This window comes from Ammospiza nelsoni, chromosome 4 (genome assembly GCF_027579445.1).
Source record: "Ammospiza nelsoni isolate bAmmNel1 chromosome 4, bAmmNel1.pri, whole genome shotgun sequence".
NCBI classification, from domain to species: Eukaryota; Metazoa; Chordata; class Aves; order Passeriformes; family Passerellidae; genus Ammospiza; species Ammospiza nelsoni.
This window is the reverse complement of record NC_080636.1, coordinates 49,953,960-50,191,779: the sequence shown is the minus strand read 5'-3', so window position 1 is coordinate 50,191,779 and position 237,820 is coordinate 49,953,960. Positions and strand designations below refer to the sequence as shown.

Here is a 237,820-nt window from a genome sequence, read left to right as displayed (position 1 = left end):
ATTTTGATTTTCCCAAAGACACTTCATAGCCTTGCTGAAAGGCATGCACACTGCTTCAGAGATGGTGCTTTTGGATTAAAGAGGGTACTCATCCCCTTCCAGAGGACTGCAAGCCCAGGACAGAAAACTAAGCCAAGAGTTTGCCTGAAAATGGAGGTTCTTTAACTGGCAAAGAAATTGTTATTCCTTCATCTTCACATCTGTTCTGTTAGATGCAAGACTGACTTCTGAGGAAGAGCTTCTAGAGCTGGAAATGAAGTTGAAATCCAGTGCAGAGTCTTCTTTGGTAGCACAGTGCTGTGCTGCAGTGGAAGCTTTCCTTTGTGTGCTGAGATCCAAAATTGTAATCACTGGTGCTGGGCTGCCAGAGCAGGGGAGCAGGGAGTGCAGTTGTGGTCAGTGACCTAGAGCATTGGCATGACACAATTTAGTTTGATTCTTCATGATTTTCACTGGAGAAGGAAAATGTCACCATCAGTGGAGCCACTGGTGATGACACATGATACGGGTATCTTTCCTGGGTACAAAAAAATTTCTGACATTAAATTTTGCCTAGATAAGAGAAGATGGTGCACACTGCATGAAGCAGTGCCAGAGTTATTTATGGGCTTAAATTGTAGGGAACTGGAAGTTGTGGTTTTCCCTGTGATGGTGGGTGAGGTACTTGCTTCCTCTGTGTAGAGGGCAAAGCATGCAGGCGCATGTGTGAACAAGCAGGTAAAATAGCCTCAAAATTACCTATTCAGTAATTTCTTTGCATATTAAATATCTTAAAATCTATATTTGACCTTTTGGGTTTTGTTTTTTTTTTTTTTTTTTGTTAGCAGGGTTCTTAATATTTGCATGTTCATAGGGGGAAGGCTTGTCCTGATGTGTGCTGTCTCAGCCAGAACAGAGGGAAGTTTGTCACCCAGATTTTCCCCTAGCATGGGGAGCAAATTCACATTTCCCAGGGAGCTCTCTAGGGCTACATAAGGTGTTTATGATCAGCCTGTTACATCTTCCTTTAGCATTAGGGTTTGCAAGGTTTGGAGGTGCTGCAGCCATAAGAGTGGACTCGGGAAGTTGGTGTAGAAACTCAGAGATTGAATTATATTTTCCCTGAAAGAAAACACCCATGAGGGCAGGGGGAGATGAGGCCTGAGGAGCCAGAGGTGCAACCACCAGTATCATGTGAGCAAGATAAACAAGAAGAATTAAGGTGTCTGTCTAAAGTGATGCCTTTGGGGGTTGGAGCAATGGTGCCATCATTCCTGCAGCATTCCCATGTTGTTGCCACAGTTCTGTTTTAGACATGTACCACTAATGCCAACAAAACCACTTGATACCATCACCCAGCTCGATAGACCTGGATAAAAATTGTATTTTCCCCTTTTTGTGATTGCTTTAACTGTTTTTCTAAGTGTTCTGTACAGAGTATGTAGCTAGCTTTGACATCTTTTCCCCTAAGGAATTTTGCTTTACAAATGCCATTTTTACTGAAGTGTAATGTAAAACAGCTTGAACTGTGTGGAAGTCAGAGTTACACTCGTGTGGTCACGCAGTGCTTTGGGGTCCTGTGAAGGAAAATGGTGCAAATGTAGTGCAGTTAGAGATGGTTGTGTGAGTAATTGATTCAAGCCATCTATAAGCTCATGAATGAAAGGTCAGGTTCCAGTTGGAGGAAGGTGGTTGCTGAGCCTGAGGAAATGCTTTTGCTTCCAGGAGCCTTCCAGTAATCAGCTGTCCTGGGATGAAGCGAGGCACAAAGGGTGTATGATTTTACAAAACTTCTGGCCATGCCATCATGATTCTGTTTCCTGGAAATGAAAGCTCCAATCTACAAACACTAATTTTAATGGCTGTGTTGGGCAGAGACTTTCCCAGAGCATGCAGCCAGCAGTGGGAATGGCAAGGAGCAACTGATAGAGCAGCTCGCCAAAAGAAGACTGAAGTGAGTTGTAAGGAGCTGGCATAATCGAAATTTCATTTTAGATTAAATATAAAATGGCTTTTTTATTGGTAGGAAGATGACTGGAGCTGTAAATACTATAAATGCAGTCTTCCCATGCCAAGGAAGCTGTGAATGTGTATTCTGGAGTGGTACAAGCAAAAGCAGTAGTATGTTCACAAATACCAGTTTTGTGTGTTAGTCTCCATGCAAACTGTGGCAGAAAACTGGAAGGACAAAAATTGTCCACTTTACAAGAGACACTATCAAAGAGTTTGTAATATTGCAAGAGAAATATTGCTACAAAGTCCAAAGCATCTTAGAATAGCTTCCCTAAGATGTTTTAATTAAAAGTGTTAAACCTGCTAACTGTTCATAATGAAAGACAAAGAAGTACCTTGACAAAATATTTCTGCCTGGCACTGCCCATTCAATATCTACCTCTACTAGTCCTAGTCTAGTCTGGCTACTGCATAATTTTAGCCATTTAGCATCAAACATATGAAAAAGTGTCATTTACCTGGTTGGTGAATGTATGATGAGGGACAACATTTAGTTTTAAACTGTAATGCAATAAACACAAGGTTAGTGATTAAATCCTGTTGTTGGTTCAGTGCAGCAGCATATTTATTGCTTCATTGCTGATCCGTTCAAAACAATCTTAATTCTGAACTCCACCAAGTTACTTGCAATTGTACTGGGATTTGCTCTCCCTTCCAGCCTTCCTAACTGGTTCACAATATTGTACTGTGTTTTTACGCTCTTCTCTGGTGGTAGCAAATATCAAAACTAGCAGGAAGTCAATGAAAGAATAAAAATGCTGAGTTCTGTTTGTAAATGAGTGCCAGTGTTTCCTTGTAGGGTTCAGCGTCCTCCTTGGCTGCCCCACCAGCTTTGTGATAAAGGATCCCTCTGCCGGTGCCCTTCATTCCCCTTGTCTTCCTCCGGGCTGATGAGCTGTTAATGGGGGTGCAGCTCTCCAAAAGGAAAAACTGGTCTGTAGGAAAAGGCTGTGACTCCCTTCGGAGCCAGGCTGGGAAAGAACCACCTTGGTAAGGAACTGTCTGTCCTAGCCCAGAAACAAACTGTATGTACAACAAAAAACCATCCTTTGATCCTTGAGGCTGCTGAGAGCCAATGTGGGATTTGAATAAATGGGTGTTCAGAAGCAGGCTGAAGGAAGAAGCATTTGCTGTTTTCCTCAGATATAATTTTGGGGGATTAAATAAAATAAGGCTTCTCTTCCCCACCCATAAGCCCTCCTGCTCCCACAGTTTTCCTGATTCAGTGTGTCCCAGAGTATCTTGTGATTTTAACCAATTACCATGCAAAATAATATGATAATGCTGCCAAATTGTAGTAAAAGTAGCTAAGCAGTCTGCTGATACTGCAATACAGGAACCTACAGCGTGTTGTGCACCTGGCATTTCAGATTACCTAGAGAAAAAAGTTTGTTAATTACTGTGTGTAATGAATGTCAGCTCTGATGAACGCTGCCTGCAGGGAAGGGGGGTGTGATACTGAAGTAAGGGCAGCAATATCCTCACATTGACCCCTCTGGATGGGAAAGGGGGGCTTGCTGCAGGAAGGGCTCCTTTTGTGCCCTCCTGAAAACCACCACCCTTAAAAACAGCATCCCTTCCTTATCCATGCCCTCATAACTTCATTGTTCTTCTGTGGGAGGGAAAGGGCATTTGTGCTGGGAAACTGTGCCTTGAACTTGTCAGAATTGGAAACTGCCCCCTTCCATTCCTTTTCCTCACTGGAATCATCAAACATTCACAGTTCTGCATCTCACTTCACTTGCAGTATTAGTCAAATATCTCAGTGAAATGTAACTGTTTGAGCTGGGGAAAAAACCCCAATCTTTGCTTTATTGAAGAGTGAAATTGTTTGTCCTTTTGAATTCTTGTTTTGTCCCTTGATGAGCACCTTTTCACCATGTCCTTGATGTTCTGTTTAGGTACTGCAGGACCCTGCTGGCACCAAAACCATCCCGTCTTTTCTAAATTATTGACAGGTACACAAATTGCATAGAAGCTATGTGAAAAACCTATGGTGACCTAAATTTACCTAAATGGAGGGAAATCCTTGTGCTGCAGCTAAGCTGAAGCTGAGGAGGCACACTGAGCTCAGAGCCAGGCTGCAGGCACTGGCTGTTGCCAAGTGTTAAGAAGAGAGAAAAGACTGAGGCCGCTGGAATAAGTAATAAACAAGCAGTATTTATCCTTATTTATAAGGATTATATTCTGAATAGAGTAAAAAAGTGTATAAATCTCATATCTGAAAGGACATCTTAGCAAACCACCAGGAAAATAAGCTTGTGTCTCATACTTATGCTTACTCCCAGATGCATGGGCCCCATCTGTTTTGGAGATTTTTTTTTCTTTTTCTACATACATTATAAATTGTTCTTCCTGGTGAGATCACAGCATCTTCAATAGCACAAACACATCCCAGTATTTACTTTTGAATATCCCCCCATCTGGGATCTCTGGGAGCAGCTGTCTGGGACTTGGGGGCTGCCTGGGTGAAACTGTGAGGCTCAAATGTATTTTTATTCAATGTTTTAGTTGAAATCACAGTAGGACTATGCCCTGCATTACAAGAGTGAGCCTGGGAAAAGAAGGAAAGCTTATTCTTGCAGAAATGAGTAACAAAACCACACCCTGAATAAGGCCGTGGAAGTGAGTACAAAAGGCACATTCTGGCAGCTGCAGTAAAGCAGCTGTGTCAAAACTTCATTTCGGGTGAGACATTGGTGATTTCAACAGGGTGTGTTAACACTTGCTTTTTCAGTCTGACATACAGGGTCAGAACCCCATCTTCCCAAAAAGCTGTTCTGTGCTGCTCCAACATTTCTGCCATCCGTATTTTGTCATAAAGGAACGTGTTAGGGGGGGTAAAACTCTCCTTAAAACTTGCAGAGTCAGGTCTTGCAATAGCAGAACTTTTCCTTGCAAAAGCACAGGACTTTTTCTGGCAAAGATGGAGCATGTGAAGCCTCACACCAAATCCCCACAAGACGTCTGAAGTCAGAGATACAATATCTCTGCAAAACTTTAAACAAAGCTATAAAGAGACTCTAAAACCACTTTTAAACTACTTGTCATTAAATCACCTGGAAACTTTTTGATCAGAAAAAAACCAAGTGAATGAGACAGCCTTAGACTTACCTTTCCCCCCCTAATTTGTTCCTTAACTTAGGACCTAGTACAGGCAATTTTTAGATATTAAACACTCTGCATTTTCATGGGACCAACAGGTTAAAATATTCCTTCAGGAGAAAACAGAAATAACTATTCTTGAAATGCTAAGCAAGTCCAGAGACTCGCAACTATTTTCAGAATCCCCTTTCTTGGAAAGCTCTACATCTGCTAAATAAAAACAGCCGTGAATTTAGGCTCTTATATGTTCATTCACTGAGCACATCTGAAGAGCACATTAAAAGTACCTGTCCTTGCAAAAGAAGAAAACCAAAAGATTTTTCAAGAGCTTTTATAGCAAGAAGCATTTTTACTTTATTCTGTGACGAAAATTAAATTCAATTATATTTTCTGGTTTCCAAATACATTAGAAAGGAAAAGGAATATCAGAAGAGGACTACAGGGTGGAGGAACATCTCGACAGTCTCGGGGATTGGTCCAAGAGAGGGGGAAAGGGAGGGACAAAATGTAAGACGGGCACTGTAAGTGAAGTTGTTTTGAACTCAAGATGTTTTAATGTTTTTCTAATTTAGTGTAGCCTCTTGTTTTTATATGAGTAATAATGGGTTGCTCAAAGCACTGTGCTCCAACCACATGACAGCCGATCTCTGGGAGGTCAGGATAATTTATTATTGTGCAGGCAGAAACCCCAAGTGGTCAGGGGCAAGTGCAGCAGTGTAAAGAGAAGGACTCCCAAAGGCTATTTATTATTAGGTATCAGACCTAAGCCTTAGGAATTCTGGCTCAGCTGTCAGTTTGCAAAGCCTCTGTTAGGGCATCAGTTCTCCCAACTACTGTAATCTACATTTGCTTTTCAGTGTAGTGTACATTTGCTTTTTCAGTGTAGTCTGCTTTTCAGACCATTTCCCAGTGACAACAGCATGGGTTTTATTTGATAGTAAATATCGGAGAAAGACATAGAAAATAGGTGGGGGGGACGGAAAGAGAGTAACAGGGACAAAATAAAGAAAATATCACTCACCACTCCATGGATCCCAACGACGCTCCATTGATCCTCTCCAGCTGGTCTTCTTTGTGGTGAAGGTCCCTCCAAAAGCACAGAATATCTGCTCAGGCCAGGTAGGAAAACCCAGGCCCCTCCCTGGGGGGAGTTTGCCCTTGTCCCTTACACAGACTCTGGGTTTGTGGCATCCCTGCAGTCCCGTGGTGCCTCAGGAATGACTCCAGGGGCACTGATGGATTCAGACACCCCTCAGCTCCTCTCACAGCAATGTCCCGTGGTGCCAAGCTTCAGGAATGACTCCATGGGCACTTTGGGGGCACTGATGAATTCAGACACCCCATAGCTCCTCTCACAGCAATGTCCCGTGGTGCCTCAGGAATGACTCCAGGGGCACTCCGTTCCCGCTGCTCGGAGATTCCCGAGCGGATCCCGTTCCCGCTCCCGTTCCCGCTGCTCGGAGACTCCCGAGCGGATCCCGCTCCTGTCCCCTCAGCGCCGCTCCCTCAGCGCCCCCTGCCGGCGGCAGCGCCCACGTGCGCACCGTTCCCGCCCGCGGGGCTCGGCGGCCGCGCTCTCGCGAGACCGGCGCGCGCGGGCCCGTGGCGGCGGCGGCTCCGCCCCGGGGCTGCTCCGCGGCGCTGGCGGGGCCGCCATGGCGGCGGGGGACGTGGAGTCCTCGCTGGAGCTGAGCCTGACGGGCTCCGGGGCGCTGCCCGGCGTGCTGCCCCCCGCCCGCTCCCGCATCTTCAAGATCATCGTCATCGGGGACTCCAACGTGGGCAAGACGTGCCTCACCTACCGCTTCTGCGCCGGCCGCTTCCCGCAGCGCACCGAGGCCACCATCGGCGTGGACTTCCGCGAGAGGGCCGTCACCATCGACGGCGAGCGCATCAAGGTACCCGGGGCCCGCCCGGGCCGGGCTGGGAGGCAGCGCTGGCACGGGGCTGCAGAGGCCGGGAGAGCGGGGCGGGAGAGCGGCCGGGCCGGGCCGCAGCCCTGGCGGGGCTCTGCCGGCCGTAGCCCGGAGGCTCGGCTCGGCTCGGCTCGGCGCCAGCAGCCGCGGCTGTGCCTGCCCTGACACTGTTCCGCTGCTGGCCGTGCTCCTGCTGGAAAGGCAGTCACGGTGTAGGTGTCTGGGATGGTGAACCGATTCCGGCCGTAAGCCAGACCTTCTCGCCTCTTTGGTCAGATGCTGATCGGTAATTTATCTTTACAGTGGGCTTGTATATCGATCTCTTTAGGATTCTGTTAAGTTTGCCGTGTGATGATTGTAAGCATCATTTGCAGAATACTCTGTTACAGCTTACAGATGCAGTTTGTTGACTAACATGGTTTTAGATGGAATCCCCATCTGCTTCTGTATTACAGCTTGTTTCTATGAGGAAAGCTCAGTTGTGCAAAAATAAAGGAAGCTAACAGTAGTCTTGAGCTTGTACTTGGGCATTTGTCATCATCAGGCCTTATAATTACAGCTCATAGTTATGTAGCCAAAAGCCATGGTTTTTCCTTGCTCATTTACTGATTAAAGAGATTATGGAGGATATATAAGAATAGGAGAACCACTTTGCTTTCCTACTCCTGTGGGATTTTTATCTCATATCCTTTTTCAACTGAAAAAGGAAGGTGAATAGGAGTTTTTGTTGGTGGTTTGGGGTTTTTTTTTGGTTTGGTTTTTTTTAGTAAAACCACTGACTAGAATTTCTCTGACAGCTGAAATTTTGTACTCCTTTGTACAGAATTTGTATCCCTTTGTATCCCTCCTCCTGAGGGACATTGCCTTGTCAGCACCATCTTACTCACTGGCATTTTCATCACGTCTGAATGATGCCTGACCTTTGTTGGAGAAAAGTAAAGAACGTAGCATAATCCACAGCTCTTAGATGCTTCACATGGGTTATTGTGCCATTCTGAGATACGTGTTTCTGTAGATTGTTTTGCTGCATTTTTTCTGTAAAAGAAGCCAGTTCTGGTTGAGGAAAGCAGAGAAGTGAAGGAGGCTCTTCTGAGACACATTGTTTAGTGTGAGTTCTGTTTCAGCATTAAAGGAATAGATATTATCCTTGTGGCCAGGACCCTAGTTCTCAGTGGGAGTGTTCGAACTGATTTTGGGTGGTTTTGGCAGCTTCTCTCACTGCTCTGCACCTTTCTCACGTGTAGCAGTTAGCTCCAGCAGCAGCACGAGTTGAACCGGGAGAGAGCAGCTCCGATGAACTCAATTACTGTAGTCCTTGTGTGCCCAGAAGGGAATTTTTCCTCTCGCATCAAATAGGTTACAAAGTGGTGTCTTGTCCCTTCCCCCAGCCAGCTGGGTGGTTCTGTCCTGTGCTGCCACAGCAGGAACTGTTTCCTTCACAGCTGGAAAAGTGCTGTGTCATGGGCAGGAACACAGGCACCGTTCTTCTCCGGATGGGCTCCCACAAGCCATTGTGTGCGTTCCCAGGCACAGGAACAAGCATATTCGTTCCTTGTACAGCAGGCTGACAGCTCCATATCTAACGCTGATGCCTAAATGTGATCAGTAAATTAAAACTTTCAACAAATGGATCTGCTGCCTTCTACATTTTCTTCTTCCTCAATTGATCCAAGTGTTGAAAATTGAAGAAAACAATGATGTCAGTCTTCACTGACCTACATTCAAGAGCAAAACACAAGTGAAATTCAAATAAGAAAGTCTGAACATCATGTTCTGTACCTTGAGCTATTCCAAATTTTCTCCCTTTTTAAAGGAGACGTAGCATCAAGGTCAGTTATATTTTTATCACTGTGTTATAAACCACACATACAGAGTGAGTCCTTGTTTAGAAAAGAGCCTTTCTGGATCCACAAAACAGAATCAGAAGGTGGGCTGTGATAGCTGAGTCAGTGTATTTAATATTTTTATGCCATTTATCTTTCCTAGGGAATGTGACCAAGTGATTCTGTCCAGTTTTATTAGATGAATTATGCTATTAAACCAAATATTCAAACTGTATTCAAACTTCAATACTGTAATGTATTTTAAAGGGCTGTTATAAAACTGTGGTCCCTTGAAGATGGGTGTTACTGGACTAACAATGAAATAGTAATCCTAATGTTACTTCATTAGTGCACTCCCATTAACATGAACATTTTCAGTGTTGTTTTTCAGAAGAGAAAATATTTGGGGTGAAAGGCAGAAATAGAACCATTTCCTCAAGTTCCCCTTGAACAAGACAAAAAAGAAACTTCTGAAATGTGTAGATTTCAACATTGGGAAAGGATTTACTTCCCAGTGCAAATGACTCAGTTGATGATGCCCTTCAAGCTTGAATGCTGCATGTAAATGAAATTTTGGAGGAGCTGTAGTTTAAGCTTCACTTGCAAGTTATGTAAACCTTTAATTTAATTTCCCCATCTTTACCCAAGGCTGGCAGTACACTTGCAGAACTCTGCTTGACTGAAGCACAACCAATTCCTGCTCTGTGAATAAGCTGGGGATAGAATTGTAAGCTCACAGCTGCCTGTGAAAACGAACTCCCTCATTAAATTAATTTGATAGCATTTCCAAGATTATCCATATGATTCCATTGTCTACACAGATGTGCTGCAGAAAAATTCACACCATGTGAAACATCTTTTACTCTTTTTGTTTCAGTCTGTCACATGACTGATTCATGACATCCTGTGATTGACTCGTGGATGTGGACTGTCATCCTTTTAATAATTTCCAGCCTGATGAATGCTGTGCTTAAAGAAAAACTCCTTATTGTCAGTCACTGGTATCAAGACTTTGCATCCGCTTCTGTTCAGTTTCACTGCATTTCCATTGTTGTAGCTTTCAAAACAATTTTATGTGATACTCTATCACTGATGCATCTTCTTGCTCTTGGCAGATTTCCCGTGCAGTTGGGCTTCCTTTTTTTAATATAAAAAGTCACTGGTTAAAGTGGTAGACAAGACAACTTGCAAGATGTTTGCAGTTTCTAAGGAAGTTTTACTGAAACATTTGGATCAAAGGAATGCAGAGCTATGGTAATGGGAGAACTGTTTCAACAATTACATAGTGCTTGTGACTTTGATGAGAACAGATTAAATTTCAAATTTATCTTCATTGTTTGCAGAACACTTAGTATTCCTTGAGTTCTGAGTCTCAAGGAAAACTCCTTTCATTCAACCCTAGCCTTTTTTTTTTTAATTTCCTTCTTTTATGCTGCCTTGATAGTACAAACCACAGTGTGGTCCCAGTTAAAGCACTCAATAAGCAAGTTAGATGTTCATTGCAGGAGGGTTTGATTCCAACACACTGCAGAGAAAGATTTCTTTGTCCTGTTTTTGTTGGTGATGTTGAAATCAAGCATGGTTTGATTTCTTCCTGCTTTTACATGGCAGTTAACATCATGCTAACAACAAAATTTTGGGGAAGATGAGATTATTTTTGGAAATAACAAAAATTGTGTCAGCTGATGGTTGTATTGGGAAGTAACGCTTATTTAATTTTCAAATGAAAGTGCTATTGCTGAGACTTCAGGATTTATTTTTCTAAAAATCTTTAAAAATACAGGCTCCAAGACACTTTCAGAAATTTGTAGTTTCTCTCAACTGTCATCATTCCTCCTGGCCTCACTTGTAAGCAGCTTTGAAAGTTAAAGCTTCTGAAATTGTGTGAATACAACAGTCGCCTTCAGCACCAACTTGTCAGTATCATTAATTCAGAAGAGTAGATTTCTGTGATCATGCAACTCTTCTCACTGCAGGTAATTTGTGTTATTTTCCAAGATGAGCAATAAAGCATATTTTCCTCTCCTTGTCTTTGTGTTTTCAGATCCAGCTATGGGACACTGCAGGCCAGGAGCGCTTCAGGAAGAGCATGGTGCAGCATTACTACAGGAACGTCCACGCTGTGGTGTTTGTGTATGACATGACAAACATTGCCAGTTTCCACAGCCTGCCCTCCTGGATAGAGGAGTGCAAACAGCACCTTCTTGCCAGTGATATACCACGGATTCTGGTTGGCAACAAATGTGACCTGAGAAGTGCAATTCAGGTGCCCACGGACCTGGCCCAGAAGTTTGCTGACACTCACAGCATGCCATTGTTTGAGACCTCTGCCAAGAACCCCAATGACAATGACCATGTGGAGGCCATATTCATGACACTGGCTCACAAGCTTAAAAGTCACAAGCCATTAATGCTTAGTCAACCCCCAGATCATGATGAAATTCATATAAAGCCTGAACCAAAACCTATCACATCCTGCTGGTGTTAGGTCACATTGTCGCTGGTTATCACCTTGTCTTGTTTGCAAGTGCTTCAAAATTATGACCTTTGGCAAAGTTACAGGTTTTGGTAGCAACTATAGCAAATCTCTTTGGCACTTTAATGTGTTTTTTATTTTAATTTTTCTTGGCGTAGATGTGCCCATCTTATGCTCTTGCACTTTGTAATTGTACTTTCTGAATTACTAAAGTTTCACTATAAATATATGGGAACATACTTTGTCAGGTTTTGACAAAGCAGTCCTAGTTGAGCTCTTGCTGCCTGAGGTTGTTCTCATCACTTGTGGTAAAATTATAACTAGTGTGCCAGTTTACTAATACTTTTGGTTGCTACTTGTGTTGGAATCATGTAGGAGACAGAGCCTTTTGTGACAACCAGGGAACTTGGGTTTTAGGTCAGCAGTGGGGAGATTTTTGGCATATGAAGGAATATGAGGTGGCTACTAGGGAATTAGAAAGCAGGTACCTTTTTTATTATAAAAGCAAAACAAAACAGGTGTGTGAAAGTTTGGGCTGCCAGTGTTGGTGCATATTGCTAGGTTTGGCCTGTCCTTCCACTATGAACTTGGTCTGTTTCTTCATGGCAGTGGTAATGGAATTAACCAACTTCTCCCTACCTCTAGGCAGTTTTTTGATACTTAAAACTTCATTAATTTTTCATAATTAGCATGTGATACCAAGCTATGTTCTGTTAACCCATATTATGGAAAGTACTGTAGCGCAGGATTTGGGGTAAAATTGGGACTTCACCTGTCCACAAGTTCTCTGATCTTACTAAAATTAAGTTATATATTTCTGAAGGTGCTGTATTTGAGTTGAGTGTCTCAGGGTAAGTAAAAACAGTTGAGTAAGCAAAAGATTGGGTGAATTTGGCAGAGGCATACTGCTTTTCAAAGATGGGGTTTGCAGGGCTTTAAGATATCAGGAGTGCTTCTCAGATATCTTGAAATGCCAACTTGATAATATATTTCAGGAATGGGAATGCTTAGGAATATGGTACATTCTTAAAATATTTCCAAACACAAACTAAATTTGTTCTTGAAATATGGAATAAATCTACCAACTACATCATCTGTTACAGATTTTTGAGGGAAAACCTGCATATATAATGTTGTGACTATGTATGGCATCCTTGGCATTACTAATGTGAGCTAGTAGGGATTAGATGAGGGAAAAAATTCCTCTTGGATCACCTTTTTCTGTGTTCTCATAGTTGCAACTGCTTTTTTCCAGTCCTCCCTGCAGATCAAGTTTCATAATAAAAATGGTGCTAAGTTGCACAGAGCTGCATAAAGTGAAATGTCAGCCATAGAATGCAATCTATGACTTCATTCACGTGCCATGTCAAACAATGTTTTGTGACTTAGTTTTTGAAGAATAAATTAAGATTTTTTTTTTTTTTTAATTGGCAATGTGTAGCATATGTTGCTTACTGGAAACTCAATGGAAGGGCTAGTTCTGAAGCTGCCACCCTAATGATCACATTATAAACAAATTACTGAAACAAGATACCTGTTATTATGTAAACTATTACAGTTCCTAAGATGTAATTTCATTGCAACCTATACAGAAAAAATGCATTGACTTTTTTCCAGATTTCGGAAGACCATTTAATATGGCCTTATATGATTAAGATGTTTAAAAAGAATCTAAACAAAAGGTAGTAGTTTTTCCTGTACAAAGCTGCTTCAGTTGTGACAGTATTTTTGCTTAGGAAACATTTGTAAAAGGAAGCTTTTGTATTCCTCTGAACCTTATATGACTAAAATTTACAGTTGTTTCAGAAACAATCACCTTTTTAACACTAGTGTCCTTAATGATTTCTTTAAGAAAATTATTGATTTTAAATGGATGTTTATACTATGGTATAAATATGGTTTACAGTCCTGTTGGACAAATTGTTTTTCACTCATGTCCTTAATCCTTTTTCTGAGGATCCTTCTTAATTATTTGTATACTAAATATGTCAGCAAGTTTTGTGGGTTTTTTGTTTGTTTTTGTTTTGTTTTTGTTTGTTTGCTTTGTTTGTTTTAATAAAATATCCCAGAATTAAGAATTTTAAAGTCAGGTTGGGGGTTGGGGTAAGAAAATCATGTAGCTGCAGTGTTACTGTTAAATTTGATCTGAAACACCTGCACATCTGTTAAGTTTTATTTGAGTTACCACAACTTGTAAATAAGGGCCCTCATGTCATGGAAATTGTGTGCAAATGGTGTTGAAGTGTGTAATTCCATGTTCAGCACAAAGCATGTTTTAATGGTTCTGCCGTGGAGGCAGCGTGGTCAGTAATGCAGGATTCAGTGTTGCTCCCTGGCTTTCAGTGGTGATGTTCTGCCCACAGGATGGATATCAGAGTACTGAATACTTTGTATGTGTATTTTCACTTTACCAGACTGTAAAGTTGTGTTCTTTTGTATGTGCTGGGGGCAGGCAAGGCACAGTCCCAGAAAACTAATAAACGGGCTTTGCCACAAACTGTTACCACTTGTTTTCAATGATTATAATAGAAATAATAATATAATTCCATATGGTTAAAAATACTGTGAGGGAGTTGAAGGAGTTTCTAGTTTCTGTCTGTGTGGGTGACAGTTTTTACAAAAAAGACTGTCACAATACTTGGACTACTGTCACTGCTTTCTTGCAATGACTCTGGGTGATTTTGGGGCATCTGAAGCACCCACCTGATGGTTCAGAGCTGTGTTCAGTATTTATTTCAGATTCCAGAAGAATAGGAAGTGAAACAACAGTTACAAAAATAGCAATTACTGACCCTTGGATGTAAATCAAGACCCTAAAGGAATCTTCTCCATTACTCTTCTTCTCATCTCATCTTGTTCAGAAATAAAACCTCTTTAACTTCTATAAATTTGTTGAAAGTCATATTTCTTGTCCCCTCTGAGTATTTTCACTTCACCAGAATGTATAATTCTAATACTTTTTTTTCCCCCAGAGTCCTATTTTTGAGGTCATTGACTGGTGTTGCTTAACATTGCAATTCCCAGATAAATGTAGAGCCATATGTTATTTAAAAGTAATAATAATATTACTTTTAAATGGCAGTCTGGTTTTTCTGGGGAAATCAACACAACACCAACATGTAATCTTAACTCTAAAGTCATAAATAACATTAGAAGTTGTCATTATTCTAGGGCTCACAAAAAAATACCACTTGGTATTCATTTGGAATTAATGGAAAACAAATTTCCCAGCAATACCAGTGATCATTAACAAACCCCAAAATAGACCACAATCCTGTCCCTGGTCTGCATTTAACAAATAGGCTGCTCTGATTAGGAGGAAGTTCTTCCCTCTGAGGGTGGTGAGGCTCTGGCACAGGTTGCCCTGAGCACCTGTGGATGCCCCAGAAGTATTCCAGGCCAGGCTGGGTGAAGCTCTTAGCATATGAAAACTAAGGGTCATAAGACCCTGATCTTAGCTCAGTACTTCCTTTTCTATTATTACTTTTTACTGTTTGCACTGCCCCTTTGGAAAGGTCACAGGCAGAAAAAAGACTGGTGTGAGGCAATACGCTGAACTCCCTCTTTCTGAAAATACTTTGTGATTTACTGCTGATAACATCAGGCTTGGCCTCTAAATCAGGAGTCATAAAGCAGAAGCTGCATTTGCAAACCATTTATCCTCTCCAAAGCCTGGTCATCCCCACATCCTTCACACCCACTCCTCTACAGGAAAACACTTTAAATGCTCAGGGGCCTTTGAGGTGCTCCTTGCCCTTCATAGTCCTCTGTCCCTCAGACCTTTCTTCAGTTAAGGAAGGGCAGGCAAAGAGGAAAAGACTAAACTGACCCTAAAATACATGAAACAGCTTTTCTATTTACTTCAAGTTATTTTTAACACACTCAAAATAGAGAAAATTAAGAGCTTCTGGCTTCAGCAAGCAAAGATTCAGCTGTAGATTAAGAAAAGCATGTGCTAATCAGAGAGGGTGTTCAAGTTCCTGTGGATCCTCATGACTGCATTGGAGTGCTTAGCTTCAGTTCTGAGCTAATACCTGAGTCACTGTGGTGCTGCTGTTAAAAAGCACAAATGCTGGCAGCCCTTGTCCTTTGCTTCAAGGCTCACAGTGCTTTTGTCAAATTGCATCTGACCTGAAAGAGCTGATTTCAGTACTTTGATCTTTCATTTCAATACTTTCATCTGTCATTAAATAGGTACATTTCATTCATATGCATGATGAGAGCAGAGGGTAAATAAAGACAAATAAGATATATAGTCTCTATATATGTAAAATGATGGCCAGAAAACATGTATATTCACATCACCATAGCATGCTTCCTTCTGCATCATAATGCAACACTTGGGGGAGGGCTGTGTGGAATTCCAACTCTTTGATGTGTGGTACATGACACTGGTGGGATTCCAGCTCTAGCAGCTGCCTTGAGGCTCCAGCTCTCAGGCTTTATGGGTGAAGAACCATTGAATGAAGCAAAAACTTGGGTCACTTGGGGCTGGGAGGCTGCCTGCATCAGACAAAATTAGAAACACAGAAGCAACTGCTGCAAGATATGCTTAGAGCAAAGAATTTGGAAGCTGAAAACACCATCTGTTATCCTGAATCAGTCCTATGGTTATTGGGTGGGGATAAAGGGCTTAGCAATATTGGCATGTACTGTTCCACCATAAACATAAATTATAATAACAACTAATATTGACTAAAGAAGAAAGCGATGAGTGTAGTTAAAAACATGTAGTGGACAGAAGCCAAAGGATGAAAGATGAACCATGAAACCAAGTAATTTTAAATTAAGATGACATAAATGTCAAGTCAATGAAACAGAACACACATTTCTGTAAAAGGAAAGGAAAGGAAAGGAAAGGAAAGGAAAGGAAAGGAAAGGAAAGGAAAGGAAAGGAAAGGAAAGGAAAGGAAAGGAAAGGAAAGGAAAGGAAAGGAAAGGAAAGGAAAGGAAAGGAAAGGAAAGGAAAGGAAAGGAAAGGAAAGGAAAGGAAAGGAAAGGAAAGGAAAGGAAAGGAAAGGAAAGGAAAGGAAAGGAAAGGAAAGGAAAGGAAAGGAAAGGGGAAAAAGGAAAGGGGAAAAAGGAAAAAGGAAAGGAAGAGACATTGCAGCAGCCTAGAAAGTGCAAGTGAAACTGCAGTTTGTTAATGTGCTTGGGTCAGATGTACCTGAAGAGATGCAGGACAAAGCAGTTCCTGTTTTTATGGAGAAGCACCTAGGGAAGGCTGGGAAATGCTGTTTGCTTTAATGGGCATCCCTCCTCAAGCTAGAGGTAAATTCAACAACTTTTCCCCATACTTACACACTGTTGGTGCTGGAGAATCAAGGAATCATATCTCAGTTTGGAAGGGACCGATAAGGATCAGTGGTTGGACTCAATGATATTAAACATCCTTTCCAACATAAAGAAGTCTGTGGTTCTGTGATCCTAGGAAACAAGAAATCACATAGTCTGACTCCAAAAAATGCATGTTGTCTGTCTTATATTAGGTGGGCTTTCTACTGAGTATAAAAAACAAAAATCAAACCAAAAAAGGAGAGAAAAGGGAATATTCCTCCTCTCAGCTGCAGGCAAATACCACTTCCTGTTTTCAGGACATATCTGTATTTTGATTAATTAGTAGTACTAATTTCCCAGCTCTTTTAAGGCTCTCTTCTGTAGACCGCCTTGCATGTTTAATGAGCAAGACCTATTGTGTTCCCCACTCAAAATATTTTAGGCCAGTTCATCTACCTGTAGTGAAGATTTACTTCAATTTCCAACTGCTTGCTGCAAAACCAGGGTGGGCTATGGGGACACACAATTGTGACTTGGTATCCCGTTTTCTCACTGCCTTTTGCCAGCAAAGGGGAAACACGGTTGTGCCCAGCAAAGGCTGCCCTGACCCTGAGCACCAGGGAGGAACTGCACCAAACATGGATCTATGAAAAATAAAAATTCAGACACAAATAAATAAATAAAAATAAATATGTATATTTATAAAAATCCCAAATGAGCTCGTTGTCAAAGAAGTGCCTGAAAATGTTCCCTGATCCTCACCATGATGAAGATCCATCCCTCCTCTTTCCCTCCTCCTCTGCACCTCCTGCCCCTTCTGTTGGGGAAATGATTTGAAAAAAATTCTTTGCCCTTAGTTGAACATTAACTTCCAGAATCAGCTTCCCTGATTGCCTTCTGATTACACTGGGTGATTAACTCTGGCCCCTGCTAATGGCAGGCTGGCAGGCTTTGCCTTTATCCACCCATGGATATTGTGTGCCTTGTTCTGTGCGTCAGGGAACAGGGTCATGTTTGTCTCAGCCTACCCAGGTAAGGAAGCTTTTTCTGATGTAAATGCCTTGTCTTTGTCTTAACACAGCAATGCTGACACAAGGTGAGCACAAAATGCTTGGGTCCATAACGGGGCTCCATAACTCCACCTGACTCCCACCAGTGGAAGCTGGGCGTGACACAAGACATGGAATATCCCTGGAGATGCAGGCAGGCTCTGGGAAGGTGCTCGCATGTGGAACGGGCTGCTAAATATAGCACTGGAAACTGCAGTCAGGAATTTATTTTCTGCAACACTAACCAAAGAGGAGTAACATTAAACTGATAATCAGTTTCCAGCAGTTTCCATTCTGCAGCTGTCGCTTTTCTGGAAACCCCCACTTTTGTAGAAAGAACTGTTGAAATCATCTGTCAATGAGTGACCTGCAATAGTTGCACAACTGGAAGGACTGTGTAAGAAATAAACCATCTTATAGCTGCTGCTAAATCAATTGCAGACGTTTTTATTCAGAAGCAGCATGGAGCATACTTCTCTTTTACACCCTCAGAGTTCAGTATGTGCTGCTCAGGCTGTTTCACAGCCAAACCAGTACCTGCCACACCTGTCACTTAATGCCACATCAAAGGCTTTCAGAGCTGGGCTGGGTACTTGGATTGTGTCCCAGGAGGACCTGACCTGCAGCAGCCATGGGGGCACTGCCACCCTCATCCCAGGAGTTATCTGCCTGTGCTGATGGAAACAGCACAGCATTTGAGACAGGACTGGTGACCTGCTGCTCTGCACTCTCACAGTAAAAGCAAATTGCCCTGTTCAACCAGCAGTCAAATGCTCAGTACATCACACTGCAATGACTGCTTATGGAACAGCACTTCTGGGTGGGACCATAACTCCCAGAAATGATGCACAGGCTGAGCAGTGCATTGTAGGAATGTAAAATCTGTTTTAGACTGACCAGAGCCACTGCTTTCAGCTACCTGAAATACCCTGTGAAGATATCTGACTTTCTTTTCACGTACAAGAAGCGCAGTTTGTGTTAAACAAGAAGAAACTGCCCAGCATTTCATTGCAGATGGTGTGGAGCTGTGCCAGAAGCATCTGAGGACAGGGAGAGCAGTCACACTGGGTGCTTTGATGCCTGTTAACAGGCACTATTTCAGAGGAAAAAGCACAGCACCCCATTTCGAATCACAACGTTTGGATTAATATATTAAAGCAATTCAAACATTAACACCTTCAAATGAACAAGACACCAGCAGTGTTTTGGTTGGCACAGGAGGGGATTGGACCATGTGATCCCCAGACATCCCTTCCAAGCTCAACCCTTCTGTGGCTCTGCAGGCAAGGTAATGAAGGTATTTAGAGCCAAAGTCAGGAAGAATGTGGCTACTGTGGCACATAATTAATCCTCCAGCTGCCAGAGTAGAACCTGCAGGCCCAAGTTAAGCTGCTGGCCCAAGCACCCAAAGCTGGGGACAGCTTCCCTGGCTGAAGAAGCAATTTGTGACCTGAGAAGGGCTGTGGAGGGAGCCTGGTGGTTAGGGCTGCTCTCTCAATCTGAGATATTCCCAGACATCAATAATTGTAATGGTTGAAGTTAGCAACAGATACACTTGGCAAGCACCTTACACACACAGAGGGGTGTCTCTGTTCACTGGGACTTCCTCAGTATGTGGCTAAGAGTGTTTCTCTGTTCCAGATTACTAAAAAAAGCTGAGTAACATCTTTTCAGAATCCTCACAGAATCATAGAATCATTTTGAAGTGACTTAAAGATCACCTCATCCTGACCCCTCTACCACAGGCAGGGACACCTTCTACTAGAGCAGGCTGCTCAGAGCCCCATCCAGCCTGGCCTTGAGCTTTCAGGGATAGGGCAGACACAGCTTCTCTGCACAATGTGTGCCAGCGTGTCACCACCCTCACAGAAAATAAAATCTTCCCAATATCTAATCTAAACCCACACTCTTTAGTTTAAAGCCATTTAGGTATTGGAGTCCCTTTACCAGCATTATGAAAAGGACTTCACTCTTTAGAGAAAATAATCAATAACAACTCTTCTCTTGGAACCACAAAAGGCACCTTACTTACTGCAATTAGAGAAGTTTTATATGAGATCATTCCTGGAGTTCCATGCCTCATGGTGGGTTATCACTTATCCTACTGTGCACTTTCTCAAGATGGGAACTTATTTTCCAGGCCCTGTTCAAATGCTGAGCTAATCTGTACCAAGGGTTAAGTCATCTACCACTCCCTGCTCAAGGCCTGCAGGCAGGATCAACACTTGGCATTCACCTAAAAGTGAAACAGAAAGTACTTCTGGGAATTCTGTGCACTTCAGAATATGACGGAACCTGACTGGAAGCTGTAGTTCCTTGGTCTAGAGGAACTACAAGAGGTGCCCTCAAGAAAATACACAAAACACTTTTGTCTAGATCTGTAATACATTTTAGCAGAATAGGCCCTAAAATAAGGATTTCTTTTAGACTTTCAATCTACAAAGTCAAAATAGGAAAACTTGAACTGAATTTAGAGTATTCAAGTTACTTTATAAGAGGAGCTACAGCAGCTCCAGTTCCTGCCACATTCTATAGTTACACCTCAGTGCTAAAACTAATCATGTACACCCCACAGAAGCCACATTTTGACAGAGGTATCTGAATGGCACTATTAAGGTTTCATATCAAAAGCTTTACTTGCCCCCATTCCTACCAAGAGTAAAAGGAAAACACTCTGAAGGTCAAGGATGAAGGGTGTCCTTCATTATCATCCAAATAATTCATGCAGTAAGAGGGAGAAATTGAGATAGCATTTGAAGAAAAAGGAATTGTATTTAATATTTAAATGCCTAAGGCTAGCACTGCTACACAAATTACATGATGAATTCTAGTGAAATAAGACATGATTTAAATACAAAAGCCGGACTAAAAAATGCTCTCACTTCCCAGAAGCAATGAGGTATTTTCACTGTACAAATTCTGAAAGTTCAAAATCACCTGCAGATGTTTCTCTCTGCACTGTGATCTCTGCTCAGTGCTGGACAATCACTAGTTCACTCTGTGTGCGTTTTTCAAATGGCCAAGGAGAAGTGCATAACCACCTCTAAAGATTAAGAACTGATTGCATCTGTCTTGCCACATTTGAACAGAATATTCAGCCACTTTTTCAAGTCATTCTGATATATGGTGGAGGTTTGGATGTGTCTTCTTCTGCATCTGCATCCTGGGCTGTAAACCGATCTGTGAAGGTAAAAATTCCCCGTCCAGGGCCTGTGTGAGAAAAGAAAGTGAAAAACATTAAACATGGTATAGATGTTTGCACAAAATCCTCAGTGCCTTTTGCTTATCAGGATTTTGGCCTGGGATGTAAACCTTATTCAGAATGTTCCTTCCTCATCCCTGGTGAACACCCAGATATGTGGAGGCAAAGGAGTTACTCACTTTGTACAGCACAAATCATTTCCACGGCCTGATTTTGGTCCTCACTGGGCTGCAACCATTCCTATGGAAAAAACAGCATCATCAGATACCTCACCTGGAAATTTGTTCAACAAGATACACCTGAACTTATTTTAAAAGTCTGTGCAGTCCACAGCTCCTAACATGTTTAAGTTTGAAAGTTTAAAGCAACCTCACATTACCCCCTCGGCGCCTTTAGTGAGGAACAGCTGCCTTGTGGCCTGCACCCTTTAATTCCTTACCAAACCAAATGGTTGGATGCACATGTTTAATAACACAGCACCAGAACTGCTCTAGAAGAGAAGCAGTTGGTATTTATTTATTTACTGAGCTCACTTAGCAGAGATGCCGTGGGCCCCATCACTTGAGGCAGAGTCCTTAAGAATGAGGAGTGAATTACACATGTCAGCCTCCCAACACTGCACACACAGCACTGGAGATACTTTTATTACTGGATTTGAAGTTCCAGCATGTAAGTACCAGCAAGTCTTTGTAATGCTGCACCAGAAGCAACTGGTGGCTTAAAGATGAGAGGAACAGTTTTTGAGGATAGCAGAATTCCTGGGAAACGGGGCCACAGTAGCTTCAGCACCAACGGTATGGAAAATAGAAATAACTTATATTTGATGTTACATGAGACTGTAATAAGAGGGAGATAGTAAAAGGAAAAAATGTAAGAAATAAAAAACCCTTCTAATATCCCACTTAATTTCTTAGAATTAGCCCTGCACGACTGTGTCACTATAGGACACGAAAGAACACAAGTGCACAGCGCTGCTCTCAAGGTGAAGAAAAAGGGGAAGTTTATTTTCTGACTCCAACATTTGTAGCTTTCCAAGAGTGACAGTGGATTGGAAGGTGACAGTGCCACCTCTCCAATGACACTGGACAAACTAACAGTCTATCAACTTTCCCTTCCTCCATAAAGGAATGCAAAACAATGAGTTATTTACAGGAAGCGTGTCAGAAAGCTCGCTACAAGAATGTCAACATCAGAAGGCTTAGAAAATCTTAAATAAACAGGGTGACACGACTGAGGTAGGAGCTGAGACCAGGTTCATAGAGGAAAAACACACCTTCCCCTGGGTTTCTTGCCCTCCCACCAACACTGTGCAGAAACCAGGAGGCTGGGCTCCTCACTCCCTCACTCACCATGCCAGTGACGCTGTCGTAGCAGGAGCAGCGCGGAAGGCTCCGGCAGCCCAGGTAAGCCACGGCCAGCACACAACAGGCACTGCAGATGGACACGGCCAGCATGGCGATGTTGGCACCCTGGACAACCCTACTGAGCACAAACCTCTGCAAACACAAACGGACACGGTAAAGCCATACTCAAAAAGTGACACTCTCCACCAAAGACACTCTCCACCAAAAAATAACCTAATGACTGCAAGAATGCTGTCATTGCATGATAGGAGATTGATTCATAGCCAGTGTTATTTGAGATTTTCCTGTGCTCTGAAAAGCAAGCCAAGTATGAACCTCAAACTGAGCAAGCAGGGAAATAAGGCTGCTGATTAAATGTGAGATGCTATGCAATGGCAATTGGGTTTGGAAATAGCTTTGACAATGAGTAAAAACCCAAGGAATGGCTGCTCTACTTCACACTGAGTATGAGAAACATTGTTTTGCTGCACTGCACCTTATAGCAGCCTGCAATAAACTAATGATCAGCCTCACCTCTCTGGAATGCCTTTATCCCTGCAGCAAGCAATTGCTTGTAGACCGGAGATACAAAAAGGCTTCATTCCTTCTCTACAGCTTTACTGTGGAGGATACACTTGAAATAACACCAGGTTTACCCAGCTGACCTGTAACTTCATCACCTGAAAGATTCCAGCCTTGGAAGCACTGTCTCAAACCAGGCCAGGGATACTCTCAGCACCTTTCCCTGAGCAGCACCAGTATTTTTTCACGGCTCAGCCCACACCTCCCCTTTGCACTAAGAAGCAACAGCAGCCAACCTGACCTAGTGTCACCCTCCTAGAAGTCTGGTTCTGTTTGTAAGCCACATCTGGCACTGCCTGCAGATTAAGGGTGGCGTGTTCCCCAGTAATAATTGTGATATCAATACTTACAGTATGGATAACATGGACTGGGGCAGAACTCAGCTCCTCCTCTTCACCATAGCTCAGTGTGAAGGAGCTATAAACTATTACAATGAAGATGGCAACACAAGAGATTATGGAAGCAACAATCAGTACATTCACCTAGACAGACAGAGAATTTTGGTGAGAAAAAGAAGGGCAGCAGGAATCAAAGCTGTCCTTGGCCAATACAAGCATTACAGCTTGTATGGTAGCCTCTGACCTACCACAACACCGCAACATCCCCAGGAACAACAGCCAAACACAGAGAAATAGAGGTTTTCATAACATTGAGTTTCTGAGTTACAGCTGAGTCCTAAATATTAATCAGAGGTGTCACTTAAAGACCTCTAATTTGCATACAGTATCCTCCCTTGGAGTTTACATGGCTGGAGAAACCCACCTAGGAAATGCGAACCTCTTAACTCATTTCAAATTTTAGTGTACACAGTGCTCAACAACATGAAGGACCACCAAAAGAAAAGCATTGAAATGAAGTGTTTTTACAGAGAATTGCTTTTTATTAGGCCCAGTGCCTGTCTGCTGCAGCAGAAAGCAAGGTAATACTGCATCCTCCTCTTGGTTACAAAGACAGCAGCTTTTGTGAAGGTAACTCAAAGAAATAAGCTCGCAATTCTGCAGGAGGACCAGTCAGCTCATTCACTCCTCAGACTGTTTTTGATTGCCCCAGTATTTTTCCCCTGCCCCATGCACACAAACACCCATCTGCCCCTCCAGCTTACAAGAACTGGGTTCTTCCTCTGCGAGGAGAACAAAGCCAGGACGCCTGGGACTCCCATCACCTGCAGAGCACAAAAGGAGATGGCAGCTTGGGAGACTAGCAGCAGATTCAGAAGATAAACTGCTACAGAGTAATGAAAAGTAATGAAAGGTGTTTTCAAGGCTTGGATCAGAGTAACTGCTGCATCAGAAATGGGAAGAGAATTGCTCATTTCTTCTGTTTTCCTCTGCAGCGTCTCTTGGATGCAGGACATGGTTGACATGCACCTTGCCCACTTGCTACCCACACAGCACAGCCTTGCTACTGCTGACCAGAGCTTTGTGGGTCGGGCAAAATAATGAACCTGATTGAATAACTCTGATTTAAGGTCCTGAAAATGCACGATGCTTTGCCAAGTCCATATGCATCTTGGAAAGGAAAGGAAGATGCTAATGAAAGGAGTCAGGCAGCCTCTGCCCTGGAGACAGCTCTTCAGTGTGATTTCCTTGCAGCATGGCTCAGCAGGGTGAATCAGGGTGCTGAATGCCAGGGAGCAGGGACACCTCTTGCCCACACCTCACTGCAGTACCAAAATTAGGGGCACTGTGCTGTGGGACACAGGTTCATCTACCTGAGCAGAGGACAAGGTGTTCCCCTCCTCAACTTTGGTGGCCTCTCTGTGGTCACTATGCTTCTGCAGAAAACCCCAGTCAACTGTCACTGTGTCCCATTTTCTACATTATCCAGCACAAATGTATTTAATTTAGTTCCTTCAGAGGAAAGTCTGCTTGCACTCTTCTGGCTATACCATTATAAGGAAATTTTTATTAATTGAGTTCAAAGCATAAAACAAGGGAAGAGCTGGCAAGAAATCCTGGCTTCCCTCCCATCCCCAATATGAGTACTAGTAGGTAGCAGCGGGGAAAAAAACACTGCAAAACAAAGCATAGAAAATATAGTAAAAGTTTACCATGCCAGCCCAAATTGGAGCTCTGGTTTTGCCCAGCTGGGACTCTGTTCTGAAAATGCCATCTATGAACCCACAGGTGACACAGATGGTGCTGAAGGCAAGCTGGAACATCCCCAGCACGACCATGTTCCTCTGGTTAAAGATGAAATACCGATATCGATCCATTCTGCTCTGATTCCCACATAAATCCTTGAACATGGAGACTGGCGAGCTGCACCAGGGCCTTCCAGGCTCGGAGAAAGGCTCTTCCTAACAGGAGAGAGAGAAGGGCCGGGATCATCGGCTGGGGCTGCTGCTCTGTGCCAGGAGCTTGGGACACCATTCCCGACCACGCTGGAGCGGAATGCGCGACTGTCACCTCAGACCCCATGGCTGACCTTCCCCCTCCGGGGTTTGTGCTGCCCTCAGAGCGCAGGGGTGCCCAGGCCCTCTCCCATCCTTCTCCCACAGAGTGCAGGACGTGCCCAGGCTCTCTCCTATCCTTCTCCTTTTGGGGTTTCTGCTGCCCTCAGAGCGCAAGGGTGCCCAGGCTCTCTCCCATCCTGGTTTGTGCTGCCCTCAGAGCGCAGGCTCTCTCCCATGTGGAACTAAAGCTCCGCACCTCTCCAGGAAGGCGCCGCGGCTCCCTTGGGGCGGCGAGCACCGAGCCCCGACACTCCCCGTGGCTGCTGCCGCTCACCGCACGCCCTCTCCAGGGGCGGCTCCGGCTCCAGCTCCGTCTCGCGTGTGCCCCCGTGTCCCCTTGCTCCGTTCCGGTCCGCCGCGCCCTCACCTCACGGACAGCTCCTGCTCCGCGGCCGGGGAACGGAATTCCCGGCCTGTGTCCAAAGAATTCCCCGATCCGTGCCGTGACCCAGCAGGGCCGCGGCTCCTGCGCCCGCCCCGTCCCGCCTCGCCGGGAGCGGCCGCCCCGCCCCGGGCACCCTCAGGCTGCCGAGACCGGGCCTTCCACGCATCCCTGCCCCACAGCAACTGGGCCGTGTTTATCTCTCTATTTCCCCCCTGCCGCTGTAAGCGCTGCTTCACACCATACACATTTGCAACCTGTGAATTGGGGAAGGCGGCACAGGTGGCTCACAGGTCCTGTTGGATGCAACATCCCTGAAAATGCTGAAGGCCAGGCTGGATGGGGCTTTGGGTAACCTGCTCTAGTAGAAGATCGGGGAGCGGAACTAGATGATCTCTAAGCGTCGCAGACATCTTTTATGAAAAATTATTTCCTTAGGATTTTTCCCCCTGAGAAGCTGAGAGGCCTCAGGAACAAAATGTAAACAATGGTTATCTGCTGCTGTGGAATGCAACAGGTGCATCTGTGACTGGCCCATGTTGGATGTTTGTAATTAATGGCCAATCACAGTCAGCTGGCTCGGACAGAGAGCCGAGCCACAAGCCTTTGTTATCATTCTTTGCTATTCTATTCTTAGCCAGCCTTCTGATGAAATCCTTTCTTCTATTCTTTTAGTATAGTTTTAATGTAATATATATCATAAAATAGTAAAGCAAGCCTTCTGAAACATGGAGTCAGATCCTCGTCTCTTCCCTCAACCTGAGACCTCTGTGACCATGGTCACATCTAAGATCTCTTGCAGTCTAAGCCACGTTGTGCTTGTAAGATTCCATGAAACTCCACACATATTGTTAATGACTTGTATGATTGGTTCTTTAGGATGACAGGGAAAGGCTCCCCTGGCAAAGAGGAGTAAGAAAAGCAGCAGAGGTGACAGAAAAAACCAACAAGCGGTGTCAGGTGTTCATTCATTACTTACATAATGTGGCCTAGATGTGTGTAACTGTGTGAAATCCTGCTCCTGTGCATCAGCAAAAACTGTGGTCACACAGGACACAAGGAAGGGGGAGAGGTCAGAGGATGCCCAAAACAGTGACACACAAATGACAAGGAGAGACAATAGTTTTCTGTTGAATAGTTTATTTTTGCATTGCCTTCATAGCGCAATTAAAGCAATCTTTAAAATTCACTTATTACAAATGTTTGTCAAGTCTGTTTTTCCCCAGAAACACCTCTCTTGCTTCCTTGCACATACGCCCAAACACACTATAAAAACCCCATTCATAACATGAAAGGAAGGGCAAACATCATTCATGTAAACATCTTTCTTGTAGTTATCCATTTTTAAAAGTCATGAATAAACTTACAGATGTTCAGTAAGGCTCATAGTTCGAGTACAAATGTCATAAAACACCTGTCAAGTACTGTACACAAGTTGAATACTCTGGGGTTAACTGTTAACACATGTACAAGCTTACCCCAGAGATTATTCTTTAGCACTTAGTTCTTCAGAACAGAGACACCCAGTAATTATGGGCTAGAGAGTATTAAAATAGCAGAAGGCCCAGCAGAAACTGTTAAGTAATACACAATTTTAGTCTGGTTCTTAGCTCAGAGTTAAACTTGTTACAGCTGCAGTAGGAAAAGTTTTCTAGAAGGGAATCTACAGGAAGGAGGGATGGGTTGTTTGTAGGGTATCATGAAGAGACAAGCTGAGAGGTATGTCCTGGAAACGTGACTAGCCTTGCTACTGCAATTATTTATGGCGGCTGCATGTAATGCTGCATAAATACCTCCCCAAAGAGCAGAAACGACCATTTGTAATTTTAAGGATCATTTGTTGCATCTCCCCTAAAAAAAAAAAAAAATTATCTACTTACTGGTATTCAATTACACTTGCATCTTACAAAAAGACATCCCTTTAAATCTGGTTTAGATCTTAGTGGAACTTTTTTGTTTAAATAGTCTTTCTACCATGAAAATATTTCATACAAACATCATTTTACATACAAATGTTAAAACCTGTGAAGCGGGTCTTCCCACACTCATGATTTTATGGCTTGAACTTTTAATTGCTTATAATTTTTGTACAGATATTTCTCCTAGGGGAAAAAAAGAATTACAGTAAAATGGTAAAGAGAAAAAAGGGCGGGAAGTTCTACTGCCCGAAGACAGAGGAGGGTCCACTCAAGACAGAGTGACCTTAGTGTTCAAAACCTTTGATCCGGGACAAGTAAACATGCACTTAATCTTGCACCTCTTTTTTTTCCTTAAAAAAAAAAATCCCTTATAAGACTGCTTAGAAATACTTTGTCCAACAATACAGTTCTCGTGATTCCATTACATGAAGCATAAGGAACAAGTTCACTGCAGGTGAAGCTCATTTGCACTTGCAGATAAAGCTGCTCCCACCTGCTTTCCTTGCTTGGCACACAGCAGTGCAGTGGAAGTGAGGAACAGGCAGCACCCCAGCATAAAAGAAGATACTTCAGTACCACTGTGTCCAAAGCAATTTGGTTTTTTTAAGTGCTTGGAGGTGAAGCCCTCAGGCACCCACAGCTCCAGCAATTCTGCTGGGCCACAGGAGAACAAAGCAGCAGATACTTGGCTCTGTGTAATGTTACCTCACCACAGCAGCAGCATTTTCCTAAAGACCATCAAACTGAGTGAAAGGACACAGATCATAGAGGTCTCTGGGACAGAAGCAACCCCGCTGCACCCCTGGCACAACCCTAGTGGTGAGCGCTGGTTTGACTGGAGGACAAGGGCAGACAGCTGGGAAGGAAACAAAACAGTGTCAATTTCCATAATTTAGGAGTTTCTCTTAGCAGATGGGATATGTTGGCTACTCTGCTCCTCCAGTGCCTGACAGAGGCTGAGAAATCCCTGACACAGCTCTTGCTTCGTGTAGCATGTTGCTTCCAGCTCCTAGCAACATGCTACAAGACCCCTGGGAAAAAACTCACTGCCATCTGTGTGCCAAGGAGAAGCCTGCCTAGTCACTCCCAAAACATGCAGCCTCACCCCATGGCCTCCCAAAGCTCCCAAAACCTCCCCAGGAGCTTCACCTGACTAAAAGCATGGGCCATCCTAGGAGATACTAGGAGGTACCATGGCAACTGCAGAAAAAGTCAAAAAACTCTCACAGTTGGAAAGCCATTTCCATGTATCTCCTTTGACTTTTTCAGCAGTCAAAATTTACAGGTATTTACAGAGGGTAAGTTTTTTATAATTATTATTTTTTAAAAAAGGGAATTAAAAGCCTTTTCAGGTTTGTTAAAAGAAAATCAGGATCCCCAAAAGTAAAATTATAGCACAAGACTCAACTTCAGACATCCCCTCCACGGCCTAAGCCCTTTTCCTTCCTTCTTATCCAGTGGTGACCCCAGGAGCAGGCAGCTCTGAGCTGCAACTTTTCTGGCTCTCATCTCCAACAGCAGTCACTTCCAGAAAACAAAGCCTCTTTATTCTTGGTGACAAAACCCTGTGCTGCCATCACAGGAAGATCCACTTCAGATTTTAGTTTTTAAGAGACAATCAGCAGCCTCCAATACAGCATGACACAGGCTTCTCATAAAGGAGCTCAAGTAACCCTCCCATCACAGAGAAGCCATGTTCAGCACTGCAGATCACAGGCAGATTTTGGGAACTGATCTGTACCTGAAAAATGCATCAATTCCAGGTTTTCCTATGCTGTTCTTTATTCCCAGTGGGTATCCCAAGAGCCAGATGCTCACTCAGGCTCAGCTGACAGCCCCCAGCTCTCCTCCCAGTTCAGTACCAACAGGAAAGGTCTTTGGCCAGACTCTAAAAAGTGGAGCTTCTTTATTTATTGCATATTCACCAGTAGTCAGCTGCATCCTACAGACCCAAGAAGATTGCTGTGCAAGGTGATACTTCCTCTGCCCCAGACAAAAACCATGGCTGGGTGTGGGTCTTTGTCTATGGATGTCACCACACTACCAATGAGGAGCCTGGTGAAGCTGGTCTTGCTCTCTAGTGAGCCCCAGAGAATGAGCTGCAACACACTGACCAAGTTAAGGCATTATTTGGAGTTCTGTAACTAACCTGTGTTTGAACCAGGGGATGCCAGCTCGCCCCTTGGAAGGACACACTGAGCTCTTTCACCACCCAGTGGCAAAAGCCATCTCCACGCTAACAGACCAGGAAGAGAGAGAAAACAAAGAAGAGTTAAAAGGCTTGGTCCTGAATCAAGCCAAAGCAGCTCTGCAATCACAACTTTTACGGAAGGTTGGTCTCTGAAGAAGGGAGTTATAGAAGGACCAACAGATATTACAGAGCTGAGAAGGACAGCAGAGATAACAGAGACAACAGCCACAGCTGTGGCGTGCTACCTACCAGGCTACACACATGTACAAAAGAATCTGCTTGACTCTCACCAATTTTTTTGAGAAGACACAGGACACCTCAGTGCCTTTTTTTTCCCTAGAATTCCCTATTTTAGGATACAATCTTCAAGCCTGATGCACAAAGAGCACCTATATTCTATTTATCTCAAAATCAGGCAATATGAAGACTGACAAATCTATTAAAACATAAGCAACTCCACACAGGAGATTAGCAGAGGAATCAGAGACTGATCAGAAAGGAAGGCAAAGGAGCTCTAGAGATCAGAACATTTTAGACACAATTCCCCAGTGAGCACAGAGAGGCCAGCAGTTCAAAGCAGGTTATCGAGATTGTGGAAGAGTTACCATCCTGTCCCAGCAGGGTTCAGTCACATCTTCCCTCTGCTCTTTCCTGCACCTAAACTCAAGCCTCAGCTTTGCAAACTTCACGGCCCTGGTGCAATAACTCCCAAGATACACCTAAGAGCTCCCTACCAGAGGCTGATGACCTAAAGTGATGATCCATGGGCAGGAAGGGACAGATGAAGTGATGCGTATTTCTCTTTGAGAATCACTTAGTGAAGCTGAGCAGCTGACTGACCTCTGCCAACTCTCCATCACCTGTGAGGTTGGCTGTGTCTCTGCACACTCAGGTGAGTCCCTGACCTGTCACCTCTGCCATGGGTGGGACGTGGAGCTGTGACCTGAGTGTCCAGCACGAGGAGACGGGAGGTGTCACAGCTCATGTGCAGATCACTGCTGAAAGAGTGCCACAATACCCTGAGCCTGCCTGTGCCCCGCCTCAGCACACGCACAGAGCGACTTCTGTGCAAACCGAAATGATCAGGGGATGGAAAATGTTTGAGAGAAGCCGCAGGGACTGAACAGAGCCCAGGCTGTTATGAGTAATTCCGAACTTTCCTCAGGTACCAAAGCACGGATTCTCAGACTGCACTTGACAGCAGCCTCATCCTTCTACCTGCAGGTACCCAACAACTCTCCCTGCCCAACTCCCCAGACAGCCAGATGCCTCCAACAGCTCAAGCAAGAACCAAAATGTGTTGCAATAGAAAGGTAGGTCCGATTCTCAAATCGTTTATGTTACATATATACAAACTTTTTAAAACTACAAACATTTAAAGAAAATGTTGCAAATGCATTTGAGTTTGTCCTAAGCTGCTAAACCCAAAAGAGAACATCAGAGTCCCAGAAAGACTCCAGTATCCAGATCAAGACAATGCATGATTTCTCTCTTATACAGCATTAGGCAAGACCAGTACAGTATCTGAAAAAAGAGACAATTTCCCTAGCCCTGAAAAACCCCAGAACATAGCCCTGCAGATGAATATTCACAAGCCCCCACTGCTGGCTGCAACAAAGCTATGGATTGACTGCTGTTTATAAATATGAGCATTGAGTGATGTTTTTACATTCATTGTTTGTCTTTCAAAAACAATCTTTTAATATCTTTTCTTAAAAAAAATAATCTTCTTTTGATACCTCATATTATGTTAATTCACTGCGTCATACACCAGAACTACTAAAAGATGGCTATAAGGCTATGTTGTTCCATCAAGTGAACATCAAGTGAAAAGATACAGCTCTCCTTCACCAAGGACTACAGCCTGCCCCCAGACACATGCACCTCCTTTCAGAGAATCCATGGAGATCCAAGCATCTTTTGCCTTGAGAACTGGCCACTTGAACAGGTGAAAATACACAAACCAACTCATGAACACGGATGCAAGTCATGTGCTTGCTGTCCAGAACATGTACTTCTGGAAGTCTTTCAACAGCAAGTCTGTTTTCTCCTTTTCACAAAATCTTCATGCAAAGAACAGCTTCGTTTGCATGTCATAATAATAAATTAAATAAAATAAGCCAGCCGTACAGGCTAGATAAATATTAGGTTTAGACATGTTGCTATACTATTTAGAGAGCCACAGAGACCAACACACAGCACTCTCACATACACACACAAGCCTTTCCACTAGTTAGAAAGGATTTGCTCCTGCAAAAGAGGATTTGTAGAAAGAACAATGTTCAGACAAGAGGAAAGGGGAGTTAAAACCCAGCCTCCTATATGCTAATAAATAAACTGCTCTATTGCAAGATTCAGATCAAAGATTTAAAAAGGCAAAATTATGCTACTATTAGAGAATATCAAAATATTACTGTTATCATCACAAGTGGCATATATGCAAAATGCAGTTGCACAATAATGCCTAGGCAGGTAGAGAGCAACACTATAAGTCTGCCGACTAAAAGTGAACGATACACCCATTTTAGTTTCTTCCTAGTCTTTTGGCATCTTTGCATATGGTGCAAAAGCAGAAGCTACCAAAGAATACCACATCTTGTATAGAATATTAAATAATTTCTTCAGATAAGACTGGTGCAATGCTAGCTAATTTTTAAATCTGCTATGAGTAACACAGTCAAACCTAGTTAGTATCCAAGGAACTTATCTCTTAACACAGAATGCAAGGTTATGATGCAACAGCATGAACAATCCCTGGTTGTCCAGTTTTCAGTATAAAGGTAGTGCATAGATCCAAGTTTCTGTTTCAGTTTGCTGAACGGAGAAGGTGCTCCCATGTCACTTTTGCTGGGCAGCCTGGAAAGCTTTCAGTTCCAGCTGGTACCACTCTGGTGCTTCAGGCCCATTCCGCCCCACAGGGTTGTGCTCATACCCATAAGCCACTGTCAGCTCCTCATCCTTCTCCACAGCCCTGATGGTACGGATACACTTGATGGGCCCAAAACGAGGATGAACAAACCTAGGGAAAAAACATCTTTGCTAGGCTGTCAATTCCCATACTCTGCCAGCCCCTTGAACAGCTCCAGAATTCACTCACTTCAGAGCATAATCTGATGTTGAATTAGCAGACTCGAGTCAACCTCATAAATATTTAAAAATATGAGTAAAAATATTGATTTATCAAAGCATTGGTAGTTCAGCAAATACAGCGTGGCTCTAGCCAAGCTAGGATTTATAGAGCTGTGATGATGCATTTTACAATACAGAAGCAACTCAAAGTTTGTGACAAAACAAACAAGTTGCAAACTTCAAGATTCTCCATGGCAAGTCCCAACAGACATCAAGGACCATAAGGTAGCCCATTTCCAACTCAGGTGAGCAGGAACTCCTTCAGTGCCTCAACTGTTACTCCCAGCCCAGCCCTGCTGCTCACCCAGCTGCCCAGGGACCCCTGTGAGCCCAGCCAGCCAGGTGCAGCTCCCACCCTCAAACTCAGGGCTGTACTTACGGCTCATAGGTGCAGTTGGGAGTGAAGGAATGGTTGGCCTTGTGCCCCAGCGAGGCACAGTACTTGGCAGCGTGGTTGTAGGGCTCTGGCACGTCTATGACTGTTTCATCATCCAGGGATATTGTATTTCCATTGAGGGCCCAGTCTCTGCTGTCTACCTAGTTTGCAAGGCAAAAATCCAATGTCTATGTGTAGGAGGGATCAACTTTGTCAGCAGTTTGAAAGCCAACATTCAAAATATATGCAAATAAAGCTTTTCATGGGTGTACGTCATTGGAAAGAACAACACACACTTTTAAAATCTATACATAGGTGAGCATGCACTTTCTTTCAAATAAACTCCACCATGTTAAATCTAGGGTGGGAAGGCAGTAGGTGTTAGATCCTACTATGAAAAGAAAATCTCAGGAGGAGCAATGAAAATTCAGACTGACTTTTTTCTTTTCTTTACCTCCTGGTGTGTAATTCGCACTCCGTTATAGAAGGACATCACTGTACTGGCTTCTGCTGCTACTTTTGAAAACAATCCTTCTCCAGCACTGGAAATGAGGGAGACATCCACATACACCCTACAAGAGGAACAGGGCATGGAATCTGTGACTGGCTGCAGTTTTAATTTTCAAGAAGCACAACACTACTAGGATAAAGCTAATACTTCAGTATAACTATAAAGCTAATAATAACAACAACAACAAAACAAAATTATTATTATTATCATGATCAACATCATAATAAACCTCTTTATGGAACTCCTTTCTTTCCTCTCTTCCCTGTGTTCTTTCTTCCATACGTTCTCTCTATTTTGTCAAAACTGAGATTTCATGGAAAGTTTTGGCTGACTTGGAAAACTTATATATTTTTTTTTAAAGTGCCAATCCACTATTACTCCACAATGATGGTTTCAATTCAGGAATGCCCTCAATAACATACCAGAACCCCAGAAGTCCTCACCAAGCTGGGGTTGCTGGTATGTACCTGCACTGGGAAGCAGGAGTTCTCAAGGTGATGCACCACATCTTCAAGTACTCAATGCAAATCAAAGCAAGAATTTTACTAATCCCTTATTTAGATATTTCAGAGTATCAGAAAGCACATACAGTTGAGGTACACACAGGGCTTCCATTTTACAAACCTTTACACATCCTTTAAGTTTTAGATGAGAAAAGGCTTGCAAAATTAGACTCTAAATAGGTAACAGTAAAGAAATATGGGGAGAAGAAAAAGCATTTACCTCTCTGATTCATAAGGATCAGGAAGAAGGGCATTTGTAGAAATGCAGGATGAAGTGGATTTGTCAAAACTGTACACTGGGCCTAAAAAAAAAAATCAGACATCAATGAAGGAAATCAACTAATTGGCAGTACTGAGAGTATACAATCCTTAACTTAATTAAGACCTTGAAAAACTAAATTTTAAAGGCTGCAAAAAATGCTAAACTTCCAAAAAAAGGTATTGAACAGAACTGCACCTGCAAAAGGCCTTAAATGAGATACTGCTTCTTGATTATGTTTTTCCGCTCAACATTCTAGAGTAATACAAAAAGATGATAAATATGTTCTTCAAATTACCAACTTGCAGAGGAGGACTGGATACTCCTCCAAAACTGACCCTCCTAGTGTCTCTCAACATAATTTTAAAGTAAAACAAAACTTAAAAGGATATATTGAACAGCTCATTTAAAAATCCCCAAAAAACCCACAAAAACTTGATTACTTCAAATATGAAATATTTTTTAGCCCAGATCCTGCAGAGACTTCAGCCAGAAGAAAACATTTAGTAATCAGAAAGCACGCTTGCTACAGTCCTCTATTTTTTGTCATTAATAAGGAACTTAGTGGTACGGCTGTAATTATACTCTTATATCCCTATCCTCAATGCCAGAGGACTATCTTGGACATAGATTAAGAAGAATGTGAAAATAAGATGGGGGAAAAACCCCACAGAACAGAACAGTACAAAGTCTGATATAAGGCCTTTGCCCCTGGTGCCCAGGATCTGTTCTGTCTGAAGGCAGCTTCCTCCTGAGTGTAACTTCATCCCCTCTACAAAGCACAATCATATCCTCCTACAAAGTAAGTTTTAAGTTAAATTCTGACTTGCTATCATAACTGAGAGAAAATAAACTCCCATGCATTTGCCTGTCAATACCTTTTCACTGAGCTTGATGTGCCTATTTCATGTCAAATGAGACACTTTTTGCTAGAAGAGCAGTAAATGCATTAGCAGTCCCCGCTTGTTACTGCAGCTTAACCCACACTCCTCCAAACATCACAAACACCTCAGAACAACAAACCCACCCCACAACTACAGGTTCAAGCAGGTGGAGAAGGCCCCACCCTACCCTGTGCACTTCACAGCCACTTTTTGCCAGCAGGACCAGACACACAGAAAGGTGCTGGTGAATCACACCATTACACAATGACTGAATCTGGTTCACTAATTCCAGTCTCAACCCAGCAGCGCAGGTGCCAGAACATTCACAGTGCAAACACTGACTTGCACAAACCCAGCTGACAGCTACAGCCAAACCAGGGCCTCACTCTCCTCCTGCAGTTATTTCATTGCAAGAAATGCTGCAGCACCATCACCAGGGTGAATGGAGCAGGTTTTCCACCTGGTACAGAGGGCACTGGGATGTGTGACAAGCAGGACTGTGCCCATGAGCACAGCAGTGAGAGAAGGGCCATGAAATGCACTTGGGCAGGACCACACAGGGGGCATTTCCCATCTGTTTCTAGGACAAACACCATCCTCCTCTGTGACTTGGAGAAAGGGCCCCTCACTAACAGCCTGTGTCAGCACAGCCAGTGCCCAGTGAGGAACATCACAGGAACCAAGCTGTCTGCAGCAAAGGGCTGGCAGCAGGAGTACAAGTTTGTGTTAGCTGAACTTACTGCCTGGAACTACTTCAAATTGAGGTTTGCCATCCTCAACAGCTGTCAGAGTTGCCAGTTTTGCTTCTATCATTTCTCCATCTATGAACCTTCCAGAATATGCAGTCTTTCCATCAGGATACAAATAGGCTATTTTCTCTCCAGTCATCTCCCCATCTTCATTCACTTCTCCCACAAGGCTGCCTCCATCCTGAGAGCACAGGCAAGAAAGAAAAGGCAAAGCATTTAATTATACTTTACTATCCTTGATGCCTAAGATTTTTAGCTTTTCATATTTTTCATGCATTTGTAGCTTCTATTACTTTTCCTATCCTGTTCCCCTACATTTAGGAACAATATGCTAGCCTTATAAACACATTCCTGAGATGTTCTTTAGTCTTACTCCAAGAAGAGTACCAACTATGAGGATGTTCTGTTTTCCAACAAGATTCTGGACCTGACATCACAAAAGCGGGGCAAAAGAAGCCTGGGGACTGCTTCCAGTGGGGCAGAACCCAAGCACTTATTACCTAATCAATTAACCTTTTAATTGGACAATACATGATAGTTACACTAATCAACAAACCTTAGAAAATCGTGAATTTACTGTACCATGTACAGTTTTTGCCATATTGAGTCCCTGACAGCTTTCCAGTAAAGGTCTGCTTTTATATTACTAATGCTGCTGGGAATTCTATTTTCTAGGCAGCATTCAGAAAATGCAAAGGGCGGTCAGGCTTACCGGGTAATAAATCCAGCAGACGCCGTGCCGGATGTTGTCCTTGTACTGCCCTTTGAAGATGAGCCGCCCGTCGCTGTCGTACTCCTGTGCCGGGCCGTTCAGCTCTCCGTCCATGTAGGTGCCATGAAGGACCACGCCATCCTCGTAGGTGTAGATTCCCTGCCCTTGCAGGGCATCATCAACATAGTATCCCTCCAGGGTGCTGGTGAAGGGAGAAAGAGAACAGCACTGGAAAACTGTTCGCCTCTCAGGGGCGAACCCAAAGCCCCAACGCACTGGAACACCGAGGTGAAAACCAGACACTTGTTTCTATGGAGCTCCAAAGGCAGAAAACAACTTACAGCACCCTTTCATCAGGGTGTGCTGCACAGACACTGAATCACTCATCTCCATCACATGCCTGGTGTTTTCTGTAGGCTGGAATAGTCAGCAAATGGACACTCCTGGTCAAAGAAGGAACTCTTGCTCAAGCAGGCCACTCTCACATTAGGATTTTCTACCTGCTGCGTGTGGACCTTTACTGACATGTCTCTGGAGAGAAGAAACTGAGCTGCTGGACACAGGGAATGAACTGCAACCTGCCACAGCTCAGCATCAGCTCCCCAGCAATACGTACAGGCCCTGCTAAAACCAGCCCTTTTTCATGCATTTATCTTAAAATCAAACACAGCCTGTCAAACAGAACTAGTGCTGCACTTGGATTTAAACAAAGCAACATTGCATTTTGGTTTTGTCTTGCAAACCCTTTACTACCACCATAAAAGAGGATCTATTCAGATATTTCTTTCTCATGTTAGGATTAACATAAGGGAACACAACCTGTTTAGCTTTTACTTCAGCACACTCAGCTAACAGCCAGCTGCCAGCATACACATATTTTCACGGCAGAATTCTTTTTCAGAGGCAGACATCTCAGGTATAAGCTGACACAGTGTCAGTGAGCACATGACTCTACATGTTTTACCACACAGATTTGCAAGAGTTGTGGAAGAAATGTTTTTTCAGAATTCACTTTCTTGCTTCTAAAGCCTCGTGCTCTGTTTTTATGTAACTTGGCAAACTGGGTGAGGTTTCCATGGGAAAACATATTACAGTAAAAGCCTCAGTGCGCACCAGATGCAAAACAACAAGGGGCAGGAAAATAACTTTACTTTTCAGTCAAATGGATTTCTTGATCCATGTTGCTACAGAGCTGCACAGATAGCTATGGCACTACAGCACAGGGAACAATGAGAGAACCACCAGACACCAGTGCCCTTACTTAACTATAAATGATGCCACTTTCCCCTCTAATTTATCACAGATCACTAGATTTTAATTCCATTGTAGTGACAACAGACACAGCGTGCACATGTAGGATTACTCTTTAAAAGAAGCAACCACCCTCAGTTTTGTAGTCAAAAATTCTGTCTTGTTACCTTTAATTGCACTAGTTGAAGTTAAAACATTGCTAAATTGCAACAGTGCTTCAGCCCTGGAAAGAATATATTTTATTTTAGTGTAACCCAAACTTTTATGTTTTCTCTCTTTGTATTAAGCTCCAAGCAGTGACCAAAAGATCCATCTCATCGAAGGAAATCAAAAGGATGATACCTTAAGAAAGAAGTTTATGTCCATCAAGCTCACCTAAACAGTCAGGTTCAGAAACCTTTATGATATTCAGAGTTTCTGAGCTATTTCCACCCTGCTCCTCACTTCACTCTAAGTTCCCGGTGTCTGCAGCCGGACACAATAATTACAACTAAGACTTGACCAGCACAAAGATGAATAAATAGCTTCTGTGCCTTCCATAAGCAAAACCTTTTTAATACAAACCCTGAACTAGCCTGTATTTCTCTGGTTTGCTTCTCAGATGATCATACTTCTGACAATATAAATTCTACCACAGTCAAGACTGATCAAATGTACCATCTTCCCATTATCCACTATGCCCTGAAGGGATGGAAGATACTTCTTATCTAACAATTAAACCAATTATATGGACTGGGGGAGGAAATACTTACTCCAATTTCCTTCCAGGGATTAAGTTAATATCTATAGAGACTGATCCATTTATCTCTCGCTCCCTCTATATGGGAACAGAGAAAACTTTTTCCCTAATAAGAATAGTTTTCTACTGAGTTCTGGGAGATGTCAGTTTACAGGAGTTTCCAATTAGGGAGGAAGGGCAGCTGCAGCTCTGTGCCAAGCACGGCTCTCATGCCTGCCTTTATAGTGCAAAGAGTTCTGCAAAATACACTCCAGAACCACTGGCACCAAGGAAAGTTCAAGTCCACAATCCAAAACAGGGAGTATACCAGAGGGCAAACTTCTCTCTCTTAATGAATATGCTGTGATTTGTTGCATTTTCTTGAAGGGGAAGGCAAAAAACAACTGATATTTCATAACAGATTTCCATTCCCTTAAAGGAAGGGGGCAGTAATTCCAGTAAAGGGAAGTTTCCTTTACCAAACAAGGCAGCCAGGCAGCCAGTGCTATTCCCCAAAACTCAGAAATGAGGATGCTGACAGTGCAGCCAGTCCTGTGCTTGACAGGACCCAGCTGCTCCCCAGCAGCAGAGGAACAGCAGGACAGCTGTCAGCCTTTACTGAGCAGCCTGCCAGGGAAACACACCCACGAGTGCTGAGCAGCCAGCTTACTGCACAGCATCCTGCAAAGGGAGAGCTGTTCAGAGACATTCCTGATATTTATTGCTCATCCTCATGAGCACTCAGCCCTGCCCATGGCACACTTAATGGAAACAGCATGTCCTGTTTTATGCCAGGTCATTCTTACGACATGTCATGATTCCTGAACCAGCCATTTCAGAAAGCAACTTAGTCTTGCAAGCTGGACATAGACAGATAAATGACATCCTCAATAATTAGCTCGGTTAAGGGTGCTTTAGCTAACTTAAAATATGTAAAAGTTAATGAAAACATCCCATTTTCCAAAACCACATTGCAGACTATTTTTGCATATTTTCATTCTGCTAGTTTCTGAAGACATCAGTGGTCAGCTATTCTAGTTTTCTAAGGAAAACTGAAAGGAAAAAAAAAGAAAGAAAAAAGAGTTGGCAACACTCAAACCGCACAACTGACTCTTCCCAGGAAATGCTGCCTGTACCCTGGATTACATGGAGGAGCAGCCCTACAAACACAACAGTGGGTCAGATCCTGTGACTGTGCAATCAGCAGCCACTTTGCTGAGATCATCCTCCAGCACAGTAACATGATGTACATGTGTCCATAGAGATGCTGCAGAACAACTTACACCAAAACTGTTTTAGAGAACTCAGCTGCTGGGCAGTGCTGATTTTCAGTTACTCAGAGAAGATTTAATAAGGCCACAACCAACAACAGTGAGGAATTTTCTTCATCCAAGCTTGGAGGCCTGATCCCTTTCTACATAACTGAATAAATATATTATGCTTCTCATGAGAAAACCCCACAATGCCCAGTATGAAGCAAGTGCAAAGGCAAGTACAGACAAGGAGCTGACTCACTGAGACAGCACAATACCTCTGCTCCTGCTCAGGATTTTGCTGAGCAGGAAGAGCGCAGACCCAGCACGACTGTCAGTTTAACAGGCACTATTCAGAGCCTCACCAACAGCTGCAAAACCATGAAGAATCGTGTCATTTTATACATTTGCTGCTCCCTCAGAGGAAGTTCTGAGCAACGGCACACAGGAGTGCTGCAGTGGTGGTGGGGGAAGGCTTACAAGGTGGTCATAATGAGGATCAGAGAACAAAACACATGCACGGGCATGGACTAGCCCAATTTCACAGTCACAATTCCCAGTGAAGAGAAGGGAAATGATAGGGCGCTTTCTTACTTTCAGAAAATCATGCCACAAGCAACTTGCAGAGGATTAACTAGAGTTGCTAACAAACCTGTATTGAACTCAGTCCTTTAAGTGATAAACAATTTGACAAAGCAGAAGGCAAACCTCACTGTCAAGGTCCTGTATCTGTGTGTGAGGGCTGGCACAGGGAGCTCCTGGTCCAGCTGCACTTTCTAGCAGGCAAACAAGTCCACCTGAAGTAACAACCTTTGATGTCCAAGTCATTGTCAGCATGGTTTCAGTAGTTCTGACCATCTCCCATTCCTTATGATTTCTAATCAGCTCATAACTTGTCAGTGCTAAAAGAGCTCACACCACTGCATTCTCCCTCCAAGGAACAACTATAGGCACCTCATCACACACAAAGCCACCACAGGAATGGCTGCAGCAGCAGCAAACTTTCCAGCTACAATTTTTAATGAGAACTCTTATCCAGGAACTCAGCAGTATAAAATCAATGTAGATTAGTTTTGCATCACTACAAGCAGAAGGAAGAATACAGAGGAAAAATCAGAGTGTACCTTCCATCAAAAAAGAAGAATTTGCCACGGCCATTCTTTTCTCCATGCACAAAATTTCCTTCAAATCTGTCTGTTGATGAGTAGGTTACTGTACAGAATCCATGTGGCAGCCCATCGTCATCTAGATGCCCTGAAATCAAACCCAAACAAAGAGCAACAAAACACATGAATTATTATGCAAGATTTTGTATCTGCTCTCATTATGTAGCTACTAGAAATGCAGTAGCTCCCTAGTACAAAACAGTAATTCAGATCATTGCTGTTAGGAGCAGTGATCAGACATTCTGTACAACTGACGTTTGTACTTGTGTAACACATAGCTTTAAATAAAAATAACATATAAGGATAAAAGAAAAGGGATGAGAGACAGGATAGAGAAGAGAATAAGCAAAACTGGTTTCTGAAAGAAACAAGGTTTATAGTATTCTAACTTGTGTGAATATACATCTTCAAAAGTATTAGAATTCTTTATCTAAAACATGTATAGGTGAGAAAAGGATAAGAAAATGTTTGTTTTTTTTCTTTTGATAAACACGTGCCTTATGATAATATGGGTGTGCCACTATACAGCTGTATTCACAGGAATTTAAAGAAATAAAAGTATGTAATATCCATAATGTTCCACCCTTGCTGTATGTCAGTCAACGTGGTATTTAATATTTTAAATGCTGCTCTCCAGTGCCCTTCCTATGTGTTCACTTTATATCCTGTTCCTACCCCCAGCCGTATCAGTTTTCCCTATTACCACTGTTGCACAGAGGGAGAGCAGAGACAACACACTTGGATGCTCACCTGCATGGTTTGTGTTTTATTGAATATAAATGGCCAACTCTACTAAGTTAAAGCATAATAAGGCTCCTATGGCATCTCTAACTGCCTCTTCAAAGCCAAAGGAAAACAACAGAGAAGTGTTTCAAAGGATGGTTACTGCCTGGTTTAGCTGAGTGGGCTCTGGCTGCAGAGCTCAGCAGGGCTGCCCTCAGCACAGGGACACACTGAGCGGGGGCTGCAGCTCCCACAGTGACATTTTATCAGGTATAAATTTTGCATGGAAACTGTAAAATAAATAACAGCAAGCCTATACTTCTGTTCTCCTATGCTTCTAACCAAACTGATTGTCCCAGTCCCCTGGAGATGCACACACAGCCTGTTAGAGATGAGAGACAGTGCATGCATCCACTTCTGCAGGCTTTGGGGCAAGCTCTTCCCTGACCAACTCTGCCCTAACCTGGAAAGGTCCATCACCGATACGGAAAGGCAGAAACAAACATCAGTGTGAGGGGACTGATTTACAGCCCAGGCTAACGCAGGCAAAAACTGGCACCTCAGTACTGCCAGGCCTGGGCTCTGGTGCCCAGAGAGGGAACAGGACGGGCACACTTTACTGAGCATGGAAAAGCGTACAGGAGAAATAGCAGGGAGGAATCTGCGCTCATCCAGGAGCCAGGGTTCCCTCCCTCACCCTTCCCCTGCACGCTCCACCAAGCTCCTCTCGCACCTGCACATGACTGTGCTCTCACTTCAGGTCCCTAGACCAAACCACATTGAAAACAGTTAAAAGTTTGGGAAGCCAGTAAATCCAATCAGGCACTGATTATCAGTTCACAGTGAGAGAAATAACAGAGTAAAAAGAGGGTGCAAAAGGTGGAAGGGAAAAAGCTTTATCACTAAAGGCTTTTAATTCCTTTCAAGAGGAACTCTTTAAACAGAAACTGCTCTTTCCAAAGAGAAAAAAGGCTTTTTTCCCCTCCCATTCTGTCAGGACACCCATTTTTGTAGAAAGGACAAATTTTAGCTAAATTTAACCAATTATTATTAATGGTGAAACATTTAATAACCAATAAATTAACGACCAATTTAACTAAAAGGTCAGTAACATTTCTGATACGGACACCTCTTTTAGACCAAAAACTATGTCAACATGTATAGTTTTAATTAAAAGCCTTTTAAAATAAGTTTTATTAATATAGAAACGTACAGTGGTGTAAGTTAACGAACCCTAAACAATACAATTCCAATTTCCCCATCACTACAGGGGAAAAACTTTTATAAAACACTTGGATTAAAAAAAGTACACTGATAATTCTGGCACATCATACCATTTAAAAAAACACCCAAGGCAACAACAAAAACAAACTCTTGCAACTTTGCTCTCTGTGACTATTCTGCCTTGTCAGGATTTTGCTGGAATGCAAAGCCCAACACAAAAGCTGCCATGTCTCTACAGAGAGCACACGTCAGGCCTTTTGCACAGCAGGATACAGACTACCTCGGGGATTTAAAATGGTCAGCTTTGATCCAGTGCCCTCTATACAGGGTCTTAATCTCAGCCACAATACAAAGAATCCAATTATTCTAATGTGCTAGAAGCTTCCCCTATTAAAAAAAAATAAAACCATGCCCCCACCACTGCAACAAAACAAGAAACACGGTCCCTTTTAGTCAACAACATGGGGAAAACACAATTTCAAGTTTCATAACATAAATACAACTTTTTTTTTTGTATGGCTGAGGCCTTCGCCTCTGTTTCAAATTAAGTCAAATGGAAAAAATCCTCATTATTTCATGGGGAGCAGTGCGTGCTACTTTCCTTCCTCACCACTCTCCTCCATTTGCAAAAAATAAACCCAAAACGTCTAAACATATTTTTAAATTATTGTAAAATCTCACTTTTGTTGCTTCATTAAGGGTCTCCCAAGACTTCCTCTTAAACTCAGATAATGAACTTTCCAAGAAAAGCAGTTACCCTAATAGGGGCTAGTTCACAATGAAGTCACTTTCTGAAACCACTGATGTATACAAACCAAAGATAAAAGCCCTTTACTGTCAGTATCCCTCTTACTTAACAGATGACATATAATGTGCATCATCACTAAAAGATTCTGGCCACAGAGATGCCAGATGGACGTTTGGGGGATCACAACCATAAACCAAACTGCCCCCAACCAAAGTGGAAGTGCTGATTTCTGTATTTCTAACTTCCTTTGGGTAAGTGCAAAATCCTGTTCATCCCCAAAGAGCATCCTGCTTCTGTCTCACTCAGAGAAACACAAAAATTCATATACACTGCTGAAAAAAAGATGCTTTAAAAATGTGTTTCCTTAGCTCACAGAGATGCCAAACAGATCCAGGATACAGCAGAAGACTTTATCTGGGATCTAAGGATGAAAACACTATGAGTCCTTGCCCCAGAGAGCTGCAAGGCACAGATCTGAGGAGCTGGGAGGAAAGGCAGTGGCAAACCACATCTGTAAGGACACAGGGCGCAGCACAGGAAGGAGATGGTTGGGCAAGGTGTGACTGTTCTCCACGGTGCCCTCTGCGAGGGACCTTTGGGGAGCCTTTGGTGCTTTCCCTCAGAGGGAGATGCCATGCTTTGTTTCCCTGCTCCCAGAAGCCTGATGAAGCGTGCTGGGGAGCTGCGTCCCTGCCTGCTAAGGTTTCCACCAGTAATTCACTTCCAGAGGACAGGTGCCTCTGTGTTTAGAGCTCTTCAAGGGTTAGTCATCCACACGTGAGAGTGAACTGCACAGAGAGGGTGTATATCAGCTATAGGGCGGCCAACCCCGCTCCCATACGGACTGCTCCAGCCCTGCTGTCCATGGATATGGCAACAGCGTCTTCTCGGAGTCGCTCTTTCTTTTCCCTTCTCCATTTGCACGTACGCGACTGCATCCCTGGGCTCTCCCCGAGGATGGGCATCGCCGCGTCCCTTAGCCGCCGGGGGCAGGACCGGGCACCGGCCGCGCGGCCCAGGGCTGTAGGCCACCGCCCGCACGGGGGCACAGCAGCGGCACAAACCACGGCCGTGAATCCGTGACAATGGCAGCGGAGCAGCCGCCATCCCCGCGGCCGGGGTGCGGAGCCTCCCGCTGTGGCGGAGCGATCGGCGGCGGGAGGCGCCCGGAGCGCCCGCCCGGTACCGGCGCCAGCGCGCCCCCGGCTGCCCCCGGCCGAGCCCCGCCACGTGCGGGGCCCCGGCCCGTCCGTTGCATAAGCCCACTGATGTCATGCGCTGCGCCCGACCCCGGTCGCCCAGCTCCGGCCGCCTCCTCCGCTGCCCCCGCCCCGCGCCCCCGCAGCTCCTGCAGCAGCGCCCGGCAGCGGCGGGCCCGCTGCCCGAGCCGCGGCACACGCACCTTCCACGATCTCCTCCAGCGTCTCCTCGTCGCTGTCCATGGCGGCGGCGGGCGCGGGCAAGGCGCAGCCGCGGTACCGGGGACGGGCGCGCGCCCCACGCCCCGCCTCCGGCACCGTCCCGGGGAGGGCCCGAGCGCCGCCCTGAGGGCGGGCCCGAGCACCGCCCGGGGCTGAGGGGGATGGCTGGAGCTGCCTATCCCGGCCCTCGCGATAATGGCGACTTCTCTCTGGGTGAAAAACCTATTCCTGACATCCAGCCTAAACCTCCCCTGACACAGCTTCAGGCTGTTTCCTCAAGTCCTGCCACTGCTCACTTGAGAGAAGAGATCAGTGCCTGCCGTGCTGCTTCCCCTCCTGATGAAGTTATAACCGCACTGAGGTCTCCCCTCAGTCTCCTCCTCTCCGGGCTGAACAGACCAACACAACTTCCCCTCCAGGCCCTTCACCATCCTCGTGGCTTCCTTTGGACCCTCTCTAATGGCTCCATGTCTGTTTTATATTGGGGCAGCCCAAAGTGCCCCTAGCCCTCAGGGTGAGGCCGCCCCAGTGCAGAGCAGAGCAGAGCAGAGCAGGACAATCCATCCCTTGCTCAGCTGGCCATGCTGTGCCGATGCCCCCCAGGACACAGTGCCCTCCTGGCTGCCAGGGCACTGCTGACTCACCTTCAACTTTCCATGGGCCAGGAGCGCAGGGCCCTTTGCACAGCGCTGCTCTCCAGCCTCTCATTGCCCAGTCTGTCCCTACACCCAGGGTTGGCCCATCCCAGGGGCAGAATCTGGCCCTTCACCTGCTGAACAGTCTACAACTGATGATTGCTCATCTCTCTGATTTGTTGAGGCCTCTGGAGGGCTTCTCTGACCTCAAGGGAGCTGACAGCTCCTCCCAGTTTACTATCATCAGCAAACTTACTTAGGATTCCTTTGAGTCCTGCATCCAGGTCATTAACAAAGATGTTGAAGAGCACAGGGCCAAGGACAGAGCCAGCAGAACCCCACTAGTGACTGGACACCATTCCTGTGTCACCCCATTCCCTGTAATCCTTTGTTCCTGCCCCGTAAGCCAGCTGCTCGCCCATCCCATAATACGGTTATCCAGCTGTGTGCTGGACATTTTGTCCAGAAGTATGTGACAGGCTGTATCAAAAGCTTTGCTGAAGTCCAAAAGAGTTACATCTACTGGCTTTCCTAGAACAGCTAGGTGGGTTACCCCATTGTGGAAGGAAATCCTGTTGGACAAGCAGCAGTTCTCCCTCATGGTGCTGAAGGATTTAATTCACAAAACACACACTCTTGGATCTCAGGGCTGCAGGAAGGGCGACAGCCCCAAGCAGAGGGTGCAGTTTTGGAGCTCTTCACCACCATGTCTCAGTCTACTGCAGGGGCCTTCCTCTGCACCACAGCTTGATAATATGCAGGCATACCTTAAAGGAAGGGCAGAGTGTTTCTAGGTCTTCCAGACAGCTGTCTTGGGAGCACAGGAAGGGTCTCCATCCTACTGGAGGTGACCTAGACAGTCAGGGCTCTCTGATGGAATGAGGCTCCTTCAGCCTGGAGAAGAAACGGCGTCAGGGGACCCAGCAGCAGCCCACCAGCACTTACAGCAGGGCTGCCATGCAAACAGGCTTGTCACAGTGCTCCACAAGAAGGACAAAAGACAATGGGCTTTCAGTGACTGAAAACATGACCTCTGACATGGCATACAGGGAAATCTGCTCGCTGTGAGAGCAGCCAAGCAGTGCAGCAGATTGTCCAGAGAGGTTCTGCAGTCTCCATCCATTTTAAGACCAACCCATTAAAACCCCAGGGAGCCTGAGCTGCCCTCAGAGCTGCCCCTCTGTAAGCAGCAGGCTGCAGTGGGGAACTCCAGAGGTCCTTTCCCACCTGAAGGTCTCACTAAGTCTGGGCTGAGTCAGCCACACGCTGCCAGGCAGTACTGCTGAAGGCAGGGAATGCATCCCACCGGGAAAACGGGACAGCTATGACTTAACAAAGCAAAATAATTAGATATGTCTGCAGAAAGAGAGTCTGGAAATCTTTGAACTAGAATAATGAGGTTAGTATTTAACCTAATGGATATGAGAACTTATTAATCTTGAGAGCTTTGGGGAGGATTTGATTTTTACAGAAAGCTTGAGCAGAACAGAAGGTCTTGCCTCTGTATCATAGGTGGTTATTCCACTGAAGAACAGTCCGTTTTGCTGTTTAGGAGAGAAGATTTGTGGTTTAAAGCCCACATACTTGAAACAATTCTGACCTCAACCCTCTGAAAAGGAAAGAGTAAATATTGAGCACAATAGGAACCCCTCTGCAAAGTACCTGTTTTGTTTCAGAAACTGTGAGTCCCTGAAGAGACTAATTCATAATCAGCACATACACAGTGTTTGAATTATCAAAGGTGATGTGCTTAAGCTATGAACATTCCTAGTGGTCAGAAAAGAGATGAGGCTGTGGGGCTGGAGCTGAAGTGGGTATCCCTTTTACTGGAAGATAACAGGAGTTCAGGGAATACAGCAGAAAGCAAGGAAGAGGACATGCTGTGACTTACACAAAGTGCAGACCAACAGACCTTTAAACACAGTAATGTGGTGAGTACTCATGGGAATATGAGCCAGCAGCACTCAGACTAAAAGCAGACCTTTTGGCCAAAATTGGAGAGTAAAAATGCTGAAGTTACAGGTTCTCCAAATACAGGAAATCCCCTCCAGGTGCAAGGTGCCCAGCTCTGTGCACAAGTTCTTCTCCTGCCTTTAGCTGCATGACCACATACTCTTTCTTCAGAGGCTCCATGCCTTGCTCTGTGATTACAGTGCTGCCTTCTGTGCTGACCATTCCACATACAACCTCAGGCCTTGCTTATTTTATTTCCTACTCTCCACCGCATACAAGGGTGACAGTGGTGAGAGCTTCTGAGCTTCCCTCTCCATGGCACCCAGCTTCCTCCCACATTAAATAACATGTTTTTGCAGCAGTGATGGCACTAGGCATGTTGTCCTGCTGCAGCAGGAGAACTAACAGGCTTGGGCTGAAGCTACTAAAGTGTCCCGCAAATATCCACTGCTGGTTGTCAAGAGTTCTTAGCATTACACAGCATCTCAAAGAGTAATTTGCATTAACTTCAAATGCAGCTCTAAGAACAGAAGAGCAAAGAGCAACCTCAAAAGAAAATGATAGTAAACACACTGTTTTAGCATTTCATGTTGGATATTAAGAAATGGGGGAAAGTTTAACATCAAACTAAGAAAAGCCCACCCACCCAATGCCCAGAGCCAGGCTGCTGCAGGAGAGTGCACTATTGTGGAGTGGAAAACAATCATGTTGGCCATCATCTGCCACCAGTTTTGTTGAACCAATGTGCCCACCTTGGGAGCCATCCCTAGCAAACTCTTAGCAGGCTGCAGTGTTTAGGGGTCACATCACTTTAGACTTGGCAGACTGCAGAGGCACCTCTAGGCTGGTGTTCAGATTTACAGCAAATTGTATCACATCTTGTCGGTTTCTCAGCTGTTTCAATGACCTGGAAAGGCCCAGGGTGGCCTTGGACAGCCCGCGCTTCAAAGGACGAGAAGAGGCTTCAGGTTTTTTTTCTCAGTCTCGGTGTTTATTAATTGTTTATCTAAAAGATTTTCTCTCAGCCCGACAGAGGTCTGCACAGCAAGCCAGCCATGAGCACACTGCGAGCCCCCGGGGCGGTCACTTATCTTTATACTCAAAATTACGTATACAATATTTATCAATTTTCCCCAATACCTTTTACCCTTATTAACCAGTTATTACTTTTAGTAATAACCAATCCCAAAGTGCCAACATCACCACAGAAGATGGAGGCCAAGAAGAAGAAGAAGAAGAAGAGGACACGCCCCAATTCCTCCATCTTACTTCTTTAGACCCCCCTGTACAGAAATCCTAAACCCTGTGTCTTACACTCTAATTAACTTATCCCTTCACCATTTACCCCAGTGAAATCCTCCTATCCTCATACAGGTGTCGTCTCCTGTGTAGGATCAGAGTCCAGCCACCAGACACTTCTGTCAATATTCCAGGACTCCCGAGCCCCCCAAGGGTGGTCTTGGTCACTCTGCACATCAGTCCTGAGGTGCTGAGATCCCACAACATCTAGGCTTCTGAGAGAAGTAAAGCAAAAGCCTGTGGGGTAGCACAGGCACCTGAAATTCAAGTGACAACTAGTTTGAATCCAGTTTTCTCATCTGCCAAATAATTAGTGGCTGGCTCCACATAGTGGTTTCTCATGTAATTTCTCTGAGTAGGGGTTTGATATTTGGTATTTTCTCTCTCAGAATAACATTGCATTACTTTTCCAGTGATGTGCCATTTGCAAGCCTGAGCAGTCTTGCAGCCTTTGCAAGCCTCTGGACAGTGGTGCAGTGAAAGCTGGCAGGAGTCCTTCAGGTCACTGCCAGTCCCACTTGTGGCTGGAGAGGCTAAGGCCTGAGTTGCTTAGAGGGCTGCAGCACAGCTCCAGACCCAGTGTGCTGGAGTTTAATCCCAGCATTTCAGGGAATAATCTCTGAAGAATTCAGAAGAATTTCCTGGTAAAGGAAAAAGGCCAAAGAGGCTCTTGGACCTTGGTGTTTGTTTGTTTCTACAACGCCCTTGCCAATATTTATTTGCCCATCTGAAAGTGAAGATTAATTTTCAGCACTGACTGAAGACTTAAAGGTAAAAGTCTGCTACATCTGTCTGCTGGAAGGATCTCATTTCAGAAGCTGTGATAAATGAGAAGTTTTCCTGTAAAGCCTTTGTTAGCATGTGTGTGCTGCACAGAGCTGTGTGGGTTTTTTATCACCTCATTCATCTATGACCCCCCTGTGCTACTTGGAGGTTTTGATTTCAATTGTGTAAGCATTGAAAGGAAGCCAAGCTGATCCACACAAATAATGCTGGACTGACCTACTGTAAAAAGCATGACTAAATTTCAATTAGAAACTTTAACACTTGTTAACAGCAAGATGAGTTCCTGTCTGCTTGCAGTTTTGCAATCTGGTCTCTCTGAGGGATGTGCAGAGTTAATTGTAGCTTTCCATTAAAACATGATTCAGTAACTGGTACCAGTTATCATTTCTGGGAACGATTTGTACTTCTGGGACCAGGCAATGAGAATGGAGAGACAGGCTGATGCTCCTTTGAAGGTGCCAGCACATGTGATTGGCCTGCAGCCCCAACAAAATCTCTCCTTGCCCTGAATGTCCTGCTGTTTCTCAGAAGATGTGTCACAATGCAGAGGCCATGAGGATACAGGTGCAGGGAGCTTTTCTCATCCTTGGCGTGCCACTGCATAGACCAGTTGTAAAAATAAACAAGGCAATGCACAGGTGTTTGAGAGGGCAGTGGAGAAAAAGAGAGAGGAGAGAGAAATAAGATTTCTCCTTCCTGAGGATGTATGTGTAATGCATAAAGGCAAACTCAGTCAAGATCTGATGGGGGCGACAGAATCTTGTCTGACTAGATTGTGTTAATCTGTACATGTTCACAAGCATCCGAATACTACACCTTTAAGCTCTTATCTCTACCACAGAGATTTTTAATAATTTGTTTCAGCTGAGAAGCAGATGGGGACACTTAGTAGTTGCATCTCTTATTGATGTAAGTAATGTGACATAAGTGTGTGCATGAAACATCCCAAACATCTATTCCTACAGAAAATCAAATTTTCATAGCCCTATCCTTTTAAGGACAGCTAATGATAGATAAAAGTTGTATACTCAGTTGTGCCACTACCTAATTTTAAGTTTCACAGCATCCAAGTGTGCAGTCTTAGGCTATTTATCTCTACTTATTTCCCTTCCTTTTCACTGATCTTCAAAATGATTAGTCAGCTCACCCAATCCATCTTGGGTAGAATTTTCCCTGCCAAGTTTCTCCTTCAATATTCCCACCTTGTTTTGACACTGTTGGGGCTGTCCTGACCCTGTGCAAACCCACAGTTAATGTTAGGTCAGCTGTGCCCTGCCACAGCAGAGAATTGAAGGCACTGCTGTGAAGCAGCTGTGCATGCTTCCTGCTGAGAGCACTCCTGCTTTGTTCCTAACAAGCATGCTCCCAGATGCTGCTGCCAGCATGGCACTGTTTTATATGTACACATCTAGTGCTGACAGAAGGGCTGCATTCCGAGCAGTCTGCACACAGAGTCTTGCAAAGAAAAGACATTAAAATAAGTCCTCTGCTTAGAGTACCCCTATCTTGTTAGCTAGGACATCCACACATCCACCTGCACAGAGACAGTGCTCAAAATAACTCAAAATTTGGGTTAACTCTAATTAAAAATGTAGATGGCAAATCCTGTCTTCCTCTGAAATGCCAGGTTGGTGCTATCACTGGACCTGAGGGCAGACAAAATGCTCCTTTGATGAAGGATATATTCTAGGCTGTGTGACAGAGCCCTGGAGAGCCAGCTACAGGGCATTTCAGGCAATGCTTTCCATAACATTTTGCCCTGATTCAGGTCTGCTTAACTGCCATTGATGCCTACTTGTGCAGAAGTAAATCACTTTTAGTGTTTCTGTTAAGCCTGAGCTTAACCCTCCTGCAAGCCTGAACAAAGTCTTGAGCTTGACATGTTTCTCACTGACTGGAAAACTATTATTCTCTCTCTCTCCATGCCTCATATGTGCTGTAGATGTGAAAATGTGGGATCTCATTCACATACCTACTTTGAAGATAAATTAATATCTGTAAAGAATTGAGCTTCTCAGTCATGTAATTTGAAGTATTGCTAGAATATTAGGAGCTCACAGCTTTTTCTGCTACCAAAAGAGAACAGAAGGATGGCATAGAGGGAGATGCCCACTGAGGGAGATCCAACCTCTGTGAGCTTTCCCATGCTGCCAGTTTCACCTTGGTCTGCCCCAACACATTAATTGCCTGCCACCATGAGCTCACCCAAATGCTGCCCTAATACCCTCCTGTTCTGAGAGTTTAGTAATTCTGCTGGGCCAGTGCATCAGGTAAAACCAGCAGTGCACCTCATCAAATGATCTGAGTCATTCTCCATGTATATCCTAAAAGGATTATGACCATTGCTTGTAATTACTTCTAATCAACAGGCACCCGTCTTTTCCAGAAGATTGACTTTCATTGCTCAGGGGTGAGGTAATCTGCACAGGTTTATATCATGCTCCTTATTTATGCCCAACTCAATTTTAAGGTGGATCTCCTTCCTCCTAAAAGCTCATAAAATGCCTAACTCTTGTCTTTATTTCTGAAGTTCCAGTGCTAGACAGATGCATGGCTACAGGAAAAGGCTATTTAATGCACAAAATGCAAGGCAATGGCTTGATAACCCCTGGAGCAGGAGGAGAGCTCTCTTGGCATGGAAGGAGCTGTTCTGGGACATGGAGGTAAGAGCTGTGCTAGAAAGGCCATTGCACAAATATGGGATATTGCAAACCCTGGCTGAGAGGAATGGCAGATTTGTCTTTACAAACCAGCTGTGGGTCTGCTGGTAGATAAAACCAGCACTGGGAGATAAAGGAAACAATGGGAAGGATTCCACTGATTGACGAATGGAAAAAGATATTTGCTTTTACAAATAAACTTTAGGTTTGCTGGCTGCTGGAGACAGTAACTAAGGGTTGCAGATCTGCATGCCCAAGGACCTTATTAAATTATATCAGAACCCACGTCCCCCTCAGTAATCAAGGCCCTGCTGGTAGTTTTAATTACAAACTCTCTTTATCATAGGTTAGTAACTAAGCTGTAGGCTTTCAGTCCATGGCAGCATTCTTGGAGCATTTTGTTTTTAAAGCATGTGCTATTCCTATGGGGTTTGTTTTTGAAGAACAGAGACTGCAAATAATAGAAGAAACATTTAAAAAGATACACTCAGAAGGTCACCAGGCTCATAAAATGAAAATCTGACCTGCTTATTTTCAATATTTTTTCACCAACCAGTTACTGTGCATTTCAGTGTTGTTACCTGCTTCCTTAATATCACAATGGTGCAGCAGTAAAGTCAGGCTACAGGAAAAAACAGGACTAGAATATTTAAGGGCTCAGCCTAATAAGCTTTGGAGATTCCCTAAGTTATGCTGTGTCTGGAGGGTGCTTGTTTTTCAACTCCTAGGAAGAGACATAGCAATTACAAGAGGAGGGTTTTATTCAAACTAGTGGTTTTGGTTTGTGCTAAATCTCAGTATTTGCCTGAAATATTTCATAGGAATAAAATTACCTAAGTGTTTTGCAGCTGGAGTCAGTAAAAGCAGCAGCATCTAATTAGTTCCTGTCACCAGAGGGCATTGGAGGACAAGCTGATTTTTAGAAAGCACGAGCCCTGTCCCTTCAGTTGAACCAGTGAATATCAATGATGCCAGTGAACCTGAGACCTCCCTCTGGACGCAATAAAAAGGAGCAGCTCTGGCAGAAGCACTCAGGATTTGCTTGGACTGCCTCACTTGACTCAAGAGTAGTTCTTCAGATTAGCAAGGAAATAAAACATGTGCCTGGAAAGAGCAATGGGAAGTACTTACTCTGGTGCCAAAATGGATATTTCAGTTAGCAGAAAGAGATGCTGTCTATTAGCATCAAACAAGGAGCCTCTCTGTGCATTATAAACACTTTTAAATGGGAGGCAGCAGGCCCAGTGGCCGTCTTCTCTTATCACTGTATAATAATGATGCTAATATATAAACTACAACTGTGGCAATTTATGCCCCACATCAGAGCCCTGAGGGGATGAGATTGTTGGTTTCAGGTGGAGAGTGGTGCTGCTGTGTGGGCATCAAAGGCCTTACAACCAAAGGCAGGGATTCTGGTGCTCTCCTAGCAGGGTCAGCTCCACACCCTAATGATAACATTCCAGGTTGTATCGGGTAATGGTTTCATTTGGATTATAGTTGACTACCTTGTTTTTCCTTTAGACGTGTATTTTTTTTAACTCCAATTTTTGCCTCGCTTCATTGTTGAAATGTGCAACCACAGGCAAGAGAAAGAAGGAAAGCAATGGGGTGTATTCATTTATTTGCTGTCTCAGATTCAATGCCTTGCCAACTATGCAAAATACAATAATCAATGTATGGATTTTTCCAGTACATCACATATTCAACAGCACATCTGCTGTCCAAAAATGCTAACTTGTCCATTTCTGTTTAAAAGGCAGGTGGTCTCAAAAGAATGAGTATTGAACATTGTCACATTGACATTGTTGAGGAAAAGAAAGGAACAGAATTAAACCTTTACAGAGAAGTTGTTCATGAAGTTTAAAAGAAAATGGATCTGACATGAATTCGTGACTTGTGTTGATACCATGACATTTTGGTTGATAAACCAAAATTTATCCAGTTACCTTACTCAAAGTTTATAATCTGGAAAGACATACTTTTTCATAAATACTACATCCTTGATATTTTTATATAATTAATAGAACAAAGTCAAAAATACAAAAAGCATAGATTTGACTAAGAAATATGATTAATACCTGTTTTTAGCACTGTTGTTAATACTTTCACTAGTGTGCTTTTAGCAGTAAAACTATTTCAAGAATGCCCATTTTTAAATTTATTTTTAAACTAAATTTTTGCATTTTAAAGTCCATTAAAATATTTTTCTCCATGCAGAATTATTGGTTTAATTTCAAAATAGACAAATGTTTGTAATATTAACCTTTTGGTTTATATTAATTGCCCATTAAAGAATTGTGCCCTCCCTGCTCTCCTTCAGGGAAATGTGGGATTTAAAGTGACAGGTAAAATCTGAACTAAAATCTTCAAATAATGCTGAGCTAGCTGTCCTTGTTTTAAAAGACAGCTGTCTGCCAAGGAGAGTGGGAACCTTCCTGTAATGGAAAAGATGACCCCCTCCTTCCAAATTATTATAACCTTGAAACTACAGGGTTTTCAGGCAAAGATAATGGGGAGAGGAATGACAGTTCTTCACTAGAATATATATACACATATATATACACACACATACATATGTGTGTATATATGAAGAGTGAGTAGTTATAGCTATAGTGAGTGGTTACTGATGTTTCCAGGGCTGAGGGCTTGGGGGTTGACCAAGGGGAGAGAGTTCATGGGATGCTAACAAACACCTCAACCATCGCCTCTCCAAGCCAGGCAAGGACTGGAGCACCTCCAGCTAAGAATCTGCCAAAACCACACTGCTTTCCCCAAGCCAATCTGAAGAGTGTGCCAAGGTGTTGTCTCTTAATCGACATCCATTTGCCGTTTCCATGACAACAAATGGGAAGAAAATTCCTTGAAGAAACCTAACCGCCAGCACTAGCAAATGCCAAAAAAATTAAATTTTAATTAAGAAGTAACATCACAGCAATGACCATAAGAAATTTAAAATGGACACATTTCTAAAATGATCTGAAATGCTTTTGTTTCCTTTTGAACATTCCTAAATCATGTATAATGCTGAAACTGTACAACCTGAAGTACATTCTGATATTCTCTGATATTCATGGTCACACTGTGCTAATTTCAGGTTACACATGTTTTATAACACTGCTTATTCAGTCATGCCCATGGATTGCAATGCACCCATGCTCTATCCACCAGGGCAACTAAGCACAATTTAGATGTTGATGCACTTGAAAGTTAAGATAGTTAATAGGAAGTGCTACTTCCCTATCTGCATCTCCCGATTCTGTCAGATAAGCATTCCCTCACCAATTTATGTATTTATTATTGCTCTATTTATTTTCTCCAGTCATTTTTCTTTTAGATTACCTCAGCAAGGCTTCCTAAAGGAACAGTACCTATCAGAGAAAATGGACCAAAAGGTGAGCCTTGGTCCTTCCCTGGGGGAACAATGGGTTACAAATCTTTATGGGGTCTGTCACGTATTTGGAGAGCAGCATGTAAATTTGCCATTGACACACTTTTGGTTCTTTTTTGCTTGGTCCTTCCTGAAAGAGACATTGACAAATGAAGTGTTGTCATGTCTGAAGTGCCATGGGCAAGGACTCCTCCATGTGGAAGCAGCAATAAGCAGAGGGGAGCAAGGACAGGAGTTTACACATGTTACTGATTGCACAGACAAGAACCAGGCCACTGAGGTCCAGGACTGTGAAACGTGTAAGTCTGGCTAGGCACAGGCAGAAATGGGACACTCTGTTTCATATTGATACAACACATAATAATAATAATAATAATAATAATAATAATAATAATAATAATAATAATAATAATAATAATAATAATAATAATAATAATAATAATAATGCAGTTTTCCACATGCATCCTCTTACTCCTCAGGAAAATACCTAATGAATTTTGCAAGATGAGGGGCTTTTTTCTGTCAGGAGAGAGAGTGGAATGGAAGGAAATATGATTGCTGTGTACAGCAGGGAAAAGTGCTGCACCCTCATCTCAGAGGCCCCAGAGCTCAGTGGAAGATACTTACAACTCTGCCTCTGAAGAAGATGAAAGTAGTTCTTATGCTGAGAAACGGAACAAAAAGCATTACCTAAAAATAAATATCTCAACTCAATGCCACCTATTTCTGCATTCCCTGTTTCAGAGCTGGCTAAATTAACTATATCAAGAAACATTTGGCTTGTTCAAAGAGTAATAAGGCCTTTCTGCAACTGGAATGGCTTTTACCCTAAAATCTGATGATTTATCAGCAGTTTTCTGTACTCTGCAATATCATGCCTCTTTGAGTTGAGAAAGGCAAGTCAGTCAGCACAATATGTTGGCTGATTCAGACAGGGACCGAGGTGAGGACAGGGAAATTGAGCTCCCTTGTTACCTGGTTTATTTCTTGAGAGCATCCACATGAGACTTACCAGGTTATGAGTTGAACTGACACTGCTCCAATTCTGTTTCCACCAGAAAACACAGAGGGATTTTCAAGATGAATAGGACTGAAAACTACCCCTGGCCAGGCTGTGCTCATTCAAGGATTTCAAAGCACTCTTGAAATCTCTTTTCAGAGTTTCACAAAACTCCTGATTTGCAAAACTCCTGAAATGCAAGATGTCCCTTCCTTGTAGGCATGTAGTGCCTCAGAACTGAGCTTTAATTTCTGTAAAGGACTTAATTTCAAGGCCTTTCAAAGGTCTTAATTCCATAAAGCCATTTCAAAAAGGCTGTCCTCAATAAGGCTGGTTGTGGGAAGATTGGATCTTTAAATGAATTCAGGATCACCCCCTAACTGCTTTAGGCTGTGATTTGCAGCTGTCTCTACTCAGTATGAAGACAAGTAGGTGGATGTTGTACAGGCAATATGCTGCAGAGCTGTGGTCAGAAAGCATCTCTGCATTCCAATTGTTTATAAATATACAAACAATAACTAAATATACTGTCTAAGTGGTGTAGCAGAGGGCAATGGCAGATGTGCATCTGAGGCTGGCCCTGCAAAGCATCCCTAAAACAGAAAATGAACTTTTCCCTTGCCTTCCAGGCCTTGTCACAAGCTCGGCAGTCACAAAGGGAATAAATCCTATCTAGGGCTGAAAACCGGGCAGTGTGTAACTGACCAGAGCAGGCGTGAAGCTCTCCAGGTCTGTCCTGAGTGACTACCGTTTGTTAAGTAAAGAAAGGCCTCAGCAGCATTTTCACTGCAAGCTCAGAAAACACTTGGAGTCTGGCTTTCTTCTCGTTCGGAGAAAAGGGACAAGGGAATCTGTGTGTCTTCTTTGGTGCACCCACAAATGCAAACCAGAGAGACTGAGCTGGAAGTGGTGAGTGTGGAGGAGGAAATGGCAAACAGAAACACCCTGGTAGCTTTATCTCTGCTCATGGAAGCGTTTTTGTTCTGCAGTCTCAGTGTTAGACTCCTGAAGAGGACAGAAAGTCATTCAGAGCAGCCTTTTTTAGGGCATATGTGCACCTAGACATGAGAACCACAAATTGAGGTGATTAAGGCAGACTTGCTTACACTGGGTTTTTTCACTTCTGAATGTAAAACCTTGTATGTCTCAATTTGGGGCTGAAAAATAGAAGCACTCAGAGCCAGGAACCACTTTAAAAAACCACCAATAAAACTGTATGTGGCATACTCTGGAACACAGTGACCATCCATTAATTACGTAGGCATGCTACAGAAGCACAAAATGATATCTGCCTTGACCGAGGAAGGAAGTGCAGAAATGTTTACAAATCCTTTCATGACAATAACCATAAATAACAAGCAAACAGCGACAGGAACAACTGCTTCAGTGACATTGCTGCCTTTTGTTGTGCCTGCACCAGCAGACAGTGCGAGGGAAAACCGTGTTGGAGGAGAGGGAAAGAGGTTGCCAAGCAACACGAGACCCCATCCAGGGCATCCCTCCCCTGCTCAGGAGCAGGCAAAGCTTCCTGTACAAGTGCTCTGGAAGCTGAGCTGGCATCCATCGGGGAGAGTGCATGTGAGTGGGGCTTTCCTGGCTGGAGAGAGAGATGGAGGAGCATGGTGGAAGGGCTCTGGAGAGGTTTTATTATTTTTAAAATGTGTCCATGTAAATATGGCACTCACAACATCAGCTGCTAGGGTTATTTTTCTCAAGGAGATGACATCCATGCCTTGCACACCTGCCTGAGAGCAGCATGACAGTACTGGATGGAACATAATGAACCAATTCTTTCCTGTCTCATACACAATATTGATAGAGGTGACACAAGGCTGCAGTTCAGGGAAAAATCCAAACCTCTGTCTACTAGTGTATTTAATCCTTCTGAATTTGCTCTGCTGCTGCCATCATGCAGGAGTTCATCCCCAGAGGATGGGGATGACAAATGAGATCAGTTTGGTAACACTGCCACAAAGCAGGGACTCTGGACAGCCAGACCTTAAACTGAACTGGATGAAATGGGCTATTTGTCCTTCCTCTGAAACCCCACACAAAGTACATATGAAAAGACACCAGACATGTGTTACAAATGGTATTTAGGGGGCAGAAAGAGGGAACAATTGAAGGAATAAGCATATTTTCTTCCACTTTTACTTGTCTTATAGTTCTGATAAATTTAAAGCTGAGTATGACCCAGTGCCACACAGGCCCATGTTCTTTGTAATGTATTGCTGAAAAGCAAAGTAAAACAGGACAAACAGGACAGACTTACATCTGCTCAGACACCACCAGTGTGCTGAATTATATGAGATTTCACTCCTCAGAACCTCTGTTCCTGCCTCTTTTTATGTCAATCTTTGCTGGATTTTATGTGTGTCACCATCTTGAAATTTGCATCTTCTGAATAAAGTCAGAAAAAAAAAAATACATCTTCAATGTCACCTGGCCTTAAATTGTTTAGCCCTTGTGTTTTTAACTTTTCAAATGACCAGCTCTTTTAGAGTTTTCCTTCACATTTATCTATCAGTAAGGTGACAATGATTGGTTTTTTACAGGTTGTTAGGCCAGGCCATGCAAATTAATATGCATTATCATACAATGTTACACAGGTAGCAGCTTCTCAACAGGCTTTTTAAACATATAAAATATTTGAGAGTAATGTTCTTTGAAAGCCTCCTTTGTCCCATGTTTTCAGAGTAAAGGTATTGGCTCAGTAACCATAAATGCTACCTGAAGATGAAAACAAAAAAAGGCATACAAAGGCAAGTCAAGCATGCTTTGTAACTACCTCAGTCATATTTAATTTAGCCTGTTAGAATTGAACTACTTGATACAGGGGGAAGAAAAGCTATGAAAATCTTTACTAATCATTACCCTGTGCAAAATTACTTATATTTATTTCAAACAATCTCATCTGCTGTAACTGTAGTTGTAGTGTATAACAATAACGAGATATACCATGCATTAGACAACTTGTTAGATAAGGTGACTCATTAGACACAGAAGTTTGCCTAATTCCTTAAAAAGAAATTAATTCAGAACCACTGAAAAGAGATACACAAACAATGTATTGGTGGGAAAACTGATAAATGTGTTATGGTCCTTGCCATAAGAAAATCTATGATGTGCTGTCTGCACCTCAGCAGAGTAATCCAAATTCCTCTGGCAGCCCCAGTAATGCTGACACCAAAACTTGCATACCAGCAAGTGTGGAGATAAGTGATTAACATCACATCAATGAACTGGAATTCCTGCCTGTGCTGCACAGCCACTTGATTGAGGATTATTTGTCCTGTTTATTTCCATGTAGTTGGGATCCAGATCCATGCCTAAGTTTAAAGGCCAGGAAAATATTTTAAACAGCTTGTATCAGAGATTTCAAAAATGAGAAATTTTAAGAGTACCTAGTGCTGGCTTGACAGTACTCCCACTGGATATGACTTTAGCATTAACTTTGGTGGCACCAAACAAGGCCAAAGATGACTCTCCTTGAAAATCCCACCCACAGCTCTTTTCCTTTCCAGACTAATGTTCTTTGAAATTTATTCTGCAGACAAAACTGTGTGGAGTTTTACCCAATATTCCTGACTGGCTCTGGACTGCAGGATGTTTTTCAATCAAGGTAAATACTTTCTGTTTTTATCTTGGACTGACAAGTTTTACATAACTTTTTAAAATGTTGGGATTATCAGGAAGTAATTGACTGTAGACATCTTTTCCCCTGCTTTTAATTAACACAGCCTTCCTAGAAGAACACTCAGTGACACTGAAATCCCCATGGCATTTCACAGAGCCCCACCAGCTTTCCCTTCTCTCTCCAAACCAGGGAGCTCTCATAGAGTAAAACTTGGGACAGTTATTATTAACCCTTTCCCAACTAATGTTTTAAAAGCATGAAATCTGTGGGCTGGGGAAAGGATAACCAGCTCATGTCTATATTCCTCTCCTTCCTAAACAACTTCTCCATTTCTCTCTGCTCCAAACCATTCATTTTTTGTTTGGGGCTTTCTTACAGTCCCATCTCCACTGCAAATCCAAAGAAGCACCACTTAAGTCAACAAAATGATATGAAATAATACATGTGCTCATGGACAGATACTTGAATCAGGGAAGATCACAACTGCTAGCCAGCAACACAGGTGCTGTCACATGTGAGAAATGAAAGATCATGATAACTTTCCCTTGAAGTAATGTTTCAGCTGTGTCCCACAGGTATATTTACAGGAGTTAATCCAGCACACAGTGAAAGCTCTAAAATACACACACAGAGGTTCAAACCACAAAATTAACAAGCACTGCTTCGTCCTGGATAACACAACTGACCTCCATACCCTGCCATCAATCAAGTGGAGGTGACTTTATTCTCTTCCCTCAGGGAGGTCAGAAAGCTGACTTCACTACAGCTTCCTTCCCAGTCCTTGGATAAAAGCTGCTATATAAATGCAAAGCAGGTTATTAACAACATAAACAGGATTCTCTTCCCAAAACAAACACCCCCCTTAGCACAAACTGCCATAATAATACAAAATGACAGAGCTGGGTCAAGCCACAGTGCTTCCACCCACTGTCCTGTTCCTGGGATAATGACCAAACTGGGCGGATTAGGATTCCTGTCCGTTCTTGAGATGTCCCTTTGAAGGAATGCTTTTGGATATTTTGGGCAGTCCTACATCCACCCCTATCTGTAAACCCATATAAAGAGCCTCTTGCAGTGACTGTGTAAGAATACTTGTATCTCTTTTGAATTATTCTTTCCCAAGGTAACTTCCCAAGTTATGGGTAGCTGTAAAAATTTCCAAAGCAATATAACTAGAAAACATAACTAGAGTGGTTAACTGTCTACAATCCTCTTTTTTTTTTTTTTTTTGGTTTTTTTTTTTTTTTGGTTTTTTTTTTTTTTTTTTTTTTGTTTTCCCCCACCATATTAATCTTTTCTTTCTTAGAATTAGCTTCCTTTTGGGGTATGCTGTACAAGTACTTCCATGGTTCTGTCCAGTCTGTGAAAGGAAGGTAAGAGGTTCCCAACTGGATGCAGGTTAACAGCTCCAGGCTGTGGTCTGCAGCTGGGCTGAGAGCCAAGGGCTGGCAGTGAAAAGTGATTATAATTGAATGCAATGGGTCTGGCAGCCCTCAGGGCAGAGGGCTGGGTGTTAGAGCAGAAGCCCAAGTTGGAATGTGCATGTGCTGCGGGCCAGGAGAGAGAAGAGTTTTGATGCTCACCTTGTGGGCACGTGCTTTGCTCCAAACTATGTAACGGAGCCAAAATACAGACTAGAGGAGGTCCAAAGCCCATCTACTGATTCAAATGGGTCTTTCTTTGCCTCTGAAATTATTCCAAGCTTACCTGTTATAGTGCTTTGATGTTTTTTACCTTCTCTTCTCTTCTCTTCTCTTCTCTTCTCTTCTCTTCTCTTCTCTTCTCTTCTCTTCTCTTCTCTTCTCTTCTCTTCTCTTCTCTTCTCTTCTCTTCTCTTCTCTTCTCTTCTCTTCTCTTCTCTTCTCTTCTCTTCTTTTCTCTTCCTCGCCTTACCTCCTCTCCCCATGTATGGACAGGCAATACACGTCCAACATGTCCAACAGATCTACGTGCACGTTCCTAAAGGCTTCTGACAACACAATTCTCACACTGTTGCAGTGGTAGGTGATAGGGAATTACCCTAAGCCTGTGTCTTTATCCTTCTCCAGTTTTCCTGTTTTCTCCAACTTTTCTGTCCAGCTACGCATTTCCCTTCTCCCTCCCCACCTCGTCACCACCTTGTTTCCCTCCTGGAAGCACCTCCCCACTCCCTATTTTTGCTGATTCAGACCCACCTCCATGCAGCTTCCCTCCCCTCCATGCAAGATTGCTCACTGAGGCGCAAGACATGATCCATATACACCAGGTATATGACTCATATAACCATCTTTTATTTGTTTGGTTGGTTTTTTGTTTTGTTTCTTTTGTTTTTTGTTTTGTTTCTTTTTCTTTAAAAGCAACATCAGGTGTTTTTCTATGTTTTCAGACTCTGTACAGGTCTCAAAAGGAAATAAGCAATGCTTAATGTACAAAGTAAAACCAGAAAACTAGAAAAGTCTGAATAAAATGGAGCAAGTTGCTGTCAGGGATACAGTACAAATTAGTAATTAGATGTCATCTGAAGTGCAATACCACTGCAGTAAGGATGAGTCAAGGAATGAAATAAAAATACTCTATTTTAAACAAACAGTATATATATATATTTATATATATATTTATATGTATATATTTTACAGATAGTAGACCCAGTGATATCTGTAGAATTGTAAAAACATATTTACAAGTGACTTCTTTTAAAACATTACATGTACATCAGCACCATAGTAAGAAAGGAAAAAAAAAAAAACCAATCAACCCGAATCTAATAAAATCTGTTCTCTAGTACTTGATGCCAATGTGGAGTATTTGGAGGAAGCTTTACAAAGACAACAGAGACTCGCCTTGACCACCATTCATCACCAGGGCCTGTATCTCCCCGGTGCACACGGGCTTGCATTGGCGGCTGTGTGGTGGGTGTGTGTTTCTGTTCCCCTTTCCCCCTCTGTGCTGGGAGGTGAGCCCTGGTGGGCTCCTCCCAGGGTCTGCCTGTCCCTTCCAGTCTGCCCAGGAGATGCTGACCCACAGGATGAACCAAAAACTCTCCTGGTGCTCCCTTCCACTGAATCAGGGCCCAACCTGGCTCCTACTGAAGCAGCAGGCATGCTAATCATGCTCATCATCCTCAGCAGGAGCTGGGATTGGCCCTTGTGCTGTATTTTATAAAGGGGTCAGCTAAAAGAGATGAGATTAAAGCCATTTTAAAAAATGTAGCAGCCAGGGCAGGTTGGATTGGTGGCTCACCTTTAGCACATTAAAAATGCAGCTTGTCCTGCTGCGTCGCAGCACTCAGAACAGGTGATTCCCCCCACTAGGCAAGCCCAGCAAGGGAAATTGCTCAAAAGGGAGCCTCAAGGGGGCACAGAGATCAGACTCATCTGCTCTCCCTCTTTAATGTGATGCCTGTCTGTGCTCCACGGGGAAAGGCAGGACATGAAAGTGCCCAGTGCCAAGGCCCTCAGCCTCCCTGGAACTCAGGGGCTCAACTCTTGGCACTGCTGTGGCCAGGGAGAACAGCACAAAGGGAGGTGACCAGGAGCTGGGGAATTGGGACTGGCACTGGCACACTGCTGCAGAGCACAGCTCATGGCTCTCAGAGGCCAGCACTGGGCCACAGGGTGCTACAGCTCTGGACTGTGTGTCATGTTAACATTTTTTATATGCACAACTACATAATCTGATACGCAGCCCTCAGCTGAAAACACTACAGAGGTAATAGGTTCCAGAAAACAGCCTCCAACTGCAGTTTGGGAACCTGCTGTACACACTCAGAATGGCTGGTGACTTCAGTGTTGTGTGAGATCTATAACAACTTCATCACAGGTCCAAACAGTGGAGACAGTGATACATCCTTATTATCTAAAACCTTATTGGGGCAGATCCCATGCTTGCAATATCAATTATTTTACCCACTCATGAATGTTCTTTACAGTAGTCCCTCACTGACTCCTGTTCTTCAAATACAGCAGTGAATTTTATTCCAGCAAACCAGAGAGATTAGACCAAACATCTGTTTAAAACTGAATGTATCACATCGAGAGCCCAGACACCATGGGGTAGTGCTACCTGCCAAACCTGGGCTTTTCAAGAGGGGAGGAGAAGGTCTTCCTGTGTGCCAAACCCTCCCTGTGTGTTTTCTCATGCCTGTTTTATCCTCCCCTGCCTGGCCTCTGTGGCTTGCCTGATAACAAAGCGCAGCCAGCTCAGCTGGCTTCACACTGCAGGAGCAGGAGGGGAAGGGAGGGAACTGAGAGCACCTTGGGGAGGAAGCAGAGGGAGACACCAGTGAGGAGCTCTTCTAATGCCCCTTGGTACCTCTCAGCCCTTCAGCAGCCCAGACAGCTGGGCCATGCCAAGTGCTCTGGCTTGGGAAACATTATTTCAAGTCCCAAGGGGACTAAGCAGTTAATTAAGTTAACCCAGCACTGGGCTGTCCCCAGCAGCAGTCACATAATCAATCTGCCCTCACAACACTGCCAGATTTATGTTCTTCTGCACTTGCAGTGGGGTTTATCACTGTGCAGTGAAAACGGTGACCTCCCTGTGACTGTTTAGGTTTGCCATGTGAGTGTTGTGCATTTCCTCAGGACAGCCCAGCCAGCCCCATTGGCCTGGCCATGGCTGCCCCAGACCTGCTTGCCCCATTTCTGACCAGGGCTGTGCAATCACCCCTGAGTGTCTGCAGGCTTTGCTCCCAGCTCTTCCCTCTGCTTCCCTGGAAGCTGCAATGTGCACAGTCAGAAGAGATGGGACATACCAGGACCCCCCTCACTACTGTGCAATGAAGCCTTGTTTTGAGTGGGGGGAGAAGGAATCTTCCCAGCCACACACATCAGCTGGCTTTTCCAGTTTCTCCATTCTGACACACACACACACACACACACACACACACATACACACAGAGAGTGGGCACTGCCACGCAACAAGGATTGCTTGGTGACAGTTTTGGGATGTTGATGTTTTCATCGTCCCCTGAATCTTCCAAAGTTGGCTACAGATCAGCTCGGTTTGCACAGTTAAAAACAAAAACACCCCAAAATAACCCCAAACCAACAGAAAAACCAACAATGCAGGGATGGGAAGAACATCTGACTTCCTCTTTGCTTGTTCAAACATAACAAAACATAACCAAAGCTCCAGACTATACAATCCCATTCACTGGGGGTTTCCAAACAACTCATCAAGTTCTTGAATCCACTCATCCCCTGGTCCGCTTTTGATAATGGAGTCCACAAGGTCTGTGCCCTCTGCTAAACTGGAGAATGACCCCCCTGCTCCTCCATTACTGTAGTTGTAAGATATGTCCTGAGTGGGATTCCTCTCATAGGCCGGGCCTTGGCTGCTCTGAGCAAAGGTTCCAGCTGGCATTTGCTGCGTTGGGGGCTGGCTGAAGCCCGGCATGGCAGGCACCCCTTGGCTCATTGCTGGCATCCCCATGGGCCTGGCCTGGCTGCCTGCCTGCTGCCCGGGCAGGGGCTGCAGCAGTGGCCTCCCCAGGGCTGGGTTCACGGCCCTCACGGTGCCGCTCGAGTCCATGACAGTCTGGCTGAGGCCCTGAGGGAAGTGCTGCTTGGGCACCCGCGGCTGCCCCGCTGGCACGGTGTACGCGGGGCCGTTGCTGAAGGGCCCCATGTCGCCACTAGTCCTGCCAGGTACGCCGTGCAGGCCTCGCTGCTGCCAGCTCTGTGCTCCCTGAGGGACAGGCCCCATCAGGTTCTGAAGTCGTGGCGCTTGCGGCCTCGGCAAGCCCTGGCCCACAGGTCCTTTCATCTGCTGCTGATGCTGGGGAAGAGCAGAGTTCACCAGCATGTTCTGACCAAAACTTCCAACCATTCCCACTGCTTGTCCAGAGGCAGCCTGCCGTGCTCCCTGGCCCGTGCTCTGCGCCAGGTTCATGCCGCTTTGGTTTGGGTGCTGCAACACTTGGCTCATGCCCGTGCTGATGCTGTACATTCCTGGCTGGCTGGCAGAGGCGTTGCTGTAAGGAGTCACTCCCATATCCGACTGGCCTGCTGTGGTGAGCAGCGTGCTGGAGCTCTGGGAGGCACCCATGGCCATCATGCTCGCGTTCTGGGCCATCATTCGGGATGTTCTCATGCTCTGCAGGGCTACCTGGTTCCTCACAGCCACCATATCCTGGGGTGAACCTGCACCAAAAAGGGAGGAAGGTAAGGAAAAGCCCACAGACCTACAAATCTTAATTAACGCACTTTTGCATAAGAGACAATCTGTAGGAGCATCCTCAGCAGCACTTATCTTCTTCAGCTACACCTAATTCAGCTTCTAGTAAGCAAACGGAAAAACTTCCACTGGTCTTCTTTGAAGCAGCTGAACTTCACTTTACCATTTGAAGCTTTCCTTTAAATATCTCCATTGTCGTTCAAAACTAAGCCTTGAAAATGGAAATGTCAGTCTCAGAAGGCCAATCAATTCTTTTAATAGCTCAGGAGGCATTAATGAATGGATTTTCTATAGCATAGCTACTGATTAATTCTATGGAAAGAAGAAAAATCGGGTTTTTGTGGACATTTAAAGCAGGGAGAGTGTATTAGTGAATCAATACTATAAGCACATTTTACTTCACCTTAGGCCAGTGATGGGAAACCAGAAGATCCTAGCCTTGTTAAATTCCACACCATGACAGATAACTTAACCATGCTTGTGTCTTACTTTCAGGGGTAGGGGAGAGCTATTGATTTCTGGGAAGCCAATATGCTTCTATATTTACTATCTTTAAATAAAGACAGTTACCTGGAGCTCAGATTACACCATGGGTCCATTGTGGATTTGAGTCACTACCAAATACACCAGTCAGAGTCACTAACTAAATAGTCAGATTCTGCAGATTTGAGTCACTGACTAAATACAACACTCGGCAGGTGAAGCTCAGAGTGTCTGAGGCACACAACTTCTGCAGGCCCAAATTATTAAATGCCAGGTGTAAATATGAAATCATTGCTTAAGGGTTCAGAACTGTACAACAGAATCTGAATGTTCTTAAATCAGCTCCTATTGGTTGTCCCTCAGTGGCAGACAACAGAACACTGGCCCCTGTTATTGATGTTGGCTTGGTTTCCATGAGAAACAGGTGGATAAAGGAAGCACCATTTCTATACATGTAATTCTATTATATAACAGAGGGTGGCTACAACTCCATTTTCTGCAGCACCACAAGCTTCTGGTGGATGCTTTTAGCTCCAGCACACAGCTGGAAATGAAACATTTTGTAGCGTGAAGTGAGACCATCTGGATCTCACTGGAACAGGCCATGTGTAGTGGCAGCTTTTACTTTATTCAGGCTATCAAACTGCTTTCTTAATGATTGGCACTGGGGTTCCCATTTTTCTTAACTTAGATCAGCTCCTTTCATGATTAGAAAAAGTCTTTTTATGATGACTCGAGCAAGTGCTTAAGATACAGATAATGTAAAAATCTTAATGCATCTTTAGCTATTTTTTAATTGAGAATGACAGTTGAAAAGCTCCAAAAGAGTCACTAACAGCAAGAGGCTCATATACTACTTTTGTTAACTACTGTACGTGGCATAAGTGACAGGAGATCAGACAAGGAGTAGTTAAATGAGAGTTGCAACAGATGCCAAGGTTTTAGGCCACCTTCTGGTCTCATTTACACATAACCTACTGCACTGGATTACATTCATGTGACTAAAAAGGAAGAAATGGTGAACTATTTAAATTAGTTCATTTATGAAAATGAACTCATTGCTCTGTCAGATTAGCCTAAACTCTTCTCTCTTTATTTTAAATAATACATGCAAAGGCAGTGTTTCAAAGAAGCATGAGTGCAGAGAGATTGTATGTATGCATCTCAGTGGATGGCTGTGCACTCACACTTCTTGATTTTGGAAATGAATTGTTGGGGAAAAAAGTAATTCCATACAGAACTTATGGTGCCAAAGATAAAAATGAGGATGTGATTAGAAGAGGCAACCCTGATATATGCCAGCAGAAGATGTGGCTGCCTGTTCACATCCTGGGAACCAGAATGGCAATGTGGAATGTCCAGAACTGCCTCCCTTGTTTTCTGTTGCATCTACATGGTATTACCATGAATATACTGCACAAGTGTGTGTTCATTTCATGTCTATATAGAAATCATGGTTAGTGAAGACTTCAGCTGATGCTTTTCACCTAAAAAGCTCAGAATTAACTTCTTTTCCTAAGCCAAAATGAGTGCACTTACATCCTTCAGTTACCTAGGAGCACATCAAAATAATACTTGTGCTTCTTTTGAGATCATTTAAAAAACCTTCTATTTACATCTCATATATTTTACTGTGTTTCCCACACCTGACATTTATCAGTCCCTTCTCTGGATAAGGATGACCTCTCTTAAATTCTCTGCTCGTTGAATTAGATAAAGTGGGGAATGAAGGAGGGGCAAAACCAAGATACACTCAGAAATGCTACCAGGAAAAAACTCCTAAGAGTAGAGGTCAACAAGATAAATCTATGAATGTATCCATGACATCTGGATGTTAAAGAGGCAAAACAAATGTCATTAAAAAAAAGGGGGGGAAAAAAGGGGGAAAAAAAAGAAAAAGCAAGCAGTTTTCACTGAAGAGAGCGGAAAGGAAAATACAAACTTAACTGAATATGCAGACTTGGGCATTTGTCTTTGGTAAAATACGTGGTGTGTGCAACAGCCTGTATTCCTCTTCTGGCACACTGCTTTAAACCTGGTAGTCACAAACTGCACAAGCCTTCACACATTTGCTACCTTTAGGGCATTGACTCTAAAACAGGAAAAACAGCTGGACTTTTACCTTGGAATTGGTTGACCTGTTGCACTGGATATGGGCTTCGCTGCTGATGCAGATGCTGCCGAGGCAAATGTGACTGCTGCTGCATCTGCTGAAAATGAAGGACAGAAACAAAGCAGAAGAGGAAGAGATGATTAATTAATTAACAGGCTGGTGGCAAAACTGCAGAACCTGCAGTGGTTCTTATTTGGTGAGGTGTTCTGGAGAGACAGGCAGTCATCTGGAGTCCTCCTCAAAGCACCTGGGCTCCTCAGCACTCAGACTCTTTTTGGCTCAAAAAGGAACATGCACTGAGGCCAACATCATCATCACTCCTTGCTTACAGCCATTTCACCCTGACCTCTACAGCACGAGCTGAACTGTCTTCAGGCAGAAAGGAGAGGGAGGGATATAAATTAACTTTGCCCATCTAGGTCTAAGGGCAGCTATAGCCACACACACACACCTTCTTTCCCTCAGCCCTGCCAAGGTCTAGAGGCTTGTGCTCCTGGTGCAAGGCTTTGCTCCATGTCTGCACTTTTAACACTCAGCTGCAAGCATTATTGCATCCTGACCCAAGCACTGCGGCCTTGGAGCATTCCTGAGCCAAAACAGAAAGGGATTACTAAGGCACATTCCCTCTTGTGCTTCAGTGAATGATATTTGGGGAGTGGTGACTGCCAAATGCAGGAGAGAGGACCTGTGACTGTAACTGCAGCTGAGTCTGCCTCTGCTGGACTAAGTGCACCACTAGATGCCAGGTTAAGAGCTAACTTTTCCAGTGCCTAAAATCCAACGTGACTATTGGAAAAACGGGTAATATTTGCCAAGCTAATGGTAGGGCTGATTGTTGCCTCTTCTTTGACAAGCATTGCTGAAATACCCTGATAGGACCCACAGAGATAATTCCCAAATCTAGAAGGAAGAGCTGGTGCCAGATGCACTGGAGTCAGATGGATACCGTACCTGCTCCGCCAGGATCTGCTGCTGCTGCTGCTGTCTCTGCTCCCGGAGAAACTGCTGCTTCTGCTGCTCCATCACGTGGAGCTGCGCCCTCTGCTCCATCAGCATCTGCTTCATGAGGGCTGCCTGGGGCTGGCTGCCCAGGAAGTGTCCCCCGGGTCTGGAGCCTGTGCCCATGCTGCTGGAGCCCGCCGGCTGCAGGGGCCGCGGCACTCCCGCCTGGTGCTCCTGTGCACAGAGACAGAGACAGGGAATGCATTGTTACTGTACTGCCCGGTGCTCCTGTGCACAGAGACAGAGACAGGGAATGCCTCATTACTGGCTGCTGCACAGGCAGGGAATGCAGCTCTCCAGGCTGAGGTGGCACACAGGCTGTGTGTGAAGCCTGGAGCTTGGAGAACAAACCATGGATTGCTCCCCACAGGGAATAGGTTCCCCTTTTCTCCTGGAATTCAAAGCCCCTCAAGTAAAGCAGGAGCATTTTATAATTAATTGCTAGTGAAACAATGAAGTTGTGAGCTAAGTTTTTTTCCTGCTTCAGAGCAATGTTTTTCTAAACTTTTTCTCCTTTCTCAAGTAGAATGTTATATTTTCTCTTCCTTTCCATTTCCCTCTCTTCATTTAACATAGCAATTTACCATGGCCTCCTGGATTGAGGAGCCAAGGTGTTGGGCACACACAAATGAACAGTGGGAGCTGGCAGCACTAATTCCTCTCCAGAACCTCAGGATTTAACTCCTTTATGTCTTTATTCAAGATTTCCATCCTGCAGCACTGCACCAGTGTGTGTGGCTGGGAGGAATCAGGGCAAGCGCCTTCCCTGCACACACCCCACTCTCTCTTCGTGTTCTGAATCCAATTTGCTGCCTTTTAGTGCTGGGAAAAGCACTGAGGAAAGGTCAGGAGGGAGGGAAATCCCATGCACGTCCCGAAGGGAGGGAGGGAGGGAGGGAGGGAGGGAGGGAGGGAGGGAAGGAAGGAAGGAAGGAAGGAAGGAAGGAAGGAAGGAAGGAAGGAAGGAAGGAAGGAAGGAAGGAAGGAAGGAAGGAAGGAAGGAAGGAAGGAAGGAAGGAAGGAAGGAAGGAAGGAAGGAAGGAAGGAAGGAAGGAAGGAAGGAAGGAAGGAAGGAAGGAAGGAAGGAAGGAAGGAAGGAAGGAAGGAAGGAAGGAAGGAAGGAAGGAAGGAAGGAAGGAAGGAAGGAAGGAAGGAAGGAAGGAAGGAAGGAAGGAAGGAAGGAAGGAAGGAAGGAAGGAAGGAAGGAAGGAAGGAAGGAAGGAAGGAAGGAAGGAAGGAAGGAAGGAAGGAAGGAAGGAAGGAAGGAAGGAAGGAAGGAAAGGAAGGAAAGGAAGGAAAAGGAAGGAAAACGGAGCGGTGTCCCGGCGCTGCCGGCAGGTGGCGCTGCTGACCCGCGGCCCGGCCCGAGTGGAGCCGAGCGGTGCCGCCGCTTCCCGGGGCCTCGGGAGCGTTCCCGGGACTCGCTGCCGGCCTCCGGAGCATTCCCGGGGCTCTCCGGACCCCCCTGCCCCAGGCCGGCTGTCCCGGGCAAACCGGCCTCACCGCCAGCGCTCGCTGGGGGCCCGGCTCGCACCGCGCCGCTCTCGATGCCGTGTTTGCAAACTGCGGGCCCGGTCCCTATCTCGGGTGATAAGAGCCCGTAGAACCTCTTTAACCGATGAATAGAGACGGCAGGTACTTATTCAAAGCCACCAACTCGATGGAAAGGACCTGTATCGCTTTAGCATCCTCTGTGCAAGGCCTGCCAGGGTGAGGTCCGGATTCACCTGCCTCGCTGGCTTTTGAGTTCTGCCATCACTGTGTGATCTGGGTGTACAGAAAGGGCATCTTGCAGCACCCACGCCACCCACTCAGGGAAAGGGTTAAGTTCAATGCTGGAGTGTACCTTGGGAAATGAGGGTCAGCCTTTCTGCATGAGGGTCAGGTTTTCAAGGACTCTCCCACGGAAATAACAAATACAATTTGTCCACATCTCTACTTTTCACAGATACTCCCTGAAGGGCTCTACTGAAAGGCAGCTCTCCAACATTTAGGTTCTTTCCCTTTTAACATCTATATTGGCTTGAAAGTTCTCTCCCTGTTCCTCTTTCTACTTCTCCCCCCGTCACATCACCCACTTTGCATTTTACAGCCTGGTCCAGCACGGTCCCTGCAGCACCCTAAGCCCAGGGCTGCAGCAGTGGCTGGGTCTGCCCCAAGCTGGGGTCCAGGAATCACTAAGGATCCCTCGGCTGCTCCTGCACCAAACCCTTCATCAAACCCACCCCTGTCGCTGAGCTCCTGCTTGCTTTGCTTTGGAGGAACACACACATTTATTGGCTGTCTCCAGCAGAGCTGATGGCAAAAGCCTTTTCCTACCACCCCTGGCCCTCCCCCAGCTTCTGATGAAGTCATCAAGCTCCCAGTTGCATAACTGGTGCACAGGACTATCCTGTGTTATACTGGGATCATGGCCAACTGCTTCCATTTATAGACAAAAGCAAGGCCATGCTGCCAAATAATGGAGCCTTTGCTGCAGCCACCACAAGGTGAAGAAAAAGGAGGGGGAGGCCCCCGGAGCCGAGGGGCATGCTGTGACATCCCTTGGAGCTTCCTCTGCGAGCTTCAGTGCTCAGCTGCCTTTGGGGCTGCAGCCCAAGTCCTCTCTGAATTGCCTAAAAACAAACCTTCCTACAGAGCTCCTGTCCTGGCTCCCAATGCACACACAGGTACAGCTGAGGGACAGCTCACTCCACACAGAAAGCACTCCATTCTCTGATGAATTATGTTATAAATTAATGCTGGAGGTTAAAAGGAAGACAGTTTTGAAAGGAGCCCCACCAGCTGACGTGGGCCCGGTGAACTGTGCAGCAGCTGAAGGAAATAGAAGATTAGCACACAGGTGTCACTTCCAGTGTTGTGTGTTCAGTCATTTCAAGGTACATCATGAAAACTTCCTGTTGCTCTTAAAGCCAGTACTTCATCTAGACCACCCTCCTGCCTAGAACATTTCTTCTCCTTTCCTTTTTGTTCTTGGCAAAAACTCTTCCCAACTGATGCTGAAGGGCCCTTCTGAGATCACTGGGAGCAGCTCTGCGTTGTGTGTCCTGTAAGTAAGAGCACAGCCCAGGCAAAGAGTGTCTGCAGGAAAATGCTCCCCAGCCCCTGGAGCAGAGCTCTGTCCCCAGAGCTGTAGCCCTGCAGCTGGCACTGCTGCTGTTGTGCTCCAAGGGGAGATGGCACCTGGCAGTGTGGCAGGAGCTGGGCACGGAGGGAGCAGCACTGGGCTGCCTCCTGCGAGCCACGGCAGCTCCAGACCCAGACGCAGCCTCACACAGGGCCTGAACACCGAGTCAAACAACTCAGGCTGAGTGCAGCACCTTCACACTTACAGAGCTTAAAACCCAAACTAATGCAAGCTTCACTGACAGCCCTCTTTGCTCCTGCTCTGCCTGACTGTTCCCTCATCCTCCTACTGCACCCTGAGCCTTCCTGCTCCTCCTCCTCATTCCTCACTATCCCTTTCTCCTTCCTACACCCTCTGCCTTTTCCTCTCTCCACCAACCAGCACTGCTGCCTCTTGCTGCACTCCAGACACCCCCATCAGCCCCCAGCCTGTGGCTGCATCTCACCCCTCTGGTGTGCCCATGCACACAGCTTGGCTCACCCTGCAACTCCAGGGATCTGCAGCAGCAAGGGCACTGCCCAGCTCCTGCCCTGTGCCCAGGCTGCTCTGTGAGCAGGTGGTCCCTGAGGACAGTGACAAGATGCCCTGGAAGGGGAAACACAGATTGTGTTCTCAGCTCATGCTGTCTGGGAAAGTGGTACAATGTGATTTCTCACTTGTCGCTCTGGTTCTGTTTAACGCCACGCAAAGCCGCTGTGTGCTGCTCTCAGGCTGCAGACAGCTCTCTCCTGCTCGCCGTGGCTCAGCAGAGGCACAGGCATTCCAGCGGGGAGCAGCGGTGCTGCAGCTCACTGCAGGGCCCTCGCCCAGGCACAGGTGAGGCCAAGGGCTGCTAACATAAAGGAACAATGGTGCCAAGGGCCTCAGCCGTGACACAGAGCAGGTTCAGGCCCTGCATCAGCCTCTGGCAGCCCTCCTGCCCCTGCAGCCTCAGCTGCCCACTTTTAAGGCAGCCCAGGACAGAATTAAGAGCTTGGCCCCTAGGAACAAAAGCAGGGATTGAAGGAGCCAAACAGCTGCCTGTTCTCAGAGCTGGAATGTGACCAAATGGCCAGCATTTCCAAATGGTCAGCATTTCCAAATGGTCAGCGCAGCACACCTGGACAGGCCTGTAGGTTTGGACAGGTGCAGGGCAAGATGAACTTGTGCAGGGATCTGACTGCTCACTTAATGCCTCCACAGGAGTTGCCCCCTGTGGATAAGCCAATCCTTAGTTAAGCAGCAGGAAGATAAATCCTGTGTCCTCCCAGTGAATTTCCAGGGCTCTGCTGGAGTGATGGAATACTCTGCAGGAGCTCAGAGTAACATATGTGTGATATGTACAGTTATGCACAGTAAAATGATAACAAAGGGAAGTGGAAACGAGATTTTCCTCTTTGTCTCAAATCTTTCGTGTCTCTTCCTTATCATGCAGTGATTTATTCCTTGCACATGTCATTCAATCCCCCAACTGCAGCCAAAAGCAACCACGCAATTTCCTTGCAGAACAAGCAGAACGACACCAGCTGAAGCCCCAGGAGCCAGGTGGGGACACCCAGGCCTGCCCATTGTCCATCCCTCTGTGCACAGACTGGTGTATTTGGAAGAGCCAGCTCTGCTCCTGCTGAAGGCCAGGGGGCCAAAGTGGCACCTCAGGGAAAAGGGGGCTGTTCCAGGCAGCTACTGGCAGGAATCAACAGAGGATGGGCTTTCCACATCTCTGAGCAAAGCGCTGCCCAACAAGCTGCAAGAGACATAGACTGGAGAGCAGGGTTGGGAATGTGTAAAACAGACAAACAAACATAATTTTCTGTGCTGTTCTGTGTCATCTGAGCAAATGGATATTGAATATAAAAAGCAAATAGAAGCCAGGAGGTAGCTTATCCTGCACACTGCATCAGAAGAACGACACTTGAAAAATGTATGCAATCAAACATCTACATTTTAGAGTCAGAGCAGAAAAAATAGACAAAAAAATGATTTGTGGCAGAAAATGCCTGCCAGCGAGTGACTTAAAGAGCTCAATCCATTTAGCTTACCACAAAAAGAACGGACAGATGCTTTTGACCATGGTGGATAAAAACACCTTCATGAAGGAAGAAATTCCTTAAAGAGCTCTTTTATCCAGCGAAGAAGGCAAAACCAGATACAAGGGCTGGAAGCTGAATACAGATTCAAATCAGAAAGAAGAATCACATTTTTACCCTCTGATTCTGTTACCTATCAGAAATGGCAGATCTCCACCATTTGAAGAGTGCACGCCCTTGTGGATAAACACAGCACCAGTGCAGTGGGATGGGTGTGATGCTCAAGGTGATGTGCAGAGCTGATGAACAGCCCTGCTCTGCACAGCCCTGGGCTGCTGCTGGGAACACAGGCACTGCCTGCATATCTCTGTGTCTGTGCGTGGCTCTCTGTTAACCAGGGGAATCTCCAGCCTATTACTGGGATCAAAAATATGACTCCATTTCCATACACTGGGTCACAGTGAAACATCATCTCTGGCCAGTGTTTTCAGAGCAGCCTGAAAGCACATTCCTGCACTCCCTCAGAATTATTTCTATTGGATTCTTTGTAATGTAATGTTGTGACTTATTGCGTCTCACAGGGATCTTAATCCTCTCTCTAAATCAGACTGCCCACAGCAAAGCCACCTTTCTCAGAATGGCACCATCTGACAGACTAAGGAAATTACAAATCCATGAATTTCAGACTTCTGGGGGTGCTTTTTGCCTCAGAAAAAGCAGTGATTAGGAGGAAGGGATGGAATCCGCTGGCTCACAGCTCCAGCTCCAGCAGCAGGCTCAGCAGAGCGGATTGCTTCACCCATTTCCTCTGTCACCCAGCCTCAGGGAGGGGCTGCAGACCTCTCCTCCCCCCAGGCCCCCGGTTGCCATGGTCTTTCATGCAGTATCTGAGCAAACAAGATCCCTCTGTTTGACACCAGACCTCTGCGTGCAGTTGATTTGTTTTCCTTTCACCTCTCTTCACCTGCATCTCTCCTCCCTGTGTTTTCCATACAGTTTGTTCTGCCCACAGAACACACAGGATCTGTCAGACTTTGGTGTATTTTTGTTTTCTTACAGGAATTTTCCAGTGTCTCCATTTCTGGTGATGAAGTAGGAAACAAAGAGCTCTAAAAGGGGCAGCTGTTTTTGTAATACTTTTTAAGAGCTGAAGGCCAGCAGAAGTTCTTCTCAAAGCCTGTGAGGAGAAGGGGCTTTGCTGGCACCTCCCCACACACCCCCTTCTGCTCCAGCCCAGGGGTTCCACTCCACAAACCCCTGAGGGATTCGGGAATGACGGATTCAGGAATGTGGCATTTCAACAGAACGCCACTAAACTTCAACCAGCTCAATAAAACCAGCTTCATTTTCTCTTTTGCAAATAACAGCTCTGGTGATCTCTCCCTTCTTCCCCTTTGCAGGGGAAATCAGTTTTGTTTACCCCCAGTTTCACCAGCACACCATAAGACCATGGTATGGAGTGTAAGGATATAATGGGTGGGTTTGTGCACTGAAAAGTATTAATTTATCTCAAATAACTATTTTCCTTGCAATTGCAGTTTTAATTGGTATTATTATTTTTAAGAGGAAAGAAGAAAAAGTGGATCAGCCCAAATTCAAACCAAAACACCCTCTTTACATCCATATCTTTAAAAAAAGGAAAATAAAAAAGAAAGGAGCACTGGCTTTCAGGCAAGGCTGGTGGCAGGGAAGAGGATGAGGATTTGAAGAAACACTGAAGTGCCCAACCTTACATTTTAGGCATATTGTGAAGGCTGTAATTACTCCACTCAAGGAGTGCTGTGTGAAGCTGTGCCACCATGGCATTCCACAGTGTGGTCTAGCACTCAGAAAGCAAGAGGGAACCTTCAGGGAGCAAAAGGTAGGGGAAGGGAGGTGAAAACCTGGCCCGTGCCAAAGCTTTTCCATGCCACATCCCTGCTGCCTTCTCCCAGGGCCGAGGGCTTCCAAGGATACAGTTCAGCCCTCAAGAGGAGCTGTGGCTTGCCATTTCAGTGCCAGCTCAGCCCTGTCCTTGTAGATTTCCTGAGACTTTGAAACTGATCCTGGAGAAAAACTAAAAGTGAGAGCTGAGCTCATGGAAGCCACTGGACCCTGAAGCTGGTGCCTGATAGAAATTTTCCTGCTGCAGGTTTTAGCTTTAATCAATGCCTCCTTCAAGCCCATCCTGGAGCAGGAGGGAGGAAAGCTAATGTGAATTGTAAGGATAATCACAGCTAGAGAGCTCCTGGAAAGAGGGAGAGAAGAAAAATGGAAGATGAAAGCAGGCAAATGGTTTAAACAAACACACAGGGCCAATGAAAAGGGGGAAGAGAGGGAAAATGGCACAATAAAAATAAATGACGTAAGAGAAAGAAAAGCTTCTAAGCACACACAGGGAAAAATAAGGGGCTTGGAAAAAGCAAAAGTGTAAGAAAAAGATGCTCTCTAATGGAGCTCTCTAGAAGTTAACATTCTGCATTATCAGGCAGCCCCTTTCCTTCTAATGGCCTGAGCTGTACCACATTATCCCCTTGGACCCGTGGAGCTCCCTGCTTGTTGAGGTATTTTGAGGAGCCTGGCTCTAGCTCATGCCTAGCAGAAGCTGCCTCAAGTCTCCTGTGGATGACTGCAGAGATTTTTTTTTACTCTAGCTGAAATTTTTTTAAACTTCGTCTTAGTTGTTTTGTTTGAGCATAAACAAAAGGTATTTTTTCACACTTACAGGTGTTTTTCAGATCATTTTCTCTGTGCTGCGATGAATTAAATCTTTCATTTTTAGAAATTTGAACTTGGCTCTTGTGTTGCTCCTCAGCAAGCAGTGTGTAATTTGCCAAGCCTGAAAGAATCCTGGCTGAGAAATAAACACGCTGTGGGCCATATGCTCTCCTTCCCCTGTGCAGAAGGCACCTTACCTCAGAAATCGGGTAGAAGCTGCACTCACCCCCATGGCGTTGCTTCTGCCAAGGCAAAAAAAGAAATATCCACAGAAAAATGGCAAAAGGCAAAAAGAAAGGCAAATGGGTACACAGTGACTCAGACCCCTGGTGGCCTTCAGCAGATTATGATAAAGGCATTGGTGCTTATGAAGAATGTTCATCTATACCTATTCATGCATAAATTCCATCATCTTCCTTGGGGCTGACAGTGACTGCAAAGAGCTGGAATAACTCCCTTGCCTTGTTTGCATGTGCTTGTCTGTGCAGCCCCTCTGGAGGTGGGACTTCCATCTCAAATCCAGAGCCAAATATTCCCATAAGGGAGCTGGCAGGCCCAAGGGAAACGGTCCAGCTGCCTGGCAAAGCAACAGGACCTTTGCTGTGGTTTTACTTAGCTAACTGCTGATAAACCAGGCTGGTTGGGATGGCACAACCAGGTGTAGGTTTCATTAGCTAGTTCTTTTAACACCCTTGAATCCAAGCAGCCCAGACCACCTGGTTCCAGCACTTGAAACTCTTTTGATTTTTCCTCCCTCTTGGATGTTGTTTTTGTGTTTCCATTAGCCACTTGGCCTTTACTTTGGCACAGTCATCTTAGCCTTACTTAAAACTGAATAAGGCATTCTGATTTGGGCTATGCCTAGCTTGTCTTTAAGGTCTTTAACCTCAATATGTATGGCTCCCTCTATTTATACAAGTAAGGAAAATCTCACCATTGAATTAATTTCCTTTGCAAGGCCTAACTCAGTTCAAGTTTTAGAAGAACTGACTTTATCCCTAGACTTCCAGGTCTCTAAGGCACAGCTTGTTTTGCTGACCAAGCCCTTATTAATGCTGTCTGAGTCTTTCTAGATGGCCTTAATATCTCTTAAACCTTACATTTCCTCTTTATTTTTCCTCCCTCCACAACATGAATGCTTTTTTCGCCTCCTTCTATACTGCCATCTTCCTAATGCCCACTTATCTTTGCCAACTTAACTAGTCCTCCCAGCACAACCCTGCCTTTTTGCAGCCTTGGACTCACTTCTGAAGCCCTGCCTTCACTGGACTTTGCACAGGTTTGTGCTGATCTCTCCCATAAGAGACTTAAAGCAAGACATGATCTCCCTCTACCCCCATGTCCAATCCTGCCCAGCTCCCTGCTCCTGCCCACACAAGAGGTGACCTCATCAGTGGTCCCCAGCCCTTATTCTTGTCCTGGCAACCTCACTGGGTCCTCTCTTCTCATTTCTCTTGCCCCCATCTGCCTTCTCCTTTTGTATATCTCTCTCTCCTCTTGCTCTTTCCCATTGCAACACAAACAGGCTTTATCTTCATGTGTAAAAAAAAGTCCAAACAACCTTTGACTCCGAGTGACTCTCCAGCTCTCTATTTCTTCTCACTGTCAGCTCTAAGCTTATTGAGTCTGCTGCTGCTGATTTATATGATTTAGACTGAATTCAGGCTCCATCTCCAACAGATTCTTTCTCAAACGGGCTTTCACCTCTCTCCTGTCACAGAAGCAGAATCAGAGAGTTTCTAATTTTCTTTGTCTGGCTGCAGCTCTGCACTACACCAGGCTCTCTGTCATAGCCTGCCAGCTCCTTCTGGAAGCCTGGTCCTCCTCTCCCAGTGCTCCTGCTTGACTCCAGCACCTTCCTTTGCTTGCTCAGGGTTACTCAGACTAGTTTGTCACTGCTCACCCTCCCACCTGCTGCTGTTCTTTGCCTCTGTGTCCTCCTTCCTTGTCTCCTTTCCTTGTCCCTCGTGTCTCAGACTGAGTTCTCCCTGTGCACATTCAGGAACCTTCTCTGCACCAGTGACTCACCCACCTGCCTCTCTGTCCCTGGCCACTTCCCGTCTGTTCCAGCTAAATTCATGCCCTGCCTCTGGGATTATCTTGTGGATATCTGTCAGTTCAAGCTCAAAGTAGGCTCTCATTTACTCCCTAGGCCTGCTGTCATTCCTGTCCTTCAGTCCCCATGGCCTGGCTGTCACTCAGTGCCTGGCCTGGCTGTTACCTGTGCCCCCATGCTCTGTGCAGTGCCACAGCCAGGCCCCTGCTGTCTCACACCCTGGCACTTGCAATCCTACCCTACTTGGTGACTGCCCAGGTTCTGCTGTTCTGCTATGCTATCATAGCCTGTCATCCTGCCGGTGCTATCTCTCTCCTTGTGGCCCTCTCTGTGATTCCCTTTACTCTGGATTTCCACACCCTCCCTTGCTCTCAAACCCAGCTGCAGCATATGCTGTCTCACACATCATCTCTCTCTCACTGCTGAGACTTTCTGTCACCCCATCACAACCCACTCTTTTCCACAAGTTACATTTTAGCTACAAGTGCCTTCGTGCTTTCCTCCCTGCTGGATGTCATTCTGGGGAAGAGAGTCTCCAAACCATCCAAATCTGACCCTGAACCGTGCCCCACTATAGTTACATTTGTAGAAGTTTCTGTCTCCATGATGTCCAGAAGCCTTCTGTTTCCTTGTACTCCCTGGTGTGTTTGTCTGCCTGCATTATCTCTTATCTTGCTCTTAGGTTAGAAGTATTTGTGGGGAAGGAAACATATTTACATCCTGCATCTGCAGAGGGCCCAGAACAATGAGACTCCTGCAGCTTAGACGTGCAATAAATAGTGTAACAAATCCAACTTCAATCTGCATACAGCTAAATACACTATTTTACATTCTGTAGGTGTGAAAATACCATTATTTCACTGTGCCCTTGCTTCACTACTTCTTCTCTTAAAGAACACAATATAAGGATGAGCTATCATGTGCTGGAAAAGCCAGGAAATGTTAAGTTACAGTTCCCATGGCAATTGCAGCTCAGCCCCCTCCAGTGCTGTACAAAGGTTATCACCACGTACAATAACAGGGGATGCTGAACACATGCAAAGTGACCAAATTACTGTTGTGGCAGATGACCAGGTCTTGAACTTCTGTGCAGGTAAAATCTTAGGCATTTACTGGGCTTTTAGCATTTAAGTCTGAGAATGTGAAGTCCAATAGGCTATAAATAAAAGTCAGAATGATGTTGTATAGCAAGTAGCTGGTTCTGGCTTGGAGTCCTCCCTGAAAAGAACCAGCTAATGGCAATAAGAAATATTTTCATTACTTTATGAGCTCTGGTAGCTGTCAGCTGAGAGAGGGATCTGCCGATCAGAGAAATCTGGGGAGACATCAGTGTGTCAGAACAAGTGAAAAGACTTGACACAGAAGGCACATTTTTGTTGGGCAATTTGCATTAGCACTTCTGGACAAATTCTACATTTCACATGCAATTCACAAACCAACAGCAGCATTGCTAATTGGTGCAGTTGCCAGTCAACTCTGGTGCCTTGTTTGAGCTATCACTAACGGAATGAAGACTACAGTCTTTCTTTAGAAAAAAATGCAGCAATTATTTTCCAGACTTTGAGTTGCGTTCCCCCTGCCCCCACTTTCATCCTTGTAATTTCATTATCTCAGTAACTTAAAAAGGAAGTGGAATAGAAAAATGCAAATCCCAGAAAAGTCCTGCTGGAGTTATTAATTAAAAACACCACTGTTTGCAAAGAATGATGCCCTTCATTAATACAACCTGCCATCACTGTGAATTTGACCGTGTCTCAGGGTCCCAATGCAAAGCTGTTTGTGTATCTGAAAAAAACCCCAGTAAGTGGCAGAGCACTGGTGACTCAAATCCCAGTCACCAAACCAAGGCCAGGCTCTGCAAAAATCTAAAATGCTGATGGAAGGACAGAATCTCTCTGCTCCCTCTTACGTGATACTGGAAATTATTTAACTGAAAACAGGGCAGATCTCCCATGCATCATTCTTTATCTTTTGTAAAGTTGAGTCTCCTGAAAAAAGGAAAAAGCATCCATAATGCAGCTATTACCACTGCTCAGAATGCTCAGGCAGCTGCAGCTCAGCTGAAGGAAGGTTTGGCTGACTCATTTTTGTAAGTTAGGTGGCTATTTTTAGGGAACATTTCCTTTAGGTCCCTACAGTGTAAAATCCAAAGGAGCTAATGACATTGGCAGGTGCCTAGGTTGTCAGTGACCTCCTCTAGCTGAGCATTCACATTTCCTTACTACATTTTTTCATGATACCTCAAACCTTCCATGAAGCAAAGCCAAAGTGGCTTTGTGAAACCACGGGCTGTACTTCCCAATCATAGAGCAGGGCTCCAATTTACCAACACATGGTGTGGCTGTCAGCTGAGAGTCTACAAAAACTGCACAAGATAGCTTTGGACCTCTTAATACCTTATTTCTGATATGTGGATGGACTGGGGAGTCTGCAGCTTCCCACCTGCTTAAATATAATTCACCACAAAATATCAAACAGATGCATTCAGCCCTTTGTAGACATATCATTACCTTATGTGTTGATGTAACACACATCTGTAGCATATTGGCAGTACATCTAGCTGATGTGTGGGAGACTCCTAGGTTCAAAGTCTCCAGTGTTTCTTTTGTTCTCTAATGAATCCTTCTTTTGTTTAGCTCCACCTCCCCTTAGGTTTTAGCTGTAACTCTGTCATTAGCATCTGAAATTTTTTTTTCCTCCAAAACTACCTACAACACTGCAACAGACTGGGTACCTAGTAGGAAACACCTAAATGAATCACAATTCTTACTTCAGACAGGTTTAACAGGTCTGGGTCACTTTTTAGCAGTACTGTTGCTCCATTAGCAAACTTGTTAACCAAATACTCCCCCTAACACCATGTGATGTGAGATTCCTGTGCTATATTCTAGCTGATAAGCTGAGTTCATAATGTTTCAAATAAAAGATGCAGTCATCACTACTAGGAGTGTCACAATTTTTGTGAGTTTCTGAAGACTCTCATCTGCTTCTTAGTGTCCAAAAATCAAAGCACTCAGATATCTCACAGTAGCTCCTGAAAATGTTGACCTGTATCCTTTGGGAGCAAACATTTTGTCGAATTTTCACTGGATTTCAACCTCCCACAGCTGATTTTCTAGATACTATGTATGAAAACACATGTAAGACTGAGATATCTCTGGCACCCAGACTGGCAGCTGTGGTGTCCATCAGAATCACCATCCATCCTGGTGCTGGCATCTTTCTTGGCTTCACCAAAATCTACCAACAAGCTCTGGGAAATAAGCAGCTGAAGACGCTGCTATGGATTTGCTACAGAAAGGATTGGGATTTTAGCATGATCTAACTTTGCCAGACATCTCCAAATTGTAACAGAGTCACCAGACTTCAGTGTTCAGTTTGTCACTGCAAAAACATCAGCTCTTTAACAAGCACAACACATCAGCAATGTGCATTGTTGCCCTATACTCATCAACCAGAAGTATTATTTTTGTTTAACTGTAAGTGGCATGTTTTGTTTGCTGGCTTCCTCCCAAATGATTCTGTTACTCTGAGCTGAGGTAGTAGTGCGTGTTTTCACTGCTTACAATGAGACATTTCTCTTTTAAGGGATATAAACACACCATTGCCAGAAAAAGGCATGGTGACAATGCTCAGGAAAAAACCCCCAAGCATAAGTAAACCTCATTCTTCCTCTCCCTAACATTTCAGAAACAATCCTGCAGCAAACTCCAGCTGCTTTGGCTAGGCACTAAAATCAGCAGAGATGCAAGTCAGGGCAGAACCACAAGCCTTCAAAAGCTGCTGGGGAAGTGGTGCAGGAAGCTCGTGGAGTGGCTCTGTGTTGTCTGTCTCATTTCCAGATTTTTACTGTTATTATCCCTCACTAAACTTGGACTGCTTCAAAATGTATTTTCTCAACTTTCTTAAAGGCTGTGGCCTTATACAAGTGAAAACCTACAACACTGTTTTGCAGCCAAAGTCTGCCTGGAGGGTGCAAACCTTCCTCTGCAATGGTCACACAGCATTTTCCAGAGGTGTACAAACAAGAGAAACACAGAGAGGTCCAAAGATTGTAAAATACCAAAACAAACTTAATTGCCTAATTAATTGAACTAGGCCTCACCTCCTCCTGAATGATTCACCCCTTTCAGCACTGGAAAAGGCTGGTGTTGACACTGCCTGCCCCTGTTTGTCTGGCTGCATATCAGCTCAGGAAAGTATATTTAGCTTTCAGGATTGCATCTTGCCGCTCCACAGGAAATCTCTGGGGTCAGAGCTAAAGATACCACTGCACGCTTGGAAATTCATGGCCAGCTGTAAAAGTGGGGCTTCAGTGGTGGTCAGAGTGCTCAACAGCCTCCTTTCAAACGAGCGAGGAGGCTGAATAAAACACTTCAGTGTGCTGGGTGCACCCTGGAACCCAGAATAGCCACAGCTATCTCCTGCTGGGATAAGGCTGAATTGATGCATCCTGTTCCCAATACCATGCCCATGAGTACATGGCAGGGGGAGAAGCCTGAGGAGAGAGAGCTAGAGACTAGTGCTGAACAAGCACACAGAGATCTCTTCCTCCTCCTCGAAGCTTTCAGAAATTTTAAGAGTTGTCAGATCCATTTCAAGAGACAGAAATCATAAAAGAGAACACACATCTAACATAGGCTTTCTTTTCCTTAAAGAATATCTACACGTGGGTTGTGGTACCAATTCCAGAACAGACAGAGAATCCCATCAAATCCTTGTCCCTGATGTTTTTAAGTGGCATTTTGCCCGATGCTCCCATGGCTCCTGAGCCACCACTCCAGGTCTGGGCAAGCACAGGTCACCTTGGCCACAACCTCACCTGCTGCCTCAGTCTTGGAGAAGGATCAGGACCCTCCACTTCACTACAGCTAAGGCATGAATACAACACAGAACCTTTTCCTACTGAGATAAGGAAAAAGCAGGATGCAAAAACAGCTCCTGTTTTCTGTTAATAAGTGCTTTCTTACTCCTTCTTATAATTTTTTCTCAAGTGATGGCTAGCTGACTGCATTTGATCTCAGCTTTGGGAATACTCTGTACTGTCCAAGTAATTCCAGTCAGCCAGAGCACACCTCTCCTTGCTCAGGGACAGGACAGCTCTGTGTGTGCTTATGAAGCAAGATCAAAAAGGAGTAAATGTAAACAAGCTGTCCCTCTTTGAAGAGCTCCTTGGGATCCAGAGCATTCTGTCAATAGCAATGTAAGGAAGTACTGTGGCCTTAGGGTCCTGTGTGCTGTTGTTATGGGGGGGAAAAAGGAACTTATTTCAGAATCTTATTTAGATCAACCCATTTTCTTTCAGGCCAAAAGCCCGGGGTGCCACCTTGCCTACAGCTACCTGGTCTCCCAAGAACAGACACATTTCTTTGCTTCCAGGCAGGTCATTAGCTGGTGGAAAGGGGGCAGGTGGTGTATGCAGCTCTAAGGAAGTGTGCAGGATATGTTTTTATTAACCCTACACAGGAGAGGATGTTGTAAGACTGGTTTGGTTTTTGGCAGCCTGATATATTCACAATGCAGATTTTGGACAAATCACTACTGTGTCTGATGCCTTGGCATCTCCACCCGTACACAACAGTGACAGTTCCTCTGCCCCAGCCCCAGCAAGGCAACAGGATCCAGGGAGCTACAGTGCCTGCATGCTTTAGTTACATTCTCAGATAAAACATTTTCTCCAAATTAAAGCCCAGAATTGTATTTCTTTTCTGCATGCACCTAAACAAATCAACTGACAAAAAAGCCTTCCTCAATACTCAGGGAAAAATATAAATTTTTCTATGCTATGTGATTTCCACTTCCTTTGAGCAATGTCACTAAGAACATAGGTTAAGGAGCAGGCAGGAGAAGGACACCAGGAATCTTGGCTAAAACTGAGGGATTTTCTGTGGTCCAGGCAGTGCCACAAGCATCTCCTTGTGCCTGCCAGGGTGAGATGGAGCAGCAGAGCGCCACGAATCCATTGTGGTTGTAGGGAGCTGACAGCTGTGTGTTCCCCCTTCAGCAAACTGCTTTTCCCCTTTGTCAGGTGTCACCTGAGTGCTGCACACTGCCAGGCACACACCTGGCCCCTCCTTATGGGCACCTCTGCCACGGCACAGCCAGGCTCAGTGCTGGCAGGAGCCACATGCTTAAACTGCAAAACCCCTGCTTTGGTTAAGCTGTCTGCACCTTCTATTATGTGATTTGCTTTGAGCTAGAAAGGCTCTCCTTGCACAATCCCAGCGTTTCAGCCCTGTATTGCCAGCAGGGCTCTCTGAGGGCAGTGTTTAGAGGAGTGTCACATACAAACGACAGAATCACAGAAGGCAGTGATGGATAAGATCAGCTAGCTCATCTCCCAGTTCCCATGAGGACTTTTTAGTCCAGCACACTGGAATTACTGTAACAAGACAATCTTGCAGCACATCAATGCTCCTTAACAAACAATAAAAAGCCTGGGAGGAGGAGGTGATCAAGAAGTTTGTGATATGTGCCCATTAGCAGACAGGTTCTTCTAGAGAAGGCCTGGAGAGTGCTCTTCTTAAAAGCCAATTGGATGAGTGACATTTAAAAAAAAAAAGGACACGTGTCACTTTTCCACAGCTTCCCCCTGGATCAGTTCAGACAATTATGGCATAACTACCAGGGCTAAGCTGAAGCCTTCCACTGTGACAGAGCATAAGATAGAGAGGGACACTGTCAACTTCTTTAGGTATTGAAATCTCATTTGCAGGAAGGGAAGGCATCCTCTGCCAGCTCTATCTTTCACATCTGAAAGAAGAAAGGCAAAGTCTGTACAAAGGAAAAACGTGGTGGGTGTTTTTTCCCAAGCAGCCTTTTCCTGTGGTCTTTCATTCACATGACTTCTGGGAGAGGAGCACCATCCCATTGTGAGATGTTCCACCCAGGGGGAGGAACCAGACATCCCTACCTGGATATAGCCTGAGATTCGGAGCTCCACAAACAGCCTTATCTATTGGATTCCCAGAGGACAAGAGCTACAGAACCACCACTGGACATTCAGAGGAACACCAGGCCTTTCTACAGGATCCCCGCTCCAACAGAGGCACATCCATCAATCACTTCTTGAGGGCTGCAGCCACCATTTAATGGGACTGCTGCCAACACCCTCACCCACAGGGTGAGTCTTTAAGTCTTTAAGCTGACAGGTCAGGTCACTCTGTCAGCTTAAGTCTTTTGCATTTATTTTCATTTTCCTATTAAATTGTAGTTCTGACTTGGAGTGTCCCACTGGTTTGCTTTCAATTAGGTACAATTAGGAAGGCTGACAAGAGCAGTTTTACTGGTGAGTTGTGGTTTTTTTACCATGACAGTAGTTTGGAATCAAGTTGCCCTCTGAAGTTGGCAAATACAGACAATGAAAATACATGTTCTGCTGCCCCTTGCTCTCTCACAGGTGCTTTTCTCTGTAGACTCACAGACGCGTTTAAAAATCAGGCAAGAAAAATTGTCCTACATTTGAATTTTATAATCATCAAGCTAGGGGACTTGTGCAAGGGCATTGTGTTTATCAGAACTAGATTGTTGACAGGAAAATGCTGTAGCTGATTGGTTTCTTTTAAAAAAAGGAAAGGAAAGGAAAGGAAAGGAAAGGAAAGGAAAGGAAAGGAAAGGAAAGGAAAGGAAAGGAAAGGAAAGGAAAGGAAAGGAAAGGAAAGGAAAGGAAAGGAAAGGAAAGGAAAGGAAAGGAAAGGAAAGGAAAGGAAAGGAAAGGAAAGGAAAGGAAAGGAAAGGAAAGGAAAGGAAAGGAAAGGAAAAAGGAAAATAAAAAGGAAAATAAAAAGGAAAAGCTGTAAGAACCACTCTGCCTCCTCATTTGCAGTCAGGCTCTGCTTTCCCCTGCGGAACACCTCCGTCCCTGCCTCCCAGCTCTCCCTGATGGGACAGCCCAGACTGACAGGTTGCTCTGCAAACAGCACAGAGGGGACAGCTCTCAGCTGCCACTTGCTGCAACTGCCAGGCAGTGTTTGTTGGGGCGGCTGGTGGCAGACCTCCGCGTAACTGGGAGTGAATGCGCCTTTCATGCCTTTGTGTACAACTGAAGTGCGGGACAATGAGAATGGAAACATTTTTCCTGTTCTTGACATGCAACTGCCTCCTGGAGGATACAGTCTCCACCAGACAGATGGCTAATTTCTTTACCCTAACCTCCTCCTCCAGCACTCCAGTGTTAGTATGATGTTCTGCCCTGGAGTGAAGCCCTAATTGCTGTCAAACGTTCAGAGACAAAAGTGGCTGTCTATATATCATTCATGCAAGTGTTGTTACCAGGGTGTGAATTAAACAGCAGAAGCCACTTGTCAATTGACTCCAACCTGAGCCATTTTGCTCAAAACCTGGCCTGCATTTTAAAGGATCAAGGCTGACAATTTTTATTTCGGTGCAGGCAGGGACCAGAAGATGCTGCATCATTCACTGAAGGACCCTCAGCTGCTCTGCCTTCATTAGGCTTACAAAGGACACGGGGTGCTCTTTCCTCTGATCATTCAGAAATCCTCCCATGGCAGAAAAACGTTAATTTTTCTTTGTGCTCACCAGCTAAACCCAAGGGGTTGTTCAGCATGAAATGCACACTGAGCACAAAGCCAGGACACAGAGTTCCTCGTTTGTCTCGCTCTCATAGAAGACGTATTTTTGGGACCAACAAAGTTCTTGCTTCCCAAAAATGCGGCTACCATTGAACAGACAGGTAATACTAATGACCAGACAGTGACAGTCAGCTATTGGGAGGCTGATTAGATGCACATTTATTGTCTAATTATGTTGTGTGACAGCACAGGCTGCTGAACACCATTTTAACATGCAGAGTAACACCTCAGGAGGCTCTTCATTATGCATTCAGTGGGCTATTTTCAGACTAAACAGCATGTCAGTGGCTGTGTTTATCCTTTTCCACCTGGGCAGAGGAAACAGTTCAATGTTCCTCCAGGGAATTAATACATATTACAACCCACACGTTCATTTTCCTCAACAGACAGAAATGGCCAGGCATATTACATGTTTCCAGAAAATACTGAGGTCCTGACAAAGAGGGATTGCTGGGGGAAAAAAATGAGTTTGAGCAGAGATCCTGAATTTAAAGGAAGCCAAATTCCCCAGGATCAGCATGAAACCCTGCCTACTTTCCCCCCGTGCTGAGGCACACATGCACAAGTGGAACCGGGACATGCAGAGCCTCTCGTGTAACAGCTTCTGACAGCGCTGTGAGAGGGGAATGCTGTTCCTGGGTCTGAAAGGGGTGGTGGGAGTCCTGCGAGCCAAATCACATCAGTGTCTGCCCTGGAATGCTGCTGGGCTGAGAAGGCAGCGTCTGCAATGGGGCTCATGGGGGCCTTCCCCCTCTGCCTGTCTCCTTCCCACCATGATTTACTTCCACTTGCTGAGAATACTTCATCTCATACCCTTTAACAAATTCTGCCAGTGGCTTCCTGGGAATGGATTCATTCCCATGCCTGTAATTCCACAGCAGTGACTGAAAAATGAACAAATCAGTATTCTTCCTCTTCTTTTTCTTCCCTTAACCCACACAGCTTTGATAAAAAATGGTACCTGCAAGAAGCTACTCTCCCCAAACCTTGGATAACACCTGGTAGTTTTCCTAGACATAGCAAGGCCCACAAAGAGCAATAAAAATGTCACAGGATGCCTTGTAGAGGGGAGGGGACAGGATGGACAAGGTCTGTTTAGAGATAGTGAGGGTGGGCAATGATGGCAGGGAGAAGAGACAAGGGAAGGCTGGTAGGCAGTCGAAGCCTTATGGCAAGAGAGTGGCACCAAGGGCAGGTCTTCTTGGAGAGATCATGGCCTGGCACAGACTGGGAGGTGCAAAGAGGAATGTGAGCCCTGAAAGCATGACCCAGGTCTCAGCCCACCATGACAAGCTTGGGATTCAAGCCAAGGTGCTGACTCTGCCATTTTTTTATTCCCAGATTTTTAAGTGGCTGCTCTCAGTACACACCGAGTTTGGCACAGTCTGGGCTCAAAGCAGCATGAGATCCAAATGGAGCCACTGCTAATTATACCCCTCTAATTAAACACAGAGACGTGGTGGGTGGTTCTTGAAGTCCATGAGATGAAGAACACTGAAAGCTCAGAGAGTGTCTTGGGGAAAGCTCCATTGCCCTCTCATGCCCTCAGTTCCTTCCAAGGCATTGGCTTCCACCACTGCCCAGGATGGGATGCTGGGTTGGGAGGCCAGGTCCCTTGTCAGGTGTGTAATGTCATTCCCTCCTGTCCCCCCCAAACTCCATTTTCAGGACACAGGAGGGCAGCAAAGGAGGAAGCAACATGTATTCTGTGAGCAGCTCTGACATGGGAGACTGCAAGGTCAGCCACCCCTCCTCTGCACCAGTAAAACCTAACCCCAACTTGAAATGAAGGAGTGTTTATTGAAATTGACATTTCTATGGTGTCTGCCCAGCTGATTAGAAGTAACAGCTGTGAAGCCAGCAGTGAGGAGGCCCAGTATCCCAGAAGCTTCAAAACCACTTTATATCCTGCTTTATTACTGATTTAACAGCCACCTGAAGAGATTTAGAGTCAGGTTTCTGCAGGCTGAGAGGAGCGCACAGCTCTACCTCTCTGGGGCTGGGACAGGCACCAGGAGCGGTCATGAGAGCATCCATGGCACCCAGGAGGGGCTGCTGGCACCTGCAGAGGGTGGAGGTGACTCCCAGCTGCTCCAGGCTGGGCAGTGAAGGATGGAGGTGCTGCTGGCAGTGCCCCAGAGGCAGGCATGCTCCTCCTCAAAGTGATGGCAAGGCACATTTGGGAAGGTTTTCTGTGGCAGAGGAATATTGAATTCATTATGCTTCAGGGAAAAACTCAGAGGTTAAAATGGCAGCAGGTGCATCTAATAAGATTACAAGGTTCCCCTGGGATGCACTGGGAGAGCAGTTTCACTGTGTATTTCAAACAAAGCTACACTGTTGAAATCAACAGGATTTCAGTTGCAAAAGGCAAGCTAATTGGGAATTCAGTTCCTAATTATTCAGGTAAAAGGCATAACACAGCCAGGGATGTGCTCAAATAAAATCTGCTTGATCCAAGTTAGGAAGAACAAAGTGGATGTACCTCCTGAGTACAAATGTATGAGACCTGAGTATGGAGATACAGGTGGAAAGTACACCTTGCAGAGATTTCTGTACTGTCATTAAAAAGACATTACAGTGAAAACAGAATGAAATATATCATGCTAAAACACCATTTAGATTCTGAGGCTCTCTGCTTTAATACCTTGCACAGCCTCAGAGGAGGGGCTAGATATGCCAGCATATCACCCTGAACTAACCAAGCAGTTCCCAGATCTGCAGCTTACAGAAAACCTTATGCAATGAACTAAAATAAACCTAGACATTATTCTACTATATCTGTAAAAAAATTAGAACAAACTGTAATTCTGCCATGTTGCATCTAAGCAGAACCTGAGCAGCCACCTTTCAGATGTGCTTATAAGGCAGAACTGACAGCCTGAATGGAGGAGATGCTCTGAAGATCCTATACAGCCCTCAAATAAATCTCTGAATTTCTATTTGTGTCAATCAATCTGGCTTTCCGAGTGTCAGCTGCTAACACATCTGTCAGCATCCAAGGGCTGCAGTTACAGGGTAAGCTGTAGTCACAGCTGGAAACTGAGTTTAGTGATTGCTTACACTTAAGTGAAAGATAACCCTGGATTATGCATTTCACACAGTAGAGGTTACAAACAGGACTGGGGTTTGTGTTGATGTCAGTACAAAGTTTCTCTCTGACCCCAAGCACATACAAGGTTGCCTGTAGTCATGTTTTCCCTCAGTTCCAGCCTCTGTGCTGTCCAGGAAAAATAAGGGAGAGCTCTCACTGCAACAAAGGGACTCATCTGCCCAGCTTGCAGATCCAAAAGGAGATAGCTCAAACTGTAAAAAATCCTATCCTATTCTCTGTGGGAAGCTTCCAGCTTTGCTTACCTTTATATCACACACTGACTTGCATGCTGACAGCTGTTGTTAATACCAACACAAGGTGTCCAAGCACCCCTGGGATCCTTCCAGGCCTCATGAGCCCATAGAGCTCAGGTTTAGGGAGCATCTCTGAATGTTCTACCTGACAAGAGGGCACTGAAGGAGACATTTCAGCTAGCTAAGTAGAAATCTGTTCTTCAAGGCAGCTCCAGCGGAATCCTGTGCAAACCAGAGCCCTAGTAGAGTCTACAGGAAGAGACAAAGATTGTTTTAAAATCCAGCAAGTAAGGAAACAACTGTGACTCAGAAGCACTTCAAGGGGTCACAATCCATCAGCTAACAGGAATGATCACACATTATACTGTAAAAGAGATGTAGATTCTTGTACACTTTCAGTGAAGGTTTCCCAGAGTTTTATTCACAAAGGAGCTCGTGTTTGGCTCTCTGGGAGGTTCCTGGGAGGTAACTTCAGCAGCCTGGGTCTCTTGGGGGAATCCAGCCCAGTTTTCTGGACAGCCATCCTGTGAAGCAGCATCCCTGCATTCAGCAGTGTAACAAATGAAACACCTGGCAGCTGGCTGGCCCTGGGATAGCTTCTGGAACTGCTAGGAGAGAGAGGGACAGGCCTTCTCTCCAGGCAATCCTCCTTTTCCCTTTGACTGGGAGCTCCTGTAATGCCTCTGACTCAGTGTAGCTCCCAGTGAGGCTGTCCACAGGCTGTAGCAGGGAGCAGGGACAGTTCACCCCCTCTCCCATGCCAGCCCCCAAGATCACTGAGCCCATCTGCAAGGGTGGGATGGTGGCTCTCGAGGTGACAGTCCTCACCAAGTGACACAAGGGGTTTATCATGTCTGTCCTAAGGGCTGCAGGGTAGGAATCAGCCCTTCCCATCACACCACATGGGAACTGCCAGTTTTTCCACCCAGTCAGCAGCTTCCTTAGAACTGCGGCCCACCATGAAGGCAAGGTGCTTTTTAATTCTGGTTCATTTTTAAAGAGCGGGAAGTGTAGTTTAATACATTTTACAAAAGTGGTAAGAACAGAAAAGAGAAATGTAGGCAATTGGGAGAATAAATGGAACAGGAAACTGAATGCTGTACCTGCAAGACAGTAGGTACTTTTCATGGAGAACTGATTAGAATGAACCAGAGGGTTTAAGAAAGCAAGAAGTGTGTACTAGAGAAATAGTAGGATGCCACTGCTGACACAGAGATCTTTATCCCAAACTACTTCACTCTTGTCTCTTTACCTCTTTGTGTCCCAGTTTTCCTAAAAGGGAAATCAACTGCTTCCTTTCTGATAATTGGGAGGATAACCCCATCACTAACTGGGGCTGTTGGCATATCTGCTGGTGATGACAGAGGGGGGCTGGCCCAGGAGGGCTCCCCAGGCTCAGCCCAGCATGTGTTAAAGCAGGCTGAGATCCCTGCACTCTCCTGCAGCATGCAGGCTCCCTCCCCTTCCCCCTGTCAGTGAGCTTTCCAGCACTGACAGATGGGGCTGGGCAGTGTCCATCCCCTGCACTCCCCACCTGTGTGACAGGGAGAGCTCCATGGCTGCAAAAGCCTCTCCTGCTCGGCTGCAGCCCATTAAGGAAACTGCAGTCTGTGCCAGCTCACCCTAATGTGCTGGGCTGTGAGCTGTGGCTGCTCAGGAGCTGATTCCAAAATGATTGAGTGGCTCTTGCTCCAAGGGCAGCCGCTTTGGGATCAGGGATGGATGAGAGCCGGGCACAGCAGCTTCCTCTGCTGCTGCACGCTAACTCATACACGTTTCCAGGCCAAGGCCCCCAGAAGGAGGGAGGGTGACTGAGGTTCTCACCACAGTCTGTTCAACACAGACGCTGTCAGGTACGTACATGTGTGTAACACACACATGTGTGAGGCCGTGTGCCATACCTTTGCAGTTGTTATCCCACACACCTAACTCATTCCCACCCACAAACAACTTTCCCACCCATAAACTATTTCTTTTCTCCCTGTTGCAAGTGCCTGTGTGTTTTTAAAGAGAGAGAGGAGTGCCTGAAGGGCATGGAAGTGGCAACCCAAAAAGCAGGGGATGCTACGGTCTCTGAGGGCCATTCCCAGAGCTTGGCACTTGAGGAACCTGGGAGTGAGCAGCAGGGGAATGTACAGTGAGCACATCTTTGTCCCCCCCCTCTCAGCCTAGAGACCGCGCTGGAAACAGTACAAGCAGTTTGTCTGGGGGACTGACCCCAGCTGCCAGTGAGCCATGCTGGCTGCACTCCTTTGTTCCTCAGCCTTTCTCTCAGGGCCCTGCTCAGAGAGACACTGCAGCATGTGCTCAGCAGCTGGGCTCCGTGCCCGCACAAAAGGGAGGGAATGAGATGTCTGACACACTGGCAGAGCCGCTTGTTTGTGGCAAGGAAAAGAGGCCATCTCAGCTCTGGCTCTGCACTAGGAATGGCACTGGAGACCAGCAGAATAAGCGGGTGCCACAGAACCAGTTGGTGCAGGTTGTATTTCAAAGCTAAATTGCTGAACGGCAATGCTCACCTGCAAGGCAGCAGGCAGGGCTCACACAGAGAAGCAGCAGCACACTTAAGAGATGCTGAAAGCCAGCATGTCACTGCTCCCACAGCAGTGGCTCTTGTGCCACCATGCAGCTCTGCTGCCCAGCTCACATGTCCCTGCCATAACCCAGAGGCTGCTCCAGGTGGGCTCCAAGGGGTGGTGGGCTCAGGGGAGAGGAGTCTGGTCCAGGGGCAGAACAGGAACACAAGCCAGACCTCCAGGCTCCCACTCTCCTCACGCCTTGTTCATATGAACTGACTCTATGTTATATATCATTTCCTTTTTTATTCTTAGCCACAGCTATGCCTCCAAAACTACTCAGACCACTGGGGTTTGACAAACGCTTAAGAAACACTCATTTTGCAGCAGCAGTTGCAGATTTATACTAAATATGATAACAACTACACCCTGCTGCTTCTACCCTGAAAGCGAAGGATTGCATCGAGCAATGCCCTTTTCGTGGAGTTTGTAGCCACTCCTGTAGTGCTGCTTCAGACCCCTGTTATTTTATTATCCCCATCTTTACGAGTTCCCAGGGAAAGTGCAATCACAGCTCTGCGGCTTCCTGGAGCAGCTGTCCCCCTGCACTGCTGCAGCCAGAAAAGCTGACACCAGAGCCTGGCACTCCGCTTTTTATTGCCGCTCTACTCCTAATTGGAGCTACAAGGAGCATGCAGAGTCATGTACCAACCCAAGGAGATATTAGCTAATTGAAATTGTGCCCCACCGCACTGAACGCTAGTCACTTAAATCAATCTCTTCCTTCTTCCTCTCACCTCCATCTCATTCTCTTCACCTTCCCTCCCCCTCTCCTTCTCAGCCCCTCCCTCCCCAAATCCTCCCCCACCTCTGACTTCTAATCCCTCCAGGGCAATTAGAAGCAGGACCAACAACAAAGGAAAGGAAGGCAACAGGAAACCCTGTTATTCATCCTGCAGTGCACTGTCCCCTGGGGTTTGCAGCACCCATCCTGCTGCAGGGTCCCCAGCACCAGCCGGGGTATCCGGGTGCTGTGCCGGGCTCTGGGTGCATTCCCCCTCCCTGCACCTGAGAGAAGAGGCACTCATCTTTATCAGAGCAATTACCACAAATGATTTATGTGGCCAGTCAAGAGGGCCTGCCAGGGTTCTTATTTCATCTCTGAGAAAAGGAACTCTGCTGGAATTTTATCAGGGAGCTTGGATTAAATTGACAGCTGCCTTTTGTTTTGTTTTTAAAGACCTTCCCTTCAGAGTGCAGCGTTCTGCCTGGATTTTGGCGGGGGGAGGAAATCCAACACCATGCAAGGGTACAAGCCCCTCCTTTAAGAGAAAAATCCATTTACTTCACTCCATATATATTTTAAGTGAGGCCATTTTTAAGGAGCTGACATCTGCAAAGCGATCCCCACTCCCACTGACTTGAAGCAGCATTTATTTCCCTTTGCTGAAGCCACAAAGGCAGCAGCTTTTCCTCCCCGGTGTGAGTGTCAGTGAGGCTGACAGAGGGAAACGATGGAGTCCTCAGATCACCACCAGCATAGTCATCTTCAAACGCCACACACAGAGCATCCTGCATCCCCTTCCACGGCCAGGCATGCCAGGCACGGGGAGAGGGGTGCACAGGCAGCCAGGGCATCCTCAGGAGCACGGGGACATCCTCAGGAGCACAGGGACATCCACAGGAGCACAGGGACACCCTCGGGAGCACGGGGACATCCTCAGGAGCACAGGGACACCCACAGGAGCACAGGGACACCCTCAGGAGCACAGGGACGTCCTCAGGAGCACAGGGACATCCTCAGGAGCACAGGGCATCCTCAGGAGCACAGGGACACCCACAGGAGCACAGGGACACCCACAGGAGCACAGGGACATTTCTCAGGAGCAGAGGGAGGCAGATCCTGGCAGGTTGCAGAGCCCATGCAGGCAGACATGCTGGGACACTGTGACAGTGTTCACAGGGGTCTGAGGATGAGGGAAGAGATGAGGATCTGACTCCATGTTTCAGAAGGCTTGCTTTACTATTTTATGATATATATTACATTAAAACTATGCTAAAAGAATAGAAGAAAGGATTTCATCAGAAGGCTGGCTAAGAATAGAATAGCAAAGAATGATAACAAAGGCTTGTGGCTCGGCTCTCTGTCCAAGCCAGCTGACTGTGATTGGCCATTAATTACAAACATCCAGCATGGGCCAATCCCAGATGCACCTGTTGCATTCCACAGCAGCAGATAACCATTGTTTACATTTTGTTCCTGAGGCCTTTCAGCTTCCCAGGAGGAAAAATCCTAAGGAAAGGATTTTCCATAGAAGATATCCGTGACAGGACACACGGAGCAGAGCCCGTGGCGAGCAGGCAGGCACACAGCACACGTGGGACATGTGCCAGCAGCCATGCAGCTACACACAAACCATCCCAACCTTTGCGTGCCCAAAAAGGCACATGCATGGGCAGAAGGCATAGAGAGACACACAGACAGAGCTGATTGCAACTTCAGGCACTGCCAACAGCAAGAGGCATTAACAAATATTTAACCAAGTCAGCTGCCTCTTGCCTTCCTTTGCTTTAGTGGCTGGTTCTTACACACCCTTTGAACAGATTTGAAAGCATTTGTTCTCTAGATAACACATTTTGGGCTTTGTATATATTTGGGAGGCAAAGTCTAACACAAGGATATAAAATTGTTGAGGATGCCAGCAGAGATTACAGCATCACTGGTAAGAAGTCGAGATATATATTTATTGCCTTAAAAACAATTCTGGGTTTGATACAAAGCAGCAGTCTTTCTCTGTACTGCAGGGTGGTATGGAGGAGGAGAAGAGTATGTTAATTCTGTATTAAAGGAATACAAAATAGAGATGGTAGTCTAATAACAATGCTAAAAAGGTGCAGAAAGAGGATACAGGGTGGTAAGGTTCACACAAAGGAGAGGCATGTCTCATGGCAAAGGACTCTGTCAACCTGAAATCCAGGCATTTCACAGGCATAAGTTACAGTATTTTCAATAAATTTACCTACCCAGATGCCTGCTCTCACTTCTGTTTTTTTTTCTATTGATGTTTTCATACTTTCAGATGATTCTCTGCCTGCCATCCCTTTGCAGAAGAGCTAAAAAGCATTTGGGGGATGGAAAAAGCTCGGACACCAATGACACGTGTGCTGTTCAGTGCACCAAGACATTTGATAAGGAAAAAAATAAAACAGTTGTTTGCCTCATACTTTTTCCTCTTGGCACTTTAGACTTTACCAACATCAATAGTAACCCTAACTGATTTCAGAAGAAGAAACGTTTAAAAGACCGCTGGCATCCTTTAAAAACCTCTAAGCTACATGTGTTTTTTGCTACTCCCTCCACAGGAACTGCATTCAAAAAATGCTATTTCATTTATTACAAAACAGCCACATTTTCTTACTCCTTCCTGCCTCCCATCACTCCTTTTTCTCTAAGTGGGCATGTTTACAGAGACTTGAGAACTTCCAGCTTCTACATCCCAGGAATATGTTGCCCTTGCTACAGGCTATAGCTGGCGGGCTGTAGCTGCTCTCCTTAAGGCAGGGCAGAACGCTTTGGTGTTCAAAGGCCAAGCTGGCAGCATCTTCACCCCCAATCTCTCATAAAGATTGCACCAGGACCAGCCACTGCTCCCTGCCTCTGGTCACATCACTTGGATAAAAGAGGAGAGCTGAGTACTCTGTTAAACAAAGGGGGTTATGCTAATTTTATGCTAATCAGGTATATCAATGCAGCCCTGCTATAGAATTGCTTCCCCCTGCCCAGGCCTTCTTCAGCTGCAGAAAGGATGACAAGGGCAGCTGACAAGGCACAGCAAGGATGAATGCAATGCAGAGAGTCCAGCTGCACCCAGAAAAAGAAAAAAAAAACAAAAAACTCTGTTACTTCTGGTGGGTTTACTCTCTTTGTGGCTCCATTCCCTTCCAATGCAACCCTTGGCAAGGCTGCCAAGCTCTCAGCCCCAGAAATAGCATGTCAAGTAGCAGAAAAACCAGAGGGGAGGGGGAGATGCAGATAAAAATAGAGAGAAATGTTGATTGCATTGTTACTGCTTCAATTAAGCTCAGACACTTCAGCCTGATGAGTCAACAGCAATGACAAGAGGGCACAAACAACAGGAGCAACTGCAGTGCAAACCAGTTTATCAGTGCAGCTAATGTGGAAAGCTCTGAACTCCCAAACCAGTCCCTGTGGTGGGGAAAGGAGGAAGTGCTCTAACAGTGCCCTTCCTGCACCAGTGTGACCACAGCAGCAGAAGCCACAAAAAGTTAATAATGGCCAGGCAGGAGAGCTGACGGCTTGGGCCAGAGCGGCCCTCCCAGCCCAGCATGCAGCACCAGAGGTGGGGCTCTCTGTAGTTGTCTCTATGTAAAGTCACCTCTGAAAAGAAAGGAAGAGATGCAGTTGGTCATAACTTCAAACAGTCCGTCTCTCAGCCCGGCCACACCAATCCCTGGGAAATGTTCACCTCTCCCTGTGAAGTAGTTTACAGCACATGTAACATCAGCATTTATTGCACCATCTGCCAGCACTCCTCTTTTTACCAACCCCATCAAAGGAGTGCTGAGGAAGTCATGGATGGAACCACTTGTGACCAGCAGCAGTGCCATAAAGCTCTGCTCTGCAGCCTGGGTTATCCCACTATGTCCCAGTTCGTTCCATTCTTGTCCTGTCAGTGCAACGTAATGTTCTTACACTCAGAGGTTTTGTTAGCCCAGTGTCCCATCTCTGACAGTAGCCAGCCACAAATTCTTAGGGAAAGCATAAAGGGAGCAAGGAGGGATGCACAGTAAGCTGGCCCCTGGGATCCCTCCCAGTGTTCAGCAATTAGCATTAAGAGCACCCTGTGCTCTTAATATACATACAACACCCTTGTTCTTACCTGCAAAGCTCTCCTTGGTGCATTTAAACAATTTCTTTTACATACAATCTCTGCAGCAGCGTGCAGCAAGGAATTCTGCACGTTGTTGTGTTGTGCAGAAAAACAAACAAAACAACCCCAAAACATTCTTCTGCTTTAAACCTCCTACCCACTCCTGTGCTGCTGAAATGCTCCAGAGACATTACATTATCATGCTCTTTTTCCTTGACAGTGGGGAGATCTCACATTTGGGGCAGTTCCCTGGGCACCCAGCTGTCTCCTGAAGTTCCACCCGTGTCTCCCTTAAGGAACAGCTTTTCAAGTGATTCCCACCTGTTTGTCACTGACTGGCCGGCCACAATCATGGCAGGGATATACCATTTTAGGATGATGCTATGCCTAGGTTGAAAAAGTCCCTTTTGAACCTAGAGGCCCATCAATCTGCATGGTTTGGGCTTGCTGTGCCTGCTGCTATTTGAGAAGGAAATGGTGCCAAGCCTCTGTCTCCTCTGTCCAGGGAGGAGGAGCCCAGTGACATGGGGTGCTTCACTGGGGCGGCACTGGCAGGAGTATGGAAACAGGCTCTGGCACAGCCTGGCACTCCCAGACCAAAACTCACAGACAATACAGTGGAACACCAGGGTTTGCTGAGCAGGGCTAACTAACACCACTGCAGGAGAGAGGAAATGCCATGGTGAGCAAGGGTGCTCTCCATGGGAATAGTGAGTGCACCTAGGAATTGCTCTTTACCTTCCCAGCTGGGGCGGCATGACAGGGAAATAAGCACACGTGGAAATACTCAGTAGCACCTGAGGTGAAACCTGCACACCCCAGTGCACAGGGAAAACACAGCTATGTGCTCCCGAGACATGGATCAGTCAGAGAGGAAAGGGGCTGGCACAGGATGAGAGAGAGCAGCATTTGAAAGTCCTCAGATCCTGTGTTTGCACACAGGCGGGGCCACATCCAAGGTTCACAGTCTTGCTGGTAGCTATTCATCAAAACATGTGCACTGCCAATTTGGACAACACTTGTTAAAAATCTGTGTTCGGTTCACAAGGCTTGCACCATACTGTCCAAATAAATGCCTGAGTAATCTCTTTTGTTAATGTTATGTCCCAGTATTTAGTATTACTTCATGCCAGATACAGCACTGAAGGAGGGAGGGGAGAGGGGCTGCTCAGGGGAAGCGCCCAGCCGATATTCATTCTGTTTCTGCTCCGTTCCCCTGTGAGATCCTTTCCACTACACTACTGAGCAAAACACAATTAGTGGAAAGGGCCCATTTTTCCTCCAGGAGCCAAGGTCCCAAAAAGGTACAGCTTCAACATCATTAGCAGTTCATCTTCTTAAACCTGCGGGCAGCCCCTAGGCAGATCCCCTCATGCAAGCCCCACACCCTCCCCCTTTTTGGTGTCTGCTTATCAAACTAATGAAGCACATCTACACGGGAAGGTCTTGGGGTAGAAGGCAGCAGCTTAACCATGATTCAGTGCATGTCCTTTCCCCTCCTCCCCTTTATCAAATAAAGCAAGCAGAATTTTCTACACTTAAATGGAAGGGAGGAGGAAGGAAGGAGGGTAAGGGGAGGTAGACATTTGTCTAATAATTCCCAGCAGAAGGAGATGTCCGTTTACTTTCTTTGCCTAAGCACTTGCATATTAAAAAGGCTCAGCTCCTTAGTGGACAGGATTTATCAGTGCCACATTTTCTGTTTAATAGGCCAGGGCTGGCAACGCCTGCTCCAGGTACTGGAGACAGAAACATCTTTGTGTGACCTCCCCTTGCCCTTCTCCGAGTCCCTGTGCACAGGGGAGCCAGCAGAGGATGCAGAGGGAGCTGAGAGCCCAGGGCCATGGGGAGGGGAAAGGATGCTTCGTGTGCCTTAGTGCTTAAGCAAGAAGACCACTGCAAAAACAGTGAAAGCACAACAGGGCTCCATTAGCTTTTTTCCATTCCGTGATATCCGGAAAGGCAATTTCCAGCTTTAGATAAAAACACATAAACATCTTTCATCATGTCACTGACCTAAATATAGATGATTACTTCAAGGCAAGAGAAATAAAAATAAAATTAAAAAAAAGGAAAGAAAGCCCTATTCTTATAACTTCAAAAGCTATGAAGCTCTACAAGCAGACTGCAGTAAAGAGGAGCAATAGATAACCAGTCAGGTGTAAAGAGAGAGAGAAAGGAATACATGTTCTGGAATGATTGTCCTGATGGAGCATTACCCTGGGCCCAGCTTCCACCTGCCCTGTGACACAGGCTTTTTCCTCGTGGACACCTGGCTGTCTCCTCTGGCACCCAGAGCCTTTCCCTGCAGCATAGCACAGCAAGCAGGACCTTTGCTTTGTTCAGATTCACATTAACCCCACCTTAACCAGGCCATTATGCTGCCCTAAAGGGCCAGGCCATGTTTTTCAAAGGGAATAAGGCTGTCCATGGGCCTAGGGACATACTTTGGAACATGTCAGATCTACACAGGAACCAAAGTAGTGTCAGACCCCAGCAGCACTTGAGCATGAGCCTAGCACTGCTTGATTGTGTTTCCTCCAGGGTCACCCTCACATCACAGCAAGGTTGCACTGCTCTTGTGGAGGATAAGTGCTTTTGCTCTCAGTGCCTGTGCTGGTTTGCAGCAGCAATCCCCAAAATTACAGTGCCAGGGACTCAGCATTTACAAGCTAGAGGGTGCCTGCTGGAGGGTTCCAGTAACACACACCCTGGAAGCACAGGGATTTGCAGGAAAGCTCTTTCCGCTAATACAACCCAGCATTGAACATCAGTGACAAGTCAAGATTCTCCATATTTAATGCATGTCCCACCATTCAGAACCACAGAGTCCCATTTTATGATTCTCACTGGTATGTGCTGGGGACAGAATTGGGTACTTAATTGCTCCCTGCCTCAGTTTACCCCATCTGTAAATGGTACATTGTCAGAGTATGCAGAAAAACTACCACCTCAGGATGCTGTGTAAACTGTCACAGGTAATTGCAAAGACAGATGTGCATCTGGTGATCAGCTGCTGTTTGTTTAAAATCAAGTAGCATGCACTTAAATCCTACATGCAGCCTTCCAGTACATTATAGCACCTTGCAGTCAATTCAGTCTTCCTTCTGCTGGGTCAGGGGGACCTTTGCCTGAGAAAGGGCTTTGGGAGCATGAAAGCTATTGTTTAGACAATAAAAAAAAAGCCATGTTTGTCAAATAAACTGTATACTATTTTTAAAAGAGTTCAGTAGGGATAGTTCATTGTCATAAGCACTTGCTGTTGTACAGTGTCTCTTCTGAAGTGCTGTGCAATTGTCACCACCAGGGACCAACAAACCACTTTGAGTTTAAGCTGCCAGGAACTGCCTATGTTTAGACCCAAACAGAAACTCCCTCTTTCTCCCTAACGAGACCATCCTGCACTTGCAGCAATAGGTTTGGTTCTTCTGAGACAAGGCAAATGAAAAGCTCAACCAATCCATTGTACCTGCTTTGCAATTTTACTGTATTGCAAAGACATAACAAACCTCAAGTTTTGCCTCTTGAAAGGCAGGGACCAGATGAAACCAGCCACAAATACCATGCAAGTACCAACTTCATTGCAGACCAACCATGCAGAGTACAACGTTGACTGAAACCCAAGGAACCCACAGGACCTTTTTTATTAAATAAGCTTGAAAAATCACAACCAATGACTATTTTTTTCTCTCCCAATAACGTGGGTTAAGAGTGCTTTCCATTAATGCAGGTGAGACTGGTGTCAAAAGGAAAAAAAAAAACAAACACAAAGGAAGGAGCTGGAAGCAGATAGCTCAGGAAAGTCCTCCTAGGGGGACATGACGTTTGCAGAGAACCAGCACTGACAGAAGTCCATGGAAGAGTTTCTGCTGATGTGAATGTCTCTGCCAGACCTGCAGGCCCACCCCAAGTGGCAGATCTTTGGGTCAGTGGGTTTAGTGAGGCCATGGGCCTGGGCTACACCCCTGTGCCTTGCTCCCTTCACTAAATGCTAGGCAGAAACAAGCCTTGGCCAGGAATAGCTGCACAGCAAAACTGTGACAAAGCTCTGTACTTCTTGTCTCATAAAATACCTACTACTTAAACTGTCAGAGGAAACTAAAAGCTACACTCTCAACTCCAGAGCATAATTTGCTTTGTTTTTTTCTTCCTGTGGAAATGCACACTCTTGCACTAAAAGCTACTTCTCATGTCTCATTATATGGTCTTTGACTTAAAGGAATCTGCACTACAGTATTTGTAAAATTTGCGGCTGGTCTGATAAGACTCAGAAGACTTTTCTAGCACTGCACATACCCAGATGACCTGAAAGACTCCTGGAAAAGCTCTGGTGCCCTCCATGATGGATACTTACAGGGCTGGTAAGTTCTGTGTTTCCCGACAATGGGGATTGCTCAGTGCACGTGTCTACACAAGTGAAAAGAGCTTTGTGGTAGGGCAGAGAAACCCACTGCAAGATGATTTGCTTTCAAGGGCAGGCTCCAACTGGGTTATTATATCTCTCTTGTGTTTCACTATGGCTATGCTGAGAGGTACCCATGAAGTGCAGCCCAGTCCCAATTTTTTGTGTCCTTTAAAATCTTTAATCAACCACTCTATGGGTTGAAGATGGCAGCAGGCCAATGCCTTATCCACAAATCAGCAGAGGATTATTTTGGGTTATGATGCTGTTCTCTGGTTTTCCACACATCCAATGTATTTACACACATCATGGTGCTAGTTTGCCTCTTTATCATTTTAGCTCGAGGTAAAAAACTTATCCTACCTACACAAAAAACCTGTTTTTTGCCATCATCACTGAATGCATCTCAGCACCATTAACACTCAGGAGATGTGCAATTCGAAGTTAAGCTTGCTGAGTGGAAGCGAGGGGAAATAATGGGACACTTCTCATCAAAACTGCCCTGGGGAAAACACGTGTCTCTTCAGGAAATTTGTGTGAAAGTAAACCATAAATGCATGCAAACACACAGAGGCAGGGGGACTACCTGCATGATTTGACTGTGAGTGTTCTGACACACAAACACTGACAATACCCAGAAGCTGCAAAAACACACACACAAAAGTGTTTGCTCTAAATCTGCTTCCTGTATGTATCAGTAATATTAAGGGAGAAAATTATTTGAACTGTAGAATCATAGAATGGTTTTGGGTTGGAAGAGACCTTAACTGTCATCTCATTCCAACCCTCCACGCACAGGGACACCTTCCACTAGATAAATTAAATGTATCCATTTTCTGTACTTGACAGAGACAAGAATGCTCTACAAAATGAGCAGGTTCTGGTTTTGCTCCTTTTAAGTTTGTACTGGTGGTTGGATTGCAGTTCCTGTCTGAGTCAGATGGGCACCTTTCTGAGAGTGGTTGTGTTTGTTGTCAGCTTCTGTGCATTATCCCATTGTAACCAATCCAACAGTCTATCTCTTATGTAAAATATAAATACTAATTTGAGGGCTCAGGGAGAACAGCTATTTTAGTTTCAGTTAAAGAAAGAAGAAAAAAGAAAGGAGGAGGCTGGGCATCATAACAGTAATTTATGATTTTACTGGTGTATTATCATCGGGTAATAAGAGCAACTTGAAACTGCCAATTATCTCATAAGAGGGGTATCACCTTTTCTGTTTTGAGTGGCTCCATCGATAAATGCAGGCTCTGCTTGCTAACAATCCATCACACAATCAGAGGCCTTGCAGCAGGAGAGACCACATGAGGGAGGGAGACAAACAGACACACAAACAGACAAACAGACCTGCAAACACACACACAGACCTGCAAACACACAAACAGACCTGCAAACACACACAGAGACCTGCAAACACACAAACAGACCTGCAAACACACACAGAGACCTGCAAACACACACAGACCTGCAAACACACAAACACACCTGCAAGCACACAAACACACCTGCAAACAGACCTGGAAACACACAAACAAACCTGCAAACACACACACAGACCTGCAAACACACAAACCTGCAAACACACAAACAGATCTGCCAACACACAAACCTGCAAACACACAAGTAAACCTGCAAACACACAAACACTGGATGGGAGCTGAGCCCTGGGCTCGGCAGCAGAGCCAGGGGAGGGGGTGAGTGGGCTGGGGTTGGAATTGCCTGCAGCAGTCGGCAGGTCACACACACACAGTGTGCAACAGCAAACTCGGTTTACAAAGAGACATCTGTTCCATTACTTGGATGCATTGTGGCTAATTACATCCTGGCCCATCTGTGAAATGACAGCCACTTATTCTCCAGTGAACCATAAAATCTGTACATGTTCAGTGTGGGCAGTGGGGACTACGAGGAGCGCAGGGGAGGGGGAGGATGGAGAACAGGAGAATGGCACCAGGGAAACACCACATCTCTCATTCCTGCCTGGTGTCAGCCAGGAAAGAAGGAACTCTGGAAGAAAGGCCCTAACAAAGCACTGCCATTTTGATGCAGAGCTGCAAAACTTGCTCTAACCCACGCTCCTCACTCCCCACTTTTGCACAGGTAGGAGAATGAGATATGCCAGCAGCAGAAATTATTCCAGGCCTCCATCCCTGTGCTTTACGTGAGGATTTCTACAGTGTTTCTGCCATCACTGCTTGTATCATCTCTACCTGCTGGTCACACTATTACAGGGCAATTTAAAACTGATTGTGGGGTTAAGGGTGGGACACAGACCAGAAACAGAGCTGGGTTACCCAGTGCCGGCTTGGTAACTGGGGACACTGCTTTTGGTCCAGGGTTTCTGGTGTAAAAGCATCACTTCCTCAATAACTGTGTGGGTTTGGGCAGGATTTGCTCAGTCTGCTCAGTCCCAAAATAGCAAAACTAAGCATAAAAGGAGGGAGGGTAAGGAGGATTGCTCATGTCATCTGCAAGCCAAAGCTGTGGAAATCTGATGGGGTCTGAAACTAGTATTGCAAAAGCCAAACTAAAGAAAGCTGGGATGCTTTGGGATGGGATTTCTTGCATTTGGCCATGGGCTAAAGGAAGATATTAATCCATGTGAATCCCTGACTGAACCATATCCTGCAGGTGTTACAGCTACTCAAGATAGCCAGGTCTAGAGAGGAAGGAAAATACAATTAATCTAGGTTCACTCAATGATACACAAACAGATGAAAAAAAAAAGGGAAGCACTACAGGAGGCTGGCTTGTGTTCACAGCCTAAAGCAAATCCATCTGAGGCTGAAACGTCAGGATAAATAGTGAGAACTTGGTTGTTTTGCTCCAGCTTTAAAACTGGCCTCAGTAGCTGTTGACAAACCCTAACCCTAACCCTTGAGCCCTGGTGGTGGTTAGCATATACCACAGTTTGTGAATCTTAAAGGTGAAGCACAGCTCCTCTGGAGCACCGGCTTTGCCTGATAGATTTGAAGCAAGTGGCTCAGTCTTACTGTACTTGACAAAACCTGCAAAACTATTGAAAGGCAAAAACTATTGAGTGGTGTCAGTCTAGTTTAGAATGGATTCTACATCCATGTTACCAATTTCACTCCACAACAGGCAGTCGGCGAAGGCAAACCAAGGGGAAGGAGAGGGCTGACTGAGCTGAATTCAATCTTGCAGTGGGTTCTGCTGCTGGAACAGCTGGTGCTCAGTCTATGGATAAATAAAGGATTTAATTTTCCATGGACATCAGGCTGCCTTTCCTCACCAGCGCTAAACTCAGCCCCACAAAAGAAAAGATTAACAGAAAAAGAGGCTCACAGTGTGAAACTCTACAAAGAGCTTACAGGAAGGATTTGTAGTAAATTAATATCACTAGCAACCACACAGTTCAGGAGCTCACAAGCTTTTGGTGTAAACTGTGGTTTAGTTGGCTCACATGTTAGGTGCAGGACCCAGCAACTCCAGTTGCACACAGGGACCTCCTTTCACACTGCCTTAACAACGAGCTTGGTCTCAGCCAAGGTTTTGTTGGATGTATTGACCTGTCACTTCTGATCATTCATCTGGGAGTGATGGCCAGCACAGCGTCTCAGTCTGCTCTCAGACCTGAAGCCTTACTGTTTTACAGTAGGTTACCACAAAAGCAACTTAATGAGCATCAAGAAAATGTATAGGTGTGGATCCTGATCATTCTGATCTGGAAAGATTAAAAGAGATATCTCCTCTCCTCCATTTTCTTTTTCCCTTACCTTTGACATTGGTTATGGACACCCAAGGTGAGTTTCTCCTCTCTTCTCCAGCAAAAGCTATGACAACTAGAGAAGAGAAAATGGGTGACATCACAGGAGTAACAAGTGAAAAATGAAGGCAAGGTTTTTAATCATCTCATTTAAAATGCTGCTTCCCCCTGAGTTTGTGTGGTATGAATTCTTCCTCATATCTATTTCAATAAGAACTGAAAAATTTGTAACAAAGGACATCTGTTCTGTAAATGTAAAACTCCCAGCTTTTCAATAAAGATGAAAAAAAAATGTCTTTGAGACTTTCAGGAGTTTCTCTGTCAAAAAGCAGAGATATCCTTGAGGCCTGTGCAGCAAAGTGAAACTGCCTGCTCTCTTTCAGAATCCACCCCTTCTCCCCCCAACTGTTGCCTGTTGTGAAATTCTTTTCAAGTCATTTTCTCCACCTGTAAAACAAAGGTGACCAGTTGCAGTGTTTCAAAGATATGGATCTATGCTTCCTCTTTACCCTCTGAAGGGTAAATTCTTTTAAGGCAAGGGATGTATGACTTTGCAAAAGCTGAAAGCATTCCCAACCAGCAGCTGGAAAGAATAAAGTGCTAAATTCCTCCCCTGAGAACTCTGCCTGTTCACAGAGAGATGCCACCTTTCTGAGCCTTCCTGGTTATGAGCACCCCCCACACTTCATGAGCTGATGATGCTGATCTCTAAGGTAGGACAGATGCAGGCACTGATTTTTCTTATGGAAGAAGACAGCAAGCAATCTGCTAATTATTCCCCCATTACCTAGTTACAGTCCTGCTGCCAAGGTGATTAGAAAGCAATGCATGAAGAAACCAGCTGAAAATAACTAAACAATCATCTTGCCTTTATAGGAAGGACTGGAGGGGCATTTTTGTGTCTACATTTGAAGCAACACGAGAACTGGCTTTAAAATATTAGTTGCTAACCTCTTATCCTTATGCTGGCAGAAAGCTGGTTAGCTTGAGCCTTTGAAAGTTCAGTATAAAAGGGATAGAGGACGAAAGAAAACTTTGGGAATATGTATTAATTAACAAGTCAGCAGGGGAAGAGTTTTTGGTAAATGAATGCCATGCTTACTAAGGAAACAAAAATCTGGAAGAGGCATTAAGGGTGTTTGTGCACATTCACAAAATATACAACAGGGCTGCTATGTGCATCACTGCTTGGAGCCCTGCAGTCAGATGCTGTGTGTTCTGTTCACAAATGTCACCTGTCAGTAAATCTGGCTAGGAGCTGCTTCTGAAAACGTAGAGCAAGGCAAATTACACGTACTTTACAGCTGCACACAAAAATCACAAGTTCCAGATGCTTCAGAAAAGCCATCCCAGGGAACACATGAAACACAGACACAACAGAAAAATAATAGAAAAACCACTTCACATGTGAGCTTGCAGGAGAGGGGAAGAGGGAAGGAGAGGGGCTATATTTTGGCAGAGGACAGGCTCAGCTTTCCTTTCTGTAAGGACACATAAACCCAAACTTCAAATAAAACACCTGTCACACAGAGCTGACTCGTGCTTGCAGCCACGAAGCATGAAGTGATGCCATATACTCAGATTTATTTCCCCAGCAGCAAGGGTGCCAAGTGGTCTAACAGGAAGAGCTTACCCATTTGGAAAGCCAATCCTTAGAAAGCACAATTTCAAGGAATACAGAGCATTTAATGTTATTCAGAAACTGCACTCAGTCCTCCACATTCCTGCTCCTGGACTGTCTGTGGACGGATGGACAGGCAGCAGGACAGATCTCTCCTTTGCTTTTAGCTAGTTTTTAGCTGGCTGAGACAGAGGGGTTCCCTGGACTGCAGTTTTTCTTTTCCTTGGACCTGTTTAACCTGCTCTGGACTGAACACCCAGCAGAGCACCGGCAGCTCCATCTGTGGCCACCAGGCTGGGCCTAGGCCGCGGCAAGGAGCTTTATTGTTTAATATTGTTTATTTTCTTGTGCTGGTGAATGCTTTGCCTGTTAAATAAACAGGGGTTTTTTCCACCTTTCTCCAAGGAAATCTTTTCCTGAACCAGCTGGGGGAGAGGCTGCTTGAATCTGCATTTTAGAGGAACCCCTTTGGAGGTTCTCTCCCAAATTTGCCCTAAACCAGGACACCATAGTACATTATTTGTTGAAATAAATATGGAGATAAGTCTGAGCAAGACAGCCAAGACAGCCAGACTGAAATAAATTCATCACTCACGGGCTCTCAAGGGAAGAAAACCATGCATTTTTTCTAAATGATTATTTCTGAAGCGCTGAAGGAATGGCTATATCACTAATGAGGCCAGTGCTCCATGACTGCTGATTATAAATGACCTAAAAAGAGACAAGGGGATGGTGTGTGTGTGTATGTACAGGGGGATGGGAAAAGGGATGGATTGTTCTTCCTTGGAGTGTGGAATTGACTCCCTGGGCTTCTCAAAGGAGAGCATGTGTAGTTCACCACAGAGGCAGGCCTGGCATGTTTACAGCCACACAAGGAAGCTTGGACTGCAGTGCTGGGCTATTCTAACAAGTAGACACACAATTCCTCTCCTCCCATGATAGGTCACCATCTATTCACTGCAATAATAATTAAAAAGGAAAATGAGCTTTCTCAGTCCCCCACAGGTCTAAATTATAGGGCCTGCAGGTTGATGCAGGCAGACTTGAGGCTAAAGCAAGGGATAAGATTGACTTATGTCTTCTCTCACTCACTAATTCCCATGGAAACAAGAAACTCTTGAAAAATGACTCAAACATGCTTGCAAAAATCTTACTCATATGTTTGGCTGGCTATCTTCCCCCATGCTTTGAGGCTGAAGGATTACAGGTGCATTACACATGCAGCAATCCCAGGGCAGCTGATGGTGGAACAGAGCAGGGTGGTTGCATGTGAAGGAGGGCTGGATGCCAGCCACAAGCAGGAAAATTATAATGTGGATTCAGAGAATAATACCACAGTTTGGCCATAAAAATCTGCAGCTTTCAGATTCCTAGCAGTATTATTTATATCACATGGTATGTAGAAGTGAGAGCACTTAGAAATAAAAGATATCTAAGGAACAGCCCCGATGTAAAATCTCACTTGAGGGTACTGAGAAGATGGGGATTACTTATTTATTTAACGGCTTGGTTTATACACAGAAATTACTCAGGACACCATGGAGAGAAGAGATGTGAAAATGAGCTTCTGCAGGAGCTCAGACAAAGGAGCCCTGACAAATATGAAATGGATTCTAGTCACATGCCACTGCCAGAGGTTTCCTAGCTCTCTGTGAAGACTGTCCCTTTTCTGCAGGCAGCAACATTTCTTGCCTGACCTGACAGAATTTGGTAGACGCAGCTTTGTTTTCACCAAAACTGTTCCAACTTGTGTGTGGATTTAGGGCAGTAAATGGGAACATTCTCAGTGCAGATGCTCAGATCAGGGCCCTGACAATTGCTAGAATCTCTATTTTAGGTGACTCAGGCAGCTGCTCACTAATAATTTCTGTAGTCTCAGTGGGGAGCTCCAGAAGGTTTTCTGCCCCTCTTGGGAGATGCCCTTTCCTTGGAGCTCAGGATCACTCACTGATCTCCTCACAGGTGCCCATCTTTACAAAGATGGAAAGCCTGCACAGACTTAGCACAGCTGCTAAATCTGGGGGTGGAGGCAGGGAAGAAAAGTTTAACTAAGTTTCCCTCCTTCACACAGGTCTTTTGTCACAACCCTTTATAGCTAATAACCCTTCTGTAAAATTTATAAGCCAATTACAGAACAGGGAAATAATTCACTAATAGCCTATATAGGATGGTTTAGAAATCTTGCAGGAAAAAACTCCAATATATTAAATGCCACAGGTTTTGTAAGCAAATGCTGTAGGTGACACTCTTTTCAAGACTTTTCAGTTCAGGAGTCCTAAATGAATGCAAGATCTGTTTGAGCCTAGCCACTGCCACAGCTCTTTCCTCAGAAGCATCACTGCTGGGAGCTGGGGCCACCAGCCAGCTGCACACAACCTGTGCAGCAGCCTGCTTCCTTTTCATCTCTCAGGGCTTGCAGACAGAGTTACCTTCCCTATCCTCATGTAAGTCATCCTACACATAAATGAAGCACCTCATTTGCTTTTCCACAAGTCACTGTTTCACCACAGAAAGTAAATCTGACAAGCAAGTGAAGATCATCCACTGGGCTACACTGTCTCTCTCCCTCTTGCTTGGAGCAGAGAGCATGAGAAAATCAGCCCAGATGCTGTATCACTATAATTTCAGATGTTCTCTAATGAATCTGAGCCCAGGTTGGAGCTTTAAAAGGCTGCAGTGGTTGTCAGCATAAACAGCCAAAAGTACTGTCATATCAAGCGCTAACAAGGCCACTTTTGTTTCTACAAGCATCATGCACTCAGCAGATAAAAATTAGCATCCTTTCCAAGCCACCACAAGTCACCCTTATCACTGGCAAGGAGAAGCAATGCCCCTGCATGATTGCTGGTACTTGGGGACACTGATAGCAAGTGCAATTTCTTACAGGCTGTCCCTTATGATGAAGGGATTAATAGCCACCAAACAGGGGGTTTTATCTCTTCTTTTTCCTCTTCTTGTTCCCCTGGACATGGACCTGCTAATAGCTTTCTGGGTCTCCTTTAAATAAACACAACTAATTACCCTGCACAGTGATACTGTGGCTACAGATAACTCATTACATCACGGAGGGCTTTCTGAACAGGTATGTCTCTTTGCAGAGGGCCACATCAAGCAAATGAATTCAGCCTTTATGCTATCAGCTGGTACAGAAATGACACTGAGTGCACGGCAGATCCAGATCCCACAGCTTCAGCAGGCAAGCTCTCCCAGGAGGCTGCAGAACACCACATGGAGCGCCCATATTCCAGAGCATGTGTAGCTGCGAGCCTCCTGTGCACTGACTGGCTGGGGTGCACGGCACAGACTGGCACTGTTGTGTAAATAAAGATCTGCTTCTCTTCACTCATGGCTCTCTATGTTGCACAGACAATCACCACTTGCTCTGCCTTATGCCCTGACTGCACGCCTTGCTGGAGCAATAATGGAAATCCCAGGCCAAAAAAAAAAAAAAAAACAAACCCAGCACAGAACTGAACAGATGGGCAACGTGAAAGAAAAGATACATTGGGAAACTGTTCAACTAGTTAGAGATGAGGAAAAAGAGAAGTGACTCACTGTATGTTATGTGGACAGCTGTGTTAGAGACTGGAAACAAACTTAGGATTTCCTGACACCCACTCCCTGCTTAGACAGGGATAGCACCAAACCAAAACAAATTTTTAAAAAATAGACTTTGCAGACAGATATCTAACTAACAATACAGGTTCATGTCAAATTATTCAAAGTGGATGTGACTGAATGCCTTTTTGTGCTCCTGCAAACCTAAAAGGACTTTGCTCTTTAAAGCCAGATGCTGGGTGAGAGGATTTTTAAGGTGTGCAGCCCCCTTCCTTCCCATTCCCTGCACAAACAGCAAATGAAAGCATTTGATTTGCAAGCCTTTCTGGACAGCCATACTGTACAAAGCACTAACTCCTTCTCTTCAGGGACAATATCCTGAAAGGATGAAGCAAGGACACCTCTCAAACCACACTCATAATGATCCTTAGCATTACCAAGAGTTATATACATAAAAAGCAGCATATATCTTACTAAGCAGGTGACAGTGGCAGATGAACTGATAGAAGAGGGCAGAATACCTTATTCACAGCTATTAGCTGACTGGTCAAAATACCTGAGTAGAAATGTATGTTCAATTATACAGGTATTCAACTCTTGGACATGTATCATGACCACTTACTCCTCTACAAAGAACATGGCCCTTAACTTGCTGCTTGAGGCATTTGAGCCAATGGCCTTCATAAGAAAATGATAGCCTTGACAAAGGGGCTTCAAAAACCTCATGAAAGATGTTTCCTGCCATTCTCTAAGGCTCTGCCTCTCCCTTCACACCAGGGGATGATTTTTACAGGGAGCAAACTGAACAATGAACAACAAGCTTGCCATAGAACTGCAGCAGAAACAGGAGACACAGAGATTTCTCAGGGACCAGGCTGACCTTGATGAGCAGCTCCAGGTAAAAGCTGCAATGCTTGGTCTCCCACTGTGAGTTCCAGAGGTGGGTCACTTCAGCTGTATCTCTCCCTGCAGCAGCAGACAGCTCTAGCAGAGATGACACACTCTCAGAGGGCTCCCCTTTACAAAGGAAACCATTAGAAGATGACAGGACAGGCACAGAGAATTCTGACGTGAAACTCAGAAAAAAAAGGCATGAATGAGACAAAGAACAAGGGTGCACCACGCCCTGGGCTCCTCAGCATGCCCCTGCAGCACGATGCCATGGAGGTGGGATCTCCTGCTGTGGGCCAGAGGACTTTAGGTAGAAAGTGGCCAAACCAGCCTGTTGAGAACTGAGAAATGACAGGCACAAGGAGGTCCTCATTACAGTTATCATCGCTCACCTCCATTCTGTGCTGCCCAACTCTGATAACTCAAGTGACAACAAAAAAAGAATGGAATCTGGACAAGTTGATTAAAGGATGGAAAAACATGCCAGTCCTGAAATAGAACTTCTGCTCAGAGCCATCTTATCTTCCTTTAAGCCCCTGATTTTCAGAACAATTTAAAGGAAACTTCATGTACCTCCACAGCAGCAATACCCATGACCTAGTTAGTGACTCCCAAAGGAAATGCTGAAGTTTCTTATAGCATTTTTGTTACTCTCATGCAAGGGAGATTAAAAGACCATCACAGAACAGCCAACCCTGAACTTTTTAAAAATCAGGAATCACATCCCCAAAATCATAGAATATCCTGAGTTGGAAGGGACCCACAAGGATCATAAAGTCCAACTGCTGGCCCTGCACAGGATATCCCAGGACTCACACCCTGTGCCTGGGAGCACACTCCATGGACTCTGTAGCAAGTCATGTAACACATTGATTTTTAGCTATTTCAAGTGAATATAGGATTCATATGTGCATTTTTCCTCCAAAGAATGAAGTTGTGGAGGGCACAGCAAGACGCATTTTGTTCTGTGCTAGCAGTCTGTAAGTGGTGAGGAAAACCTTTGCTTTCTGATATTACAGAGAGAGGCATGAAAAGAGAGCAGGCTGCTGGTGCCTCCACACGAGGTGCCCCTGAGTGAGCGCAGAGATCCATGCTCTGATCACAGACAGCACTGAAGGATGTCACAACTGCCAGAGAGCCCCACGCCTGCAGGCAAGCAGGGATTTCCTTCTGCCTCTAGGACTCATGTCTTCAAATGGATAGTCCAAACAGGAGTCCAAAAATGGGCAACGCACTGAAACTTTCTTCCACAAAGGGGAAGGCATCTGTTCCGATGGCTTGACTGTGTCTGAACCACAGGTCACCTCCTGTGTGCAGTGCACAGGGAAACCAGATTCCCCAGAGGATGCAGTTCCACATGGGTGATTGGCATATGTGGTGCTACTGACAGGCAGCCTGAAAATTTGGCATTTTTTCCACGTTTTAATTCCTCAAGCTTTAGCACTGTGGGATTCATATTTCAGAAGCCATGATTCTTGGCATACAATTTGCAGAGGGGCCCTGCACCTTTCCTTTCCTTCTCCCTTTCTCTTCTGGATTTTTATACAGGATTTTAATTCTTTTCCTTCCCTTCCCCTCCCACCCCCAGCTGCTTTAAGTTGATACAGGAGAAAGTAGAGGTCACAGGAAGAGTGAAGACACATAATCTAATTTTCATTTTGTCCATTAATCATGCATGATTTCAGCCAGCCATTTAACAAGGTGGAACTCTAAAGTGATCACTCTCCAGAGTGATGGGGGAAAATTCACTCTAATTCCCATTGCTGCTCCCCACTCCTGTTCGTGCTGCACAGAACCGCCTCTCCCTCTTACAGAGAAAAATGGATCTACATGTCCCAAAAAAACGTATGCTGTCCTGGAAGCCTTCTCAAGAGCTTTTTACTATATTTAAAAGTGTCAAGCTGAAGCTGTTGGTGCTTCATTTGTGGGTGGCTGGATTTTGTGGAGGTGTGGCTCAAAGAAAATCAAATAGGAAGCTTTCTATTTTAGTACATTTTGCTATGGAGTTGTAACTATTGTTACACATTATTCTAGCTCACAAATCAGAGAGCCTGGAAGCAGTTCTGTGTCTGCACCCCTTATATGCTCTCTGCTGTTTCTCAGACTCCCAGCTAGCCAGGATCAAACCTCCTAAAGTGAGACAATTCTGGATATTACAGAGATGTGCATTAGGGATGTATCGGGCCCTGCATGTGCACAGGTGAGGCAGGAAAAGGAAAAGGCACCTCCTTTCCCTCCTTTCTCTGCTGGAGTTTGATGAGTACTGCAACATTTGCCATCTTGCAAGATGGGTGAACTCTGGACATCCCAGCTACTCCACAGTCAAGGAAGCTTCTGTATTTCACAAGGTTTCTGTGCCAGCTGTGAATGCCCCAGTCTCCTTTCACTCACTGTGATTTTGTCAGAGAAAGAGAGCTTATCCTGAACTTGGAGGTAAGAGGCCCAAGGACACTCCATCGGAGGGAAAAAACGGGTTTTCCATACCAAAGAGGTGATAAGCCTGGGAAGTGTTATCTCTCTCAGAGGCCACTCCAGGGCATCATTCAAGAGAAAGTGAGAATCAGCAGTACATTCCTTTGCCCTTTCAAGGTTTCAGAGAAACAGTGGGATGTTTAAAGGAAGAGGAGTGCAAGTACACAGAAGCAGGATAAGATTTGAGTATGTCCAAGGCTGAGTTGCTGACAAGCCCTGTTTTGGGGGGACCCTGAGCAGTTCAGTCTGCAATGGAAAAGGCATTTGCCAAGACAGCATTGCCACTCTGGAGTCTTCTGCTCTGCTCTAGTGACAAAGAGGTGCTCATTGGCTCTAGGAAAAACCTGTGTCCTGCAGCTGGCTGTCCATCTCTCTCCAAAAAACTGCAACCCTGTTTCTAGGAGGTTTCTCTAATAAGATCAGTGACTCAAGTAAAGAGGCTGTGATTCCTAAGCCAAATTGTTAAGTCCCCAGAACTACAGGGATTTCCCAAAATGCCAATGCTATATCATCCCTGACACAGGCTATGGAGAGGTGTCATGGGGACCAAAAGCCCCTTTAGGGCTACTCTGATAGAAAAATGGTGACAAAGAGGTGAAATGGAAGATTTATTACATTTTGTTTCCCAGTTCTTAAGGGCTAACAGCTAATGCCTGTGTAAGCAGGAACATGGGAAGGGTAGCAGGGATTATATTTATCTGTCAGTGTTTCTAATCAAATGTACCAACTGTGGAAGATGTTTGGGCATTCTTGTCTAGTGAAACCAAAATGACAAAGATACAGAGAGAAATTTTGAAAAGAAGAAATGAGATTTAGAGACTCAATCACATAACTGCACTCAGTTTCTGTGGGATTTGGGAGCATCGCTGCCTTTGTGAAAACTTCCCTTTGCATGTGAAGAACACAGCTGGGTGAACTGAAACACTGCACCTGCTGTCAAGGGGATGGAACAAGAACAGGCAGACTGGCTCGGTGCTCATGATTCTACTAACTCAAGTTTTAGTACTCCAAAATAGAATTACCATGAAGTTCAGGAGCAATTATGTGTAACAATTAAAAGAATTTTCATAATAACATTACTGAGCAAGCCCTTTGTATTACAAGCAACTTTATTAGCTGTTGAGCCAAGCCATATTTCACACGCCAAAACCCTGATCAGGCCACGTTTGCCAGGTGAGTATTATGTCGTGTTTCCTTTTCAGGGGCTTGATCTGAGAGCAGCAGCACAGAGCTGAAATTTTGTTTGCTTGGTTTGATTTTTCCTAAGTATATTTTCAGTTTTTTACTGAAATTGTACATTGCAAGCAACTCCTAGATACACAACCCCACCTCTCCTAAGAGATTTTTCTACTCTGGCAGGGACACTCAACAGCATGAAATAATCCCCTTCCATTTACAAAAGAAGTTCCCAGTCTCTGAGTTTTGAACTATTAGTGATCCATCACTTGCAACAAAACCCAACATGGATACTCTGCAAACAGCCTGGATTTAAAATATTTGCTATTGACTGTGTGCAGGAATGACTGACTGTGCTCTGGCTTCCAGGGACACCAGCAAAAACAAGAGGGGATTGTGTAAGTGGACTGTTTCCTGGTTCAAGTATTTAAATCAGTTTCCTCTTTTCCCCCATCACACATTATTCTAAGCAAGAGGATATAACTCTGCTTGCAGGAGGAAAACAAGAAGCAGATGATGCAACAGAAAAGCAGAGACAGATATGCACAGAGGCCAATTAATTTTTTTTAATTACACCACCATTTGAATGGAAAATGCAAAGAGAAATGACACTAAACACCCAAGCTTCCTTCTAAAGTAATGAATAAGCCCAAAAATCTTTCAGAAAGATTGTATTAAAAAAATCTTACATGTGCCTTTTAATTAGATAAAGGAGTTCAACTTTGGAGTGACTGAAATACAGCTTAACATAACATAGATTTTGTACTTGGATCCAGATACTATGACAGAAAATATTTGATAGCAAATAGAAAAAAATACAACAGGTCCCCATTCCTGAACAATAATGATAGAAAATATGTGCATAGGATTTGAAGAACAACATCAACAAATTCTATAAATCCTTGCCTATTTTCTGCAACTGAATCAGGACACTTTCCAAAATAAGCCTGAAAAAAGTTTTTAACTTTTTAATCATGTGTTGCCTTTAGACATTTTAAATTTGTGTTTTTCTCCTATACCCAAATACCTCGTTTGAGGGAAAGCAAAAGTAAACATAAAAAAGAAATTGAATGAGCATGGTAAAAAGTCAGTGCTATAATCTTTTTTGTTGATACTGGGAACATTTTGCTACTTTAAAAATAAAGCCTAACTGAATGCTGCTAAGGCATCCAAAACTGCACCAAAAAATTTATGATCCTACCCTATTAATTTCTGTTTTCCAATGACTGCTGCTGATATAATGTATTGGAAGACATGACCTACTTCCTGTATTTTCAGAGAATACAAATAAGGAAGACCTCATTGCTAAATATATTTTAAAACCAGAAGAAAGAGAGGGGAGTCACAAGAAGTAGGGCAGAGAGGTGGGCTTGAGGGAGACAGAGGTATTTTGCCAGAGAACACAGAACATTCCTGGTTTTCCCTACTGATCATGACTTTGTTTTTAACATGTAAATGTAAATGCCAAGCCACTGGCAAATAAAACAATGGCATCATGTGTAGTCCCCTCTCTGGAAGAAGAAGAACATGTCTTTGCACAGTGCTCGGCCACCTGAAGCTGCTCCAAACTCTGCTGGCCAGGGGCTCAAGGGGGCCACGGCTGCACCCCAAGCTGTGGATTCTCTTCTGTCATTAAAGGATATCAAACTTGTGTCAGCACAGGTGGCTCTTGAGCACACCTGAGGCTTGGTATGCTGTAGGTTAGCTCCTGGGGTCCCCATGGGAATAGGCTCCAAAACATCCCTTGGGTACCCCTGCTGCTGCCTCTGCTCTGAAAGTCAGCACTTATTCCCCAGTTTAAAAGCCCCACAGCTCTGAAGCAGTGTATGAGCTGTTTCTGCAGTAAGAGACATGAACTTCTCAGAACTAATTATCAGAGGGAGTACACACCTTCTCCACCAATCCATCTAAACACTCAAGCTTTACTAAATACACTCTGTTCCCTGGCCAAACTACGTGGGTCTGATTTTCCTGCACAGGATGAGGTAGGATCTTGCTGCTACCAAAGCTGAAAGCCCCAAATGCAACATGGCTAAGAACTGAATTGCCCTGCTTCCAGAGCTCCACATGCTAATTCTCTGCTAAGCCAAAGCATGGGGCTTTGATTTCCTAACCTCAGAATGTTATCTGGCTCTGGTGTAGGATTACCATTAGCTCTGTACATCTGTCCTTACAGTAGGGTCACTGTCACACCATATGTCACTTGAACAACCTTTATTTTTTCTAGATTTTTGTCTCTTTTAAATCAGTGTTCATCTGGAAGAGCCTGGATTCCCTTGGCTTTCAAAATCTGCTTTGCATTGCTAATGCATGAAGCTGTAGGCAAAGTTGCATTAGTGAGACAGAGAAAGACACAGAGAGAGATAGTAAAAACCTGCTAAGACAAAATGTTTTAAGGTTGCTCTTCTCTTTAATACTCACAAAACAAAACTCCAGCCACCCAAACAAAACATCAGAGCAGCTTTATTCCATTTCCATTTACCAAACTAATGACCACATTTTTTTTCCTAAAGTGCTTCTGCATAAGTTCATTATCCAGTGAATATTCCTGACTTGCAGCAGTGTAACAAGAGAGAGTCTGACCTGGAAAGAGCAGGTCAGGCTCCACATGGAAGCCATCAGAGGGTGGCAAGTCACAGCCTCAGTACATGCAAGGTATGCCAGTCTTTTGATACAGGAGGAAAAAACTCCTGCAAAATTCATGGACAATTAATTCTCCCTCTCCCCTCTCTAGTTCTGTGGTAAGAGAAAGGGTCATCAGATTGTCAGTCTCTCAGAGGAACAACAAAAGGAAAGAATCAGGGGATCTGGAGGGAGAAATTAAAGGGGTCTTCCAAGAGCCAGCCTTGTGGGACATGATGAGGATTTTGTACTTCCAGAGGCCCTTTGATCCCGAAGGAACTCAAACACCTCTCTAAATGACATCCTGATCTCACATCAGTGAAAGGGAGCAGAGAAAACCATGTCCATGCAGGTGGCCATAGGATAGCTCCTGTGCTGGAAGGAGCACAGGAACGCCTACAGGGCTTTAATAAACCTGGACCCAGCCATGTACCACAGACCTGTGCAAGGCAGTGCAGGGGAAAAGGAGATTACCAGAACACAGGGAGAGCAGTAGGAAAGAGAAGAGCCATCCATAGCTTGCTTCAAAGGGGAAAGACATCAACTCAAACCACATCTATAAGAAGCAAAGGGAAACACTCCTCAGCTACTCAGAAACAAAAGCAAGACCTGAAGAATTGTACTGAAGCTGAGAGGGAGATCCAGGGCACACTCCTGTTGTAGACAAAGACATCAGGGCTTCTCCTACCAGCTTAGGAATGAGCAAGTCACAGCAGAGCTCAGACTCAAGATGAAGACACTGAAGAGCCTGTCTCTGAAAACCACAAAGGTTCCCTGCCTCACTTCTATGCCTCATTGTTGACTGCTTTTCCAATGGAAAAGTTCACCATGGTGTGCAGACAAAAGAGCAGCATTAGCTACATCCCTCCCAGGGTACCCAGTGGATTAAAGGTGCTCCTGCAGCCCAGGCTCAAGCTGGTCAGATCAAAAGCTTCATTGGAGAGCTCATGCAAAGAGTTTTCAAACAAATTCAGCTACACTCGGATGCAAGGATACATCAAGTATAATCTGTTATTGTTCCACCAACAGTAAATCCTCACCTAAGCCTCAATTGTTAAAACTTAGTCTAAACTGTTCATCCTCCTGTGCCCCTTGTATTTCCTATCTCCTTGCAGTCTGGGGCTTCCAGGTGTGACTGTGATCTTCCTCATGATGGGATGGTAAGACTCAAATGACAGAGGAAGAGACTACAGGTTGACCTCATTGTCAGATAAAATCCATTATGTGTGATTAAAACTTTGCAAAATGCAGTCACATTAAAAATTACTATCATGAAGTGCACCATGATTTACTGACTAAATGAATGAGAAACTTATCTGAATAAAATAGTCTTAGCCCTCCTGCATTGGCAATGCATGATAAATTGCTGATTGTGAGAAGATCATTGCTTGCTTTTGGATGACTTACACACATTGATTTTTCCTAACAACGCTAATTATCATAATAGTTTCTCCACATATATTACATAAAGTTTCCTCTCAGCAAGCAAAAATTATTTCAGGTCTTCGAGTCCCAAATTGCAAAGAATAAAGATGGAGAAAGGAAGGATTTACAAACTACCTCCTTGCCTTTTATTATGCAGATCAAAGGTCCAACCCACTGGATCTTACTTCATCTTGAAGAGATGGGAACAACATTCAAGAATGCACAGGCATTGTGCAATGAAGCTGTGATCACAGTGGGTTGTTTTCTGCAAAGTTGTGATCTAATTTTGTGAGGCCAAAAAAAGTCTTTGAGAAAGGAGAATGCAATTCCAAAGAACAAGGGGAAAAACCCCCACAATTTCTCCAATTTCATTAAGATGCACAGGGGCAGACAGCGCAGTCCTTATGTAAGTGCTCCCATTGACTAAGGTTGTGTAGGTGAGAAATCTCTCACTAAGCTGAAAAGGAAAAGCACAGTCTATTAATAGGAAATTAAAAGTGGTGGAATAGATAAGAAAAATGGAGGAGAGAGAAAGAGAGACCAGGTATTGTATTCTCAATTAACTGAAAATCAATCACACTGACACCCAGAGCTTCACCCACTGCAGACACACAAGCTTTTTGGTACATACAGTTTCCCCATTGTGTTCCTTTTACCTGGGGGATGCGAGCAGGTGCTTGGGGAACCACAGAAATTATTCTCCTTGATTCTGGACTAGCAACCCCCATGGAGTCAGATGGATAAAGTGAATGCATCATCAGACTGACCACATACACTAAATTTTACAATACCCATGTGCACACCCATGTGCACTGTGTAGTTTGTGATACACATAGTAATTATGCCAGAAATGTCTTAAAAGGCTTTAAATATTTCTGTTCTATGCACGTCTGTGAGAACAGTGAAGTTGTCTTCAAGTGATGGGACCAGTTTCACATGATATGAGGGGTTTGAAAGTTACTCTCCCAAAAAATTCACTTAAAATTGCTTTTCCATCTGCAAGGCTGCAAGGGTTTGTAACCCTAATTTACTGCATTCTTCTGCCATAGACAAATCCCCTAGGGTGTGCATGTCCTATGCCACTTGTTTTGTTTTAGCCATCTGTGATAAGGGCACACTGCAAATAATCTCGATCCAGTGAAGCTGTTCCATAGTCTGGAACGCTGCAATTCTGGTTGAGATGGATTAGCAGTCAGACTGCAGGTGTAGAGGCCAAATTCATCTAATGGATGTTGCTGCAACATTAGTGAGATTATAGCTGAGATTCCCCAGTTCTTCACCTGTCCCATGACTGGTTAAAAAACCATTTACTATGACAACAAATATTTCATACTATTTCCATCTGCCAGAGGTATACAGACCACAGAAAGCCATGGTGTCTGCAGTAATTTCCTGTGAGCTGTGACAACACCAAAGAAAGGTCCTGTGCTATTAAAGGGGTAAGGAGGGGAAGCAGAGAGATAAAAGCTGGATGAGGGGAAACAGGAGGTAAACTTCAGCAGGGAACTTAGAGAGAAAGAAAAATGCCTTATGGAGTAGTGGGAGAGAGAAAAGAAGCAGACAAATAATATAGGACAGATTGAAACAAAAAAAACCCAACAAAAACAAAAAATCTCCCCAACCTGCTGGATTCAGAGGGAAATAAATACACACTGGAAAAATAATTCCCTGGAAAGTGCATGCTGGGCAGTCTTAGGAATCTTGCTTTCTCTAGGCAATACCACGTACAAAAATGATTTTAAAAGTCAGATTCTTTTGAGGATGTTTACTCTTCAAGGAATGTCATGTCACAAAAGGAGGAGTCATCTCAGGACAGACCTTACACTCTCTCTAGGTAGACACTTTCAAATTTTTTTCTTTCTGTTTTTCAAAGACACAGACTTTTCTCCAGTTTCTCCAAACAAAAGGCATTTTACATGTTTACCTGTTTCTCAAACCAGATTTTAACCAGAAGTGAGAGATCTGACAGAACAGATTCAACAGAAGGGTGCTGGCATGAGCTAAAGACAAAGCCTCTGGAGTGAGTAATCAGCTTTAACACTGCCCAAGTGTGAAACAGAAGCGAAAAGGAGACAGAGGAAACGCGATTTTGTGACAGTGCTGCTAAAGTTGGGCTTGCTTTCTCATGAGGTACTTGGTCCTCTCCAGGCAGCTCCTCTCTTACTGTACAGGAAGAGCTGCTAACAAAAGCTCCCACCAGGTGTAAATGAGGACTAAGCCCCTGTCTGGGAGATGTGCTGCCACAGAATGGGTGGCTTTGTCCCAGTGTGTAAGATATGCTTGCAGGCTAAGGCACACAAAATGTTCCTCTCACACATGAAAAAGGGGCTGAGTGTGAGTGGGAGGACTCCAGAATGCAACAAGAGAACAAAGAACACAGGGAGCAGCAGATCTGTTCCCCTCCTTATTAACAAATTCGGCTGTGGCAGACAACACTGAGCTGGTGAGCATTAACATAGAGAGGGCAAGCTTCCCATTGCCCATGAGGAATGAAATCTTTGCTGAGAGAGCAGAAGCCACATTCTTCAGCAAATTAGATGCATCAGCTGGGGTTTGGCAGAACCTCCTGAGCAAAGAACTCCAAATCTGCACTTAACCACTCACTTGGACAGTCTTTCAAGAAATCTCAAGTGTTCCTACTATGGATACTCACATGTTGCAACGTTAGGAAATCTTTCTGCAGGGAACACACATACCGATAACTTAATGCTTCTATGTGGCATAAGGCTTGACTATTTAGAAATGTTTTGGAAAGCATCAGAAATAGGACCCACATAGATAAAATGAGACACAAAATAGGAAGTCAGAGGTGTGAGGTACACCTTGGTGGTGATGTGGAACATCCTAGCCATGCAGGGAGTACAGACTGACCATCAGAGAGCACTCCTTCACACAGACACAGGTCAGGTGCATGCTGAGCTCAGAGCAGCTGGAATGGGCTATAAGATTGGAAAGCTAAAACTGATGATGCTAACTTGCACTTTCAGGAAAAAAATGGCACAAAAAACCAGCAGGAAAGGGTAGCACTCTATGTAAAAATATGCTGCTACTGGCTATAGACATTTCAAAACCACAGTGCTTCACAACTGCAGTTGTAATGAATAAAACTGAAGGAGAGTTGATTGGCACACATTGAATCATTAAACTATTGGATCTTACTAAATAACAGGACAAACTGCTCTTTATGTAGCAACCTAGATCATGTAGGAAGGAAAAGTGTAAGGAAAAGAAGTAAAATAGAGGACATTTAATATACATTTTGTGCAGTCAGTAATACAAAATATCTGCTTCTAAAAATAACACAGGACATTTTCTTTACAGATGTGAATAATACACACTATAAGTCTTCATGAAACTTGACAAGGAGAAAATCACACAACGCTGTATTTTTATAAATCTTAAACAAATGGAGAAGTTTCTATGAATCAAAGAGTTACCACTACAACTGTGTTCTATAAAGTGGAAAAGACCAGTTATTCTGACACATTCTCTAGCCAAGCAATGGAACAACTGGTTTCAGCTCTCTACCAGCAGTAACTTGGAGGATTTAGCAGTATTCACTTTGGCATGCAAAACCAGACTGAGCAGATGATGCATCTTGATTGCATAAGATTAAAACAAAGGGCAGATAATTAAATATGAAATATGCTTGCAGGATGGTGTCATTTCTCTCCTTCATTCGCATCTCTACAATTTTAAACAAAATAACTAGTGGTTTCATTAGGAAATAATTGCAGCATTCTCACAGTCCCATGCAGGCAAATAGCTGCAGTCTAGTTTTACTGTTCTTACGCCCACAGAGAATTCTGTTTTGTTTTGACCTCTCATTACTTTCCCTCGCACACTTGGCTCCAAACATCAAATTTTGCCTCAGCCATTCAACAGTTATTCCTTTGGGCTGTTTTTTTTTCTTACCATTATGCATTCATATAGAACAGCTGGAACTAAGAAAAAGCACAATTAATTATTCCTAAATTTCCCAAAGAAAACCTATTTACTTTTCTTCAGTTTGAAATTACTTTTTGGTTTGAGGAACAAGAGAAAAATTGCCTCACATAAAACCTTACATAGATCTCAAAAACTTAATGGAACATTTTAGCTTAAAAAACAGTGTAATTTTTGAGAAGGAGGTGGGTTCAGGTTTTCTCCCTTTTATTTCTAAAATAATATAAAAAGTCTAAACAAAGCGATTGTTGCGTCTTGAGGGGGGAACTGATTTCTTTTATTATGACATGAGAACCACAAGAGAAGAGAATCTCTACCCCTCAAATACCAAGCAAATCTGTGCAAATCTACTTGCTGGATTAGCCTATGAGCCCCAGCCAAGTAAGAATGGAAGAACCACCCAGAAAAAACAAGAGCAAAAACGGGCAACACCTGCCACATGCTCACAAACTAACAAATGGTTTTGGGGCAGATCAGGGGACATGGAGCAAGGTAGAGAGCAGGGAATTCTGAGTCTGACCAAGGGGAGAACAGTCAGGTATGAGGTAATATTGGTAGGAAAGAGTCTTGATAAGGTAGACGAGTCAGGATCCACCATGAGGTTTTTTGGATATCGATGAGTCAGAATCTGCCTATGGATTTAACACTCCACTCCAGAAAAAAATCCCATCAAAATTACCTTCAGGCCACCTCTGAAAAAATCCCTGACTCAAACAAACTATCCCTGACTATAACAAACTATGTATGGCTCTGCCCTAAGTTTCTTCTTTATAAGTCACAGAAATGACTTAATATCTGGACTTGTTTATGAAAGAATATCTAATTCTATCCAAATATCCAGTTTTTCCTACACTTATAAAAAAAAAGGAACTGAATGAGATTAGATAAATGAAACCTGGGCTATCCATTCATATTGTGGAATTGCAGAGATATTAACGTGAATTTCTCAACTTATGAAATGGAGGAGATGGCATTAACTCTTTCACACAGGCAGATCATCCTCTCAGCTCTTTGATGGGTCTTTGAGTTCTGCAGATTTAACAAAAGCAAAAGCAAGAAACAATAAAGCATTGGCAGCATGACCAAGCATCCTCCGCCTCTTAGTTACAAAATGACAAATCTGTAGCTACAATTACAGTCTGAGTTCTAAGTCATTATTGCAATATTTCTCTAGATAAGCCTTTCCCAGAAGAAGAGGCTTTAGATCACCTATGTCTAATAAAATAGGCAAGCAGAATTAACATAAAAATATGAACCTTTGAGCTGTCACCATACATCCTGAACCAAAACCAGGAGGCAGATGAACATTTCTTTTTGTTTTGCAGTTAACTTTAAATAATATGTGATGTGGTCTGACCTGGTAAAGCTCCTACTTCTCCTTATTGGTTGATCCCCAAACTCCATAAGCTGAAGGAATAACAAAATTTGCTGTATTTCTACATGCATTACAGTGTGAGTCACAGCTAAACCATGCTCAGAATGAAGTATTCCCTGTAGGTGGTGTGGAAACAGCTAATTTGGTGAAAAGATGTTATGCTAAAATGATCAACCAACAATACTATGAGTGTATTGTACACTATTGGTGTATATCAGACTTCTTGACCTGTTTTGGTGGCACATAATTTCTGCAAAGACATCACTTACTTTGAGAATTGATTATTAACTTTAATCCATTTTAAAACTCTCAATACAACATTTAGAAAATTTGTTCTTGAACCTTTCCATGGGCAGATCTTTACAGGGGCTGCACAGCTAGGGACACCCTGCTGACCCAGGAGGTGAGAGGGCATTGATATAAGCAATATTCCAACTGGTTATTAACTCATTACAAAGTATTCCCCAGGCCTGGCAACTGCTGCACCAGAGCTTAGCATGGAATACACACGAGACAGTGATGCCAGGGCTCTGAAGCCAACATGGCTTTGGCCTCTTGCTGAAAGACAAAATACTTGGGGTTGCTAATGACTGCTTGAAAGTCCCAGAATAAACCATCTCATCATCATGGCCCAAGCACCACTAAAAGCATTCTGTTGTTCTTACTTTTTCCAGTTAAAACCAAAAGCACTCAGAACCCAAAATGTTTTTCCTTTGCTCCCAGAGCCAAAATGACAAGAAGGCTGTTTAAAGGTAGCTTGATCTCTACCCCAAGAAGAAAGGACCAACTGCTCCATCTTTTTTTTACAATGCTAGCTACACTGTGGTGAACTAAGCCATGCAGTGGTTTGGGATCCACAACCACCAAGTCTTGCATTACAAAAAAAAGGAAATAAACCCTCCAAGGAAGAGTGACTTCTAACTCAAAATTTCCCAAAGTGGCCCCAAGCACTCATCAGAAGAGACACAGGAAGAGAACACTGAATTAACAACTGAAGCATAGTGCAACATAATTTCAGTTCTTAAAATAATCAGGCTGCAATACCACATGAAAAATCCAAGAAGCATCTGCAATGACATTCCATATTTTCCAGGAGAAAGAGGAGGTGAATGGAGGAGACTGCACAAAGAGGTGTCAGACTCTGTATTAGCAACACAAGAGGCCCACTGTCAAAGCCTTTGTATCAGCCTCTGGTTGTGCACTCACTTACCTGACCAAGGGCAGGGAGTGCTGCATATCCCAGGGGCTGGTTTATCATTCCTTTCTGCTTCATGATGAGCACGCGTTTCTGCTCCTCGCTCAGGTGTGCCACCTGGGCTGGCACCTGTGCCTGCTGGGCCTGCTGCTGCTGTTGGATGTAGGGCACCATGGTGTTCTTCCCAGGGTTTGCCATCGCCGGGGCCATCATCTGAGCCAGCTCAGTGCTGAAATGGGTCAGAGGTTTGGTGTTGCCATAAGAAAGCAGATTGGGCTGCTTGCCCAAGGAGTTTGTGACCAAATTATTTGGCTGCTGACTGATCATGTTCATGTGATTTTGAGGGAGGTAGTTATTGATTGTGGTCTTCTGGGGGTTGTTTGCCATAGGAGGCACTACGGGGTTTTGGTTGTTAAAGGCTTGAGAATACATCATTGGGCTATTTGGTTTGTCTGCACTGAAGGGTGCTCCGTAGGGACTAGATGGAGGCCCCCCTGGTGACCAGCTTGAGGGCTGATTTGGGTGCTGCTGCTGCTGCTTCTGCTGCATGAGCTTGGCCCTTTGCTGCTGCTGGGCTGCCATCTGCTTGAGCTGCTCGGCCGGGGACAGGTCAGCGCTGGGCCCAGGCCCCGAGCCCGCCGCCGCCGAGGCCGCGCTCATCAGGAAGCCATTCCCAGAGCGCCCCTGCGTCTGCCCGGGTGTGTGGGCCTGGCCGGGGGTCTGAGGGGACTGCACCACACAGTTTGCTGGAGAGCCAGCAGGGACCGGGGCCAGCGGCGCGCTGGACGCTGAGGCAACGCTGGAGCCTGAGGAGATGTTGGAAAATGGAGGACCGGAAGAAGATGGTCTGACCTGGGGAGATTCCAATGGGACATGAGCAAATGGAGAATGGGATGGATCACTTTTCACGCTTGCGCTCTCCTGAGTCTCTGTGGCAGGCCTGGGATATTCAGGCTCCTTCTTCTCTTCAAAGTCTTCATTGAACAAATCCTGTATATCATCTTCTGGGACGGTGTTCGCCAGCTCGTCTATGAGCTCCTGCCACTCCTGATCATTTAGGTTAATGTCTGAGAAGAGCTTGTTCTGATTGGAAAGAGATGTTTCAGAAGTGTCTATGCAGTTGGAGTCATCCAGGGGCTCTTGCTTTAGCTCCTTGTTGTGCAGGATGTTAAAACCATCATCCAGCTCACTGCAGCCGTTTACAGGGAGCTTTATCTCAGAAAGCCCACCGTTTTCACCCAAGTCTTCCAGACCACTTCTGTGAGTTCCACTGTTCTGCAGGAGCACAGGAGCTTTCATGTCAAGCTGGTGAAGAGGAGAAACAGCAGGCAAAGGCAGATTAATGGGCAAGCTGTTGATTGCCTCAATGCCTGGCCCATCCTTGCGTGTCCGCTTGCTGGTTGGAGAAAAGCTCCCATCGCAAACTCCATTTTGCTGCTCTCCATTGAGAGGTGAACGTGCGCCTTCCAACTTCCTTTTGACTGTCTCTTGAAGCTTAAAGAAAACAAGAGGAAAGGAAAAAATTAACCATTTGCAGATGCAAAAGAAGTGCTCATGGGCACTGTGACAAGAGACTCCTCATCAAGTCAGTGACAATAAGTTTCAAAACTGATTAGGAGGTTTCTCTGATTTCATTCTTATGCCTTGATCACTTTGAAAACACAGTCTAAAAACCCCCCAACAACCAAACAACTCCCACTGTCCCAAACCAAACCTTCCTTTGACTAGGAAAGCAGAACTGTAAAATATGTTTGTGCTTTCCAAGCTGAATCTGTGCTAGCTTCCAAGAAATTTAGGGAGCAAGTTGACTAATTTGACATTTTAGTGCCTAATACAGGGATAAGATTTAAACAGTGTGCCTAACACAGTGAGGAGTCTTAAAATGGAATTTAAAAAAAGAGAAAAAAGGAATCACTAAAACTTACTAGTCACTCCGAATTTTTTTGTTGTTGTTGGAAGTTTCTAGAAGCTTCTTAAAAAAATAACTGCAATATAATTGATTGACTACTTATATTGAAATGTGTTGTTGACAAAAAAAACTGCATAGTTTCACTTGCTTAGCCCTATGTTCTTGGCTAACACATTGAGAATCACTTTTAAGGGAGAAAAAAAAATCCACCCTAGAAAACAGAAGGTGCTTTGCATAACTTTAACTCAATCAAATAATGAAAAAAAAAAGGAATCAACTATGTGACTATGTGCTAAGAGCTAACATAAAACATAAATAGCTAACAGAAATAATGGCCAGGCAAGTCTACAGAAAAGCAAATAAATAGGAATATAGGAATTTTATAAAAAGATAGTGTATTAACATCAGTTTTGAATCTGGTTGTAGAAGCATAGCAAAGAACTGCAGCAAGCAGCAGTCCTCCCCACTCACACCCAAGCAGAGTCCTTTACTTATGTACCAGGCTAAAAAAAGCATCTCTCTTCACTAAGGCAAAAAACAATAGTGGGGAGGGGAGGAAGCAAAGAGGTCACAGCTCCAGCAAACGCCTTCAGGACACGCTTGCATCCTTGATACTAGAACAATAGAAGACGAAATACTGAAAGATTTTATCAGTTTTTAAAGTATTCTTACCGGTAGGAAAGTCCCAGATATGCAACTCCCACCCCTTCCCTAACCTAGAGGTCCTCAACCTTCTTTCTTCTCATAATCCAGATCCCATTTATTTCTCCCCTCCCAGAGGGCTGGTCCCCCTTTCATCCCATGCATAAGATGGGCAAGCAAACCCGTATCTTGCCCAGGTTCTGAGAAGGCTGTGCCCTTCTCTTGCCCCTCTTTCATCACACAGTGCAGAGGGATGTGGCCAGCACAGGCATTGCTGCAGCCACAGCTCAGCGTGCATGGGACACCAAGCTACTGCGAGGCTGCTCTTCTGCAGAGAGCCAGGCAGAAAAGCAATGCCATGAGTCTAAGCAGACCATCAACTCCTTGATTTTCACTGGAGCAGATCAGCTTTTTAATGTGGGAAAATAATTAAAATGTAACTAAGAGTCCCCCGTGGGTCACTGTTGGCGTAAATGGCCGAGACTTTGCTGCCTGTTCCACCCTGCACAAAGCCAGTGTGTGCCAAGCCTCCTGCAGGCAGAAATTCCTCCCCTTTGTGCTTCTGTGGTGCCACACAGACCAGCTGCCCTGTAACCACAGCCTCTGCCCCATGGCTGGGCTCCCTCTCCGGTGTCTGGTCTCAAAACCCTGAATTTGGAGAGGTGTGGATGCTCATCTTGGAGATGAGAAGGTTCTGGGCAGACCTTTATAGCACCTTCCAGCACCCAGAGGGCGTACAAGAGAGCTGGAGAAGGACTTCTACAAGTGACAGGACAAGGGGAAATGGATTCAAACTGACAGAGGGTGGATTTAGGTTAGATATTAGTAAGAAATTCTTCCCGGTGAGGATGGTGAGGTGTTGGCACAGGTTGGTCAGTTGATGTAATGGGTTAAAATAGCATATTTACGTTTAAATACTGCCCTTAATTGGCCACTCCCACAATTTACAGCTGAAATCACCCATTTCAGCTCCTAAGCCATCACACTGCAAAGTCCCTATTGCCACAGCAGAAAAACTGCATTCCCCCAACAGCAAGTGACTCAAGAGTGAGCTCAATGGGAACGCTCAGGCAAAACCGGGATTTGAAGAAATGTTCAAAATGTGTCATGGCCCTTTACCCCAACTTCATATTGACCAGTGCTGGGATAAAGTAAGAACAGGACATGGTGGCAGGCTTCTCATCATGAAGTAAAGTTCTATAAGGAAAATATGGGGAAAAAAATTCCCTAATGACAAGGCAGGGACCAGTGAGAGTGATTATCTCCTGAGGAATACAAGTGAACTGACTCCATATGTTTGCAAGTTTGAATGAATACTCTACAAAAATATTGGTGAGAGTGATATGCTTTTACATGGTTTCACACTTCCAGGTTTTAAAACATTTACCATTTTATCCTGAATCTATCACCTTATTTGTATATGAATATACAAATTCAAAAGAATTTTCCAAAAGAATCAAAACTAGCTAGTGGAAAATAACCAAATAACCAGCCCTAAAAATATCAGTTCCTAAAGTTTTATCATGTGCTGGAACTTGGATGTCCCCCTGTACAAATAGACAGTGACTTTAGCCCAGTATATAAATATTCATAATCATGTTATTATGCATTACAACAAAAAGCAGCTTGACATGAAAACTATTTTCTATGAAATATGAAACATACAGAAGTCGTGCCTTTTTGTAAAAAGAAATTAAATTAAATCTATTCTAAGTTTGTTTATCCACATCATTCTCCTTCAGAAGCTTTTGGATTTGGGGGGCTAACAGGCACCAATATTTTTGTCTTCTTTGTTTGCTCATTGAAAAACTGTAGGTAGACAGAGACTTAACGTGAAAGGTTTGTTAGAAGGCAACATGCTGGGGAAGCTTCTTGATTCCAGCATTTTGGGGGAGTTGGGAGCCATGACAATAAATGTATCTCCTTTTTTGAGGTACAACACAGGAATACTCTTATCAAATGATTTTAATGAAAGATTTCCTTTTCATATCTTGATTTAATTCCCAATCATCATATGAACTCTTGAATGGTTTGGATATCCTACACTGAGCATATATACTGGCAAACAGTTTACCACAATCAGGATTCCGGAGTGTCTTAGACTAAAACCCCAGCACTTCCCCTTCCCTCTATAAACACAATCCCTGAAGTGAAATAGTACCTTTTAAAGTACCCTCCCTCTCCTTTTTAGTACAAGCACACAGTTTGTGCATGTTTTATGGTGTGCATTGTGAAGATATTAGCAGGAGCTGAGAGATTTATGTCTCGGAACAGAAGATTGTTGACACATAGAATAAAAACAAAAGGAAAATATCAAAATCAAAGGAAAATATTGAAATAAAACAACCCCCTTTCAGCTTCATAAGCTTTTAGCTTTATTCACACAAAATACTTGGCTGATGAATCTTCATTTCACTGCTGTTTTCCACCCCAAAGCACAAGAGGGGGAAGCAGGACTATGGGTTCTTTATAAGCCATTGAAAAAACTCTAGTCGCAGACTGAGAAAAGGTCAGATTTTGGCAGGTTGACTTTTTAAATGGCTCTCGGTTGGAGGAGAGGCAGGGGCACCGAAACACAAACACACACCGAGCTGAAGAGTGGGATGCAGCCCATCCCGAAACCCTGGGCAGGGCCAGCAGATAAACAGGAGTGTGGGGAGGCTGTGGCAGTGCTTTCATCGGTGAGGAGAAGCTGCTCCCGAAACCCTGGGCAGCGCCACTCGGACAGGCCGTGGCAGGGCCAGCAGATGCACGGCCGTGTGGGGAGGCTGTGGCAGGGCTTTCATCGGTGAGGAGAGGCTGCTGCGCTTCATCTCCCAGCAGCAATCCATTTCTCAAAAGGAACGAGACAGAGGTGCAGTTGTTATAGCAACAGCCGGGCCCATCCTCCACCAGGAGCTGCCTTGGTGGGCGGCTGCTCCAGCCCCAGCGCACGGCAGGGACTGAGGCTGTGGCACCAGAACATCCTTTCATTGCTCCTCAAAGAACAGCACAAAAACCAGGGCGAGGTGGGGAGCCGAGAGGATAAATTCTCTCCATGCCCTGTTCACAGGGTCTGACACAGGTCCACTGCTCCTCTGAGCCCCCAGAGCAGGAGGCTGATGTCACTTTGTCACTTTGGCAGGTGTTTTTGTGTACCAGCTGCATGCAGCCACTGACTTTCTTCTGCCTAGGGCAGCTCCAGCAGCTTCAGTACAAGACAAGGGCAGCAATTCTGAAAGGTTGGGTGCACTTGGCTTCCCAGCTCTGCTGGAATGTGCCCTGCTCTGGAGTTATCTTTGCTCCCGGTGGGAAAGCAGAGAAACTAGCCAAAGCCCAAAGTCCATCTCACTCAGAGGATATGCATGGTTACAAAAAACAGGGCTTATTATCTTTTCCACATGCTCTTCTGAGACTCTTTCTGTTAAAAATTGATCTTTTCAGTTCTTCATGTTGAATCAGTCTGGCCCACCAGTCACCATGACCTTCAGTTCCTTTCTATGAAATGAATTAAAGTCTTGGGTCTTCCTCTAGGGTTTCTACTCTCCCTCCCAACAGTGTGACAGTGTTCACAGGGGTCTTAGGATGAGGGAAGAGAGGAGGATCTGACTCCATGTTTCAGAAGGCTGATTTATTATTTTATGATATATATTACATTAAAACTATACTAAAAGAATAGAAGAAAGGATTTCATCAGAAGGCTGGCTAAGAATAGAACAGGAAAGAATGATAACAAAGGTTTGTGGCTCAGCTCTCTGTCTGAGCCAGCTGACTGTGACTGGCAATTAATTAGAAACAACCACATGAGACCAATCCCAGATGCACCTGTTGCATTCCACAGCAGCAGATAACCATTGCTTACATTTTGTTCCTGAGGCCTTTCAGCTTCTCAGGAGGAAAAATCCTAAGGAAAGGATTTTTCATAAAAGATGTCTGCAACACACCAGTGTGTCTGTTCCTGAGTTTGCCCCCTCTTTCTTCTCCCTTCTTCTCCTAGAGCTTCTATAGAAAGATCTTGGTATTTCTTACCTCCAACAGGGAGTGGTTACCATGAGCTCTGCCAAACACCCCCCCAGTTCAGCAGTCTCCAGCCTGCACCCTAAAGACTGAGCAAAGTTTCTTACTTCTTGTGCTGTGCTTAAATCCTATCAACAATTCCGGAAGTGTCCCAGGGGTGGCTATGAAGTGACACTAAGCAAGTGGATTTGACATGACAGCATCTAAGATCAGTAAGGAATAATCAGCATTGCCATTTGCATGCCAGAAATTCAGCTTCAACCTTTGAAAGGATTTTTTGCATGCACCTCCTTGCTGTATCACCTCTGACACTGCCATTCAAAAGCCAATGTTGCCTGAGGTACAGCCACATCTTGTCACCAGTGTTTTAAGCCCACCAGCTCCACAGCAGCTTCCCAATGACACTTGCAGTGTCCTGCAGAGATCTGTCTCATTTAATCCTGCTTTGGCCCAATGGGGTAAACACTGGCAAAGCAGCGACCTCATTGCAGTGCCAGCACTGCTCCATTTGTGCAAGTCTCAGGAAGGTGTAAGAGCCTATAAGCTGAACTACAGAGCTGGCAGTACCTATTCCTGCCTCTCTCACCCAGCAGCTGAGACCTGCTCACCCTTGCAGATGGCACGAGCTGCTTTTTCAGGGTATGTTATGAGAATTTAGTCAGGCAGCCTCCAATTGACATGTCTGGGAGTTGTTCTGATAAGTCTTCACCCTTTCCAATCTGCTTTGTATCTGGACAGAAGAGAGGGTAATGATAAAAAGCAGACTCTGGAGATTATTAAAGCTGTGCCTCCCAAATTACCACATATCAGGATTGAAAAGAAATGCAGAAACCTCTTGTGTTTTAAACTAAGAAGAAGCAAAACAGCACACCTGGTGCTGCTGCACATGCACCACAGCTACTCAGCAGCTCTTTAAACTGTGTATGTGACACTGGAATGGTTTCCCGGGAAAAATCTTGTCCCAGTCCATCCTTGCACAAGCACAAGTTGTAGCAGGCTAGTGAATATGTTGATGGCATCCTGGCTGCCTAGCAAAGGGGTATGTGGGACATGAAAGCATTCCTGTCCTCTGCAAAGGAGGAGCAGCTCTGTGACACAGGCTCTGCTCTCCTTGTCATTAAGGCACCAGCAGCATGTGAGCTCTATTCCTGACTTCAGAACTGACAGACCAAAACCTTGTCTGACTGATGTAAGGGAAAAGCCCTTCCTATGCTTGGGGCAAGCAAATTATCTTCCAGCTGCTTGCAAAATACTGCCCTGGCACAATCTACATACATAATATATTACTGCAGACTATCCTCAGAGAAACTCTGAAGGAAGAGCCAGAAGAGATGGTGAAGGCATGACAGAAATCCCCTGATGGCACCACAGATTGCCATGGACTGTGAGTTCCTGCTGGATCTCTGTTACTACCGAAGCCTGTCTAGTGCATGACCTCTAGCAGACAGAGAGCAGTTGGACAGAAGGCTGAAAGCAGAAATGGCACAGTTGTCTTCCTGCACATTCACATCACTGGTGTTAACTCCCAACACACATCACCTCATGGCAACAGAGCTACGTGTTCCATAGGTGCATGAGGCAGCACCTTCCAGTTCCTCAAATCAGTGTGGGCTAAGTCATTCCAGGCATTCTTCCACATGGCTAAGTTCAAGTTCATGCTTTCTGAAGCAAAGTGTTTCATACAAGTGGAAAAGGAAGGAAATGAGAGCCACATGGTCTACACACTGTACCTGTTCAAGCCCACAGATTTTAGTCACCCTCTTGAGGTAACACCATAAATGAAGCTTCCACTTGAAAATAATTTAAATATCAAATTAACAGATTTCCACAACTAACACATTAAAAGAAAAATCTTGTGAATAAGTCATACTGTGCTGCAAACAAAATGGTAAATTTAGCCTCCTTTTTCCCATCTGTTCCCTGAACAGGCAGCTTGGCCGAGGACTTAGGTCAGCTGAAGATTTCCCTGCAAGGACAAATACCTTTAAAGGAGTACAGGTTATCTAAGTACAGATTGAACAATTAATGATACAGTAAGAATTGCAAAGCAGACCCAAGCATGGGGGAATGAGAGGGAAATGAATGCTTTGCATGGTAATTAATAATATTTTTTTCTACATTTTATTTGTTTGCATAGTAATGAGACATGTCTTTTGGGGAAAGGAAAAAAAAAATCCAACATGGGACAGATGAGTTTGGAAATAAGTTTGTGCTAAGCTACTGATCATTTAAAAAAACCAAAATCAAATAACTGAAAATCCCAAAATAGAAAAGCTGTCAGAGACAGCTTTTTTCTTCAGTCAAACAATTCCATGATAAGCACAGTCAGCTTGATCCATCTCTAGGAAAGGAGAGCAATGCAGGAACTGTTTGATGGTCTTGACTTTGCACATCTCTTTAAAAGAACACAGGCAGCAGCAGTTCTGAAAGGCTCCTGGACAAAACCCATGGCTCAGGGTGAACCCCATTAAGTTCACTAGGAATTAGGGGGGCATTGATAAGGCCATTTCTTCTGCATCCGCATTTCTTCAGAGATAGACACTATGTCTGATGGAACAACTCCACTTTACATTCATTTTTTGATTTCAAACAAGTTATAGCCAGTACTGGGGAAAAAAAAAAGCAGGGTCATTGAAGATCTGTGGAGACTCAAGGAATCAAAGGACTGTATAGGATGCCCCAGACATGTTCTGAATTATTCTGAGCACGGTTTGGGAGCTATTTGCCATGGGCTGAAGGCCAGACAGCACTGCACAGCAGATTTGCCCTAAATATGGGCAAGTAAACCATATAAATTTAAATCCCAGATAAACAGTGAACAGTGTTACAACCATGATGGTCTAAGCAAAGTCTGTAGTGAGGGGAAACAAAAAAGTATTTTTAATTAGACACACAGGGAACCAAGCTTTGGGGTAAGCACCCACTTCCTCCTTCTTTAATGACAGTTATTATAACCTTAGTAACAACTGTAACAATGAACAAACATGCTAAAGAAATGGTATAAAATCACATAGACATTGGACATACAGGATTGTGTGCAAATCTGCTGTGTGATAATTTCACACAGCACAAAATGTTGTTTTTAAAGGAAATCACATGGGCAGCAGGTTGAGGTTTTTCCTAGGGCTATTTCCAAAACTCCTTTATTTTTTTTCCTCTCTTCTAAGCTTTTCAAAACAGTCAAATGAAAATAAAAGCCTGGCAATTAGCATATTTGGGAATTACAGTAAGGGCCCAGCTTTAAAAGGCACAGCTGCCTGAGACTGACTTTTTTTCAATGCCAGGTGGATGATATGAGGCCAAGAACAACCTTGAATAGTGTGGGTCCTGATGGCTGCAGGATTTGCAGGGCCCCATGAGTTCATTGTATCTGGGGACACAAGTCATTACTGTTTTCTTTCCTTTTTTTTCCCCAAAACCCAAACTGATATTGCCAAACTCCAAATTCAGACCTGCAAAATCATATTAGAAACATCCAACACTGTAAACACAGAGGGTTTTCCTGACTCATCAGTGAAGCAGTGGCAGCCTTCTCCTCTCCCTGCGGATGAGAAAGGACTGCGGTGCCTGGAACTGAAGCAGGCATTTTTCCCGTTGAGTGTTCCCAACATCTCTCTACAGCAGCACAACCCACCAGACAAAATTTTCTCTGTCTAGGGCAGCGTGAGCCCTGTGCAGCCTCATGTTTTGTGGCTGCATGAGGCAAGGCAGCCCTAGGACATTCTTGTGACACCAAGGAGCCTCTGCATGCTCATATTCTTCAAACAACCTCTCCCCACCTTTCCAGCTGCTTTTTACCCAGCGCTGCTGGTGTTTACGGTCTCAAATAAAGCCACGAGGAATACTGACCTCATTAGCAGTTTCCTCAAAAGGTGAACTGGAGCAGGGCATTCATCTCCTCCAGCGATTTCCAAACTCACATGAAAAGCATGAAAGGAGACAAAGCCTAGGGTTGCTCCAGGAATTCCATCTACTGCCCATGAGAGGGATTTGCATAACATGCCCCCCATATGCAGTGCAAACAAGAAGCTGCTGCTACAGCTGCTTCCTTGGCTTCCCTCATTTCACCCCACTCTTCAGGAACAAGAAGAAACCTTCTCCACGTATGCAGGGGGCTGCAAAAGCAAACTGTGTGCAGATGGGCTCAGCAAGAGCCTCTCAGACCTGGGGTAGCTGGAAGATGTGCCAGGGAAGGTTGACTGTGTGCCTGCTCTCTTTCTTACACTCCACTTGCTCACTGAGAGGACACTGGGCTCAATTCCCCTTTGAGATGACCCAGTACAACTGCTCCTATACCCAAGTGTCTGCAGAAGAAATGCAGTGTGGTGCATTTTTAAAAGATTTTTAAGATTTTTACTTAAAAAGATTTTTACTGAAATAAAACAAACAGAACCCTCCCTCTATGAGACTTTCAATGTCCTGTTATGAAGCATTTTGGTGATAATATATGATTTTACAAAGCAGCAGCTATACAGTGCAATGTGGTAGAAACTCATGTTCAGTAGTCCCTAAATAAAGACAAACTGGTGCAAAATAACAACTTTAATCCCTTGCTTTAGTGCTTTTTGAACATGGACTGAATGCCACATTGTGGTCATCCAGTCAGAAGATAACCAATTGACCAATTCCTCCAATTTCTCCTCTTCTCCTGTTCATCCCCCCCCTCCACCCAAACCTGCAGCTCCAACACAACCAGAACCTACCAGTATCTGATTTTGGATTTTGAAAGACTGTTCCTACAATTTGGAAGAAGGAAGGACTGCAATAACTACCACATTAAACATGAGGAGGCATAAATAGGCAATTTTAGGTGTTAGGAACCCAACATCCTTCCCAAAGAGAACTCCTCTCACTAATATCCAGTGCATACAATGTAATTAAAAGCTATTTTTTTTCAAATATACAGAGTATCTATTTCACATGGAAAGTGAAAGCCACAGATGACCAAGAGCCTTGGGGCCAAAATCTTCAATGTGCTGAGGCCCCTGAAACAAATGGTGATGTCCTGTTGAAAAATTAGGTTTTGCCAGAGAACAGACCAGTCACATCACTGATAAAGAGCCACAGAACTGATAAAAGTCACTTAAGGAAATGTGAATTGTCATGGTACTCAAAATGCATTTTCTCTGCCTTGTACATATGATGGGATCCTCTCTGAAAATGAAATCTAATAGAATTTAATTAAACCATAAACTCCTTAAATTTTTGAAAATATAGAAGAATAAAAATATGGTGATCCTAGAAAGGCAAAGAGACTATTTTTTATTTTTCCTAGGTTTCCTTGCTTTTCACAAATGATGCTGTGACTCAAATTAACTCCACATAAATTCTGAATATAAAAAGATCGCCAAATTAATTTTTTAATAGGGAAGGAAAAAAATCAACCTCATTGGCAGAACTTGAACTCCATTCCTCAGAATGATTAGTTTGGCCACTGGAGGGCTCCAATATTGTTTCATAAAAGCAAAAGAAAGTTTACTAGGAAGGATAAACACATAACAAATAGCCTGGGCAATAAAATTCAAACATAATATGCATTTTGAACCAAGATGTATGGGCTTGCAAGCATTTTGTAAGAGTCGGGACGGATTTAAATGTTGTTTTGCTCTTGTGGCTTAAAAGGATTTGAAGAAGAATGATTTTCCTACAGTTTGGCTATAAACGCCTCCTCCAATGCACCTCCTACTAAATGGTTTTGGTAGATTGCAGGATGAGTGGGTGTCTGCAGGAAAGCAAACCCGTAGGTTTTCCTGGGACGAGCCAGTAACACACTTCTTTATGAAAGCCCAGGGCTGCAGAGCACAAAAGAGGCCCATTCTCTGTCCCTCTCCTGACTCCAGTCCTCCCAAGGCAAGTTTACAGAGGTAAATCAGGCAGCTCAGCACCTGGGAGCGCAGCAAGGTGCTCCCTCCACATAAAGTCTTTGGTGGTTCTTCCTTGGATGAGCCATTGCTGGGAGCTGCCTTTTATTTTTTAAGATGATTTATATGTCCAGGTACAGAAAGTGAGGGAATAACTGGCTCTAAAACGAATGGGTCTTTTCCCAGTAACATGGCAGTCAGGATCTTATCAGAAAAATGTTATGTGGTCCTGCAGAAGCAAGTGCAGGCACTGATGTCAGTCGATAAGCTAATGACTGCAGCTTATCAGCTGGTAAGCTAATGACTGCAGCGCTCCAGTTAAGCATAAAACAAAAGCTATTTCAGTACAGGAGCATGAGGAAAAAGTATTTTGGACATCATTCTACCTACAAAATTATGGGAGGGGAAAAAAAGTCTAAGAACCCCCTGGACTCCCTAATCCTTCCAGCTGGGGGTGGGGAGAATTAATCCTGGGCTGAGATGCTGAAAGTTGGAGGTTTCACACTGAGCCAAACTTTACAATTGACTTTACCAGTGCTGAAAATAAAGGAGGTTTATTGGAAATACTGAAAGATGCTAGTGGGTGCTATGATAAGCCCAACTGAGCACTGTTCTCGTTTGATGAAGTGCACTGTATTGGGCTGATGCACAAAATATCAGGGTTTGCTGGCACTCACTATTTTTTTCTGCTTCTTCAATGTAAAGGAAAAAGGAAAGGGAAAAAACCCCTCTTGCTTAAAATATCTCTGCTGCTCTCCTGCAGCCCCTTCCTCCAGCACATCACACATTAATGCCAATCTTCTGGGAGACTGCAATTGGAACATAATTGAGATAGTAATGAGCTTTGCACATGTCCCCAGATCCAAGCGTTGCCCCCTCCGCAGCCCGTTTCTCACAGACCCACAGAGATGCTTTGCTTGTTTTCCTGACACTGCAATTGCCACTGCCCCACGGTGCCCCCATCCCCGCAAAGCCCTGGAGCTGCCAGCCCCAAAGAGAGAGCACCAAACGGGCTGGCCCTGCCTCGTTTCCTGCGCTAATGGATGCTTGTTTAAACACGGGAGCTGTTTGCATTGCTGCGGCTCGCTGCGTGTTAAACACAGCCCTCTGAAACCCTATGCCAATCCAATAAAGGTAGCAGCAGTTCAGCGGGGGGAGCCAATTACTATAGAGTCCCAAGCGTGCCTTCTCAGCTCAAGGAAGGGAAATTTGATTGAACAACTAAAAGCAAAATCTGATTTCGGTTCAGCATCGCTAGGAAGAGACACAAGGTTTCACTGCAGCCAGGCCTGCGGAGGGCAGGGGAAGTCAATGGGTGAGATGCACATTGATAAAAGGGCCTGGTAGCAATGCTCTCCTACCCCACAGAGCTCCTTCCCTCTTCATCCACATCCCCAGTTGTGCTCTCTTTCCTCCCTGCCCACACCTTTTAGTCTTTTTTTTTAAATTTTAAATTATACGCTGCCAATTTTGTCTCATCCTTCATCGATTCTTGAAACAATTCTTCCTCTGGTAAAGGTCCTTTCCTCTGTACAAACTCATTGTCATATCAAAGTGGAAGTGTTACACAGGAGCAGCTATGATGGAGGGCTGATGGTAACCAAAAAAAGATCTGTGCTTCATTGAGAGATGAAAAAAATCCAAATCTCAGACTAATGATAGTCAATATTTCATTGGACCTGCTCTTTACCTGGCTGAGGGCAGAAAGTCAAGAGAGAAAGAAGATGCATTTCTGTCCATTTAATACACAGAAACAAAGCTGCTTTAAAGTGTTCTACTTCCTTTACTTTTAAGTGAAAGATAAGGAGAGGAGGTAGCAAGGGAATGTTTTACTTTTATACTCTAGATTTTTTCTTTCGTTTTAAGCAGACTTTGTAAGATGACCTCACTCTGGCAGCAGGTTTGCAAATTATATGGAAAGTTTTCCAAGAGAGTGATGCCTGATGGGTGTTTTGACAGAAATGAGGGGCTTTAAACCAAGAGGGTAAAAGCATTGGGAAACATTTGTTTTGTTTATTTAAAAAAAAAAATAAAAAGCACAGTAGCTTTCTTATTTTCAGTTTTACAGCAAAACACAAACAAACAAACAGCACTTGTTTTTGCTGGTATTCCTTGCCAGAGCTGGGGCAGGGGGGAGGATGAGCTGGAGACATCATGTCTAGGTAAAGAGGGAATCCTTCCACACACTGCTCTTCAGTTCGGGCTTGGAATTCAGAGATTGAATCTGCACGCCTTAGAACAGAAATTGTCACTAGGACGAACGGGCAAAGAGCACCACTGTCCTGGGTGGATCAATGCAGCAGCCAGAGCCTAACCAATACCAACACAAAAACCAGGCTGTCTTGAAAGCATCAGAGATCCCCAAGAGGCTATTGTCATATTATATATAACTTGAAGTTGAGAACACAGTTAATGTGAGGGCTTGAGAAACCCACTCACCTACTCACCAGCGGTAAGAGGAATGATTTCCTGATGAGACTAGGGAAGGATGTGGCTCTTAAAACCATCAACTGCTGCAAAATCTAGGCTTTAATTTGAACAAAACAGCACAACAAGAGCAAAAACCCCAGCCCACGTGATTGCACAGATAACTTCTCAAACATGGCCATTGATGTGCTTGTGTTTCTGAGCCTGCAGACAGGCTCCCAAGAAGCTGCACCATGAAATCAATAAGGCTCATTAATGATAATCAGTACCCTATGGGCAGCAGCAAAACTGCCAAGAATCCTGCCAGGTTTGTCCTTCTGCTGTTACTGGGAAGCTCTGATTGACAAGAAAGGTAGATTTCCCTCTTGCCTACATTCAGCAGTGAGAGGAAGCTGCAGATGTAGTCCTGAGGGAAGGTCTAGCCACAGCATCCCACAAGGAATATCAGCATTTGCTCCAGTCAGAGAAGGGCTTTACAATCTCAGTCACCTACACGTGTGTGTCATCCCTCTGCAACGTGGGATGAGGCTGTTGCCTCCTTTTGCACATGACAGCACAGTTATACATTTACAGTGTAAGCTGATCATTCCTCAGAATAAAATAGCTTTCTCCAGGAACCTAGAACCTAGGTTTACACAATGGAGGTAGTTTCCTATTAATCAATATTGCGAAAGAAAAGTGTAATAAATTGCTTTACATCCAATGTCTGTAATCTGTTTAGATAAAAAAAACCTGAACATTCTTATAATTCACACTTAAGCACCTTTGAACAGGCACCCCAAACGTGAAAGACATTTCTGGAAATTTTTTTCTTTCTGCCAGTTCACATCAGTAGTCACCGCCTTGAAATCAGCAACTGGCATTCACTGTCACTAACCACACAAAAACCAGCCACAGAACAGTGCACAGAAATGGCAAGTCATCAGTTGTACTTCACTAAAGGTATCTAATGAGAATGTTATGATATTAACATTAATAAACTGACATCAGGAACTGCTGACCACATGTGATTTTGGTTGGGCTCGTAAGAAGCCTGAAGGCAAGTTAGAAGCTATTGGAAAGCACTTTGCAGAGGTGTTGAAGACCCAGATCCACTAGGAACCAGGTCCCTTGTGTGGCTGCAACCCAGCTGTGAGCCCCACAAAGTTAGGGAATACCTGAGTTGCACTTCTCCTGCACTTTGCCCCACTCCACCCTGCCCCATTTGGATTACTTTGTCTTCTAGGACTTTATCTTCATTCCAGCTTACAAATCATCTCCAGCTGGTGGACTGACCAAAAGAGAGAGCCAGGAACAAAGCAGCCTAATATTGACTTAGTCAGAAAATTCTCCTCAGAAGAGTAAGTGACAGGAGGGAAAGCCCATGGAGCACAAGGGCTGTGCTGATGTTAGCTCTGCATCTCCAGCTCCTGCTGGTGTTTATTCCTGAAATGCATCAGTAACAACAGGAACATCAGCCAGTACTGATTTTAAGGAGGGAGAGAAAGGAGAATGTCATCTTTCTTCTCTCCCTCATTTAGCCCCCATGTCCAGCCCCTCATGGACCAGCTCTCTTGTGTCTGGGGCTCTGCCAAGAGGCTGTGCCCTGGCTCAGGGCAGGGAAGGCCCTGCATGGCTGTCCTGGCATCTGCTGGCCCTTTGCCCAGCTATTGGTGGCTTACCCCATCATAAATTATATATTACATATTTATTATATATTATATTGCACACGCCATGATGTTTACAGGTTGGACAGCTAAATATTTGCCTGATCCAGTTCACCCAATCAAACTTTCGGTCTGATAAATTTATTTTGTAACAGGTGACTCTTGATCCTTTGGGCCTTCCTGCTTCTAGAGGTCCATGGTGGGTGTTTGAGAAACCAGAGCTGTCACTGCATTAGGGTCTAGTAAGAGAAAATGACAGAGAGCTACTTCTAATCCAGACCTGCCATAATTTTGGTATCAGCTGGAAAGATTTACACCCCAGACTGAAGCTTCCAGCACTGCCATTTATAGGAGGAAGGAGCCAGACAGAGCTACTTCCTCTCCAGTGCCTCCCTGCTTCTCCTTTCCACCCATCTGCACTTCTCAGGGGAGCTGGAGAACAGGAGGTCTCAACAATTTTCCTCTTGGCCATTCCTGCTAGACCAAGCCCTGAGGTGCCAGCAATGCATTTAGGAGAGAATAAACAGAATAGCATTAATACAGCTCTCCTTAAAGGACCACACTGGTACCTTGACTAGGAGTAAGCAGATAGAAAAACTAATCACAGTGTCCTCACTTAAAACTACCTCTGATGCAGAGTTGTTGCAGGACCTTGAAAGAGAAGAGATGGGGTTGAGAGAGACCAACAGGAGGTAAAAATATTCTGTGTATGAAGCCCTTTGTCTAGTCTGCTTCAGTGAGTCAGTACTCCTCAGCAAAATGCAGCCAAATTCATGGAAGCTCCTTCATGGAAATAGAACAGCCTACATCAAAGAAACTCTGCTTTATCATTTACCTAATGACCTGGGGAAGGTATGAGTCAAAACATTTATTCTGTGAAGCTGCATTAAATCAACAATTTCAATCCCTTCTTCTCCAAAAGCTTTGGTCTATGTGGAAGAGCTTTTCTCTACATATTCCACAGAAAGACAGGACAACCAGACTCCTTTTTTCTTGAGAAATATTCTGTTAATACTTACTAGTTTATTATTTTTATCTATAACAATCAGATTGTTATGCAATTCCTAACTGCAGCAAGAATTGTATAAGGACTAATACCTAGATCTCACTGACAAAGGATTTTAATATCTTAGATTATGTTTAAAGAAACATAAGCACAACAGAGTTGTTCTAGGCAAAATATTCACTCTACTTTCCCAGATGATGCTTAGAATAGATAAAGAAAGAACTGGAATGTCAAAATATGGCCTGTAATTAATAAATCCATGTCAACAAATTCTTTTCTTCACAGTGTGAAGTATTGCTTGAGCCAAGAGTCCCACATCACAGGGAAAGCAGGGACAAGTGAGGTTTATTTGTTCAACTTTCAGATAGCAGCTCTACTCAGGCAAGTTTCTAGAAACCGAGGGACCTTCAGTGTTTCAAAAAGTGAGGAAACTTTTCATCCTTTCTATAGGGGGTGAGCACCCTTCTCACAGGAGGGCAGCTGTGATACTCTTAAAGCCAAGAAACACAAGCACACAGGCAAAACACTACCTCCTGATCCTGAATTATTTACCCCATGCCCAGCCTTTGGGGTTGCTTATTAGTGCAGCAGTAATTTTCTAGCAAGTTGCTGGAATGTCTTTGAGAATGTCTTTGGCTCTGGCTAAATTAAAAATGCTTTCAATTATTATTATTTCCAACTACAGTGTCTCTCTTTGGGGATTTTGCAAGTGGCACCTGTATACATTTTCTGCTCATTGGGTAAGCAGTCTCAGTAGGATCCTTACATCATGTGAGAGTCTCATGGGAACAGGAAATAGTTTACCCTAGATAGATGAATTTATATAGTTACATTATAAAAGCTTTTGCAGAGAGAATACTTTCTAGCAGGTGTCAAGCTTCTGTACTGTGTAATCTATCATCAAATCTCAAAGACATCTGGCCAATTATTTTATTTTCCTTTTAAAAACCAAGGAGGGGAAATAAAAGCAAATTTAACATTTACATTACTATTTGTGGAAGTGAAAATAATGTTTTTTCCAGCAGGTTATGTCCTATTTACTTTTTAGCGTAACATGTTGACAAATTAAATATTTTCTAGAAAACTTCTCTGTTACCATTTAAAAATGGGGACTTTTCCACTTTATGACAGCTTTAATCAATGTTAAAATACATTTTTAAAAAGGTGGGCAAATGCTGCTTACTTTAAATTACTTAGTTTCTTTGGGGAATCTTTTCCTAGGTACAGACTGAATATGGACTTTCAAATTCCTTTGTTTGATGGAGACAGATAACTCCTCTGAATGAGGGAAAGAGAAAACACAAACACAGACCACCCACTCCTCACTTTCCTCAGACCTTCCTTGTTTTCTATTTTCTAAACATCTTTCTCTGCAGCCTTAAGATGTTTTGCTGTTCATGCCCAGCACCCATTCCATTCTTGGTCACCACCACACCACCACTCCCTGCAGCAAAGCAAAATGCATCCCAATTCCATGACAATGACAAAAGACTCCTTAGAGCTTAGCAATTCTTGTAAGCAGCTACCCTTTAAGGCAGGGAGGCTAAATCATGTGCACCTTTTCATTGCTTTTGGATGCAAAACTTGCTAAACTCACCAGTTCTGCAATTCTCTAGCAGCCACCTATTCATAAGTAGCAAATACGGATCCATGTTAAAAATCTGAGCAGATAACTTTTGGTGTAATAAAAAAAGTGAATTGCAAGTTGCAGGAAGGGGGAAAAAGTAAAAAGAAAGGGAAACAAAGCAACAGCAACCAGCGACAACTTCCTCCTGACATTGATTAATTTCAGCTGGTGAGAAGTTCCACGCTGGGAACCACACAGACACTATTGCTGGTTTTGTCAGAGAATCCTTCTCAAGTTTCACCTAACCCATTTAAACTCCTGCTGCTGTTGCAAAAGCACCATAAAAATAGCAGCAAAACTGTGCTTTCTGAAGCAAGCAGTGCAGAAAAATATCCTTCACAAAAGCAAAGTTTGCAGCACGCTGTAATTAAGCTCCCATCCTGACAGCGGGCGCATGGAGTTTCATTCTAAATATAGCAAAGGCTCTCCAGTGCACAGCCCCATTTCTAATGCAGGATTTACAAAACCAGTCAAGTCCATGCCAGCCTCCTCCAGGAACCCTTTAAGAAATATTTGGGATTCCAGTACTGGGAACTTTACAGCAGGGATTCAGTGCAGTCTTTGGTGTCACTAATTTTGGTGGGTTTATTCCTTGCCTGCACAGTGCTTGGATCAGGGCATCCAATGTGCATTCCCCCCCTCCCTTCTTTTTCTTTGTGTCTCTGTTCTTTTTCTCCAAGCTCAGGAATTTAGCACAGCCTTGGGTGAGCAACAGTCTGTGTCAATTAGTGGAATTCCAATGGAACTAATGGAATTTATGGCTAGTCCTATTGCTTTTTCCAAATATCATTATCTGGGTTAATCTACCTGCAGGCTCACAGTTTGTTTGTGAAGACACCTCTCTCTCATTCCTTTCATTAGTACACATCAGCTCTGAATCCTAACTGCATCATCTGATGGCAGAATAATTAATAATTTCCACTAAGAAACTGTCTTTTAACTCTGGAGACATCAGACCCTGGCACATTCCAGGCTGTCCTGTGGATGGATGGCCAAATTTCCTGACACAAAACCCAGGACCCACATGCCTGGGGCTGCTGCTCTTCTTGGAAGTCTGAATATCTCTGCTGTTCTGTACAGCACCATGCAGGATGAACCTCTCTCCTACTGCATGTACCAAAACTCACATGGAAAAGAGTAGTGTCACAGTCTGTATCAATGCCCTTTAAAAACTGAATTTAGTAAGAGGCTATGGGCTGTGTGTGGAAGCTGGGAACATTTAACAGTGAGCAAATGCACTGTTTACCCAAGGCTGCTTTCCTTGTGGTTGTTCCTTTTTTTCAGCAGCATGCATGCCTGCCCTTGGTGTTTACTGTCAGCAATTTCCAATATGCTGACATGGCTGAAGTGACCACAAAGCCAGAGCAAGCAGGCAAAGAGGATAAGAACGAGTAGAACTGCCAGGAGGCACAGACAATCCTGCCCCCAGCAAACATTCGGCCCATACAGCACCCTGATACAAGTGCTGGAGGGTTAGAAACAAGCTTGTGTTCATTCATTTTAAAAAAATACATATTTTCCAAGGCCAGTAACTGCATGAATTTTTTCAGGTTTAAATTTTTCCACCCTCACAGCTGTTTTCAGTCCAAGATATCAAAAAGATAGACATAACAACGATTAACGTCCATTTTCCTTTGTACCAGGACTTGCAGATTTGGAGCGACTTCTGTGCACATATGTACCAGAGGAGCAAATTATTGTTTTTATTAATGTCCTCCATAATTATGGAGAGCAGAATTATTTATGTTGCAAAACATACCCACACATTCTACTAAAATACACAGAGAATCTTTTATACTTTTTGAGGAACATCTGCATCAATGGCAAAGGGAAAGAAAAATGAGAAATGCTGGGTTCATGAAGACTTCCCAGTATTACTTCAGGCATTAGTCCAGTAAAGTATATGAATATAGGCCACTCTGTAGTGGACAGGATAGGTGAGTTCTCCAGAGAGATACTGGATCCTCTAACTTAGTTCCTGCTCCAGAAATGCCTCTGGCACCCATGAAAACAACCAGGATCTACCTGGTTCTGACTGATGACAGCAGCTGTGCTCTTCACTGCTTTGTTGTCTCAGTCTCTTCCTTATCCCCTCCTAAACTGCAGTAAAAACATTTCCCCAAACTGAAGGCAGCAGGGCAACACAATTACGATAAGACTCGCAAAATATAATCATTTGCATATCCGTGACTGACACAGAAGATCATTAATTAGGCATTCTGAGTATATGTATATATGTATAAATTAGCATCTATTCATCATTTAGACTGTAATAGGTTTTTTTATATCTGAATATTAACTATGTAGGAAAATTACTAAGTTTTCCATGGAAGGGCATCCAACGAGAAATTTCATCAGCAAAAATAAAACGAGAATTACAAAAATAATCAAAATAGTGGAGTGAACACTGAAGAATCTGACCTTGGTGGTGCCTGTCCCTGCTCTGTTCCACCTCACTTGTTGCAAGCTCTCTGCCACCCAAGCACATGGACCCCCAACATTTCTTTATGGCAGCAGCATTTCAGCAGTACTATTTTTGACTGAATTTAAAAGGCAATGCAAAAACCTTCAGGATTTCACACATCTGCTATCCACAATCCCTACACCTCATTAAGATTAAAGAGGACACAGGCTGAGAGCAGAGCTTCTAGCTCCACCGCCAGCTAGCAGAGCTCCCAACGACACACATCCTGCACCAGTGCAGACTAATTCCAACTGGGGAGAATAATTAGAGGGAAACAGGACTTTTAAATTTTTTAAAAAAGCTGGATGTAACCTCTTTGCAGGGAGTAAAAGACACTTCAAAGACTGCACTTTCGCAAGTGAAAGAAATCTGGTGACTTTGGAAGTGTGAGATGACAGCCTGAAAATTACCAAAGCTTACAGCTCTTGAACAGAAATAAACAAGGCAGGAATGCTGGTAGCGTTTACGGGCAGGACAGAAACTAATGAAGATATAACAGCCAATAATAACATGAACAAAGTTTGCTCAGAGCTACAAAATGCACAAATGGTAGACCAAAAAAGAGATAACAAGGGGGTATCAGGTGGCAGAAGCAGGAGCAGCTGCTTTGCTGTGCTGCTTCACCCTTTCCAAGCATCTGGCCAGCACTTTTAGGAACACTGCTGCTTACAGTCAACCAGTGACACTGAAAACCAATCAAGAAACAGGAAAGGAACAGAAACAGCATCCTCCAAAGGGTAGATATTTATCCAGCAGAAAATGAAGATGAACTTCATAACATGGAAGTTCTTACTGGGCTACCTATATGGGATTGCATTAGTAAACACAGAAAATGGAAAGCACACTAGCAAAAGAACAGAGTGGGAAACCTCTGTTTTCTTTTGTTATTTTTCTGCTTCCAAAGCAGGGATCACTGACTGTTCCTTGTCCATCACAGTGGTGGCTCTGATGTGTAACAGTTAGGAGCTGCCACCGCAGCATCTTCTGCGTTGGTAGAGATGGAAAATCCATTATCACATTATGTAATTTAGTTCTGTGTGGTATCATTGAGAGCAGCGCAACTGTGTGACTGATAATTTCATTGTCCAGCTTAAATAACTCAAGTGAGTATCTGGGGCGAAAAAAAGGAGAAAAAAAACTGAAAGTAATTTAAACACTATCTGATTTTTTTTTTTTTTTTGTTTAATGCAGGTTTCTTTGTGATTCAAGTTTCCTGAAATCAGCTAAATTTAGATTCAGGGATGGCAAGCACAAAGTACGTACTCTTACAAGCCCTCCTCATTCCTCCTACTCTTTGACTCCATCAGTGTGCATGCCCACTGACCTTACTCAGCATCTCTGCCCTACCCTGTTATTACTATGATATCACCTTTAAAATATCCATTCCAATACTGCAAACTCACTGAAGCACATGCACACACATATCCAAAAGAGGCAAAACTGGGAGCAGCATTTAGTGGTCTAGGCTTCTTCTCTTCAACATAAAAAGAAAAAAAAGAAATAAATGTAGGAAGGAAACTCTGGCTTAATTTTCTGCCTTTCTGCAAATGCCCAACTGTCTGTCATACATCATCTCTGCATTTTGGGTTGTTTTCAGCTCTCAGGCTCCAGGTCTGATCTAGACAGCTGTGGAGCACTGACAGCTCCCACTAAACACACAAAGAATGACTCCAGAATTAAGCAGGGGATGGGTACAACTTTCTGAAGGCCCTTCAAAACAAACAGAAAGAACTTGTGATTTTCTGTATGCCAGCTTTGGAGTGCATGCCTGCTGAGCATGATCCCTAGAATTACATGGCTTATGGAGGCAGGGAAAAGACAGGTCACAGCTACATCCCGGGGTCAAACCAAGCTGCACTGAACGATGTGGGGATGAAGGTCACAGAGTATCACAGATAAATAACAGCATACAGACAAGCAAAGAGCATTTCTCCTGGTGTTAGGCATCAGTTCTAACCACCAAAACTAAGAAGATCATTTAGTGTGCCAAGAAAATCCACCCACCAACCCAGACTAATACCTACCAGGCAGCAAGCCATAGGAACCACACAAATAAACCAGAAAATTCAACTATGTAACAAAATGAAAACTGATGAGGTAAACAGGCATGACTTGGACCAGGTAGGTCTTTTCAAATGTTGTGATTAAATATGAACAGAACAGATAAGGGTAGTCTACAGCATCCAGCGCTCAAAGTCGATTTAGAGAAGTGGCAGGTTCCTGTTTCAGCCTTTAATGCAAGAGCAAAGGCAAGTCCAGCTCATGGCCTTGCAGATTTTATCACAAGGACCTGCTCTGCGGTGCTTAAGAAGCTGCTAATGATCTGGTTGAATGGGCGTGAATCCCTGGAGGAAGGATCCTTCAAAGATAGAACAAAAATCTTTGAGGCTCTGACAAAAATAAAGTGCCTTCTGACAGTTTGGGACAAAACCATCTCTGGAAGTTGAACATAATTAAGGCATTTATTTCAAACTCTTGTATCATCTACTGGCTATAGGGAAGGGATTGATCTCTTGAGAAAGACTGTTCTGGAAAGAGGATGAGTGCCAAAAGGGTAAGAAAGCTCTGTCAACACTTACATGGAAGAAATACTGAGAGGGAGAAAAAGGAGGGAGAAAAAGGAGGGAGAAAAAGGAGGGAGAAAGGAAACCACCTCCAAGGGCCCCATGGCATCAGAGGGAAGCTTACCCAAAGTCTGAAAAAAGAAGAAATAATCTGTCTGCTTGCTTGCTGGCTCTTGCCAAGCACCCTTTTGTGAGCCTCAAAAAGCTGAATTTACCAGAATCCTGCTCTAGCTGAAGCAACACTAGTTATACAACTTGATCTTAATTGAAATATTTGGTGCCTGCTGATATGTTCAAACAAATTCACCAGATCTTGATTATGTGCTGGCAATTAAAGCCATTAAGTCAGTAGACAGACAGCAGGTTATTTCATTGCTATTTGACAAAGGCAGCCACCGTTCTTTCCCCCTGTCTATGTGACAGCACTGTAATTAGCAGTAATCAAATACTATTTGTGTGAGGTGTTAGGAGTCTGCTTCCTTAGCTAGCAAGGTACCTCTGCCAACTGCAGAACACAGAAACTACCTCTGGTCAGGCCGTGCACAAGAGAGAATAAGGGGGAGAAAACAATGAAACAGGATGAACAAAGGATTATTGCTTATTTCAGGCTGAGGGAGTTCTTGAAAGCAAGATTAAAAAATAAGAACTTGCTTTTTATTTCTGCAAGCCATATATTAAAAAAAAAGTTAAGCTAAATTACAAAACCATGATCAAGGAATATTGCAAAATACAATAAAAATTAAAATTATATTTAACATTTATGTACTCCCTGCTTGAGGAATGCATGCAACTTCTATTAGATTAATGGGTGTTCCACTCATGCATCAAGCAGAGACTAAAGCCTAATAGTGCATTACATTTCCAAAGTGCTCTACAAACATTAACTAATTAATCCTCATAACCACCCTGCATGGTAGGTAAGCGATACATGGAGTGTGTGTCTGAGCACGCCCAAGAGCAAGACAGCACCACTCTGTGCTCTTCAACACAGAGCAGAAATTATTCACATTTATGCTGCACCAAATTCAGATGCATTCTGCAAGAGCAAGAGAAGGAGCCATGGTGAGCCAGGTTCACTGAAGCCAGCAAGAAAAGAAGCAAATTACAGCTCTCTCTCTTTTCCCTCCTTCCCTGGCTCTGGTGGGCCACTCTTGACAAGCACAAAGTATTGATGCCCACTGCTTCCCATTTGAATTTCTGCTGGGGGGAGAGAGCTCTTGAACCCTGGGAAGAGAAAGGAAAAGATCCATAGGAGCCTCATCACTGCAGACTTCTCCTCTGCCAGTACCACTGCCTTTGATATCTTGATCTTCCCTGCTTTCTGCTACTATTCCTCCTGGCAGGCTTTCTGCCTTCAAAACCTTCAGCTGAGTCTGTATACCAAAGCTGCAACAGGACCCCAGGAGGAGAAGCTCAGCCCACAATTTGGGTATTCCAATTACAACACCTGAGTGACTTCTCTTTAAACAGCGATCTAGCAGTGAACATACTTCATCTTTCCCTGGTGAAGGGACACTGCATTCTGAACACACGAACAGATGGTATGAAATATGAGAAATTTTCTTTAAAGAATGATCAGATTTGTGTTTAAAAGTCATTCACTTAAATTATAATTCCTATGACAAATCTTCAGCTAGAGGTGGTGCTCAAAACTGGTTCACCCTGCCTGCTTTAGCATGCAGGGTTTGGGGCTTGGATGGCAGTGGGAACTGTGGATAGCTCAGCTGGTATGTTTGGTCTTTAAAAGACAGAAACACATTTGAAACATTCTGTTTGCATTTGCCACAGGCTGCCTAGGAAGTTTACAGACACACATCCTAAGCACATATGTACTTGCATCACGTCACCATATCAACAAAGTTTCAACAAAACCATGTGTAAATCTGCTTAGAAAATGAACTTTCATGTGCCCTATTGCTTCCTAGGCAATAAATGTACCATGGCACAAGGAAGAAACAGTAGTGACAACAGTGAAGCTCCTGATGCCTGGGATGGAAAACAGATAAGAATTTTGTCTTGAACAACTGAAAATTGAATTGAACTTTCTGGGTAGTGCTTTTCTGTTTGTAAAAATCCGGTTAAGACTTTACAAATTTGTGTGTTCTCAACTGCAGACAGCTGAACCCAATGTGGATTACAGTTGGCTTTATTTGATGTGATTCAGAATCCTCTGTGGTAGCAGACACAGCCTTTGCCTCAGGTATGTGCCCAGTTTTACCTCAGGTGATAGAGAGTGCCCCTCCTAACAAAAGGCAAGCACTAGATGTTGAGGAAATATTCTCTGATCAGCTGAAATTCAGTATAGACAAATGCAAGGTAATGTGCATAAAGAACTGTGGTTTCCTCATGCCTGCTGATGGATGTTATCTCAACTCCACCTGCCCTGGGAAATTCTTCAGCATCACTGTAGGCAGCTGAATGAAAACACCTGCTCTACACAGAAGGACAAAGAAGCAGCAAAGAAACAAAACAAGAGGGTGGGAGAATGTGTTAATACAAGGAAATAAAAAAAAGTAAAGGGGTAAGTAAAGCTTTCATGAACACTCCCTACTCAAATACTTGCTGCCCATTTCAAAAAGCACACGTTATTACAGGCATGGAGAAGTTTCCATCTGAGGATGGATTTTAGAGATTGTAACTATCAGTTTCTAATACATGCTTTAAGGAAGGTCTAGCTCCCTTTTTCTTAATATTTTCCTAAACAGAAATAAATGAAGACTCTGACATTTAATGAAAATACATCTAAAGTGCAGTATGATTAAAAAATAATATTCAGACGGAGGGAAGGGCTGGGGGGGGAAAGGGTGTTTTAAAGGCTTGTTTTACTTCTCATTGTCCTCTTCTGACTCTGTTAACAATAAATTTACTTTATACCTTTAAATTTGAACCCATCTTGTCCTTAGAGTGTTTCCTCCCATCCTCATGTCAATTCACAAACCCCTTGTTAATTTTTTTCCACTCTCCTCTGCCCAGCTGAGAGCAAGAGAGGGCGAGCAAAAGGCTTTTGTGGGTGCCTGGTTTTTGGCCAGTGTCAGAATGCCTCACCATAGCATCTCTTGAGACTTCCACAGTGCCTATGCAAGCTGAGCACCCAGTTCCTCCTGAAATCCATGGCAATTACGTGCTGGGATCCCACAGTGCTGCTGACCACCCCCTCATTACCCCCAAACACAAACCCACATCCTCAAACATGTAAAGCTGTGCCTTTACAGGGTCATAGAAAAGCAGCAGAAAACAAGAGTCTGGGGAACCAGCCAGCTCTGAAAGTGGGAGAGGCCAGCTCAGCATGGGCTCTGTAGATGGTCAGTGACGGAGAGGAGGGACAAGCCTCTGCCTCAAGCCACTGTACAGAATAAACTTGGCTGGATCCCAAGTTTGGCATGTCACATCTTTGGTATGTCACACAGCTTCTGTTTGGGATGAGTGTGGCACATCCACGTCCCCAGGTTCACAAGCAACATGACAGGCTTCTGATCGAAGCCAGGATGGAGCTGCATCAGATCTGACTCTGACTCTGTTTTCAAAAAGGCCTAATTCTGCTCTCACTTGAACTTTTCACTAATGCGAATGAACTGACTCCAGCTATATGCTAATACTGCTAAGAATACAATTCAGAAATCACAGAAGGCTATTTTCAGGATTTTCTTTCATTTCACGAAAGACCCTTAACTCCCCTAGCCTTTCAAAGTAAGCCAAAACATTCAGATGTTGCTGGTACAAACTGCGTCACACCAGACACAGACATAAAGAGTGAAACAAGCGCTGTAATTTAACATTCAAACAGTCACTGCACAGCCCCAATGCATTGTTGCAGATGAACAAAAGTTTAGAATTGACTACTCTTTCCAGAGCAAAGGACAGCCCTGCACCTCCCCAACATGTCCCCCCCGGCTTTCTGTCCTGTTTTTGTTTTTCAGATTGCATAAACCAGTCTCATGGTTTGTGCAATTACAACAAGAATATATAAAGGGAGCTGCTTGGCCTAGGGAATTTCTCCTGCCACAAAGAAATCCAAACCACTGATGCTTGCTTGTTTGTTTGCTTTCAGTGCTACTGATGGCTTCCTGTCATAAACCCTTTCTATCTCTTGCCCAGTTACTCGTGTAGAGTTCCCCAGCTGCCCTCTGAGCTCCACTGCAGCACTTCAGGTCTGAGCTGAGCACAGGAATACATGCAGGACAGTCTCGTTCTGCAAAGGCAGTGACCCTCTGCCGTCAGCCAAGGCTGCTCCTGCCAAGCTGAGCACTTTGCACTTGGCCTGCCCTCCTAGCTCGGGTTCTACAGTCAGCCAAACCCTCCCTTCATTTCATAAAGGATTCCAGAATGATGGAGGTCTAAGCTCAATTCTCTGAGGAAAGAAGCCAATTTACCCTATCAGTGGACAGAGAGCAGGTTAGCAGGCTGGTGCTGCCTGGTTGCAGTGCCTGAGCTCGTACAAGGGAGGGAAGCTCACCTCCTGTCCCTTGGCATGACATTTGCCTCATCAGGAGTGCCCAGGTGCCCATGGGCACTGAGGGCATTTCGGGAGCAGCGTACGAGGGGCAATGTACCACGCATGTAGAAAACGTGCTCCTGCATGTTCAGGAGCATGCAGGAGTAGTGCACACAGTCCACAGGGGGCTCTAAAGGATCTGTACAGACTGTCTGAGGAGAGGGAGAGGTGATGCTGCCACCAGCACATCCCAAGCTCTCCTTGAAGCCCAAGACCGTGTTGTGGGGACAGAGGCTTCCATTTCTGTGGGCACAGGTGGTGGCAAGAAGCACAAGAGCCACCCTTCTACTGTGACAATATTCTGTCCTGTGTGACTGCAGGCACTGTGCTTTTCTTCCCCTTGCACTGGTTTCATTACACTAACACAACTCCCAGGGCAGCCCCAGCATCAGTCTGCTCCTGTCCTAAGGCAGAGTTACAAAATTTTACTCATCCACTCAAGGCAAGTCATATTTTGATGGACAAGTGAAATAAGTAGATTTTTCATTATGCATCCTACTAAAAGGCAGATAAATAAATCTTCCTACAGTTATCTTCCATAGTAGTTTTGCTGCTCAGTGTCAGGAATATTTTACAGGTATTTAAATGCATTTGTTTGTGCTCATGTAGAATTGCCTTTTTGCACAACAATGAAAAGTCCAAGTTTTTGTCTCGGACATACTTCATCTACTGATGTGTCCTATTTAGGAAGAGCAAACTTATTCCAAAGGCAAGTAATGGCACAGTATCAGTGAAAACACCAACATTTCTTAGAACACCCTGCATTTATCTGCTCTTCTGCTGGAAATACAAAAATAAATTTTAAAAAAAGGGGAGGGAACTGCTATCAAAGAAAAACAAGAGACTGTGTTCTCACTTCTCTATCTCCATTGTGCATTTGGAATTCACAAAGATCACTGTACAACGCTGTTCACAAGAAACCTTAAAAGGCAAGCCCACTATTTACATAAATGAATTTGTCATTTCCAGCAAAATACGTCCTAATGACTGAAATTCTTTCTTGGTCATGCTGTAGAACAAAAATATTTCTGAAAGGTTCTTCAGTTTTCTGTGCCTTCCTGTTTATAGACAGACAAAACTCTTTCAGAGCTGGAACACAGTAAATTACTGCTTCAGATACTGTGATTTTCCTCTGCTCCCAGTTATGCACCTTAATATCAGCTGTAACCTAGGTGTAGTCAGATTCCAAAGGCCTACATCCTTTCAGAATCTGAAATGCAGGGTTTTTTCACTTAAAAATAAAAATCCATCTACTCAATTTGATTCTCTAGGATTCTCTAGTCCTGCCATCCAAGTATGTATTTTGCTACCAACACAGAATTAGTCAAAATAAAAATCTGCTCCAGCGGTTTACTACCATGCAAAGATTATATTTTTATCCAGCTGCTTCAGAGAATGAAGAGTATAAAGAGAATTTAAGCACAAAACAAGCCTAGTCTCCCCCGGGACTGCTCAGACTAGGGAAAACATGCTGTTTCCAGTGAGCTGCCCTCATTGCATTGATTATCACACTTTACTGCCAATACAGAAGCATTTAGTCCCTCTCACACAAGTAAATGCTACAAACTGAAACACCATGCAAACATGGCTTTACTAGGCACGTCCTAAATGAGCCCAAGATAAAAGAAGCTCTATTTTGTTACTAGGCTTGAGCTGAGGGTTATTTGTAGGGAGGTATAATGTCTTTAATGTCGCCATTTATCGCTCATTTACATGTATAGTGTAAACATGCAGCCTCTGACCTGGGTGCAAAGATACAAATTTCAGTGCTTAACTACAGGCATGTGAAAAGCATGTTAAAAATACTCTTCTCTTCCTTGTTCCATCAGCTCTTGGGTTAAAAGAAGGTGGTGACTGCAGGGATTGATTAATTATATTAATTTGAGTTACATGCCAAGATGCTCTGTGCAAAATTCTGCATTGCTTTAATGCCCTACGATTTTAAATGTAACTACCTTAGACAAAGTCAATCAATATCTTTTCTGCCTGTATTAAGATGTTTTGTTCCTGGAAGGCCCCATTATAGCAGAAACTGCATAAAGAAGCTAAAAGCACAGAAGCCCACCCCTCCTAAAAGATTCCTGACTGGAACTTTGGCCTGTGAGTTAAGCCACCTAGATAAGATAAAGTCAATGCTATTGTTGGATCACCTCAGGTCTGGGGAGAAATAAACAAGGCTGAAGGAAAGGAATGCATCCACAAGAAAGCCAAACACAGCAGAGAATCGTCCCTGGCTGGGTTTGGGGTGGAGGAGGCCAAATTTGCACAGATAACCCCACACCCCCAATCCCCCTGCCCTTCCTGCAGCCAAGGGTGAGGGGAGGTGGTTTCAGGTGGGTGTGTGGCATAACCTCTGATTGAAGGCAGTGAACATCCATCCTCTCTTACACAATTGTTGTGTGACCATCCACCCTCCTTGTCCCATGGCAGCAGTGATGCTCATGGAGCTGCTCAGTGGGCTGCACCAGAGTGCTCCCTGATTTCCACTCACTGTCCCCCAAAACAGGGAAGTTTTCAGCTGAGCTGCTCCTGAGTCTGATCTGGTGAGTGACAAACAGTGGGAATTAAAGCGAAGGGCAGGAGATGTGCAGAGGTGCCTGTCTCACTTCCCCAAAGCCCCAAGCTGGATACAAGCAACTGGAACAACCTTGGCCTCAGCATACTCTTTGCCCCAGTATCAAACACAACACATTTCTACCATTAGCTTTATTTAGAAACCACACTGCTCACTGCCAAAAGAAAGACTTCATCCTCATGGTCACACTGAGTTAGGTCCTATGGTATCATTTAAAGAAATGACACAAACCAGCAGCTCAGCTCTGGGTCAGATTACAAAACTGAGTTCCTGAAATCGTGTTTGGTCATCGTTTTTTGGGTTTTTTTCTGAAAGGCAGCAGGCATCTGCAGAGCCTCCCTGAGTGCACTGAACTGGGTACAAGTGCCTCACCAGCCAAGGACAGCTCCTTCTCCTGCCCTCCTTCCAAAAGCAGTCTCACTGGTATAAGTGGAATTATTTGTTCAACTGCAGAGAATGCTCTTTGACAACAAATGTGTCAAAAAATCCCCAAGCTAAAATGCATGACCTGAAGAGCTGGTAGGAAATTCTCCTCTTACAAGGATGTGGTGCAAGGCAGAAACAGGGAGATTTGACATGAAGGTCTCTGCCTATGATTGGAAAGGCATTTTCCAAGACTGACACTACACCAATTCCTGGGTGGATCAGGATCATTCCTGACTGAAGTTCCAGTCTAGGAGCCTCTGATACATTTCAAGTTCCTTCTTATTCAGGACAGCAAATTCACTACATGGTTAAACAAATATGTGCACATGGGCAGAGGACTGAGCAGGTTATAGCCAGAGACTTACTACCTCATCTCATCTTTAAGAAATTACCTTGATCAAGGTCAAAAATCTTGGAAACACAGAGAAAAAACACAGTGTCAATGCCCCTATGATGCCAGTTCTATGAATAAAGGACACCAGTGTTCAGTGCTGTCATTTCTGCAGCAGTTATGAATACCAAAATTCTCAACTTATAAATAAAAAGCCCAAAGATGCCATAAGAATCAATCCTCAAGTCTCTTAACAGTTCAAACAATTAAATGCTACCTTAACTTTAAAGGCTGTAATTGACTACTGGTTATTTAAAATTTATCTCCAAGCTCTGCTTTAAAAAAAATGTTTGTTCCTGTGAAAAATCAATAATTCCATCCAAATCAAACACATGTTAAGAGACCTTGCCGTCCTCCACTGCAGTGCATTAGCAGAGATCCAGGTTGGCTTCCTCCCCCTTTTCTGCTCATTACCATCAGTTTTGAGAACTGATTAGCTGTGGTTGTTATTCATTAGTCACATCTCCAAAATCTGAATTATAAACATCCCTGTGAGGTCTTATCCTAATCAACCTATTTTGAGTCTCGCAATTAATACTAACACCAGAAAAATAATTGAACAGTGTACATTTAAAGACGCCGCCCCCCTTCCCACAGAAATCCAGGCATGAAGAGTAAATACTTGCTTAGGAAGAAGTGTGTTCTTTCCCATAAAACAATACAACTTGGATTAGGACAGGGGTGAAGGTTTGGGGTTTGCATTTTGATTTCTAGATAAGTAAGACCTTGTTCTACTGCTTTAACTGTAGAGGTTATTTATTCCCTATTCCTCTACAGAAAAAAAAATCATTTCACAGAGATATAATGCCATGTTAGGAATAACTAAAATGATACCCTTAATTTTATGGGACTACACCATCCCTTCAAGGAGCTAAACCAAAAGTAATGCTCTGACAGCAGAGATCAGCTCTCTAACTGGCAATAAAAGCAGTATGTGAGACCAGACCTCATGTCCTGGATGGTCCTTTTCCCTCAGAGCTGGAATTCTGGGCATTTGAAACCAAATTTTCATCCCTTGAGAACCAGCCTTCCTTCTGTTTTAGGGCAGACAGTCCCACAGCAGCACAGACTGACCTATGGATCTGTTAGCAAAATGGAACACACTCAAAAATGTCTTTACAAGTACAGTGTATTTAATCACCACAAGAAAAATAAATTCTGAAGAAATTACCAAACAGAACCATCTGAGGAGAATTTGTAGCAGCTAGTTCTGCAGATAATTCTGTACTCCCCAGGAACCCTTTCCCTGAATGCAGAAAATTACCTGCAGAAAATGTCTTACTTTTCAAATAATTATAAGCCATCAAATTAGTACAGTGCAGATCTGTACGGCTGAGCTGTTTTTGCAAAGTGGGTGCCAGGATTCCTCCTCATCTGTCCTGGGGCTGCCTCATCAGTGAGCAGCAGCCTGGGACATAAGGCAGTGTATTCCAAACCTGCTTGAACAGCAGGAGGGAGCTTCAACAGGCAGGACGATTTTTAGCTGGAATTTGCTCATTGTGCAGAGAATGAAAAGAAGAATCCTCACCACAATGCACAGCGAGGAGAACTCTTAAGAAAGAAGCTTGTACTAAGAGCTCTGCCTAGGTAGTAATTATTAATTACCAAAAAAGCAGTGGCAGTTAATCCCTTCTTTCCCTCTCTTCTTCCTGCAGAAAGTGGCACAGGAATCCTTCACAGCTGCCAGTTTTAAAAAGTTTAGTTCTAGGGCTCCACAATACAAGTTTTAAGGAAAGAACCTACATAGCTCTGGGCACTTCTTCTTGCTCTTAGCCATGGAATACAGCAGGATAGCACTGCACTGGAAACAAGCACTCTCATCATATCAATTAATTATTCCAGTTGAGAACAATGAAGGCACAAGGGTATATGTTTTTCTGCCATATCTGGACTGCACAGGTGTGGATGCCTTCAGTTGTTACAGTGATCCTGATATGTGGTCAGGGTTTACAGGCACTCCCAAAACAAGCATGAGCTTGTGCCAGCTTGAAGGATGTTCATCAGGTGCTTTTTGCTAACACAGAATGCACTCACTCCAACATACCCTGCCACACACATTCAAGGAAAACAAAAACCAAAAGCTCTGTGCTCAAAGTCTATTAAAAGGCAAAAATCAGGGAAACAAATCCTATCCTCATGAAAAGACGTTAAACCAATGAGGAACGATTTCCCAGTGAGCCTGTTGGCCACAAAATTCTGAGAACACACTAGAGAGGCAGATAATTTAATGCAACTTGCTAATGACATGCATTAAGTGATTCTTGTTCCTACTGCCTGCTCATCTCAGGGGTCCTTGGAGCCAATTACTAGTAACCTGCTATTGCATTCTATTGAACAATTCAACTCTCACAAAAAATGCAATAAACTAATCCTTTCCCGTAACAGATTCAGTCTGCTCATTCTCCTTGCTACTCCACATACCCAGGAAATATACAATATGAGGAATATCAGTGTTTTATCCACAGTATTAGGTGTATATAGTATAGAGATGCACATGTCAGAGCCTGATATGCCATAAATATTATCTTTGATAAACTGGTATTTTGAGCAAACATTTCAGAAATAATTCCTTTAATTTTCAGTCCTCCAGAACATTCAGTTCACCAGGTCACTGCAATTCTCTTTCCTCATCCATCTGGATGCTCAAATGCAGCTCTCAGAAACGTGCTTCTCTTATCTTTCCCTGGGACTAGAAAAGTGGTTTTGCATATGGAATCATTATTTGTTTCCATGGATGTCTCTGGGTTCCTCTGACAGCTTTATCTTCCTGATGAGGATAGGTGCTTTTCCAAAAGCTGCTGCCAGACATCACAGGATGGAGTTGGCAGGATCTGTCAGATGTTACTCACATGGTCTGAGGGTCTGAAAGTCACAGTTGATCACTTTGAAAACACAATTGATACACAGCAGCTTTGTGTAGGTCCACTTCACCACCAGCACACAATCCCTTCCTGCCTCTTTCTCTTCTCCTGGTCGCCATGGGAATTATTAATTTGAAAAACAAATCAGAAAGCAGCAGTGACATGACTTCTACATTTCTAAAAACGAGATGGCTTTTCTTCTTCAGATTCCGCCACTACTCATGCCTAGAAACTTTTTGAAGCATAGAGGAAAAAAAATATTTAATTATTAGTCAATTATTTAAGGTTTAGCTGGAATTTTGTCATGGTTTGGGGCTTCCATAGGGACTGCTTATGCTGGCACCAAAATCTGACTCTGGAATGTTCACTACCAGCCACAAACCCTGTGGCACTTGAAAGTTGTCCAGGGTTTCCTTTCTAGCAAAGATAAATACAGTGCTCATATCAAACCTGCACTGCTGGGAACTGCACACGGACTGACACCAGTGCATCAAGCTTGTGTGTTCTCATAGGACGCTGTCTAAATAACTCTTTTTAGAAAGAATTAATCAGAATTATTCAAAATGCCTTCTCTTAGGTGTTTACAAGTAGAAGTGTTCGTGTGCACACTCGTGAGCAGTGTGCCTGCAGTTTTGGCATTACTGGGCAGCACTTTTGAACTGAAGATGAAAACTTCCTCCATTTAACATTTATAGCCTTTGCTGAGGTTCATCTCGAATGCAGCACCATGCCAGCTGCAGGGATGTACACCCAGCCAGGATACATAGCCCCTTGTTCCCAACAAACAAACACCAAAAAAACCTACCTGGTTTCATCAATCTAGTGTTTGCCATGCTTAGTGGATTGGGACTGGTGTATTTAAACCAGCCAGAAACATTTTAAACAAAAATAGTCAAAGTTAAAAAGCTATTTAAATATTAGACAGAACATCTTGGTCCCAGACAATACTAGGATTCTTTTGAGAGATCTGGAATATACACTGGTTAGGACCTCATTTCCACTGAAAAGAAAAACAGGGAAGAAGGCCCTTCCTGCCTTATGTGGTTCTGGAAAACCTTCTCTTGAATCACACAAATTCCATGGAGGCCAAGTCTTAAGGTCAGCTTTTCATGCATGGGGTTTATGTGGAGGGCAAATTCTATATATGCCAGAGGCCTGAGAAACCAGAGTTCATAGGAAATCAGAACATACCTGGCCCCAACTCAGCTTTGCCATCAAGCATAATTTAAATGTTAATGCAAAGAGTCAAAGCTCTCCATTAAGAAGTCAAACTTCTTAATTTCTAAATTCCAACTAATATGAATTTTAACTACTGATTTATAATCCCATGTGTCCCTTCAATGAACAGGAGTGAAGAATGAAAACCAGACCTGCATCAAAGCCTGGCATAGAAAGCTGGAAATGGCTGCTGTACAGCCACAAATTATATTACTAATGTGGTCTGCCAGTTTTACTTGAGCCCCACAGCCGAGGCTTAATCACATCTTTGACACAGCTGAATTGCTGGGGTACAGTGGGTCCTGTGGCTAATGGCATTACTTCAAACAACAAACAGACAAACAAACAAACAAACTTAAAGTGATTATAAGGAACTCCCATATATTTTACATGACCTGCATCTGCTTAACCTGTTCTGAGGCAACGTCACAAGCAACCAGCCTGTTTTGTGTCTTTGTGGTGGGAAGAGATCAGACACTGCTTTGCAGTGGGCACTTTGTGCTGCTCTCAAACTCTCTCTTGGTTTACACTGGTACTTAACACGACAGCAACAGAAAGCAGGAAGGTTTAGTTCTTATTTTTAACGAGAGAAAACAAGATAGTCTGGGTAGCACAATCACAGCCAGCAGTGAGGACGTGGGGCTGATAAAAAGAAGTAGACTCAAGCACTGTGCCTAGCTTCCAAACTGGTGTCACAGAAACTCCTAACCCCAAACGTCATCCCTCAGTGCTGGAGAACTGCATCCCAGCGTGGCCAGGCTCAACAAAAGGAACAGGAAAGAAACCAACAAAGGAAGGGACTTCCTTCACAGGCAGACATTCCCACCCAGCTGGACGTGCCCACTCAGGGCCACTTCACAGCTCTGCAGGCTAACGAGGCAGCGCCCACCCACTGAAACAACAGCCAGAGCCACACACATCAGCCCAAGCTGCTCCTCAAATACAGAAATTAACAACGAGTTTAACCAAGAAAAGACGGTGGGTGATAGCAGTGAGTGATTAGGAGGTCCAGAGGCTCTGTCTGTCAGCCTGAGCTATGCTAAATGGAAGCGTGCAGCCTTCCAGGAGCCTGCATTAGGGATGTGACCGGCCCATCTGACAAAGAAAGAAAAAACCATCTTGGGTCAGGAGCTCGCTGTACTGGGGAAGGGGCTGTAAACCAGATTTGTCAGGGTATCCATCCATCCCAACCTTGCCAGTCAGATGCCAAAACCTGTGACGGATGCCTGGACCAGTGCAAAGGGATTCCAGACTCCTGGGTTACAGCAGGAGAGTGTTGATGTGGGGTGTAAGCAAACTGTGACACAGCATGAGCTCCTGGCACCAAGGACATCACAGCAGCACCACAACTAACCTAGGTGGGACCAGGGTTTCCCCCCAAGTTAGATCAGTTTCTTTCTTTCTCAAATTAAGGCTTGCACTAAAAGACCTGTGTCAAACTAGTATTTTGGTTGCATCCATTAGAGTGACAATTCTTAATTTCAGATGATACTTCTTTCCTACATCTGAATTTTAATTAAACATACTTTACTAAAGGGAGTCTATCTGAGCCAATCAATGTCAGTGTATGCCCAGAACCTTCTCCTCATTATTAATCAGAGAGACATCAGACTTCACATGTATGTCAAAAAGAGCTCATTTCAATGCATTTCAGACAACACAGGTATTTCACAATGGGTTTACGGTTGTGTTCTTTTCTTTATTAACCATAGCACGTAAAGTAAATGCAGCTCTCAAAAAGAAAAATCACAGAGTGCTTTTGGGGGAAAAAAAATATCCAAACAACTGCTGTTCTCTAATGTGTTACTAAAGACACCATCATCCCTCATCCCTCCAGAAGTGCCCTTAATTAAATAAGAATCTATTAAAAATACAGTGTCCCTCTGTGTAAACTGCCACCCACACCCTTCTCTTTCAATTTGAAAAGTGATCTATTTTGCCTTCTGCCTGCCTAGAAGCTCATTAGAAACAGCCCCTTCTGCACATATGCGCCACATCACAGAGACTTGGGGCGAGACCGACAGAAGGAAGGGAGAGAAAGAATTTAGAAAATGAATAAAATAAAATAGTAATATTTATATATAATATAAATATATAGAGTAATATAATATACAATAATATAATTATATATAGCAATATAATTATATATATAATATAGTAATATTTATATATAATATAAATAATATTTGAGGAAGTAACCACTAACAGTTCCCCTCAAAAATGACTTTTGCATCTTGCAAGAATTGTTCCCACCTTTTGTCCTATACTCCAAGGAGCAACACAGTATTTGTTAATGGCAAGCTGCTCCAACACAAAGTTCCCTTTGAGCTTTAGTCCATGGTGGCATAAATGATAAAGCACTGAGTAGAAGAGAGCTGGAGAGGGACCTCTTAAAAGCAACACGCTCAATCAAAGGTGTCTCTCCCAGCCCTTGGCAGGGACTGGAAACAAGGGGATCATTGTGATCCCTTCCAACCCAAACCCCTCTGATTCTGTAATATTGCCTCAGCATCTCTGACTCCAGCAGGGATCAGAAGGCAAGAGGCATCACATGAGCCCTGGGGTGGAGACAAGCTGAAAATCCAGTAAAATGTTACATTCTGGGATGGACACAAATTCAAAACGCAGTAAATCTGTCTGCCTTAACAAGAGGAGGGGCTGACAATTCATATCTAACCTACATCCATTGCTCAAAATATCTGCAAAGAGCAATTTGAATTCCAGGCTTAACCAGGACCTTTTAAACAACTCTCCAGATACACCTGCCTAAAAGCTGTCTTTACTCTCCAGATGGATTCCACTTGTCCTGCACTGATCTCTGAACACAAACCTGCACCTGCTGATACCTGAACTGTAAAATTATATAATTATATATATAATTTTACTCAGGTAAATATAATTATATTATATTAAAATATATATTTATTTATATATATTTAAATATTACATATTATATACATATATTTTATATAAAATTATATCTATGAGTGACTGCAGTGCTTTTTAGTTTGGAATGTTGTACTAGATTTACTCCTTCAAACATCACAGATCTAGCCTCTTCACCTAAATTAAGATGAAATTTGCTGCAACACAAATTTTCGTTATCAGACATTCCTGTCCAAGACCAGTGCCTTCAGATGATACAGTGTTTCATTCAGGGAGACTCCTAGGAATTTCTTTGCCCGTGTATGTAGGAAAAAAGGAATGAAGCCTGACAAAATGTTTTACTGACCTGAAAATAAAGAGTACCCAGAAAAGATTTTTTCCTCTCCCCAAAAAATACATTAAAAATGGTTCACCTTATCCTGTTTCTGTAGTTGCAGAGTCACTTCCTTGCTGAATTCTCCCTTTCTTGTGGGAGTTTTGCTCTTATGCAGGAGCCCACAGTCACACCAAAAAGCAACCTTGTTTAGATTTGTAATAATGCCAACATATTGAGCACAACTGTGACAAGAAGAACAGGCTCAAAGCAGTCAAGGAGGTAGCTAGAGCTTTAATAAATCCTTTGCTTATCTGAAAAGTTGGAATGTGAGATTATTTACATGATTCCAGCACATAAAACTGAGACAGGAGCTTGGAAATCAGATGTGTTATGTTACTGGACTGCTGCTGGGAAACCACATGGAAAGAGTGGTTTAGCATTTTAGTAATTTAAAGTTTAACTAGTCAGCTCTTGGCTTCTAATGTCTTTTCCTGGAAAGCATTTAACAAATGGCAGTAAATAAAAAAATTACCATCTCAGGTAATTGTAGGCAGCAACCCCAGTTTCTCCACCTCTTACTCTTGGCCCACACTGAATTGCTTTATGTTCTGGGCCCAAATGAACTACGGGAAGCAAATGCATTTGTGACTGACTAACACAGCCCTGTGCCTAACAGCTACAGAGCAAGTCTCCTTGGGGAAGAAATACTGCAGAACCAGAAGCTCTGTCAGCAAAGCAAAATATTTTGTTTAGTCCTTGGTAGTGAGGAAGAATAAAGAAAAGGAAAGAAAAGGAGTTAGAAAGTATAAAATTATTAAAAGCAACTAATATATGAAATTTTATCAATGCCCAGGACATCCACTGTGAATACTGCTTGGAGGTGCAGGTGAAGAAGAACTCAGTGGCAGCACAGGGGCTGCCCAGCTTCCACCCAAGGCCAAGGCAGAACAATTAACCACTGTCTGTGTGTGCACTAAGGTAAATATTAATGTGCAAGATACTCACTGGAACATTTACTATTTACATGTTTCTATGTTATAGAGAAGGTGAAGTGACAGAAATAAAACATTATTTCTCTTGATACTCTCTACTTAAATTGCAGAAATAAATATTTTTAAGCGTTGTCAAATCTGAAGTACAGGTTTATCCCTCCAGATTTTCCATCACGCTAACTTGTTACCTTCCATTTCATTATGAGCTTTCACAAATAAACTGGGAGCTACCTCTCTGCTGGGCTGGCTATTTCCAGAATTTGTTTACATAAGAATTCCTGTTCCTCTATCTTCCCACACAAGAAATAGCTTTATTTCTGCTGAAAGCAAACTAATTCTATGTACCTGCCCTGGGATCTGTTCAGTAGCTATAAAGATTCAGCTTTCTTGCATTTCACAACTTTAAACAAGATGTAAAGAATGTTTCTCACATACTTAGAGAACATTAATCTCTTGCAACTCACCTTTCAAATAAACGCCCTTCCTTTTTCCAGAAGAGAAATAATGATAGATTGAAAATATAAATTTCTAACTTCCTAATCAAAAGAGAATGAAACAAAACTGATTTTCAACCAAGCCTGAGAAAGGACTCAAGCAATAACTGAAAAACATGCTTCCACTGATGTGCAAAGGCTGTGATTACCTAACATGATTTCCCTTTCAAAACTCTCCATTGCTGTGAGTCACAAAGGTCTTTGACAGTAGTTTGCTGACTATCTCCCCTGTGCTGGTTGTCCCAAAAACACACAAAGCTTGTCCAGCAAAGTGCTAAACCTCAGCATTTTGCAACCGCCCAGTTTATTTAGCAATTATACTTGCTAAAAAACAACAACAAAAAAAGAGCTGCCATTTGCTCAAAAATATTTATAATAATTTCAGCTATTTCTGAGTGTGAATACAAGAACAGAATGCCCTGGCACAGACAGTAGCTAAAAGCAATGGGCAGCTCTGTTTTCTGCTTGATACATGTATTGCTGACAAACGGGATGCTGTTTGGTAACTAAATATATCAAAGATTGATATAGGCCTTTACTTCTGTTTCCTGATTTAACTTTTCTCTCAGAACACCACTGCTTTGGCTTGCACACTTTGTCTTGCAGCAAAGCACAGCACGCACTTGCAGACACAGAGGGAGTCACCAGCCTTTACCCAGGCACTCAAATGGGGATTAAAAATCATCCTGCATCACAAACTGCTGGTCTGAACCTGAGGAGCAACACACAGGCTGGAGAAAGAAGGCAGTCAGGGGTGAGAAAGGGAACTGTTTCATGGAGCACAGGGAGATTTATTGTCTATTTAATTACCTTTTCATGGTTTGCGCTGGCTGAACAGACTCCAACTGAAACTACTGCAGATTTGGAGCATCCATAAAGATGCACTTGTGCAGGCAGTGACACAAAGTCACACCACATCTCAGGGACCAGCTGTTTGTGAAGTTTTCCACGGGATGCTGCCTGCCTATGGCACCAGGGTACAAAGCAGCACGGATGTGGAGCTGGCAGCGCTGCAGAGCAGCTCCACTCTGGGTACCTCTGCTTCAGCAACACAAGACAAAAATAGATGCAAGTTTTACAGCTTGCACACCCAGCTCGTCATTCTTCTCTTCCAAACCTCTTCCTACACCTTTAGATCTCTCTGAGATGTTTACTCATCTCCCCTGCCCCCAAGACCTTGCCTGCAGCATAGCAGTATATGAATTTGCCTGGCAACCTGACATAAATATCCAACCAACCAGCAAACAAAGCCTGGCACGCTCTGAGCTGCAATGTTTCTGTGCACAGCCTTACAACAAATCAGAGCTGGCCACCAGGCAAGGAATCAGCCCACTTTCCTTAGCTCAGTCTGTAATCTAAAGTTTGTGGGGAAAGGTGAGCATTTGCCTTCCTTTATTTTGGTTCTATGCAATGTTCAGAACTCAGCTCTAGACAGGTCTCTTTTCCCAGAAAATACAAAGCACTGTATCTTCTCTGCCCCTAAACCCTCCCTGATGCAGTGGTGCTGCATCTTTGTCCCTCCCCTCTCTGGGGACATGCAATACACAGCGGCTGTTTCAGAGATCAGACCCCAAAACAGCAAGCTTCAAGATAAGTACATAACAAGAAATTCTCACTTCATTTCTTTAAACTTACCAATGTGGAGCAAACAAATGAGACTCATGTCCTCTGTCAGCTACAGCAGAGTTGACAGGAAGGTAAGATGGTGTGGTATTAATAACTCCATCATAACTGAACCATTACATTCCATCCTGCCCCACAAAACAGATTACTTGAAACTGGAACACAAAATACAGGACCAAGTCAAGCCAGAAACAAAGTTCCACTCCATCCATTTTTGCCCCTGCAAATGCACCAGCTTGCACAAACTCTGAGTCACTGCTGAGCACATGAAGTCCTTTCCCACTGTTTCTGCCCTTTATATGTGTCATAAAGAGCTCAAATAGGAGATCCTCTGCAACAGAAGATGAGGAAGGCTGACGTCTGTGTCGTGCTTTGGCACATCATAGAAGTATTTTTTACCCTTTGTTTAATAGAAGGCGTTGCAGCCCAGAAATATCAGAACCTGGTTTGTGGAATGGAGGCAAACTTGAGTGGCAACAGGCCTTGTAAGAAGTGCCCCTTTTCTAGAGACAGAAGAATGCAAATAGACAACACCTTTTGTGGTAAACCACCTTCCTCTGCCCTCAAGAGCTTCATTTTACACAGCATGGTTTTATACACAATATGACTTCTACTACTCACACTGAATATTTGGAAGAATCAGTCAGTGTACCAACTGACATTTGGATTCTTATTTTCATAACCCAAAGAGTATAAACATTCTTTCCAGTTTTTATTTTACTTTCTAAAACAAAAGCTTGCATTGAGAGAGATCCTGGAAGACTTGGGAAAGAGGCTGGTAACACAGAATAGCCCTGAGGTACAAAAAGGGTAGATTTATTTATTCTTAAAAAGAGAGGAAAAGTTAATCCAAACAAACCATATGCATTCTGTCTTGTTGGTCAGGTATGGAGAAATCACATCAAACACCAAATTACACACCATCTCTTTGGAAACTAATTTGTCTGATTATGCTTATTTTACAGCTTCACTGGATAAACTAAAGAAATTAATGCTTCAGGCAGTTGCCCAACAATAACAATTACCAGGACCCCATCATTAAAATCAGGTTGCAATACTGGGTAAAAGCAACACCTGTTTTGATCAGAGCCCACATCAATGCAATGCTCACAGCAGCCTGTACAGCCATGCACTGTGCCCAAAATCAGGTTTTCCTTTATCACTGTCCTGAACCGGTATAGATTTGCTCTGTCCTGAGCATGGGCATGTGATGTAAACAAGGTGTAACATTTCATCTGAGGGTCTAAATGGCAACAGACAGAAACCAACAAGTTTGACCTCTATACAACTATTTCCAAATGTGCTTTAAAATGTTTAAGTAAAATTAAAATTCATTAACACCATGACAAAGAGAAACACACATATTTAATTCTGCTGATTGTAGTAAACCTCTCACTCTACAGTCAAAGCTTCTTACTCCAGATACCTCAGAAACAGCTTGCTGCTCAAGCTGTTGAACATGTTCATGCTATGGCAGGTACTACTCAGCATTACCTCAGTTACTACTGCAAGGATATTGATCTTTTTAGTGCACATGCTTGATCTTTTCCCCCAGAGGAAAGCAGAAATGGAACATTTAAAGCATATGCATGAAAAACAACATTTTTGAAGTGGCATCAGTGACAGTAGCAGGAGTGCTGGCAGCATGTTAGCATTTGGCTAATTGAGCCATTCAGGTTAATGAGCTTCACAGTTATGAGGATCAACTGGAAAAAAATATTTTTTTAAAGACCATAAGCATTGAGAGCTTGCTCATCCAAGTTTCCAGAAGAATCCTGTTTGTATCAAGGAGGAATAGAGACACAAATCAGGGAGTGAAAAGAGTGCCTCCCACAGACCCACATTCCCCCCAGGAAAACAGGACTCTCCCAGACACCCCCTATTTGAGATGCCAAAATGGAATGCCAAAACAAGCCCCTCACTGACAGCAAATTGTGCACACTCTCCAGCTCCTTCCTTCCAGCAGAATAATTAACAATGCTGGCAAGTGCATTATCATAAACTTCAGCGTTAACACCCCCACTGCAAAGAACAAAGGCAGCTCACATCCCTCCCAAGCTCCTGCTGCAAGCCGGGTGCTCATTCTGACAAGTTGCTCTGTGCCAATTTAGATTCCTTTCACATTTGGAAGGTTATGTTCTTAACCACAAGCTAGAGAATGCTTTTTAAGCATGAAAAACAGTGCTCTGAAACCTCGTGTCTGGTGGCTGCACAGCTTTCATTTGGATACAACTTCGTGGGTACAACCCAGCCCCAGGGAATGCTGAGATTAATGCAGTACACTCAGTAAATTGTTTCAGGTGCTTCACTACAGATACTGTGAGGTGTTACAGCTCTAAAGGACACCCAAATGGATTCTCTGGTGCTTCTGATCCATGGTGCCAAGAGCAGACCTCAGGTTACTACACTTTGGTTTTATTTATCAACCCAAACTAGTCTGATGCCACCCTAACCCAAGCACAGTCCTTTTGCATGCATCAAATTTCTATTCCATGAAGATGGAGGTCTATAACAGAGCAATATCAAACAGCCTTGAGGGTGGGGCTCTATTAAGCATTTTTCTATTTCTTGTCTGTCCCATAGCCAGGACAACGTCTCTGGTAGTAGTGAGGTTGGCACTTGGTTTCTTTTAGAGACAGTTAGGCAAAAATAGGGAACAGATAACAGATTCTACTGAGCAAGACTGGATTTCTAACAGCAAACCAACAGCACCAGAGAGGTATGTCTTCAATGTGCTCAAAGAAGTAATTAAAAAAACCCCAATCCCAGGTGCTTCACTACAGACACTTAGTGGCTGTCCACTAATTCAGCAGAATTCCCTTTGAAACAGATGTCACACACTCTCCAAGTGTGACAACAAAAGGTAACATTTCTAGGAGGCAAGTGATGTCAAAGTGCAGCAACCTTATCCATGAGGTAACAAACCAGAAGACTCATGCACTGGGAAAATTAATGGCCCATAAGGAAACAACTGCAGTGTAAAAATAAACCAAGCCAGATCCCAACCAAACCAAACCAGGCCATCCCTCACCTTCTCTGCCCCTTCCAAATACCTCTGGTTGCCAGCATCTGGGGTGAACCGTGGCACAGGGGGTTCCCACTTTATCCAATATTTATATACAGCCTCTCTGCAGAGCAGCCCTCAGAAGCTGAGAAACACAGGGTTTCTGCATCTTTTACAAAAAAGAAAGGCAAGGTTTCCAGTACAAGCAGCTCTATACAAACACCAGCCCAACCTCCGTCAAGGACAGTGCATCCCAGCTACAAAAGGAGTTAAGATATTTCCATGTTGTTGAGAAGAACCATGTGGTAAAATAAAGAGTGAGGAAAAATATAAATCCATATTTGTAGAAAACTCGGCCATTTATCAGTCACAGAATGCTTATTTTTCATCTTCAAGAAATACAGATTTCACCTTTGGAGGTGACTTCTGGGTTTGTCTCACAAATAAATAACTACTGCTCAGCAGACAAAGAAACAATCGTCCCCAGCCTGTGGGGATTAATCTTTTCAGTTTCTTAGACATGGTGGAAATTTTGTTATCTGCTACCATGGAGAGGGAAAGCTAGCAGAAGTTTTATTGCAGCACATTCTCAGGATTCTAAACGTACCATATCACATACACCAGGTAATGAGTTTTATTTTAACTGCTTGGGGAGATTGCTTTAGTGGACACTGAAATTGAATAATCAGCTCTGCTCACCAAATGAAAGGAAAACTATAACAGGATACATAAAAGGTGTCTCATTATTTCACAGAGGGCCTTGCACATAACCCAGACAGGAGGGATTTAGCGGCCATCACACAAGTATTCTCCTCCAAGTGTGTTTAAAAACAACTAAAAAACACCAAAAACTCCAAAAAACCCCTAAATCCCACATTAACATGGACCCATCATGTGCATGTATATATCACTCACCAGGGTGTGCAAAGGTGCCATGGCTAGAAGCACTAAGGGAGCTTCCCACCCTGCAATATCACAATGTCCTGACTGTCAGGCACCTGCCTCTCAAGCTTGCATTTTAAGTTTTCTCCTCCTTTAAATGCTCTGCTCTACTCTGCTTTCCCACCTATAACCTCTCTTTGACAACTCTGATCTGGGGAATTGATGCATTGGGAAAACTATTCTGCTCACTCTGGAGCAAGGGGAAAAGGGTGTTCTTCACATCTTGGGGAAACCAAGTCCTGTTTTGCACATTTACTCTACAAAGGTAAGGGCTTCTCTACCTGGATTTCAAATGCTGACCTGTGTCCCAACTTCATTTTTTCTACCTCACATAAATGAGTTACCTACCCATTAAGAAAACCTATAGTGACCTGTCTTCCCCAAGCTCCCTTTAGCCCCTGCCTTCTAAAGGCAATTTGGCTTCAATCAGACTTTTAGTGGAAATTTTCATTTCCATTTTCTTCCATGAGAGCAAAAAGATGCACCAGGTGCATCTGATCCTTGTGTGTGCACACAGTTACTAAGAAATAAGCCTGTAGGTGAAACCAGTCCAAAAAAAGGCATTACAGAAAACAACTCAAATCCTATTGACTCTAAGTTTATCCTTGCAATTTTGCAATTAAGAAGAAAATACATTTTAGAACAACTCTTGTCACAGATCATAGGTCCCACTACACATGAAACACTGCTTTTACTGACTGCCCCAAGCCTGCCTCATTCCCTGTGCTGGTTCATGTCCAATATTTCACTCAATAAGAGACCTCTAAGCTAATGCCTGATGTTGGCAGCTCTGAGAGGTTACCAGCTTTGCAGTTCAAAGCAAAGAATCCAAGACACTGCCAGTATTTGGAAACATTCCCCACCAATGACGAGGAAGAGCAAAAGTCACACTAACAAATCATTTCAACATCAAAAAATGGAAATGCATTGGTGTTAAGCTGCATGTACTTTGTCCCAGCTTCTGAAGATTTTTCATCCTCCTTACAGACATGATGCAGGAAGCCACTGCCCCACAAAGCTTGTACCTCAAACCATTTCACCACAATGACAAATGTTTCTTTCCAGACATGATGAGCTTGCTCAGCTCCATTCTCTCCATCAGTTCAATGTTTGGATGCTGTTTCCATTTGTTCAGATAAAATAAAAAGCACGTAACAATTCACAGCTACCCTGCCTATGCACAAGAACACAAATAAAAGATGCAAGGGGGGGAGAAGATTTTGTGAGATAAAAGACCACTAAGTGGCAACACTCCTCCATCAGAATTCACCGAGAGCAAAGAAACTTTTTTGGGCAGAAGTCCCCAGAATTTTTTAAAGAATGTTTTTTAGTATCAGAAATACAGGTTATGGGTACCTGGCTGGTAGTCATTGCCTGACAGATATTAGTAGATCATAAAGCATGTGAAAAGAGATACCAGCTGCCCTTAAACCACCAGGAAAACACTAACAAAACTTTCAGATGTTACAGATCCATCTATCACTTCAATAACATGTTTCTAAATGAGGCTGAAGCAAGATATCCATAATTATTACTAAAATGCCATTTTTACATTAGCCCAACAGTTGTGCACGTTCCTTACAAAATGTAACAAGGAAACCACCAATTTTTTTTTCCTGTAAATTAGAGATAAATTAACCTAAATAGCTATTTTGCAATAGATTTGATTTTTAACCCAGATTTTCTATTTCTTTTGAACAGCATAAGTCGCACAAAACATCCTTTTCCCACGAAGGCAGTTGTCACTTTGAGACCCCCCCCAGGAGACTTAAGCCAAGAAATCTGGAATGATGTTTCACATGCACCATAATTCTATCTACAATCAAGGGCTGCATATCCTAGAATCCAGGTAGGGTGGACAGAGACTTACAATCAAATTTTTAAAATACGATTCTATTTTTTTAAGAAAAAAAAAGCTGGGATGGTTCACCCAGAACAATGAGAAACAGATGTTTATGCCAAATAAAACCCCACTTCAATCTGATTATGGCCATCATGTGGAAAATCGCACATTATTGGCAGGTGAAAGAAGCAAATGTATGCTTCTTTCCTTACTGCAATTTTAGCCTTGGCCCAAACTGTCCTTTTCCTCACCCAGGAGTGTACTTATTGCATCTTGGGTTGCATCTCTCAATAAAATATAGTTTTTAAGAGACAGCTCATTTCTTTACCTTTAGGGAATGCCTGGGAAGACTTTACATTAAAATGCTAATAGAACCAATAAAGTTTAACATCAAATTTCCCCCACTTGAGCTTGACAGCACATGCTTTGGTCTAGTTCTGATCAGAAATAGTGTCTATTTTATCATTAAAGTTTTATTCTGATGTACTTATTATTGAGGAACCAATGAGGAGCTGCATTATATTCAAGAATGAGCCAAAGTGAACTTTGAAGCACGAAACAAAGCCCATCTATGCAAGGGAGTGAGCTGCTTTAGCAATCTAGAGATGAGGCTTGCTGCATTTTTAAGAGGTTTGTCACCACAATATAAAAAAATAAAAGAACGACTTTGTTGTTCTTGGAGATACTGACTGCATAAGTGCACTTTGGCCCTTTTTGTCAACTTTATTTGGAGTATTCATTGAACAACAAAGCATTAACACTGAGCACGCACATTCAGGGTGTTTCGTAGACCAGCTCTTGTTTAATCTGCGTACTAAGGCACGGGGACAATTCAGAAACACAAACAAGCCCTTGTGTCACGCTGAGTTACAGTTCTCTAGCTTTTCCCTCTGTGCAGGAGGGTGCAGATTCTGTACAGAGCTGCTGCTGCTCAAAATCCAGAGCCAGAACACATCCAGCACCCATCATCCTTGTCAGTCTGTAAGAAGCAAGGGTGAAAGAAATGCTTAACTTAAAACTTGTCTTTTTCAAACTAGATGTAGATCAGCAGTGCCCAGTACTTATCTTACCTCACTACTGCAGCAGCTCACAGGTATAATCTGGACCAGCCATGCAGAGCTAAAGTACATTGTGAGATTTAAAGACAATTCAATGCTCCAAGGCGTTTTCCCTCGGCTCCACTCATCCTTCTTGGAGTGTTCTTTAGGAGCATTGGCTTATGCCCTCTCAATAACAAAACACCTGGAGAAGCTGCAACCCATCCACTTCCATGCACACACTCATGTGATTTTCTCATGGAAACCCTCTCCTTTTCCTCTGCTCCTCTCCCGTCATCCATTTGGATTACAGCCTCCCGGGGACAGAGCCCAAACTCTCCACCTGTGCAGTCCCCTCTAGTAAGGAGGCAGAATATGCAGCAAAGAACAAAAAAGGAACAGACCACACACACTTTCCATTTTGTACATGAAAAGGAATCTACTTTCTCCTGTGTCACCTGCCCTTATTTGAGAAATTTCTTTTCTTCTGGTTCTCATTATGGTTTCAATGAAGCAAGGAAAGCTTATTTAAAATAACGCTGCTACAAATGATATGACTTAAAAAAAAAAAAAGAAGGAATGCATTACTAAAAGTGAGATTCCTAGCCAAGTCTCTAAGAGCATGGTTTTCCAGAATCCATAGGGAAGACAGCTTTTCCACTGATGCTGGGAAAACAGAGAATGTTCCCAAAACACCCAAAGCTAGGCCTGAAAGAGAATTGTACAACTGCTCTCCCTTACTCCAGAAAATTACCTTTGCATTTCCAACAAAGATCTCAAAAATTAAATCTTTAACTACAAAGAAAAGAACCAAACAACTTCCCATCTCAATTACTGCACAAACATTCCTTCAAATTTCTGAGACCTACATGAAAGGAAAATAAGCACAAAAATAATTTGAATAATGCCTGCGTCTAGGGGTTAATTTGCAAATAGCACATACCCCAGCACTTTTGAATCACAAGGCTCATTCAGGTATAAAGTCTCCAGAACATTGTCTGTTAACACCTCAGGACTACTCAATTTGTTTTCAGCCCTCCACACTCACTTAGGGTCAAAACACTAACACCATGATCCAAAATCAGCAGAGGGGCTGCCTGGTTTACAGAAGCTTCAAGGTATTCTGGATTGAGCTTTTACCACAGAACCCAAATCCATTTAGCAGTTGAACAAAACCTCAGCTCGAGGAGGCTGTGACCCTGCTGGGGAGAGGGGAACGGTGATGCCCTGCAGAGATGCAGCACCGCTCGCATCCACCACCACCACTGCATCACCAGCTGGACATAACCTTACAGGGGTCTTTTGTCTCTGCCTGGAATTTCTGAGCACTCTCAGCTGTGATAATTGGTTTGGCTGTCCATTCCATCCATCAGGTGATAGAAAATATCCATCAGACTAAATGCAGTGTGAGAGAATTCTCTTTAGCCAATTAGCTGGTAATGAGAACATTAGCCACAGTGTCTTCTGCAGAGGGCACCTTAGCAATTCCAGCGAAGCCCACAAAGATGACAGTTCTATCTGGGTGATTAATAGCCAGTGTATGACACTATATGAATTCTACACAGTTGTGGAAAATTAGGGAGGAATGATCCACTTTATGCTGTTAAATATTTTAAGAGCCACAGATGATTTTACATTACATTCTAATACATACACTTATTTTGTATCTTGAAATTAACTCTCCTGAACCAAGGATAGTTTTTAAAGCATTTGGACTTCTCCAGACAAGAGAAATTATATAAATTCAAGCACTTACAGCAGTTACAGAATAAGATTCTCTCTTGTACAGTGTGGTTTTGAACATCAGGACAGCAAAACTAAGTCAGTCTGTTTCTCCACCCTCACCTCAAGTATACTCTTCTGACTCTACAGACAGTGGCTTAACTTCCAACCTGGCAGGTCAGAAACAGCCACCTGTGTAACGTGAAAAGCCAGGGAAAGTCAATATTTGTTCTTGCCCATAAGATTTTTAGTACAGAGCGTGTTCTCTGTGTGAACACGTGCAAAGGTACACCCAGACCTCAGTGGGATCACACCCCAAAGTCCTCCAGTGGCAACATAAAGCAAAGAAAAAAACTATACTGGCACGTGAATAGATTCAGTTACACCAGTGAAAAATCTTTAAATGGGCACACTGCAAAGCTGTAGTCCAGATTAGCCTAATTGGATTTAATTGCCAAAAGAAATAAACAATTTGAGTTTACTGTTACACCAGAAGGGTGCTTGTAAGAGAAGTCTATAACCGTGCAGCGACTGATACATCAATTTATTTACACTGCAAGATTGCCTAACACAGACAAAGCCTGAGCGAGCTGTGAGGGGGCAGAAAAAGAGGGGAAAGGCAGAGGAGATTAGTGAATGGTGCAGTTATGGGAAGTGACAGAGCAATCAATAATCTCCAGGTTCAGAGGATAAATTGAACTGACAAAAGTCAGCCTTAGCTTGCATACCAGAATTTCATTTGTATAAATCCTCTGTGGAGGAGGAAGGAATAACGTAACAACTGGGATAATTTGAACATATTTTTCTTCTTTAACTGCTCTTCCAAAGTGTCATTTCTTCCTCAGTCCAGGCCTTCCTCTTACTGGAGCTTTGTTAAGCTTGAAATACATAGCAAATTTCAGATGGAACACATTAAAAAGTGCTTAGATACCATGGCAATGGGCACACTGGGAGCACCACTCAACACAACAGTCAAGACAGACAAATGGATTTGTATGCAGTGAATTCTATACAAGAGAATTTTTAAAAAATCTGCAGAAGGTGGCAGGTACCAGGTGCCTGCCCTGCACCAGCCCATGCAGCACCACCCAGGCAGGGGCAGCAAGGAACTGCTGAGACCTTGCACGAAGGAAGAAAGATGATTCTGAGAGTAGAGACACCAGTGAGACTTCATCCTGAGCTGTTTAGTTTTCTTGAAATCTATGGATCAGAACAATTTTTTTTATCAAGCACAATTCTATGCTTTTATGCAATTTTTTTTTTTAATGTAAGGACAGTTAATACGGTAATAATGCAAAGGGAGTTCAAAACTGAAAATTAAATTCAATTGATTGCAGATTGACAATGTGTCATCTGTTAATTAAAAGTGACAACTGTAACATTATATTTCATTGCGCAATGCAAAATTATTGACTGTGGCAAGCTCTTCCAAGTTCTATCACTCTTTTACAGTCATCAGCTGAGCTAAGGAGGCAAGCATGGGATTAGCTCTACAAAGCACTAAACAAGATTGCCACATGCAGCTGGCTTCTGCTGGCCTGAAAGGACTGGGATTGTGTCTGTAGTGGCAGCTGGGACATGTCACAGCAAGTGACATGAGTGACTTACATGGTGCATGACTATAAAAAGCAGAGCAACCTTTTGTTTCAGGGGACGTCCAGTGAAGCGCTGCTGATCTTATGTTAAACTGTTGCATCGCTTTGTCGCAGACATCTTTTATGGAAAATCCTTTCCTTGGAACTTTTCCTCCTGAGAAGCTGAGAGGCCTCAGGAACAAAATGTAAACAATGGTTATCTGCTGCTGTGGAATGCAACAGGTGCATCTGGGATTGGTCTCATGGGGTTGTTTTTAATTAAAACGTGTCATGTGGTTGTGACATGCAAACAATAATATTGGACATGCTGCTCTCATTTACACTTGGAAAGAAGGTTATGCCTTTTCCTTCCAGATCCAGAACTAACTGCAGTCCTTCATGCTGCTGCTTAGAGGCAAGGTGTGTGCTGTATTTCTCACATAACACCAGCAGACTCAATCCAGCCATAGGGCAACAAACACAAGTATTTTTGTCACTGGCACTGATGGTTTACAGAAAAAATTCATTCATTTCTTTGCTGTGCCTAAAAAACTGTGCTCAAGATGCAAACATCTTTAAACAGGAGGAACTTCATATTACAAAACAACCTACACTAGGTTCCCACTGAACATTAGGCTACCAAGCACATGCTTTATCTTACCACTTGAATCACAAAAATCCTGTGCTGCATTTGTGACAGGGGAGCCCAAACAAACTTCTTTTGAATAAAATACGACTATAAAATGGCCAATTCCTATAGCTATTGACCATGTGGCTGTGTGCTTACTGGGACCACAGCCATCACACAAGTGTCTGCAGCGTGCTGAGCAGCTCCTCTTCCCAAAAACTCCTGAAGGAGAGCAGAGAAACAACAGCTGTGAGGTGATAATTGTGTCATGGCTTGTGACAGGAGGGCTGAAGCAGTGCTCAGTGTGTCTCTGGTCAAGGGAAAGATGAGCCTATAATGACAATATATTGCAGTGTCAGTGATTAGGAGATTAACAGCTGCAAAAAGCACAGCAAAATAACTCCATAGTGTTAATTCATTTCCTAATCACAGCTCGGAGCTCACAGCACAAGGAAAACCACGTTTGCCTCTGTGTGTGTATAAACACAAAGGAGCACAAGATTCTGTTTCTTTCCCCAGGTATTACTGCCTGTGTCACCAGAACACGAGTGGCTATTATGAATTACCTCCACCATCCTGTATTCGCCTCCCCGTGAAAGGGGGGTGGAGAGGGGAGCACAGAAAAGATGGCATCTGTTAGATTCCCTTTCTTTCTTCAGCTTTCAGCAGCCTTCAGAGGTCAGGATGCTATTGGCTCTGCTCTGTGTGCGAGCTGGAGCTGTTCACTTAGCAACAGCAGAACTCTCTGGCAGCATGTGTGCGCACCCGTGAGAGGGAGGAGGAGACAGGGCTGGGGAGGAAGGGACTCAGAGGATGGGCAAGCTCTGCCCCTGCACCACTGCTGCTGGTGCCCTGCGTCCCACCAAAAGCAGCTTGGGAGCCCAGCATATTGCATTTGTAATATAGGAGCCTACAAACAGCAGCCAATCTCAATACAGCCTGCATTTAATGCAGGTTGTAAAGAACGGATTCTGGGCCTGAAACAATATGGATGCAAGATGTGATGTGTTAGAAGAAAAAGGATGGGGGAAGAAGAAAGCCAGAGATGAGATTATGCAGAAAGAACAAACGAGTTTACCTTCATCTGCTTTTTCTCCTGCTATCTATTAGCAAAAAACCCAAGACTTAACCAACTGCATAGAGACACTCTCTGTACCATTATTCAGCCTCCAGAAGCATGAGCCTGTATCTCAGCTACTTCTGAATAAGTTTCTTAAAGAGCAGGGAAGGGAATAGCAGAGGAAGGTGTTAAGACAGAAAAAAAATGTATTTTGCAGATCTTAGTTCCTTTATGAAACACAGGAGGCCTGTGCTGAGAGATTACTGATTATTTCAAGCTGCTGTTCAGAGCAACATGAGAGATTTCATGCAGATCATTCCACAGGGAACATAGAGCCTGCAACCCTCCCATGCAACTGGCATCAGATATTTTCCTTTCTGCCACTGTTAAAGAAGAGCTCTGAGCACCCCCCAGGGAAAGCATAATTTTCTCATATGTAAGGTATGTCTCCCTCCTCTCCACCCATCCCCAAATGAAGTAATTGCACAGCAAACATCACTGACCCTATCCTTTCTCCCAATTGCCTTACATTTGTGTAGATCTAAATTTTTAATTATAAAACTAAATATAAGTCCCTCTACATGTGGAGTGTATCACTGCTGGTCTTTCCAACTTTGAACACATAATCCTGCAAGTCAGGCCTACTGAAATGCAGCAGCTGAACAGCTCTAAACAGATCAGCTCAAAAACAAAAAATAATGCCCAACCAGGACCTTCTTTCTACTCAGAATGAGGAGCTTAAAAGCAACCAAGGGTGTTGTTTTATCCTTTTCACCTCTTTTGTGTGACAATTCTATTACATTTTCCTTATATTCAACAGTACAATGGATATGTAATAAAAGAAAGGAAATGGTACTTCCCTAGAGTCAATATATCCAAAACATATATGTAATTGTTAAAGAGGAACCTGTATTTTTGGAGGAATGGGTCCACAGCACAGGTTGCAGGCCTCCTTCTCCTTTAACTTCCTCCATAGAAGGATTTCACCTTGCCAACAAAAATCTACAGATTACAGGAACTGAGCAGAGGTAGCAAAAGTTGAACTTACTGAAAATGTAAACTTGGGTATTAGATAGCTTTGAGGATTCCCATTGGGATATGTTCATAACTTTAAATGAGGTTCATGGTCATTGTTATTATCTCATGAATGTGAAATCTGTTTGCAGTATCAATACAGTGCATGGAAAGGAAAGCTACAAATATATGAAAAAGCTAAAAAATCTTTAGACACCACTCTAACTCCCTGCCATGAGCAGGGTCACCTTGCACTTTTCACAGGTTACTCAAAGTAACCTATGAAACCTAACCTATGTAACCTAATCACATCTTCACATTACACATACACAGTTTAAAAGCTCTCATTTGGGGGACTGATTTGCATGCCCACCTCTGAATTGATATGATCTGAAGAAGAACAATGCCTCTTAACAGCCCATCTTTTAATTTGTACCTTAAGTTGCTGGAATAAGAAGGGAGAAGGAGAATAATTAAGCATTGGGGTTTTTTTAAACACCACAAACATCACATTTCCTTTATGCTTCAGCAATTTCACTGTAGGAGACAAATCAATACTCTTCTCTGTGGAGCTAAAGATTCTCATTTGGTAAGGGAAATGGGGAATTTACCTTAAGGAAAACAATACATAATTCTTTAGAATTTAAAATAAAACAAACAAAACAAACCTTTTTGTCTAGTTTCTGTTTTGTAAATAAAAACTAAGAACACTCAGAGGGAAGAGTTTTTCTGTATAGACAGGATTTTCATAAACACACTTGCTCCTTCCAACACATTGAAGGAAAAGCAGAAAAAGTGCCTAAAGGAGAAAAACATTTTTTCTGACTGCATCACTAATCGTCTCTTTAAGAAAAGCCTTACAAAATTACAATAAAAATGCATTTCTAAACAATCATGACCCTTTTGGTAAAGCTGCTGCTTTATGTTACTTGCATGGCTGGTAACAGAAAGCCAGCTGAGAGTCTTGCTGTTGGTGTCAGGTAGTGCCACCAAAAACCAGGCTTCCTTTACACAACTTCAGTGGAATGATAGCTCTTATCAGGGAAAGAGCATTTCAGCAGGCAGGAGAATAATGGTGCAGTGCTCTGTGAGTGGCAGAATGAAATCCAGTTCCACAGGCAGCCAAGAAGGCAGCACCAGTGGGTGGTTATCAAGACACTTTCATCAGACACTCGAAGGCCATGCAAAGCTTTATAAATCAGCATGAAGAGTTTACAACTGACACGACACTGAACACAGAACACTAAAGACTCCTCCTGTTCTGAAAAGCTGATTTTTGGCAGCAGCCTTCCTGCAGCTTTTTGATTTTACTTGCAAGAGTTAAAGGGTGGAGGCAGATAGAATCGAATAACCCAGTCTCAAACCCAAGAAAGCATGAATTGAAATCTGTCTCCATGACAGAGAAATTATCTGCCGCTGATAATATTCCTCAGATAATAAAAGCCAGGATGTGAAACAGCCCAAGTACTTCAGGGGAACCAAAACAATAAATCAGGGTGCTAGACAAGTGTGAGATGCTCTGCTACCTGAGAGACAGTTCTGTCTCCCAGAGGCTGGATACCCTGACAGGCCCTACATCCTGGTGAGAAACCAAGAGAAGATGAGGAGTGCCCCTCAAACCAACCTCACGTGGAGCAAAACAACACCTGCAAATGACAGCCAAAGCCCTACAAGGAGATGGGCAGGGTGTCTTCCTGCCAGCTCAAGGTGTGATTCCAGTGACACCTCCAACAATGCAATTGTCAGCTTTTAAGCTTGGAAAGGAAAGAATTTACAAGGGCACCAAAACAGCATCTACAATTACACATTTCGCTGGTCTAAAATTACTGAGTAGTAATTGGAACTGGAAAAATCTAAAGCACCTGCTCAATGGGAAAGCATGCAGGAACAGCCATTTTCTGCACTACAAAAAATGACCTGAACAATAATCACCACACCACCAAACCACATCACAGTCACTGAAGGGGAAAACTTCCTCTCTGCCATTTTTTACCAAGTGGAGATAACAGAAAGGCACAAACAAGAAATCCACACAGACTAGGGATACAAGAATAGAGATGGGATCAGACACCCAGTGTATTTATCACTGGCTGAAAACCACCCCAAGTGTCAATGGGGCTGGACTCCACTTTCCAACAGAAATACAATGAAGGCAAAGGAACAACTATCCAGATAACACTTCTATATCCATTTTAGCAATACAGGCAAAACCTTCCATTAATAAATCCCCAAGGAGAAGTTCGCAAACTACTTTTTCACCTAAATTTCAAAAAACTATTCCTCTTCAAACAATAAAGCATGTTTTGCAGATCCTTTGAAATATTTTCCTAGGGGGGAAAACTAAGACAGAGAGAGACATTGAAGAGAGATATGAGAGACAGTTCTCATTGTAATAAACTGATTCTTGGAAAGTCTGACCCAGCAGAGAAGATAATTAGCAGCCAGGCTAGTAATTCTCTTCAGCCATGCAAGTACAGCTGTTAACTCTTTCTGTAAAACACTGAGATAAAGGGTAACTGCAGCGTGGATTTTCTAAGTGATGTTCCAGCAGCTCAACATTTCCTTCTCAAGTTTGATATGTCCTTCTGCAACCAGCTGGTGATGCAATGTAAAATTTAAGATGCCATCTGCATGAAAAGAAATCCAAATTAAGAATACAACAATTATGGGGGAAAATCCATAAGACAGAAGATGTGCAAAATGTTTGAAAGCGCAAATATAAGAAATTCCTCTGTATAGCAAATCCTTAGTACAGTTTGGAAGTGAAACACGACAGATATTCACCTTATTGTGCACATTACACCAAGGAACAAGACATTGCAATAGCAAATCTAGGATAAAACCATGAGAAATCCAAAATAAAATCTGGAATAGGACTGAGAGGGCAACAAATGGCCAAAATTAAGAGAATTATTCTGAACTGAGCACCAAATGGAGCAATTTCAAGTACAGGGAGATATAACAGGAGCATCCTACCTAAGCATCAGAGATTTATGAGCAGACATCAGTGGGAGTATGTTTTGAGTCTTACAAACCCCCTTTTCACCGTTGAAAAAGCATTGTGGATTTCACAGTGACCTGGAACTTGTTTAGTGGCTGCTTTGGACCTTGGCATACAGTGAAACCTCAATAATCCAGGCACATTCCACACAGTGATTTTGTGTTCCATTAGCAAACCTTTTTATTTTAAATCCTTTTAGAGCTACATGTCCTTTCCAGTACTGCTTTGCTACCTAAGAACATCTTGTCTGAATTGCTGCATCAAATCTAGAATCATACTAAAAGATTCCTGCAGGAACTTAAGAACCATATACATTTGACTAGCAACATATGACAAATCAGTCAAAATAAAAATAAAAAAATAATAAAAATAGAAGATACAGAGAATAAGGCAGGCTGTGGATCTCACAAGTGTCCGCGATTTCGCAGACAAGCAGCCGAGTTCACAAGCACAACAAATTAGCAGGACTTGGATGAGCCACAGGAAGTAATTGTGCATTGCTAGATCGTAGCAAACATGAGGTAAAGGCTCATTAACCTACAACTTTCCATGGAGCCACAAACTAACACTTGTTACCTGGCGTTTCCTAAGGGCTCACACGCACTCATTGAACTCTTCAGCTGAGCCCGGGAAGCTTTCTAAGATTCTTAAAGTGAACCTGAAATGACCAAACTTAGCAATTACACATTTTGCCATGTAGTATCCTTATCTAAATTTCAGTCTTTGTGTGCAAACAGACAGGGTTTTGTCTGTTTGGCCTATTGTCTTAGAATTATTCCATTTGCATCATGAAAGTTAATTACACCAACTACAGAAACTGAGTAGAGAATCAGGACTGCTTTTTGGTCCTGTGCATGCCTACGTTAATATCTGTCTTTTTGGTCCTATGCATGTCTGTCTATGTTAATATCTGTCTGTATGCCCATGAACATGCACACTACACTGAGATAAAACATGAACAGAACAATGAGGCTTTTATCATCTTTAGTACAGTTCTGTTATATATAACCTTTCAGCTTAAATACAAGCTTTAACTTGGATCTCTCACATGCATACAGTTATATACTTATTTATAGCTACAGCAATAGAGAGGCTGCTTAGAAAAGTAGAACATCTTTGGGAAAAGTGGGTGGTGATAATGCCAAACAGAATCTGCTTTTCAACTTTGCTGGCATCTCTGGTCTATGAAAACTGAACTTGAATCCCCTTTTTCAGCCCAGTAGATTTCTTTGAATCACGTGTCATAATCTGTGCAAACCGTTTGGCTGCTAAAAAATTTTGCTGACCTCTTCTTTAAGTCAGCTGCAGACTTACAGGGAGATTTATAAAACATCCCTGCCTCTGAGATGTTCGGTTTATAATCAAGTAACTCGTTCATGGTGCTGATAGAAGTCACACATTATTATCCCCCACAAGGTACCAACAGCCAATTAAACACCCAGAGGAACCCATTGTTAATGGCCCAGCTCTTCATTCCTCCCAACCTATGGGAACCAAAATAGTTCAATCTTTGTTTTGTATGTTAAAACAAGAAGTTGATTTTCACTCACACCTCTCCATCTCCCTGGCTGTTTCACCTGCATCACCCTTTTGCTTTCTCTTCCTGCCCTGTGCCACTGGGGCTGTGTCTGCACGACTCCATCCAATCCACCAAACAAATGGAATCAAAACAAAACTGAAATGGAAGCAGCAAAACGCTTTCCAGGCATCCCCCAGGTGTTTCACTAACATAATACACTCCTTGCCTTCAGTTTTTCTAGTTCAGCCTCATTCAGCTAAGCCTCCCTATTAGGATACAATCCAAAGAAGTGCTTAAATGCCTATTTAAATACAGATGGTTTAAACACTTTTCTGAATTAAACCCTTTAACTGTCAGATCTTCAGAACAGAAAGAATGCTTTAATTTTGGCTTACAGAGAACTGAATAATCAGATAGAAGAATGCTCTTCCCGGCTGCATTGGTGGCTTGCTGACAACGTACACAAAACCAGAAATATCTTCTCACTTCCTCTTAACTTTGTGCATTGGATCTTAAAGAAGATGCAGACAACAGAAAACACTTACAAATCTCATCAGACAGACCACCAGGCATGTGCTCAGAGAAAATCCATGGAGCTGCCATTTCTGGCAGAGAATTACAATCACTCAATGTCAGAGTTTTCTCTTGTACAACAGGACAAGTGCTGTTCAATTCACCCTAAGAGACATTAATATGATTTGCTGCTTATCCACTGCTTTGAGACAAAGGGTCATTTTTACTCCAATATTAAAATAACCAGGATCTCTTTTTTTCTTCCAAATCTGTGAGTCTCTTTTTGTGGGAGGGCCACCTCATCCTGACAACAGCTGAATGCAGCTTCCCCAATGTCTGTGAGAAGCACTCCTGCAGAAGGCAAAGGGGACACCACAAAACAACCACACATGATCCAGAAGGGCTTCCTGACCCTGCAGTGCTTCCAGGCCTCTCTGCTTCTAAGAGGTGGTGTGCCCAGCTCAGCATTTTCTGAGTCAGGAGCTGCATTTTCCCTCCCTTTCCTTGCAATCATTTAATTAAATCTTTGTGAAACAACAACAAACACCACCACCCCTCCCACACTCTCATGTTCCATTTCCACTGCAGAAAGCACAGCACCTTTAGCTCGGGCAGCCTCCTCCCTGCCAGCTGTGCACCACCAAGGGAACTGAAACCCAGGGATGTGGCAGGGCCACAGGGAACGCGTGAGTGTCACACAGTCCTGGGCACGCACAGGACTCTGACTGTGGCACCATGTTTTGTGAGACTCTAATGACGCACAGCCCTGACAGCTTCCCCCCTCCACACCACCCAAAGCTTTACGTAGGAGGCAGAGTTATATAATAAAATTCCTGTTTCTGCAGCATTTGCCCCATACCAACACAGAAATGCAGGCTTTATTATTCTTCCCTACCGGCAGGCACTGACTGACAAGTGCTTTAACCCTCTTTGCACTAAACTCTCAGATTGACTTCTGACTCAAAACAGAGGGAGAAACAGCCACTGATCATTTCTGCTCTCTCCACTTGTGGGGCTGATTCTTGGCCTTTGAGATAATTTTTATCAGCTCATAAGCGCCTGCTTATTAAGGATCACATTTACATCCTGAGGAAACCTCTACTCCCCGTGATTTAGTTGCATCCAGGACTAATGTGGCTCAGCCTTCGGACAGAACTACTTGACCTGGTTGTACATTGTGGCTGCTTGGAGAAGGATGGAGCTCGTGCTGCAAAAGGGCAAAGGTACAGCCGAGGGGTGCCCTGGGCTGCTCTGCCAATCCAGGGTCTCTGCAGAGCCAGGACTGCAGCAATGTGATGGATACAGAAAGGGGAACCAAGGGTAACCACCTCTGATATCTTGGCCATATGCTGCAGGACACATCTCCCCTTGCAGCAAGGAGTGAGTTTCTAGTCACTGTTTCTGCATACAAGGCACCAATTTGCTTTTCAGGACCCTGCTTTCTGTTCCTCAGGTGTGCAGGCACTTTGGAAAAGCTGTTAAGCCAAACAAGGACTGAAATCTCACTGAGAGACAATTAATTGGCCAACACAACTCACTCGTGTCTCTTCTACCAAATCAAAACGAGCCACCAGCAGGGGCATGCCCAGGAACAGAACCTGAGTTCTGCAGGCTTCAGAGCATCTGTGTATCATCCCCACAATTATAATTCTCAGCAGCTTTCTCACCAGAGAACACAGCTGTCACCACTTTAGCTGTGTTCGTTCATCAGCACTGAGTGACCTTCATTCACAATCTCCCTGAGCAAGTATTTCCAGCTACCTGTCTGTGGTGGCCTTGGAGCACCCAGCAGCCTAGTTCTGGGACACAGACACCTCCTGAGCCATCTACTCACACAGAGCTGTGAACACCATGCATAATCTTCCCAGTAATCTGCACTGAGTAAGGCCTGCCGAGTCACTATCCTGATTTTTCTGCAGGCATAAATTTTCACAGCCCACCACGAGTGCAGTGCAAGCAGTTCCATGGCAGTGCAGACCAAAAGAATAACCTTAACATGAAGGAGTGAGGGGGGCTTTATCACCATGACCTGGCTCCCTAGAACAAGGAGGAATTGAAGATAAAACCATCTTTTCCTGCTGTGAAGCTGGAGTGCTGTTTTTGTGCTGCCAGGGCTTGGCTGTGGTCAGGAGGGAGCTTGGGTAGGGCTGGGATCAGGCTGAGACATGAAGCTGTGTCCCTCAGCAGGCAGGGCTGGAATAGCAGCATTTCCCCTTTCTAATGGTAAGTCTTAAGAACTCTGGGTAACAGCAAGATCACCGAGTGGGTGGATTTATGTTGAAATTAACTTATGTTTAATCACACACAGCACATAGCTGGTTTTCTGTCTGCTTTAACAGGGCCTGTTTGCTCCAAGGACGGTACTTGCCTGGACTTGAACAATAACTCAGATTAATGCAGGATGTGAAACTAAAGCACAGCTGTTGATCCTGAAGAACTGCAACTGTGGGTATCCCCTTGTGGAACAAGAACACCTTATCCCATTTGGTTCAGCTTAGCTAAAGGGATGACAGCACAAGCCACACTTCTGTGTGGTCCCCAAAACCATCAGTTGGCTAAATTCTTATTAACAGATACAATTTCTGTCACGACCTGACGCGCCAAGAAGCTAAATGACATGTCCAAACGTGTAAAAGACAGTAGAGAGCAGGTAAGGAATACTGAGTTTCTTACAGAAGAGAGGAGACATTATCTGAACTTCCTTTACTGTTGTGCTTTTTATATGGGTTACGCATAGAAGAGACAAAAAACCACAATATCATCTTATTACCTTAGTTCTTCCTGTGCTGAAAGCAAATCTAGTAGTTCAAATATTTTTTCTTTAAATTTACAAATGTTTAAGACCTGATAAAATAGCATATATGTGTAGTTGTAAGCAATACATAATTTTTTTCTTTAAAAAGGATGACAGTTTTCTATTGTAAACATATTTGTGTGCAAACACGTTTATCCTTCCATGGTTAATCTACAGGAAAGAAGAAGAGAACATATGTAATAAACACAACTGTAATCAGCATAAAATGAAAGGAAGACAAAAGTGCCTTAGAAATGTTGCTGGTAACAGTGTGCTCTTACAGATCTTTCCATGCTTTTTTTGCAGGTTAGATTATAATTGTTCTCTCAGAATACTCAGGAAGCCTGGACCAAACTCTCCCTCTGTATAATTCCACCTGGACTGATCAGGATGAATTAAGCCTAATGCTTCAAAATCACAGTTGGTTTCTTTCTCAGATAAAGCAGAATATATATTATAAAACTGAGGAGTAAGAGGATAACTAAGGGACTCAAAAAAACAAAGCATCTCATCTTTCTGACTTCATTCAGGCAAAGTTCTAACACAGCTGTACCTCAAGGCAGCGAGCATTCCCCCTTTTTAAGAGCCATGCTGTATGCTTCTTTTTTTTCTGTTTAACACTTGCTATTCTTACAATTAACATCTTTAAGCTCTATAAGGGAAACACATTAGAGGAGAAAAATTTCTGGCTGTTTGACCCAGTGAAGTTGTTGATTCACAACTTCTGTAACTGCAGCCACACTGCACAGAGACATCAACCACAATGCAGGGACACTGCAGAACACAAACTGGCTGGCAACTCTGGGCAGGTGCTGGCTCCAAAACAGCTTTCACTTCTTATTTTGACTATTTCTTTTTCAAAATACAGCTCACAAGTTTTCATGTCAACTCTGTCCTCTCTAAAGATGGTGGTTTTCACCTTGTTTAACTTCTCTTTTTGTCTTATTTATTTAACATGCTCTGGCATCACTTTTTCTATAATCATAGAATAATTTAGGTCAGAAAAAGATCATCTTACATAGCTGGACTTTACTAATTTACCAGAACTGCAAAAGTATCAGAACTATCTTCGCAGTTGTATGAAGATAACCTACTGAAAGGAATGTGTTTAAAGCTAGAACAGAAAAAAAAATCAAAATAATCAAAAGCAAAACAACAAAATCCCCAAACCACTCATTAAACATTTTACAGACTTCAAAAGAATTGCTCAATTAAGAATAGACAGGTGCCCCACACCCTTTATTTTTAAAAGTTACAGCAGGAGCCATCTCAACAAAGGGCTCAACTGAAGTGACTGCTCCCATGGGGGAAAATCCAGCCTGACAGTGGCTGTCCAATGAGGTTTGCCGCAGGAGCACAAGGAACAGGCCGGGAAGCTGCAGAACATAAAGAATTCCTGCTGGGTTTCTCCCAGTGTGTCTCCTTTAAATCCAAGGGTGTGCATGGAAACAGCCTCTGAGTGCATCAGCTTCTCACATCTGGAGCAGTGGCTTCAGTCTTGCATCAGCCCACACTCTCCACTCCTTCACGAAAGGAAAACGTGTGTCCAGAGGCACACAATTGCAGGGAAAATAATGCATGTGCACTTCCAGATAAAATCTGACTACAGGCTTTCAGCGTCTTGCATGTTTTCTTGAGAACTGCTCTCAAACTGAAAATCCTCTAGGTTTTGGAACAACTCTTTTGTACATGAGAATGTACAACACAGGAGTGTGGCTGAGTATTTAGACGAGATGTAAAGCCAAAACCCCTTAACCCACAGGTACCAAAAAGAGGAGCTCCCATATTCCCTTTCCACCTCCTGTCTCTCACTACTCCCAGCCACAAAGATTACTGTGTGTTGCCCTGATCCTTGTCATATCTGCCAATGAACCATTTTAATATGTTAAAAGGGTACAAAGCACACGGGGTGGGCAGCAGGAAAGCTACCAGTGGTTTAGGAGCCTTTATAAACAAAATAAACAAAAATAACCTCCTGAGACAGCCTTACAATTGACAAAGCAGTGAGGAAGTAGACACCAGAAGCTGCAAATTGTGGGTAGTAGAAGTCACACACAGAAAAATATTTCTTCTCTTTCCAGGTTTTGCAGCAAGCTATCTCTGAGCCTTTTGGCAAAGGTTTGAGACCAACAGGAAAAAGCTGCTTGCTGTGCAGCTGCAGAAAACTGGGCAACTGTGGGTGCAAAAACTAGGAAAGGGCTCAACCAGGGATTAAAACAAGTTAACAGACTGTAGATTCCCTTTGCTGTCCTTAGAATTGTTTCTAAACATGAAAGTCTTCAGTTGAGGAATTTCCTTGGCCACTGATTACCACAAACTGGAATGCTTAAAGACAAGTTATAAGGAGCATTGCTCTCTGCCCTCCGGGGACCTGCTAATGCTTGCTACCAGAAATCAGAAGGTTAAATACAACTTGGCATGAAAGCATCCCAGAAGACACTGCCTTTAACTGGTTCTGGCCCAACCAATTTCTCTGCTTCCTATTTAAGACAGTTATTAAACCTGCAGCGTGACTATAAGACTCACCCCTTGATTACCAGCTTTCCCTAACAGCCTCCTCTGAAAAACTTCAACAAAAGCCTTGTAAATACAGCCTATGTAAATAAGTTACAGTAAATCAAACATTTTTCCCATTGTGCACTACCACCTTAACTTTTTGAAAGAATTCTAATATGTTAGAGGAAGTTTACACTTTGAGAAAGTTACGTTGGTTTGCACCTCAGGTACTTTATAATGACATCTATAATGACTTTCTCAACAATTTTCTTAGGCACTTAAATGAGGGTCATGAGTTTATAATTCCCTGGATCACCCTTATCATCTCTCCCACCTTAATAAAAAGAGCACTGGCAATCTTCCAGACTCTATTATAGCTGCAATGATAAATTAAATCACATTTATTTTGGGGTTGTTTTTTCCTAGAAGGTAATTCAGCTAATACTAAAGAAATAACTGCTGACTTAATAGATTAATGCAGTTCAAATATTATAATATTAATATTCTCCATATTTACATGTACATGTTGGTCAATCTCAAACTGCTTTAACAACAAAGCCACAATCTTTATCTCCATTTAGAAGACCAGGAAGATGAAGCACAGACAAGGGCATTACAGGGCAAAGTTACAAGCAGAGGCCAAGTCTCAATATATTTGTATCACTGCCCGCTAAATCATGAGATTCAATGAGGGTTTATGAAGTATAAAAGTATCTCTACTCCTGCCAACATTTTACCAAAAGGTAAACGTTAAGCACACCAGGTATTCCAGTGTAAAAAGTATTTTATATTCTAATTTTTTCTTCTTAATTGTCCCTTGAGCCTCCAGAGCTATTCAGGCTCATCAGCTCTCTAGTGGATTTCTAATATATTTCTGGAAGAAAATTACTCATTATATATACATATATAAAAATTATATATATATAAATAATATATGTATGTATATATTTGTCCTTTTAACTTCCTTTCATTCATCTTGGTCTCTAGCTTTCCTACAAAAGCATACACTTCACTACTTGCATGACTCATACTGAGCTTATTTTCCCCTCACCAACAATTTCTCTGCTCTAGATTAATATTTGTCTCTTCTCAGTTAAGCATCTTTTTCCTTTCCAGGCATTTAAGCTGTAGGTACCTTGGTGTCACACTTTGTAGGAGTCACACTTTTCAGTAAAAGGATCACCTTTTCCTCTGCCCCCACAATTAGGCATATTAGTGTCTCCCCCCAGACAATGACCTGCCCAGTCTGGTAACTTAAAAGATGAGGGAGCATTTCACAGCACAGTGCAACCACATTGTTTTAGGAGGATAACTACTGCAAGACATAAAACAAGCTGCTGAAAGGGACCAGATATATTTACTCCTAGAAAGAAAACAGCTTTCCTCTTGAATATTTTAGAAAACTAAAACCAACCCCATTTGGAAACATTTTCTGTCCTTACCCACTCCTAGAGCTATGTCCTCTTTCCTTTACAACCTGTTCACATTGGTGGGCAGATGGAGCTAACATTACTGCCCTTCTGGCTGATTTTCCCAGGTCTTTAAACTCTTCTTGAGCTGCTGCACTTGCTGTCACCACTTTGATCCAGAGACTGACAGCACATTACTTACTGCTGCAGCTTTACAATCCACCCTGGAATTTTTATTCCTGCCATTCCTTTGCTTTATAGGCCTCCCAGCTGAAACACTCTGCAAAGGAGCTCCTGGAATATTTAGGCAATGCGTTACCTTTCCATGGGTGAAAGCAACCTGTGTTTTCTCTGGAGTTTGTTATCTGTTGGTATCACAATATTCACCGCCCACACATGCCAGGCCAGTCTGTGCTGTCATAGCATCAAGATCTGGCTCTTTGCACTCTGTTCTTCTCAGCCTTTAAAGTCTAAAAGAAGGAAGTTTCAGTTTATCACTTACAAATGTTATTGAATTAACTACTTCCACCTATTACTACTGCAAGTCAGGGTGGAAAGTTGTGTTTTCCACCAGCAACAAGGAAGCCCAGTCAGAGTCTTCCAAACTATGGCTAGTGTTGAATTTCAAGCTGTAAAAAATAATTTTAAAATTAAGAATAAATGCTGTATAGAATGAAAAATATCTATTCAGTATAATAAATGTGCATATTATCTATCCATTTAAGTTATTGCTATCAGTGTTTTTCTTCAGATGTGAAGGAAGTATGTAATCTCCATAGCTGGTCAGTGTGAAATGTACATTTTTAATTTGTGAGCTTATCAGGAATTTTAAATCCTATTTCCATCTCACAGCTAATACTACATCTAGCTTGTATTACTCCTCTCCTTGCAGCTTCTACCTTAAAAAAAAGAGGCAGCTAGTCAATCTTAGGAGATGACATGACAAACGAGACACATTTCAATAGGATTTAACAATAAACAGCCACCTCAACAAAGAGAAGCCTTCCCCCACCTCCCCACTAGAGCAGCACCAGACACGAACCTGAGTGAGACATGTAACAGGGAAGCATTCCAATTAACGTGTTACAGCTCCTCCAAAGCACTGACCAAAGGCTGCTGCTGCTGCTGGGCATGCAGAACCATAATTGTCACTCGGGCACTTCCTCCCAGCTGTGACAGACCAGAACCTTTGGCTGAGTGGCAGTAATTGTTGCAAGTGTTAAACTACAAGAAGCAAGAAAAATGGCACTGAAATCCTGGAGCGCTTTGAAGCAGGACACACAGTACACCAGCCTCTTTTCTGGCTGCCCCACGTCCCCGGGCAAACACAATGAGTCCAACAGTATGAAAAACCAGCTCTAAGATTAATAGTGCATACAGTCATCCAGAGGTTCTCAATAAGGAAAGCACAGGCAGAACTGCAACAAATAGCTACATTTGTTTTTTAACCCACAGAGGACAAAAAAGCTGCTTTTTTGGGACTGAGATTTAGTGTTTCACCAGAGGCAGAGCTCTCTTGTGCATGCACATGCATATATCATCCAAAACAGCTGAGAGTGTATAAATTTCAGGTTCTCTCCTAATGGTCAGTCAGTTTAATTAACAGCAACCTTTAATTGCTACAGCAGGCAGAAGGAACCTGGCTATAATTTACATCTTGACAACAAACCTTCAGATAGATTTCCAGAGGCCAACAGCACCCACTGACCTCAGAACTTAAATGAAGTGTGGGTGCTTGGCTTTGGAATCAGGACTGGTGATCTGTTTTGCCCTCTTTCTTCCTTTCTTTCCTTTTAGTGAGCACTGGAATGCACTGCCCAGGGAGGGGTGGAATCACTGTCCCTGCAGGTGTTTAGGGAAGGACTCAGCACCATGGCCTGCTTGACAAGGTGGTGGCAGGTCTTTGGTTGGACTCTATGCTCTCAGAGGTCTTTTCCAATCCAATCGAGTCTGTGATTCTTCCATTACTGTTAGAAGGAATCAAAAACCCTCTGCTGCTGGAGTTCTTTACCCCAGCCCCTGAGGCCAGGCATGTTTTCTTCTTTAGCATATTTATCATTGTCTCTGCTGTGCACGTGCATTTCCAGGCACACAGAAAGGAGTTGCTCTCACTAGCACATGGTGAGAAGAGGAAGAGCTGCTCTCACTAAGGGCATGTGGAATATCCATAAAGCTGCTGTGACAGCCCAAGCTTTGGGATGTGCTTTCAAAGAGAGCTGAAACTCTGACACACAGAATGTCTGTCAGTCCTGAGAACAGGCTATGCAATATTCCACCTTCACTGCAATTCTCACCCATCCTAAAGTCGCGATGAATCACCACAGCTAGGGCTTCTTGACTACATGTGGAAAGTTTTGGCTTTTTTCTGTCTGTTGATCAGCCAAACGATGCTCATGTGAGAGCACAAGCCCTGGTCCCCTTTGTTTATGCCACAGCTGCACGTGAACTGAGAGCATGTCAGTGTTGGCATCACTGGCAGAACAAAGGAGACAAAGGCTGACACAGGAGAGGGGGACTGCTAGGCTCCTAGAGAGCAGCAGTATTAGAAAAGAAAAAAAAATTAAATAAAAAGCAAACTCTAGGAAAGGATGCACCTGGACCAGAGGCAATTTTTAAAGGAGGGAGCTCTGCCCATCTGCCACGTGTGGAGGGCTCACCATTCATGAACCCACCCCTTGCTGACAGTTTTGTGCAAGAGAGCACGGGTTTGGTGAGCAGGGGGATCCAGAGAGCTGTTTCCTATGCCACTACAGTCACAGCACTGCCTTATCTCTTTGCAAACAAGCTAAACCAGGCTGGGCCAAGCGTGCAGGGAAGCACACTAACCACGGGTGGATTTAAGGCTCTTGGCACAGGCACAGCCACTCGGTTTAAGCGGCACGTGTCTCAGTGCTGAGGCTCACGCTGAGCAGCTGCAAATGGACGTGGCAGGCACGGTCCCCTTTGCACCGAGCTCAGTGCGGGAAATTGTGTGAGCTCCAGCGCCGAAGCACAGGAAATCTGAGCTGAAAATGCACCCTGGGGAATGAAATCCCTGCTCCTCGCCCCCATCTGCAACTCAGGAGTGCCCAGAGCAGCCTTTGTGCAGCCTCACCTCCAAACATGCCCTGATCTGCACTTGTTTCCAGCCCTACCCAACAGGGAGGGACATTGCCAGGGACACAAAAGGCTGTGTCTCCACCCCAAGCAGTTACAAACCAAGGATATCCAGAGAGGATGGATGTGCCACCTCACTCTCTCCCTTTGCACAGCTTCAGAGCCCAAACTTCCCTCTACCCACGCCATTAGAAGAAGTACATTGCTGCATTTATTTGTTAGTGCAGCAAGAGACACCCCTGTCAGCAGCACTGAAGCTGTGCAAGTGGCTCCTGCAGCTGCCGCTGTTCTCAGACACAGGCTTTCATTCCACAAAGCCTGCCCACCTTTGGAGAGAAGGGGGGACAGGCAGGAGGAGGAGGAGGGAGCAAAGGGGAGAGCCTTTAACCAGGGAGGGGAAAAGAAACCCTCAGAGGTCCCAACCAAACGATCCTCGATTCGCAGGGAGGCACGGAACGCAGCTCACACCCAAACAGAGACACTCCTGTGGCAGACGAGCATCCTGGTGATTGCTGGCTTTGTTGTTCCTGCAGGAAACTCCCCGCCCCGCTCTCTGGGTTCTCAGAGGCACCTTCCAGCCCTCTCCTTTCGCTGCTCCTTTTCCCTTTCCCTTCCCTGGAGCAGCTGCACAGCAGCTGGAATGGGAAACGCCTCGGCGTGCAGCATCCTTCAACCCACCCCACAAATACCCTGCTCCAACGCAAAGGGCTGGCGCTGAACAAGATTCACAGAAACATATTTCCAAAAAATTCCAAACATATTCCTAACAAATACCGTGCTACAACTCAAAGGGCTGGCACTGAACAAGATTTACAGAAACATATTTCCTGTGCGTTAGCAAACGGCACAGCACAAAACTCACGATGCACCACCATGTGGCTTCTGCCACGTTATTTTTGTTAATAATGTAAAACAACATGCACCGTGGTGGCTGCAACAACCACAATGCCACCACAGCCTGCTTGTGCCAGGATTAAAGTGGTTTCTTATTAATTATTTTGGTATAGCATTGTATTTAAAAAGCCCTGAGGATGGAATAACATTATTCTTATTTAGTTATTTTTCACCTAGAGTATGATTAAACTGCTCAAAAGTCAGAAGTCCCAATTTTTTCAGCGAAACTGGGAAAAACATCACTTACCCAAAAAACCAGTAAGCATTATTTCAGCAACCTAGGACAAATACCTAGAGATTTTAAAAGGCCCATGTTAAAAGGCATGGGTTTGTAGCAAGCAGGAGCTGAGCAACTATTGTGAGCTGTAAAAATGAGACAGAACCAGAGAGCTCCATCCTGCTGAGATGAGCTGCAAACTTAATCAGGATCCACACTGGCCTGAAATATGTAATCTGTATTGTCCATTCCCCTCCTCCCTTCCCTGTGTGTGGATACAGATGGCCAGAACCTCACAGATAACCCTGAGCGATGGGTAATGAGGTGATAACACTTGCCAGCCTCCAGCCTCCCTGGCTACCTCCAAATTAACACCCAAGCCGCATTGTGCAGGGCACACCACCAGAAACAAGAGTCCAGCCCACCAGCCAGGCCAACTTGTTGGTCAGGAAATAGAGCAGCTACATTGCTGTGCCTGTTTCTGCTCTTTAAAACTGTGTACAGCTACTGAAAACACCAAACCTCCTCTGTGTTCCAGCTTCAGGAGAAAACAACAAAAAAACACTGGGGAAAAAAAAAACCAGCTCCCTCCTACCCAGACTTGTCCTGAATACTAATGCTAAAACTATTGCAAAATGCTGATTTGGTACCAGCAACCTATGATTAAAAAAAACAATGAAGCACCTCAAGAACATGAATTAAGGCATCATTTTAAACACAGTTTTTTCATCTTAAGCTGGAAAACCTTTATATGCACACATCTGGGCCTTTTCTGGCTCTTGGTGATCTCAAAGCCACATTAGAGATGCAAATCTTTATGTAAGCTGGTCTAATGCATTTGGGGTCTGAGTGGAAGCTGAAGACACCACAGCACCTTTAAAGGCACCCACAAACGAACCCAAAATCTCAGCCCACATTGCCTTCTGTCAGTAACCACCCGCTGAAGGCAATTCTCATGGATTACTGGGATGCCTATTGAGGACCATTACCTGGCACTGGCTATCTGGTACAGAACATCACTACATGCTTTCATACCTCACATACTTCTGCCTCTTCACCACTGACTGCTATTTCACAACACTTCTGAGGCAAGAATTGCAAAGTTCTAGTAACACTAATAATTAATCTGCACAGTTTAAGGTGTAGGAAATGCTCATTTCCTTCCCTGTGTTGCACTGCTCACCAAGAGCAAACCTTGACATGGAAACCTCAGGGCTCAGCTTTGTGTTTTCCAACCATCTGACACCATTCCCTCACTACTATACTGAACATTTTTACTCTCATCCTGCAATTTGTGCATAGCATCTAACTAACCTAATGCCTCCCATCAATAGACTGAGAAAGTAGGCAAATCTCCCACAATTCTGGCCATTTAAGAGAAGGAAGAACAGATTGCTTGGTCAGGACCAACCATTAAACTGCAGGACCTTTCCCACTCCATCCTTCACTTTTTGTCTAAAACACTGCAATGTTTAGAACAGGGATAAAGACCTAACCTTGATCAAAGCTTGGTCAAAAAAAAAAATAGCAAAAAACCCCAGAGACAAAAAATAGAACAAATCCAAAAACTCCTCCACTCCCACCCAGATCAAAACTGCCCTTTATGCAATGTGTCTTTACCAGATTGTATAAAGGTGTTAATTACACACACTGTATAAAGGTGTTAATTTTGCTAATTCATTATAAATATTCAATAACTCCCTACATCAATAGTATCCCTGACAGATCCATAAATAAGTATTTGACTCTAGTTAAACACTCCATAGGGAACTGCGATGAAAATAGAAGTTCCTCCTACTAGCAATAAAATATTTGTGTCACCTACAAACCCCAAAATACACGAAACCAAAACATGTACTGCTGGGTTCTGGAGTGCAGAGAAGCTCAATAGCAGGTTAGACAGCACTAAGCCAGGAAATTAAAAAATTGTTTTTTCTATTTAAAATTTTTTCTATTTTAAAAATCTATTAAAATTTTAGTCACAAAATCTTGCACAAAGGTGCAATTAAAGTCTGCAAGAGGTAAGCAAGTCTCCCATAGGCTCCGCCAGAAGTAGAAAAAGTACTGCAGGAAGCAAATACTTCACATTTGACAAGAAGAGAAGTTAATTTTTGCACCATCACTTTCACTCTTCTCTTTGCAAAGAAAAGAGAGATTAGAGAGGGAAGGCAGTTCAATGGCCAGTACAAGGCAAGGGAGACTTGCCAAAATGACACAGATTAATTTTAGTGTCAGAAACTACTGTAGATCTCAGTGGTTTGAAAGGCACCATCAGCTGGAAAGGGGAGGGAATGAGGGTCAGAACCTGTTTGAAATGTCACAGAATGCGGGCCTTAAACCCACGAGAGAGAACAGCTCTGGAAAAGAAATCACTTTACAGCAAATCTAGCAAACATTTTCTGTGAGATGCCCTGACTTTGAGGTGCTGTTTCACAATTTAAGTTTTTTAAGCATCTCTAAATCTGGACAGCTTTCTGCTAGCAGCTCTGAGGTACAGCAGTGAATCATCATCATCATCTTTTCCTCTGTTATTGTTGGGTTCTAGAGCCTGCTCCAGCTCCCCCCAAAAGTATTTGCCATTCTTCCTGTTCCTTTTCCAGCTCAGCCTAACACCACCAACATTTTGACTTTGAGAAAGCAGCAAAGACATAATAATGATGTATATTTTATACATTTTCCCCCTTTAAAACTGATTTTGCTCATATGAAGGCATAAACAACGTAAAGAGGCATCCCTGAGCCATCCACAGCTCCCACAAAAAGCTGCCTTTAAAGCCATCTCGTTCTCCTCCACCTGATCCTATAAACACTGCTGGCAATTCTCCCCCCATGCCTGCACCATATTTTCACTTAGCAGCAGTTTGATGTACAAGACCTGACAGGCAGGCAGTCACAGGCCACCTGCATCACTGTCTCCATGACAACAGGCAAAGACAATCCATGATCCCATGCCCTGGTCACACGTTTCAATACAGCTTATCTGTCCAGAGCCACTGAGCCTAATGGCAGAGAGTAATTACAATCTTCCACTCATTGTCAAAACCCTCACCATATAATGCTCTTTGAAATTATTTTATTCCTCTCTCATGGCTGCTTTGCAAGAAGAAAAATAAAAAGGGAAAACCAACCCCAAAAGAAACCTTAAGTGGGTTTGGAAGGGAGAGGACGAGTGAAAAGCATGGCTGTGCCTGACAAAAATGCAGCAGTGAGAGCAAACTGGCTCCTCACAGTGTTGAAGGACTAATCAGAAGCAGGGGAATGTACCAACCACTAAGAGGGATAAGTGAAAATTTCTCTTCTTTTTGTAGAGCATCACTTAAGGTCCTTTTGGTTTCGCACTGGGGGTGAAGAGAGGATATTAGCTGTCCCCTTTTCCCCTCCCTGGAAAACGCCTTCCCATCAAAATGAGCAAGCACTGTGCAGCAGCAGCAGCCTCAGGAAGCAGCATGGCTCTTCAGATGAAGGAAGAGGGAGCTCTGTCAGACAGCAGAGCAGCAGCTCCTCCCCTGCACCCTCTATATCTTGTAATTTTTCATTTTTAAAGCACAACTGCAGGGCAGTGCTTCAGAATTTTACCCTTTCTGATCACTGTCCCTAAAGGATCACTGCATTCCCTCCATCTCTGGCAGAAAATGCCAAAATGCCATTCCTTTGTCTGTGGCCACAGCCACGGTTAGGATGGAGATCAGGGTGAAATGATCACACAGGGACATGACTTGCCTGCCTTGCAGGGAGCTGAGAGGGCAGAGGGAGCCCAGCCACGACACAGAGCAGCAGAACTTACACTGAAGTATGGCAAATGCTGGGCACTGAGTGCCTGCACTCTCACCCTGCAGTGGGCACAAATACAGCACCTCCTGGCACAGGATTTGGTGCTGGAGGATTAGGTCACATGCATAAGAAATGAAAAGCTTTGTTTTCTGCCTCATACTCCTTGTCCCAATCCTTCCTCCTTCTCCAAGCACCTTCATGCAAATTAGTCAGCACACCAAAGCTCCAATTTATTAGGCACGTAATAAATACCTCTTGAATTAGTGAAATGTGATAAATGTGAGCAGACAAAAAGAGACAGTAATTTATTAAAATGTTTCATCCACCCATGCCCAAACCACAACAGTAAATAAAATGTCAGATGACTGCCCATTTTAGGGACATATTTTTAGCTGACTGCTTTTGGCCACAGCATTGGCACCAGGCAATGAAAGCTTCATTCAGAGCCCCCCTCTGGCTTTGCCACGCAGGGTTACCCCGGCTCAGCTGACACAGTAACCCCTCTGTAGCTCGGCCCCAGCGCCCTCACTCTCAGCTCCCAAACCACAAGGTCAATAAAAAGCCAGCCAGCCTTTTGTGGTCTCTACTTAGAGCAGCACAAACAAGGCTGAGGACCCTGAGTCCCCACGTCCCTCAAGCACGCATTTGGAATAACCTCCAGCACTCCTGGCAGAGCTACTGCTAGAGAAGCAACGCTGTGATTTAACGTGCCAGCCGAATAAAACGTTAAACCAACAGAAGTAATAGTATCTTTAATGGTACCATCCTGTGTATCTTTAACAGTAGTATCACAACCAACAGAGGCAATAGTATCTCTAATAGTAGCATCACACCCAGCAGAGGCAATAGTATCTTTAATAGTACCATCCTATGCATCTTTAACAGCAGCATCCCATGTGTCTTTAAGAGCAGCATCACAACCAGCAGAGGCAATAGTATCTCTAACAGCAGCATCCCAGGTGTCTCCCGGTGCCCGCGCAGTTTCCCGCAGCACAGCCGCAGGGATGGGATGCGCTGGGAGGGCACGGCCCACACGGGCTCTGCAGCTCGCACCCAGCACGATGCACAGCTGCAGCGGCCCTGCTGAGCACAGGGGGCAGCCCTGCTTTCGCCTGCCGGGTTTTCCAGCCGGGCAAAGCAGCACCCAGCGGGCCCGTGCGGCTGGAGCCAGCCGGGCCCCCCAGCTCGGTGTGCCTTTGGCACGGGTTCAGCAGCATCGCAAAGGGAAGGGTGCCACCTACAGCACCGTGCACAGCGCTTCTGCAGCGCCGGGGCTCGCCTTGGGCTCCCCCAGCGCCAGCCCCGCACACGGAGCCTTGGCGGCTCTGCCATGGCAGAGATGGGCAACGCCCTCTAACCGGGCTCTTATTTATTATCTACTCCAGGTAGATTGTCTCAAACAGATTCCTTGCCTTCATGTCTTCAGTGTCTTACTGTTGCAGCGTATTTCCCCTTTACTACGCCTGCATGCCAGTACTATCAAAACCACTGCACTAACTTCTGTTTTAGTTTTTAAAGATATCTTACAGTGTCAAACATGATTTACTTCAGAACTTCTTCAGAGAAGATTTGGTTCCTGCTCCCTCAGATTGGTGCACTTGTTTCCTTTCCCTCCTCTTTCCATGGGAAAGATCAATTCTAATAACATATTTTCAGTCCTGTACTGGCCACATCTTTTGGAGCTCCTCTGTGTGCAACACCCAATCTCTGGAAAGGAATTAGAGTTGGGGTCCATCTTCCTGTTTTTAATCTTCCTAAATCTTCCTAAAAATTCATACAGGGGATGCACAGCCAATAGATACAGTCTGCAAAGCAATCCTTGCCTTTATGGAAGAGTGCTGGCTCTATTTGTCAATGCTAATCTGAGATAAATGTCCCTGTGCAGAACACACGACACACACACACTGTCCAGAAGGAAGACAAAGAAGCTGAATAAGTCTGGCAGAGCCCACCTGCCACTGTTGATGAAACACTCAGAACATGAATAGGTATCCATAGCCACTGCAAGAACCAAAAGCGTAAACCAGAATAACAGTTAAGCTAAATGTGAGGATTAGATTCTCCTCTTTTCTTTATGCTCTGGTTTTTATTATGCAAGAATCTTTCCAATTATTACGAATTTGCCATGAAAAGTAAGCTCTGGTCAGAGCATTGAGACTCTACCAAGTCAAGAAATAGGAAAAAATCAGAATTAATAACTCTTTAATGGCTATAATATTTATAGCTATTTATAGATAAATAAAAAATACTGGAAGCCAAAATGTAATGAGCACAACAGGCAGCAGAAAAGAAACCCAGACAACTACACAGAACCACAAACAGAAACATGAATCACACCTGAAAGTGAGAGGAAGCATCAAAGACCACAGAGATGTGTACCTATGCATCACATGCTTCCACATCTACCATGCATCTCCTCCCAAAGCAGAGAGGTGTTTTCTGCAGGCCAGTGCTGCAGCTGGCAGCATCTGAGGTGTTTTCAGACAGAGACACCAGATACAGATGTCCCTGCACATACAGCACTTGCATTTAGTGACTGCTTCTATAGTTATGAGCCAGCACGTTCACAAACAAGTCATCTGTTCAACTGGACATGTCAGACACCTCCAGCTTCATTGTCCCTGCATGTGTTAGTGCCTAACTGCATTTTTGTTCTGGTATTTTTTTATTTATCCTCTCAGGCTTAATTTGTTCTCATTTAATTTTCATACAGATACAGTAGATGCAGAATCTTGCACTCAGAACAACAGCGGTCTGAGAGGCTTTGCAACCACCCAAAGGCATGCCTAACTTGTGTTGTCTCAGACCTATTGCCCAGGGCATGATTTCCCCTATGTTTGAACCCTTGTCTTGCAGGTTCTTTGAGTTTCAAAATCTCACCTGAAGTCTAAGGATGGATAAAATATGAAGAGTGGAACTAATATCGGCAATACCTTTCCAGTTTCCTTCCAACACAAGCAAATGCTTTTTGCAGTACTGACCTCCTGCTGGAGCCAAGAAACTCAGCTACTGCAATGAGAACTGCTGTAATACTCACAGACAGATACAGAGTGAAGTCCCCTTTCACTTACTTCCCTGTCAAACGTGTAAGGATGGTTTTGCTGATGGGAAGAAGTGTACTCATTAACTAGTGTTTTGTAGAGCTAGTGTTTGTACGTATGCTGGTAAGCATCCAAGCCATTTAACTCTGAATCAGTGCTCAGTCTTTCCTCAGGAATAAACACGAGAAATCCCCTACCAGATCTTCCCCTTCCTGAAAGGCAAACTGTCCAAACAAGCCACAGCATTCCTCCCTCCATATCAGTCCCCTATCTCCCTCCAGCAGATACAGACTAACCCCAAAGAATATGTGCAGCACATTTACTTTTCTGTGATATAACAATTGAGAGATTTTCCAGGTGAAAACAGAAAATACGTCATGAATGAAAACTCCCATATGTCAACAAGTAAACTAGTATTAGTCGCAAGGAAAGTCACAAATCAATCAGCCATTTCTCCTAAGCGAAGCCTGACTAAAGAGAAACATCTACCATAGCCTGGATGCCTTTGCTAATGAGTAATGAGAGGTGTTAAATTACAGGCAGCCACAGGCACTTCCCCCGCAAAAACCCAGCTTTTAGGGAAGGTGAGGTCTTGCACAACAAGCAGCCAACTACAGAGAAACCTAGAGAACCCTTTCGGTGACTCCAAACTCATCTTGAAACGTGCAGTGTCGTTTTAGTGAGCCCCAATTGGTAAAACTGTGACCACACTTAATGAACAGTCGGGCACTACTGACATCACTGCCATTTCCACCACCTTTTCTCCTCATCAAGCCCTCCTAATGAGTTTTCATATTTCTCATTAACATTTACTATATTCAGCCCTACACCCACCTGCAGGTGTGTGTGCTGGATCTGATCTCTGTCTGGAACACACTGCACTCATCCGCCCTGTCTGTCCCAGCCCCTGCACTCCTCAGTCCACATCTACACAAAAATGTTACATTGGACTGACGTTTCGAGCTGCAGAAAAAGTGTTTTCTAGAAAATAGCCCAATAATTTCCCACCAAAATGTGCAAGGGCTGTGACCTCGGTACTGTTTCTCAATTACACTAATTAAGGAAAAATAATTAGTATTAGAGTATAGATTATTTACTCCAGCATAACTGAGGTCCTGGTATGAATTTCACAGAATGGTTCAAAGACTTTAGCTGTTGTGAACACCAGTCAGATTTGGGCCAAGCATTCCAGGTATCATTAAATACAGAAATAAACTCTGCAGGCATTTATTGATTAACAACTGTGATGCATGGCAGATAATTTCTACTCTTGTACCACTTCATTAAGTATCCATTTCTATTCCTACAATATAACCAGATAACTCATTTTTCAAGACTTCATTACACACAGAACTTTAGTGCCAAGCATGTCTGCAAAGAAGTGATATAGGTGTATCTGTCTACATTCTAACACAAACATAACTGGGGAAAGCAAATCAAGCCACATAAATGTTTCTGCATTATTTTTTTCCATGTAATTGCTTTCCCATTTTCCCCACAGACCAATTTTTTTGAAAATCTATTTTTAGTCTATCAGAATTTTATCATCTTTTTCCATGGTCAGAAAGGTAAGGTTGGTCACAGTCAGGATTTGCTAATGTTTTCCTAACCACAGAATCTGTGGGGGAAGAAAAGTATGCAGATATATTTTATTACCCTGCACTCAATATCTAACTCCAAAGAGCAAAAGAGAAGAGTTCTCCCTTCCATGCATATCTACAAATTAATAAAAGATCATGATATTGGAGCAATCTCCAGCTGAGCATTTTCCAATACGGTCAACCAGGTTACACTGACAGGCCACACTCAAATTATTATCCCCAAGATACGAAGGCTGTCATTTTCTACAACATTCACTGGATTTGCCAGACCTGTATGGACTGCTGAATTGGCAACAGTGTCAATTATATTTTCAATAGGTAAACACAGACTTACATTAGCATTTTTGGCAAAGCTACATGTCGTCATATATATATATATATATATATATATACACACACATATATACACACACAGAGAGTCTTTAACTGCTCATGTCAGTCAATTGCAATAATGACAACCTCAACATTTGTTTTTGGACTTTGCCCATGTCCATAATGAAGGAAACTCAGTTACAGAACCCCAGGGAACCACACTATTCCCTCTGACCAGGGGTGCATTCCAGGTGTGCCAGTTGTTTCCCAAGCACAGGCACAGCCTTCCTGCTCTAATGAATTATCAGGACAGGTTAAAACCACCTTCTACCCTCCCCTTCACTTCCTACCGTGGCAAGATCTGTACAATCAGAAAAGTAAAACATCTGCCAAACAAGTTCTCTCTTTTAATCCCCAGAAAAATCCATTTCCTCAAGGAATTTTACTATCCAGCACCCTCATGTTTCCCACCCATATTCTTCTAGGAGCTCTCAAGATCAGGTCTCCAGTAAATCCAACACAAACTCAGAACTTAGTGGTGATGGAAACATGTCCCAGTCTGCGCTGATTTGATTGCAATCTGTAAATCTATGAATAATGCCAGGCTAACAGAACAATACAGCTTGGACACTTGAACTCACATCTACTACTGCTTCAAACCTTCCGGACCACATTTGATTCCTTCCCTTTGAAGAACAGGAAGACAAGCCATTGAACAATCTAGGCACTGAAACTGAGGCACTGGAGATGATACCAGCGTCACACAGCATCCCTCAAGCTCACCTCCTAATTAAATGCTGTGGTGTGAGACGTGGTGCATTACCCTTCAGTTCACACACAAATCTACCTTTTGTCACAATGCCTGCTCACTAGTTTCCAGCAGGGAGAGGAAGGAGGTGGTGCTGTGCTCTCCAAAACCTTCCCCCACAGCAACTCTGCACTTGTGCTTTGCACCCGGATCAACAGACCCCTAGCTCACTGCTAAATTACCCTAAAACTTCTGTGTTTTACTTGAACTCGTTGTCCTTCCTCATTGTTTTTGACACGAACATGACAAATGATTCCAAAATGCCAGTTGACGTGTCAAAAAAACCTTCCCATTACAATATATCATAAATCATAACTAACTTGAGTAAATAAAAGCAATCAATTCACCCTAGTGAGTAGAACAGTGCATTTATGAGATCTAATTGCCCTGCAGACACCTTCACCACCTGGCAGCTGAGCACAGACAAAGCCCACCTGACCTGGAAAAGTACCATTTTCTCCTGTGATTTCAGGTTAAAGGAAAAGAGACAGGGAGGGACAGAGTCTGATGTCCTTAGTTAAGAAAGAGGGAAAAAAAAACCCCAAACTCATCAAGGTCTCACTGAATTTCAGCCCAGTAAAAAAAACAAACAGAACTGAAAATGGTAAAACCAAAATAAATTAACTGTACATAAACAAGTTTCATTATGAGACAAAATATTTACTGGTCATGAACATCTGTATAAATTACACACTTGTGCTGCATTATCATCTCAATTACACTGTTAAACTACTCAACCCCTTCCTTATTCTGATACAAGTGTTAAAACACACATAAATGAACATGTTTGAGCTGATGAGCACAGCAAAGGAAGTGCACACAGGTATCAGCCAAACCATGCAAGCAACTTAAAACTGGAGGATGGAGTAAGTGTAGTGCTAAATGGCAAAGAGACTCAGTCCCAGCACAACCCCACTTCACCCAAGGGTGAATGGCTGATGTAAATCAAAGTGATTTAAACTGCTGAATTTAAACAGGATTTAAATCATCAAGCAGGAAATCCTGATATGAATAAATCTGTTTGGGAGCATGGTTGGATTTGCACTAATTTTTTTAAGGAAGGGTCAATTCTTACTGGTTGGTAACTATTAAAATATGTTACTTGACAACTCCACTTGCATGAACACACAAACCACTCTGCACTAACACAACAAAATACTGACTGCTAATTAATTTTTAAAAATACCTTCAGTGCACCTGTTATGCAAGAATAAAAGTTTATTAAATTGGGGTTTTGCTATATTTACAAATATTTAAAGATTAGTAGATACTTTGTCTTTCACCTTATGGGAAGCAGAAATCTCCGCCAGCTGTCTTCACACTCAGCTTCCAGCCCTGAACTGAAACCAGTAAGCTGATGAAACCCCATGTCAGCATCAGCACAAAGGCTTCTATTGCCTTGATCAGAATTTTAAGACCCCCTTGTTCCAGAATACTTCCTAAATGCCAACCTTTGCTGGTTCAATTTCCTTCAAAACTTCAGTATAAACGTGATGCTCAGTTGCTTTTTTTTAAATGGTTGGATTATTTTAACAGGTGACAGCAAGTTTAGGCATAAGCTATCCTATTTGCACATCTGATTTAGGTTTTGAAAGTTAATTTTAACTTTACTAATAGGGCTCATAAATCTGGATTAAGGACTAGAAAATAAAAAAAAATCAGTGTTTCAGGTGGGGAGAGAGTGTGTGCGTGTCTATTAACAAAATATAAAATCACACTCCAAACAAGGGCCTCGGCAGAGACAAGGAAATAAACACATATGACAAACAACTCATGAAAGAATAACTGCAGCTGACATATGAAAAAAAAGTAAAAAAATCACCCTCATCCATCAGTTTAACCTGGTTAATTTTGAATTATCTTTTTTGGAACAGACTGTAAATAACCAGAGGACAACAGCATAAGGTTGGATGGGGCTTTGAGCAGCTTGGCCTGGTGGAAAGTTTCCCTGTCAGTGGCAAGGGGGCTGGAAGTAAATGACCTTTAAGATCCCTTCCAACCCATTCTGTGACTCTACAACCACCTCAAAACCTGGGAGAGAAAGGGTTCTTTATGGCCCTGAGGAAAAGGAGCATCAGGATAGGACATTCTAAATATCTGTGTCTCATTTCAAAATTCCTTGTCTTACTATTCTAATGCCACTGAGGTAGGAGAGCTACATGAAAACCCAGATGAAGTGCACGTGTAGGAGACTGCTATCAGTGTTTTCCCCATGCTATGGGAAATTTGAGAGAAACCCTTCAGACTGCTCTGTAGTGATCATCAGATACAGCTCGGTTTCAGGCCGCCTGTATCCTCCTGCAGGTTGCAAACAGCAGCATCACTCCAGTTTGCAGATAAAAAAAGGCAGAAAATGTTTCCTTTCACCAAACTAACCTGTTTTACACTGAGCATGGCAGCAGCTCCTGAGGAAGACACCAAGATCTTTTTGCCAGGATAACCCACCTTGGGGTTCTCTCTTCTGTCTCAGTGAATTCTCCCCTCGCTGCCTCTGTCACCTTCCTGGGGCAGAAGCTGAACAAGCAGGGCACTCAGGAATATAAACCCACACAAAACTGCTCAAAGCCACAGCGAATCCATGAGCGCTCCTCACACATCAGTCCATGCCAAAAATAGGAAAAACTAAGGCAGAAATACCATGTTTGTTTGTTTTAGAGCTCTTGTCAAATCTTTTCCCCGCTGCGCAAAGCGAGCGAGAGAGACTGAACAATGCGCATTGGAAGAAACCATTGCAGAAAAATATAAAAAAAAAAGAACTAAAAAACTTAAATTGAAAAAAAATTTAATTTAAAAATCAGAATATGAGAGGTGGAATGTGAAAGGGGGACACATTTTTTACAGCATCTTTTTAAAAGTATTTTTGCCATTCACCTAGCAGCTGGGTTTTGGCCCCAGAAGGACAGCAGAGCTCTGGCCATTGCTGACCAGCACATCACATCACACAGTGAACAGGAGTGGTGCTCAACATCTCCTGCTTCCTGAGCCTCCCTGCAGCCCTGCACAGCCTGGACAGATGGCTATTTTTATGTCCAGGACAGCGTCTGAGCCCAAAGCTTCTTACCAAGGGCTTCCCCCTGCACACAGCAGTAATGCCAAGGATTTTTTTATTTTTTTAGTTTTGGGAATGGGCTCTGCATACTGTCCAACTTACACCACCTTACACTTTGGGAGAGATCTAAATAACTTATATGCTTCCCTTAACTTGTATTTTACGAGTAGACTTTATTTCAGTGTTTATAATTGTTTTGCTAAATTCTTTAAAGTACCTGATGTACTTGCCCATATGAATGCAGTAAAGTAGTAAGTGCTTTTAATATTAAATATGGAAACAATAATCTTTTGATGTTACTGTATAGGCCAGAATATATTTCTAACATCACACTGAATGAAAATAACTTCACATACCAGCACTGGGAAAAATCTTGCCACTTCTCCATTCCCACACACCCAGCTCAATGAGATGACAGATTACAATTCAGTTTTCTTAAAAGCACTGATCCACACCGGACAGAAGCTCCAGCCAGAAAGAATAAAGTCAACACTAAACAAATTTTAAAGATGACCTAGTTGTGAAACTTCATCTCCTTTGTGTGACTGAGCCATTATTGAGATAAATCAGCTGAAGCAGCCAGTAAAACCCTATTGCAGAAACAGTTTTTTGTGAGTTTTCCCTCACACACATCTCCCTTGGAGGAATTAAAGCAACTTAACTGTGCCAGGATGAAAGGCCTCTGCAGAAAAATGATTTTGGAGGAAATTAGCCCTTTTTCCAATCACATCATTTTCTTCAAGTGGCAGAACCCCCCAATTCTTCAAAACTTCCACCTTACAAACGGAAATTAAGAGGGTGGTCCCAGTTGTCAAAACACACATTTACCATAAATAAACCCATTACTCACTGCAGGGTTCTCTCTGTATTAATTACATCAGTTGTACAAAATAACACTCACAAACAGTAAAAATTCAGAAGATTTGTGTCTCTTCCCCTTGAAGGTCTGACACAAGGCCCTGTCACAGAAAGAAAAACAAAGGGGAAAAGGAAAAAGTGGGGGAAGAAAGGGGGGTGGAGAAACGGTGGGGAAAGAAAGGGGGAAGGAAGAAAGGAGGAAGAAACAAAAATTGAAACAAGAAACAAGAAGAAAGAAACAAGGAAATGAAGGGAAAAAAGGGAAAAAAAGACAAAAAAAACCAGGATTTTTTTTCCTCTTATTTATCTTCTTCCTTTCAGTCATGGGCCCAGCCAAAACACTTCAACAATAATTTGATTCTAATATCTCCTAAACTTGCAAAGATATCTTGCACTTGACATGTGGCTCTTAAGGTCTGTATCAGCTCTCAATAGCTCACAGTTTGTGGGTTCTTAGCTTTCAGGGAGGGAGGCTTTTTCCTGGCAGAGATCTTGCAGAAATTTCACGTACACAAATTGTTTTTCTAAACTGTGAGAAATGACAGCTCTGGTTTTCTAAATTCTACAGGTTTAGAAATAAAAGTTACATATAGGGAGAATTGGAAAACAGGTTCAGGAAGTGCTGATGTGTGACAGAAAAAAGGTTATTAATAAAGTCATCCATATAAATGGCTCAAATGTAAGTTGGGGATTTCTGCAATATCTTTTTTTCCCCACAGTTTGCCAAAACTCAGTTTCTTACAGGAATTAGGATTTTTCTTTATGCATGTATTGGATAAAGATACTGCATAATTCTAATATGCAGTACACAGTTACTGTCAGCAGTAACTTCCCAAGATATACCCCCAAATTTGTTCTAAATATTGCCAGTAACATTTCACTTCTGCCACCACAGACATCTCAATTTGTCTCTTTTCTTCCATGTTCTGTGCCTCACAGATGAGCTAAACTGAAGTCGTAGGACACCTTTTATATTTCATTATACAAACAATCCCTTTACAACATCACAAAGGGGAACAGATTGACTCATATTGATATTTACAGAACAACAGAAGCAACACAAAACCACAGCAGGCAATAATGAGAGAGGAAAATAAGAATATTATTGCTTAATATTACCAAAATGATGTGAGACCTTCCATGCAGTTCCACAGGGGAAGGGAAAGGGTCTCTGTGCTGAAAACACACAATCAGCTCCATAATGTCCTTGTGCCACCCTGCAGACCAAAGGAGGCAGCTCTGTGACGCACAGACCCCTACTGAAACGCCAATATTATGAATGATTACTAATTGAGGAACGCTGACATCCCAGTGTTATGACTGAAACACGAAATATGGCATATAAAACTTTGTTCTGGCAACTCCCCGGACAACCTAAGCCTGCAGAAGGCAGACTTTTGGCTCACACAAACCATATTGCAAACCACCGTGAGGAGCTCTGGATTCTTGTGGAAACACCCAACTCTTTTGCCTCAGACAGTAATGGCCACATGGGTCTGACAAAAACCAGCACTGATTTCAAGCTGTTCAGTGATTTCACCTGTAGAAGGATGTGCAAATCACCCCAAATATCCGAAGCACCAACTTCACACACTAAGGCACGGATAGGATTGCTTGGACAACAAGAGGACAAGACCATAACTGTGGCTTATTAAAGTGTAAATCTTCCCAAAATCCTGGTTGTTTGGTGCTGCATTTTGTGAATACATATTCATCAGCCATGCCACTGGAAAGTGTTTAGAACTCCTGAAATCTGAGCAAAACAGAGGTAGGTCACCACCCAGCTAACAGCAGTGCAGAAAATCAGCCAGCACAGCACACTGAGATGTTCTGATGGACATAGGACCTGGAAAAGCAGGAAAACCAGACTAACTCATTCAGCTGGTATTTGCAGCTGACCATGAGCATGGCCCTGGTAAATCCTTGGGCAGGGAACACAACGATTTCTTTTTTGGCAAAGTGCTGATCTATCCCCCTCAATGTAAGGATGATTAAAGAGCTCCTATACTTTCCAGAACTACTCTACAATCTCATTTGCCATCGCCACCTCCCTTCCTCCTTCAGATGAAACACAACACAGAAGTGCCAAAACATCACAGGAGATCAGACATGAGCTAAAGGAAAGAGGAAGAGGATGCAAATACAGAAAATGGGTATGTATCAGTGATTGTTAAACTTGTTGGACTATTACATCCCATTTCACCATCGAAACTGATCACAAATCACTTCACTTTGCCTTGGAGTACAGTTAAACACCGGTGTGTGAGTACAGGTACAAACACACACACATAGGCATGCTGGCTTCTTGGCTGTGATGCTGCCCAGGGTCAGAGCAAGGTTAAAAACCAATTCTCTGCCCTTTCCCGAGACACACAACATCCAAGGACCTTCTGAACTGGCCCCAGATTGTCACAAGCATCACAAAGATGATGCAGGGAAACCCCACCTTCACTGCAGCACTGAACAATTGCAGAAAGTAATAAAAAAAAAGGAAAAAGAAATACCTGACCTGTTGTTCTTTCTGTTTATTCCCATGGTTATTCTGAAAGTCATAAATTCAAACCTCTTTCCTGCTCTCTGTGAGCTGTGGTTGTGAAGAGCTGACAGCAAGCAAACAGCAATAGATCATCTGTGCTGCCAACAGCACTGCAGCATTAGCTCTAGCACTTCCACAAACTTCCAGAAAATGCAAAGTTCCTATGGGTGCACACACACTTCTCTCAGGTCAACAAAACAATTAATTATTCTTACCTCCTCACCAATTTTAATGGTGTGTGGAGGCAAACAAAATCAGTCTGAAAGAGGAAAGTCTGGAAAGAAGGCAGCTCTTGCTGTAAGCACAGAATTTCAACAGCTGCAATCTTATTAACTACTGATAGTTTGAAAAGACATTTTCTCTTGAGCCCTATGAACTGAGTTTCAAGTATTCAGAAAGCAAACAGGAGCAGTTTGTGGGACTTTAAAGCTACAAGCACTGGGAAACTAAAACAAGTAAGAGCAAAGCAAAAGAGCAATCAAAGTTACATGATTTTGTGACTCACCAGCTTAGACAAACCAGGAAAATATATATTTGAAATTGTTAAGGCTCCCAAATTCCCACTGAACGTACAAGCATGCTGCTTATCTAAACAGCCTGTAAGACCTCAGGCTGGTCACAGGTTGGTAACTCCAGTCAGAGGCTGTGTGGCCTTATATATCACAGGTTTTCTTATCATAATAGTGCAAGGATCTCATATTGCCAGAGTTTTGTACCTCCTCAGTGTTCCTCACAGGCAGCTCCTCCAGCACTGACTGTTCCTGGTCCTTGCAGCAGCCAACTGACTCCAGCTCCCAGCAATACCACTGCTCTTATTGGCCACAGGTGTGGGCTGTTAACATCACACCTGCTCCTCGTTTTCAGTAATTGGGTTCAGCTGCAACTCATTGGGGACATGATTACATTCTCTCCCACCTTCATCTACCCACACTGTGTCCCCCGACAAGGCTGCACCTCACACTTCAATTCACAAAACAGCACACTTGGAGCATTCCAGTCAGCAGCCACTGCCTGTTCTTACACCTCTGCTAATTCAAGCACACCTCTCACATGAATTATACACAACCAAGTGTCTTGTACATGCAAGTGTTTAAATAACAATGAGCCCTGGCTCCTGTGCTGCCCACAGGTGCCCCTGCTCCAGTGGCCGTGCTCAGGAGCAGAGCTGTGCACTGACACCAGGTGTAACAACACCAGGTGTAACTCAGCCGAGGTTCAGTGTGTGCCACCAGGTGGGCACGCTTGAACTGAGAGGGCCCAGGTGTTTATCCTGGGATAAGGGCTGGGTTTCGCAGGAGCATTAAGGTATTGTAATTCCTGCTCCCTGTGGGAGGGACAGCCAAACAAACAGAGGATGAACGTGGTCCAGCTAAAGAGAGCCCGAGGAGAGGGAAGGAGCGTGTGTGCCCTCGCCCTGCCCCGTGAACCCGGGGATGCACAAGCAGAGCCCTCAGCACAGCAGCAGGAAAGAGGAGAGAGAGACACTTCCTCAGCTCAGCTTGCACCAGCTGAGGCCATTTGTGCGGCCTCAAGCTTTAGGTCAAGTTACTGTAAATTGAGGTTAATCTAAATGCAGCCAATTGTCCTAACACCATCACACGTTCATATTTTCGGTGCTGCGTTAGCAGAACGGGTTTTTGATGTGTTCCAGACAAAGCTGCTCTTCCTGAACTTCACAATGCCCAGAATTTCACTGCAGGACTTTCAGCACATTCTGTTTGGTCAACTTGAAGCTGAGATTTCACTACCACTGGATACCCTGTGCCAAAATACAGCTTGCCCTGCTCAGGCTACGGCTTGTAATAACCCGAGCCACTGCCTTTGAAAGGGACACACTTTCCATCCGAGCATTAAAGGTCACCAGAGGCTAGCAGTGCTCCAAGTGAAGAGTCTCTTCATTGCTTTCAGTTTGCTACACTGAAACCTATTGTGCTGACTAGCTGCAAAAGGAGGTCAGCACAAAAACTCCTTGTCCTGAGGACAGCAATCACACAGGCACATCGAGCCCCTGTCGGTATGAAAAGGAGAAAACAAATGGGAGAGGCCTGTGGAGTAAGAAAGACACAGAGATCCACCCTTACAGGAAAGGGAAAATAAAAAGGGTTACACAATGACTCCTTCCATTGCTGGCCTGGGATTTAACTCTGGTATCATCCCTGTTGTGTATTTACTACTGACTTTACCCCTGTGTGAGCAAGATCAGACATAGCTTATTAACTGAAGAGATGCTTAATCCTACTTAGTCGTCAGGCATGAGTAAGGGCTACAAGTGTTTGACTTCTTGTGGAAAACAAACCAAAACATCTAAAAAATTATCTTCTTCTTTCATCTTTGCAATGCCAGAGCAATGGACTTTTCCTATAGCATGAGTGATGTAAAGTGGAATAGCAACACTACACAAGGAAGAACACAAGAAATGCCCTCAGGTTTGTGAACATATGCAATTGTGTTTAAAACACAATTTCCCAAGTACTGGGTTTAGGGTGGGAAACAGAGAGTAAGACAGTGGCTATCAAACCCACAACGATGCTAAATTAAAACCAAAAAAAGTCTCAAAGGGCCTTAAAATAGGAAAAAGTAGCTCCAGCCTCTTCATAGTTTACAGGAGAGCTCAGATGTAAATAAATGTGTACTGGAAGACCAGTGTGATAATTACACATGTCACTGCACAAAGAATGCATGGTAAGGACAACAGTCATGGGGATAAGAAAAATAAGTGATATAACTTGCAGTTATTATTATGTATTTGGCTATTAGATACTAAATATATGATTTATTCTCTATATAATGTATGTGTATACACACACCTACAACCTCTGAACCCCACACATAACAGGGATGCAGAGCCAAGAGGACTCTTGCGCTGAAAGAAGGAAACAAGAAAGCAGATTAGCTCACAAAGCACCAAAGAACTGATATAATGTGTTGATATTTCCTGGAACCGATCCACAGATGAACAGCAGAGTTTGGGATGAATTGCAAATTTTCCCAATACTTCCTCTGAAAGCCAGGCTGGTACAGCATTTTAATAATCCAACTCTCAGTTTGGAGAACACATACACACACACACACACAGAGATTATATTTTCCTTTAATTTGCTTTCATTGAAAAAAAAAATAATTAGAAAAAGCATTTCTTGCTGTCCTCATTGGGTTTGTTGTCATTTAATCCAAACAGCTTCTTTTCCAAATCATGCAGTTTAATAATATGAGTGAAAAATCTAATAATGATTTTTGTGTAAAAAGAAGTGTAAACTAGTAACAGATTCTCAGCAGACTGTTCCACAGTGAAAGTTTACACTGGAGTTTACCAGAGAATAAAGAAAGGGAGAAAGCCCCTAAATGTACTTAATGTTTTCCCTATGTGAAAAAAAAAAAATTTAAAACATTTAAAACTTAGGTTGAATTTTTCTGCTAAATAAAAGTTATGATCTACATAAACGGTTAAACTTACCATACTGACATGATTGCTAGAAACTAAGAAGTTTGGGAGCTTGCATTTGGTTTTACTGCAAAAAGCATAAATGTCTGAAAGAAAATAATTTCCAACTGCTTGCTTGGAAAAGAGTAATCTCTTGGGTTTTAAGTACTGCTTTCATGTTCCCATGGATGCTCCCCAGTGTCCTTAGACATTAGTCAAAAATCATAATTAACACTTTACTAGTGAAACAAAGCAGATGATGTGTCTAGATTTTTTTTGGCAACATTTGTGTATTAAAAAAAAAAAAACAAAAACAAACGGAAAAGGGTCTTTTTTTATAATAAGGCAGTAGAATTTATGTTTTTAGGATTAAAGGCGTAGGGCACATCGAGTATATTCAAATAACATGAAGATCATAGCCCAGGAATTGAGTTATGATAAATTCCATAATAACCTATCTCCTAATAAGGCTGCTCTTAGCTTTTAAAGTGTTACAAATGATCTAGTAACAGTGAGAGCTGAAACTGCACTTCCCCCTTTTATTTTTTCCTTTTTACAACTTCCACATTATAGCTCTGGCTTTCTGTCCCACATCTTCAGGGGAAGACCAACTACCTGCTTATCAAAAAATCCTGGCTTTAATGCCTCAGCACCGGGGCTTGGGAATAAGGGGAAAGGAAAAATTATATTAATTATATTACATTATATTATATTACATTACATTACATTATATTATATTATATTATATTAATCATACCCTAGCCGAGGCCCAAAAGCACCCGGGCTGCGCTGGAGCTGGACGGGGACACAGCGCTGCCCTGGAGAGAATCATTCTGGGAACGTCTGCTAAGCCTCCAGCCCCTCTCCTGTGCCTTGTGGAGCACACACGAGGTGTGACAGGGGATCTGAGGACAGCTCAAATGACGAAAACCCGGTCCCTGCTCACGGGGGAGTGACTCTGTTGCTGCCCCGGGACAGGGGTAAGCCGAGGCAAAGCTCCGTGCTGAGGAGCGTGTTTTAAAGCCCGGCTGCTGAGGGAAGGGAAACACGGCTATGGCTCGCTGCTAACATCAGGACAGCAGCAAGATGTCAGTGAGGTCGCTCTGCTTCCTGTTTGCCAAGGGCACCGCACGCATTCCGCCCGGCCCCGCTCCCCGCGCATCCCCGCGCATCCCCGCCTCCCGCCGGCCTCGCCGGGAGATGCTGCGCTCCCAGCCCGGAGGCGGGGGCAGCCCTGGCGCTGAGCTTTTGTTCGCGCTGCCGGAGCGATGCCCGCCGCGGGGCAGCGGGGCAGGGGCAGCGGGACGGGGTGGGGATCGCTGTCCGGCACCGAGCCGGCACTTGCGGCCGGGGCTGGGCAGGCTCGGCGCGGCCCCGGAGGGACACAAATCGCACGGAAAGCGGGGAGGGCGAGAGGCAGGACGGCCGCCCGCCGCTTTGTCACCGAGCCCTCCCCCGGCGGCCCCTCCGCCCGGCCGCGCCTCCCGCGCAGCGCAGGGCGGCGACAGCGAGGGACGTGCGAGGCTTGTAAAGCGCACGCTGCCATCGCGCCGCCCCCCTCCCATTGTGCCCGGCAGCCGGGAGCGCCCCGCTGCTGCCCGTGCCCGCCCCTGAGCCCCGCACCCCGCCCGCCGGGGGACACGTCAGGACACACGGACACACGTCAGGACACACGGACACCCTCGCGTGTCCCACAGGGCACAGCCGCCCGCCAGCCAGCACCAGCAGCACCAGCAGAACCGCCGGCGGCCGCCACCGGCTCCAAATGAGGCTCAGGCGGAGCGCAGGGCCCGGCTCCCCCCACAGCTCTCATTATTCATCGGCGCAGCCGGGGAGTGGGAAACTCCGCTTCCTACTCGCCGCTACGCTTCTACCGGCCCAGCCCCCGCCCCCTTCCGCCCCTCCGCTGCTCGCTAAGCTCCTTAATTCCCGAGAAAACTTTGGGAAGCGGCTCAGCGGCGTGGGGAGCCGCGCTGCCGCACGCCGGGGCAGCCCCAGCGAGAATCCTGCCCAACTTTCCCTGCAGCCTGCGGGGTTTAAAGGGGCCAGCCCCACACACACGCACACACACACACAAAACCCTCCCCCGGCTCCCCGTGCACGCCTGGCACCGCTCCTTCCCCCTACCCCAGAGCGCTTCTACCCTTCCGAAGGGGACGGGGGGAAAAACAATTGTCCGCTCTCTCCAGCCCAGCCCGTGAGAAGTTGCGGAGCGTCCCGCCAGAGCCCTGCCAAAGTTGAGCCGAGCCCCGCTTCCCTTGCCGAGCCACGGGCCCGAGCTGCAGCTCATCCCGGCCGGCCAGCGCTGCGCCCCCGGCCCGCAGCCCTTACCATGATCAGCGTGTGGTTCCTCTGCTCCGCCGCGGCGGGCTCGGCATCCTGCTGCTGCTTGCTCTGCTGCTTGCTGCCGCCGGTGCCGGTGCCCGCTTTCTTGGCCCTCTGCTCCAGGGTCCGCTGGTAGAGGCTGACCGTGTCCCTGCGCTCCAGCTCCAGCTGCTCCGCCTGCGCTTGCTGGTACCTGCTCTCGCAGCTGACATGGTGCCGCCGGCAGCCCTCGATGCGCTGCCTCAGCCGCTCCACCACCGTGCTGTGCTTGGGGACGGCATTGTTACCGGCGGCGGGGCCGTGCGGAGAGCCGCCAGCCCCGGCACCGGCCCCGCCGAGGCCGCTCTTCAGGTTATTGTTGATGCAAATGCTGCTGCCGTTCGCGGCGGCAGCGGGGGCTGCGAAATCCCCCATGCTCGGCCCCGCGCACACTATTTTGGAAGAACTTTTTATCCTACACTTCACACGGACAGTCTCTCCGGGGTCCTGATGGGATACTTTTCAGAGAACCGGGGACGGGGGGGGAAAGGGGCACCATCATGTCTCAGGGAAACAGCGATCCCAAGCAAATGTTTCTCTTTTCCCCCAGCCAATCCCTCTCGAGAAGCTCCAAAACATTAAAAAGAGAGAGGGAAGGGGGGAGGGAAATAGAGAAGGTGCTAAAAGGTTATCGCCAGCAACACGCACAAACACACACACAGACACACACACAAAAAGCACAACAAACTAAGCAGCAGCAGTTCGGGTTAGCAAACTCCAGGAGATATCAGACCAGTTCCTTTCCTCCTCTTTCTTTTTTATAATCCATTATTTCAAAACAGATTCCATGAGATTTCCGGACATGTTGCCAACAGCCTTCTCTCCCCATGGATGGGGAGAAACACGCGCCCCTCCACATGCACGCCCGTTCACACGCACGTTCGCACACACACATCCGAGCACGGGCACACGCTGGGCACACACGGCGCACTCACTCGCGCTCCCCGGCATCAACAGACAGGCAAAGCCGCTTGCTTATTGTATTTTCCTTCTAGAAAAAAGTTTGGGTGTTCGCAAAGTACTTTGGCTGCTCAGTTGCATTTCAACAGGAACCTAAATAGCAAATCCTCGGGCTGGGGGAAGTAAACACATGAACAATCCGGACCGAGCTGGAGAGGAAAAAACAAAAAGGAAAAGAAAAAAAAAAGTAGCGCTCTGCCAAAGGCTGAGCGAGGCAGCCTGGCGCTTGGCTGTGCCGTGCCGGTGCTGCTGCTGCCGCCACCACCATGACAATGCTCACACGCTCTGCTGCCGCGCCGCCTCCCGTCCGTGCCAGCGGAGTGATACCAGGGCAGGAGCGCTCACCGCGGCGGCGGCGGCGGCGGCGGCGGCTCGGGGCCGGGAGGCAGGCCCGGGGACACGGTGCAAAACCCGGCGCGGACCGGCCCGCAGGAGCGGACATGGCGCTCACGGTGAGCGGGCCCCGACACCTGCCGGCCCCGCGGCCCCACCGCACCGGCACCGGCACCGGCACCGCGGAGGGCGGAGCTCCGGCCCGCTCGGGGCCGCGGGCAGCGGCGTGTGCCGCCCTTGGCTCCCGTGTCAACTGTTGCATAATGGATGGAGCGCAGCGCCCAGCCCTGCCTGCCTCCCCGGCGCGGGCTGAACTTGCTATTTCAGACAGCACGGGAAACACGACACGGCCGACAGCGGCATGGCTCCGGGAGAGCATAGAGAGCGGCTGCCTCCGCAGAGAGCGCCGGTGATTCATGGATCAGGAATAACATCCCGGGAATCTGGCTTTAAACCGTTTGGCAGACAAAGCTATTGCGCCCACAATTGTCGTTGAGTGTTATTTTCTATCTAGCCCTGTGAGAAATGCACTTCCAATTTTTTTAATACATCTGTATAGAACAGAATTATCTCAGAGAGACGCCCTTGTTCTCTAACATGCAGCCGATTTAACGAAAATTGGGAACTCACGCACTGGTAATGTAATCTGATTTAAACCATCTTCATTTTTGCCATTGCAGATTAGCATAGGATACTATTTCTAAGATACAGTGACAAAGAGCAGTCTTCGTCTTATTTAAGTGCTCAGCAGCATGAAATTTGGGGTTGGTTTCATGCCTATTGCCGCAACTCATGGCTATGTTGGGATGGAACATAATAGTGGACAAATAAAACCAGCAATTAGTACCTGACCTACACTGGGATTAACAAACAGATCGTCCCTCCAGAAAAGAAAACTTTTCTGTAGTATCAGTTTGAGAACTCACTTGAAGTGCTTCATGATCGTTGATTACTACGTTATCACAGACCCAGCACGGGGAAATTACAGCTCTGCTCAGAAGCAGCATAAGAATGTGGGGAAGCTGCAATCCTGAGTCAATTATAGACATTCGTACCTCTCTTAATTTGGAGACGGGGGATGTGTTGTAATTCCGCTAGTAACTGAATTTCTCTAGTAACTGAACAGGTAAGATTCAATGTAAAAATAGAAACAGGAGGAAAAAAGAAGGAATTTCAGGAGGAATAATAATAATAATAATAATAATAATAATAATAATAATAATAATAATAATAATAATAATAATAATAATAATAATAATAATAGCAATGGAAAGTGTGCTCAGGCCAGGGAGGGAAAGGGCTCTAAGTAGGTTTAACTCGGAGTGAGCACTTTTTGGCTTCCTCATCAGTGCCCCCTGCAGCCCGCAGCCCGTGTGCTGCAGCCTGGCCAGAAAAAGAAGTTTTTTTACACCCACCGGGCAGAAATACCTGTAAAAGCAGTGGTCTCCTTATAGACTGCTTTTTCGGTGCATTTTAAAGAAGTCTTCTTCTTTTCCTACGACTGCAATTAATAGCATTTTTCAATCTCTATGAAGTCACACAAACACACCTTAACTTCCAGCATATTACTTTGGCAGTTGTCAACGTGGCAATTTTTAAGTTGTATTGCTATAGAATTTAATTTCAGCCTGTTAAAAATGTAGGATTTTTTTTATCTCTCGGCTACGCACCTTGGTTCTGCCAGCCCAAGGGTGATGATTGGAGTAAAAGAAATTTTGGAGTAACCAGTGCTTAGTGTTAGAAGTTTTGCAAACAAATCACCAGATAAGATTTCACAGTTCATTTTTGCATCATTTATTTTAAGGACACTTACATAAACAATCACCAGCTTCTAAAAAGCTAAAGTAAAATGAGCTATTTAGTGAACTATTTAAATCCAATTTTTGAGAAGGACAACACTTCTGCTAAGCCTCCGAGACTGAAAAAATAAAAACAAGAAACAAATTCCTTGTATTATAGCCTGAGCAATACACGAAATAGAGAGATCTCAGTTTTGTTCTAACTACTGATTATTGTCATTAAAACAGATGTTCCTCACAGCCTTGACCAAACAGCTCAGTTCTGTAGTCAGACACAATCACAGACTCACTCATGATTGTGTGTGCTCTCACTTTTATGACCATGGGCTTACAAACAAACACCTCTTCTGCAGAAATTCCCTTTGCACGCACAAATGTGTTTATTTGCCCTGTAACCTTTTTTCCCCTGTTTGCACATCAGCTTTGGAACACCATCCTCACAACTGGAATTTGAAAATAATCAAACCTATCAGAATTCCAAATGATCTAAGATGAACGTGCTGATGGCAGCAGATGAACAGTAATGCCGACTGCTATCAGCTGACAGGACGCTAATTACCAGCTACAGGAGATGATTGCTTGGTGAGAGATCTATTCAGCGAGTTAGGAGTTTGAAAAATGATAAAACAGGCCTGATCTGTGGAAAGATACGCAGTATGAAAATACAGCATACGTTCTTGAGATGATTATCATGACAGAGATCTGTCTAATTAGGAAGGAACTATTTTAATGCTAAGACATGAAAGAGCCCAGCTGGGAGAGGAATTTAGAGGAAGACACAGAAACATGACTGTTAAGCTGACAGCAAGTGCAGCCTAAGCATGTTCCAATGACAGCTTCTAAAAAAAAATTCATCTCAGCATTTAATCAATAGTGGTTTCAGAACAAGCACAGCCTTACACATAATCCAGCTAGTCATATTAGTGGGAGGGACTCCATAAAAACACATAAAATGTGCCTTTGCAGAGCACTGCAGTTGGTCAGCTGAGCCAGACAGTTATCAGTTGAGGGGCAACATGAGAAATACCACTGTGAGGACAAATGGGAGTCCCACTCTAATAGAAACCACACTAAAGGTCATTTGGAGAATAGTAAAAGCAAAGCTGTGTATTGAGGGTCCACTGAAATGTAAAATCCCCACAGCTTCCATGAATGAATGTATCTGTGAAATCCCCTTCAAACATTTTCAAGTCAGATTATGTGATTTATCTAGTTAGTGCACTCTACAGCATCTCTTCCAAAGTTTTTTCCAGTCTCTCCTTGCCGTTTTGCAAACCCATCCTCCACAGTAACCAAAGGATATAAAGTGTTCATCTTCTCTCCAGTGATTTTGCCCTCCCTGAGAGTTCGGTTTGTACTCTTGTCATTTTCAGACTCACTGACAATCTCTTCCTTCCTGATGGATTGAAAAAGGAATATTGACCAATTTTTGATTCTCAGTAGTTAGGTCTCAGACTCATAGTAGTTGTAAGAGTATATCTATCAGTGTTTATGATACTTTGGTTTAGTTTTGGGGTTTTTTTTTCGCATTTGCATATGTCTTTTGCTTTTGGAAGAACATCTTTATTTTTCTTTGCTGTTTGTCTATGATTGCTCATTTGTACTTCAGGAATGTTCAGTAAATAGTGTGCCTTGGCACTCTGCTGCCTATTGGGTCTCCTTGTGTAGTCTTCATCTTGCCTTTATGGATTTAATTGTCTTGTGTGGATTCTTTGTCTGTTCTTGGCAAACTTTCTCATTTTCACATCGTTCTCCATTCCATGTTGAAATGAACACAACAGTAGTGGGCATTTTGACCTCTACTGCTCCCCAAAGATAACAAATCCAAGGGTGTTAGGTCATTCTTAAAGAGCAATCTTAATGTTCAGCAAACTATATATGTATATATGCATATATATGCTTATGGATGTGTGTATGTGTCTGTTATACATAATTGTGCAAATTATATATATATATATATATATATATATATATATATATATTAGGGCAGTAGTAGCTGGTAAACTGACAAACAACTGCAAAAGGACTTGTGGTTTTCCTGGATGTAACCAGACATAATTGAGGGTTCATTTGTATCTGTTCTGATTCCTGAGTTTGCCTGAAATACACACTGATAATAATTAGCATTTATTAGCATGTGGTTCTCAGACCTTTCTTAGTGCCATCATTCCTCTTTGCAGAGCGTTTATGAGCCACAGAACAGAGAAGTGGCAAAAGACAGTACCTGTGACTCTTCATTTCACTCTGCTACCTATATTGGTATCCCCTTTCTTTATTAGGATCCCAAAACTACTGGGGGCATTGCTTTCTAATTGCTATTATAATTACAGTTGATTTTATGTAGTAAACATGCCCAGATGAGGTGTTTACACCCTTATTTCCAGTCCCTCTTTCACTTGTTGATAACAAATATTTGTGTTGTACCAATGTAACATAGAATGATTTTCATGCCACAGATATTTCAAGGTGACTTGTTTTTTTAAGCATGTTAGTATTTGATAGCTCATCAAGGCATTCTGATTGAATAAGGTGATACAGACACAACATTCACGTTGTTTGGCCTTTGAGCTCATCGATGTTCCCGTGACTCATGTGGGACATGTTCTAGAGAAATCCAGAACTACCTACCAAAACCACTATCTTTGCAGAAGTACATGGTCTATAAACAATACCCCATAAAACAGGAAATAAATAATAGCATTTTAACTTCTCCAGGGTATAGCATCAATACCTTTATCTATAGATTTGGTTTTTTAAAAACTCTTGTCCTTGAGATGTACAGTCATTCATTTTCCACTTCACCTGTCTGACTTCCATTTCTCCTACTACTCTAAGTTACTCATCCAGATTTTTAGCAATATTTTGATACCAGGGCAGGTTCTGTGCCACATACCATCTCAAGCTGGAGTATTGAGCAGCTGCTCCCTTAACCCCATTTCACCAGTTTTGTCCCAAGTGCAGCTATGCACACGGCCAGCTGAGAAAAAAGAAAATGTTTCTTTGGTGGGTTTCCTTGGTGTTTAATGGCATGCTACTCAATTTCTGTGTCAGTGTCACACCATTGGGTGGAGGTACAGATTAGGGAGCTTTCTGTGCATAAGGACACCTCATAATCCAACAAAACTAACCAAGCTGCATGTTGTACTTATGAAAGCATCTTATTTTGTGCAGAAAGGAAAAATAAAACCAAGAAGAGACCTCAAGATTATAGAGTATCATTCCATGGAGTGTAAAGAGACTGAATTGGCAGAGTTAATTATTATTCAGCTGCCAATGTAATTTTGTTCATAAATGGAGTCCAGTAGAATGCATACTAGGTCTATAGGCCTATATTCTGCACATCATAATTTTATAGCAGTGATATTAACAAGCCAAAAACTGGATACAAGGTTTCTCCATTTTTCTCTCCTATGACTCAGAGAGCTGTCACCTCTCCCACATTTCCTGATACAGTAATTACATTGGAATTTCACCTCCAAGACATAGTAACAGTAGAAGTTTGCTACTCTACCAATATTTAAAATTCCCTCACAGTCCTTGCTAATGCACTGATTCTTTGCTGTGCTGAATCAGCACAGAACTGAAAACCAATCTCTCCTCTTAATCACTGACAGAAAGCAGTGCCTTCACAAGGGCACAGTCAACAAAAAACAGGATTAGAGTAGACTGAGAGTAGCTGTATCTAGTCCTGTAGCATTATTTAAAAATTATCTAAAATCAATAACCTTTCACTTCTGGAGCATGAGGTTCAATTCTGCACTTAGCCATGCATAAAAAGGAGTTCAGCAATCTTGGGTCAGGCTCCACAGAACCATTCATGTGATTCCCATGACTGGCAGATTTTACTGCAGAGAAAGAATAAAAACTAATCAGAAAACAAAAGTGAGGTTTTGTCAGGTTGAAAAATGAAACACCAATAAAGCGGAATGTCAGAATCACAAAACAGCAAATTCATATCTGAAGGTTTAGACCTGAATGGAGAGAATGAAGAGTGGAATAGAAGGTAGGATCTCCTGTAAGCACAGTGTAGGAGCCAGCAATGGGGCACTCATGGGAATGGCTGTGACTGGAGAGTCTGCACACCCATGGACGCTGCTGAACTCTGCTCCTGCACCAGAAGGGCTCTCAGGACTGCCACTGAGTATAGCAGGTGGTTCTGCATCTCACACATGCCCCGCAGTCTGCCAAGGCCATCAGCATTGCCCACCTGTTACCATGAATTCCAGGGTGCTACTTGGAACCAAAAAGTAATCAGTTCCCAAGACAGTGAAGAAGAGTGCAGGTCCTTCTTTTCCATGAGGGAGCTCAACCTGAACAATAAAAAATACAAATGAAAATCTAAAAATACACATGAAAGTGAAAAAACTAGAAAAGGATTAAAATGAGAGTGAGAGAAAAGTGAAGAATGGCAACTCATCTGTTCTCAGTTGCGTTGGGTGACTAACAGGAAGCTCCCATGCCAAATTAACCCAGGTGACACTCATTGACTCTTGACTTTTGACTCTGTACATACAAACGCTTTGTGATTAGTTTTTCTCCTTATGTATAATTCCTATTTTCATTGACAAATACTAAACTTTGTATAGCTAGAGTTCTTTGAAAGCAACCACACAATGATGCACTGTCATTTCAAGGTTTAAATGGGACTGACAAAAGGTGGTATCTTTCATCTGGTGACATCAATCAAGACATGCCTGATGCAGATGGTTTTCATATACACCTTCAAGAAGGAACTGCATCCTTACATTTGGTTAAAGAACATCTGCCTTAAAAGGATATGGATTCTAACTTGGAGCCTATGGAGTAAATACTGTAAAATTCACCTATAGTTCTGAGTCATTGCTTTGTCTAAAAATTAAGAGCCAAAGTGAAAAAAAGATAGAGAAACACAAGAGATTGATTGGCTTAATAGAAATATAAGCTGCAAGTATTTCTGTATGATTTAACTGGTTTACTTCACTAAAAAGAGTAAAAGACACTCAGAAAGTGATGTCCAAAGCACCCATCACCTTTGCTGCTCTTCAGATTGTGTTTAACACTTCTCAGTCATCCTGTTTTGTGGGGAACCCTCCAAATAAAACTCTAGGAAATCTAGAGCAAAGAAACTGCTGCTGTTTTCATCCAAATACTTGGCTAGAACTGAAAAAAATTCAAATGTGAAAACCTGTCAGCTTCACAGCATAATCCTACCTGTTGTTTACCAAATTTACAGTACAACCACCTTCCTCCTTGCACAATCTCTCATCATTTTTTCAGTTGTAGAAAATTTTTACTTACTGTTTTCCTTCCTCTTGGGTGTGTCCAAGACTTCAGAGTCAGGCTGGTGTCAGTGTATTTTCTCCTCTGGATTCTTGGACAATGTGGGAAGAAAGAGTGTCACTACCACCAGGAAGGAAATGCCCTGTCACACCCCTAGGTTGTAAAATAAAGACAGTCTTTGAGTTCACCTCTCACTTTCTCAATACCACTTCAGGAAAGCTTTTCTTCCAGATCATGATCTTTGCCATTCCCACCTCTGTCTGCACCCAGTCTCTCTCATAACTAAAGACATATCCTTCAGCCCTGACAAAGCCAGTATAAAGTACTGGGTGTTTTATTACAAGTCGTAATTCAGTCACTTTGGAGGTGATTGTCTTTCTCAGGTAATGAATTAGTGGAGGAACCTGGTAATATTTTTGTTGCACTTTAACACTGCTAGAGAGGTCACATACTGTAAGTGAGAGAATAGGTGTTTAGAAATATTTCTCTACCTGCCCTGATTGCCTTTAAAAATCCTAAAGAAAGTGAAAGTATATTAATTCTCTTATGTAATTTTAAATATTTGTTTTAAAAACCTAGCATGATCTCAAGAAAAACAAGTTTTGTGGGCCTGATTTCAATGAGCAGAGCTTCAGTTAATAATGTAGCACACATAAACCCTCTTTTAAAAGTTCATATTACACTGAAGACAGAATTGCTAAAGAACTTTGTTAATTTTTCTCCCTATTAAATCAGTGTTACAGACTTCCAGCAGATGTCTTTAACAGGCATTGTTAATAAAAGAAGTATTGTATAAACTAAGTTCAGACCATTTCATCAGTATTATCTTCTCCCACCATTAAGTGCAGAACTTCTCCTATATCTTCAAATTATTTCATTAATGCCTAATGCAAAGAAATAGTAATTCATCTCCAAACCCTATAAACCATACTGTTCCTACATTTAAAAAACTGTGACTGCTTCCATTTATTTGTACAGGTTTAAAAGCTGCTCTTAAGAATGTGTTCTACTAGAAATTTTAGTCCATGAGCATCTTAATTTTAAGCTGAGAGAAAAAACCCACCTGCTTTTTAAGCTCTTGGGTGCCAAAGAGGTTTTGTAGTGTCAGGTGTTTTTCTGAGCAATGTATAGCTAACAAATGTACCTTTGAATGTTTAACTGCCTGGGAAATGTTATTAAATATAATAAGTTTTTCAAGGCAAAAGTCCCAGCAAAGGCAATGTCCCTGGGTCAAACAGTGTCTGATACCACATGCCTGAGATAAGTCCCTAAGTCCTGCCATAAAATAAGCTGTGTTGCTCTGATGTGAAGGTGCAGTTCTCAGTCTCCAACAACTAGGCTATTTACTCACCTGAGTAAATACAGGTTTATGGGCTACACATCCCTATTTCCCTCCCATCTGTGCAGGTAACCCGATGATGTTTGAAGTGCAAGAGTTTTCCTAGGTCTTGACCAAATCTTATCTTTATGTTGGTATCAGCTTTTCCCCTCTACAGCCTGATTTCCACAGAAATATAATGCCTAGTAAGATGGGAATAGCAACAAGTTCTTGGTTTGGGTAAGTAGGAGCCAGGATTAGCAAAACCTTAAGAAACATCTGGAGACACAATGTGCTTTGGAGTTGGGATTCTCTGGAGTAATTCTACTGAAAGCTGTGAAGTTACTCTTTTAACACATGTAAAAAATATGTATATTTAGACTGGGTAAATTAAAGTAGACTTTGGTCCATTAGAGGTACATAATACTCTTTCTTACACACTTGTGTGAAGTGAGAGAAAGAAAGAAGCAATGGCCTAAGTTTGGTTAAAGCCACCTTCCCATCACAGACCAGGGAGCTGGTGAATGACTCTAACACCTGAGAACAGCTCCAAGTAAGCTGCTGCTTTTCTATCATGAGTGGGACAATATTTTCCCCCTCTAGGTACACCCATTTCATAGCAATATATTCTGTTGCTATTTAGGATTCACTGGCCACTTCCATTACAAATGTTCTGACCCTTATAACCACAGCTTTTGTTACAATGTCCACTGCCAGACAAAATTTGCTTCATTCTGGGTTTCATTGCAAAACCAGCACCTTCACTGAGCCACCTTCATTGAAACTTTTGCAATTCTTTTGGCAAACTAGAGGTGATGTAAAAACAATAGATAGCTTAAGGTCTAGTGTCAGCAAAAAAATCTCAAATGCAAATTGATTTGGCTGTTTAAAAATCAAAAAATGATGAATCCTCTGTATTCAAAGAAGAAACAGCACTGAGTGGAGTGTTTAATCCAATGATAGAAAGCAAAGCAAATGATTGTGTGAACCCCAGTGAGAACCAAAATAGCAGCATTTTACACTGCTCTATTTATAACTCCATAATTTTAAATGGTAGACCAAAAATAGTCATTGCAATATGTTAGCTCAATGTAATTTTTTCTTTCCAAAAGAGATAAATTAGCCTATTTTTTTTTTTTTTTTTTTTTTGTTAGAGAGTAGCAAAATAAATAACAAATATCTTTCCAGAGAGTTTTAGAGGGTGGGGTTTTTTGTTTCAGAAGTTTTAATCTTTTGTGGCATGAGTTCCTGGCATCTGAATGTGGTCCTTCCTTCATCTGGTTTCATTTAGGATCTACATCTATCAAGGGACTCTCAGAAATATGTAATGATTTAACAAGGCAGCTAGTTGAAGTGGGGGATAATTAGGCTTTCCCCCTCCCCTTCACTGTGTGCCACCGTGTTTTACTCTTTCCATCTCTGTACATCTTTGAAAAATAATAACTATTATAACAGCATTTTAACAATTTTCCTTCAGAAAAAAACCCTGCAATTTCAGGCATGCTAACCATGAAAAAGTCACTCTTATAAAAGTTACTCTCAAGAAAATGAACTTAAGGTGGAAGTGCAATAAATAGTGCAAAAATCTTTATTAGCCTACAGACCAAAGTAGAAGAGGTGTAAGACTGTAAAGACAGGTTAGTCATGGATAGCTGTTCTGATTAAAGGACAAAGCATTAGGAAAGAACAAGCATGCTAGAGACATCAATACTAAAGAGTGATTGGAATTACTTAGAGTGCTTCAAGGTAATAAATCTTCAGCAAAAGGAATGTACTTAAGAAAGGAGAAATTTAGGTCAAATTGCAGGAAAAGATTCCTAATGGTAAAATACAGAAAGTTGTGCAGTATTGGCCTGAAGGAAGAAGCATGGCATATCCCTGAGGACTTTTAAAACAACACTGGAAAAAACACTGAAGTGTTGGTACACAATAATCCTACAGCAGGAAGGAGAAAGGCTGGATGACATAACTGGGCTTTTTCCATCTCTACTTTCTGTGATTCAGTGGTAATTCCACTGGCCAAATTCCAGTTTCAAATACAAAAATCCAACATCAACTGTAAGCACCCCCTGTTAAAAGCAAATGTTATAGAAGAACTTATCCCTTCACCCTTCACAGAATGCAGTGCTCTTCAGAAATCAACACAGATCCCATGTTTTAACTTAGTTTTATTTGACTATGCCTACATTGTGATGAAAACATTAAAACTGTGAACACTCATTGTGTTTGTACATTCAGCAGGGTTCAGATTTGTTTAACCTGATTTGCTCAACCAGATTTGTTCAACTCACGCTGAAATTTCCAAATTTTGAATGGAAATTATACACATACTGTTTAATTGTGGTGGATTCTGTAGGTAGTTACAATGTTTCTCAGCACGAGGAAGAGGGATATATCTGAAATTCGGTGAACCTTCAAAGGCAGGCTTGCACCTTTCTTACTTGCTGCCTTTTTTGTTTTTTTTTTTTTTAAGCTGTTGCTGGAGGTATAAAGGGGGGGGAAACGGCAGTATGTTTTACACAGAGTCATCTAAAAATCTTACTCGTTTCACTTAAAATAACCACTATGTGGTCTTGATCTCAGGTTTGGAAAGAGATGCAGCAAAGGCCCATGCTGTTCTTGGAAAGCCCTTGTTCTATCCCAGCTGATCACAGGTGATTAGCAAGCACTGGGGCAGCAGTCCTGCTAAACTTCATGGAATAGATGAATTACATCCACAGTACTGAAAGCAAGTAAGCATTGTAGGTCTGATGATAAAAAATATGCACAGAGTGCCTTGGCACTACTGTTCCATTTTGTATGAGGAGTGTGCTTTTGAAGAGATTTGTCCTGGTAGTTTCCTCCTGGCTTGCTCAATCCGTGGAGCTGTTTGAAGCTGGATTAATTTCAAATGAAGCTACACCGGAAGATGTGTTCCAGCCATTACTGGAGATCCAGTCCACTGCTCCAGACCAGAGCCAGCACACAGCGAAGTATCCTGAAAAGCACACAGCATGGTCATGCAGCAAGATTCACTGTACAGATCCACTCCCACTGCACCCCGCTGCTGCCTAACACAGACACAGCCTGCAGCCTCTGACAAGCCATCCCAGAACCGATGGCCTGACTAACAACATCCTTAGTGTGAAAAACGCCAAACACTTGTTTTTAAAATTTTTTTAAAGTTTATTGGTAATAAAATGGTTCAAAAAATAGTAACACAACTAGAATAATAACAATTTGGACAAATTGAATTAGGACAATATGAGACAATAAGTACAAAGAGTTACGGACAGTCCGGGTACCTTTTTGTGGGCATCAAGAGCCCGAAAAAGGACCCCCGTTAACAGAGGATTAACCCTTAAAAACAATAACTTGTTGCATATTCATACATCTCATACATGATGCATAAATTCCATTCAAACACAGGATTCTGTCTGATCATTGTCAGCTTCTTCCTTCTAATCCTAACAGCGCCTCCAAGGCGGGAAGAAGTTCGTTTCTGCTGATAAGAGGGCAATAAATTCTTTTTCCCTGAAAGATCTAGGTGTCCTGTGGCTGCTATCTCGCTGCAAGCCCTTTCTGGTAAACAAAGCATCCTACACAGCATAGTTTCTATTTTAACAATTTTTATAACCTAAAACTATATTTACCACGCTACTTAAGAGAATTAATACAGCATTACTTTCTAACACAACACATACAATACTCATTTTAATATTTGCGAAAAGCCAATCATAAACTACATGCATTTTTCACACTTAGGAAATTAATGGAGCAACACCGCGGACAATACTGGCTCATCAGCGACTCCTTAATTCTGCTCTCTTTCCTGAATCCAGCCTTTTTGATTATCTGAGTGTTTGTACTAAGTGAAGTGTAAATCCTGCGGGATGGGATGGGTGTGCTCTCCACAGCTCGGAGCAGGAACACGGAGGCCTCTCCACCCTCCGCACACCACCCAAAGCTCGGAGCGGGAGCACTGAGGCCTTTCCACCCTCCGCACAGCACCTAAAGGAGGGAGCCGGAGTACTGAGGCCTTTCCACCCTCCCATCACCAGCAGGCCCTTTCCACATCGGCTCCCGCCCCACCACCGCTCGCTCCGCTGCACAGGCGCTGGCTGCGGCCGGAGGGAGCGCCGGCGGGGCGGGACGAGCCCTGCGCACGCCGTCCCTGCTGTCCCCGGCGGGCCGGGCAGCGCTCCCGCCGTGTGCCGGCAGCGGGCCCGGCCCGGCCCGGGGTGCCCTTTAACCGGCGGCGCAGCGCCGGGCCCGGGCTCCAGGGAAACCAGCCCTGAGGAGCACACGCCGGGAGCCGCAGCCAAGCTGCGGGGTGGATCCTCCCGGAGCGGGGCGCGCTCCTCCGGCCCGCACGGCGTGTGCCGGGCCCCGGGGTGCACCGAGCAGCGGCAGCGCCGCCGGCCCGGGCCCGCTGCAGGGGCGCCACCTGGGGGCCGGCGGCGGCACCGCGGCTGGGGAGCGGCTTCCCTGAGGGAATGGCCGGCACCGGCGGGCACGGACGGGGCAGGCACAGCGGATTCAGCAAGGATTCGGGAATTCGGCAACGTAACACACCACATATTAATGACAGCATTCGCTTTCATTTGAGTAAAACATTACATAGAATGTTTAGAGTGAAAACTGTGAAGATAAATGGAAAATAAAGGAAAATACAACACCTGTTTATCACATGCCAGATGCTGCAGATAATTATTTGCTCTTTTTTTTCCAGTCACCCCAGGCCAGGAAAACAGCAGTGAAACACACAGTGTGCTGTCACTGACAGCACTCCAGACACAGGAGGAGATCAGAATGCCTTGGCTTCCAGGGCCTTGTGAAGTAACAAGGGACAGGGCTGCTCTTTGCACAGGTATCCACACCATGGAGAATGTTCTGCTATGAGAACAAGTGAATACAGTCCAACTAGATCAACCTTGGATGGTAACAAACATCCCAGAATGGTGTAGGCAAGAAAAAACTTCCATTTGAAGAATGTGTAGAAGTAGATATTCCATGGGGATGGCGGCAGTAATGATGGCTTGGGTGGGCTCTGTGCTTTATGCTCCTGTGAGCTCTGTCTATCCAGTCTGGAAAGGATGAAGACAGCCTGACGCTAAAACTGCAAACCAAATGTCAATAACAACTGCAAGGGGGGCACACAGAGGCCAGGCTGGGACTGGAGTGGTAGGAAAGCCTTTCCACAGAAAAACAGGTCTCCAACTCAGGACAACGATCAGCAAAGTCACTCTTGGGGGGAAAGGCAAACACATTTGGTGTGCAACAGGAAATTGCTGTGAGACAAGGGAAGTAATCCTTCTGCTGTGTTCATCACTAGTAAGGCATCAGGCTCCAGGGCAGCACCTTGGTTTGGGCACGCGTCAGGAATGTTGTTAACTGCAAAGAGCAGCAGGGAGCAAAGAGAGTGATCAGAGGGTTAGAAAATACAGCCTGCCATGAAAGATCAAAAGAACTGCAACTGTTTTATCTCCAGATGGGAAGGCTGGGGAGGAGTAGGGCCACCGTTTTCAAAACAAAGGAGTAATTTGTTCTGCCTGCCCATTGTGAACAAGGATTAATAGATTTAAATTGCAGCAAACTTTCCTAGTGATAAGTGCAGGGAAACTGAAACATATTGCCTGAAGAGGTTGTGATGTATTTGTTGCTAGGGAACAAATTAAACAAACATATTTTGAGACTGATATTAAAAAGAAATCAGAACTCTTACTGGGGGTTACAAAAAGAAAATATATTATTTTATGAGTGGAAAAGCCCTTTTTGACTTGAAACATAATAAGGATTTTAAAAAGGGGAACAATATTTCCATTTTTGAACTAGCTCACTGAATGAATTGAAAAACCATGAGTATTTCTGTATCTCAGCCCCTGTCAATGAAATGGAGGTAGCATTACACAATTTATGATACTGTGAGTCCGTAATGCATTATTGCAACTTTGTGGATGCTGGGAAAGGATGTGACATACAAATGCAGAATATCTCCAGACACCCTCAGTTTTTCCATACTTGCACTGCTTTAAATGCTGCAGTTTGGTTTCCTTTCTTCCCTAAGAGTTCACAGTACACTGGGATCTCTCCTAGTAACTAAGGCACACCTCTTCCCAAAGAGGAACGAGCCAGAGCTCATGTGGTTTAATAGAACACAGCAGTTGAGAAATACCTCTAGATTAAAAACCCACAAACCCTAACCATTGAATTTCATACCACTACAAGTTTCTTTTATTGTGACCTCTTACATTTGGCATTATTTGTAGAAGTACAAAATACCTAATTCCCTTCTAGCTTTACTTAAAAGTTACAATCAACTTATCTTAAAAAAATATATTATTCTTACAAAGACAACATATCAAAAATTCTGCTATGTTCCACTGCTCCTTTTTTTTTATTTCTGCACTGCTTTTAAACTGATTCCTTGTCCTTTACTACTCTAGATGTGGCCCTCAGGGACATTGCTCAGTGGTGAACTTGTCAGTGCTGGGTGAATGGTTGGACTTGATGACTTTAGAGGTTAGAGGTCTTTTCCAACCAAAATGATTCTATGGAGACAAGTATAACCAAGTACATTTAAAAGCATATTTAAAATACTTTAATAACTATAGTTCAGCATAGGAGTTGTTTTACTTTGCTTTATATCGATATATTTAAAGATGCAGGGAAAGTTTTGGCACAGATGGGAGCAGCAATCAAATGCTTCTAGCACACAGCATGTCAAGGAAAGTCAGACAAGTTTCCCCTCACTTGTGCTTATCAAAAGCTTTCTCTGCAAGATGGATCATGTGGCTTCTGCTATTAAAAAAATCACAATGATAAGCAGAAATTGAGAGAGATGATCAAATACATCATTAGTGGAGCTGCTCAATAGTTAGTACTATACATTATTTTTAATCTTTGCTTTCTGCAGCTCTCTAAGATTTCAAGTGGAAGCAGTGTCATTGCCATCTGTACTTGGGGAAATGCTTCAGCCTTCTTCAAGACCTTTCAGTGGGAAAATTTGTGAGAGTCAAGAGTCAGTTCTCAGTTAGGTAACACAGTTTATTGAATCAGCCACAGAAGGGTGAAGAGTAAGGGCTGAACCCCTGCAGTTCTGAAAAAAGACCTCACTGGGGATAGAGTCAGTCTGAAAAC

General features: G+C 43.8%; 4 protein-coding genes across 8 annotated transcripts; 1 reads left to right on the top strand and 3 right to left on the bottom strand.

The window, feature by feature from the left end:
- Positions 1-6,752: 6,752 nt before the first annotated feature.
- Positions 6,753-13,815, top strand: RAB33B (RAB33B, member RAS oncogene family). Its single transcript, XM_059470356.1, has 2 exons — positions 6,753-6,995; positions 10,881-13,815. The coding sequence occupies exons 1-2, from the start codon at positions 6,753-6,755 to the stop codon at positions 11,322-11,324; spliced, it is 687 nt and encodes a 228-aa protein (XP_059326339.1). The 3' UTR covers positions 11,325-13,815.
- Positions 13,816-20,443: 6,628 nt separating this feature from the next.
- On the bottom strand, positions 20,444-25,686 carry LOC132072645 (uncharacterized). Of its 2 annotated transcripts, none has more exons than XM_059471100.1 (7): positions 25,588-25,686; positions 24,816-25,064; positions 23,868-23,927; positions 23,116-23,247; positions 22,190-22,336; positions 21,020-21,080; positions 20,444-20,848 (listed from the first exon to the last, which is right to left on the bottom strand). In XM_059471100.1, the coding sequence occupies exons 2-7, from the start codon at positions 25,011-25,013 to the stop codon at positions 20,745-20,747; spliced, it is 702 nt and encodes a 233-aa protein (XP_059327083.1). In that variant the 5' UTR covers positions 25,014-25,064; positions 25,588-25,686; the 3' UTR covers positions 20,444-20,744. The 2 variants fall into 2 exon arrangements, with proteins under 2 accessions (XP_059327083.1, XP_059327084.1); XM_059471101.1 differs by lacking the exon at positions 25,588-25,686 and adding an exon at positions 25,417-25,544.
- A 1,039-nt stretch (positions 25,687-26,725) lies between these two features.
- On the bottom strand, positions 26,726-45,402 carry SETD7 (SET domain containing 7, histone lysine methyltransferase). 4 transcript variants are annotated; one of them, XM_059469841.1, is made up of 9 exons: positions 45,321-45,402; positions 41,182-41,311; positions 36,836-37,037; positions 36,115-36,304; positions 34,452-34,533; positions 33,672-33,789; positions 33,221-33,378; positions 32,645-32,731; positions 26,726-27,453 (listed from the first exon to the last, which is right to left on the bottom strand). In XM_059469841.1, exons 1-9 carry the CDS (start codon positions 45,358-45,360, stop codon positions 27,429-27,431), a joined length of 1,032 nt encoding a protein of 343 aa, XP_059325824.1. In that variant the 5' UTR covers positions 45,361-45,402; the 3' UTR covers positions 26,726-27,428. The 4 variants fall into 4 exon arrangements, with proteins under 4 accessions (XP_059325824.1, XP_059325822.1, XP_059325823.1 ...); XM_059469839.1 differs by having other exon boundaries at positions 26,726-32,731; XM_059469840.1 differs by having other exon boundaries at positions 26,726-32,683.
- An 18,425-nt stretch (positions 45,403-63,827) lies between these two features.
- Positions 63,828-221,517, bottom strand: MAML3 (mastermind like transcriptional coactivator 3). The gene is made up of 5 exons (XM_059470612.1): positions 221,000-221,517; positions 128,109-129,587; positions 70,401-70,625; positions 69,459-69,543; positions 63,828-66,819 (listed from the first exon to the last, which is right to left on the bottom strand). Exons 1-5 carry the CDS (start codon positions 221,405-221,407, stop codon positions 65,828-65,830), a joined length of 3,189 nt encoding a protein of 1,062 aa, XP_059326595.1. The 5' UTR covers positions 221,408-221,517; the 3' UTR covers positions 63,828-65,827.
- Between the last annotated feature and the right edge of the window lie 16,303 nt (positions 221,518-237,820).

Bases quoted from the DNA above. Each gene is read 5' to 3' on its own strand.
- LOC132072645 (XM_059471100.1), bottom strand. From the start codon at position 25,013: ATGTTCAAGGATTTATGTGGGAATCAGAGCAGAATGGATCGATATCGG. The intron at 21,081-22,189 runs GTGAGTGAGGGA...TTTTTTCCATAG, and splicing joins ACGACAGCGTCACTGGCATG to GAATGGTTGCAGCCCAGTGA. The intron at 20,849-21,019 runs GTGAGTAACTCC...TTTCTCACACAG, and splicing joins AATGATTTGTGCTGTACAAA to GCCCTGGACGGGGAATTTTT.
- MAML3 (XM_059470612.1), bottom strand. From the start codon at position 221,407: ATGGGGGATTTCGCAGCCCCCGCTGCCGCCGCGAACGGCAGCAGCATT. The intron at 70,626-128,108 runs GTAAGTGAGTGC...CTCTGTGCACAG, and splicing joins CACTCCCTGCCCTTGGTCAG to GAGCACCAGGCGGGAGTGCC. The intron at 66,820-69,458 runs GTAAAAGTCCAG...TTTTTGGTGCAG, and splicing joins ACAGGTCAACCAATTCCAAG to GTTCACCCCAGGATATGGTG.
- RAB33B (XM_059470356.1), top strand. From the start codon at position 6,753: ATGGCGGCGGGGGACGTGGAGTCCTCGCTGGAGCTGAGCCTGACGGGC. The intron at 6,996-10,880 runs GTACCCGGGGCC...TTGTGTTTTCAG, and splicing joins TCGACGGCGAGCGCATCAAG to ATCCAGCTATGGGACACTGC.
- SETD7 (XM_059469839.1), bottom strand. From the start codon at position 45,360: ATGGACAGCGACGAGGAGACGCTGGAGGAGATCGTGGAAG. The intron at 41,312-45,320 runs GTGCGTGTGCCG...GTTTGATTTCAG, and splicing joins GCTGGAGGAGATCGTGGAAG to GGCATCTAGATGACGATGGG. The intron at 37,038-41,181 runs GTACACTCTGAT...TCCCTTCACCAG, and splicing joins TTCTTCTTTTTTGATGGAAG to CACCCTGGAGGGATACTATG.